General features: G+C 45.0%; 2 protein-coding genes, 1 long non-coding RNA gene and 1 pseudogene across 6 annotated transcripts in view; 2 read left to right on the plus strand and 2 right to left on the minus strand.

Annotated features, from left to right (window-relative positions):
- smurf1 (SMAD specific E3 ubiquitin protein ligase 1) overlaps positions 1-31086 on the plus strand; it is a 123498-nt gene extending 92412 nt beyond the window's left edge. For 2 of the 3 annotated variants that reach the window (XM_070901276.1, XM_070901278.1), the window contains 12 exons: positions 2384-2622; positions 7061-7145; positions 7244-7390; positions 10839-11043; positions 11183-11286; positions 14444-14558; positions 16538-16716; positions 17752-17889; positions 19280-19400; positions 20810-21011; positions 28400-28484; positions 29620-31086. In XM_070901276.1, the coding sequence (XP_070757377.1) occupies positions 2384-2622; positions 7061-7145; positions 7244-7390; positions 10839-11043; positions 11183-11286; positions 14444-14558; positions 16538-16716; positions 17752-17889; positions 19280-19400; positions 20810-21011; positions 28400-28484; positions 29620-29719 (1720 nt within the window). In that variant the 3' untranslated portion in view covers positions 29720-31086. The remainder of the gene's footprint in view (positions 1-2383; positions 2623-7060; positions 7146-7243; positions 7391-10838; positions 11044-11182; positions 11287-14443; positions 14559-16537; positions 16717-17751; positions 17890-19279; positions 19401-20809; positions 21012-28399; positions 28485-29619) is intronic. The other variant, XM_070901277.1, reaches the window with a different exon arrangement.
- Positions 31087-49150: 18064 nt separating this feature from the next.
- On the plus strand, positions 49151-227024 carry LOC139281222 (UDP-glucuronosyltransferase 2C1 pseudogene; annotated as a pseudogene).
- Positions 94152-95216, minus strand: uts2r5 (urotensin-2 receptor 5). Its single transcript, XM_070901776.1, has one exon. The coding sequence runs from the start codon at positions 95214-95216 to the stop codon at positions 94152-94154; it is 1065 nt and encodes a 354-aa protein (XP_070757877.1).
- Positions 165855-202252, minus strand: LOC139281224 (uncharacterized). 2 transcript variants are annotated; one of them, XR_011596850.1, is made up of 3 exons: positions 202008-202252; positions 198016-199132; positions 165855-166069 (listed from the first exon to the last, which is right to left on the minus strand). It is a non-coding gene; the product is annotated as an uncharacterized lncRNA (long non-coding RNA). The 2 variants fall into 2 exon arrangements; XR_011596849.1 differs by lacking the exon at positions 165855-166069 and having other exon boundaries at positions 197930-199132.
- Positions 227025-288358: the final 61334 nt, after the last annotated feature.

Genomic DNA, 288358 nt, shown 5'->3' on the forward strand with positions numbered 1-288358 from the left:
ACCTGGGGTGTTTATGCACAAATCTTTGAAGGTGGCAGGACAGGTTAACTAAACAATTAATAACGCATATGGGACCCTGGGCTTTATAGATAGAGGCCTAGAGTACAAAAGCCAGGAAGTAATGCTAAACCTATATAAAACACTAGTTCAGTATTGTGTCCAATGCTGGGCACCACCTGTTAGGAAGGACATGAAGATTTTGGGGAGGGTACAGAAGAGATTTACAATGGTTCCAGAAATGAGGGACTATTGTTATGTGGATACATTGGAGAAGCTGGGGTTGTTCCCCTTAGAGCAGAGAAGGCCAAGAGGAGATTTAGATAGAGTAAATAAAGAGAACGGTTTTCAATGGCTGAAGGATCAATAACCAGAGAGCACAGATTTAAGGTGATTGGCAAAAGAAAGAGGTGATATGAGGGAAAAAATACTTACACAATGAGTGATTAGGATTTGGAATTCACTACATGATTTAATCGTATCTTTCAAATGGGAATTGAATAAATATTTGAAGGAGAAAAAATTGCCGGGATATGAGCAAAGAGTGGGGAAGTGGGACCGACTAACTGGACTACTCTTCAAAAGAGTCGGCGCAAACTCGATGGGCTGAATGGCCACCTTCTGCCCTGTACTATTCTATGATTCTATGAAATGCTATGGTGATTTTAAGGTCCAAATTTTAACTTTCCACACTGTCGGTCCTCAAAAAAAAAAGCTAATTTTATGTTCAAATTGTTACTGTGTCCATAACAAACTGAAATATTAGCATTCTGATGGTCCTTTCGTCAAAAATATCCTGATTGAAAAATTGCAAACTAAATTTAAGATTCTGCTGAATGTATCATGTACAATGAGCTGAGTAAAAGAACAGTGCGTTCAGATCATGATCAGAATTTTTTTCCATTTTTGATTACTCAGTGGGGTTGAGCTCAGATCTTAGGAAGTGATCAGTGTCTGTACAAGGCACTGATACAGCCACACCTGCAATACTGTGAACAATTCAGATTTCTGTACTTCAACAAGGATATCCTGGCTTTGAAGATCGTGGAGGAAAGGGCCACCATTGATACCTAGTTTAAGAAAACTTATTAGGAAAAGTTGACCAGCATAGGATTGTTTTTCTGAAGAAGAGAAAGCTGTTCAGGTGGTCTGGATCTGTAACTAAAACCTGCCGTTCCTTCAATTTAATAATTATTTCATGCAAATTATTTGCCCAAAGTCTTACATTAATTCATATATTTTTTTTAAATGAGTATTTCTACCTCGTTTACATCTCTTCATTCACTGACCTGCTGCTTCTGACTCTTGTGGATGGGGCTCCAGGCACTGAACTCTCAAATAATGGTCCATGACCTGCAAATTATTTTGTCAGGCACTATTCATGGGGTAAAAAGTAAGGAGTCAACACCTTCAGGAGGGAAGAAAAATGGAACCAAGATTTATTTTTTAATTAAAATAATCCCAAAAATTATTTTAAATTGGTCACCCCCTTGTTAAAATACAGGATAATTAATTTCATATGAACGTGTTAAATTAATAAAGCACACTGTAATTTCTAGATTATAATGGTGATATTTATATAAAAAAGGCAAGTCATGACACTAATTACACTAATTGCAAGCTTTGTATCTCAGTTCCTTTCTGAGAGATTCCGAGCACTTAACGAAGTTAAAAGCATGATTGTCATATTTGCATTAACCCATTTGAGTATATTTCTTCAGAATAACTGGAAATGTAGTGGAATAATAATTGCTCAAACCTTTTCAGAATCTCAATACTGCTCTGTATAATCAACAGTACTCCCAAGAAACTCCTGCACATATGTCTATGTATTAAGAATCTGTGTATTGTGTAGAACGGTTATAAAGATTGTATCTGTTTGCAAAGTTATTGGCTGCGAGCATTTCACCTCCTATTTCAACAGGCTATAGAAATGTTACATTTATGGAAGTTACATAATTGCATATCACTGAGCATAATTTCTGACAACTCGCTTGAGAATACTTGCTTCTAAACATTAACAGTTTATAAATTCAGATTTCCAACATTTGTTTTTTTGTCTCAAAGTTTTGTAAATTGCATCTTTTGCTATAATATGGATCGATGTAAAAGGAAGAGGTGGCCTTGTAAATTTCCCAGTTGCATTATTTGCCTTGCCCTGAAACACTGAAGAAAATGTTGTTCAGTGCATACTTTCTACTGCTTTATGTTTCTCATTGAACATTTTCAACAATATTATAAGACATGTGATGACAGTTAATGGGTGCTACGACTTTATTAGGTCAGCATTTGTGCTATAATCATAGTTCTGTTAGTGGCAGTATAGTAGCTAAGGAATGCACTTTGAATACTGAATGTAGAATGACGGTACATAATTTTATATCAGGCCACTTTTTGAGGATTCTGGACCTGGAAGACCGCTAAGCTGTATTATGGAGGACACCGTACCATTTACAGACATGACAGGTGCTGCTGGTGGAGGGAACTGCCAATTGATAGAGTCTCCAAACCAGGAACAGAGACTGCAGACACAGCGAATCCGAAATTTTGGGGTTCGAGTTCAAATGCACACGCCACAGAGCCGGCCTCATGGCCATCAGTCGCCTGTACTGCCAGAGGGATATGGTAAAACTTGGATTCAGTAGTGTTTTTTAACTAGTATTCAGAAGGGAGTGCTAAAAACCAAATGGCCACCTTGTGATTGTCAGTATATAATTGTTACTTGGTAATAAGCTTGCATATAGCACAGCTTGGATATTTTTATTCATAAAGCAAAATATACAGATTTCCACTCTCGCACTTAAAACTGATGGGTATGATTTCTAGATTTGTTTTAAACGGACTGAGTTCTTTCAGTTTGTGGAGTATTTGCTTAAATAACTAATACTTAGCAAAGATTTTAGCCAAACTTGTCTGAGATTGATCTGTAAAGAGATCATAAAGCAGCTAATGCTATCATGATACGAAGCGCCAACAATGTGAGTGAGCACTGGAAGAGCTGTTCCCCAGCACTTCTCATGCAATCACAGTACATAAGAACATAGAAATAGGAGCAGGAGTAGGCCATTTGACCCCTCGAGCCCGCTCCGCCATTTAATAAGATCTTGGCTAATCTGATCATGGACTCAGCTCCACTTTCCTGTCTGCTCCCCATAACCCTTTATTCCCTTATCGCTCGGAAATCTGTCCATCTCCGCCTTAAATATATTCAGTGACCCAGTCTCCACAGCTCTGGGCAGAGAATTCCACAGATTTACAACCTTCTGAGAAAAGAAATTCCTCCTCATCTCAGTTTTAAATGGGTGACCCCTTATTCTGAGATTATGCCTCCTAGTTTTAGTTTCCCCTATGAATGGAAATATCCTCTCTGCATCCACCTTGTTGAGCCCCCTCATTATCTTGTATGTTTCGATAAGATCACCTCTCATTCTTCTGAACTCCAATGAGTATAGGCCCAACCGACTCAACCTATCTTCATAAGTCAACCCCTTCATCTATGGAATCAACCTAGTGAACCTTCTCTGAACAGCCTCCAATGCAAGTATATCCTTCCTTAAATACGGAGATCAAAACTGTACGCACTACTCCAGGTGTGGCCACACCAATACCCTGTACAGTTGTAGTAGGACTTCTCTGCTTTTATACTCTATCCCCCTTGCAATACAGTAGATATGCCTGCCCATTTACCACTTCCTCTACCATTGTTCAGGGCTCAAATAGTCCTGCGTCTGCATTCTTAATGGGTAACTTAGACTTGTTCTTCCCCTTCTTCTCCACCCACCCCAGTTTTCATCAGCCCCATTAGGGCAGTGTCTCTAATTTCAAGATTTCGATTCTGACAAAAGGGTATGCATCCAAAATTTTATCCTGTCTTTTCTCTCTCCAGATGCTGGCAGCCCTATTTAAGTTTTTCTATATTTATTTCAGATGTCCAGCATTTGCATTTTTTTAAATTTTACTAACGTGTTGTATTTTGATAGTGCATAAGTTTAAAATGTACGACCAAAGTTTAATGAGGTCGTCATCCAAATGGTAGAGGATTGTAGGGGAAGGAAAATTACAACATCCAGAATGAAGCTTCCCTAATTTGTACTCAGATTTGTTGACCATAACAATGTAGAAGTGTCCTTGCTTTTTTGGGACCGTGCCCTTGATTTTCAAATTTGTAAGTAAAGAGGTATGCTTGAAGGAAGGGAATAAGAAAAAAACATACCTTTTGACCTCCTAGTGACTAGTTATATTGGCAGGAGACAGCTTCATCTTTCTCTTGGCTATGAATTCTAAGTAGCGCAGGACACCTGAAAAAAGTATGGGGACAATGCAATTTAACAGGCTCTCCCTTTTTCTTTTTCTCTCTCCTCTCCTCAACCCCCACCACCACCCCCGCCAATTTCCTTTCTCTGACATCAACAAAACAACTAACTGGATTAGTGATTTCTCTTTTGAGCTTCTTTCAGAAATAATGAAGAGTGCAGTCTGCATGTTATACTACAAACATTCGGTACTGGAACACCCTAATCTTTTACTGTATTTTGACTCAAATTTTATAAGTGATTTACAAACATACGAACAATGACAGACAGGTGAAGACCATCTGGTACATTGAGCCTGTCCCACACAATTGCAATACCTTGTGTGTATCAACTTATGCACTCCACCCCACCCGAAACCATGTGATCTCTTGGGAGAGGCAAAAAAACAAACGCCCCCAGGCCAATTTGGGGGGGAAAAATCTGAGAAATTCCTCTCCGACCCATCTAGGCTATCGAAACTAGTCCAGGAGATTACTCTGGCCATTAAATTCCCTACAGTACCTATCTTCTGTAAGAGGTAATTTCCGCCGCAGCCAGAAACAAATCCAGCTTTTGCGTGAAGGAATTCAGTGAGTCTGCATCCACCACATGAAAGGGCAGCTTGTTCCAGAGGTCTGTGAAAAGAACCACCTCCTGACATCTAACCTAGATCTAGCCTTATACAACTTAAATTTATGCTCCCTGGTCCTGCCTAACCTATTTAATTGAAATCAACAGCCAGCTGGAACACTATCTATTCCCTTCATTATCTTATAAACCTCAACCATACCCCCAAAGTCTACGCTGCTCTAAGGTAAAGAGTCCCAACTCTCTTAACCTATCTTGATACCCAAGATGCTTTAGACTTGGAATGAATCTGGTGGCTCTCTTCACCCTTTCCAGAGCCTCAATATCACCCACCATGTGAGGAGACCAAAACTGGTATCCCAAGTGTGGCCTGACTAAGGTCTTGTACAAGGACAAAACAGTACGCTTCGTCTTATACTCAATTATCTTATGGATACACCCCAACACCTCATTTGCTCTAACTATCACTGCACGGCATTGCTCATGTACCTTCAAGGATATATGCACTAGAATTACCAAATCTCTTTCTATCTCCACCATCTTTAATGCCTTTCCCTGAAGGGTGTATGATTGTTGAGCATTTGCCCTGCCCATATGCATAACACTGCACTTATCTAACTTTATCTCATCAAGCTGGTTATTCCTAATAACGTAGTAATGAAGGGAAAACACACCTACATTGCTGATGTACTCAAACAGACTTGACCTCAATAAATTAGATTTAAAATTGTAGCAAATTTGTAAACACGAGCATAAAACATGCACTTATAATTTCACTATACATTTTGCAGAGAAAATGTTATCTTATTTTTCCTCCAACCCCATTCTCTCTAGATTAGCTTTGAAAGATTGTTGAATGCTGGAAACCTTCCATCTGTGATAACATTGCAAATAAATAAATGCATAGAGCTGATGCAAAAAAGGTGCATTTAAAAATTGCATTCAAGCATTAAAATAGAACATATTTATTTTGTGGCAAAAACTTGACTCGTTCTGATTATTTTTGAAAATTCGAGGCCCTTTTTGGTTTCATATTTGTGCATTCTTATATTTTGATTACTTTTGCAGTCTGTGTTTTACAATACTTGGGGAGAAGGAAAATGAATTTGGGAGTGGAATTTGCTGTGGGAATGTAATTGGGAAGTTGCACCTGAAAATATCCCCATTTTGCCGATGTCTGTCTAGTTACCTGCCAATCTCATTAGCATATGCTAGAATGTAAAAATGGGTACAGAAAAGCAGAAACAATTTGGCCCCCAGGAAAAGCACCAAACCCACACCATATATTTATTTTTGAGTATGAAAATTTCAAGCCATCTAACCATCATTCATGCACATTAAGTACAACATGTTTAAGAACATGCAAGTGTGGAAGCGCTTCAATTTTTATCGTGACTTATACTGATTCTATAAAAATGCATTCAAAGAAGCAGGGAAGTACAGTGCAGGACTGAGTGAAGATACATTTTTTAAAAATTACAATAAAACATCAGAAAAAAGACTTTTGTCCTGTGTCTAAAACTTTGCGCGTAATTTTGCACCCGATTTGCACCAACATAATTGTGTGAACAGCTCTTTAGCCAGGGGACACGGAACCATTATGATGAACCACTAATAAGGTTGGCCTAAAGGAGCAAGGAAATTCGGGCATAGTGTAATTCCGTTATAAAGACACTTGTGCCCAAGTTTCCTCCATCTTTTAGGTATTTGTTTACACCCAATTTTGGGTGCCAATACACATGAAATTCTAACCCTTTGCTTGTAATTCTAATTTGAGCAAATCACTTGATTTAAGAATATTCAATTAATTCAGGTTAGCCTTTTGGACCAAGTTGACTTTTTTGCCCATAAGTTTTATTTTTAAATTCAGAATCGCAACGCATAGCTTCCCATATATAACTTTGAAGAAAAAGAGAAAGAAGATGCCACATCAGTCTGAATCTTAATAAGCGTATCAGCTGCAATTTCTCTCACTAAAAGCCTTACTGGATCCACCAACTTGGTAACTTATCTTAACTCCATTTTCTCTATGCTTGTAATTATCACAAAATATATTTCATTTTCATATTTTGTACAACTGGAGTATATACTCGAGCAGACTGTGTTCATTCAGTTGCAGTGCAGGTTCTACAATTAGTGGAAAAAAAGAACTGTTTCTAAATCATTGTCTTATTTGTTTTCAGAGCAGCGAACAACGGTACAGGGACAAATTTATTTCCTGCACACACAGACTGGAGTCAGCACTTGGCATGATCCTCGAATTCCAAGGTTAATTGATAAATCTCATAACACTCATTAAAAAAAGTTCCTGCTGTTTTGATAATTTCACTTGTTCTAATTTGATTTGTTATAATTTGTTTGTGCAGGGATCTTACAAATTTTAACTATGATGAGCTCGGTCCTTTGCCTTCTGGGTGGGAAGTCAGAAGTACAGTGTCAGGAAGAATATATTTTGTGGATCACAACAATCGAACTACACAGTTTACAGATCCCAGACTGCACCATATAATGACGTAAGGACAATTCACCTTCCTTAAGAATGACTCAATTATTGTGATGCATAAATACCATCACAAGTGGGTACTAATTTCAACTATAACAGTAAATATGGCCTCCCCTCCCCACAGTCCTTTTCCCAATTTTAGTTTATTTTAGTTTGTGCAGGCAGTTTCATGGAGTCATGTAACCAATGTTCCCTCAAATATTTTTACCAGTGCACGGCCCCTTTAATGGACTGCGCGCCCCATTCAAATTTCTGCCAATGCACAATTTTTCCTGTTGTAAAGCCAGCAAGCAGCCTGCGCGGGACCTCCAGATGGCCGCACAGTTTAACAGGAACATTGCATGTAACTATCTATTACAGGTGCCTGAGAGCCCTTCAAAGACCACATTATCTGGGAACAAACACACCTCACCAGTGGCATGTTATAGTCCCTGAATCTTGGGAGAACATTCTTGAATTGAATATTTGCAGTAGTCTCTGTTACCTCGACATTTTAATGCTTTCCAGTCAATGAGTTTCCACTAAATTTTAGACTCTGCTGGGGTCACTTCGCTTGTAGAAAGCAGGTGACGCTTGGGCAATATTGCTTCTTTTGATGCTGAAGAATTGAAGATCTTGCAGCAGCAGGTACCGTAAAGGAAGATGGCCTTTTTTGGGGCCGATGGACACTGTCCAGTCAGAGTACAGGTGCCACAGAGATATGTTGCTGACTGAGTCAATCCAGTCACCCAACACCTTATACCTGGCTATAAATGACAAAAAATATGATGATTATTTCAAGAACAAGGTGAAGATGAGTGAGCTGCTCAATTCTGTACACATTCTTTGTAGGATCCATGAGCCATCGCACAAACCTAAGTTAGGAATTGCTGCACCCTCTAGAAGTACCATTTGAAGCACTGTTCAGCACCTTAAACATTCACTCCCTCCATCACTGACATACTGTGCCTGCATTGTGTACCATTTACAAGATGCACTGCAGCAACTCACAAACCCACGACCTCTACCACCTAGAAGGACAAGGGTGGCAGGCTCATGGGAACACCACCATCTCCACATTCCCCTCACCGTCCTGACTTGGAAGTATATCGCTGTTCCTTCAGCATCGCTGGGTCAAAATCCTGGAATTCCCTCCCTAACAGCACTTCATCACAAGGACTGCAGCGGTTCAAGAAGGTGGCTCACCACCATCTTCTCAAGGGCAATTAGGAATGGGCAATAAATGCTGGCCTTGCCAGCAATGCTCAGTAATCCTTTTGAGCGCAGATTAACCCTTTTGCGTGCTGAATGTCTTTTGGAACTTGTATATTTTGTTAACTGTCAAAAAATGATTATGGGTCAGATATTTAGGGCCCCACAAGTCTGGGTTGGGGTGGGAGATGTAGATGTCCATATTCTTGGTCACCACTCCTACTACACTAACCTGTGTCCTGGGAGTACTGAAGGTAAACAATTAGTCAGCGTCACTGTAAGTTTCTGACTTATAACCTGACTCTTAAGGCACTGACATGAGCAAATGAGGTGAATGAGCTCAACATATTTCTAAATGAACAGTTGTTTCTTTGCCATTTTCTGACCAATGTTGAGTCTGACTGCCACCTGTTCTGAATAAGATGTTCTTTTTATGCTGCTACAAATAAATCATAGAAAAGAACACAAATTCCACAAGGCTGAGGTTTATAGTTCTTTGCTAGTGTTGAAAGGAATGCAGGAGTAAAACCCTGGGCAAGGTTGGTACTGAGCAAAGAATTGGTCTTGGATTTCCGATTATGTTCTGCATTCCTGCCAGCGACAGTTAGATATTCCCTGAGACAGTCTGGCTGTTTCACCTAAAGCATCATTGGTTCCTATTTGGGAAAGTTTCATGTTGGTGACACTGTGGAACATCTGCCAGGCTGCTGGTTAGAGTAATTCCTCTGCATCAAACACTTGGATTTATCTGTAAAATTGGACATAAAATGTATCCTTTTGTTCCTTTAAGCATTTTTTTTAAAGAGTGTAACATGTGGTTTTTGATAGATATGAAGTTAAAATAGATTACTCACCTTATTTTGGTCAAGTCTTTGTCATTCACCTCAATGTCCTCTCTGAACCTGAACCAGGATGCCTCAGTGCATATTGTAATTTCATGCCTTATTGGTATTACAGCATTTTGACATGCTTCGAATATTCAGTTTATTATATTTTTCAGTATTAATTTCAGATTACTTTTGCCAGTGTTATATATAAAATAAATATAATGTTTCTTTATGAATAGAGGAATTGGAATAATAATGGTATAATTAGTTCAACATGAGCTAATTCGCATTGAAATAAAAACATCTTGGACTGGGTATCCCTTGATTTTCCTTGTTGAATGTCTGTTTATTTCTGCACATATTTCATTTGTTGCAGGCCTTCTTCAACTTGCTGTATGTGAAAGCTAATGTTTTAATTAGTGTCTTATGTCACCCAATACAGCTAAAGATTATTAATGAATAGAGTAGTTGGAGGCTTAACATTTAAAAAATCTGACTTTACAGATGTCTATTTTTCTGTTGTAAATAATTCATATAGATTTTTCTATTGATCTCAGATTTAAAATTATTAATTGAGCTAGCGACTACCGCTTTTTGTGGAAGAGTGTTCCACACTTCTACCACCCTTTGTGGGAAGAAGCGTTTTCTAACTGCTCTTCTGAATGACCTGGCTCTGATTTTAAGGTTATGTCCTAGACTCCCCCACCAGTGGAAAAAGTTTCTCTGTCTACACTATCAATTCCTTTCAAAATCCTCAATCAAATCATCCCTTAACCTACATTCCAGGGAATACAAGCCACCTCATAATCTAACCCTTGGAGCCTTGGTAACATTCTGGTGAATCTGCACTGTACTCCTTCCAAGGTCAATATATCCTGTCTGAGGTGTGGTGCCCAGAACGGTACATAGTGCTCCAGGTGTGGTCTAACCAGGGCTTTGTATAGCTGTGACAGGGACTGTGGTTCTCACCACCCAACGACTCATTTTTAGAGTGGAAGCAAGTCTTGATTCCAAGGGACTGCCTGTGATGTATAGCTGTAGTAAAACTTCCTCACCTTTTATATTCAAGCCCTTTAAGTTATAAAGACTAACATTCCATTTGCCTTTTCGATTATTTGTACCTGACTCTTACATTTTAGTGATTTGTATACATGGACCCCTAAATCTCATTGTTCCTAGCTTTTCACCATATAAAAAGTACTCAGATATATTTTTTGTTTGTTCAAGCTGGATGACCTCATACTTGCCTGTGTTGAAATCCATCTACCACAGTTTTGCCCACTCACTTAATCTATCAATGTCTATTTGTAATTTTATGCTCCCGCCTACACTTCTTACTATGCCATCAATCTTTGTATCATCGGCAAACTTGGGTATATGGCTTACTATTGTTATCTAAGTCATTAATAAATGTAGTGCACTCTTGATGTTTCCTTATAGCAATCCAACTCAGTTGAAGGAATCAAATCAGCCATTGCCAGTGAATACAGAGGTACCTGTGGAAGAAGGTGAGGGAGAGTGGTCTGTCCCACGATGCGAGCGAGATCTGGTACAAAAGTTGAAAGTCCTGAGGCATGAGCTTGCTTTGCAGCAACCGCAAGCTGGGCACTGCCGCATTGAAGTCTCTAGAGATGAAATCTTTGAGGTAACATGGATACGTGTGACTTGTAAGAGCACATAGTTAGGCAGATATTGTTTGTTTGCATTTTATAAAATAGTTGTAAGAAAAGCATTAAATTACTTAGTTTACAAAAAAAAACTTATCTGTAGTTTGTGCTGTTTAGGAATCATACCGACAAGTGATGAAAATGAGGCCAAAGGACTTGAAGAAGCGTTTAATGGTTAAATTTAGAAGTGAAGAAGGGTTGGATTATGGTGGAGTAGCCAGGTGAGTTTTTTTTTTACACTGAGAACACAGTCATGTCACTGCTGACTGAGGAAGAAGGATTGAATGCATTGGTAAAACTGCACTGTCTGCAGACACTGTAGTGGCAAACCTTAGCACTCAACTACAGGGACAACTATGGCACAGTGGTCAATTGATGCCACTAAAATCCTCACATCAGTTAGAATTGACGGCTACAAATTCCAGAAAGTCCGATTTATAAAGAGAATGAACAGGATAATGAAGCCTGGACCATCCTCACCAAGCTCTTTGTTTCTAGGCACACAAAGATGGGGACTGTTAGTGTGAATGTTTTCTCAGAAGAATCACTCAACACTCAGAGTCGGTTCCAACGCCGTCACGGCCTTTATTAACGCTAGCGGGGAGGAAATCACAAGACTGAGTCCAGGCTTCTCTCCACAGAACAAAGGGTTACATGCACTTTTATATGTTTCACAACAGTTACAAACAGTTTACTACAGTTACACAGCCCATCACGGCTGGACACAAGCCAATCACAATGATTATAGATTACATACAAGTTCTTTTAACCCAATAGAATTCTCCTGGTGCCTCAGGAACCATATGTTCGGTTATTGTCAGCTCGGGCTGATTAATGACTTTGTTACAGGAGATAGGTTCTCTCCCTATTTCTTTCTTCTTGGGGAATTAATTGGTTTATGACCTTGTTTACAGGAGATGGGTTCTCTCCTCATTATTCTTATCCTGCATCCAAGGCATTCCTATAGTGGGCCTCACAGAGTTATTGCTCGGTCATTGAACATTCAACAGTTCACAGCTTGACTACCTGATTTCCCATCATGCCTGGGCAGCCATTTTATGTGTGGCCACTTTAAACTTGTATGCGTTTAGATATATCTAGCAGGTGCCTAATGCCTAGTGTTCTGGTATATTCTAAAGGTGCCTACCTCCTACAACAGGGACCACAGACTGGATTTGGTCTGTGGGCTCTGACTTGGACACCCCGCCAGAGACCGTTTGTGTCTGACCTTCATTTATTATTTTGGCGAGGAAAGATGATTTGCATTTTAATTCCAGCTATTTCAAATCTGTTGATAGAAAATTTTGCAACATTTGGGTCCTCTTTTGTTGGTATTGCTGGTCCTATTAATCATTCATATGTTATAAACCTCATGTCCTTGTTCAATACAGAATGTAGATATTGCTGATAAATACATTTAATGGAAAAATCACAGGGGAAAAATCACTGAAAATATTGCAAACATTTCATCAAGGACAAGCCCTTATAATTAAGTAGGACATATATGTACATTGTAAAGATTAAAATGAGCAGAAATGAGAAATTATTGAGAATTCTGTCCCTCTCTCCTCTGGTATCAATCTATTGCACTTTTAATTGTGAGGATAGATTAGTTGACAAACTGTAATTGTCGAGTAGGGTGTATTTATATGGAATGAGACTACATCTGCTGACATTACCTTTTGACCGAGTGGAATTTGAACTAAAGTGACATTTGTCCAGTGTTGTGACTATGTGGAGGCAGAGATTTGTAACTGTAACTTGTGGGTTGGGTATCAATAGATGTAGGAGCCGGAGAGAGTTGAGATTTGGAAATAGAATTTGGAGATGATATTAAGCTCGAAGGAATTAATCAAATGGGCTGACCGATGGCAAATGCAATTTTAACATTGCAAAATGCGAGGTAGTACACTTTGGACGTAACAATGCCAGATTAAGGTCTAAATGAAAGAAAGACTTGCATTTATATAGCACCTTTCACAGCCTCGGGATGTCCCAGGGTGCATTACAGCCAATTAAGTAGTTTGGAAGTGTAGTTTCTGTTGTGATGTAGAAAACTGGTCGGGGATTAGCTGAACAAAGGGGTTTAGGGGTCCAGCACCATAAGTCATTAAAAGCTAACTTTGAAAAAGTATTTGAAAGGCAGATAGGATGCTGGGCTTCATCACTAATTTAGGATTTAAAAACAAATTACTTCAGTTATAGAGTGTTGGTCAAACTTGGAATATTGTGTTCAGTTTTAGGCACCCTACCTTAGGGAGAATATACCAGCCTTGAGGAAAAATTCAATGATGATTCAGCAGGATGATACCAGCATTAAAGGGACTTGGTGCTGGTCAGAGGCTGGGAAAATTGGTTATATTCCCTAGAAATAAGGAGGTTACGGGATAATCTGATTCAGGTTAAAATAATGAAGAGAATTGATAGCGTATGTAGGGAATGACTTCCCTCTAGTGGGGAAATCCAGAACAAGAGGGTGTAGTTTTCTAGAGGAATATAATTCAAAAGCAGAGAAGTTATGTTAGAGCCTTGGTTACACCACACTTGTACTGTGCACAGTTCTGGTCTCCATATTACAAAAGGATATAAAAACAATGGAGAAAGTGCAAAAATGAGTTGCAAGGATGATATCAGAATTGAGAGGATACAAATATCTGGAAAATCTGACCAGGCTGGGGAAAAGAGAAGAGCCAAGTGGCCTTTACAATTATGATGGGGTTCGCTAGGGTAGATGATTCCACTTGTAAGGGGGAGTCCAAAACTAGGGCCATAAATGTAAGACAGTAACTAAAATCCAATAAGGAGTTCAGAAGAAAGTTATTTACTCAGAGAATGGTGGGAATGTGGAACTTGCTACCGCATGGAGTGGTTGAGACGAACAGCATGCATGTATTTAAGGGGAAACTAGATAAGTACATGAGGGAGAAAGGAATAGAAGGATATTTTGATAGGGTGAGATGAAGTAATGTGGGAAGAGGTTCATGTGGAGCATCAATACGTCATAGACCTATTGGACTGAATGGCCTGTTTCTGTACTGTAAATTCAATATAATTTTGGAACTGGGGCTAAGTTATTAAAAGTAAATCCAGGAAAAATTTTATCAACACACAAAACTGAGAATGTGGGTAGTACTGGCCCAGAAGGCTGTAGATGCAAAGTCAGTTGAATGTTTAAAAGGAGGATAGATCCTCACTTGGGAAATAAGGGCATTAAGGGATATGCAGAAAAGGCCAGGAATTGAGGTTAAAAAGAAGAAGCTGCCACTGCTAATAAAAGTGAAAAAGCCAGTCTGATGACCTAGATGCCCTACTCTGGTTCCCATGTTGCAGTCCTGATTACTGGCAAATATTGATTACTTGTGTTTGCTTGTTTTGTAGGGAGTGGTTGTATTTGCTCTGTCATGAAATGTTGAATCCTTACTATGGACTATTTCAGTATTCAACTGATAACATCTACACGCTACAGATCAATCCAGATTCTGCTGTTAATCCTGTGAGTATCCAAAGTCACAGTGAGAGTTGGAAAAATGTTAAATGAATAGGAATTTTCTATGTTTTGTTAATGTTCTATAAGCGATGAGAACATAATATTAACCCTTTATCCATGTAGATTTCCTCTGTCAGGCAAGTCTGTGCAGCAAAATCCAACTGCCAAAAATAAGTGCAAGTATAATTTTTGGATATATTTTGGATGTTCCATAAAAGACTCTCTGCTGGTTGAACTATGACCCCTTCCCCCCCCCCCCCCCCCCCCACCCTTCCAAAAACAATTTGGTTCAATAGAAGAGTTAGACTAAGGCCTGGCCGATTTCCCTACAATTCAGTTGTTTTCAGCGCCATCTACTTTCTGCTTAATTCTAATAGAGATTACATTGGTTTCTTGAGAGAATTTTTCAGTTCCCATAATGTAACCACTAAAAGAAATTAGTCACGGAAGAATCATGTAAATACATCAATCAATTACTGCCCAACTGTAATTAATTAATGTTTATCCTTTTTCCAGTCTCAAAGATTGATTTAAAAACCTTTGTAAAAATCTAAGTCGAGCAATGTATATAACAGCCAATTCTGGTTTTCATTTCTTCATTTCCATGCCAGAAATATTCCTGCTTGTGTTAATAATAAATTGTTAAATGATCCTCCATATAATTGTTACTTCATTTATTTGATGAGATGAAGGAATTTATCAACCAAGTTTCTTGGCAGTACATTATATGAGCACTCACATGGTGTCACTTTGACTTCATGTGGTCACGAGTTTGCATGTTTGGTTCTCATTACTTTTCAGTGTTGTCTTCGTGTTTCAAACAAAGTAACATTCAACTTTTTCAGTACATGTTAGGTTTCAAAATCTTTCAAATCACTTTTTTTTAGAAGTTAAGAGGAGTAGTTTAAAGGAATATATTAACTGTAGCATTGCTTAAGTTGAATTGGTAGGACTTCCCCAACCCTGCGACCACCCCCCTCACCCCCCCACACCACCTGTTTAATGGACAGTGTAAAGTAAATTATATATGGTTCAGCAAAGATGCTGTGGACATGTTATGCTAATCAATCTTCTCAGATTTCCCACTTTGGTCTGTTTTGAATCTTATCAACTATGTTTTTGGGCAAATTCATCTCGGCATTTTCACATGGGAAAAACTCTGTTTATGAAATTGACTAATTTCTCTCATTTAGCACTGTCCTAAAAATGTCTTCATATTGCAGAACCATTTCAGGAAAGTTCCCAGTGCTGTGTAATGCACCCGTTTCATAATAGAGGTTGATTCCACGCCATTGAACAGAAAAATTAGTGCACATACAAAAATATATTTGAACGTTGAAATTCCAACTTTATTTCAGATTGGCTTGCCTTCTGCGGTGACTGAGTATGGTACATACATGTCACCAAGCAAGAGCCACATTATTGGCCTGTATTTGTGGTATAAGCACTCAACCCAACTGAGGCCAGTAAAGACTGTGCCGCCGCCTTCCAACAGCATTTATGTTTTGCTGCTATTGGCAATGTTCCCACCCCTGCAAGTGCCAGTGAAAACTCCCCTTTAGGTCAGTCGTGATGCCCCTGAAGGCAATAGTGAAGCCTCATTCACTTTGCTGCTACTGAAATCAGGGATGCTGTAAATTAAATGGAGCATATGGTATAAATCATTCTCAATGATGGTGTTTGGCTAATTTGAGTAAAAGTCTAAAATGCCTCTTGTAATTGCACTTCTAAATGAGTTTCTACTGGATAATGGCCCTAAACTAATATTTTAGACTATTTATTTCATTTTGACTTGCTGTATCAGCTTAATTTAATTTATGATTTTGACTTTACATTAACATTACATAATTCAGTGAGGCATTACTTAATGAGGCGTATGATTTAAAGCAGATTGATTTTACTAACGTTTCTGGTGCTATTGTTTGTCAGCCACAGGATGGCAGTGTTTTACCTTTTAATCTAACAAATGAATGTTTCTTCTACAGGAACACTTGTCATACTTTCATTTTGTGGGCCGGATAATGGGACTGGCTGTATTCCATGGACACTACATTAATGGGGGTTTCACATTACCATTCTACAAGCAGCTATTGGGTAAACCTATCCAGTTGTCAGACTTGGAAACTGTGGACCCAGAATTGCACAAAAGTCTGGTTTGGATCCTGTGAGTTGAGCTGATGGAATTACATCACCATAAAATTAACTCTTGATTTTTTTTTTCCTGGATAATGCCCCTGTGCTGCACATCTGGAAAAATAGATAAATGGGGATGGGAGATTGCTACTTTAGGAAGAGGCACATTGATTAAAGGAATTAAAATTATACTTTTTTTTAAACTGAAAAGATAACCAAGATAGTTTAGTTCAGAAACTACTAGGTATGTGTCATGATCTCAATAAACTAGAAGGGAAGGATTATACTGTTGCGACTATAACAACATTTCTGGCCCTTAAAATATAGACAATAATTCTGGATTACAGATTTTCATATATATTATGGTTCTGTAAAAATTCTCATGATTTATTTATATGCAACATTAATTACTTTGTGATGAAGATGAACACGTTACTGAGGGGCTACTTCAGGTTTTTATACACCTACACATCGAAGCATTAATCGGGAATGGTAACATAGTGGTTATGTTACTGGACTAATAATCCAGAGGCCTGAACTAATTATCTAGGGACATGAGGAATTTAAATTCAGTTAATTAAATTTTTAAAATCTGGAATAAAACGCTAGTAATGGTGACCATGAAACTATTGGATTGTCGTAAAAACCCATCTGCTTCATTAATGTCCTTTTAGGAAAGGAATCTGCCGTCCTTACCTGGTCTGGCCTATATGGGACTCCAAACCCACAGCAATGTGGTTGACTCTTAACTGCTCTCTGAAATGGCCGAGCAAGCTGCAACACTGAAGTATCAGCACATGGACTGCAGCGGTTCAAGAAGGTGGCTCACCACCACCTTCTCAAGGGCAATTTGGGGATGGGTAATAAATGCTGGCCTTGCCAATGATGCTCACATCCCGTAAACGAATTTTAAAAAAATTATTGTAAGTAGGGTGGCAGTATTTGAACCTTGAAACGAAATTGGATTCTTGTTTTGAAAGGATATATAAAGTTGCATTTGATATTCTATTAAATTGCCAATAATGAAGGTAGAATTGCTTCAATAACTTACTTTTTGTTGTTGCAGTGAAAATGACATCACGCCTGTACTTGATCATACATTTTGTGTCGAACACAACTGTTTTGGTCGGATTATTCAACAAGAGCTGAAACCAAATGGCAGAAATGTCCCTGTAACAGAGGAGAATAAGCGGGAATATGTGAGGTAAGGGGTTTCTTTTTTTTGTTACTGTCTGGGGATAAATGTTCTGCTGTGCTGCTCCTTGATTTACAGTTTTGATGTACACATTCCTAGCGTGTGCCAAGGAGTGGCGCATGACATTTTTTTCCCTTTGTTTTTTTAAAATAATGCATTTTGGTGGGTTAAGTAATGGTATATCTGGGGAAAATGCTTTCCTTCGTCATGGAAAAATCAGGATTGGGATTTTGCACTTCAGCTTTCCTGAGTCTTGCATCTGGAGTGCATATCGAGGAATTTTTGCTTCTAATCAAGGAATTTTTGCACCCCAAGCCTGTGATTTTCTGATGAGCAGGAAATCCTGGCTTAGATGGCAGTTGAACCAAACTCGCTAGCATTTAATTTTACTAATTCAGAAGTTGCAAATAATAACTTGCTAAATGTCTCTTTAAAAACAAAAATTATAACAAGCAGCAACAGACCTTAATGCAAAGCCATCGATTCAATAAATGATGCAGATTGTCTCAAAGTGGACTACTTTCACTTTGAAGTAGCTAATATGAAATTTTTTTCGTTTCCAGGGGGAAAGAATTGAGCATAGTGACATTGGTCGTTTATTCACCATCTCCGTCATAGTCATGTGCACACAACCCTAAGGGGCTCCCAAAAAATCTGCTCATTGAATATGACACACAACATTCATTCTGACATTGCTTGGCCTGCTTTCCAGTTTATCATATTGTGCTTCATTTATCATAAGCCACAGTTTAAGAAAATAGAATTTCTAACTATCTTGTTTGGAGCTCTCAACATTAACATGTGTGGCTCAGTGGGTAGTACACTCGCCTCTGAGTCAGAAGGTTGTGGATTAAAGTCCCACTTGAACACACAAAATCTAGGCTGACAGCCCAGTGCAGTACTAAGGGAGCACTGCACTGTCGAAGGTGCCATCTTTCGGATGAGACATTAAACTGAGGTCCCACCTGTTTTCTCAAGTGGACGTAAAAGATCCCATGACACCATTTCGAAGAAGAGCAGGGGAGTTATCCCTGGTGTCCTGGCCATTACTTATCCCTCAATCAACATAAACACAAAACAGATTTATCTGGTCATTATCACATTGCTGTTTTTGGGAGCTTGGTTGTGTGTAAATTGGCTGCTGCGTCTCCCACATTACAACAGTGACTACACGGCAAAAATACTTCATTGGCTGTAAAGTGCTTTGAGACATCCAGTGGTCGTGAAAGGAAATATGTAAATCTTTCTTACTGTACATTTTTTGCACCCAATTTTGCCTTTTACATACAGGTCTGTTTAACTTGGTCTGGAATTTTTGCAGGTTTAAATTTCAATATATATTTTTGCATTTATTATATTTCTGACTTGACCCCATTAATCCATCTAACCTTGTGTTCAGGCTTTATGTGAACTGGCGGTTTATGAGAGGAATCGAGGCACAGTTTCTGGCTCTGCAGAAGGGATTTAATGAGCTTATTCCACAACATCTGCTTAAACCTTTTGATCAGAAGGAAATTGAGGTAACCGACTTGTTCACACTTAGCGAAGATAACGGTTTAGGTAGTTCAAAACAGAAATGTTTAATGGTTCCTACCTCCTCCTCTTCCTCTTTCCTTTTTGGTCGGCCAGGTGCCTGACATGTTTGATAACTCATTATCATGATAAAAGTCTACAAACCAAGCCAAACTACTGAGAAATCTAAATGTGTAGAGTTTCTTTGTCTGAGATAAGGTGCACATATTGCCTCCCATAGAGCACAATGCACTTATCCAAGACTGGAGTACTTGGGCGCAGGTTCACAAGACCCAAGACTAGGAGCCACCAGGTGTGTGTCTGGGTGCTGCTGATGTTTCACTGGCTTAGCAGCACACTGATGATGATGGTAAGCTTCCCACTGCTTATCCAGATAACCCCACGATACCTGGTAAATTAATCTGGTTAATCAATCATAATTTGCATACTGGAATACTGTGAACCTGCTTTGGCAGAGGTTTGATATAGAGTCAACCATTTATTTTCCTTTACCGTTTCTTGACAATGCTTTTCAATGTTAATTTCAGCTAAATATAAGAGTATAATCTCTGACGTATGTACTTCAGAATTGCTTAGATTCATCCATTGGCGAGATGTGCAAGACGCCATTGCTCCCTCTAAGCTGCGCTTTGTTCTGTGCAGCATGTTTCTTTTAGTGTATGATCCCTGTAAATTTCCCCACATGCACGGTATTTACAATGGAGAAGCTGGTGAGCGGCCTGCGCGGGAGCTTTCCCATTGTTGCGTGGCCATGCAACTTGGAGAGAACATTGAAAGACACCTTTTTAAAATGTCATGGCTGAATAACATCATAGGCAATAGTCGTCTAGCAGCTTACAGCTGATAAATTAGTTAAGATTAAGTGGTCTTTTTGTGACTTCTCACTGTTCCCTTTGGGGAGCAGTGTGACGTCGTAGAAGGATGCACAGGCTGATTAACAGTCTGACTGACCACGTTAACACTCCTTCCATGACCATAACCATCTTTATACCAGCTGATAGGGTGGTTAGTCCTTTAGGGCAGGAGGGTTTTATGGGCTACCACGCCCCACACAATGCACATCCACACCCACTGAACACAAGTATCCCGCTGATTATCAACCCAGAATTCAGAGCTGGAGCTCCCGACTCCACTCGCCAGGACTGTCTGGAGTGGGGTTCGAACCCTGAAACTTCTGGCCCAGAGGCGGGAATGCTACCACTGTGCCAAAGGCTCACTCCACTTTTTCTTTAGTGTTTTTTTTTAAGCTGAGATTCGTTAACCATCTATGTGTAGTTTTATGTGAGAATGGCACTGTACACTTCAGTGCAACAAACTATGATCAGTCCTTGAAATGGGCTGCAGAGATTAGAAAAGGTGTTTATAGAATGTGTGCATTTGAATTTTTTTCCTGCAGCTGATTATTGGTGGGTTGGGGAAGATTGACATAAAGGACTGGAAAGCTAACACACGTCTAAAGCACTGCACGTCCGACAGCAATATTGTGAAGTGGTTCTGGCAAACAGTGGAGATGTTCGATGAGGAAAGGAGAGCACGGCTTCTTCAGTTTGTGACCGGATCTTCCCGGGTACCTCTGCAGGGATTCAAGGCACTACAAGGTGGCTATCACATCGACCATAACTGCTGGTTTTATTATGTTATGCAGGTGTAGGATTGTATTGTGGATTTCACTATAAATAAAGTTGTAAACTGTAAAGGAAGGTGATCTTGTGAAATTCACATGCACTATATTGGGACAGACCACTATACTTTTATGTAATCAACAGACTGGCATTGCTGACTAGATAAAGAGCAAAACTAGAAATTGATAAGTTTCTGTACATTACAATATTTATATTTGACTTTAATAAATATAGATTTATAAATGTATGTCAGTTTGGCCCATTGGTGACACTCTTGTCTCTCAGATGGTTGTGGGTTTACACCCCACTCTGTGACCTAAGTATATCATCTAGGCTGAAACTTCATGCATTCCTGAGGGAGTATTGTTGGGGGTGCCATCTTTTCGATTAAAATGTTATGCCAAAGTGAATGTAAAATATCCCATGCAATTATTTTTAAAAAAGCAAGGGAGTTTTCCCAATGTCCAGGCCAATATTGATTCCAAGTCAGCACTTCCATAAAGAGATTAAGCTTACATTTATCTTGCTGTACACAAGACCCTGTGGTATGTAAATTAGCTGCCCCTAGGATTGAGCAGGATGTCGAGGTTGTGAACAGCCTGGTTCAGCCTGAGTGTGTGACTGGGCAGGCGGATGTAATCACTGGAGAGTTTGATGGGGCTGAAGACCATAGCTGCCAATGTTCAATTGTAAATTGAGACTCCTCCAGGACTAGATGTTGGACAAGTAGTCTCTCAGTGCAGTGTTGACGGGTCTGTTGAGAGGGGTGGAGAAATAGAGCTGGGTGCCATCAGCATACATGTGAAAGCTGACCATTTTTTACACAGATGATGTTGCCGAGGAGCAGCATGTCGATGAAGAGAGAGGCTGGGGGGCCAGGATAGACCTTTTGGGCATTCTGGTAGTGGTGTGGGGCTGGAAAAAGAAGCCATTGTTGGAGATGCACAGGCTGCATTCAGATACGTGAAAGGTATTCTAATGGAACAGGATAATGGAAGAGAAGCATCGAGAGGAAGGTGGTATGGTCAATGGTACTGAGAACCACGAAAGGTTGAGGAGAGATAAAACACCATAGTAACAGTTACAGAGGTGTAATTTGTGACTTTGGTTAGGGTTGTTTTGGTGCTGTGCAAGGTGGAAGCTAGGCTGACAGGGAGTTACGGGAAAGATAGGGATGGAGTTGGGAGGCAACAGAACCCTGGAGACGATGAGATTGGAGATGGGTCAATAATTAGACAGAAGGATAGAGGGTGTGTTTTTTGAGGAGAGGTGATTATGGCAGTTTTAACAGGAGGGGGATGATGTCTGAGGAGAGGGAACCATTGATGATGTCTAGTAGCATCGGGACCAGTAAAGGGATTGCTAAGAGAAATAAACAACACAGAATAATTTGTCTACAATGTAGTTGGGCCAGATATGATGCACCTCGAATCCTCAAAGAAAGGAAAGAAGTAGTGGGAAGGGCTTTTGTTTTTAACAATAATAAATTTCATCTTTCCAATTTGAAATGCATAAAAAAATCACTATTAATCAGTAATGTGATTTTGAATGCCAGAAGATCAGTGGAACTGGATGGACTCTAACCAGGTCATCTTTATAGAATTTAGATAGTATAACTTTATTTTTTAAATCTTTATATATAGATAACCAGAAAGTGTGTGCGAGATATATACATTGAATGTCTGTGTCTAAGTTAAAGTTATGAATCATAATGAATTAGTGCTAGTCATTTGGCTTCATGTGAGTTTCTTTTAATAACCGCTCAGTTGTATAACTCGGTACAAGTTTGTGCCCTGAATACTTTTTACTTTATTTTGTAGACAAAAATGGCAAGTAGGGTTTCACTTGAGTATGAATTCTCCCCCTCCCTTTTTTATTCACAGGAACATTGAAGATGAACTATTTCACTGTAAAACAGTACGCCTCGTCTTATACTCAATTGTCCCATGGATACACCCCAACACCCTATTTACTGTAACTATCACTGCATGCGTGTATCTTTAAGGATGTATGCACCAGAATGCCCAAATCTCATTCTATTTCCACCATCTTTAATGCCTTTCCCTGGAGGGTGTATGAATGTTGAGCATTTGCACTGCCCACATGCATACCACTGCACTTATCTAAGTTATACATCATTTTACAGTCTTGAGCCCAGTCTCCCAACACATTAAGATCTACCTGAATCAGACGAGCCTCTGCTTACAGTTCTAGCACTCACACAGATCTTGGTATTATCTGCAAATTGTGCTGCCAACCCCTGAATCCAAATCATTAATAAAAATAGTTCAAGCATAACCTCCCTGCTCTTGTATTTTATGCCTCGGCTAATAAAGACAAGTATTCTGTATGCCTTCTTTAACCACCTTATCCTCCCTCCAAATAGTGCAATGTTCCCAATGTTTACATCAACATGGGATGACCCAAATATACCAATGTGTACTTCTTTAAGTAGCCTGTGATCTGTGACGCACTGTGCAGTGACTTTACGTACATGTTGATGCACTAAAATAAAGTTAAAATTATGAGGGGCCCAGATAGGTCCTTCATTTCCACTCTCTCTTTCCCTTAGCAGAGGTGTCCATAACCAGTGGGCATAGACTCGAGGGAAAACCCCTTTGGTGACCATAGGTCCTAAGTCACCTTTTTCCTCCCAAGCAAGCTACACTTGCCACGTCATGTCTCAAATTACTTATCCCAAAATTATTTTCTGAAAGAAATCTATTAATTTGCATTTGAGTGTCGACACAGCTTTGCATCTTGAAAACTATTGCCTTCCGACATTAATAGCATTGTGAATGGCAAGACTGGCGCAAAAATACTGCGAAGACAGAAATAGTTTAAAACACCTGTAGGAACAATTCACTATCTGTGAGTGAGACGCCACAGCTTCAACGTCCCTTTTCTGGGCCTTCAAGGTTGAGTGTCATGTCAGAACCATAAATCACATCCTTACGACAGGAATTGCCAGCCCTAAATGGCTGCGGCGAAATTAATTTGCATAACGGCATAAATCCAACAATTTCATGACTGGCAATACCTTTCAGTGGGGAGACTCATGGTGAGGTTGCCATTTTTTCAGTTTTCTCGAGGCAAACGTCCAACAATTTGTAGAGAACCAGAACTCGTGGCATACCTTTTCACCACAAAATGATGGTTTTTTTTTAACAAACTAATAATGGCAAGGGTCGTTAATTTGCCATTATTTTACCAGATATTTCTGAGCCAATATTATTTCCTGTGGAAGATATTGCCAGAATATAACAATAATTTGGTAATGCTGGTCTCCGTGTCAAAATGTTCAGTTAATCAGATATTCATTTTACAAGGTCCCACCAAATTATTTTTTTTCCCCCCACATTACAACAATGACTCTGTTCCAAAAGTATTTAATTGGCTGTAAAACGCTTTGAGACGTCCGGTGGTTGTGAAAGGTGCGATAGAAATGCAAGTCTTATTCATTTACGGGATGTGGGCGTTGCTGGCAAGGCCAGTATTTATTGCCCATACCTAATTGCCCCTGCCTTAACCACTGCAATTGTGCGGTGAAGGTACTCCCACATCATCATCATCATCATCATAGGCCGTCCCTCGGAATCGAGGAAGACTTGCTTCCATTCCCAAAGTGAGTACTTTGATGGCTGAACAATCCGATACGAGAGCCACAGACCCTGTTACAGGTGGGACAGACATTCGTCAGGGGAAGGGGTCGGTCGGGCTGGTTTGCCGCGCGCTCCTTCCACTGCCTGCGCCTGGTCTCTTTATGCTCCTTGCGTCGAGACTCAAAGAGCTCAACGCCCTCCCGGATGGACTTTCTCCACCTCGGGCGGTCTGCGGCCAGGGTCTCCCAGGTGTCAGTGGTGATGTCACACTTTACCAGGGAGGCTTTGAGGGTATCCTTATAACGTTTCCGCTGTCCTCCTTTGGCTCGTTTACCATGAAGGAGCTCCGCGTAAAGCGTTTGCTTAGGGAGTCTCGTATCTGGCATGCGTACTATGTGGCCTGTCCAGTGAAGCTAATCAAGTGTGGTTAGTGCTTCCATGCTGGGGATGTTAGCCTGGTCGAGGACATTGATGTTGGTGCGCCTGTCTTCCCAGGAGGTTTACAGGATCTTGCAGAGACATCGTTGGTGATATATCTCCAGCGACTTGAGGTGCCTTCTGTACATTGTCCATGCCTCAGACCTATACAGGAGGGCGGGTATTACTGCAGCCCTGTAGACCAACCATGAGTTTGGTGATAGATTTGAGGGCCTGGTCTTCAAACACTCTTTTCCGCAGGCGGCCGAAGGCTGCCCTGGCGCACTGGAGGCAATGCTGAATCTCCGTATCAATATCTGCCTTTGTTGATGAGGGAAATGGTCCACATTGTCCAGGGTCGCGCCGTGGATCTTGATGATTGGAGGGCAGTGCTGTGCAGCGATAAAAGGCTTGTGAAGGACCTTTGTCTTACGGATGTTAAGCGTAAGGCCCATGCTTTCATATGCCTCAGTGAATACATTGACTATATCCTGGAGTTCAGCCTCCAAATATGCACAGACGCAGGCGTCGTCCGCATACTGCAGCTCAACGACGGAGGTTGGGGTGATCTTGGACTTGTCCTGGAGGCGGCATAGGTTAAACAGCTTCCCACTGGTTCTGTAGTTTAATTCCACTCCAGCGGGGAGCTTGTGGATTATGAGGTGGAGCATGGCGGCGAGGAAGATTGAGAAAAGGGTTGGAGCGATAACGCAGCCCTGTTTCACCCCGGTCCGGAGGTGAATTGGGTCTGTAATGGATCCGTTGGTAAGGATCACGGCCTGCATGTCATCGTGAAGCAGGCGAAGGATCTTGATAAACTTTTGGGGGCATCCGAAACGGAGGAGGACACTCCATAGACCCTCACGGTTGACAGTGTCAAAGACAGTGTAAGATCGAAAAAGGCCATGTATAAGGGCTGGCACTGCTCCCTGCATTTTTCCTGCAACTGGCATGCTGCAAAGATCATGTCTGTTGTGCCTCGTAGGGGACGAAATCCGCATTGTGATTCCGGGAGGAGCTCCTCGGCCACAGGGAGAAGACGATTGAGGAGAACTCGAGCGACAACCCTCCGTGTCTGAAAGCAGTTGCCGCAGTCGGACTTGTCCCCCTTTTTAAAAATGGTCACAATCACTGCATCTCTGAGATCTCCCGGCATGCTCTCCTCCCTCCAGATGAGAGAGATGAGGTCATGTATCCATGTCAACAGCGCCTCCACCATATTTTAGCGCCTCAGCAGGGATTCCATCCGCACCCGTAGCCTTATTATTCTTGAGCTGTTTTATGACTTTGCTAACCTCTTGCAACATTGGCGTTTCACTGAGTTGGTGGCAGGTGGCATGCTGCAGGATGGAATCGAGAACACTCAAATCAAAGGCAGAGTCTTGATTGAGGAGATCTCCCACAGTGCTGTTAGGTAAGGATTTCCACGATTTTGACCCAGTGACGATGAAGAAACGGCAATATATTTCCAGGTCAGGATGGTGTGTAATTTCGAGAGGGCTTGCAGGTGGTGGTGTTCCCATGCGCCTGCTGCCCTTGGTAGAGGTCGCAGGTTTGGGAGGTGTTGTCGAGCGCCAGAGGTGGAGGGAGTGAATGTTTAAGGTGGTGGATGCGATGCCGATCAAGCGGGCTGTTTTGTCCTGGATGGTGTCGAGCTTCTTGAGTGTTGTTGGAACCGCATTCATCCAGGCAAGTGGGGAGAGTATTCTGTCACACTCCTGACTTGTGCTTTGTAGGTGGTGGAAAGGCTTTGGGGTTGAGGCACTCAGTGCAGAATACCCAGCCTCTGACCTGCTCTTGTAGCCAGATTTATGTATTCATGTGGCTGATCCAGTTAAGTTTCTGGTCAATGGTGACTCCCAGGATGATGTTGAAGGATTCAGCGATGGTAATCCCATTGCATGTCATGGGGAGGTGGTTAGAATCTTTGTTGCTGGAGATGGCCATTGCCTGGCACTTGTGTGGCACGAATATTACTTGCCATTTATCAGCGCAAGCCTGAATGCTCTCAAGGTCTTGCTGCATGCAGACGTAGACGGCTTCATTATCTGAGGAGTTGCAAATGGCACTGAACACTGTGCAATCATTAGTGAATATCCCCATTTCTGACCTTATGATGGAGGGAAAGTTACTGATGAAGCAGCTGAAGATGGTTGGGCCGAGGACACTGCCCTAAGGAACTCCTACAGCAATGTCCTGAGGCTGAGATTGGCCTCCAACTTCCTTTGTGCTAGGTATGACTCCAGCCAGTGGAGAATTTTCCGTCTGATTCCCATTGACTTCAATTTTACTAGGGATCCTTGATGCCATGCTCGGTCAAATGCTGCCTTGATGTTGAGAGCGGTCACTCTCCCCTCACCTGGAATTGTTTGGACCAAGGCTGTAAATGAGGTCTAGAGCCGAGTGGTCCTCGTGAAACCCAAACTGAGCATCGGTGAGCAGGTTATTGGTGAGTAAGTGCCTCTTGATAGTACTGTCGCCAACCCCTTCCATCACTTTGCTGCTGATTGCAAGTAGGCTGAAGGGCTGGTAATTGGCCGGATTGGATTTGTCTTGCATTCTGTGGACAGGACATACGTGGACAATTTTCCACATTGTCGGGTCGATGCCAGTGTTGTAGCTGAACTGGAATAGCTTGACTAGAGGCACGGCTTGTTCTGGAGCACAAGTCTTCAGCACTACAGTTGGAATATTGTCTGGCCCAAAGCCTTTGCTGTATCCTGTGCGCTCAGCTGTTTCTGGATATCTCATGGAGTGAATTAAATTGGCTGAAGACTGGCATCTGTTATGGTGGGGACCTCGGGAGAAGGGTGAGATGGATCATCCACTTGGCACTTCTGGCTAAAGATGGTTGCGAACGCTTTAGCCTTATTTTTTTGCACTCATCGAGGATGGGACTGTTCATGGAGTCTCCTATTCCCGTTCATTGTTTAATTATCTGCCACCATTTACAACTGTATATGGCAGGACTGCAGAGTTGTATTACAGTACTTGGAATCTTGTATTATTGATATTGAGCTATTTATTGGCCGAAAAAATGGGTGCTGCAGTATTTGCGTTCTCCGTGACCATGATCATTTCACTGATAATGTTGAATTTTTATAGCATATATGATGAAGTAAAGTTAGCATTGTGTTTGTCGTGAACTACTTCCATGTTATAAAAAGGTTTTTTTACTTGAGCGTGCTTGATCCTGTCCTAGGTGCAGCACACAATTTTTGATTTAACTGAACCTCTATCAGCTTACACATTTTAGGCAAATGTGTACTCCATTGCCAGTCTTTTACAAAGTTAAAACTGTTTTGCTACTTGCTGTATGGTTTAACTAGATTTTGTATTTGTAAGGTTCTACAGGTGCTGCAGGCCCAAGACTTTTTACCATCCATCTGATTGATGCCAACACAGAAAACCTTCCCAAAGCACATACTTGGTGAGTTTCTCTGTTCCAAATATGATAAGCATTCAAAACATAGTCATATATCTGTCATCATCATCATAGGCAGTCTCTCGAAACGAGGATGACTTGCTTCCACGCCATAAAAAAGGATGAGTTCACAGGTGTTTCGAATGAAGAACCCAAACTAAATCCTCAAGGGTGAAAGATGCCTGTGGGCTTGACCGAGCTAGGTCTTGGTCCAGTGGCAAGGATTACCCAAGACAACTGGAGACCACCTCTGCTGTTTGGACCTAGTGCGCGCACACATCGCAGTGTGGGCTGGCCCGTGCTGCACCTGGGCCCCTGGCCCTGAACTCGCGTGTCCCCTGGACCCCGATCACATCCCTCCACAGTCTCTCACAGCTCCTTCGCCCCGATCTCGCCGCTCCTGCTGCATTTGCCCACGCTCCAATCACAGACCTGGACCTTGCTAAAATCACTCTTCGCTGCCGTTGCCCTCCTGCACCAGCTCACGCTGTACCTTGTAGCAGCCTGCCTCCTCGCTGTTCCCTGGGCCGCACGCCGCTCCTTTTATGTCCCAGACCTGCCGCTGATAGTTTCTCGCAGGTAACCCTCATGTCAATAGCTTACAACTGATCCTTCAAGTGCAGTTGATTGTTATATAAAATGTCCTGCCTGCTTTTCCAACATATTCAAAAATGTAATTAATGTAAGGTACTGGAAATACACATTCGCAGCCTTTGAAAGATCCTTTGTTATAAGTTGTATTTAGTGGAGTTCTTTTTATGAAGATCATAAGTGTAAATCAACGTTGGTAATGAATTGTTAACCTACAGATAATTGGTTTGGCTTGCTGTACTTCAGCTGTAGCAGGATTATTCAATCATAGGATCCTAATTTATTCTGTAACATTGTTCCAAGCAAGTGACTATTAAATGATAATTAAGTGGAATGATGTATTCCGTGGATAATTATGATTTAATAACCGTGCTGTGCGTGACCAAAAGGCCCCCCCCCCCCTGCTCCAGAACAAAACTCTGTGCCACATTGAGATTATTTTTCATTGTCTAGATGGATTAGCTAGTTTACTACATGGATCTGAGATAAATGTAATCACCTGTGACCAGTAATGTTTGTGTTTGCTGATTATTTTTCCCTCTCACTCCAGCTTTAATCGAATAGACATTCCTCCTTATGAATCCTACGAGAAGCTTTATGAGAAATTGTTGACTGCAGTCGAGGAGACTTGTGGCTTTGCAGTGGAGTGAAGTACATGAATACTTGCTTTGAAACCGTTAGGAACACTACAGAAAGGAAGTTCTGTGAGCTTCTTGTTGAGCAGCGCACTATACGACCAGGAGAACTAACAATTCACTCACATGGTTGCTCTAACTTACAAGTGACATAATGATGCTGATCGATTCAAAGACGGAAAGGCAGTAGGAGTCTGAAAAAGCAAACTAGGAAGCTCACAAGTGAAGAAGATACTGTATCTGTAAGACAGAAAAATGGACCTGTTTCAGTTGTATTATACATTTTTAAGTTGTGTGCTTGAAACTTTATTTCAAAAACTTTGCACAGTGAAAGATGACAGATCCTTGCACATTTCACTTCCTCCCCTGTATTCCTTTCCCTTTTCACCTTGCCCCACCCAAAAAAGTGGTCCAATGGAGACTTTTCATTCTTCCAAAAGCTGAAACTGGCATTTCGAGATACTGGATGCTAAACTAGAAATAGCTCTGTTTATAGCTACAGTATTCCTTTTTTATCAACTCTTTCAGCGCAGGCAGTAACTATACTTGCAGTGTGTTTTAACCAAATCAGATTATTTTTAACCTATATTTTGTTAAAAGAATTATATTCCTCCACAGTAACTGTTTTTAAGAATATTTACAAATGTATTTACAAAAAAAAAACGTAACATTTTGTTCCAATGAGATGAACCTTTGAGTACTGCAGACACATTTTGGCTCTGATATTAAAATTGTAGTCACATTAAAATGTTTGTTCTAAGAATAGTTTGAGCTAAGAAATCCTGTGGGTCTGTGTATTCCTGGAATTCCATTTCATTATGCACATAAAATAGAATATTGGTTTCAGAATTTATTTTAAAAAAAGAAAGGAGCTGCATATATTGAAACCTGAACGTGTCCTTCAGTACTCAAAGGATTGTTCCAGAAATGTCCTCTCCAGAGGAATCCAGCGTTGAAAGAGTTAATGGGGGGGGAAAAAAGGTAACAGGCACTGTTTGTAGCTAAGGTGATTTTCCAAGTCCTTATTTTTTTGTAAATGTGGTTTGTCTTTAAATCTGCTTGTGAATTTTATTTCATTTTTATGTTCTATACTAAGGTGGGAACCTACAATGGCAGTCTTTCATGAAACACTCCAATCTGATGAGCAAAACTGAAGAAATGTGCCAAGTGCGAAATTGGTTGACTTGTTATTAAATTAGTTAATCCGTTGAAACTGTACCAGTACATTAGGCAGATCAATGGATAACCCTAAGTTATGAAATCTTCATATCTCCACACTTGTATCTATGGTTTAACAATTTGCTGCACCTTTTACAAATGCTGCAAGTTTTGTCTTTTGGTTCTGAATGTTAAATTTGTACTTTGAAAGAAATTATTTTCAAATTCATTTTAAATAATATGACTTATTTTGGAAACCTAAAGTGAAAAGGAAGTAATCTAAATTGTATTAGTGATGTCAGCTAATTTAAAGAGGGTACTGCAGCTTTAAACGGCAACCATTCACGAGTTGATGGCGACCATGTTTTTATAAATTCCAGCGGTCTTGTACTTTGCCCCTTTTTAAAGAGACAGTATCCCTTTCCTTTTATTGGGTTTTGTTAAATTGTGTACAATATATTTCAAACTAAAATTCTGTGGCCCTAAACCAAACCAGTTTGAGGAATGATGGTGTAGGAGCAAATTGGTTTTTCTATGTTCAGTAACCTACGGTCAGTAACTTACGGAAATGTGACCAATACCTTGTCTGTTTTAAGCCCAACTCTATTCAGAGGTGGGCTTGAGCAAAATTAAGTCTACACATTAGTACCTTTTCTATATGTCTATTGATCTCTGCTGAAAACCGTAGGTACTTGCTCTAAAGATGTTTTCCAAATGTATTTTAAAGAAGCAGATTTTTGTAGTATTGTTTTTATAATTCAGATGAACAAGATTTCTGCATTCTCCAAAATCACGGCCCCGAATTCAGAGAGACAGTCATGTGTTGAATGAATGCTGCGTAAATTCAACAAAGGAAAAATCATATTGTACTGGTTGACATCACATAGTAAAGATGGAGATTAAGTTTGATCCCTTAAAATCAAGAAGGCTTAAAATCAATTTCCTTGTCTTGTGCTAACTGCGTGCACGAGGTTGTCAGTGCATTTACAATTAGTAACCCTGCAAGGAGGTTTTAATTCTGCAGGGATTGCAGAAAAAAGTAAGTTGCAATTTCACAGTAATATTTCAGCGCACACATTCAGAAGCCTCAATTTCACAAAGTTTTGATTGCTTGTCAACCATAATTTTTTTCTTGTACTGTCAGACTTCAGAAGAGTTACATTCTCTGTTTTGCTCAGTGTACTATATTTGTGCAGCTTTTATCTGTCAGATTTTCCCTAAGTTATGGGTCCAAGCACAGTGAGTGATGTAATGCTTTCCAAACAATAATGATGAACCACAGTGTGAACAGGGCTTTCAAGGTTGGTTTGGTAACTGGGGTGTCGAGATACTGTGATATTCTAATATTTGTGCTTTTGAAAAAGCTCTATTCGGCTTCTTTTCTTTCTGTCCTGCTAATTCTAGTCGGTCAACAGAAAGAGGTCCAGAACAGCCCATTTTACTTGGATAAGCAATACTAGAAAACAGTGGCATGCAAATGGTTACTGTGTTTTTTTAAATTAATTGTCTTACTGTGTAACCTTTTAACTTAGTAAACAGGAAACTGTTTGATGTAGATTTGACCACTTAGCTGTCCAAGTTAACAAATGAATGCATCTTAGTTTCCAATGCAGCTTTTCAGATTTTCCAGATTGGACATGTTGAATCACACATTTCTACTTAGTTTTCCATTTGTATGAAGCTTCAAAAAACAGGAGAAATAGGTGCGATTATTTGATTAAAAAGAAACCAAGCAGTCCCAAATTAGAGCTACCATGTTGGTATGAATAAAGAGTTATTCAGAGATGCATTTAAATTGATGCTGCGTTGAAAGATATTACCAAATGCTTTAATTCAAACTCAAATGGGGCGATTTTAACCATACTCGTTCTGCAGAAACCTGGCGGGTGGGCAGTTAAAATCACCTTGGCTCTTACCTGTCCAAAAGCTGCCATGATCCCAACATCTTCAGCTTTAATCTGCTTTCCTGAGCAGGCTCCAAGAATGTGCCTGGAGCCAACAGGGGCCTTCTTTACATAGGCATGTTGCGGCCCGATGACATCATTGAGACCCGACTGTAATTTTAACTCTGGCCTGAGTGGGGAATCCACCTGGAGTTAAAATTGGGACCGATATTTGATCTTGAAAAGTTGGTTGGCTAATTTTTGGATTTTGTGAAATTGGCATGGTTTGTTTCAAAAGTTGTACTGCAAAGAATATCCTGTTACATTTACCACCAACCTTGAAAGCATGTGTCAAGTCTATAGTGTTGCTAAGAGATGAGACACCTCTTCATACACTAAACTGTGGCCCAAGATGATCAAGGAGCTGGGCTTTCATCATGAAATTCCTTCAGTAACTATAATGTCACATGTTGTAGAGAAGTGGAATTATATGCACTATTTGCAAAATTGGGACATTGCATTATTATAAATCTACTAATTAGCAGCACTACAGTTTTCAAACTTAAGGCCACAGTAATTTTGCAGGTCCCCCCCCCCCCCCCCCTTCTCTGGACTTTTTCTGCATGGGGGTGAGGTGAGGTCTTCCTTACACAAACTCCATAAAACCCTTTTAACTAGGGAAATTATGGTATCCCTCCACTGTATGCGAATACAGTCACATTGCGAACCCCATAGTATGACTTAAATTTCCTGCCTCTTTCTACCCTGAAAAGAATCAAGCCAAGGACAACATAAAATTTCTCAGTTGTAAACTTTGGAAGAAGAAACACTAACATTTTTAAGAATGATAGTATTCAAGAATTGCTATTCTGGAATATTTGATATCCCGTGATACAAATATTGAAACAGCTTTTATGTTATAAATTCAAATTGTTGTTCTGCAGCATGAAGATGAATCCAAGGATTGTGATTCTTGGTTCAACTAATCATTGCTATTCATGCAAGCCATTTACAGAAGCCACAGTGGTGATGGAAGACTTGAACAGTTGACAGTATAGCACTTTAAAGTTAAACACTAACATAGTTATCTGGAGCTCTTAAGTAAATAAATGTAAAATATAACTGCGGTACCTCAAATTAACAGTCATGCAGGTTTCTATTTTATACTTGTGTTAACAATGAAGGAGAAAACGTTTTTTGGAATTTTTCGACTAAATCAAAAGAAATTGGCTACAGGAGAAACATTTAGGGGAGGGTGGGGACGGGGAAGACATTTTTTAACCATTGACTTCTAGCTAACTGCTTGGCGGATCTAACTACTGCATAACCACAGGGAAGCACAAGCTGTTTTTTAATAATGGATTTTATATAGAATGTACAGTATGTTTCCCCTTCTGGAAAAAATGAAAGCTTTAGAGTGTATGGATTCTATGCAGACTAGAACTTAGTGTTTTTTGGGTTATAGAAAGAATACACTTTTCACAAGTTAATGCTACACCAGCTTTGTGCACGTTATTTTGTTGGGGGATGGGCGAGCATTTGGAGAACATAATTGCAAATACTTAGATTTTTAGGTAATTTTTTCCTGAATTTGTGTACGATGGACTCGGCGGCAAACAAACATCACCTTTTATTTTAGATCCAAAATATGGCACAATATTTGTAATGGGAAAACTTGGGATTTAATTGTGAATAATGCAACAGTACTCAATTAAAGAAGATCATCTTGCATTTATGTAGCATCTTTCACAACCTCGGGCATCCCAAAGCGCTTTACAGCCCATGAAGTACTTTTGAAATGTAGTCACAGCTGTAGGAAATGAGGCAGCCAATTTGTGCACAGCAAGGTCCCACAGACATAATTAAATAAATGTACACAATCTTCTTATGTGGTGGTTGAGATTTAATCAAATCAATATGCAAGAATCTTTTTTTTATATAAGGAAGAGGGCATGTTGTGTGACCTGATCCTCCACCTCATTTATGGGGAACGATGGTGTGGAGTCTTTTTATTTTGAGATTTTTTGCTTTCGGACAACCCAAATATTGAGCTTCATCATTTGAGGGGCAATAAATGATTGAACCTGAAAACTAGAATTTATTGCTGTAGAGAATTTTAAGTATTTTTGCCAAACCCCAAATTTGCACAAAAGAAAGCATTGCATGAATCAAAATGAATTTGACTACCAGCAAAGGGAACCCAGAGAGGAGACAAATGGCCTGATACGTGGCCATTGCTACCAGATACTCCTCTGTTCTGATAGAAATCCCTTTCTGGTTGAACTTTAGTTATACATGCTTTGAAAAAGATCTGCATTGTGTTGTGACTGTGGGAGTGCTGTTACCACTGGAGAGGCTGAAAAATCAGTAATATCATATGAGCAGGTTATTAGGCATTTGTTTCCAGTAATTATACAAAAAAGGTTTAAAGGCTGGTTTGGCAATGTATGCTGGGTCGCATTTTCTCTGACATTGTAAAACTAAAATTAATGCTATATCCACTTTTTATAATACTATACATTGATTTGTGTGTTTTAAAATAGCAAAATCACTCTTCAGGCCGGGGCAAAAAAATTAAGTGTTTCATTTTCTTCTGTATAATTTGATGCATCATTATCTATTTCCAGCTGAAAAGTTATAAATAATATGACTACAATGCAAAGATAATATTTTAGAGACTGAGTAAACGATTTGTTTATTTTTAATACTGCTTCTACCTGCAATGTGTGCTTTCTTGGGATTGAGGTTGAGTTGCAAGAAGCTGGTCACTAGAATGCAGACAAATGTAGCCTGAGATGAATGGCCTTCACTTCTCTCTCCCTTCTCTAACTCTGGAGCTTCATACAGAATGATGTTTCCTTCAGTGAGACAGTTATGCTTGGGATCTCAATCTTAGTTATGAACTGAAGCATACTACAGTGGTTGGAGTTCCAATGCTGTATCATCTGTGACAGTTCCAGGCTCCATGGGTATAGCAGTCTTTTTTGAAAGTAGTCATTGGGCACTTCTTGCATATAGATACTTTGGTTCCAGTGATTAGTTTGATTAAAGTGTCAATATTATTGATAAAAGTAGAATACTAGAACCTATCTGCCTCAGATCCGGCGTGTCTGCCACTAAAATTATTAAAGTGCCGTAGAAATCTTTAAGATGCAATGCAGTCTGGACTGTGACAAATGGCCTTTACCCACCTCTTCCCCTTCGCTGCTCATCTTCCCTGACTGAACATGGACTAATTATTATTTCTGAACACTAATGAGAATTCTCTCAATACGTTTCTTTGAATTGCTCTGTAGAATGGACCTTTCTCCCATTTTATTAAAATATGTTCCCAGCGCACTTTTATGTCTCTTTAGAAATGCCACAGCATTTATAAAGTAATGATCACACGCTGCTAAAAATAAAATAATGGGGTGAGAAAAATCAAAATGAATAGGAAAGGAGGCCTTTTAATTTGTTTTTAGGTCCATACCCCCTTCCCCAAAGACTTCTTATCAGTACTACTGCAACTAGGCCCTTTTCCCCAACTGGTATGTTGTAAAACTTTTGCTGTACATCTATTAGTATGTATTCTAATGATTTACGGTGAACCTGTAAGAAGGAGTAAGACCTGTATGTGTAAATGGTTGTAGCACTATATTTGAAATGAGAGATTTGCTTTTTTCCTCCTTGCAGAATAGAAATGATTTGGACTACATTTGGATAATGGTTATTTTTGTGAAATTATGGTATTTTGGGAGTAAAAAGAGGAAGTGAGGGAAAAACTGAATTCAGATTTCAAGAAATAGGTTGCTAAATTGTGAAATTAGGACTTTAATATACAGTTATCTTCATTTACATGTATTCAGGGGTTTTTACACTTTTTAAATTTAGTTTTTTGCCGTCAGTGATTCAACCCAGATGTCTATTGGCTCAGCCAAGAACTTATCAAATAGGGCACACGTACGCTGATAAGTTAAGTGTCTGACACTGGAACTGACAGAGTGAAGTTATGTAAGTAATCAGTGGTGAAAGCCCATTGATGCTAACATTGTCTTGAAGCTATTAATCCTTTGGTTGTGCAATGTATGATATAGCATTGCAAAATTATCTCACTGTATTAATCTAGGGACATGAGCTTTGACTGTAAAATTCTAGAGGAATCTTATTAGACGTGTGTGGATTAAGAAAAACTATGTGCTTGCTACATCTACAAAATGACACCAGAATTCTCTAATTTGTCCCCTAAATTTGTATAGTGACAGGAAAGATACTGCAATAATCGTAGCTTCATAGATATTGGAAGATGCAATATCAGCCAGCCTTATTTCACTTCTCATTCCTTTATTGTAATATTGAAAGTATCTGTGCCATTTCCTATATTGCTTGCAGTGGTTTGGCTCCCTCTGTCTTGTGCTACAATATACTTATACCTTTATCATCTATTAAACACCTGTAGAACTTTACCTGCAAGAGTTAGAGGTTCTACTCTGACTTTTGTGGGCTTTTTTGAAATCAGATTTTTTTAGGTGTGAAAATGGCACTCCTGAAGGTGGTAATGCTCTGATGGTCAAATGGTTCAAAGTTGCTTTGCTTCAGTCTTGGAACACATCCAGACTTCTACATAAGAGATCTGTCCTTTTTTATTTTTTTTTCTGAAATAAGCATTCTTTTGCAAATTAAATTGTTTTGACATATATTTATTAACTAGTAACTAATCTGAGGAAAATTATTGCTGTTTTACCTTTTTCAGTGTTGCTGCTAAAGTCTTACCTTTTTTAGCACCAGTTTTGTTGTGAACAATGTACAAAATCTTTGTTTTAACTGTGAATCGAGGTATTTTTAATTATTGATGGTATTGAATGAGGTATGGACTGAATTTGATGGCTGGTAATTGAGCAGGATGTTGGACACGAGGCCACATTCTTTTTGTTACATGCAATAAAATTCAAACTTTAAACATCTGTACTGTTTTGAATTAATCGGTTTGCTACTTGCTGCTTTAAAAAAACGGAGTAACTGAATAAAAACATGTCTTAGAATTCAGTAATTATACAAAAAAGATTCCAATGAGTATTGTTTGGACAATTTTAAATGCATAATTCAGTCGGAAATGAACTTTACATTGCAAATCATTAGATATGGATCAGGTAGACTATTCGGCTATTCTAGCTGCTTCATCCAGGAAAAAATCCTATGCACAGCATCCGTTAAATGGTGTCTCCCTCTACTGTCCTACCTAGAAGTCAATTTCATACATTGATCAATCGTTGTATAAGTTTGCCTTGTGACCCCTCATCCCACTGTCAAGAGTTTTAAATCCTTGGTTCTGTTATGTATTGGCTCTCTGCCAGTCATATGACTGATGGGACTGAATTTGTGGCCCCTATGCGCAAGTGTCCAAAGGGGGCCCCGCAGGTTCCGGGTTTAGGCATGCACTGCACATGCGCCTAAATCCGGAACTTGCGATCTGACAAGAATCCTCTTGACGGATCATACGATTCCCTAACTGAAATGGGCATTCACTGGCGGAGAGTTATGTCTAACTTCTGCCCTGTGAATGCCCGTGAGCCTGCTTTTATCAGCGTAAGACTTTTAACGGACAGAAAAAAATAACAATTTTATTCAATAATTTAAACATTTAAAAACTTGTGAAATAAGCTAAGTTTATTTTAGACCCTGTAAAATATGTAAATTTATTTTTCAAAATTAAATTTTTGTTTTAAATAAATTTTGATCCATTTTAAATGTGATTTTTAAAATGTATTTTTAAATGTGTATTTTTCGGGGTATTCCCATTCATACTTGTAAGTTCCAGATAGAATTGCCATAAGTATGAATGGGAAACACCCCTACTTTGGGCCGGCCCACATGATCCCAGGGACGCTTGCGAAATGCCTATGTTCCTGCAATATGTGGGCCTCTACGCAGGCCTATGGATAGAGGCCCAGAACCGCAAGTCTCCAAATCTCCTGGACCACCAGGTAAGTTTGTAGATTTTTTTCAGGTCGGAGGCATCTGCCCACGGGAAGCCTCTGACCGCAGTTTTTGCAATGATATTTGCAATGTGAAAACTCTGCCTCAACACTGCTCATTAGCACCTTCATGGGACAGATAAAAAGAGTGGTTCTCTGAATTGAGAGGTAACACAGCGACAAATAACGGTATCAGTATCTCAACATTTTATGGTTATGTACAGTTCAGATGATTGCTATTTTCTATTCATTCCCATTCATTGTATTTCACCCTCTGTCTCCATTACAGACGAAAGCTCTTTATTCTCCTTGGGAAGGTAAGTGGGACCTCTGGAGTCAAAATGGTTCCTAATGCTCATGGCAGTAAAAGATTGGAGCCTAGTGAGGTACACTGTATTCCAGGGCACTGTTGGTTATTAATGGTTAGCCTGCCTGCCTCCCAAAGAGGTAGATGGACCAGTCGCCTTGGGAATCTTCCCACTCTGCTCTAGATGATTCTGCAGGCCTTAACACAGGGGAGGCTAGCCTTTTGAAGCTCGAGCTGAAATAAAGTAGTTATCTGGCACAGAACTGCAAATATTCAGGTCCTTGAATGTTCCAGCTTGGATCTTGGGAGAGCGACATTATCAGTGGATTGCTGCTGCTGTTCACTCTACAGGGCACAGTTTGTTTATATTCATGATTGCTACTGACAGCATCAAAACAACGAATCTGCTATCCATTCCAGTGAAAGTAACTTAAAATATACTATTGGGTACATTACTATGGATATTTTCAATGTAATTTAAGGCATATTTTCTTCGTATGACAAAAAGTCACTTTTTTTTAAATGGGGAAAATTTTCTCCTTTAGGTAAAGGGTTTTTTTGTTCGACCTCAGCCTCGATCCATCTGTAATGTTGCTTTGCAGCTCCTGAGTTGGGTTCTTGCTTGAGGCTCAGAAAAGCTCTGCGCTTACGATCTATTATTTCTTGGATCTCCTGATCGTTTTCATCAAATCAGTCCTGATATTTTCTGGTTGAGTAACCAAGTGTCTCCTCACAGGTACTGGTTATGGAGGCCTGGAGGGCAGACCAACCGCTCTGGGCAGTGAGCATCTCGGTCATCAAGGCACGCCAGAATGGCGCTGAGTCGCTGGCTGTATAGGGTTCTCTTAGCTGGGTCTTTAAATGCCCTGGTATTAACTTTTTTGCGACACTGCTTCTGCTGTCCTCTCTGCTTAGCGCTATGTTAATATTGATGACGAATTGGATTAGGCGATGGTCCGTCCAGCAGTCATCAGCTCCTGGTCATGGCTCAGGTGATGTGCACATCCTTGCGATCCCTGGCTTGGACGATGACCTAGTCAAACAGGTGCCAGTGTTTGAGGCGGGGGTGTTGTCACGATGCCTTGTATTTGTCCCTCTGGCAGAACAGGGTGTTGGTGATGAGTTCGTATTCTCGACATTTTGTCAGGAGTAGGGTGCCGTTGGAGTCGGATTTCCCTACCCCTTCTCTGCCAATCACTCCTCCCCAGAGGGTTGTGTCTTTGCCGAACCTGGCATTAAAATCTCCTAGGAGGATCAATTTGTCGCCCGTGGGACGCGGGACAGGGATGTCTCGAGATTGGAATAAAAACCCTCTTTAGCCTCATCCGTTGTATTGTGTGTTGGAGTCATGACTGTGACGCATTGGTTCCGGAATAGGGTAAGGCAAAGGGTCACGAGGCGTTCGTTAACCCCGCAGAGGGAGTCTTTGAGGCGACCGACCAGTTCATTTTTGACGGCGAAGCCGACTCCATGAAGGCGGCGTTCTTCCTCTGGTTTTCCTTCCCAGAAAAAGATAGAACCTCCACCATGTTCCTTGAGCTGGCCTTCCCCTACCCGCCGGGTCTCGCTTAGGACAGCGATGTCGATGTCAAAGCGTCTTAAGTTCCCGGGCAACTATGGCGTTGCGGCCTGTCTCTGTTGGAGTTGTCTATTGGGGTCCTGACGTTCCAGGTCCCAAACTTCATATTAGATGAGTAGAAGATGCCTGTGTGTGAGTTCTTTTAACGTGGGGCACACCGGCAACCACACTGACTTAGCTGAGCAAGGTCTTGGTCCTGTGGCAAGGGGGTCCAAGATGACTGGAGACCAGGACTGCTGTGTGAGCCTAGTTGCCTACGGCGAGGTTTGGCGGCATGCTCGGCGCTGAGTAGCGCCCTTGATGGTAGGTGACCTGTTTGGTTGGGGGCAGGCATTAGGAAGGTCAGTGGTCCCCTGGAGTTCAGTGTGGAAGGTCAGGGTGGTCACAGACATGGTACCACGTGCTGGGGGAGAATTGGCCAGGTCATCAGCGGGGAAGGAGAGACCCAGTCGTAGCTGAAGAGAAGGAGAGGCCCAATCACCGTCACTGGAGGAGGCCTGATCGCCGCTGGAGGGACCCGATCGCCTGGTCAGAGGCTCGCCTGGTTCACCGGGCGTCGTCTAGGATCGTCATTCCTTGTCGTGGAGGAGAGACCCAGCTGCCGCCGTTGGAGGGGGCCTGATCGCTGCTGGAGGCGGTCCGATCGTGGTTGGAGGGGTGGATGCCCGATCGCCTGCTCGGAGGCTCGCCGGGCGTCGCCGAGGATCGGGTGGGGCAGCTGAGTCGACGGCGAAGAGAGGTCCAGGTCGCCGTTGCAGTAGGCTCGGTCGCTGGTAGTCCGGTCGTCGCCGCCGGTGAAGCGTGGACGTTTGGAGGGGAGGTTCGCGTCTGAGGTTGGCCCGAATTTGTGGTGTTCAAGGAAGATGGCCGCCGGGGTGGCAGCTCCCCTACCAAAACAACTTCACCCTTGTCATCTCCTGCCATCCAACAACTTTTCACCCTCAACCTCCCGCCTCCCACTGTCAAAACTTCCCCTAGCCCTAATAGGGGGTCCATTTTTCTTAATACTTTATTTTAAACTACAGATGTAAAGGCTCCCTTGCTGGTAGCGCATTGGGAAATCGGGAGCTTTTATCTAAATTCCCAATATGCACAAAAGTGGAAAAATCACCATTTTGATTTTCAAAAATTGCAGTAAGCCCAGCAATAAAAAAATAAGAAGCTTAAAACCAATTGAACTACACTTGATATCTCAACATTACTGCATTATAAAGCCTGAATCCCCCTCAAATCTCACAAGTAAAAGCTTCGAAGTTAAAATCCTCATGCACTGATCCATTGAAAAGTCACTGGGTGCAAAATTTGAATCCGTAGTTCCCGTTTTTGCAGTGCTACATGTACCCTTGGATGTTGAAACTGGCGTTCGCGGCCCACCCGCACACTTCTGGTGCGAGTCACACCCAACGCCGTATTGATGAGAGCATTGGTGCGTGCACGCAGTGAGCATCCACCGCAGAGCAGGCAGCTCATGACATCAAACAGTGTCCAACGCTTATTTGATGCCATTTTGAAGCTCAACGCTCCAGCTAACGTTCTCTCTGATATTCGGCAGCAGGACGGAGAGTTGCTGACATTTCTACGTGCTGTTGCTCCGATTGTACGAGTGGTTGGTGCTTTCTGGCAGTTGCTCAAGTGTACAGGGATGGCAGGTGCTGAACTACTTTGTCCCGGGTTTGTTCCCAGATGTGGATGCGCTAATAGCAATTCCCCTTGGAGGAGGAGGAGGAGATTTGAAACTGTTTGAGGATGGGGACAATGTGGACTCGACTCGATTTGGACTAGAATTTTATTCGAAAGGGTTCGTGGACGGAAGATGCAGACCCCACATTCCAACCGGCCGGCTTCTCAACAATTGGCGGACTTGACTGGAAGCGATTTTATTTGAAACCGTTCGGGTGGAACACGCGGACTCGGCTTGAGCCGATTGGGTTTGCAGTTGTTCGCGGAGGGGCGAGACGGACTCGACTCAATTTTAATTTGAAACCGCTCTTGGACGGACGATGCAGACTCGACTGACTCCTTTTTTTTTTGCCACTACTGCTCGACATTCCCACATCCCGGCCGGCATTACAATCAACTTCCCGACCGATCGACTGACATCCCGACAATTATCCCACTCCACTCGACTCTCATTTGAAACCGTTTGTGAATGAACGACGCAAACTTGACTCTACTCCGACTCCACAATTGATTTGAAAGCGCTCGGACAGACAACGTGGACTCCACACGATTTTATTTAAAACTGCTCCCGTACGGCTACCGCAGACTCGCCTCGATGCGACTCGATGTTATTTGAGACCGTTCACTGAATTGACTCTATTTGACACAGGCGCTCTCTCTTTTATTTGAACCGGATCGTGGATGGAAGCCGCCGTCTCCACTCTGACTCGATTTACGTCCGCTCGACATTCCCCACATCCCGGCCGGCATTAATGACCAACTTCCCGACCGTTATCGGAATTCACCAGATTTTACTGGCAAATGTTCGCGGACGGACGGACGACGCGAGTCGACTTGAAACCTTTTGTCGCCTAACGACGTGGACTCGCATTTATTGCAAACCTGATGCGGATCCGACATTCCAGCTGCCCGTCATTCTCACTCGACTTGAATCTCACTCGATTTTAATTTGAAAACGGCAATTTAATTTGAAACGGTTGGCGGACAGACGACGTGGACTCGATGTTCCACCTGGCCGGCATTCCAACCGACCGACCAACCCACCTCCAGACCGATGGACACCTCGGCAATTATCGGACTCTGCTCGACTCCATTTTATTTGAAACTATCCGCCAATTCGACATGAACTCTATTATTTGAATCAGTTTAGGGGCAGATGACATGGACTTGATTCCATTTTATTTGAAATTGTTCGCAGATGAGACACACACTCAACAGGCTGATTCGAGAAATGAGGGGGTTACCTTATGATGATAGATTGAGTAGACTGGGTCTTTACTCCTTGGAGTTCAGAAGGATGAGGGGTGATCTTATAGAAACATTTAAAATCATGACGGGGATAGACAAGATAGAGGCAGAGAGGTTGTTTCCACTGGTCGGGGAGACTAGAACTAGGGGGCACAGCCTCAAAATACGGAGGAGCCAATTTAAAACCGAGTTGAGAGAGAATTTCTTCTCCCAGAGGGTTGTGAATCTGTGGAATTCTCTGCCCAAGGAAGCAGTTGAGGCTAGCTCATTGAATGTTTTCAAGTCAAAGATAGATAGATTTTTAAGCAATAAGGGATGAATTAATTGTGCAAATAGATGTTAACAAATATGATGTGATTGGGATTACGGAGACGTGGCTCCAGGATGATCAGGGCTGGGAACTCAACATTCAGGGGTATTCAACATTCAGGAAGGATAGAATAAAAGGAAAAGGAGGTGGGGTAGCATTGCTGGTTAAAGAGGAGATTAATGCAATAGTTAGGAAAGACATTAGCTTGGATGATGTGGAATCTATATGGGTAGAGCTGCAGAACACCAAAGGGCAAAAAACGTTAGTAGGAGTTGTGTACAGACCTCCAAACAGTAGTAGGGATGTTGGGGAGGGCATCAAACAGGAAATTAGGGGTGCATGCAATAAAGGTGTAGCAGTTATAATGGGTGACTTTAATATGCACATAGATTGGGCTAGCCAAACTGGAAGCAATACGGTGGAGGAGGATTTCCTGGAGTGCATAAGGGATGGTTTTCTAGACCAATATGTTGAGGAACCAACTAGGGGGGAGGCCATCTTAGACTGGGTGTTGTGTAATGAGAGAGGATTAATTAGCAATCTCATTGTGCCTTGGAAATAGCGGATGCATTGACAGTCATTTTCCAACATTCCATTGACTCTGGATCAGTTCCTATGGAGTGGAGGGTAGCCAATGTAACCCCACTTTTTAAAAAAGGAGGGAGAGAGAAAACAGGGAATTATAGACCGGTCAGCCTGACCTCAGTAGTGGGTAAAATGATGGAATCAATTATTAAGGATGTCGTAGCAGTGCATCTGGAAAATGGTGACATGATAGGTCGAAGTCAGCATGGATTTGTGAAAGGGAAATCATGCTTGACAAATCTTCTGGAATTTTTTGAGGATGTTTCCAGTAAAGTGGACAAAGGAGAACCAGTTGATGTGGTATATTTGGACTTTCAGAAGGCTTTCGACAAGGTCCCACACAAGAGATTAATGTGCAAAGTTAAAGCACATGGGATTGGGGGTAGTGTGCTGACGTGGATTGAGAACTGGTTGTCAGACAGGAAGCAAAGAGTAGGAGTAAACGGGTACTTTTCAGAATGGCAGGCAGTGACTAGTGGAGTGCCGCAAGGTTCTGTGCTGGGGCCCCAGCTGTTTACATTGTACATTAATGATTTAGACGAGGGGATTAAATGCAGTATCTCCAAATTTGCGGATGATACTAAGTTGGGTGGCAGTGTGAGCTGCGAGGAGGATGCTATTAGGCTGCAGAGTGACTTGGATAGGTTAGGTGAGTGGGCAAATGCATGGCAGATGAAGTATAATGTGGATAAATGTGAGGTTATCCACTTTGGTGGTAAAAACAGAGAGACAGACTATTATCTGAATGGTGACAGATTAGGAAAAGGGAAGGTGCAACGAGACCTGGGTGTCATGGTACATCAGTCATTGAAGGTTGGCATGCAGGTACAGCAGGCGGTTAAGAAAGCAAATGGCATGTTGGCCTTCATAGCGAGGGGATTTGAATACAGGGGCAGGGAGGTGTTGCTACAGTTGTACAGGGCCTTGGTGAGGCCACACCTGGAGTATTGTGTACAGTTTTGGTCTCCTAACTTGAGGAAGGACATTCTTGCTATTGAGGGAGTGCAGCGAAGGTTCACCAGACTGATTCCCGGGATGGCGGGACTGACCTATCAAGAAAGATTGGATCAATTGGGCTTGTATTCACTGGAGTTCAGAAGAATGAGAGGGGACCTCATAGAAACGTTTAAAATTCTGACGGGTTTAGACAGGTTAGATGCAGGAAGAATGTTCCCAATGTTGGTGAAGTCCAGAACCAGGGGTCACAGTCTGAGGATAAGGGGTAAGCCATTTAGGACCGAGATGAGGAGAAACTTCTTCACCCAGAGAGTGGTGAACCTGTGGAATTCTCTACCACAGAAAGTAGTTGAGGCCAATTCACTAAATATATTCAAAAGGGAGTTAGATGAAGTCCTTACTACTCGGGGGATCAAGGGTTATGGCGAGAAAGCAGGAAGGGGGTACTGAAGTTTCATGTTCAGCCATGAACTCATTGAATGGCGGTGCAGGCTAGAAGGGCTGAATGGCCTGCTCCTGCACCTATTTTCTATGTTTCTATGTTTCTAAGGGTTACGGGGAGAGGGCGGGTAAGTGGAGCTGAGTCCACGACCAGATCAGCCATGATCTTATTGAATGGCGGAGCAGGCTCGAGGGGCTAGATGGCCTACTCCTGTTCCTAATTCTTATGTTCTTATTCTGACTGCCTGGCTGACATTCTGACCAACCAACGGCCCAACAATGATCGGACTCGACTTGATGCGACTCAACTGGGACTCGATTTTATTTGGAGCCATACCCTGGTGGGCAACGTGGACTTTACTCCTTGAAACTGTTCCCTGATGACCGATGAAGAGGAGGACAATGACCAGGAGGTCCCAGGACCAGGACCCTTTCTGCCCTGGATGTCTGTGAAGAACTCATCTGAGTGCAATATTAGTATTAGGCGGTCCCTCGTATTGAGGATGACCCACTTCCACACACAAAAAGATGAGTTCACAGGTGTTTCGATGAGAGACCTGACAATCTAGGTCCCAAACTACATACTAAAGGGTGGAGATGCCTGTGCATGGATTCTTTTAATGTGGGATGGCCGTTGCACACCAGCCACTACACGGGCTTGACAGATCTAGGCCGTGGTCCAGTGGCAAGGGTTAACCAAGACGACTGGAGACCAAGCTCTGCTGCACGGACCTAGTGCGCACACATGCTCCTACTCTCCACAGATCACAGTGTGGGCTGGCCCGCGCTGCCCCTGGACCCTCGCCTCTTCTGGGCCCCGAGTGCAATACAGTGACCGCAACCTCAATTCTCCATTCACCAACAGTCCCACACCTCATCTCCCCTCTGTCACTAACCATCAGCTCTGCAACCTGAAACATTCTTAAAACCATCACTCCCTCCTCGGCTATCCTAAAGGCAAATCTCTGCACCCCTTCCCTCCAGATGGACCCCGAACAGAGGGAGGAGAGCTTGGCTGCAAAATGCAAATAGCTCTACCTGGGGGAAATCATCCAGGGTCTGGTGCATCCTTGTGGTGGACAGAATTCGCATTGCATCAAAGGTGCGCCAGGATTCAAGTTATTCGGTGTCCAGAGGAACAAATCACATGCATTGTAGTATTGCCGCTCTTGCTAAAATAATGTTGGTTAGGTATTGGTACCGTAAGCACTCTAAATTTGAGATGGAGGAAACAGTAGTGTAGTGGGTTACACAATGGCCAAGCCCTAGATTCATATCCATATATATTGAAGAGATGAAAGTCTCCTGTCTAGAGTCATAGAATGGCTTCATTCCGTGCTGTAACCATTCAGCCCGTCGAACCCGTGCCGGATCGCTGCAAGAGCGCTTCAGCTAGTTCCACTCCCCGCCCTTTCCCCGTAGTGTAAAATTAGCATGGGTTAGTTTTTTTTAGAATACTTCCATTACTTTCTTATAATTAATATCTTATCATCAGTAATAGATTTATAATTGTGTGTAAGGATTAAATATAAAAGTCTGTAATCGTCAACTGTATTCAATGGTAACCTGAATCGTATATGACAGCCCTTTTGCTTGTAATTAAAAGCTTGAGAGTAAGCTGTAACCAGACAGCCTGGGGTGAGCAAGAGGATTGCTATAGTCAAAAAGTGAGGCTGTGGGTGAAGGTTGGATATCAGCCAACAGTAAGGATGAGACGGAGTACAACAAGCCTGGGAACCAAGGTCAGGTGTAGTGTCCATTGTGCTGGAATGTTATAACATCCATAGTGAGTTATAAAAACAATGGCCAACAGCAGGGGCTGTATCTCAACCTGTGGCAACATGTTTTTTTTTATTGCCATAACTACCCTAGATACGCGTCTTGATGGTCAAAAACAAATGATGTAAGGGTGTCATAAGACTGAAAGCCTGTGCAAGACAGGGTACTACGAATGTGGCATCTTTATGATTAGATTTTGGGTTTGGGTGTCAGCAGGACTCTAGATTTTTAATGAGTAAGGCTATAAGAAGGAGGTCCTTACAGCCACAAATTGTAGAAGATTACAGAACGGATCAAAGCGACACCCAGGAGACGAAGTGACAAGAGAAACAAGGTACAGCTTAATCACGGTTGCGGCTTCTACCCAGAGTATAAGTGGTAATATGTCTTAATTATACTCTGTAAACTGCTGCTTAAATACTGTAATGTATTAAGTCTTGCTTGTGCTGAATAAAGTTAAATCAATGTCCCCAGTACGGGTCAACCTCAAATCATTTGGAACCAGGGTCCCTCTGGGATCTTATAGTAGCCCTGCATTTTTTCCCTTCAGGTACTTATCCAATACCCTTTTGAAAGCTGTGATTGAATCTGCCTCCACCACCTTTTCAGGCGGTGCATTCCAGATCCTAACCACTCGCTGCGTTAAAAAAAACTTTGGTTCTCCTGCCAATCACCTTAAATCTGTGTCCTCTGGTTCTTGACCATTCCGCCAATGGGAACAGTTTCTCTTGAGTGGGCAGTCTCAACCCAGTTCCCAGTTAGCGTGGGCTTACAGCACAAAACTGTTGCCGCTCCTAATTTGGCTCTAATAATATGCAACCTCACTCAGGTCACAGGATGGTTGATGTGGAAAATGTCACACTTGTGCATTGGGAAATATTATTGGCGTGCATGAAGTGAAATAAAACAATTCAACCAAGATACGGCACAAACCTACTGCAGCTATTTATCAGGGCTTAATACTCCAGGATTTCTGCTGAACACCGCCCAATTTGGGGGAAATATTTGGATAGTTGGGGGCCAGAAATGGGATGGGGATCTGTTACGCCAAATCCCCATCCACTTTAACGCCCACTTTGTCTATCCTTTCTGAACTATGGCGAAACTACCTGCCTTGCAATGCATGGATGGATTTAAATGAAGCTGTAGTTATGTGGTACAAGTGAAAGATATGGAATAGAAAAAGCTCACATTGTCCACAAAGTCTGTCTAGATATGATTTTCCTGTTGGAACACGGAGAAGGAAGCGGAAGAGAGCTTGACAGGAAATTAAAAGCTATCATATACAAAATAAAAATCAGGTGACTGAGACATTAAGAAATTAGCTGAGCAGAAAGATAGGTGGGAAACTAAAAGCGAGTTTATCATAGAGAATAGGAAACATTATTGGGAGATGGTGTGCGCGCGCGTGTAATTGATTGAAATAACACATAATGCCTTGGACCCCGAAAACCTGCCAGAAGAAGGCATTTTGGCTGTAAAAGTTTGAAAGATAAATGAGTTACTAAAATGCAGATGCTTTTCACGCAGAAACCAGACTGATAAAAGGACGAGATAAGGGAATGCTATGTGCAGGATAACCCAGGCCTGGGACCAGTCTAGAGGAAATGGAAAGTTAATGGAGGGGAGGTGTCCTATTAAGTCAGGTAAGAGAAGGAATTCAATCAAGGGACAAAGTATAAAGAAATAAATAATGGAGGTTTGTAAGAAAGGTACAGCAATAATCATGGGCGATTTTAATCTTCATATTGATTGGACAAATCAAATTGGCCAAGGTATCCTTGAGCAAGAGTTCATAGAGTGTATCCGAGATGGTTTTTTTGAACAGTACATTGCGGAATCAACCAGGGAGCAGGTTATCTTGGATCTGGTACTGTGTAATGAGACAGGATTAATAAATGATCTCATGGTAAAGGATCCTCTAGGAAAGAGTGACCATAGCATGGTTGAATTTCAAATTCCGTTGGAGGGCGAGAAAGTTGAATCTCAAACCAATGTCCGCATCTTAAATAAAGGCAATTACAAAGGCATGAAGGCAGAGTTGGCTAAAGTGGACTGGGAAAATAGATTAAAGTGCAAGACATTTAAGGAGTTATTTCATTGCTGCTCACTGGAATATATTTTTGTTGAAAGTTAAGACTTTGAGAAGGAGAACCATCATGGTTAATTAAGGAAGTAAAGGAGGGTATCCATTATTAAGAAAGCAGCAGCAGGATGTTTGGAAAAGCATAATACAGTCAAGCAGAGTCAACATGGTTTTAGGAAAGGGAAATCATGTTTGACAAATTTGCTGGAATTCTTTGAGCTGTAACGAGCAGGGTGGATAAGGGGGAACCAGTGGATGGGATGTACTTGGATTTCCAGAATGAATTCGATAAGGTACCACATAAAAGGTTACTGCACAAGGTAAGAGCTCACGGGGTTGGGGGTAATATATTAGCATGGATAGCGGATTGGCTAACTAACAGAAAACAGAAAGTGGGGATAAATGGATCATTTTTTGGTGGGCAAACGGTAAACTAGTGGGGTGCCACAGGGATCAGTGCTGGGGCCTCAACTATTTACAATCCTATATTAATGATTTGGATAAAGGGACCAAGTGTAATGTAGCCAAGTTTGCTGCTGATATCAAGATGGGTGGGAAAGCAAGTTGTGAAGAGGGCACAAAAAAATTGCAAAGGGATAATAGACAGGCTAAGTCAGTGGGCAAACATTTGTCAGATGGAGTATAATGTGAGAACGTGTGAGGTTATCCATTATGGCAGGAAAAATAAAAAAGCAAATTATTATTTAAATGGAGTGAAACTACAAAATGCAGCAGTACAGAGGGACCTGGGAGTCCTTGAGCATAAAGCACAAAAAGTTAGTATGCAGGGACAGCAAGTAATCACATTGTGTGGAGTGCTATGAGACATCTTATTACATTCATCATCTCATCATAGGCGGTCCCTTAACGAGAATGACCTGAAGGACAAGTTCACAGGTGTTTCAATGAAGGACCCAAACTACATCCTGAAGGGTGGAAGATGCCTGTGCGTGCAATTTTTAATGTGGGGTGGCCATTGCACACCAGCCACCACACGGGCTTGACCGAGCTAGGTCTTGGTCCAGTGGCAAGGATTACCCAAGACAACTGGAGACCAGCTCTGCTGCACGGACCTAGTGCGCACACATATCGCAGTGTGGGCTGGGCCCCTGGCCCCGAACTTGCGCCTCCCCTGGGCCCCGATCACGTCCCTCTGCAGTCTCTTGCCGCTCCTTCGCCCTCTCACCGCTCCTGCTGTACCTGCCCATGTGCTAATCACTGACCTGGGTCTTGACATCACTCTTCACAGCCATTGCCCACCTGCACCAGCTCGCACTGTACCTTGTATTGGCATGCCTCCACGCTGCCCATGGCCACCACTCGCCACTTCTTTTATGGCCCCGACTTGCCGCTGATGTTCCCTCGCAGGTAGGGCTTCCATGCTGCCCATGGCCGTCGCAAGCCACTGAATAAATGCAAGTTGTTGATCGATGAGCGAATATACAATGCCTATCAAGTAAACGGAAGTGACATCACAGTTGCTGGATGCTGGATATTTGCTTGATTTGGTGCCAAGTTCAAACTAAGGTTGGGAGAGCTGCAACTCCGGTCACAGAGATGGCGAAATCTTTGTGGGCAGCTTTCTTTGAGGTCCCCAGAGAGCACCGGCACTTCGGCACTGACTGCAAATCACTTGCTGTACCTGCATACTAACCTTTTGCGTTTCATGCACCAGGACCCCCAGGTCCCGCTGTACTGCAGCACTTTGCAATTTTTCTCCATTTAAATAATAACTTGCTCTTGGATTTTTTTTCTGCCAAAGTGCATAACCTCACACTTTCCAACATTATACTCCACCTGCCAAATTTTTGCTCACTCATTAAACCTGTCTGTGTCCTTTTTGCAGGTTTATTGTGTCCTCCTCACACATTGCTTTTCCTCCCATCTTTGGATCATCAGCAAACTTGGCTACATTACACTCTGTCCCTTCATCCAAGTCGTTCGAATATAGATTGTAAATAGTTGGGGTCCCAGCACTGATCCCTGCGGCACCCCACTAGTCACTGATTGCCAACCCAAGAATGAACCATTTATCCCAGCTGTTTTCTGTTCATTGGCCAATCCTCTATCCATGCTAATATATTGAACCCTGTGAACTTTTATCTTGTGCAGTAACCTTTTATGTGGCACCTTGTCAAATGCCTTCTGGAAGTCCAAATACACCACATCCACTGATTCCTCTTTATCCACCCTGTTCATTACATCATCAAAGAATTCCAGCAAATTTGTCAAACATGACTTCCCCTTCATAAATCCATGCTGACTCTGCCTGACCGAATTATGCTTCACCACCCTCTGAGTGAAGAAGTTTCTCCTCATCTCAGTCCTAAATGGCTGACCCCTTATTCTGAGATTGTGACCCCTTGTTCTAGAATCCCCAGCAAGGGGAAACATCCCCCCTGCATCTACCCTGTCAAACCCTGTAAGAATTTTATATGTTTCAATGAGATCACACCTCATTCTTCTAAACATGGGGTAAGTGAGGCACTTATGGCATTATTTCTGTGGGAGCCAATGTTAAGGGAAGGTTGTGCCTGACTAACTTCATTGAATTTTTTGAGGAAGTAACCAGGAGGATCGATGAGGGCAGTGCATATGATGTAGTGTATATGGACTTTAGCAAGGCCTTTGATAAGGTCCCACATGGCAGACTAGTCATGAAAGTAAAAGCCCATGGGATCCAGGGCAAAGTGGCAAATTGGATCCAAAATTGGCTCGGAGGCAGGAAGCAAATGGTAATGGTTGATGGGTGTTTTTGTGACTGGAAGAATGTATCCAGTGGGGTTCTGCAGGGCTCAGTGCTGGGTCCCTTGCTTTTTGTGGTATACATCAATAACTTGGACTTGAATGTAGGGGTTATGATTAAGAAGTTTGCAGATGACATTAAAATAGCCTGCGGGGAAGAAGAAAGCTGCGGATTGCAGGAAGATATCAATGCACTTGTCAGATGGGCGAAACAGTGGCAAATGGAATTCAATCTGGATAAGTGTGAGGTAATGCATTTGGGGAGGTCTGATAAGGCAAGGGAATACACGTTAAATGGTATGACTGAAAGTGTAGTGGAGTGCAGGTCCACAGATCCCTAAAGGTAGCAGACCAGGTAGATAAGGTGGTTAAGAAGGCATATGGAATACTTGCTTTTATTAGTCGAGGCATGGAATACAAGAGCAAGGAGGTTATGCTTGAACTGTATAAAACACTGGTTAGGTCGCAGCTGGAGTAATGTGTGCAGTTCTGGTCACCACATTACAGGAAAGATATGATTGCACTAGAAAGGGTGCAAAGGAGATTTACAAGAATGTTGCCTGGACTGGAGAATTTTGGCTATGAGGAAGGATTGGAGATGCTGGGTCTGTTATCTTTGGAACAGAGGAGTCTGAGGGAAGACCTTATTGAGGTGTATAAAATTATGAGGGGCCTGGATAGAGTGGATAGGAAGGACCTGTTTCCCTTGGCAGAGGGGTCAACAACCAGAGGGCATAGATTTAAAGTAATTGGGAGATTTAGAGGAGATATGAGGGGAAATTTCTTCACCCAGAGGGTGGTGGGGGTCTGGAACTCACTGCCTGAAAGGGTGGTAGAGGCAAAAAAAACCTCACCACATTTAAAAGATACTTGGATGTGCATTTAAAGTGCTGTAACCTACAGGGCTACGGACCAAGAGCTGGAAAGTGGGATTAGGTTGGATAGCTCTTAGTTGGCCGGTCTGTACACAATGGGTTGAAATTGCCTCCTTCCATTCTGTAAATTTCTATGTTTCAATGTTTTATGGAGCATCTTAAAGTAGGAAAGAGAGTCGGAGAGGTTTAGGCAGGGAGTTCCAGAGCTTAGGGCCCAAGCAGCTGAAGGCACAGCCACCAATGGTTGAGCAATTATAATTGGGATGCTCAAAAGCAGAGGAGTTATTCCTGGTGTTGTGGCCAATATTTATCACTTAACCAACAACACTAAAACAGATTATCTGGACATTATCACATTGCTGTTTGTGGGATCTTGATGTGCACAAATTGGCTGCTGCATTTCCTACAACAGCGACATTCGAAATGAAGTAAATGAGTTGACGGCACAAATCATTACAAATGGGTATGATTTGGTGGCCATTACAGAAACGTGGTTGCAGGGTGGCCAAGACTGGGAATTAAACATACAGGGGTATCTGATGATTCGGAAAGATAGACAAGAAGGGAAAGGAGGTGGGGTAGCTCTGTTAATAAAGGATGATATCAGGGCAGTTGTGAGAGACGATATTGGCTCTAATGAACAAAATGTTGAATCATTGTGGGGGGAGATTAGAGATAGTAAGGGGAAAAAGTCACTGGTGGGCGTAGTTTATAGGCCCCCAAATAATAACTTTACGGTGGGGCGGGCAATAACCAAGGGAATAATGGAGGCATGTGAAAAAGGAACGGCAGTAATCAGGGGGATTTTAACCTACATATCGATTGGTCAAATCAAATCGCACGGGGTAGCCTGGAGGAGGAATTCATAGAATGTATATAGGATTGTTTCTTAGAACAGTATGTTACAGAACTTACAAGGGAGCAAGCTATCTTAGATCTGGTCCTGTGTAATGAGACAGAAATAATAAATGATCTCCTAGTAAAAGATCCTCTCGGAGTGAGTGATCACAGTATGGTTGAATTTGTAATACAGATTGAGGCTGAGGAAGTAGTGTCTCAAATGAGCGTACTATGCTTAAACAAAGGGGACTACAGTGGGATGAAGGCAGAGTTGGCTAAAGTAGACTGGAAACACAGACTAAACGGTGGCACAATTGAGGAACAGTGGAGGACTTTTAAGGAGCTCTTTCATAATGCTCACCAAAAATATTCCAGTAAAAAAGAAGGGCGGTAAGAGAAGGGATAACCAGCTGTGGATAACCAGGGAAATAAAGGAGAGTATCAAATTAAAAACCAATGCGTATAAGGTGGCCAAGGTTAGTGGGAAAATAGAAGATTGGGAAAATTTTAAACGACAGCAAAGAATGACTAAGAAAGCAATAAAGGAAAGATAGATTACGAAGGTAAACTTGCGCAAATCATAAAAACGGATAGTAAAAGCTTTTACAGATATATAAAATGGAAAAGAGTGACTAAAGTAAATGTTGGTCCCTTAGAAGATGAGAATGGGGATTTAATAATGGGAAATGTGGAAATGGCTGAGACCTTAAACAATTATTTTGCTTCGGTCTTCACAGTGGAAGACACAGAAACCATGCCAGAAATTGCTGGTCACAGGAATGTGGGAAGGGAGGACCTTGAGGCAATCACTATCACTAGTGGGGTAGTGCTGGACAGGCTAATGGGACTCCAGGTAGACAAATCCCTTGGTCCTGATGAAATACATCTCAGGGTATTAAAAGAGATGGCGGAAGTTATAGCAGATGCTTTCGTTATAATCTACCAAAATTCTTTGGACTCTGGGGAGGTACCAGCGGATTGGAAAGCAGCTAATGTAACACCTCTGTTTAAAAAAAGAGGCAGACAAAAGGCAGGTAACTATAGGCCGGTTAGTTTAACATCTGTAGTGGGGAAAATGCTTGAAACTATCATTAAGGAAGAAATAGCGGGACATCTAGATAGGAATAGTGCAATCAAGCAGACGCAGCATGGATTCATGAAGGGAAAATCATGTTTAACTAATTTACTGGAATTCTTTGAGGATATAACGAACATGGTGGATAGAGGTGTACCGATGGATGTGATGTCTTTAGATTTTCAAAAGGCATTCGATAAGGTGCCACACAAAAGGTTACTGCAGAAGATAAAGGTACGCGGAATCAGTGGAAATGTATTAGCATGGATAGAGAATTGGCTGGCTAACAGAAAGCAGAGAGTCGGGATAAATGGCTCCTTTTCAGGTTGGAAATCTGTGGTTAGTGGTTTGCCACAGGGATCGGTGCTGGGACCACAACTGTTTACAATATACATAGATGACCTGGAAGAGGGGACGGAGTGTAGTGTAACGAAATTTGCAGATGACACAAAGATTAGTGGGAAAGCGGGTTGTGTAGAGGACACAGAGGCTGCAAAGAGATTTAGATAGGTTAAACGAATGGGCTAAGGTTTAGCAGATGGAATACAATGTCGGAAAGTGTGAGGTCATTCACCTTGGGGAAAAAAAACAGTAAAAGGGAATATTATTTGAACGGGGAGAAATTACAACATGCTGCGGTGCAGAGGGACCTGGTGGTCCTTATGCATGAATCCCAAAAAGTTAGTTTGCAGGTGCAACAGGTATTCAGGAAGGCGAATGGAATGTTGGCCTTCATTGCGAGAGGGATGGAGTACAAAAGCAGGGAGGTCCTTCTGCAACTGTGTAGGGTATTGGTGAGGCCGCACCTGGAGTACTGCGTGCAGTTTTGGTCACCTTACTTAAGGAAGGATATACTAGCTTTGGAGGGGGTACGGAGACAATTCACTAGGCTGATTCCGGAGATGCGGGTGTTACCTTATGATGATAGATTGAGTAGACTGGGTCTTTACTCGTTGGAGTTCAGAAGGATGAGGGGTGATCTTATAGAAACATTTAAAATAATGAAAGGGATAGACAAGATAGAGGCAGAGAGATTGTTTCCACTGGTCGGGGAGACTAGAACTAGGGGGCACAGCCTCAAAATACGGGGGAGCCAATTTAAAATCGAGTTGAGAAGGAATTTCTTCTCCCAGAGGGTTGTGAATCTGTGGAATTCTCTGCCCAAGGAAGCAGTTGAGACTAGCTCATTGAATGTATTCAAGTCACAGATAGATAGATTTTTAACCAATAAGGAAATTAAGGGTTATGGGGAGCGGGCGGGTAAGTGGAGCTGAGTCCACGGCCAGATCAGCCATGATCTTGTTGAATGGCGGAGCAGGCTCGAGGGGCTAGATGGCCTACTCCTGTTCCTAATTCTTATGTTCTTATGACTATACTTCACAAGTACTTCTACAAAAGCAAAATACTGCAGATGCTGGAATCTGGAATAAAAACAGAAAATGCTGGAAATCTCAGCAGGTCAGGCAGCATCTGTGCAGAGGAGGAAGAGTTAACTTTTCGGGTTGATGACCCTTCATCAGAACTGGAGAGTGTTTGAAAAGAACAGATTTTTAACAATCACTGAAAGGGGTAGGGGAAGACAGAACAAGCAGGAAGGTTTGCATTAGTTTGGATGCCAGGAGAGATTAGAGAGACAAAAGGGATGATGGGCCAAATTCAAATGGTAATGCCAGGAGTTAGGAGAATATTAATCAAGATCGGGTGTGAATGGTGGGATAATGACCAACTATCATTAGAGACAAGGAGAAAAAAAGAAACGGGTTCTGAGGGGGGCGGGGAGCCAAAGATTGGCAGCGATTAAGCAAGCGGCAAGCGGAACCGTTTGTCTTCCACCTCAGCCCACACCCATCTGATTCTTGCCCTAAATTAAAATTGCCACTGCAAAGTGCGCTGGGCATTCCACCGCAAATAATTGATTCAAGAATAACACATGGAGGTTGTTCCCTTAAAGGAAGTAATTTATCTATGTCGTGAAATCCACATGTGGTGCAACAGTGGTCCAAAGCTGCTTCCTGTACAGTTACGCTGCTATTTCCAGTCCTGCAAAATGCAATTCAAGGTTATGAGGATGTTTTTTTTCCGCCTCAACCATTGTATTTGTGACGAGGCTTTCATTCTGTTTCAATGCATTCTTCGCATAATTAACTGCTTTGACTAAATTTGCCCTTGGAACACATCTGCCTTTGTGAGCGAAAAAAAGAGAATGAATAGGTAGATGTGCAGATGTCCTCCTTTAGTCGGGCTGACAAACCACTTGGAATGCCAGTGAAATGTAATATCCCTCACATACTTGTGTCTCCGCCAAAGGAGTGCGTGCAGATCCCAGTGTCCACAGACTCGGTGCAGGCAAAACCGAGGCCCACAGGGTTATTGGATGAGTCATTCTGTGCACCTAGTTACCAGTTTATAAATCATCCCGAGGCAAGGCTATCAAAATTGTCCTTTGTTTATTGGGTTGGTTTACAAGTGAAAATAATGGAATTCTTCAGTGGGACAATACAGCAAGTGCTGTTAGCGAATGATACTGACTTGTGATAAATGTTACATACAGGCAACTCTCGATTATCCGGGTCCCTCGGGGATCGGGCTGTTCCAGGTAAACGATTTTGCCGCTCGGGTAAGTGTACATACTTGGCGAGAATGTTTGGGTCCCAAATTTGACGTGGAGAAAGGTAAAAACGCGGGTAAGGACACGGTGACTCCTATTGTGTTGGAAGCGGATATTTTTAAACTCTCTGGAGTGGGGAACATACAATAAAAATAATTCATTGCACCCAGGACTGCAGTTACTCACTGATGTCAGCGCTTTCGTGCAATAGCGGACGGTGCAGAAAGTGGTCAGCGCAGGATTGTGTGTGGGGTGGGTTTAATGGTCCTGTATAAGAGCGCGTTAAAGACCAAAAATGAGTAGTTTGGACAGGAGCTTTGCATTGCTTTCTGTTGCAGTTGGGATCAGCTTGTTTTCCGGTGCTGAGACTAGAAAAACAGCGAAGTGTCGATCTGGGTGCAGCTGTACACGGGACACTATCACAGTTTTAAAAAGTGCCGTTGCAGCGGGTTCTCTGCTGCAATGAATGACCCGCGCCGCCCATTAAAGGGGCCGCGCGAGCCACAAAAAATTAGAAGGAACATTTGTTTGAACATAATGAATAAAACGTAAATACCTTCCTGCCTCTCCCCGCACCTGGTCCCCCAGTGCAAGAAAGGAGCAATTCCTCAGCAATATTGAGCTTTCAAGACTGCAATCCTGAGGCTGTCCTGATTTCCCTGTTCTCTCCTGTTTGATCAGTAACATAAATCTCCCATGTTCTTAATTTCAGACAACCTTTTGTTGCCAACACTGCTCATTTTATTTTTCTTCATTTTCCAATATGTGTTGGCTTTCCCTGACATGGTGCACAGCGAGAGTTCATTCACTGATGGGATCCTATCAAACTGATATATTTTGTTGATTCCCGTAAGCTGTGAATTTAAAAAAAAAAATACCTCACCAAAACCAACAGCACAACTTCTACTTGACCATATCCTGAAAAGGCTCCATTCCTAAAAGTCATTTGCATTTAGCTTCAACGATATTAGATCTGAGCAAAATAAAACCAAAAGCCCCAAATTCCTTAAGTGCAGCAGTACCAGTCCCTGGCCCCATCCCAAATCCTGGAAATGGAGTAATCTGCATATAGAGGGCAGGCACCAGTGCCATTTCTGCTGTTCCCTGGACACTCTCCCCTACAATGGGCCAGAAGTCTTGGAGAGGCACCTTACTGCTCATGTGGGGACCCAGGTGTGTCTTTTCATGCCCTGCTCCATTTTGGTACTTTCCTAATGGCAGAGCAATCAATTGCCACTAAAACGGCATTGCGGGGCCCTCTTGCGCCCAGTTTGAAATCCTGGATCGCAAGTCGCTTGCATTATGGATGTATCCTTTGCACATAAGAACATAAGAATTAGGAGCATTCGGCCCCTCGAGCCTGCTCCACCATTCAATAAGATCATGGCTGATCTTCTACCTCAACTCCACTTTCCTGCACTATCCCCATATCCGTTGATTCCCTTAATGTCCAAAAATCTATCGACCTCTGTCTTAAATATAAATGACTGAGCCTCCACAGTCCTCTGGGGTAGAGAATTCCAAAGATTCACCACCCTCTGAGTGAAGAAATTTCTCCTCATCTCAGTCCTAAATGGCTGACCCCTTATTCTGAGTCTGTGACCCCTGGTTCTAGACTCCACAGCCAGGGGAAACATCCTCCCTGCATCTACCCTGTCAAGCCCTGTAAGAATTTTATATGTTTCAATGAGATCACCTCTCATTCTTCTAAACATGGGGTAAGTGAGGTGCTTATGGCGTTATTTATAGGAAGATGTTCTGCTGAGAGAGTTTGAACAGCTAGGGACTAAATTGAAAAGCAGAACCACAAAGGTAATAATCTCTGCATTATTACCTGAGCCACGAGCAAATTGGCATAGGGTCAAAAATATCAGGGAGATGAATGCGTGACTCAGAGGTTGGTGTGGGAGAAGTGGGTTTCGATTCATGGGGCACTGGCACCAATACTCAGGAAAGAGAGAGCTATTCCGTGGGGATGGACTATACCTGAACTATGCTGGGACCAAAGTTCTAGTGAACTTAATATCTAGGGAGGTAGACAGGACTTCAACTTAAATAAGGAGGAGCGAGGGGGTGGAGGACGGTTGCAGTGGAGAGAAATCTAGAGTGCTAAAGAGAAATGACAGACATCAAGGGGTATGAGGAAAAAGCGGGAATATGGTGTTGAGATAGAGGATCATATTGAATGGCGGTGCAGACTTGAAGGGTCGAATGGTCTACTACTGCTCCTATTTTCTACGTTTCTATATTTCTGAGGGAACCAATTTCTCACCAGTCCTGCCTCGTTTTCTGACATCAGCATTGGTAGCAGGGGAGATATGGACACAGGAAACACCCGGCTTCACTCCACAATTCTCACTATAAGAGGCCTTGTGGAGCCGGGACCCACCTCAAATTCAATCGTCCCCCCCCCACCCCCGGATCCAGACCTTAACTCGGCACTACGGATGCTATTTTGTAACTCGGAGGATCTTTAATAAAAGGCTGCTTGAAGTGGTTGTCAGGAGAAGCAATTTGTGAGTGATTTTAAGGGCGTTTTTGACTCTTGCCAATCATCTAATCACATTTGTATTTGTTGAGGACAAATTAAGAAGAGAGATTAAGGGCATTTATAGTGATGTGGACTGTAATTTCTCAACCAGTATTAATGACTAATCACATGCTGCAGAATAGAGATGGGAGAAGGTTTATTGAAGCGATGGCAGACTGCTCACGAGGAGGAGACGTTACACCCAATGCATTTACAGGGATAAGCGATCATACCTGGACTTGTCCGATAACACGTGTGTTAGAAGGCTGCGATTCTGAAAGGAGATCATCAGTGAGATATACCAGCTAATTAAGGGATATCTGCAGCCTACCAGCACAGTCAGGACCGCACTGCCCATTGAGGTTAAGGTTACTGTGGCACTTTCCTTCTACGCATTGGGCTTCTTTAAAACCTCTGCTGGCAACATTTGCGGTATCTCAGCACGCCACACATTGCTGCATTTGACAGGTGACTGAAGCCCTTTCTGCACGCAGGATGGATGTTATAAACTTCCCAATGACCAAGGAGGCACAGAGTGAGAGGGCTTTGGGTTTTTCGCAAAAAGCAAACTTCCCCAAGGAGCAGGGAGCAATAGACTACGCAAATCAACATGCGAGCACCTTTTCAGGATGCAGAGGTGTTTCGGAACCGAAAGGGATTCCACTCCCTGAATGTGCAGCTTGACGTCGACCACAAGCAAATAATCATGGCAGTAAATGCAAATTTCCAGGGAGCATCAATGATGCGCACATCTTGTGTGAGCACTGTCTCTGACCTGTTTAAGAGGATGCCACAAGGTCACGGTTGGATGCTGGGGGAAAGAGGATATGGCCCTGCCAGCTGGCTCATGATCCTCCCCCTGCATAAGCCCCAGACAGAAGCCGAGAAGTGCTACAATGAAAGCCATATAGCCACATGCAATATCGTCGAAAAGACAATTGGAGTGCTGAAGCGCACTTCAGATGCCTGGACCACTCAGGAGGCAACCTACAATACCACCCTGAGCAGGACGCTGAGTACATTGCGGTGTGCTGCATGTTGCATAACCTAGCTATCAGGAGAGGACAACAATTGCCAGATGGGACTGCCGATCCACCTCAGGAGAGAGGGGAGGGGGACGAGGACCTCGGGGAGGACAATCAGCCTGGCCATGAATCCCTGCCCCCACGCCGCCACCCCCCCCCCCCCTCCCCACCACTGGAAAAGCCCCGTGGTAGTTAAGCAACTGCAAAACTCTTGCATCAGCAGCTCATAAATAAACGCTTTGCATGAAGTTACGTTGGTTACAGTTACGTTACGTTTTATCCTTGCCTGGCCATTGTTTCCAACCCTTGTATTGATGTTTTATCTTACATTATTAGAAGACACTTCACAACAATTGTAAAGTTCAATAAAACATTTTAACAATTTAACAGGTACTTTAAAAAATGTTTTAACAAACATACATAACACCGCCCCATCAACCCCCAACAGTGAACAACATTTTAACACAACAATATAACAAGAACACCCTCCCACCATCCCCAACAGTCAACATTCAACAATTTTTAAAAATAACAGCAAAACAATAATATACATCCCCCCCCCCCACCTGCAGCCACACTTCCCTGCTGTAACTTGATCCCCCCCCCCCTTGTTGTAACCCCCCATTTCCCACGTAATCCCCGAGTAATGGGACCAAGATGTCCTGCAGTAGAGTACCTCAAGGGCTGCTGCTGTGGGAGGGCGGGGTGGTGACATCAGCAGAATGACCTACCCCCCCCAAGTGGATGGAGGAGAAGATGTTTGCAAAGAAATGTCTTCCGAGTCAGAAGGAAGTTCTTCCTCCTGTCTCTCATCTGTGGTGCTGGTTGGTGGTACGGCACCTTGGGGTGCAGTGCCATATCCCAAAACTATTGCGTGCCGCAAGGCATTGATAGAGTCGGTCGTTTGTCGCATTGCCACAACCATCTGCTCCATGCCCTCCGTTATCCCCGCAGGCAGTGTGGCAATGTTGCCGGTCAACCCACCAACCACCTGGAGGAGGTCTCGAGCTTTGTCAACACTCGCCCTCGACAGTGACACAAAGTCCTCATTGACATCTGCCCGTCGCAGCGCGTGTCGACCTCGCTGACCCAACCTCTGCGGGGTCGGCGTGGGCACTGGACGACTCGGAGTGGCCTGCTGCAAGCCGCTTGGCCCCACTACTTCATCCGTTGAGGATGACGTGGCCGCAGGTACCACAGATGAGACATCAGGCTTGGATTCACCCTCCTCCTCCTCCTCACTTTGCTGTTGGTCAGCCGTGGCGATGACGACCTGCAGGAGTACAGGTATTGCTGCAGGGGCCTCCTGCTGCGTCTGGGGAGCTGGAAAACATAATTGAGGTTATTAGAAGAGAAGGGGAGACACGAGAATGCTTGCGCTGCGCAGGCATATGTACGAGGAACAACACTACTGCAATAAGTGTGAACGAGAGATGTTACATATTATTCTTAACTATGCCCCCTAGTTCTAGACTTCCCCATGAGTGAAAACATCCTCTCTGCATCTACCTTGTTGAGCCCCCTCAGTATCTTGTATGTTTCAATAAGATCACCTCTCATTCTTCTAAACTCCAGTGAGTACAGGCCCAACCTGCTCAACCTTTCTTCATAAGTCAACCCCTTCATCTCATCAATCAACCCAGTGAACCTTCTTTGAACTGCCTCTAATGCAAGTATATCCCCCGATAAATAGGGAGACCAAAACTGCACACAGTATGCCAGGTGTGCCTCACCAATACCCTGTACAGTTGTAGCAGGACTTCTCTGCTTTTATACTCTATCCCCCTTGCAATAAAGGCCAACATTCCATTTGCCTTCCTGATTATTTGCTATATCTGCATACTAACTTTTTGTGTTTCATGCACAAGGACCCCCAGGTCTCTCTGTACTGCAGCATTTTGCAATTTTTCTCCATTTAAATTATAATTTGCTTTTCTAATACTTTTGCCAAAGTGGATAACCTCACATTTTCCCACATTATACTCCTTCTGCCAAATTTTTGTCCACTCACTTAGCCTGTCTTTATCCCTTTGCAGATTTGTTGTGTCCGCCTCACAATTTGCTTTCCCACCCATCTTTGTATCATCAGCAAACTTGGCTACATTGCACTCAGCTCCTTCATCCAAGTCATTAATAGAGATTGTTAATAGTTGAGAACGCATCACCAGTCCCTGTGACACCCCACCAGTCATTGTTTGCCAACCGGAAAATGACCCATTTATCCCGACTCTCTGTTTTCTGTTCATTAGCCAATCCTCTATCCATGCTAATATATTACCCCCAACCCCGTGAACTTTTATCTTGTGCAGTAACCTTTTATGTGGCACCTTATCGAATGCCTTCTGAAAATCCAAATACACCACATCCACTGGTTCCCCCTTATCCACCCTGCTCGTTACATCCTCCAAGAACTCCAGCAAATGTGTCAAACATGATTTCCCTTTCATTAAAACCATGCTGACTCTGCTTGATTGAATTGTGCTTTTCCAAATGTCCCACAATTGCTTCTTTAATAATGGACTCCAGCATTTGCCCAACAACAGATGTTAGGCTAACTGGTCTATAGTTTCCTGCTTTCTGACTGCCTCCTCTTTTAATGACTGTGGGACTAAAACATCTTGCCTTATATTAGACATGCATACATCTATTACTTGGGCAAAATCACATGAGAAAAACAGGAGAGGAGGATTGAGCTATATATAATCATGACTTGAATCCGTAATTTTACTGGTGGTTAGAAAAAAGAGAACATGAGACCAAAGTTTGGTTGAATGTTTCATTCACAACTCAAGCCTGTGATCACCGAACCATTATTTTTTGATATATCCCTCCCACCTCTCCTACACTCAAATTCTCACGAGTCCTGTTCTAATACTTAATCAAAATAAAGAGTAATGGATAAAAGAAGGAAGAGAAAGAGTTAAAGATTGCTACTGAAATGAGCTCTTGAAGGTTCAAGCTCATTTTCCAACAGTCTATCGACTCTGGATCAGTTCCTATGGACTGGAGGGTAGCTAATGTAATACCACTTTTTAAAAAGTGGAGGAAGAGAGAAAACGGGTAATTATAGACCGGTTAGCCTGACATCAGTAGTGGGGGAAATGTTGGAATCAATCATTAAGGATGAAATAGCAGCACATTTGGAAAGCAGTGACAGGATCGGTCCAAGTCAGCATGGATTTATGAAAGGGAAATCATGCTTGACGAATCTTATGGAATTTTTTGAGGATGTAACTAGTAGAGTGGACAAGGGAGAACCAGTGGATGTGGTGTATTTGGACTTTCAAAAGGCTTTTGATAAGGTCCCGCACAAGAGATTGGTGTGCAAAATCAAAGCACATGGTATTGGGGGTAATGTACTGACATGGATAGAGAACTGGTTGGCAGACAGGAAGCAGAGAGTCGGGATAAACGGGTGCTTTTCAGAATGGCAGGCAGTGACTAGTGGAGTGCTGCAGAGCTCAGTGCTGGGACCCCAGCTCTTTACAATATACATCAATGATTTGGATGAAGGAATTGAGTGTAATATCTCCAAGTTTGCAGATGACACTAAACTGGGTGGCGGTGTGAGCTGTGAGGAGGACACTAAGAGGCTGCAGGGCGACTTGGACAGGTTAGGTGAGTGGGCAAATGCATGGCAGATGCAGTATAATGTGGATAAATGTGAGATTATCCATTTTGGGGGCAAAAGCACGAAGGCAGAATATTATCTGAACGACGGCAGATTAGGAAAAGGGGAGGTGCAACGAGACCTGGGTGTCATGGTTCATCAGTCATTGAAAGTTGTCATGCAGGTACAGCAGACGGTGAAGAAGACAAATGGTATGTTGGCCTTCATAGCTAGGGAATTTGAGTATAGGAGCAGGGAGGTCTTACTGCAGTTGTACAGGGCCTTGGTGAGGCCTCACCTGGAATATTGTGTTCAGTTTTGGTCGTCTAATCTGAGGAAAGACGTTCTTGCTATTGAGGGAGTGCAGTGAAGGTTCATCAGACTGATTCCAGGGATGGCTGTACTGACATATGACTGGATCAACTGGGCCTTTATTCACTGGAGTTTAGAAGGATGAGAGGGGATCTCATAGAAACATATAAGATTCTGACGGGACTGGACAGGTTAGATGCGGGAAGAATGTTCCTGATGTTGGGGAAGTCCAGAACCAGGGGACATAGTCTTAGGATAAGGGGTAGGCCATTTAGGACTGAGATGAGGAGAAATTTCTTCACTCGGAGAGTTGTTAACCTGTGGAATTCCCTGTCACAGAGAGTTGTTGATGCCAGTTCATTGGATATATTCAAGAGGGATTTAGATATGACCCTTATGGCTAAAGAGATCAAGGGGTATGGAGAGAAAGCAGGAAAGGGGTATTGCGTTCCTAACACAGATGAGGCTGCACACAGGGAGGTTAAAGTAACAGTGACCTCAGTCTTTAATAAGACACTCCAGAGTGAGGAACAGGCCTTAAGGGCCAACTTATATACAGTGCTCCAAAGGGATGCTGGGATCCCTTGGGACTTCAGGGGATGAGCTCCCTGGTGGCGGAACATGCATGCTTTACAGATACACAACATCACTCCCCCCTGCCCCCCGCCCCCCACAGTCAAAGTGAAAACTATTTACAAGGTGAGGCGGTCGGGAGCCTTTCTTTCCCTGGTGGACCGCCTCGGTACAAATTTCTGTTCTGGTGTGTTGGCTGTGCCCTCGCTGGGCTGGTGTGTTGTTGGCCCTGCAGGGCTGCAAGGTGAGCCTGCCTTGCTGGGCTGTTGGGCGTGATGAGTTTGATTTCCTGGTCTGGCGTGGTGTCGTTGATCCTTTGGGCGTGTGTTGTGGGCTCGATAAAGGTGGTGTCTGCTGTGGATTGTTCAGGGCAGTCTGTGAACCACAGCCTCGTTTGGTCCAGGTGCTTTCTACAAATTTATTCATTGTCTAGTTTGACTACAAACACCCTATTTCCTTCTTTAGCTATCACCGTGCCCGCGATTCACTTGGGACCATGTCCATAGTTTAGCACATACACAGGGTCATTCAGATCAATTTCCCGTGACACAGTGGCGCGACCATCGTTTACATTTTGTTGCTGCTGCCTGCTCTCTACCTGATTATGTAGGTTGGGGTGGTTCAGCGAGAGTCTGGTTTCAAGTGTCCTTTTCATGAGTAGCTCAGCCGGGGGCACCCCTGTGAGCGAGTGGGGTCTCGTGCGGTAGCTGAGTAGTACTCGGGACAGGCGGGTTTGGAGTGAGCCTTCTGTGACTCATTTAAGGCTCTGTTTGATGGTTTGTACTGCCTGCTCGGCGTGCCCATTGGAGGCTGATTTAAACAGGGCCGAGGTTACATGTTTGATTCCATTGTGGGTCATGAATTCTTTAAATTCGGCACTGGTGAAACATGGCCCGTTGTTACTGACCAGTATGTCAGGCAGGCCGTGGGTGGCAAACATGGTCCTCAAACAATGGTGGCGGTGCTTCCCGACATTATTTCACATTCAATCCATTTTGAAAAAGCATCTACCACCACCAGGAACATTTTACCGAGAAACGGGCCCGCATAGTCGACATGGATCCTCGACCATGGTCTGGAGGGCCAGGACCACAAACTTAGTGGTGCCTCTTTGGGCGCGTTGCTCAACTGAGCACATACATTGCATTGCCGTACACAGGAATCTAAGTCAGAGTCGATTACGGGCCACCATATATGGGATCTGGCTATCGCTTTCATCATTACTATAGCGGGGTGTGTGCTGTGGAGATCCGAGATGAATGTCTCCCTGCCCTTTTTTGGTAGCACTACGCGGTTACCCCACAACAGGCAGTCTGCCTGAATGGACAGCTCGTCCTTTCGCCGTTGGAACGGCTTGATTGGCTCTTGCATTTCAACGGGGATGCTGACCCAGCTCCCATACAGTACACAGTTTTTTACTAGGGACAGCAGATGATCTTGGCTGGTCCAAGTCCTAATCTGGCGGGCCGTGGCAGGTGATTTATCAGCTTAGACCAGGAGAAGGCCTTTGACAGGATATCGCACACGTACCTGGTGGACGTGCTCTCCAAAATGGGGTTTGGAGAGGGTATCCGCAATTGGATCCAACTGCTCTACAGAGACATCAGTAGCGCAGTTCTAATCAACGGGTGGGAAACTGAAAACTTTCCGATCAGATCTGGAGTCAGGCAAGGCTATCCTCTCTCGTCTGTCTTGTTTGTGTGTTGTATCGAGCCCTTTGCCGAGTCCATCAGGAAGGATGCGGGCATTAGTGGGGTGACGATCCCAGGCAGCAGAGGCACTCGGGTCAAGACCTCCTTGTACGTGGACGACGTGGCCTTCTTTTGCTCGGATCCCCAGTTGGTCACAATCTGCGACCAGTTTGAACTAGCCTCGGGAGCGAAGGTCAATCGCAGCAAAAGCGAGGCCATGTTCTTCGGCAACTGGGCCGACCGATCCTTTATTCCCTTCACCGTGAAGCCAGATTACCTGAAGGTGTTGGGAATATGGTTCGGAGCGGACGGGGCGTGTGCCAAAAACTGGGAAGAGCGTGTCGCCAAAGAAGAAAAAAACTGGGATGGTGGAAGCTGTGCTTCCTCTCCATGGCAGGAAAGAACCTGGTCATCAGGAGTGAGGTGCTCTCTGGGTTGCTGCACGTGGCACAGGTCTGGCCCATCCCTCGCTCCTGTGCTGTGGCAGTCACCCAGGCCGTCTTCCACTTTGTCTGGAGGTCCAAAATGGAACGTGTCCGCAAAGACACAATGCACAAATCTCTGGACAGTGGTGGAAAGGACGTTCCGAACGTGGCCCTCATCCTGATGGCCACCTTTGTGTGCAGCTGCATCAAGCTGTGCACGGACCCCCGGTACGCAAACACCAAGTGTCACTACGTGCTGAGGTTCTACCTGTCCCCGGCATTGCGAAGGATGGGCCTGGCCATGCTGCCGCGAAACGGCCCCACCAGTTGCACCATGCCTGTCCACCTGTCCTTCGTGGAAAAGTTTTTGACAAAAAACCCCTTTGACCACAAGGCCATAAAATAGTGGTCAGCACGTAATGTCCTGGACACCCTACGAAAGAAGGAGATGATGGATCCTGTCGGGTGGTTCCCTGAGCGGACTGTCGAACTCGTTTGGCAGAACGTCTCATCGCCAGAGCTTTCACACAAGCACCAAGATGTAGCTTGGTTGGCGGTGAGTAGGGCCTTACCCGTCAGAGCCTTCATGCACAGCCGACGTCTCAGCAACACGGCACGGTGCCCCCGAGTCGGCTGTGGGGCGGATGAGACTGTCACCCACCTCCTTCAGGATTGCGCCTTTGCAAGGCAGGTTTGGAAAGAGATGCAGTGGTTGCTGTCGAGGTTCATCCCGAGCAGCTCCGTAACACAAGACTCTGTGCTCTACGTCCTGTTCCCAGGGACACACGCTGAGATAGACATCACCAGCTGCTGGAGGGCCATCAACTCGGTCAAAGACGCTCTTTGGTCTTGCCGAAACTTGCTGGTCTTCCAGAGCAAGGAGATGTCCACGTCTGCGTGTTGCAGACTGGCGCAATCCAAGATCCAGGATTACATGCTGAGGGACGCACTTAAAATTGGTGCAGTCGCCGCAAAGGCACGGTGGGGAAGGGCCACAGTTTGAAGCCCTTCTGCCACGGAAAACCCAGGGGCAGGAATCAGTACAAAACTTCCCTTGGGCTGTACTTGCAACTTCTTTTTCGTGTACATGGAGCACCATGATCTGTAAACACCTATGTAGTGCCATGTACAATGTAAGGTCTGTTTCGTAATGCACATTGAAAAGAAAAAAATGTAAATGTACCGTCACCCATTCCGTGTACTGTATAGTGACACATGTAATGTAATTTTGTTGAATGTACTACAAGGTATCCCGTATTGTACCAAATTGTACTTGAACTGAAAAGCAAGGAAATGTATCGAACGGAACTGCCGTCAGCACCCAAATGTAGTGTATGGGATTGCTGACCGCAGCTAAACATACTGAACTGCTTTTGAATGTACTGTACAAATTTTTTATATGAATAAAGTATATTTTGAAATTTAAAAAAAAAATGTGCTCCTGGTAGCCATCAAACTCACATTGTCCTGCAAGTCGTCTTAGCTCGGCGACGTAGCTCGCCACTTCCTGACCTTCAGATCGCTGGCACGCCATCAGCACGCTCTCCCTCAGGTTAAGATGCTCCCAAACCAGTGTACACAGCTCCTCATATGACTTATCTGTGGGTTTCACCGGAGCCAGAAGATTCTTCATGAGGCTGTAGGTCGGTGCCCCGCAGACCGTGAGGAGGACCGCGCTCCTTTTTGCAGCGCTTCTCTCTCCGTCCAGCTCATTGGCTACAAAGTACTGGTCTAGCCCTTCGACATAGGCTTCCCAGTCCTCACCCTCCGAGAACTTCTCCAGGATGCCCACAGTTTGCTGCATCTTTGCGTTGGATTCGTATTCTCGTCGCCAGTTATTGTGTTCCTAACACAGATGAGGCTGCACACAGGGAGGTTAAAGTAACAGTGACCTCAGTCTTTAATAAAACACTCCAGAGTGAAGAACAGGCCTTAGGGGCCGGCTTATATACAGTGCTCCCACGGGATGCTGGGATTCCCTTGGGGCTTCAGGGGATGAGCTCCCTGGTGGCGGAACATGGGAGTGCATGCTTTACAGATACACAACAAGGGGTACTGAGGGAATGATCAGCCATGATCTTATTGAATGGCGATGCAGGCTCGAAGGGCCGAATGGCCTACTCCTACATCTATTTTCGATGTTTCTATTACCTGATTTACACATAAGCGCAACAGAGCTGCCCTACATTCAAACTAATTTGTACCCTTGCTGAATTGATACCAAAACTAATTGTGGCGGTAAATGTAATTATCTTGCAGGCACATTGTGGGTTAACATAGAAAACAGGTGCAGGAGTAGACCATTTGGCCCTTCGAGCCTGCACCACCATTCAATATGATCATGGCTGATCATGCAACTTCAGTACCCCATTCCTGCTTTCTCTCCATACCCCTTGATCCCTTTAGCCGTAAGGGCCACATCTAACTCCCTTTTGAATATATCTAACGAACTGGCCTCAACAACTTTCTGTGGTAGAGAATTCCACAGGTTCACAATTCTCTTGAGTGAAGAAGTTTCTCCTCATCTCAGTCCTAAATGGCTTACCCCTTATCCTTAGACTGTGATCCTGGTTCTGGACTTCCCCAACATCGGGAACATTCTTTCTGAATCTAACCTGTCGAATTTTATATGTTTCTATGAGATCCACTCTCATTCTTCTAAATTCCAGTGAATACAAGCCTAGTCGATCCACTCTTTCTTCATATATCAGTCCTGCCATCCCGGGAATCGGTCTGGTGAATCTTCGCTGCACTCCCTCAATAGCAAGAATATCCTTCCTCAGATTAGGAGACCAGAACTGTACACAATATTCAAGGTGAGGCCTCACCAAGGCCCTGTACAACTGTAGTGAGACCTCCCTGCTCCTATACTCAAATCCTCTCGCTATGAAGGCCAACATACCATTTGCCGCCTTCACGACCTGCTGTACCTGCATGCCCACTTGCTCTTTGACACTTAGTTTGATGTGCGTTGTGTGAGAGTGGCCTGTGCCACCTTTGACTTAAAGCGGGAACTTGCCACTGAATGCTTCCCGTCTCAATCACTCACTCATGATCACATCTGCTGTCACTGTTCACTTTTGCATTCAATGCATCAGAACTACCATGAAGTTTTAGTGTAATTTTATTTCTGTAAAAAATCTATACAAGCAATTAAATTATATTCAAACATACAGCAAATGCGATAAATATCCTCTTTCACAAATAAAAAAAATAATAATGCAAAATATATTTCTTAAAGCCAATGCATTATAGAACAATTTATCTTCATTTTAAAGCTAGGAATTCAATACATTGAAGGTCATACAACTCATTTGATTTACTAGTAAAATCATCAAATATTTTATTGTATTATGCATTTGCTAATATTCCACTGCGTAATACTTTGCTTCACATAGTTATATGAAAAATGTAAGATTTTTAAGCTTTCATGTACAACGACAGCATAAAACATCTACACCATTTGTCAACAGACCCCATTTACGATTAGAATGTTCTTTTAACATCAATTGTATCAGGATTTTTAATTGTGGAGCTGCAATTTATGTATTTCTATCCTCCCTGAAGGAGGCTGTCGAGTAATCCTGTTCCAAGTGACCCAGGCTCGCTCGTGGCTGTGACCTGAAGATTTGTGTATTTAATTTTAGAAGAAGGAGTGCTTCTTCCTCTCCATCTCTGCACTTTGGGGTAGATCCTGACTTATTGCGATATATGAAACTTTCCGAATCTCCCCATTTTTAGTTCCATTGAAGTTAACGTAAATAGAAATCAGGAGCGATGTAAAACTGGTTTCTGATTCGTTATCGAGCAGTTTACACTTATGCACAGTCAAAATCTACTCCGTTCTCTGCCAGAGAATCTTAGCATTGTCGAAGGAGGATCCAATTTCTTTTTTTTAAAATGTTTATTGACTAATTTTTTCACTCCGCCCTATTCTCATAGCCATTGATTCTTTGTTTGGGGTACATAGGAACAGGAGTAGGCCGTTCAGCCCCTTGAGCCTGCCCTGCTATTTTAGTGTCAGCTGTGGCTCAGTGGGTAGCACCCTCGCCTCTGAGTCAGAACATTGTGAGTTCAAGTTCCACTCCAGGGACTTGAGCACATAAATCCCAGTGGGAGTGAGGGAGGACTGAGGGTGTGCTGCAATGTCGGAGGTGCCGTCTTTCGGATGAGATGTTAATTCGAGTTCCTGTCTGTTCTCTCAGATGGATGTAAAAGATCCCATGGCACTATTTCTAAGAAGAGTGGGGGAGTTATCCTTGGAGTCCTGGACAATATTTATCCCTCAAATCAACATAACAAAAACAGATGATCTGGTCATTATCACATTATTGTTTGTGGGATCTTGCTGTGTGCAAATTGACTGCCGTGTTTCCTACATTACAACAATTACTACACTTCAAAAAGTACTTCATTGGCCTTAAAGCGCTTTGGGACGTCCAGTGGTTGTAAAAGATGCTGTATAAAATCAAGTCTTTTTATTAGATCATGACTGATCTGTACCTCAGATCCATGGTGCAAGTGTGCTGGCCACTTTGTGCTTCTTGGTCCAAGTTGGCATTACTCATGGGTAAGGCTTGATAGTGTCACATTCATAAGAACATAAGAATTAGGAACAGGAGTAGGCCATCTAGCTCCTCGAGCCTGCTCTGCCATTCAACAAGATCATGGCCGTGGACTCAGCTCCACTTACCTGCCCGCTCCCCATAACCCTTAATTCCCTTATTGGTTAAAAATCTATCTATCTGTGATTTGAATACACTCAATGAGCTAGCCTCAATTGCTTCCTTGGGCAAAGAATTCCACAGATTCACAACCCTCTGGGAGAAGAAATTCCTTCTCAACTCGGTTTTAAATTGGCTCCCCCATATTTTGAGGCTGTGCCCCCGAGTTCTAGTCTCCCCGACCAGTGGAAACAACCTCTCTGCCTCTATCTTGTCTATCCCTTTCATTATTTTAAATGTTTCTATAAGATCACCCCTCATCCTTCTGAACTCCAACGAGTAAAGACCCAGTCTGCTCAATCTATCATCATAAGGTAACCCTCTCATCTCCGGAATCAGCCTAGTGAATCGTCTCTGTACCCCCTCCAAAGCTAGTATATCCTTCCTCAAGTAAGGTGACCAAAACTGCACGCAGTACTCCAGGTGCGGCCTCACCAATACCCTATACAGTCAACCATATCCTCGTGATGTCCATCTACATACTTCCAGTGGGATTGCTGGATAACAAACAGAAGTGCCAACCCAAACCGATATTCCCTTCTCTACCCAAGGGTACTGAGGCCAATTGAAGAACACCGTCTGTCAAACCAAGATTGACTAACGTGGTATAAACAAGGCATCGAATTAGGATTTCCCTATTTTGCACGACTCAGCTCCACAATCAGTAAACTTGATGAGTGATCAGGAGATCTTAAGAAACCGATTTTGTTCATTGTTATATCTGGTGTGACAATCTTTACTTAGTTCTCATCGAATGATGCAGCACAAAAGGAGGCCATTCAGCCCATCGTGCCTGTGCCGGCTCTTTGAAAGAGCTATCCATCTTAGTCCCACTCCTCTGCTGTTTCCCCATAGCCCTGAAATTTTTCCCATTCAAGTAATTTACATTATACTGCAGCTTTAGTTACATTACTACACAGACGCTGATCTTTCCAAACACCAATATACAGAACATTGCAGCTGCGTACTGGAGCAAAGATATTCGCAGAAGGGTACTGTAACAATTGCAAGCAAGCAACAGAGTATCTTTGATGGCACTTTTATACATGAATCAATTAACTTTATCAGGAACGAGAGAAGGAAATGCCACTTGTAGCTAAGGATGTAGAAACCTTTTTGTCTTTCCAGATTCACAGGTTACGGGCTGGTGTGGGTGATGGCCGCTCGTAGCTCCCTCGTCTCCCTGGCAAGGTTTACCAAAGCTACCTCTTGACAGGAGCTGCTCAATCATTCCCATAGGTTCACTAGCTGCAGGGTGCCAATGATGTCTGGAAGCACTACCTTTTGCATTACTTTAGCAAAGTGCATTGACTGCAGACTTCAAATTGTGTTCAACAATCCAGATATTGTTCTCAAGAAAGAACTCCCACTTCCTGTCGTATATGATTATATTCTAAATGGAGAAGTTATGATTTAGCATATACCCCTTAAAAGGTTTCCAGTCTTTTTCATAGGGCTGCATACAGTGACACCTGGCCAGAATGGAGATGATTGGGTAATTCCCCCGTCAATCATACCTGGACACCGCACTGCTGTTAGTGGCAAGGATTAATTTTACACACATGATTTGCATTATGTAACTAACCTCCAATCACTACACTTTGCCAGAGAAATCATCCTGCTTTTATCAGGAGACATTGCTGTAGATTCAGTCATGAGTTCTGTTTGCTGTAGTTCATAGAGATTCTGTTTAAGTAGTCTCTGTTTGCTGAGTAAATAGACTGTTTGCTCTCGTGCATAGAGACTCTTGTTTTAATTGTCTCTGTTAGCTGTTTGCTGATTAAATAGTCTGTTTGCTATAAGCCATAAGTTCCACCCTGCCACCAACTCATTGGTCAATACTCACTGCATTTTCATATATCTGATCTATACATGTTAACCAAGAAAACTCATAACCGCTGACACAGCCCCCAATATCACTAACAGCTCAGGAATGGCCCTAGCCATTGAAAACTAGCAGCTTCATGGCCTTTGTAACTTCAGCTGTAGGTATACACAAAAGGTAACAAATTGGTTAGAATGGGAAGGGGAATTTGTGGTTTTTTTTAATTCATTCACAGGATGTCGGCATCACTGGCAAGGCCAGCATTTATTGCCCACCTGAAGTTGGTGGTGAGCCACCTTCTTGAATACAACTGAGCAGCACAGGGCAGTTAAGAGTCAACCACATTGCTCAGGGTGTGGAGTCATATATAGGCCAGACCAGGTAAGAACGGCAGATTTCCTTCCCGAAAGGACATTTGTGAATCAGATGGGTTTTTAATGACAATGCAGTAGTTTTATGACAATCCATTAGCTTTTTATTCCAGATTTATTTAATTTGCTGTGGGATTTGAACACGTATCTCTGGATTATTAGTCCAGTAACATAACCACTATGCTATCGTACCCTGTGATCAGTGCTTTTCAATTAAATTACTAGCAACGTTTTTGTAAGTTTACTCAGTCATTTGTTTGCAAATTTCCAATGGAGTACTTTTTAAAGCTCAAAGATATTGCAGCGAAAAATAAGTCATAATCTGATTCAGCCCAGCTACACTGTGTGAATATCTTCACCTCTCGTTATAGTGTAACTCTGATTCAGTGACTAAGCAATTGTGGCTCCAAGAGATTTCTACTGTTATACCTGCTGCTGCTTCAGATGGGACATTTCATCATCGTCATAGGCAGTCCCTCGGAATCGAGGAAGACTTGCTTCCACCCTCAAAATGAGTCCTTAGGTGACTGAACAGTCAAATACAGTCTCTGTCACAGGTGGGACAGACAGTCGTTGAAGGAAAGGGTGGGTGAGGAGTCTGGTTTGCTGCACGCTCCTTCCGCTGCCTGCGCTTGATTTCTGCATGCTCTCGGCGACGAGACTCGAGGTGCTCAGTGCCCTCCCAGATGCTGTTGCTCCACTTAGGGCGATCTTTGGCCAGGGACTCCCAGGTGTCGGTGGGGATGTTGCATTTTATCAAGGTGGCTTTGAGGGTGTCCTTGAAACATTTCCTCTGCCCACCTGGGGATCTCTTGCCATGTAGGAGTTTGGAGTAGAGCGCTTGCTTTGGGAGTGTTGCCTCAGGCATGCGAACAATGTGACCTGATCGAGGACACTAACGTTGGTGCGTCTGTCCTCCCAGGGGATTTGCAGGATCTTGTGGAGACATCGTTGGTGGTATTTCTCCAGCGATTTGAGGTGTCTACTGTATATGGTCCACGTCTCTGAGCCATACAGGAGGGCGGGTATCACTACAGCCCTGTAGACCATAAGCTTGGTGACAGATTTGAGAGCGTGATCTTCCTCAGGTGACCGAAGGCTGCGCTGGCACACTGGAGGCGGTGTTGAACCTTGTCGTCGATGTCTGCCCTTGCTGATAATAGACTCCCGAAGTATAGAAAGTGGTCCACGTTGTCCAGGGCCGTGCAACATTTACATCAGTGCAAACAGCTGAGCCAGCTTGAAGCTAGAGGTGCACCAGTAGACTTAGCTGGAAACTATTGGTTGAAAATAGGTGATACTCTTGATGAGAAGCATGGTTCCCATATGGTGCTCCTGCAATGAAAGAAAGAAAGTGTTTATTTGGTGTGGCAATAATGTGATAGGTTAACACAGTGTATGTAGGCACCTTTGGTAATGACTCCAAGAGGCAGGGTATGGTTCTTAAACTGTGCGGACCTGAAGTTCTTTATTAGCAGCTCCTGAGTGCAGACAACAAGCTGTGTGTTCCCTTTTATACTGGGTTACCTGCCGTGTGCCGGCAACCCCTGGATCTCCAGCAACAGCACCCTCTAGTGTACCGGTAAGGTGTGTACAGTACAAGGGTACATTCAATGTTGCATACAGTGTTACAGACATCACACAGTGAACAGGCATGTCTACACATGAGAAACATGGTTCCCATATGGTGCTCCTGCAATGAAAGAAAGTGTTGTTTATTTGGCGTGGCAATAATGTGATAGGTTAACCATTCTGATTTTAAAAGCACACAAATCCAAATGTTTTTTCCAGAGCTATGATGCTGCAACCTGAATTTGGATTGTATAGTCTGAGGATGGGCAGTGTACCGAATTTCCCAGAATGTGTCAGATGTGCTGCTGGAATATTTAAAAGACACTGGGAACTGAATTCGCAAAGCTTTTATTTCAGGCAAATGATGACATTTATATAAATATACTATCAGTTGTGCAATTCATTTTTGAACTCATCACGCACCTTCGGGCAGAAAAACTTGTTATCTTGCTTTCTCTGTTGATGCTTAGAAAGAAAAGGACTTACATTTATATAGCGCCTTTCACAACCACTGGACGTCTCAAAGTGCTTTACAGCCAATGAAGTACTTTTGGAGTGTAGGCACTGTTGTAATGTGGGAAACACGGCAGTCAATTTGTGCACAGCAAGCTCCCACAAACAGCAATGTGATAATGACCAGGTAATCTATTTTTAGTGATGTTGATTGAGGGATAAATATTAGCCAGGATACCAGGGATAACTCCTCTTGCTCTTCTTCGAAATAGTGCCAGGGGATCTTTTATGTCCACCTGAGAGAGCAGACGGGGCTTCGGTTTAACATCTCATCTGAAAGACGGCACCTCCGACAGTGCAGCGCTCTCTCAGCACTGCACTGGAGTGTTAGCCTAGAATGTTTTGTGCTCAAGTCTCTGGAGTGGGACTTGAACCCACAACCTTCTGACCCAGAGGCCAGAAAGCTAACGATCGAGCCACAGCTGACATATAAATGTACTATCAGTTGTGCATTTCACTTATGAACTCCTCGTGCACATGAAGCAGAAACATCTGTTATCTTGCTTTCTCTGTTGATGCTTCAAGAAGAAAAAAAGAAATGATTCACAGAGAATGGATTGATGTTTATTGCTTTTGAAAATGTTGTTAAAAATCTTTCTCGGATCCGTTTTTGAGACTTCAAGAAACTTGTGTATAGTAAAGACTGCATGTAGGAGACGGATAGTACATTAAAGAGTAAGTGTTCCTGTTATGTATCTGGACTTGTATATACTCTGTACAGCCACCAGAGGGCTCATTCCTTGGAGTCCCAAGGGATCTCATAATCCCTTGGGAGCACAGGTATTTAAGAGTGCTTCACAGGTTGGAGAGGAACTCTGGAGACCTGCAATAAAAGACTAGGGTCACACATTACTTTGAGCTCACAGTGTTCAGTCTGACTCTCCATACACTACAGTTCCGATTCTGCATGCCTGGCAGATACTGGGAATGCATAACATTCTTAAATTGCGTGTCCCCAGACAGTGATTTTCTGTTCATTAATTTTAAGATGCAGAAAATGTACGCTGAAGTGCTTTACAGTAGGAACGTATGGACAGGAACTGGCTGATAATGGCAAAGAGGTGGGCGGAGGTATTTGAGGGAACAAATGGACTGTGGATGGGTGAGGTGAGGAGGCTGATGGGTGCGGGTTGGGGCCTGTTCAAAAGGCATTAACAGCAGTTTGTGTTCCATTCTGTTGGGCCCCAGCCCCCTCACAAGCCTATTAAAGCCTGCTCCACCCAATACTGTCAAATGCCGGCAATCCCATTACTGACCGAATTCTCTGCCTCCCACTCCTCCCCCCCGATGTTGCAAAGATCCTCATCTATTCTGCTAAATTGGACCCCATCCCTAAACTTCCACTGCTAGTTCCCCCAACACCTGGCTCCGTTGCACTCTTGTCTCTGAATATGAAGGGTTCAAGGCCCGCTCCAGGGACTTGAGCACACAAATCTAGGCTGACATTCCAGTGCAGTGCTGAGTGAATGCTGCACTGTGAGAGGGGCCGTCTTTTGGACGAGACTTTATACCACGGCCCCGTCTGCTCTCTCAGGTGGACGTAAAAGATCCCATGGCGTTATTTCGAAAAGGACCGTGGGAGTTCTCCCCGGTGTCCTGGCCAATATTTAACCCTCAATCAACAACACTGAAAAAAAACATTATCTGGTCATATCTCATTTCAGTTTGTGGGACCTTGCTGTGCGCAAATTGGCTGCTGCCTTTCCTACATTACGACAGTGACTACACTTCAAAAGTCAAGATCATAGGCGGTCCCTTGAATGAGGATGACTTGCTTCCACATGAGTTCACAGATATTTCAATGAAGGACCCGATGTTCCAGTCCTGAAATCCAATTGAGGGGGTGGAAGATGCCTGTGCGTGGATTTTTTTAACATGTGGTGACCGTTGCACATCAGCCACCACAGACAGAGCTTGACAGAGCTAGGCCTTTATCCAGTGGCAAGGGTTGAACCAGGACAACTGGGGATCAGCTCTGCTGCATGGACCTAGTGCGAACATATATCGCAGTGTGGGCTGGTTCCCCTATCCCCCATTTACAGGTGCCCCTCCCCTATCCCTCATTTACCGGTGCCCCTCCTCGATCCCCCATTTATTGGTGCCCCTTCTCAGGCCTTGAGACTTCCTTCCCCAACGTTCTCAGGTGTCACCTTTCTCCTTGTAGGTACCTAGGATTTTCCACTCCATTGTTCCCAAAACCACAGGATCGCTCCATAGAGTACTCAGACCGTGGCATCCCCATCAAAATACTGCTAGACCTTGGGCTTCCTTCCATTGCTCCCAAATGTCAGAGCCACTCCAATTCTGATGAATCACCATCTCTGGTAATACTACTCGGTCTACAATTCCTATGAAACCTCTGATTCATTAGGAGCAGCACTTTGGGCGATCTGCTCAGATTAAATTCCTTGAATTGGCAATGCTGTCACACCACCTGTACATGGGTGATGCTGTAATGGTAATACTAAAAGTATTATAAAAAAAAAAGTCAAAAACTCCCCCAGGCCAGGGATGGCAGCCGCAAAGAAGACTGTCGGAGGAAATAGATCAACCCCTGTCGGTTTTGAGGTGGGCACATCATTCTAATTGCTAACACCTATGATACGTAGAAAGAGAAAGGCAGGCAGAATGCCTTTTCTAATTTAATTCTATTTTTTTAAGTAACCTGAATTTTTCAAGCAAACAAAGATTCTTTGAGAGAGGCAGATGGGAAAGGGAGATAGAAGGGGCCATTCATCGCCCACCCTTGAGGGAATGCGTGGAAAGGGTGGGTGGAGGGTTAATGGTGAGCAGAGTGACAATGGAACAAGGGGCAGGGAATGGTGAACTGGTTGAATCTGTAGCACAAAGGTAGAACTGGGAGTGAGGACACTGTAGGAAGGGGAATGCATAGTGGTAAAGTGAAAGGAAGCGAGGAGTTGAAATCTCTGCCTCGACCTCTCTCTCCTCCTTTAAAATGCTCCTTAAAACCTATCCCTTTGACCAAGTTTTTGGCCATCTGTCCTAATATCTCCTTATGCAGATTGGTGTCAAATTTTGTTTGATAACGTTCTTGCAAAGTCCCTTGGGACACTCACTACTTTAAAGGCGCTACATAAATGGAAGTTGATATTGTCGGTGAAGGAAGTATAAGTGACTGGTGGAAAGGCTTGGAAGGAAGCTGCTGAGGGCCATATTTTCCCAATAACCCCCCATTCCATTGTAGGTTCCGTAGCCCACTATAACATGCTACACCACCTCCCAATCAGAAGGAAAGAAAAAAAGACAAACTGACAGAGAAAGTTGCAAAAAGAGAATTTCAGGAGGGAGTAATAGAAGAGAGGAGAAAGCGAGAGACAGAAGCAGAATGTGACAGAAAAATGGCAACACAGAGACAGGGATTTCCCAAATTACCATGAGCAATGCCGTGCGAGATTGTTTAGTATAATATCCCATTTTATGAGGTGGACTTATTCTATTTTAACATTGGCAAGTAGAAACCTCATCATCATAGGCGGCCCCTCGAAACGAGAATGACTTTCTCCCACGCCAAAAAAGGATGCGTTCACAGGTGTTTCAACGAACTACATCCTGAAGAATGGAAGATGCCTGTGCGTGGATTTTTTAAACGTGTGGTGGCCGTTGCACTCCAGCCACCACACGGGCTTGACAGAGCTAGGTCTTGGTCCAGTGGCAAGGATTACCCAAGACGACTGGAGACCAGCTTTGCTGCACGGACCTAGTGAGCACACACATATCACAGTGTGGGCTGGCCCGTGCTGCCCCGGGCCCCGATCACATCCCTCTGCAATCTCTCGCTGCTCCTTCGCCCCGATCTCGCCGCTCCTGCTGTACCTGCCCACGCTCCAATCACCTTGATGGCGTCACTCTTCGCTGCCGTCGCCCTCCTGCACTAGCTTGCGCTGCTCCCTGAAGTAGTATGCCTCCACGCTGCTCACCAGGCCCCCACACCGCTCCCTCTATGGCCCTGACCTGTCTGAGAACACCAGCGTCAGGTCGGGGCCATAGAATGAGCGGCGCGGAGGCCTCGGGAGCAGCGTGGAGGCCCTGACCTGCGTGTACTTATCTAGCTTTCCCTTAAATGCATCTATACTATTGGCCCCAACTACTCCGTGTGGCAGCTAATGTGCAGCAGTGTTTCTTTTGAAGATGAGGTTTTATGAAAGGCTATCACTGAAGAATAACAAGTTGGATAGTTCAGTAGATCACAAGTAGAAACATCTCTGCTGTTGATAGATCATGGTGTTCCCACTGAAAGAATATGATTCTTTAATTTCTGCAAGTTTATTACAAAACAGTTTATAGTTAATTACCATTAAAATTTATGACCTGTACTAAGATTTCTTAGTGTTAACAAGCCCACATGCTTGAGGAAGCTCACATTTTCAAAATGATGGGAATCTTACTGCTGATTAGTAACCTAAGGCTGCGTATCGCCCTCTCCATCATTCCTCCTGCCCACGCCAAAAGGAATTACATGGGCCCTTCCAGTTCTCTATCACAAGGGACTTCTTGAGAAGAGAAAACAAACATTGTGTTGTAAACTCTTATTTTCCCATTGCTTTCAGATGAAGAGATCTGTTGTACATAAATATCTGTGACTGAGAATTGTCATAACTGTAAACTCTTGTAACTGAGAACCAATCTGGAGCAACCCTTCAACGGGCAAGAAGCCATCTGCTGGTTCCCTAAAGAATTAGTAATTTTCTATGGCGCTATTTCCTTAATGAGAGAGTTTTCCAACAATTACCACAATAACAATCAGCCAAAATGTAAAAGGACATCTGAGCACTTTACAAAGAGAGAGGACATCGAGCGGGAGTGGGAAAGACTAATAGGGAAGCAACTGATAATGATAATTTTTTAGAGAGTTTTGAAAGAAGAAACGGGGTAACAATGCAGTGTAATTTAGTGAGAAAGTTATAAAAAAAACAATAGAGCAGTGACTGATATTAGCCTCCAATTGAGGGAATGAGAGACAGGCAATAAGCTGGGTCATAATCCTGGAACTCCCTTCCTCACAGCACTGTGGGAGTACCTTCACCAAACGGACTGTAGCGGTTCAAGAAGGTGGCTCACTACCACCTTCTCAAGGGCAATTAGGGATGGGCAATAAATGCTGGCCTTGCAGGGATGGCCACATCCTGGGAATGAGTAAAAGGAAAGTACAGAGTTGGAGGACCGAAGGGAACTGCTGAGACATTCAGATGGAGAAGATTACTTTGATAAGTTGGCAAGAGCATGGGAGGATTTCAAAACAAGGATGAGATTCTTGAACCTGATGGCCTGGGGGGACGGAGCCAATGGAGCTTGGTAGGAGTAGGGATAATGGTTGTGCAGTACTCGGTGTAAAAGAGCTCTTGGACCATGCTAATCTGGATTAATTGAAGTATGTCAAAAAAGGAGAGGAGAACAGTCTAACGGTAAATGGAGGAATGGCTTAAGGTTTCTTCAGGGGACAGATAGTAGTGCAAATAGGCAATGTTAGACAATGGTAGACAAATCTTCTTAGGCAGTCCCTCGTATTGAGAATGACTTGCTTCCACGTCAAAAAGGGATGAGTTTGCAGGTGTTTTAATGAAGGACCTAATATTCCAGGTCCCGAACTGCATGTTGAAGAGTGGAAGACGCCTGTGCATGGATTTTTTTAATGTGTGGTGGCCGCTGCACACCAGCCACCACACGGGCTTGACAGCTAGGTCTTGGTCCAGTGGTAAGGCTTAACCAAGACGACTGGAGACCAGCTCTGCTGCATGGACTTAGTGCGCACACATATCGCAGTGTGGGCTGGCCCGTGCTTCCCCTGGGCCCTCAGTGACAAGAGATGAGGTAGGAAAGTCAGTTTAGGGTCGAGCAAACCAGCAAGATTCCATAGCATCATGCAACCAGGGAGGTTGATGGATTGGAGCCAGAGGCACAGGGGTGCTGGCAAGACCAAAGAAGGATAGCTTTTGTTTCGCCAGTGTTGAGCTGAAGAAAACTGACTCGATATCAATAGTTTGTAATAAAATAAATTGTAAGCATTGCATCGGTACGTTTTCTAAACTTTCAGTTCTGTGGAGGGAATGTTCTTACTGTGATTACTGCATGTACAATTTCATGCAGATGGCATACAGGTGACCTATTTCCAAGTCTTTACTAGTGCTCCTCAGTGACTGTTCGAATATCTGGCAAATGCCTGTGATGTTAAGTTCAAAAATGAACAAGTTATTCAGCACCAAATATATCGCTCACAAACTAGTGTAATATATAAAAGATGGGGGTAATTTTCACTTTCGGTGATAGTGTAAAAGGGGGTGATCGATTCAGCTGCCCATTGTACATATCCCCTAATTTTAAACTATCACCCAACATCAAAATGACTTGATGAGTCAATAAATACATTTATTTGGACATGTGAGTTATATGACTGATATTAATCTATAATTTATGTTCTGGTAAACCATGAATCCTTGGGAACTCCCTGATGGCCATGTGAGTAAAATCATTTCCTGGTATAATATGAAGCTATGCATACCACGAGGTCCCAGGATGACTCCCAGTGTTTTTGTTGAGTTAACTGATCTCAGTTGGAGTAGGCTTTGAGGCGCTGTGAGAAGGAGAAAAAAATCAAACTGGACTCCTGTTTCTGATTGGTATCGAGTGACTGATGTAAAAGTTTGCATGTGAATGTTGAAACAAAGCAGGATCATGCTTAACTGTGATGCCCTATGAGGATGAATAGCCTGTAGTACTACTGTCTAGCCTCACACATGAGAAATGCCCACTTGGGTACAAGATGGCTGCCTATGGAAAGGATTATAGACTAATTTTAACTCAATGGCCTGGATTATGCAGTCAGTAGCAAAGTGACTGCACTTGCCGTGACCTGGAAGAAAGTTTTAGCGGGCTCCATGGCGTTGATTTCCCCCTTTCCAATGTGACTTTCCAGCTGGCGCCATCTATAGGGGATCTGTGGTGTCCAGCAACAGTGATGTCATCAAGTAGCCTGAGCAGCCAATCACATTGAAGAATTCTCACAGACAGCAAACCAAGAAATAAAAAGCAGGTTTTATCATTCACTTTTCAATAATTTTACAGAAAGTGAAATAAAAATTGGGACATACACATGGGATGAAAGTAGAAGCTGAAATATCATAAATAAACTTTAAAAAATGATATATTTTTTTTATTATTTTAAAAATCTGTGGAATTTTTATCATGGCATGGTGAAAACGACACTCCACAATATAAAACTATTTTTTCAGCACCAGAGACGTCGTTCAGCAGTAATTATGACCTAGTATGCCATTAAACCTCAGTTACACCTCATTCAATAAGGCTTAACTTTCTCAAGGTTTTTACAGCAAGAGTAGTGCATAAAAAGTTGAAGTTCACGTCACATCAGTGACTTTTAATTGATTTCCATTTGTAAGGACTGCAACAGCGCACCCTGTGGAGGAGCAGAGTATCACCGACAGCAACTTCCGATTTCTGCATTTAACCGAACAAGTGCGGATGCCAGATAGTAACTGTCAGTTTTACACAGTAATGACGGTGAACGCTGACAGTTTTGCCATCATTACAACCACAAATTCCGGGCCATTATATTTAATTAAGAACATATGAACATAAGAATTAGGAGCAGGAGTAGGTCATTCAGGCCCTCAGGCCTGCTCTGCCATTCAGTGAGATCATGGCTGATCTTGTACCTCAACTTCACTTTCCTGCACCATTCCCATATCCCTTGATTCCCTTAATATCTAAAAATCTATCGATCTCTGTCTTGAATATACTCAATGACTGAGCCTCTAAAGCCCTCTGGGGTAGAGAATTCCAAAGCTTCATTCACCCTCTAAGTGAAGAAGTTTCTCCTCATCTCAGTCCTAAATGGCCGATCCCTTATTCTGAGACTGTGACCCATGGCCTTTTTCCTTTTTCCATACCTGTAGAAGCTTTTACAGTTTGTTTTTATATCTCTCGCTAGTTTACTCTCATTCTTTTTTCGCTTTCTTTATCACTTTCTTCATCCCCTTTTGCTGAATTCTAAAATCCTCCCAATCCTCAGGCTTACTGCTCTTTTTGGGAACATTATAAGCCTCTTCCATTGATCTAATAATATCTTTAACTTCTATTGGTAGCCACGGTTGGACCACTTTTCCTATGGGGTTTTCATGCCTTAAAGGAATGTATGTTTGTTGTAAATTATATATTCATTCTTTAAATGTTAGCTATTGCTTGTCTACCATCATACCGTTTAATGTAGTTTCCCAATCTACCTTAGCCAACTCTCCCCTCATACCTATGTAGTTTCCTTTGTTTAAATTTAAGACCCTAGTTTCAGATTTAACCAAATCACTTACAAACTTAATATAAAATTCCATCATATTATGCTCACTCTTCCCTAAGGGTCCCTTTACAACAAGGTTATTAATTACCCCTTTCTCATTGCATAATACTCGATCTAAAATAACCTATTCTCTAGTTGGTTCCTCAACATACTGATCTAGAAAACCATCTTATACATTCCATGAATTCGTCCTCCACACTATTACTGCAAATTTGGTTTGCCCAGTCTATATGCAGATTAAAGTCCCCCATGATTATTGTATTACCTTTGTTACATGCGCCTCTAATTTCCTGATGTATACTGTGCCCTACATTACCATTACTGTTTGGGGGCCTGTAAACAACTCCCACCAATGTTTTCTGCCCCTTGCTGTTTCTTAGCTCCACCCCAACTGATTCTACTTTTTGGTTTCCCGAGCTAAGATCCTTTCTCTCTACTGTCTTTATCCCATCCTTTATTATCAAGGCTGCACCTCCTCCTTTTCCATTTTCTTCTAAAAGTTAAGTATGCTGGAATATTTAGTTCCCAACCTTGGTTACTTTGCAACTACATCTACATAATGGCTACTAGATCAAACCTATTCATTTTATCTGCACTATTAATTCATCTATTTTGTTGTGACTGCTTCGCACATTCAGATACAGTGCCTTTAGCTTTGACTTTTTCTATTTTTTTCCCTGAGTCAGCGATGCCCTATTACCTTTGTTCTAACTTTGGATTACCATTGCATACCACTCCAGGGAGCAGCACATGCTGGAGCAGGAGAGCAACGGCATTGAAGAGGGACGTCACCAAGATCCACATCGGTGATTGAAGTGTGGGTAGGTACAGCAGGAGCGGTGACATCAGGTCGAAGGAGCAGCGAGAGACTGTAGAGGGATGTAATCGGGGCCCAGAAGAGGCGAGGGCCCAGGGGCAGCACGGGCCAGCCCACATTGTGATGTGTGTGTGCGCACTAGATCTGTGCAGCAGAGCAGGTCTCCAGTCGTCTTGGTTAACCCTTGCCACTGGTTAAAGGCCTAGCTCTGTCAAGCCCGTGTGGTGGCTGGTGTGCAATGGCCACCACATGTTTAAAAAAATCCACGCACAGGCATCTTCCACCCTTCAGTATGTAGTTCAGGACCGGAATATTAAGTCCTTCATTGAAACACCTGTGAACTTTTTGACGTGGAAGAAAGTCATCCTCGATTCGAGGGACTGCCTATGATGATGATGATTACCGTTGTTACCCTCTCTGTCCCTTCCTGACCCACTCTGCTTATTTATATCCCAAACTCTGCTCTGCTCTACAGCCTTGACATTTCTCTTGCTGCTTTTAAATGTATTCTTTCCTGAATCCTCCCCCACCCCCACAACTCCCATAACCTTCAAATGTAATCAAATAAAGAGCTAGCAGAATTATCCATCCTACATTTCCATTCTACAGTCCGAGGAGGTTCCTTTGCACAGTTAGCATTTCCTTTGTCACAACAGCATAGCAACCATCGAGTACTTACCCCATAAATCCTAGTTCACTCTTAACCAGATATTAGTATAGACCTATCATGAAGTTAATTGATACCACATTAACTGTTTTTATCCCTCTGGAAGTCTGCTCTAAATATTTGCTCTTCGAGAGAGCGAGAAAGATCTGTTTTTTCTTCTGGAGGCTCGTTAATTTTGCACTTGCGTCTTCCAGTTCTTGAGAACAGATGTTGTTCTCTATTAAAACTGCTGAACCGATTATTCCACCCTCTGTATCTCCTTTTCATACTCGGAGCTGTGTCTGTCCCATTCTGTTGGTCAATTCCATTTTTGTCGGACTAAACCTATACCAATATCATTAAAGTTTCATGGCCCTCCTCTAGCCAAGTGTTGCAGAGCAAAACCCAAAATTTTCCTTTGTCCCTGTGAAGATTCTGTGAGGATTAGTGGCAAATCCCTGGCATTATCTGGAGATGAAGCTGATCAAATAAATGAACTAGGTAGCGGTCCGCTGTCTGTAATATATTCTGTTAATGCAGTTGTTTCGTAATAGAAAGGAAGACTTGGATTTATATAGCGCCTTTCACGACCACCGGTTGTCTCAAAACTTTACAGCCAATGGAGCACTTTTGGAGTGCAGTCACTGTTGTAATGTGGGAAAGGAAGAAGGCGGATAGTTAAACATCACCGAATAGTTTATTTTGCAGAATGCTTAATATTTGAAACTGCCAATAAATGGACCAAATCTTTGACAAAACTGGAAATTTGCTAATCTTCGAAATAAAATGTTTCTTGTAAACTTCACATTGGCGAAACTAACACTGATTCTCATTCCTTTCCAAACAGCTCTCCTAACATGGACATGACATGCAACTTCCAGGTGTGTTTACGAGGCTTTTTAAAAAAAGGCACCGCCTTCACATTTTATATATTTTATTCCGCGTTTCTGTACTTAAAATAAATGTAAACTACAGCAGAGACCTCGGGTTTGTACGGGACGTTTGGTTGGAGTGCTAGATTTGCTTGACTGGAGCACGGTCACTTCAGAGAAAATCTTAAACCGTTTGTCGCTAAATTTAAAATGTTAGTTTTGATATAATCGGACAGGTTTCGTAAGGATCTGTGCTGTGATTAGACGTCTTGCCCCGATCCCATAGTTATTTTATTCCAATCATCTTCGTTATTTTTCAACTTTTTTTTTTAAGCGAAAGAGGTTTCTTTTTCAAAGTCTGTACAAGTTCCGACTGGATAATGTGCGCCTAGATTTAAGTCTCCATTTCGGTTAAGTGCATTGCATCCTTGAAATAAATAAGCGAACTCAATATAATATTTCGGGAATATTTGAAGAAAATCTTAAAGTTTGTAAAGTGGGTGGAAATAGATGGGTTTCCAATCACAGTTCAAAACCCCAGATCTCTGCAGTCATTTCAGTTGAAATCTGACACAGTTCTTCCAGAACTGAAGTTAAAATCTGCGATTATTCATCTCCCTTCTAAATAAAGGACACGGGCACATTCCCTGATACTGTGATGAGCAGCAAGGCAAAGGAAGCAGCAGATAGGGTGCTTTATGATCAAACTGGCGTAGAATTAAATGTAAAGTGCAGCTTTGCATCCTTTAGGTCAGATGCGTACTTTGTTTAAAACGCGGAATCCTTTTCTAGCTTAAATATTTAGCCGCCAACGGAAAATAATTAAGGGTTCTACACTTGCAAAACAAAGCTAGATTAATGAAACATTTTACAATCTCACCCAGCAGGGGAATATATAATGATATATATAGAGAGAGAGAGGCAGAGAGAGAATAGCGACTCGTTCCAATTGCAGTCACATCTACAACACACAATAGTGCAGTGTTTCAGTGTTGGTGAATTATGCCGGTCCAATGAAAGGTTCAAGTTTTACAAAGTGAATTAAATATTTTAACCTGACTCTCTGCCTCTTTTTTTTTACCTGACGGATATTTATGTATTTAACTCTGTTCTTTCCAACTGACTACACTCGGTACAGTTGTGTTACAAAGCAGCGTTTGTTTCTGAATGTTACGCCACTCTGTCCAGGTGTGGGTGCCAAGCGAATTTCCTGTTGCCCGAAACTACACCGACCAGCGTTGTAGGCAATATGAAGTTAGGTCGCAGATCAGCCATAGAAACATAGAAAAAAGGTGCAGGAGTAGGCCATTCGGTCCTGCTAGCCTGCACCACCATTCAATGAGTTCATGGCTGAACATGCAACTTCAGTACCCCATTCCTGCTTTCTCGCCATACCCCTTGATCCCCCTAGTAGTAAGGACTACATCTAACTCCTTTTTGAATATATTTAGTGAATTAGCCTCAACAACTTTCTGTGGTAGAGAATTCCACAGGTTCACCACTCTCTGGGTGAAGAAGTTTCTCCTCATCTCGGTCCTAAATGGCTTACCCCTTATCCTTAGACTGTGTCCCCTGGTTCTGGACTTCCCCAACATTGGGAACATTCTTCCTGCATCTAACCTGTCTAACCCCGTCAGAATTTTAAACATTTCTATGAGGTCCCCTCTCATTCTTCTGAACTCCAGTGAATACAAGCCCAGTTGATCCAGTCTTTCTTGATAGGTCAGTCCCGTCATCCTGGGAATCAGTCTGGTGAACCTTTGCTGCACTCCCTCAATAGCAAGAATGTCCTTCCTCAGGTTAGGAGACCAAAACTACACAATACTCCAGGTGTGGCCTCACCAAGGCCCTGTACAACTGTAGCAACACCTCCCTGCCCCTGTACTCAAATCCCCTCGCTATGAAGGCCAACATGCCATTTGCTTTCTTAACCGCCTGCTGTACCTGCATGCCAACCTTCAATGACTGATGTACCATGACACCCAGGTCTCGTTGCACCTCCCCTTTTCCTAATCTGTCACCATTCAGATAATAGTCTGTCTCTCTGTTTTTACCACCAAAGTGGATAACCTCACATTTATCCACATTATACTTCATCTGCCATGCATTTGCCCACTCACCTAACCTATCCAAGTCACTCTGCAGCCTCATAGCATCCTCCTCGCAGCTCACACTGCCACCCAACTTAGTGTCATCCGCAAATTTGGAGATACTACATTTAATCCCCTCGTCTAAATCATTAATATACAGTGTAAACAGCTGGGGCCCCAGCACAGAACCTTGTGGTACCCCACTAGTCACTGCCTGCCATTCTGAAAAGTACCCATTTACTCCTACTCTTTGCTTCCTGTCTGACAACCAGTTCTCAATCCATGTCAGCACACTACCCCCAATCCCATGTGCTTTAACTTTTCACATTAATCTCTTGTGTGGGACCTTGTCGAAAGCCTTCTGAAAGTCCAAATATACCACATCAACTGGTTCTCCCTTGTCCACTCTACTGGAAACATCCTCAAAAAATTCCAGAAGATTTGTCAAGCATGATTTCCCTTTCATAAATCCATGCTGACTTGGACCTATCATGTCACCTCTTTCCAAATGCACTGCTATGACATCCTTAATAATTGATTGCATCATTTTACCCACTACCGATGTCAGGCTGACCAGTCTATAATTCCCTGTTATCTCTCTCCCTCCTTTTTTAAAAAGTGGGGTTACATTGGCTACCCTCCACTCCATAGGAACTGATCCAGAGTCAATGGAATATTGGAAAATGACTGTCAATGCATCCACTATTTCCAAGGCCACCTCCTTAAGTACTCTGGGATGCAGTCCATCAGGCCCTGGGGATTTATCGGCCTTCAATCCCATCAATTTCCCCAACACAATTTCCCGACTAATAAGGATTTCCCTCACTTCCTCCTCCTTACTAGACCCTCTGACCACTTTTATATCCGGAAGGTTGTTTGTGTCCTCCTTAGTGAATACCGAACCAAAGTACTTGTTCAATTGGTCCGCCATTTCTTTGTTCCCCGTTATGACGTCCCCTGATTCTGACTGCAGGGGACCTACATTTGTCTTTACTAACCTTTTTCTCTTTACATATCTATAGAAACTTTTGCAATCTGTCTTAATGTTCCCTGCAAGCTTCTTCTCGTACTCCATTTTCCCTGTCCTAATCAAACCCTTTGTCCTCCTTTGCTGAGTTCTAAATTTCTCCCAGTCCCCGGGTTCGCTGTTATTTCTGGCCAATTTGTATGCCACTTCCTTGGCTTTAATATTATCCCTGATTTCCCTTGATAGCCACGGTTGAGCCACCTTCCCTTTTTTATTTTTACGCCAGACAGGAATGTACAATTGCTGTAGTTCATCCATGCGGTCTCTAAATGTCTGCCATTGCCCATCCACAGTCAACCCCTTAAGTATCATTCGGCAATCTATCCTAGCCAATTCACGCCTCATACCTTTAAAGTTAGCCTTCTTTAAGTTCTGGACCATGGTCTCTGAATTAACTGTTTCATTCTCCATCCTAATGCAGAATTCCACCATATTATGGTCACTCTTCCCCAAGGGGCCGCGCACAACGATATTGTTGATTAATCCTCTCTCATTACACAACACCCAGTCTAAGATGGCCTCCCCCCTAGTTGGTTCCTTGACATATTGGTCTAAAAAACCATCCCTTATGCACTCCAGGAAATCCTCCTCCACCGTATTGCTTCCAGTTTGGTTAGCCCAATCTATGTGCATATTAAAGTCACCCATTATAACTGCTGCACCTTTATTGCATGCACCCCTAATTTCCTGTTTGATGCCCTCCCCAACATCACTACTACTGTTTGGAGGTCTGTACACAACTCCCAATAACGTTTTTCTTGCCCTTTGGTGTTCTGCAGCTCTACCCATATAGATTTCACATCATCCAAGCTAATGTCCTTCCTAACTATTGCATTAATCTCCTCTTTAACCAGCAATGCTACTCCACCTCCTTTTCCTTTTATTCTGTCCTTCCTGAATGTTGAATAACCCTGGATGTTGAGTTCCCAGCCCTGATCATCCTGGAGCCACGTCTCCGTAATCCCAATCACATCATATTTGTTAACATCTATTTGCACAGTTAATTCATCCACCTTATTGCGGATACTCCTTGCATTAAGACATAAAGCCTTCAGGCTTGTTTTTTTAACACCCTTTGTCCTTTTAGAATTTTGCTGTACAATGGCACATTTTGTTCTTTGCCTTGGGTTTCTCTGCCCCCCACTTTTCCTCATCTCCTTTCTGTCTTTTGCTTTTGCCTCCTTTTTGTTTCCCTCTGTCTCCCTGCATTGGTTCCCATCCCCCTGCCATATTAGTTTAACTCCTCCCCAACAGCACTAGCAAACACTCCCCCTAGGACATTGGTTCCGGTCCTGCCCAGGTGCAGACCATCCGGTTTGTACTGGTCCCACCTCCCCCAGAACTAGATCCAATGCCCCAGGAATTTGAATCCCTCCCTGCTGCACCACTGCTCAAGCCACGTATTCATCTGCACTATCCTGCCATTCCTACTCTGACTAGCACGTGGCACTGGTAGCAATCCCGAGATTACTACTTTTGAGGTCCTACTTTTTAATTTAGCTCCTAGCTCCTTAAATTCGTTTCGTAGGACCTCATCCCTTTTTTTCCCTATGTCGTTGGTACCAATGTGCACCATGACAACTGTCTGATCTCCCTCCCTTTTTAGAATGTCCTGCACCCGCTCCGAGACATCCTTGACCCTTGCACCAGGGAGGGAACATATCATTCTGGAGTCTCGGTTGTGGCCGCAGAAACGCCTATCTATTCCCCTTACAATTGAATCCCCTATCACTATCGCTCTCCCACTCTTTTTCCTGCCCTCCTGTGCAACAGAGCCAGCCACGGTGCCATGAACTTGGCTGCTGCTGCCCTCCCCTGATGAGTCATCCCCCTCAACAGTAGCCATGGTTGATTGAATGGCGGAACAGGCTCGGGGGGCTCAATGGCCCCCTCCTGTTCCTATGTTGAAGCCTCGCACCACTTCGCCTCGGTGAGCTTGGGAATCATATCATGGCCTGACTCAAAATTAGTACCACAGTTTTATATTATTATGCACCCAAACCTGTTTTACATCCGTGTTGAAAGTGTTAGTGTGGCAGCACCTATAGTACAGCATATAGGCTCGTGTGGAGCATAACCACCGGCATCGACCAGTTGGACTGAATGGCCTGTTTCTGTGCTGTAAATTCAATGAGGAAATGAGGAGAGATTGGGTCGACTAGAGAGGCAATCTCATTGAAATGCATAAAATTCTGACTGAGTTGGACAGACTGGATGCGGGGAGGATGTTTCCCCCGGGCTGGGAAGTCTAGAACAAGGGGTCATAGTCTCAGGATACGGGGTGGGAAATTTAGGACCAAGATGAGGAGAAATTTTTCACTCAGTGGGTGGTAAACCTGTGGAATTCTCTACCACAGAAGGCTGTGGAGGCCAAGTCACTGAATATATTTAAGAGGGAGATAGATAGATTTCTAGAAACAAAAGACATCAAGAGGTATGGGGAAAAAGCGGGAATATGGTGTTGAGATAGAGGATCAGCTATGATCATAGTGAATGGCAGTGCAGACTCGAAGGGCCGAATGGCCTCCTACTGTTCCTATTTTCTATGTTTCTATGTTAATGTGATACAGGGCACCAGTGCCTGATGAGTGGTGTAGGAACAGGCAGTGGAGTTCTGCACTATGCCATGCCCCTGCTATGCTTCAACACTGGTAAGGGCACCCAAGCTGATGCCAACAATGTAACAATATTATTACTGTTTCACTGTTAAATTAATTGGGATAAAAGGCAGCCCTGGAGACCCACTGCAGTGTTCATTGTGAGATATATGGAGGATACACAAGCTGAGAAAATACCCAGGGGTCAGATTGGAATCAGATTGGCGAGTTGTACTGACACTTTTGTGTCACTGCACACCCAACACAGCTTGGGATTGTTCTTGAAATATGAGTACGTCCTTTTTTAGACGTAGAGGTTGTGAGGGACTGTTTGAAATATATTTTGTGTCTTTTCAAATTGATTTGCTGTAAGAAATTAAAGAAAGATGGTCACCAAAAGATGCAGCGTCTCTGAGTACTTCTAGTTCAAAGTGCTCACACATTTTGTTTTGATAAAAGATACTTATTAAGAGCTGCTGGTTTAAGTCCAACCAGGTTTTTGAAGTCATATATTCTCACCATAAAAATGGGTCTGTACTTTAAACAAAAGGTTAGCTTCCTAGATCCCCTTCCGTTTAAATAGACTAATTAAGAAAAAAGCAACCAGACCACACACATTATTTCAATTACTTTATATGATGGGGAGCGAGATAAGAGTACACGCGAGATGTCGAGGTGATCTGTCAGTGGAGAAGACCTATTTGAAATGGGCAAAGGAAAAAGCATTAAAACATACCAATTCCACATGTATATACTCACACGTTAAACGGCAACAAGCCTCGACTCGTTTAAGTGAGTGATAGGTTGTCGGTGCACTGCTGACTCCCGGAAGAAACCGACTTTTGGGATGAATTCCGGTGGTGATTCCTTTGCGAGAACTCCGCGGAGTTCGTCCTTTGGTTTGTCAAATGTTCCTTGTATTTTTTGGTCAGTAAGGTGTAGAGGAAAGGGTTGATGCAGCTGTTGCTGTACGCCAGACATGTTACCGAAAAATTTATATAGGCAGTGGTTTGGGGAGAGAGATTTACAGATTCGTTGAGATAGAGGCTGCACAATTGCCACACCCAAAGCGGCAAGAAGCAGACACAGTAGACAAGGACAATACTGAAGATCATGTAGAGGATCTTCAGTTTGGGGGACCTCTTCACTTCTTTGGTGTTGAAAGTCGTGGTCTGGGACATCCAGTAAGTACGGGCCAACTTTGTGTACAAGAATCCGATGACTATCCCTGGAGCCAATATACAGGTGTGGAAAAGGACAGTCAGGTAGATCTTGTAGGCTTGCTGTGGCCATGTGGAGTGGCACATGCGTTTTACCGCCCCGTTCCTGACAAATTCTCTGAGCTCAATCATGATCATGGTAGGAATGGCAAGGAGGAAGGAAATGACCCAAACTGCACAAGTAACGACCCTCCTGTAGCGCCTTTTCCTCCTAAAAGTATCCAAGGGTTTGACCACGGCCAAATATCTCTCAGTGCTCATAATAGTCAAGATGAAGATGCTGGCGTGCATGGTCAGAAAGTCTAAGCTGAAAAGGATCCTGCAGCCAACCTCTCCGAAGTACCAGTCCTTCGCGAAGTAGGTGCACACTACGAAGGGAATAGTGGCGAGGTAGAGGAGGTCGGCTAAAGCCAAGTTCACAATGTACACATACATGGAACCAGTCAACCTCATGGACAAGGTCATCACCACCAGGACGTAGAGGTTACCTACAAGCCCCATCAGGCACATCGCGGTCAGGATGGTCCCCAGCAGCAGTGTGACCCATATCCCATTCATGGACCCGGAGACCGAAGACGAAGAGTTGACAGCGGAGGAGACGTTGCTCGGTAGCTCGGAGAAAGTCACCTCCATACTTTAAATCCTGTTGGTCCCAGATTGGATTTGGCAAAACTCAGCGCGTCCGCTTCAGTTCGCTGGTAACTGAGGCGAAACTCATCTAGACATGAGGGAGATCAGATGGACTAGATGGCCACCCCGCTGACTGTAACATACTCTGTTGATGCAGTTGTTTCGTAACAGAAAGACTTGTATTTATATAGCGCCTTTCACGGCCACCGGACGTCTCAAAGCGCTTTACAGCCAATGGAGTACTTTTGGAGTGTAGTCACTGTTGTAATGCCGGAAACAAATTAACCTATTGTTCACTGAACAGCCCCGACCACTGCAGAGAAGGTGCAGTTAAAGGCTTTACATTCAAACAAGTGATGGATTCCAACATATGCGTTAGACATTTGACAGAGATGTTTCTCATCCAGCAATAGTTTGCAAACGCTGAAAGGAAGCTTTAGCTGGATTGTATATGTCTTGGATTTTCAAGTCTTTGAGGATCTTGGCGTGTGGAGCTAGTCTGAATATCCCAAAAGGGAAGCTCAAAGATGCCGGGATAGATGTTAATCCTGCAACATTTTTTTAAAAAGGTCCAAAATTCGGAATAGTTGGAAGTTTTGCGGCAGCAAATCTACTTAATATATTTTTTTAAATCTCAATAATACGGAAAGACACTTGTTTGACACTCACCGGTTCGGCATTGCTTGGGGCAGCTGCGACGTGTAATGTGTGCGGGCTCTGACTAGTCGCTGGTGTAATGCATCTTGGCGCTGGCCGCCAGAGCAACCAAGGCTTTGCAGAGAGCCAGCATCGGCGTGCTGGCGTCCTTACAGACAGTAGCTGAAGCGGAGGCAGAGATCAAGCTGCCTGGCTCCATGTCACCCACTCTTCATCTCAAGACCTGGTGTATCTCGGAGGCTCTGCACCCAACCGGTTATGGTTTTGCTTTAATGGAAAGGCTAGGAGGGGGGAGGGCTCTGTCTGTTAAAGTCAACGTGGCGGAGGTGGGATTTGAACTTTCTCTCAGAAAATAGTTTGAACAATGCTGGGTTACTTGCTTTGACTCTGTACGCCTTGCATTTTGGAAATGTAAGCAATGTTTCCACTGGCAGGAACCAGAGGAAGCAGATTTAAGATAATTGTCAAAAGAACCACAGGAGAGAGGAGGAGAATTGTTTGTTAATGTGAGCTGGTGTGATCTGGAATGCACTGCCTGAAAGGGCCATGGAAGCTTATTCAATAATAACTTTCAAAAGGGAATTGGACAAATACTTGAAGGAGCGAAAATTGCAGGGCTATGGGGAAAGAGCAGGAGTGGGACTATTTGCTAAATCTGTATCGAACCTTGTTAGATCACACTTAGAACACTGCATATAGTTTGGTCGCCATATTATAAAAAGGATATAGAGGCATTGGAGAGGGTGCAGAGAAGATTTACAAGGATGATACCAGTAATACGAGGGTCTATATAATCAGGAAAGGTCTCATTTCTCTTGAAAAAAGAAGGCTGAGGGGTGACCTAATAGAGGTCTTTAAAAATTATGAAAGGTTTTGATAGAGTGGATACAGAGAGTGTGTTTCCACTTGTGGAAAGAGCATAACTAGAGGCCATCAATATAAGATAGTCACCACAAAATCCAACAGGAAATTCAGAAGAAACTTCTTTACCCAAAGAATGGTGAGAATGAGGAACTCGCTACCACAGGGAGTGGTTGAAGCAATTAGTATTGATGCATTTAAGGGGCGGCTAGATCAGCATATGAGGGAGAAGGGAATAGAGGGTTATGCTGATAGAGTTAGATGAGGAAAGACGGGAGGAGGTTCGAGTGGAGCATAAATGTCGGCATGGGATTGGTTGGGCCGAATAGCCTGTTTCTGTGCCGTGTATCCTGTGTAATCTGTGATATATTCACAGAGCACAAACACACACAGCTTTCTAACATGGCAGGCAGCTCTCTCAGCAGTCTCCAGAATATGCTGCTTCTGTTTAATTATTAACTCTGTAGTTGCAGTACGCAAAAGTCCACATCCGCAGTGTGGAGCTACAAACATTACAAGCTTACAGACATTACACTTCTCCCTCCTTAATGAAGAAGTTATTATAACATCATACATAACTTGCATGTTTATACATAACACAGGATATAGACTTATTTTTTCTATATTTACAAAGTTAACTTAACCACTTGTTTTCTGTTTTGAAGAGGATACCTTCGCTCTCGAACAGAATCTTCCAAACATGGTGTTGCATCTAAACTCCTTTGAGGCTCATCCTGAGGAACGTTTTCCTCCAAAGAATTTCCTTGATTTTCATTTGAACTCACTCTAACTTCAGGCTCTTTGTTTTCCTGACTTGGACTCAGACTTAAATTCTGATTTTCTCTTGGATTTGTTTCCAGTACATTGGATTTAGGATTTGCTACTGGTGTATCAAAACTATCTGATGAGTCAGAAATAATTGAATCATTCCCACCTTCAACTCCTTCCATGTCTGTAGATAAAATATGATCAATATGAACAAACCTAACCTGTCCATTATCAAACATCTTGACAAAATATGTGCGAGGACCACATATCTTCACTATTCTTCCTAGTAACCACTTTAACCATTTATGGTGATGGTTCTTTACTCTCACCTTCTGGTTTAATTTCATACTTCTTTCTTTTACTCTACCTCTATCATGATTCTCTTTCTGTCTTAATTGTGTCTCTTCTACGGACTGTGCCAAATTTGGTTTTAACGAGAATCTGGTTCGTGGCTGTCGTTTTAGGAACAATTCTGCTGGTGTTCTACCAGTAGTTGTGTGAGGAGTATTACGATATGTAATCAGAAAATTAGCCAATTTGTGATCCAATGACAACTGTCGTTTCTTTGGATTTGGACCGAACATTTGTTTTATGAGGGCACGTTTTACAATTTGTACATTGCGCTCTGCTGCACCATTTGAGGCAGGGTGGTATGGTGGAACCTTGGTATGTTTCACACCATTTTTTCTGGTGAACTGTGCAAATTCTTTGGAACGAAATTGTGGTCCATTATCCGAAACAATTTCTTCAGGGAGGCCAAATGAAGAAAATAAACTTCGCAAAATGTCTAATGTTTTACTTGTTGTTATTTTCCACATTGGAAACACCTCAACCCACTTCGAATGGCTATCAATCACAATGAACAATTGTTGTCCTTCTAACTCAGAAAAATCAATATGTAGCCTTTGTCACACCCTGGGAGGCCATTTCCATGGCTGTAATGGCACTGATGGTGGTTGCTTGCTTATCGATTGACATGTCGTACACTGACTCACGATGTACTCTACATCTTTATGTGGTGTATTTGGACTTTCAGAAGGCTTTCAACAAGGTCCCACACAAGAGATTAATGTGCAAAGTTAAAGCTGGCGTGGATTGAGAACTGGTTGGCAGACAGGAAGCAAAGAGTAGGAGTAAATGGGGACTTTTCAGAATGGCAGGCAGTGACTAGTGGGGTACCGCAAGGTTCTTTGCTGGGGCACCAACTGTTTACATTATACATTAATGATTTAGATGAGGTGATTAAATGTAGTATCTCCAAATTTGCGGATGACACTAAGTTGGGTGGCAGTGTGAGCTGCGAGGAGGATGCTATGAGGCTGCAGAGTGACTTGGATAGGTTAGGTGAGTGGGCAAATGCATGGCAGATGAAGTATAATGTGGATAAATGTGAGGTTATCCACTTTGGTGGTAAAAACAGAGAGACAGACTATTATCTGAATGGTGACAGATTAGGAAAAGGGGAGGTGCAACGAGACCTGGGTGTCATGGTACATCAATCATTGAAGGTTGGCATGCAGATACAGCAGGCGGTTAAGAAAGCAAATAGCATGTTGACCTTCATAGCAAGGGGATTTGAGTACAGGGACAGGGAGGTGTTACTACAGTTGTACAGGGCCTTGGTGAGGCCACACCTGGAATATTGTGCACAGTCTCCTAACTTGAGGAAGGACATTCTTGCTATTGAGGGATTGCAGCGAAGGTTCACCAGACTGATTCCCGGGATGGCGGGACTGACATATCAAGAAAGACTGGATCAACTGGGCTTTTATTTACTGGGGTTCAGAAGAATGAGAGGGGATCTCATAGAAACGTTTAAAATTCTGACAGGTTTATACAGGTTAGATGCAGGAAGAATGTTCCCAATGTTGGGAAAGTCCAGAACCAGGGGTCACAGTCTAATGATAAGGGGTAAGCCATTTAGGACTGAGATGAGGAGAAACATCTTCACCTAGAGAGTGGTGAACCTGTGGAATTCTCTACCACAGAAAGTTGTTGAGGCCAATTCACTAAATATATTCAAAAAGGAGTTAGATGTAGTCCTTACTACTAGGGGGATCAAGAGGTAGGGCGAGAAAGCAGGAATGGGGTACTGAAGTTGCATGTTCAGCCATGAACTCATTGAATGGCGGTGCAGGCTCGAAGGGCGGAATGGCCTACTCCTGCACCTATTTTCTATGTTTCTATGTTTATCTAGACCTAGCCACTATAAGTAATTGCGTGCAAAACTCTTGGTCAAGTACATTCCCAGGTACTGGTCATGGAGGTTTCCTAATAATTTGGACCTGAATTTATTTTGTGCTGAAATTAGTATATCATCTAAATAACATACTACCCCTTCCATACCTTGCAAAATCTGGTTCATCACCCCTTGGAATATGGGAGGGGCAGAAGACACTCCAAACGATAGCCTATTAAATTGGTACAGGCCTAGATGAGTATTTATAGTCAAGCATGACTTGGACTCCTCATCTAGTTCAAGCTGTAAGTAGGCATTCGTAAGATCCAGTTTTGAGAAGATCTGTCAGTGGTGTTAACAAATCTTCTATATTTGGCAATGTATTGGGGAAATTACTCTCTCGAACCTGGTTTATGGTTACTTTATAATCACCACACAATCTTACATTACCATCGGACTTAGGTACAACAACAATGGGTGTAGCCCAATTACATCGATCTATCTTACACATAATGTCCTCAGTCTCTAGTCTTTTGAGTTCTTGCTCAACTTTCTCCTTGAGTGCATATGGTACGGAACGTGGCTTGTAGTAAACCGATCTAGCGTCCTTCTGTACCCTGACACTCGCCTTGAAGCCTTGGATCGGACTGCCCGTTTCACAGAACACCTTCGGATACTTCTTGATAACGTCATCCGTTGATGCAAATCTTGCTTCCACACAGAAAATCTCACTCCAATCCAGCTTCAGTGATCTCAACCAATTTCTTCCTAGTAAGGCCGGCTTGTCTCCTTTCAGTACTAATAGAGGCAAGTTCTGAAATTGATCCTTGTATTTCACCAGTACGGTGATACGACCTAGCACAGGAATTTTCTCTCCCGAGTAGCCTCACAGCTCTATCTTGGCTTTCTCCAATGGGAAATCACGCAATTTGTCGAGGTATAACGACTCCGGTACTACACTCATGGATGCATCCATGTTGATTTCCATTGGTATCTTGAATCCCGCAACATCTATGTGAATTTTGATACTTTCTGAATCGCTGTCTGTTAACATCGTGCTCCTGATGACGTGTATCTCTAACATCTCCTCATCCTGTTGTTGTTCTTCTATGCTATGTAGTCTTTGAGGATTTCTACTCATAGCTTTGAACGCTGGACTCATAGCTTTGAAAGCTGGTTTACCCTTCAGTCGGCATGCCTTTGCAAGATGCCCAGTCTTTCTGCAGAATAAACACTCTGCTTTCACATATGGACATCTTTGAGCAATGTGTTGTCCCCAGCACCTATAGCACGACTGTGATGCTCTGTTAGAATTTCCAGTTTCTGAGACTTTGGGCCTCCACCACCTTTCACTTTGAATCTGCAGGCGATTCACCTCGGTTGACTGACGACCATCGGGAATATTGATCGGCCATGCCCATCGACCTCGCTGTCTGATAAGCAATCTCAAAAGTCAAGTCATCCGTCGTCAATAACTTTCTTCTGATCGCATCATTTTTCACCCCACAAACAAAATGATCCCGCAATGCTCGGTTTTGAAAGTTTCCAAAATTACAATGAATAGATAGCTCGCTTCTGTTCCAATATCGCCTGATTCTGGACTGCATTGTCTGGAACTTCGATTATGTTATTTTCAGTGAAATACATTTCTAGCCGATCCACATATGCTTTAAAACGTTCCCGGTCGTGTCTATATTTACCCAAATGTCCCATTACACCTGCAGGTGCTGCCATGTGATATATTCACAGTGCACAAGCACACACAGCTTTCTAACATGGCAGGCAGCTCTCTCCGAAGTCTCCGGAACATGCTGCTTCTGCTTAATTATTAACCCTGTAGTTGCAGAACACAATATGTCCACATCCACAGTGTGGAGCTACAAACATTACAAGCTTACAGACATTATATAATCCTATGTAAACTTTCAAAGAGCTGGCACAGGCACGGTGGGCCGATTGGCCTCCTTCTGTGCTGTAAGATTGTATGATTTTCAGTGCTTCAAAATCGGCATTTATGACCAAGGACAATGACATTTATAACGCTGGTATAATTAACTCAGTGATGCGGGTTATATAGGCACATTGCCTCTTTCAAGTTGATGTGGAGCAGTTTTGGGGTGTCCAGTAGCAATGAAGTCAGATTCCGATTTGAACCCAAGTGCACTGAAACCAATCAACGTGAGATCTCATCTAGAAGGACATCTCACCCACTGCCTGGCCTTTACACCAGGGGCAGTGCAATATTTGTATTTATATAGCACCTCCCCACATTGACATTTCTCAAAGCGCTTTGTGCTAAATTACTTTTAAAGTACAGTGACTGTTATATAGAGGGGAAAAAAGCTGGTTTGTACAATGTGTCCATGTCTTCCATTGCACCTCCTGAGGACATTTTAAACTTAGTATTAACTTTTGTTTTAACTTTAAGAACATAAGAGTATCCGAAATAGGAGCAGGAATAGGCCATTCGGCTCTTCCAGCCTGCTCCGCCTTTCAATGAGATCATGGCTGATCTTCTACCAAAACTCCACCTTCCCACCCGATCCTCATATCCCTTGATTCCCTTAGTATGCAATAATCTATCAATTTCTGCCTTGAAATATACTCATCGGCTGAGCCTCCACAGCTCTCTGTGGTAGAGAATTCCAAAGATTCACAACCCTTTGAGTGAAGACATTTCTCCTCATCTTAGTCTTAAATTGGGACCCCTTATTCTGAGACTGTGACCCCGTCTTCTAGACTCTCCAGCCAGGGAGGACAGCCTTTTTCTCTTAATATTAAAAACAGTAGCCTTGAGGTCAGTGAAATTATAAAACAAGAGGATGTGATTTATTTTTGCAGGCATTGGAATTCTGTTAATGAAATGATTTATTGAAAGGGAAACCATCACTTGGAGCTGGATTTGCTTAAAACATGATTAATCAAAGAACAATTTACAGGCATGTTAACTACTTTAGAAACATGTCAGGAAATGCTTGTATCTAGACTGTGAACATGAGATTTACTTCACATTACATATGTGTGTATATAAGGCTGCAGTGATACTGCATGCACGTGTGATCTTGATCTCAGCATATTCCTGACATTTGCTTTCCCAAGTCCCAGGTTTCTTTTTGTTATTTTAAAAGCAAGTTTTACTAGAATGGACTTTTCGTTAATACGGTTCCACTGTATGCACGTGTTGGATTATTTCACATGATCTAAATATCAGCTTTTGTTCGTTACAAAATGAATATATACCAGAGGTTGTGTCATGGATATTTGGTTTCCCAGTTGTTGATGGTGCATGCATATATCGCTCGATGAGCGCAATTGGAAATTTATCTGGAAATTACTTTTTATGAGCGCCAATAATTTGCGATTCGATTCTCATTACTGCTCAACTTGCGAACACAACTCAACTTCAGAACAATTTAGCAGCTGTTTATACTCGTATGCATCTTCAAAATTTCAAATCGAATTAGTTGTGGCCAAAATTGCTCCTCTCTCCCAGCTCTGGTGTTCGTCTTGACAGCCCATCATTGCCTGGGATGGCACTGGAAACATTCCTGCACCCTTGAAGTACCTGGAGTTCATCACATGCTGATCTATGAGTCAGCAAGAAACTGCTCAATCCATTGATTTATTTGTCAATTACAAATGTAATTGGTACATGGGCGTAAGAAGGTTTGCATCATAAGCTGTACAAAGTTTGGTGATGTTTCTACTTGATTGCAGAACTTAACATGGAGTGATTTACAATTTAAATTAAAGAGGAGGAAGATTGGTTTCTGCAGATATAGAATCATAAAATAGTTACAGCACAGAAGGAGGCCATTCAGCGATCCAGCCCATGCCGGCTCTCTGCAAGAGCACCTCAGCTAGTCCCACTCCCCCGCCCTTTCCCCATGGCCCTGCAATTTTTTTTCCTTCAGGTACTTATCCAATCCCCTTTTGAAAGCTACGATTGAATCTGCCTCGACCGACCTTTCAGGCAGTGCATTCCAGATCCTAACCATTCGCTGCTTAAATATTTTCAAAACTTTTCTTTTCAGGGAATTATATAAAAGCTCTTCTTTTCAATGGTAGCCTTCAATGATAAATCAAACCAAGGTGAAAGATATGGATCGATTGGCTGAATTACATCCAGTTCCATAGTAACATTCCTTGTGCAGAACTATGACAAATTCAGGTTTGAACATAAGAATTAGGAACAGGAGTAGGCCATCTAGCCCCTTGAGCCTGCTCCGCCATTCAAAAAGATCATGGTTGATCTGGCCGTGGACTCAGCTCCACTTACCCGCCCGCTCCCCATAACCCTTAATTCCCTTATTGGTTAAAAATCTATCTATCTGTGATTTGAATACATTCAATGAGCTAGCCTCAACTGCTTCCTTGGGCAGAGAATTCCACAGATTCACAACCCTCTGGGAGAAGAAATTCCTTCTCAACTCGGTTTTAAATTGGCTCCCCCATATTTTGAGGCTGTGCCCACTAGTTTTCGTCTCCCCGACCAGTGGAAACAATCTCTCTGCCTCTATCTTGTCTATCCCTTTCATTATTTTAAATGTTTCTATAAGATCACCCTTCATCCTTCTGAACTCCAACGAGTAAAGACCCAGTCTACTCAATCTATCATCATAAGGTAACCCCCTCATCTCCGGAATCAGCCTAGTGAATCGTCTCTGTACCCCCTCCAAAGCTAGTATATCCTCCCTTAAGTAAGGTGACCAAAACTGCACGCAGTACTCCAGGTGCGGCCTCACCAATACCCTATACAGTTGCAGCAGGACCTCCCTGCTTTTGTACTCCATCCCTCTCGCAATGAAGGCCAACATTCCATTCGCCTTCCTGATTACCTGCTGCACCTGCTAACTGTTTCATGCACAAGGACCCCCAGGTCCCTCTGCACCGCAGCATGTTGTAATTTCTCCCCATTCAAATAATATTCCCTTTTACTGTTTTTATTTCCAAGGTGGATGATCTCACATTTTCTGACATTGTATTCCATCTGTCAAACCTTAGCCCATTCGCTTAAACTATCTAAATCTCTTTGCAGCCTCTCTGTGTCCTCTACACAACCCGCTTTCCCACTAATCTTTGTGTCATCTGCAAATTTTGTTAGACTACACTCTGTCCCCTCTTCCAGGTCATCTATGTATATTGTAAACAGTTGTGGTCCCAGCACCGATCCCTGTGGCACACCACTAACCACCGATTTCCAACCCGAAAAGGACCCATTTATCCCGACTCTCTGCTTTCTGTTCGCCAGCCAATTCTCTATCCATGCTAATACATTTCCTCTGACTCCGCATACCTTTATCTTCTGCAGTAACCTTTTGTGTGGCACCTTATCAAATGCCTTTTGAAAATCTAAATACACCACATCCATCATTACACCTCTATCCACCATGCTCGTTATATCCTCAAATAATTCCAGTAAATTAGTTAAACATGATTTTCCCTTCACGAATCCATGCTGCGTCTGCTTGATTGCACTATTCCTATCTAGATGTCCCGCTATTTCTTCCTTAATGATAGCTTCAAGCATTTTCCCCACTACAAATGTTAAACTAACCGGCCTATAGTTACCTGCCTTTTGTCTGCCCCCTTTTTTAAACAGAGGCGTTACATTAGCTGCTTTCCAATCCACTGGTACCTCCCCAGAGTCCAGAGATCTTGAAAATGTAATAATATGGGTTTTCATGTGATTTTATTTTATACTTTAATTCTGGCTTATGATGCAACTGTTTTCACTGCCTATCATAATTATTTGCAGAACAAAATGTCAGTTTAGTCTATATTACACTAAAATATTTGTAAAAATTCACAATAATATATTTCTATATTGTATCAAAAGTCTTCTGTTGGCATACATTTCCTGTTCTCAAACATCACTTCCTGTCGTTAGAATTTTGGTGCAGATTAAATTTTTTTAAACATTTGTTCATGGGATGTGGGCATCGTTGCCAAGGCCAGCATTTATTGTCCATCCCGAGTTGCCCTTGAGAAGGTGGCAGTGTGCCGTCTTCTTGAACCGCTGCAGTCCGTGTGGTGAAGGTAATCCTATGGTGCTGTTAGAGAGGGAGTTCCAGGATTTTGAACCAGTGACGATGAATGAACGGCGATTTATTTCCAAGTCAGGATGGTGTGTGACTTGAAAAGAAAAGAAAGACTTGCATTTATATAGCGCCTTTCATGGCGCAACATGTCTCTAAGTGCTTTACAGCCAATGAAGTACTTTTTGACGTATTGACACTGTTTAATGTAGGGTGGGAACTTGGAGATGATGGTGCTCCCATGGTCTGCTGCTCTTGTCTTTTTCGGCAGTAGAGATCACGAGTTTGAGAGGTGAATATATTGAAAATACATATGTAATCACTTATAATAGGAAATTTCCATGTAAAATAGTGCCAGCGATGTTGCAGTTGATCGCTGAAGCTACTAGGTGGTGCTGCAGTTCCACTGTAGCCTGTGCCATTGCATCCTTAAACACACCGTGAGCAATGCCGGGGGAGATCTACCAGTCCTTAAAATAAATGCTATGTTAGATATCCCTTTTGATCTTCCAAATAATGACATTAACCGTTCCATCTAATGTGAGATTTCCACTCACCTCAGCCAACTTTTATAACGCCGTTTCAATATAATATTTTAAAGACTTGAATACAAAGTTTCTGCCGAGGTGGTCAGTGGGCAGACTAGGTCGGTGCTGCAGTCGGTGTAGAAAATGTTTTATTTATTGATTTTTTAATTTTTTTTATTTTTTATTAATTTTTTTTGGTTGATTTATTGATGTATTTATCATTTATTATTGATGATGGCTCTTTAATTGTAAAACTGAAGTGTTTAATGTTTGTAAACTTCCCTTTAAACCTCCCCCCCCCTCCCGTTCCCTACGCCTGATTTGCTACGCCTGATTTTCTAAGTGTAGGCAAGGTTTTTCTGAGCGTACAAAAATCTACACTTACTCCATTCTAAGTTAGTTTGGAGTAAGTTTTCACTGCCTAAACTTTCAAAACAGGCGGAAGTGGCCGGACACGCACCCTTTTGAAAAAAAAAATCTGTTCCAAACTGAAACTGCTCTAACTGACTAGAACTGGAGCAAACTAAATGCCGAGAATTGCAATTTTTAAGATACTCCATTCTAAACCAGTTGCTCCAAAAAAACAGGAGCAACTTTGGCTGAAACTTGGCCCCAGTGTGTGGGAATTAAATTGGTGCAAACTCAAACCAGTGCAACAGCCTGATGACAGGAATCTCACATTGCTAGTTTTAGTGTGTTCAGATGTCAAGTCAGAATCGGGAACTGGAGTTATACTGTGATTTTTGTATCAATGCACACTTGAAACTACTTCACAATAATGCAAAAAGGCCAGAATAACTGCCCATTATTACCCATTATTCGTAACATATCAATAAAGACTTTGGAATGGTAGCATAGTGTTTATGTTACTGGGCAAGTAATCCAGAGGTCTGGAGCAATGATTTAGAGATGTGAGTTCAAATACTATCACGGCAGCTGGGGAATTTAAATAAATCTGGAATAAAAAGCTAGTGTCAGTAATGGTGATCATGAAACTACCGGATTGTCATAATAAACCCATCTGGTTCACTAATGTCCTTTAGGGAAGGAAATCTGCCGTCCTTACCCGATCTGGCCGATATGTGACTCCAGACCACAGTAATGTGATTGACTCTTAACTGCCCTGTGAATTGGCCTAGCAGGCCACTCAGTTATATTCAAGGCAGCAACTCACCACCACCTTCTCATTAGGGATGGGCAATAAATGCTTGCCTTGCCAGCGATGCCCACATCCCGTGAATGAAACAAAAAACTTGCAGGCTTCCTCCCATTGATTCCAGTCATATATTTTCAAAGTGTTTTGCACCAACATGTTTATATTGAGGAAGCACTTCCAGTGGAAATGGTTCGGCAAAGGCTCTGAATTCATCCTGTTTACATTGTGGGGCAGATTCAGAGCACCAGCTTGAGTAGTGATTTTGTGATTGTGTGATTCTTTAATATTGCTGTAAAAAAGCAGAGAGATGTTTATCGCAAACACAATGTAACTCCATTGCAGCATTGAACGCTTGCATTTCATCCTTACTGCATGGATTACAGCTATTATTTATGCTGCCAATGCTACCTAAGTGTAGCTCCTTTTCAATGTATCCTATCTGTTCAAAGAGATCAGATTTATCTCACTTAATCCTGTCTTTAGAATCAGTGAGTCATTAGCTGCTTGTTAACACATCATAGCCTATTCCGATGCCTGACTTTTAAATCTGCTAACAAGGGTTGTTTCTATATCCATAAATTTCATGCTTCTCAAAGTGAGGAATTTCAGTGCTGGGGAATGAATCAGTCTTCAACTTTCTGACATCTCAGGGTCAATTATCTAAATAGACACTACTGCCGGTACATCGCGCCTGGCTGCTGTGCATATCAGGGAATTACATTTGTGCTGCCCTTATTTTCTGTCCATTAAAATTAATTAGTGTCTGCTTCAAGCAGTGTGAGATCAGTTTAAATATGGCCTGATGTAAAATACTCACTTCAGCAACTCTAGTCTCTGAATGGCGCCGCCGCCCGACCAGTGCATCAAGGTGAGTCTTTCCACTTGGCCACAACAGTCAACCAATTAATGCTGAATTATGGGCAGTTTTATGTTGTGGCCACAGGACTGGACTGAGATTCCCTTGATGTAGTTTACCTATGAAGTTTATAGCCAACTAAGAGAAATGATTTTCATCTCCTCAGTCTAAGCGAGCTTCAGACCCCAGACCAGGAGATAAATGGACAATAACTGCCCATAATTCAGCCCATGATTGGTCAAGTAGAAACATTCATAAGACAGTAGAGGGCGCTCTTCTCAGATTGGCATGTAGGAATACCACTGAAAGAATTCGAATTGATTGTATTATCATAAATTTACCAAATATCTTCTTTGGTCTTATATATGTTCATAATTTAGCAGTAAACAGAATAGGTACTTGTGTTGCTTTCAAAGAAGAACAACAACTTGTATTTATATAGCGCCATTAACGTAGTGAAACGTCCCAAGGTGCTTCACAGGAGTATTAGAAGACAAAATATTTGACACCGAGCCACATAAGGAGAAATTTGGGCAGGTGGCCAAAAGCTTGGTCAAAGAGGTAGGTTTTAAGGAACATCTTAAAGAAGGAAGGAGAAGCAGAGAGACCAAGAGGATTAGGCAGGGAATTCCAGAGCTCGGGGCCTAGGCAACAGAAGGCACGGCCACCAATGGTTGAGTGATTATAATCAGGGATTCTCAAGAGGACAGAATTAGAGGAGTGCAGACATCTCAAGGGGATTATGGGGCTGAAGGAGATTACAGAGATAGGGAGGGGCGAGGCCATGGAAGGATTTGTAAACAAGGATAAGAATTTTGAAATCGAGGCGTTGCTCAACCGGGAGCCAATGTAGGTCAGTGAGCACAAGAATGATGGGCGAGCGGGACTTCGTGCGACTTAGGACATAGGCAGCCGAGTTTTGGATCATCTCTAGTTTACTTAAGGTAGAATTTGGGAGGCCAGCCAGGAGTGCATTGGAATAGTCAAGTCTAGAGGTAACAAAGACATGGATGAGGGTTTCAGCAGCGGATAAGTTGAGGCAGGGCTGAGACGGGCGATGTTATGGAGGCGGTAATAGGTGGTCTTAGTTATGCTGCGGATATGTGGTCGGATGCACATTTGAGAGTCAAATAGGACATCAAGGTTGTGAACATTGTGGTTCAGCCTCAGACAGGAGTTGGGGAGAGGGATGGAGTCTGTGGCTAGGGAACGGAGTATGTGGCAGGGACCGAAAACAATCGGAAAAGAAAGACTTCCATTTATACAGTGTCTTTCACGACCTCTGGATGTCCCAAAGCACTTTAAAGTCAATTAAGTACTTTCTGAAGCGTAGTTACTGTTGAAATATAGGAAACGCGGCAGCCAATTTGCAAGTGGCAAGCTCCCACAAACAGCAATGTGATAATGACCAGATAATCTGTTTTAGTGATATTGGGGATAAATATTAGCTAGGACATCGGAGATAACTCCCCTGCTCCTCTTCAAAATAGTGCCATACAATCTTTTACGTCTCATCCAAAATATGGCACCTCCGACAGTGCAGCACTCCCTCAGTACAGTACAGGAGTGTCAGCTGAGATTTCTGTGCTCAAGTCCCTGGAGTGGGACTTGAACTCACCACCTTCTGACTCAGAGATAAGGGCAGAGATGCACTGAGCCACAGCTTTGGGAAAACAGTTCATAATAGATATGGGCCGAAATTGATGGCCTTATCGCCGGCTTCCGCCGAGTTTTCTCGGTGGTTTCCCCGTTTTTCTTGGCACTCTCCCCTCTGTGGGAGTTTGGTGAGGCCCTCATGCCCGCTGTTTGGAAGGACCACTGGGGAGCGTCCGCTGGCGTGCGCCGGCATGCAACGCCGAAAAATGTCTTCCCACCCGAGATTCATCCGAGCGCTCCTCCGCTCTGCAGGAGAAAAGACTGCCATGTGGAAGCAGGACTTTCTGGAACGGTAGGTATGACGACCTGCAAGAAAAGGTAAGTGAGATTTTTTTTTACTTCTTTTGTAGCGATTTGGTGTTAAAGGGTCCTCTGAAGGTTTTGTGATTTTTTAATTTTTTTAAATTTTTTGAGCATGTTTTTTATGTATTTCCCCCCCCCCCCCCCGGGCCCAACTCCAGCCTCGGCAAAACTTCCTCCAGGATTCCATTTGCCGCCCAGAATCCCCCCTACTGCCCTCTACTGCCCAGAATCGCCGTTTAATGCCCATTTTTGCCGCTAGGTGCTTTTTTCCTCCTTTTTTGACCAAAGTTCTGCCCAAAGTACCGCCAGGAACTGAGCGATCTTTTCAACGGTAAATGGTCGGAATTTGCCTTTGATCAATTTCGACCCCATAGTCCGGGTTTGTGAAGTAGGGTAATCCTTAGTGTCTCCCCTAGTATTCATATCATGGAACTTTTGAGCTAATGTTAAAGATTAGTTTTAGATAGAATTATTAATTGTTGCTATAATGGTTGCAAACTCCTGGTTAGGGGATATTGGCTGGCTGTTATCAGTCAAAACTAGAACATGCTACAATAAATTAGTGGTTAAACCTCATTCTCAGATTTTGCCTTTAATCTGTAATTGGATTTTAAAATCTGCCCCTAAAGGAGCATCTGTAATACACCATTAATAATTCAGTATGATACTATTATCTTCCGTGGTGTTGCTTATGAGTAGTCTGTGGAGTCTCGAGCACAGTTGTAATGTTCAGCTGCTAATCGGGCCTGTCTGTTTAAGGTCATTGCACGGTAAATTCCTACAGGGAAATGTCTAATTTGGTCCTTAAATCAGTTAGAAGTTAATTATCGTAAGATTGGTAGCTGTCTGGCTCCTCTCCATGTTTTCTCAACAATCGACCCTGCTTATCTCAAGTTCAGATAAAAATGAGCAGGAAACAACTGGGTTTGTCACATTTAGTGTACTTTCGAAATGATTGCCCAGAGTGATTTATTGCCTTACTTGCAAAGTTAGCGTCTGGAGTATGTGGAAATCCTCACGATCTTTCTAGAGAGAGGCCGCGGAAATTCCACATTTAAAATTCATGAAACAAATGAAATAGTTGTGAATCAGTTGTCTTTGTTTCATATTTTTCCATTTGTTATATAAAAAGAATTAAAATAGTGTGGAATTATCTCACCAGGGAAACAATTCATCCCGAATTACTGGATTTCTTCTGTTACAACAACAACTTGCATTTGCACAGCATTTTCAACATAGAGACGGTCCCAAGGTGCTTGACAAGTTGAAACCTGGAAGGAAAATCAAGAGCGGTACCCAGAATTGGACGCAGTACTCCAATTGACGGTTTCTAAATTGTCAGACTGCTTGTCCGACATCCAGTTCTGGATGAGCAGAAATTTTCTCCAACTAAATATTGGTTAGACCGCGCCCTCACCCCCGTGATCGCTCTGTTCCTCTGACTCTGGACCTTTGTGCATCCCCCCTTCCCTTCACCCCACTACTGGTAGTTGTAGATTCAGCTGCCTAGTCCCCACAATCTGGAATTCCTTAAACCTCTCCCTTCGCACCCCACCCCCTCCCTTTTCCTTTTAAAACCCGTCTTAAAATCTACCTCTTTGATCAAGCTTTTTTAGAGCTCCAACTCATACCTCCATCTTTGGCAGATGCCCATTTTGTTTGGCTTACGCTCCTGTGAAGCGCCTTGGGACATTTTTCCGTGTTAAAGGCGCTAAATAAGGCCAAGTTGTTGTTGTTATTAATGTTAATGGAACACTGTTTTTTCTAAAAACTCAGTTACATTTTAAAATACTCAAACTTACGAGGCTCGGTTCTGGATCCTTTGCAAACATCTGTACTCACTTTGCTTAAAAAGAGAAGTTGCGGATTTACAAAGTGATCCATTGTCAATTGCCCTCAAGCCTAATAGACAACCAACATTTATGGAGTTGGCGGTAAACATGTGTTTCATAGCCAAGGATGGACCTTTAGAGCTGCATAAAACTAATGCTGCATCTGCTAAATATTCCAAGATTCGCTTGTTACATAATGTGAGTAGTTTTTGTTCATTGGTTCTGATTATGTGTGCAGCTGAAATAGCAGGATAGTTAAGATGAATACATGGCTTGAGGAATGGTGCAAGAGGGAGGGATTCAAATTCCTGGGACATTGGGACCTGTTCTGGGGCAGGTGGGACCAGTACAAACCGGATGGTCTGCACCTGGGCAGGACTGGAACCAATGTCCTAGGGGGAGTGTTTGCTAGTGCTGTTGGGGAGAGTTTAAACTAATATGGCAGGGGGATGGGAATCTATGCAGGGAGACAGATGGAAGTAAAATGGGGGCAGAAGCAAAATGTAGAAAGGAGATAAGGAAAGGTAGAGGGCAGAGAAATCAAAGGCAAAAATCAAAAAGGGCCACATTACAACATAATTCTAAAAGGATAAAGAGTGCTAAAAAAACAAGCCTGAAGGCTCTGTGTCTCAATGCGAGGAGCATTCGTAATAAGGTGGATGAATTAACTGCGCAGATAGCTGTTAACGGATATGATGTAATTGGCATCATGGAGACATGGCTGGGAACTCAACATCCAGGGGTATTCAATATTCAGAAAGGATAGACAGAAAGGAAAAGGAGGTGGGGTAGCATTGCTGGTTAAAGAGGAGATTAATTCAACAGTAAGGAAGGACATCAGCGTGGATGATGTGGAATCTGTATGGGTAGAGCTGCAAAACATCAAAGGGCAGAAAACGCTAGTGGGAGTTGTATACAGACCACCAAACAGTGGTAGTGAGGTTGGGGATGGCATCAAACAGGAAATTAGGGATGCGTGCAATAAAGGTACAGCAATTATCATGGGTGACTTTAATCTACATATAGATTGGGCTAACCAAACTGATAGCAATACGGTGGAGGAGGATTTCCTGGAGAGTATAAGGGATGGTTTTCTAGACCAATATGTTGAGGAACCAACTAGAGAGCAGGCCATCCTAGACTGGGTCTTGTGCAATGAGAGAGGATTAATTGGCAATCTTGTTGTGCGAGGCCCCTTGGGGAAGAGTGACCATAATATGGTAGAATTCTTCATTAAGATGGAGAGTGACAGTTAATTCAGAGACTAGGGTCGTGAACTTAAAGAAAGGTAACTTCGATGGTATGAGACGTGAATTGGCTAGGATAGACTGGTGAATGATACTTAAAGGGTTGATGGTGGATAGGCAATGGCAGACATTTAAAGATCACATGGATGAACTTCAACCAATTGTACATCCCTGTCTGGCGTAAAAATAAAACGGTGAAGGTGGCTCAACTGTGGCAAACAAGGGAAATTAGGGATAGTGTTAAATCCAAGGAAGAGGCATATAAATTGGCCAGAAAAAGCAGCAAACCTGAGGACTGGGAGAAATTTAGAATTCAGCAGAGGAGGACAAAGGGTTTAACTAGGAGGGGGAAAATAGAGTACGAGAGTAAGCTTGCAGGGAACATAAAAACTGACTGCAAAAGCTTCTATAGCTATGTGAAGAGAAAACGATTAGTGAAGACAAATGTAGGTCCCTTGCAGTCAGAATCAGGTGAATTTATAATGGGGAACAAAGAAATGGCAGACCAATTGAACAAATATTTTTGGTTCTGTCTTCACTAAGGAAGACACAAATAACCTTCCGGAAATACTATGGGACTGAGGGTCTAGCGAGAAGGAGGAACTGAAGAAAATCGTTATTAGTCAGGAAATTGTGTTTGGGAAATTGATGGGATTGAAGGCCGATAAATCCCCAGGGCCTGATAGTCTGCATCCCAGAATATTAAGGAAGTGGCACGAGAAATAGTGGACTCATTGGTGGTCATTTTCCAACATTCTATAGAATCTGGATCAGTTCGTATGGATTGGAGGGTAGCTAATGTAACCCCACTTTTTAAAAAAGGAGGGAGAGAGGAAACAGTGAATTATAGACCATTTAGTCTGACATCGGTAGTGGGGAAAATGTTAGAATCAATTATTAAAGACGTAATAGCAGCGCATTTGGAAAGCAGTGACAGGATCGGTCCAAGTCAGCAAGGATTTATGAAAGGGATGCTTGACAAATTTTCTAGAATTTTTTGAGGATGTAACTAGTAGAGTGGACCAGGGAAAACCAGTGGATGTGGTGTATTTGGACTTTCAAAAGGCTTTTGACAAGGTCCCACACAAGAGATTAGTGTGCAAAATTAAAGCACATGGTATTGGGGGTATGTATTGATGTGGATAGAGAACTGGTTGGCAGACAGGAAGCAGAGAGTCGGGATAAACGGGTCCTTTTCAGAATGGCAGGCAGTGACTAGTGGGGTGCCGCAGGGCTCAGTGCTGGGCCCCCAGCTATTTACAATATGCATTAATGATTTGGACGAAGGAATTTCATGTAATATCTCCAAGTTTGCAGATGACACTAAGCTGGGTGGCAGTGTGAGCTGTGAGGAGGATGCTAAGAGGCTGCACGGTGACTTGGACAGGTTAGGAGAGTGGGCAAATGCATGGCAGATGCAGTATAAGGTAGATAACACAGAAACATAGAAACATAGAAAATAGGTGCAGGAGTAGGCCATTCGGCCCTTCGAGTCTGCACCGCCATTCAATGAGTTCATGGCTGAACATGCAACTTCTGTACCCCATTCCTGCTTTCTCGCCATACCCCTTGATCCCCCGAGTAATAAGGACGACATCTAACTCCTTTTTGAATATATTTAGTGAATTGGCCTCAACAACGTTCTGTGGTAGAGAATTCCACAGGTTCACCACTCTCTGGGTGAAGAAGTTTCTCCTCATCTCGGTCCTAAATGGCTTACCCCTTATCCTTAGACTGTGACCCCTGGTTCTGGACTTCCCCAACATTGGGAACATTCTTCCTGCATCTAACCTGTCTAAACCCATCAGAATTTTAAACGTTTCGATGAGATCCCCTCTCATTCTTCTGAACTCCAGTGAATACAAGCCCAGTTGATCAATCTTCCTTGATATGTCAGTCCCGCCATCCCGGGAATCAGTCTGGTGAACCTTCGCTGCACTCCCTCAATAGCAAGAATGTCCTTCCTCAAGTTAGGAGACCAAAACTGTACACAATACTCCAGGTGTGGCCTCACCAAGCCCCTGTACAACTGTAGTAACACCTCCCTGCCCCTGTACTCAAATCTCCTCGCTATGAAGGCCAACATGCCATTTGCTTTCTTAACCGCTTGCTATACCTGCATGCCAAACTTCAATGACTGATGTACCATGACACCCAGGTCTCATTGTACCTCCCCTTTTCCTAATCTGTCACTATTCAAATAATCGTCTGTCTCTCTGTTTTTACCACCAAAGTGGATAACCTCACATTTATCCACATTATATTTTATCTGCCATGCATTTGCCCACTCACCTAACCTATCCAAGTCACTCTGCAGCCTCATAGCATCCTCTTCGCAGCTCACACTGCCACCCAACTTAGTGTCATCCGCAAATTTGGAGATACTACATTTAATCCCCTCGTCTAAATCATTAATGTACAATGTAAACAGCTGGGGCCCCAGCACAGAACCTTGCGGTACCCCACTAGTCACTGCCTGCCACTCTGAAAAGTACCCATTTACTCCTAATCTTTGCTTCCTGTCTGCCAATCAGCTCTGAATCCATGTCAGCACACTACCCCCAATCCCATGTGCTTTAACTTTGCACATTAATCTCTTGTGTGGGATCTTGTCGAAAGCCTTCTGAAAGTCCAAATACACCACATCAACTGGTTCTCCCTTGTCCACTCTACTGGAAACATCCTCAAAAAATTCCAGAAGATTTGTCAAACATGATTTCCCTTTCACAAATCCATGCTGACTTGGACCTATCATGTCACCTCTTTCCAAATGCGCTGCTATGACATCCTTAATAATTGATTCCATCATTTTACCCACTACCGATGTCAGGCTGACCGGTCTATAATTCCCTGTTTTCTCTCTCCCTCCTTTTTTAAAAAGTGGGGTTACATTGGATCAGTTCCTATGGAGTGGAGGGTAGCCAGAGTCTATGGAATGTTGGAAAATGACTGTCAATGCATCCGCTATTTCCAAGGCCACCTCCTTAAGTACTCTGGGATGCAGACCATCAGGCCCTGGGGATTTATCGGCCTTCAATCCCATCAATTTCCCCAACACAATTTCCCGATTAATAAGGATTTCCCTCAGTTCCTCCTTCTTACTAGACCCTCTGACCCCTTTTATATCCGGATGGTTGTTTGTGTCCTCCTTAGTGAATACCGAACCAAAGTACTTGTTCAATTGGTCTGCCATTTCTTTGTTCCCCGTTATGACTTCCCCTGATTCTGACTGCAGGGGACCTACGTTTGTCTTTACTAACCTTCTTCTCTTTACATATCTATAGAAGCTTTTGCAGTCCATTTTAATGTTCCCTGCAAGCTTCCTCTCGTACTCTATTTTCCCTGCCCTAATCAAACCCTTTGTCCTCCTTTGCTGAGTTCTAAATTTCTCCCAGTCCCCGGGTTCGTTGCTATTTCTGGCCAATTTGTATGCCACTTCCTTGGCTTTGATACTATCCCTGATTTCCCTTGATATCCACGGTTGAGCCATCTTCCCTTTTTTATTTTTACGCCAGTCAGGGATGTACAATTGTTGTAGTTCATCCATGCGGTCTCTAAATGTCTGCCATTGCCCATCCACTGTCAACCCCTTAAGTATCATTCTCCAATCTATCCTAGCCAATTCACGCCTCATACCTTCAAAGTTACCCTTCTTTAAGTTCTGGACCATGGTCTCTGAATTAACTGTTTCATTCTCCATCCTAATGTAGAATTCCACCATAGTATGGTCACTCTTCCCCAAGGGGCCTTGCACAACGAGATTGCTAATTAATCCTCTCTCGTTACACAACACCCAGTCTAAGATGGCCTCCCCCCTAGTTGGTTCCTCGACATATTGGTCTAGAAAACCATCCCTTATGCACTAACTGTGAGGTTATCCACTTTGGTGGCATAAACAGGGAAACATAGAAACATAGAAAATAGGTGCAGGAGTAGGCCATTCGGCCCTTCGAGCCTGCACCACCATTCGATAAGATCATGGCTGATTATTCCTTCAGTACCCCTTTCCTGCTTTCTCTCCATACCCCTTCATCTCTTTAGCTGTAAGAGCCATATCTAACGCCCTCTTGAATATATCCAATGAACTGGCATCAACAACACTCTGCGGCAGGGAATTCCACAGGTTAACAACTCTCTGAGTGAAGAAGTTTCTCCTTATCTCAGTCCTAAATGGCCTACCCCTTATCCTAAGACTGTGTCCCCTGGTTCTGGTTTTCCCCAACATCGGGAACAATCTACCCGCATCTAACCTGTCCCGTCCCGTCAGAATCTTGTGTGTTTCTATGAGATCCCCTCTCATCCTTCTAAACTCCAATGTATAAAGGCCCAGTTGATCCTGTCTCTCTTCATATGTCAGTCCAGGAATCAGTCTGGTGAACCTTCGCTGCACTCCCTCAATAGCAAGACCGTCCTTCCTCAGATTAGGAGACCAAAACTGAACACAATATTCCAGGTGAGGCCTCATCAAAGCCCAGTACAACTGCAGTAAGACCTCCTTGCTCCGATACTCAAATCCCCTAGCTATGAAGGCCAACATACCATTTGCCTTCCTAACCGCCTGCTGTACCTGCATGACAACTTTCAATGGCTGATGAACCATGACACCCAGGTCTCGTTGCACTCCCCTTTTCCTAATCTGCCACCATTCAGATAACATTCTGTCTTCGCGTTTTTGTCCCCAAAGTGGATAACCTCACATTTATCCACATTATACTTCATCTGCATGCATTTGCCCACTCACCTAACCTGTCTAAGTCACCCTGCAGCCTCTTGCATCCTCCTCACAGCTCACACCGCCACACAGTGTAGTGTCATCTGCAAACTTGGAGATATTGCACTCAATTCCTTCATCTGAATCATTAATGTATATTGTAAAGAGGTGGGGTCCCAGCACTGAGCCCTGCGGCACTCCACTAGTCACTGCCTGCCATTCTGAAAAGGACCCATTTATCCCGACTCTCTGCTTCCTGTCTGCCAATGAGTTCTCTATCCATGTCAGCATATTACCCCCAATACCATGTGCTTTAATTTTGCACACCAATCTCTTGTGTGGGACCTTGTCAAAAGCCTTTTGAAAGTCCAAATATACCACATCCACTGGTTCTCCCTTGTTCACTCTACTAGTTATATCCTCAAAAAATTCCAGAAGATTTGTCAAGCATGATTTCCCCTTCATAAATCAATGCTGACGTGGACTGATCCTGTCACTGCTTTCCAAATGTGCTGCTATTTCATCCTTAATAATTGATTCCAACATTTTCCCCACCACTGATGTCAGGCTAACCGGTCTGTAATTACCCGCTTTCTCTCTCCCTCCTTTTTAAAAAGTGGTGTTGCATTAGCTACCCTCCAGTCCATAGGAACTCATCCCGAGTCGATAGACTGTTGGAAAATGACCACCAATGCATCCACTATTTCTAGGGCCACTTCCTTAAGTACTCTGGGATGCAGACTATCAGGCCCCAGGGATTTATCGGCCTTCAATCCCATCAATTTCCCTAACACAATCTCCCGCCTAATAAGGATATCCTTCAGTTCCTCCTTCTCACTGGACCCTCAATCCCTTAGTACTTCCGGAAAGTTATTTGTGTCTTCCTTCGTGAAGACAGAACCAAAAATATTTGTTCAATTGGTCTGTCATTTCTTTGTTCCCCATTATAAATTCACCTAAATCCGACTGCAAGGGACCTACGTTTGTCTTCACTAATCTTTTACTCTTCACATATCTATAGAAGCTTTTGCAGTCAGTTTTTATGTTCCCAGCAAGCTTCTTCTCGTACTCTATTTTCCCCCTCCTAATTAAACCCTTTGTCCTCCTCTGCTGAATTCTAAATTTCTCCCAGTACTCAGGTTTGCTGCATTTTCTGGCCAATTTTTATGCCTATTCCTTGGATTTAACACTATCCTTCATTTCCCTTGATAGCCACGGTTGAGCCACCTTCACCGTTTTATTTTTATTCCAGACAGGGATGTACAATTGCTGAAGTTCATCCATGTGATCTTTAAATGTTTGTCATTGCCTATCCACTGTCAACCCTTTAAGTATCATTTGCCAGTCTATTCTAGCCAATTCACGCCTCAAACCATCGAAGTTACCTTTCCTTAAGCTCGGGACCATAGTTTCTGAATTAATTGTGTCACACTCCATCCTAATTAAGAATTCTACCATGTTATGGTCACTCTTCCTCAAGGGTTCTCGTTCAACAAGATTGCTAATTAATCCTTTCTCATTACACATCACCCAGTCTAGGATGGCCAGCTCTCTGGTTGGTTCCTCGACATATTGGTCTAGAAAACCATCCCTTATACACTCCAGGAAATCCTCCTCCACCGCATTGCTACCAGTTTGGTTAGCCCAATCTATATGTAAATTAAAGTCACCCATGATAATTGCTGTACCTTTATTGCATGCATCCCTAATTTTATTGTTTAATGCTGTCCCCAACCTTACTACTTGGTGGTCTGTACACAACTCCCACTAGCGTTTTCTGCCCCTTGATATTCTGCAGCTCCACCCATACAGATTCCACATCATCCAAGCTAATGTCCTTTCTTAGTATTGCATTAATTTCCTCTTTAACCAGCAATGCCACCCCGCCTCCTTTTCCTTTCTGTCTATCCTTCCTAAATGTTGAATATCCCTGGATGTTGAGTTCCCAGCCTTGGTCACCCTGGAGCCATGTCTCCATGATGCCAATTACATCATACCCATTAACGCAGTTAATTCGTCCACCTTATTCCGAATGCTCCTCGCATTGAGGCACCGAGCCTTCAGACTTGTCTTTCTAACACACTTTGCCCCTTTAGAATTTTGCTGCAAAAAACCTTTTTGCCTTAGGTTTCTCTGCCCTCCACTTTTACTTTTCTACTTTCAATCTTTTGCTTCTGCCCCCATTCTACTTCCCTCTGTCTCCCTGCATAGGTTCCCATCTCCCTGCCATATTAGTTTAACTCCTCCCTAACAGCACTAGCAAACACTCCCCCTAAGACGTTGGTTCCGGTCCTGCCGAGGTGCGGACCGTCCAGTTTGAACTGGTCCCACCTCCCCCAGAACCGGTTCCAATGTCCCAGGAATTTGAATCCCTCCTTGCTGCACCACTCCTCAAGCCACGTATTCATCTGAGTTATCCTGCGATTCCTACTCTGACTAGTACGTGGCACTGGTAGCAATCCTGAGATTACTACTTTTGAGGCCCTACTTTTTAATTTAGCTTCTAGCTCCCTAAATTCGTCTCGTAGGACCTCATCCCATTTTCTATCTATATCATTCGTACCTATATGCACCATGACAACTGACTGTTCACCCTCCCTTTTCAGAATGCCCTTCACCCGCTCCGAGACATCCTTGATCCTTACACCAGGGAGGCAACATACCATCCTGGAGTCTCGGTTGCGGCCGCAGAAATGTCTATCTATTCCCCTTACAATTGAATCCCCTATCACTATAGCTCTCCCACTCTTTTTCCTGCCCTCCAGTGCAACAGAGAAACCCACGGTGCCATGAACTTGGCTGCTGTTGCCCTCCCCTGGTGAGTCATTCCCCCCAACAATACCCAAATCGGTGTATCTGTTTTGCAAGGGGATGACTGCAGGGGACCCCTGCACTACCTTCCTTGCACTGCTCTTCCTGTTGGTCTTCCATTCCCTATCTGGCTGTGTACCCTTTTCCTGCGGTAAGACCAACTCACTAAATGTGGTATTCACGTTATTCTCAGCATCGTGCATGCTCCTGAGTGAATCCACCTGTAGCTCCAATGCCGCAATGCGGTCCATCAGGAGCTGCAGCTGGATACACTTCCCGCACACGTAGTCGTCAGGGACACCGGAAGCGTCCCTGACTTCCCACATAGTACAGGAGGAGCATTACACGTGTCTGAGATATCCTGCCATGACTTAACCCCTAGATCAACTTAATTTGGCAACAAGAAGGCTGAAAGGTTACTTACTGATAAAGAAAAGAAAAAGAAAAAGTACTTACCAATCACTTACCCCCTTGGCTGTGACGTCACCTTTCAATTTCTTTCTACTTTTTGCCTTCTCTCCCTGCTGCAGCTGCACCAGCTGGGCCTTTATAGGCCTCTCGATGCTCCCCGGACTGTCCGAACTCCTCCGACTGCCGCCTCTCCGACGCGCTGGGCCTTTATAGGCCTCTCGATGCGCCCCAGACTGCCTGGACTCCTCCGATGGAATATTATCTGAATGGTGACAGATTAGGAAAAGGGGAGGTGCAATGAGACCTGGGTGTCATGGTATATCAGTCATTGAAAGTTGGCATGCAGGTACAGCAGGCAGTGAAGAAGGCAAATGGCATGTTGGCCTTCATAGCGAGAGGATTTGAGATTAGGAGCAGGGAGGTCTTACTGCAGTTGTACAGGGCCTTGGTGAGGCCTCACCTTGAATATTGTGTACAGTTTTGATCTCCTAATCTGAGGAAGGACATTTTTGCTATTGAGGGAGTGCAGCGAAGGTTCATCAGACTGATTCCCGGGATGGCAGGACTGACATGTGAAGAAAGATTGGATCGACTAGGCTTATATTCACTGGAATTTAGAAGAATGAAAGGGGATCTCGTAGAAACTTATAAAATTCTGATGGGATTGGACAGATTAGATGCAGGAAGAATTTCCCGATGTTGGGAAGTCCAGAACCAGGGGTCACAGTCTAAGGATAAGGGGTAAGCCATTTAGGACCGAGATGAGGAGAAACTTCTTCACTCAGAGAATTGTGAACCTGTAGAATTCTCTGCCACAGAAAGTTATTGAGGCCAGTTCATTAGATATATTCAAAGGGGAGTTAGGTGTGGCCCTTACGGCTAAAGGGATCAAGGGGTATGGAGAGAAAGCAGGAATGGGGTACTGAAGTTGCATGGTCAGCCATGATCATATTGAATGGTGGTGCAGGCTCAAAGGGCTGAATGGCCTACTCCTGCACCGACTTTCTATGTTTCTATGTTTCTATGCATATACACGAGTGAGCTGATATATATTAAGAGTACACTTTAATTTGTAAGAAATATGTAAATTCACCACTATATAATTGCCGAAATATATGCTCAGTTTAATGCAACCGGAAGACTTTTGAGGAATGGGAAGAAGTCTATTAGACTTAATATGCAAGTCTTTTTTGATAAACACCAATTGCACCTACTCATATCTTACTACGTCCCTCAGTGCCTCCTCTCTCCAGAATCTCATCGAATTGCTTTTTGAATCCACGATTCCACAGCCCGCCAATATTTCCTTTCTTGTATTGTAGTTGCCTTCATTCCCATGCTGAGGAATGTAAGACCAAACTTTGGGACTTCGTAATTATTGGGCAATGCCCACTATTCAGTAGGGGATCTCCTCCATTATGATCACTAATGGAGGTATTGATATATTACAGGGGATTTTTTACCTATCAGAATACACTCTGATCACTTACAAACATGCTATTTTAGACAAAAGCAAAATACTGCGAATGCTGGGGATCTGAAATAAAAACAGAAAATGCTCGGCAGGTCAGGTAGCATCTGTGGAGAGAGAAACAGATTAATGTTTCAGGTCGATGACCCTTCGTCAACTGGAAAAAGTTAGAGATGTAACAGATTCGTAGCAAGTGTAGGGGCAGGGAAAGGGGGGAGTGGAGGAAAGACAAAAGGGAAGGTCTGTGATAGGGTGCGAGGCAGGAGAGATTAAGAGACAAAAGGGATGATGGTGCAGGGCAAAAGGAGATGGTAATGGGACAGGTTAAGAAACAAAAGATGAGTCTACATAGCGTGTAAATGGGAATACCAGAGTCATCAACAGCTGCTATGGGGGAAAAATAGGGGCAGAGATTATGATCTGCAATTGTTGAACTTGATGCTGAATCCAGAAGGCTGTAAAGTGCCTAAACGAAAGATGAAGTGCTGTTCCTTGAGCTTACGTTTAGCTTGGTTGGAACAGTGTAAGAGTCCGAGGACGGAGAGGTCAGAGTGCGAGTGGAGCGGAGAATTAAATATGCTATTTTAGACATTTGTTACAAATTCATAATTTAAAGAATTCACGCATCAAAATGCACAAAAGGAAACATTTACCAAATAATATTGCCATATTCAGAAATGTTTTCTGGGGAGAGAGATTATCAATGCAAAGGTTAAAACAGCTGATTGTGGTGTAAGATATTACATTTAGCAATTGGACTTTTTCCACACAATGTAGAACTGTGGTTACCATGGATATTAAAAAAAACCAATAATTATCTCATTTTATTTAAGTTGCTATTACATTATACAATTACATGGATACTCTTTGCTATTTTCATCCAGTTATTATGATCATAAATTAAGAACTCATTTTTAAATGTGTTGATGCTTTGGGCTGGATTTTCGGCTCATTTGCGCCCCATTTAGTGCCAGATCTGAGGTCCTGGTCTTCAAACACACTCTTCCTCAGGCAACCGAAGGCTGCATTGGCACACTGAAGACGGTGTTGGACCTCGTCATCGATGTCTGCCCTTGCTGATAGTAGGCTCCCGAGATATGGAAAATAGTCCACGTTGTCCAAGGCCTCGTCCTGCAAAGTCTCTGAGGCACAGTGCATTTGAAGGCTGCGATTCCGAAAAGAGGTGGTCACAGAGATATGCCAGCTCATAAAGGTAGACCTGCAGCCTACTAGCGGCAATAGGACTGCACTGCCCGCTGAAGTGAAGGTGACTGTGGCACTTGCCTTCTATGTCTCCGGCTCCATTCAGGCATCAGAGGGGGACATATGCTCCATCTCGCAGCACGCTACACATTGTGCATTCGGCAGGTGACTAATGCACTGTATGCACGCAGGATGGAATTCATAAACTTCCCAATGACCAGGGAGACCCAAAGTGAGAGGGCTGAAGGTTTTGGATGATTTGTTGGCTTCCCCAAGGTTCAGTGTGCCATTGACTGTACGCACATCGCCCCGCGAGCACCTTTAGAGAATCCAGAGGTTTACCGAAACCGAAAGGGATTCCACTCCATGAACGTACCGATCGTCTGCGACCATACTCAGTGCATCATGGCAGTCAATGCCCAATATCCAGGGAGCATCCATGATGCTTTCATCTTGTGTGAGAGCATGTTCCAGCGTCAACCACAAGGCCAGAGCTGGATGCTCGGGGACAAAGATTACAGCCTCACCACCTGGCTCATGACCCCCCCTCTGGAACCCTCAGACAGAAGCCGAGCATGGTTATAATGAGAGCTATGCAGCCACACGCAACATCGTCAAACAGACAATTGGAGTGCTCAAGCAGCGCTTCCGATGCCCGGACCACTCTGGAGGCTGCCTGCAATACTCCCCTCAGCAGGTCGCTGACTTCTTGTGGTGTGCTGCATGCTATACAACTTAGCCATCATGAGGGGACAGGAATTGCCAATGGGATTGCAGAACCACCTCAAGACAGAGGGGGGGAGGAGGAGTAGGTAGATGAGGAAGAGGAGCCTGGTGAGGAACCTATGCCACCCCCCCCACCACAACCACAGGGGAGGCATCTTGGAAATTTCGCCGCTGCAAAAGCCTTACGTCAGCAGCTCATAATTAAATGCTTTGCTTGAAGAGTGACTTGCTGGCCATTCTATCCCACCATGTTGACTATTCCCCCTTTTATTCTACAAATGAGACATGACACAGGAATGGTTAAGGTGAACAAAATAATTTATTGAACATTGTAAACTTTGTAAACTTTAATAAAAGAACATAAATTAGCTGCATCCAGCAGTGTGATAATTCAACAACAACATTCTAAACAACATAAATCAAAACATAATAATAAAACATAAAACATAGGATGCATCCAGCATCAACAACATAATGCAGCAACCCCTGCCCCACTATCTTTCACCACCAGCTTCCCCCACCCCCCGTCTTACCCTTATCCCCCTCCCTTGCCTGCTGTTCCTACTCAAGGTGGCACCAAGATGGCGTGCAGCAAGGCTGCCAGAGTGCTGCTGTGTTGGGGGGAGAGACAATGGAGATGCTACCTGGGGACACACTGGACCAGCTCGTGGCATGGAAGGCCCAGCTTCTGACTGGCGAGCCTCTTCATCGTCGTCGACAGTCACAGATGATTTGGGTCTGGGTGTGACACTGGGGAACGCAGAGAGTATGGCGGGAACGTTCGTGGACTGCATCACCTGCCCAAGCTGAAGCAGAGCTTGTGCCTGTGATGCGCCATATTCCGCAAGGCTTCGCTCCACACTCTCCGGGACTCCAGTGTCACTGCTGGAGGCCACCAGCCTCGTGTGGGCACTGATGGCCTCGCAGGTTTCACGGCTCGCGCCGACAATCTGTGACCCTACCTCCGTAATGGTTGCAGTGAGAGTCTTGATGGTCGCGGGAATCCTACCCAAGACATCAAGGAGCTGACGGGTGAGCTGGATGCTCTCCCTGGACATTCCCACCATGTCCAGTCTGTCAGCAGACCGACTTTGCCGACTCACCTTCCAGAGTGATGGCATACGGGATTCGACCCCAGAACTGCGTTGCTGCACGCCACTGGTCCCAGGAGCATCGGAGTTGTCAAACCCTGAGAAAGTTACATCAGTGTCCTTGGACAAGGTGAGAGCCGGTGGTAAAAGAGAGGTAGGTTACATCTGCCCTGGAGTCAGCTGATCTGTAAACTCGTCCTTCCTCCGCCTCCTCCACACGATGGCCTGACGTGGAGTGTTGCTGCATTGAGGGATGCGGTGCCTGTGTCTGGTCATCTGGAAGTAGAAAGCAACAGACAAGTGGTTAGCAGCGAGGAGGGGGCAGGGTGACATGAGGAAGGTCGCATTGCACACGCTCATTTGAAGGACCGCCGCTACTCCATTATATCTAGTCCACAGACACTGCACGACATTGTCTCAACCCCAGTCCACAGACACTGCATCACATTGCCCCAACCCTTGGCCACAGACACTGCATCACATTGCCCCAACCCTTGGCCACAGACACTGCATCACATTGCCCCAACCCTTGGCCACTGACACTACATGACATTGCTCCAACCCCAGTCCACAGACACTGCATCACATTGCCCTAACCCTAGGCCTCAGACACTACATGACATTGCCCCAACCCAGCCCAGGGAGCGTGCAGGACTTACCCTCATTTTCTTAGTGGCAGTTGCCCGACCTGAGAGGCCGATGAGGCCTGCCACTCGCTCCGGGATGTCAGTGAGTGGCAGGGTCTGAGGCGGACCGCTGCCTGTCTGCATCTGCTCGCGCCAATTATGAGACTTCTTTGCCTGCAAAGATGAAAATGGGAATGCTTACAAGAGGGTCCATCTGTTCTTGTGGCGCAGACAGATAGCCCCCAAAGTACTTATACCATAATGCATGAATGTAATACAGTCCTCTGTTTAAAGGCCTTGGAAGTTGCATGTGATTCATTAGGAGGACATCGAAGTACGGAGACATCTTATGAGATCTCAGAAAACAATCTTAAAATTGTAAAGATCATTTATGGCAAATAGGGTGCTGAACTAAACCTACCTATGTGTCATGCATTTTAGGAGGCAACCCACAGAGTGCTGAGAGGCACCAACACCATAAAAACAAATAGTGTGTCAGATTTATACCATCATCATAGGCAGTCCCTCGGGATCGAGGGAGACTTGCTTCCACTCTTAGCATGAGTTCTTAGGTGGCTGTACAGTCCAATACAAGAACCACAGTTTCTGTCACAGGTGGGACAGATAGTCGTTGAGGGAAAGGGTGGACAGGGAACCTGGTTTGCCGCAAGCTCCTTCCGCTGCCTGTGCTTGATTTCTGCATGCTCTCGCCGACGATACTCGAGGAGCTCAGCACCCTCCCGAATGCACCTCCTCCACTTAGGGTGGTCTATGGCCAGGGACTCCCAGGTATCAGTGGGGATGTCGCACTTTATCAGGGAGGCTTTGAGGGTGTCCTTGTAACGTTTCCTCTGCCCGCCTTTGGCTTGTTTGCCGTGGACGAGTTCTGAGTAGAGCGCTTGCTTTGGGAGTCTCGTGTCTGGCATGCGAACTACGTGGCCTGCCCAGCTGAGCTGATCAAGTGTGGTCAGTGCTTCAATGCTGGGGATGTTGGCCTGGACAAGGACGCTAATGTTTGTGCTCCCAGGGGATTTGCAGGATCTTGCGGAGACATCGCTGGTGGTATTTCTCCAGCGACTTGAGGTGTCTACTGTACATGGTTCACTTCTCTGAGCCATACAGGAGGGCGGATATTACTATGGCCCTGTAGACCATGAGCTTGGTGACAGTTTTGAGGGACTGGTCTTGTCAAACACTCTTTTCCTCAGGCGGCCGAAGGCTGCACTGGCGCACTGGAGGTGAGGATTCTTCACCGCAGTCAAGGCCACATACGGACCAAACTCCCAAGGCCCCACCCCACTCCTTGCCAAGAACGGGGAAACACTCATCAAGGACGCCAAGGCAGTCAGGGCCCGCTGGAAGGAACACTTCGAAGATCTCCTCAATCGAGACTCTGCCTTTGACTCGAATATTCTCGACTCCATTCCGCAGCATGCTACCCGCCACCACCTCAGTGAGACCCCAACACTGTATGAGGTAGAAAAGGCCATAAGACAGCTAAAAAACAACAAGGCTACGGGAGCGGATGGAATCCCTGCTGTGGCATTGAAGTATAGCGGAGAAGCACTACTGGCGCGAATACAAGACCTCATGTCTCTCAACTGGAGGGAGGAGAGCATGCGGGGAGATCTCAGAGATGCAGTGATCGTGACCATCTTTAAAAAAGGGGACAAGTCCGACTGCGGCAACTACAGAGGAATCTCCCTGCTAGCAACCACTGGGAAAGTTGTCGCTAGAGTCCTCCTCAACTGTCTTCTCCCCGTGATCAGATTTATAATTCAAGTAATGAAGGAGTGCATGAATTAAAATTGTACTCACTCTGACCACCCTGGTCAGATCATTTTTTTTTCTGCACTGTATTCCAGTTCTCACCACAGTGTCTGAGGCAGTGACCTCCTCAGCGATTTGCCTCCAGATCCTCTTGAATATTGATGGCAGTGGTCTAGAACCACCCCTAACATTCAGCTCCTGCCATCTTTTCTCCACAGCCCCCACTGGAACTTCATTAGTCTTCTGGCTGAATCGCCTGGTACCCTATCTTGAATGGTCATCTTCCATCCTCAAAGTCCCAAAGTAAGATGGCTGATTCAACCCCAGGTATACTGCGCACGTGCGCGGCCACACGCTGCATTCGCGCTTGCGATCGGACAGCACACCGGAAGCGCGGAGAAAAAAATTGCGCGTGTGCAGAATGACCGACTTTTTTAGCGCCGGAACTTTCGGCTCCGGCACACAAAGTTGGTTGTGCAACACCGGAGTTCGCACCAACGCTGCTCGTCAACTTTCATTCGGCGAAAGTTGCAAGCTCTGACGCGAATGCTAACCCGGTGCTAAATTTTTCAATTTGCCGCGATTTGCACCTGGAAACGGGCGAAATCGCCAAAACCTGAAAATCCAGCCCTTTATATGAGATGCATCCATTAGGATTGCAGTGTAGAGAAAACCTTCCTCTCTTTCTCTCACCAGCCTTAATTATATAAATGATCCCCAAGTTTATTACTGACCGCAATTTAATTCATTGCATCAATTCAACTGGCACTAAATTTCAAAGTGACGTCTTCTGAGACGGAACGTGGCAGGACCTGGCTGGAGCAGTAGGCTCAGTGTCGGTCTTTGATCGCAGAGAATCTGAGTTTAAGCCTAGCATCGGGTTGATAGCCGCTCGCTAGCGGGGCTTTGTGAAATGAGATAGGGCCATTGGGCTCCGAGCCTACAGCAGGAAACTGCCCCTAGTTCCTCACTTGTCTAAAGATAATCGCTGTGTTGTGGGAAGATGAAAAAAATGCTGCACCGGCTGTGCTTTTTTGGGGTTGACGCACATTGTTAGAGGAGTTTGGCTGTTCACCTGGCTACATATCCCCAACCCGAGAGTGCTTTATGCTGAGATACAATGCCTGATATGGACCGTATTCCTCTCCCCAGCATTAATGTTCCTCAAGCTGATGAGTACCAAGAAAAAAAAATGACCAGTTTCTTTACCAACAAAAAATAGTCTTAATTAGAATCAGAAATAGTCTAGTGCGAAGGGAGGAAAGTCAATAAGAATTACTTCAATTTCCTCCTTCCCTTCTTTTCTTTAAAAAAAATTCATTCATGGGATGTCGGCGTCGCTGGCAAGGCCGGCATTTATTGCCCATCCCTAATTGCCCTCGAGAAGGTGGTGGTGAGCCACCTTCTTGAATCGCTGCAGTCCGTGTGGTGAAGGTACTCCCACAGTGCTGTTAGGGAGGGAGTTCCAGGATTTTGACCCAGTGACGATGAAGGAACAGCGATATATTTCCAAGTCAGGATGGTGTGTAACTTAGAGGGGAACTTGGAGGAGGTGGTGTTCCCATGTACCTGCTGCCCTTGTCCTTCTGGGTGGTAGAGGCCGCGGGTTGGGGAGGTGCTGCCGAAGAAGCCTTGGCGAGTTACTGCAGTGTGGAGGGAGTGAATGTTTACGGTGGTGGCTGGGGTGCCACTCTAGCGGGCTGCTTTGTCCTGGATGGTGTCAAGCTTCTTGAGTGTTGTTAGAGCTGCACTCATCCAGGCAAGTGGAGAGTATCCATCACACTCCTGACTTATGCCTTGTAAATGGTGGAAAGGCTTTGGGGAGTCAGGAGGTGAGACACTTGCCGCAGAATACCCAGCCTCTGACCCGCTCTTGTTGCCATAGTATTTATGTGGCTGGTCCAGTTAAGTTTCCTTCTTTCCTTCTTTTGTCTTTACCCCTAAAGGATTTGAATAACATGGGTCTCCATGTTGAAATGAATAGAATTCTTACTTCTTTACGTGTAGTTAGAAGGTGACTTTCCTCATGGTGAGCCAGTGAATATGCTGCTTTATGACAATACAGGATGGGTGTATTTTCAAAAAAATCATGATGGGGAAAGTGGGACAGGTAAACTGTTGCTGGAAGTGTCACACTTATAGGAAATTTGAGGAACATGTAAACAGCTTCATATATTGTGTTATGTATGCAATAAAGGTACAAACTGAGTACTGTTTAACTGAACAAGGTACACCATTGGCTCTGCTTTATTACGGCCCAAAGTGCCTGACTCACAAAATGGCTGGCCTTTTATACCAGAGCAGCACCATGTACGTGCTGCTTAGTGGCCTCCAACAATGACACCATCTGGTGGCTAGAAACAGCATGTACATACTTGACATATTGCTAGCAGATCTCCCGAGGTGTTGAGACTTTGGAAAGGGTGCAGAGGTGTCATGTATCTCACACCACTATATATAACTGTATCTTACCATGCTATACATGACTGTAACTAGATATGACCTGTAACCACAAGCATACCTTACCACCAGGGGTGCACTTGCAGGAGACACTGCACCCCTGTCCCACACAGGTATATAAAGGCAGGTCTCGGGAAGTGAGGCATTCTAGAGCTGTGAAATAAAGGTGCAGGTCCTGAGTGACCTTGACTTCAGCATGTGCCTCGTGTAAGTCTCTACTGCAGGGTCAGAATTTAACAGTGGCGACGAGTTACGGGATCACAGAATCCACAGAATGGCTACCAACGGCTCAGATGAGAAATACAATGCTATAGATAATTGGGAGGACTTTATAGAAAGGCTTCAGCAAAGCTTTGTAACCAAAGATTGGTTGGGCGATGATAAGGCAGACAAGAGAAGAGCCCATCTCTTGACCAGCTGTGGCTCGAAAACATAAGCCTTAATGAAAGACCTGCTGGCACCCGAGAAACCAGCAAGCAAGTCGTTTCAAGAGTTGAAGAGTTGAGCACACTGGTGAGAGACCACTTGAAGCCAGCGAGCAGCCTACACATGGCAGACACAGGTTCTACAACTACAGACGCTGTGTGGGCCAGAGCATACCCGACTTTGTGGCGGAACTTCGGAGGCTGGCTAGTTTATGTGAGTTCTCCGATGAACTAAGGAGAGAAGTACTGAGAGACTTTTTTATTGAAGGAATATGCCATGCAGGCATATTCCGAAAGCTCATAGAGACCAAGAACTTGACCCTAGAGGCAGCAGCACTGGTTGCACAAATATTCTTGGCAGGAGAAGAAGAAACGAGGTTGATCTATACTGCGGGTACGACAATTAACGAAACATCGGAACAAGGGGTTCACAGCGTGAAACAAGCCGCTACCCCCACACACAGACAAAGGCAGGAGAGCAGGCCTTCAATAGCAGGCAGTGGCGCCAGAAGCCATCAAGGGCCACATGAACGGCCCGTTCACACCTCATCAACCCACAATGCGAGCAATCAACTACAAACTGAGAGAAGCTCAAAAGAGATCAGCCAGACGCAGCTCATCCTTCAGAAACAATGGAAGCGGTCTGTGCTGGAGATGTGAGGGAAGGCACTCATCAAGGGGGTGTTGATTTCAGCATGCCGTTTGCAGAAACTACAACTATACGGGGCATCTGGCCCGCATGTGCAGAAAAACAGCAGCTCGGCTGGTATACGAATCGGAAGGGTTGGAAAGCGGAGCAGAAGACGGTAGGGACAGTGCCCGGGACACCGAGGTACAGCGGGTCAACACGATCAATGTCCACTGTTCTTACAACAAGACGCCTCCAATAATGATGAGGGTCCTACTCAACGGATACCCGTCAACATGGAACTGGACACGGGAGTGAGTCAATCTCTCATGAGCGTCCAACAATTTGAACAGCTGTGGTCGCACAAAAGCAACAGACCAAAACTCACAAGGGTCGACACCAAACTAAGGACCCATACCAAAGAAATAGTCCCAGTCCTTGGCAGCGCCATGCTCTCAGTCACACACAAAGGGACGGTGAACCGACTTCCCCTGTGGATTGTCCCCGGAGATCTCCCAGCACTGTTGGGGAGAAGCTGGCTGGCAAAACTAAATTGGAAATGGGATGATGTTCACGCCATGTCGTCAGAGGAATGGACCTCCTGCTCAACAGTTCTAAGTCGATTTGAACATCTCTTTCAGCCAGGTGTGGGCACCTTCAAAGGGGCTAAAGTTAAAATCTACATCACACGGGATGCTAGACCGGTCCATCACAAGGCTAGAGCTGTGCCTTATGTGATGAGGGAAAAGATTGAACATGAACTGGACCGGCTTCTCCGGGAAGGCATTATATCACCCATGGAATTTAGCGACTGGGCAAGTCCCATCGTCCCCGTCATGAAGGCTGATGGATCCGTACGAATCTGTGTGGATTACAAATCTACTATAAACAGAGTCTCCCTGCAGGACCAATACCCGCTGCCCAGAGCGGAGGACCTATTTGCCACATTGGCTGGAGGAAAACTTTTCTCGAAACTAGATCTCACATCTGCGTATATGACGCAAGAACTGACCGAAGAGTCTAAGCTACACACCACCATCAACACACATCGAGGCCTTTTCATGTACAATTAATGCCATTCGGCATCAGGTCGGCAGCTGCTATATTCCAGCGCAACATGGAGAGTCTGCTCAAGTCCATCCCGGGGACGGTTGTATTTCAAGACGACATACTCATCACGGGCAGGGACACCGACTCCCATCTCCGCAATTTGGAGGAAGTACTAAAGCGATTGGATCGGGTAGGCCGAAGAGTTAAGAAATCCAAGTGTCTGTTTCTCGCGCCCGAGGTTAAATTTTTGGGCAGAAGTATTGCCACTGATGGAATCCGCCTAACAGAATCCAAAACCGAAGCAATTTGCCTGGCACCCAGGCCCCAAATGTCTCGGAACTGCGCGCCTTTCTCAGGCTACTCAATTACTTTGGGAACTTTATGCAGAACTTGAGCACGCTGCTGGAGCCTCTCCACATGCTACTCAGAAAGGGGTGTGATTGGTTTTTGGGGGACGCCCAAGAATGCGCCTTCAATAAGGCACGCAACCTTTTATGTTCCAACAGTGTTTAACTTTTTTTGACCCAGGTAAAAAACTAGTTCTTACATGTGATGCGTCAGCGTACGGGGTCGGGTGCGTTTTACAGCATGTCAATGGTGCGGGTAAATTACAACCCATTGCCTCCAGGTCACTTTCACGGGTGGAGCGCGGGTACGGTATGGTGGAGAAGGAGACGCTCGCGTGTGTGTACGGTGTCAAAAAGATGCACCAATACCTTTTCGGGGCCAAGTTTGTGTTAGAAACCGACTACAAACCCCTCACGTCCCTGCTATCTGAGAGCAAGGCAATAAATGCCAACGCCTTGGCGCGCATTCAACGGTGGGCACTCATGCTGGCGTCATACGACTACACAATAAGGCACAGACCAGGCACAGACAACTGTGCCGACGCGCTTAGCAGGCTACCCCTGGTGACCACGGAAGGGTCCGACGAACAGGACTGTGAGATGGTCATGGCAATCAATGCCTTTGAGTCCACAGGTTCGCCCATGACGGCTCGCCAAATCAGAGCCTGGACGACCAGCGACCCCACGTTATCCTTAGTCAAAAGGTGTGTTTTAACTGGTGACTGGGCAGAGGCTCGCGATGCCTGCCCTGAGAAGATCAAACCTTTCCATAGGCGCATGCATGAACTATCACTACAGGCAGACTGCCTGACGTGGGGCAGCCGAGTAGTCATGCCTTTGCGAGGCAGAGAGGTGTTTGTCCGGGAGCTCCACCGCGTTCTCATGAAAGCCATAGCCAGATCCCACGTCTGGTGGCCTGGCATTGACGCGGACTTGGAGCTCTGCGTCCAACGGTGCACCATTTGTGCCCAACTCAGCAATGCCCCCAGGGAGGCTCCCCTGACCCTGGCTCACCAAACCAAGTTCGCGGATGCATGTAGACTATGCGGGCCCATTCATGGGCAAAATGTTCCTCGTAGTTGTCGATGCATTTTCAAAGTGGATCGAATGCACTATTTTAAACTCGAGCACCACCTCCACAACTGTGGAGAGCCTTAGAACGATGTTTGCAACGCACGGAATTCCTGACATATTGGTCAGTGATAATGGTTCACCAGCGCAGAATTCCAAGATTTTATAGTTGACCACGGCATAAATCACATTAAGACGGCACCGTTCAAGCCGGCCTCCAATGGCCAGGTGGAGCGAGCAGTGCAAATCATTAAACAAGGCATGCTTAAAATCCAAGGTCTCACTCTGCAGAGCCGCCTGTCGCGACTGCTGCTGGCATACAGATCTCGTCCGCATCTATTGACTGGGGTTCCCCCCGCGCAACTATTGATGAAATGGGCCTTAAAGATTAGGCTCTCGTTAATCCTTCCAGACATGCATGAAATTGTTGAGGCGAATTCTCAACTGAGTACCATGACCAAAATTCGAGGGGGAGGTGGAATGAGATAGGGGACAAAGTGTTTGTGCTAAACTATGGCAGGGGTCCCAAATGGCTTGCAGGGACAGTAACAAGTAAGGAAGGAAACAGGCTACTGGTTGTACAAATGGACAATGGCCAAACCTGCCGGAGGCATGTAGACCAGGTAAAAAGCAGATTCAGCAACAACATTGCAGAACCAGAGGCAGACTACAATGTGGAACTCACACCACACCTGGTGAACAGACAGAGGGAACAACCTGAGGAAAGGGCAGAATAAAAAACAGACAGCCCAGGCGAGATACCAGCAATCATACTGAACAAACAGACAGCCCAGGTGAGATACCAGCAATCACACCGAAAGAAAAACAGGCACCAAGGCAAACAACTGAACCACAACTAAGACGCTCCACGCGAGAGCGTAGACCACCTGAGAGACTGAACCTATAAAGACAATAAGACCTTGGGGGAAGGTGATGTCATGTATCTCACACCACTGTATATAACTGTATCTTACCATGTTATACATGACTAACTAGATATGACCTGTAACCATAAGCACACCTTACCACCAGGGGTGCACTTGCAGGAGACATTGCACCCCTGTCCCACACAGGTATATAAAGGCAGGTCTCAGGCAAGTGAGGCATTCCAGAGCTGTGAAATAAAGGTGCAGGTCCTGAGTGACCTTGACTTCAGCATGTGCCTCGTGTAAGTCTGTACTGCAGGGTCAGGACTTAACAAGAGGAGGGCCACTAGACTCGTTGCCAGTTTAAAGCATCTTAGTAATCAAGATAGGCTAAATGAGTTGGGACTGTACACTTTAGCGAAGCATAGACTTAAGGGGGGGATCTGATTGAGGTTTAGAATATAATGAAGGTAGTAGATTGTCTTCCAGTTTATAGTTTGTCCCAATTAAATAGGTTAGGGAGGATCAGGGGTCACAAATGTAAGTTATGTAAGGCCAGATCTAGGTTAGATGTTGTCATGTTTGTAACTACAATGTAACACCACTGTATTACTATATACACTCAACTTAGATGCACAGGGGGTGAACTGGTGGGAGACACTCCTTACCCGATCACACAGGTATATAAAGGGAGGTCCCACGCACGGTCATCACTTCTGGAGTCCTGTGAATAAAGAGCTAAGGTCACAGTGTGGCCTTGTCCCTGGAATGTGCCTCGTGTGGTTTCAAGCTGTAGAGTAAGGACTTTGCATTGGTGACGAGAAACGGAAATTCACGACCCACGAGAATGGCTACCGGTAGCACAGAGGAACGGTACTGTGTTGGGGAAAACTGGGACGATTTTGTTGAGAGGCTTCAGCAAAGCTTCGTAACTAAAGACGGGCTGGGGGATGCAGCGGCCGACAAGCGACGGGCTCATCTCCTGACCAGCTGCGGGCCAAAGACTTATGCGCTCAAGAAGGACTTACTGGCACCCGAAAAGCCGTCGGACAAAACCTTTGAAGAGCTCAGCAAACTCAAGCCGGTGAGCAGCATACACATGGCTCGACACAGATTCTACACCCACCGACATCGTGAAGGACCGAGCATATCATACTTTGTAGCGGACCTCCGGCGTTTGGCCACCCTCTATATGTTCAAAGACGCAGGGGGAGATGCTAAGGGACTTCTTCATCGAGGGTATCGGTCATGCGGGAATTTTTCGCAAGTTAATTGAGACCAAGGACTTGACCTTGGAAGCGGCAATATTGTTAGCTCAAACTTTCATGGCGGGGGAGGAAGAGACGAAAATGATTTACGCGCGCAATTCTGCCTCCAACGCGGCGATGGATCAGGGAGTCAACATCATAAATGCTACTTAGAACCCCGCAGGCAGGCAGGGGCAGTCCGACATTTACCAGGCAGCAATAGATCCCAGAGCAGGATTTCAACAGAGACAATGGCAGGCTGAATGGACGTTCACGCCATCACAGTGGACAATGCGGCCCGGGATGGGGCCATTGACACCCAACAATAGGGTACTTAAGAGCAGTCATAGGGACAATCAGCGCGGAATTCCTGGCCATAGTCCCTTTGTCCCCAACAACGGAAACTTTAACTCCTGCTGGAGGTGTGAGGGAAAACACTCAGCCAGATCTTGCAGATTCCAACATTTTATCTACAGAAACTGCAATCTCAGTGGCCATTTAGCTCGAATGTGTAGAAAACCTACAACCAGACTGATATATGAGACAAGTGGACCAGAAGAGGGTTCCGTGAGGCAGGATGACTTTTGAGGCAAATCGATGGACGCCAAGGTTCAGAGTGTCCACGCGGTGAATATTCACAGTTCATACACCAAAACGCTACCAATGATGATGAGGTTTTGTTGAACGGCATCCCAGTACGCATGGAGCTGGACACTGGGGCCAGCCAGTCACTCATGGGCGTTCAGCAATTCGAGAAACTATGGCCACTCAAAGCCAGTAGACCCAAATTAGAACGTATTGAGACATAATTACGGACTTACACCAAGGAAATCATTCCAGTGCTAGGCAGTGCAATGATGGCTATCACACACAATGGGTTAGTGAACCCGCTGCCACTCTGGGTTGTCCTGGGCAATGGTCCCGCTCTGTTGCAGAGGAGCTGGTTAGCCGAGATGAACTGGACTTCTAGGCGATCAAAACCAGTCCTGACCGACATAGTTGAGGGCAAGCGCAAGTCACAAAATGAGTACCATGACCGTAATTCAAGGGGGAGATGTATAGAAATAAATGATCCTGTATTTTCACCCTCAATCACGCCATGGGGCCCAAATGGCTTGAGGGTACTGCAATTGGCAAAGAGGGGAATAGGATCATCGTGGTAAAACTCAACAATGGCCAGATATGCCGTAAGCATCTGGACCAAGTAAAAAAAAGGTTCAGCATGGACACGGAGAAGACCATGAGATGGAGCTCACCACACCGCCAGTGAACGAGCAACAAGAGCAATCAGAAGAATGCACAGTCCCTGGACAGGCTGGAATGACCACAGGTGACAGACGCTCACATCAGCGTCCAACAACCAGAGCCCCAACTGCAGCGCTCCACGAGGGAGTGTAGACCACCTGAAAGACTGAACCTATGATCCCAGTAAGACTTTGGGGGGGGGGAAGGTGATGTCATGTTTGTAACTACAATGTAACACCACTGTATTTCTGTATACACTCGACTTAGATGCACACCTTGACCACAAGGGTGAACTTGTGGGAGACACTCCTTACCTGATCACACAGGTATATAAAGGGAGGTCCCACGCAGGGTCATCACTTCTGGAGTCCTGTAATAAAGAGCTAAGGTCACAGAGTGGCCTTGTCCCTGAAATGTGCCTCGTGTGGTTTCATGCTGTAGAGTAAGGACTTTACAGATGTCAGAAGGCTGTTCTTGTCCCAGAGAACACTGGGCCTCTGGAACATGCTGCCGTCTCATGCGGTGGACGCTGATTCGCTGAATTCCTTCAAGCGAGAGCTGGACCTGTTTCTGGCTGCGGTGGAGATCACCTCTTACAGACGGGAGGTACTGCAGGAAATTCAGGGACAGTGTGATCTTCTGGACTAGTTTTGATCGCCTAGATGGGTCGGAGAGGAATTTCACAGATTATTTTCCCCACATTGGCCTGAGTTTTTAAGCTGGTTTTCTGCCTCTCCCAGGAGATCACATGGTTTGGGGTGGGGTGCAGTGTATAAGTTGAGATACTCAAGGTATCGCAATTGTGTGGGACAGGCTGGATGGACCAAAGGGTCTTTGCCTGTCCGTCAATGTTCATATTTGTATGTTTGTAAGTTGCCCACGGAGAGTCGGAAAAAAGCTCCTTTATTGGGTTATCAACAAAGTGTGAGGGCCACACTGTGATGAGAAAATGCTACAGTTAGGCAGGGTTCTCAAAATAAGTATTAGGGAATTAACCACCTTCTCTTGACGTTTTATATGCGATACAATATGTAAACATTCTGTTTTAAACTCTAAGGATTAAGAGAGGGAGGGTCAATGGATGAAATACAAAATGAATACAAGTGGGATTATTAAGGCTAAAACTGTGGAAAGTTAGAAAAACACAATAGTGGCATCTGGAGATGGCACCAGGCCCCACTGCCCAAATTGCCCAGCTGTTTCCGTCCCTATCCCACCTGACAGGGGTGAGATAGCGGAGGAAAGTTCAGCCCAGAGGTTTCTCAGAGCAGATACCAACATTTCTGTTAACATTTATCCAGCCGGAACTCTGTCTAATAAACACACTTTAGGCAGAATTACTTTAACCTTTACCTTTGACGTAAGGTTTCTCATGGAACGGTCAGAACATTCAAGATAAATGATAGTAGAAGAGACAACAAGGGCAATAAGAGTTGGTCAGTTGAGTTTGTTGATCTTCTAAAATCAGAATTCCAGAAACTTTTATGTTTCATTAAAGTTAAAACTACTCAAGTGGAATGCATCCCATGTTTGTCAAGCGCATATCCTGGGTTGATGTTCTATCTTGTTTACCAACGTCTGACCAGACACAGCTGGGAACTATTTCTGGTGCTATCATTGATGATCGCAATGGATTATTTGATTTGAGAGCTATAATTGCACGAATGTGCTGTCTTGCCCAAACTGTGGTTAGATGAAATGATTTAAGGATGAAGACAAAAAGTTGCAAACATCCAAATTTTAACCTAATCCCAATTTGGCAATGCACTATACATGCAAACCTACTCCTGCTCAGTCTCAGCCTGCAAGCTGTAGACGTTTTCTTCCCTTCGATTATTAAGAGTGCCCAAGATCATTCCTTTCCTCACAGAGAATTTCTCGCCAGAAAGAAGTTGATGCATGGCCAACTCTCTCAATTTCATGCTCCCTCTGTATCCAGTCACATGCTTGCTTTTCTGGTTTACAGGACTGAGGAATCCCTAACGTAATCACCCTATGAGAAAAGATTGGGTAGATTGAGGTTGTTTTCTTTGGAACAGATGCGGCTGAGGGAAGACCTTATTGAGGTGAATAAAATTATGAGGGCCTAGATAGAGTGGATAGGAAGAACTATTTCCTTCAAAAGAGAGGTCACCAACCAGAGGGCAAAGATTTAAACTATTTGGTAGAAGGATTAGAGGGGAGTTGAGGGGAACTTGTTCAACCAGAGGGTGGTGGGGTTCTGGAACTCACTGCCTGAAAGGGTGGTAGACGCAGAAACCCTCATCACATTTAGAAAGTACTTGGATATGCACTTGAAGTGCCATAAGCTGCAAGGCTACGGACCAAGAGCTCTTTTTCGGTCGGCACAGACACGATGGGCAAATGGCCTCCTTCTGTGCTGTAAATATCCATGATTCTATGTTTCTGTGCTGTATATCCTATGGCTACGAGCGGCGAGAGACTGTAGAGGGACGTGATCTGGGCCCAGGAGAGGCGTGGGTTTGGGGCCAGGGGCCCAGGGGCAGCACGGGCCAGCCCACATTGCAATATCTGTGCGCACTAGGTCCGTGCAGCAGAGCTGGTCTCCAGTCGTCTTGGGTAATCCTTGCCACTGGACCAAGACCTAGCTCTGTCAAGCCCGTGTGGTGGCTGGTGTGCAACGGCCACCACACGTTAAAAAAACATCCACGCACAGGCATCTTCCACCCTTCAGGATGTAGTTCAGGATCTGGAATTTTAGGTCCTTCATTGGAACACCTGTGAACTTATCCTTTTTTGACGTGGAAGCAAGTCATCCTCATTTTGAGGGACCACCTATGATGATTATATAAGGCTACATTATATTATAACACATTTCCTAACATACAGTGAAATGCAACAATGTTAACTTTAATCTCACACATTACATAGAATGACAACTGGTCCGTGCTCCACACGAGCCTCCTCCTAACTGTATTCATCTAAGGCCTAACGCGGCGGCAGTCGGGAGCAGCGTGTGGAGGTGCGTCGCTGAGTCGGGAGCAGCGTCGAGGAGGTGCGTGGAGAGGCGTGAGTTCCGGGGTCGGCGAGAGGCCTACAAAAGGCCCAACGAGGCAGCAGTCGGGAGCAGCATGTGGAGGTGCGTGGGGAGGCATGGCTTGTGCAGCTACAGGGAGAAGGCAAAAAAGAAGTAGAAAGAAACAGAAAGGTGACGTCACAGCCAAGGGGGTAAGTGATTGGCTGGCTGGTGATTGGTGAGTAGTTTTTCTTTTTTCTCTTCTATAACAGTGAATAAACTTTAGCATTGTTGTTGCTTATCTAAGGGTTAAATCATGGCAGGACAGCTCGGTCATGTGTTATGCTCCTCCTGTACCATGTGGAAACTCAGGGACGACTCCAGTGTTCCTGACGACTACGTGTGCGGGAAGTGTATCCGCCTCCAGCTCCTGACGGACCGCGTTGCGGAATTGGAGCTGAGGGTGGATTCACTCTGGAGCATCCACGATGCTGAGAATGACGTGAGTAGCACGTGTAGCGAGTTGGTCGTACCGCAGGGAAAGGGTCCACAGCCAGATAGGGAATGGAAGACCAGCAGGAAGAGCAGTGCAAGGAAGGTAGTGCAGAGGTCCCCTGTGGTCATTCCCCTGCAAAACAGATACACTGCTTTGAGTACTGTTGGGGGGGGATGACTCATCAGGGGAGGGCAGCAGCAGCCAAGTTCATGGCACCGTGGCTGGCTCTGTTGCACAGGAGGGGAGGAAAAAGAGTGGGAGAGCGATAGTGATAGGGGATTCAATTGTAAGGGGAATAGATAGGCATTTCTGCGGCCGCAACCGAGACTCCAGGATGGTATATTGCCTCCCTGGTGCAAGGGTCAAGGATGTCTCGGAGCGGGTGCAGGACATTCTAAAAAGGGAGGGAGAACAGCCAGTTGCCGTAGTGCACATTGGTACCAACGACATAGGTAAAAAAAGGGATGAGGTCCTACGAAACGAATTTAAGGAGCTAGGAGCCAAATGAAAAAGTAGGACCTCAAAAGTAGTAATCTCGGGATTACTACCAGTGCCACGTGCTAGTCAGAGTAGGAATGGCAGGATAGCGCAGATGAATACGTGGCTTGAGCAGTGGTGCAGCAGGGAGGGATTCAAATTCCTGGGGCATTGGAACCGGTTCTGGGGGAGGTGGAACCAGTACAAACCGGACGGTCTGCACCTGGGCAGGACCGGAACCAATGTCCTAGGGGGAGTGTTTGCTAGTGCTGTTGGGGAGGAGTTAAACTAATATGGCAGGGGGATGGGAACCAATGCATGGAGACAGGGAAACAAAAAGGAGACAAAAGCAAAAGACAGAAAGGAGATGAGGAAAAGTGGAGGGCAGAGAAACCCAAGGCAAAGAACAAAAAGGACCACTATACAGCAAAATTCTAAAAGGACAAAGGGTGTTAAAAAAACAAACCTGATGGTTTTGTGTCTTAATGCAAGGAGTATCCGTAATAAGGTGGATGAATTAACTGTGCAAATAGATATTAACAAATATGATGTGATTGGGATTACAGAGACGTGGCTCCAGGATGATCAGGGCTGGGAACTCAACATCCAGGGGTATTCAACATTCAGGAAGAATAGAATAAAAGGAAAAGGAGGTGGGGTAGCATTGCTGGTTAAGGAGGAGGTTAATGCAATAGTTAGGAACGACATTAGCGTGGATGATGTGGAATCTATATGAGTAGAGCTGCAGAACACCAAAGGGCAAAAAACGTTAGTGGGAGTTGTGTACAGACCTCCAAACAGTAGTAGTGATGTTGGGGAGGGCATCAAACAGGAAATTAGGGGTGCATGCAATAAAGGTGCAGCAGTTATAATGGGTGACTTTAATATGCACATAGATTGGGTTAGCCAAACTGGAAGCAATACGGTGAAGGAGGATTTCCTAGAGTGCATAAGGGATGGTTTTCTAGACCAATGTGTCGAGGAACCAACTAGGGGGGAGGCCATCTTAGACTGGGTGTTGTGTAATGAGAGAGGATTAATTAGCAATCTCGTTGTGCGAGGCCCCTTGGGGAAGAGTGACCATAATATGGTGGAATTCTGCATTAGGATGGAGAATGAAACAGTTAATTCAGAGACCATGGATCAGAACTTAAAGAAGGGTAACTTTGAAGGTATGAGGCGTGAATTGGCTAGGATAGATTGGCGAATGATACTTAAGGGGTTGACAGTGGATGGGCAATGGCAGACATTTAGAGACCGCATGGATGAACTATAACAATTGTACATTCCTGTCTGGCGTAAAAATAAAAAAGGGAAGGTGGCTCAACCGTGCTATCAAGGGAAATCAGGGATAGTATTAAAGCCAAGGAAGTGGCATACAAATTGGCCAGAAATAGCAGTGAACCCGGGGACTGGGAGAAATTTAGAACTCAGCAGAGGAGGACAAAGGGTTTGATTAGAGCAGGGAAAATGGAGTACGAGAAGAAGCTTGCAGGGAACATTAAGACGGATTGCAAAAGTTTCTATAGATATGTAAAGAGAAAAAGGTTAGTAAAGACAAACGTAGGTCCCCTGCAGTCAGAATCAGGGGAAGTCATAACAGGGAACAAAGATATGGCAGACCAATTCAACAAGTACTTTGGTTCGGTATTCACTAAGGAGGACACAAACAACCTTCCGGATATAAAAGGGGTCAGAGGGTCTAGTAAGAAGGAGGAACTGAGGGAAATCCTTATTAGTTGGGAAATTGTGTTGGGGAAATTGATGGGATTGAAGGCCGATAAATCACCAGGGCCTGATGGACTGCATCCCAGAGTACTTAAGGAGGTGGGCCTTGGAAATAGCGGATGCATTGACAGTCATTTTCCAACATTCCATTGACTCTGGATCAGTTTTTATCGATTGGAGGGTAGCCAATGTAACCCCACTTTTTAAAAAAGGAGGGAGAGAGAAAGCAGGGAATTATAGACCGGTCAGCCTGACATCGGTAGTGGGTAAAATGATGGAATCAATTATTAAGGATGTCATAGCAGCGCATTTGGAAAGAGGTGACATGATAGGTACATGTCAGCATGGATTTGTGAAAGGGAAATCATGCTTGACAAATCTTCTGGAATTTTTTGAGGATGTTTCCAGTAGAGTGGACAAGGGAGAACCAGTTGATGTGGTATATTTGGACTTTCAGAAGGTTCGACAAGATCCCACACTAGAGATTAATGTGCAAAGTTAAAGCCCATGGGATTGGGGGTAGTGTGCTGACATGGATTGAGAACTGGTTGTCAGACAGGAAGCAAAGAGTAGGAATAAATGGGGACTTTTCAGAATGGCAGGCAGTGACTAGTGGGGTACCGCAAGGTTCTGTGCTGGGGCCCCAGCTGTTTACACTGTACATTAATGATTTGGACGAGGGGATTAAATGTAGTATCTCCAAATTTGCAGATGACACTAAGTTGGGTGGCAGTGTGAGCTGCGAGGAGGATGCTATGAGGCTGCAGAGCGACTTGGATAGGTTAGGTGAGTGGGCAAATGCATGGCAGATGAAGTATAATGTGGATAAATGTGAGGTTATCCATTTTGGTGGTAAAAACAGAGAGACAGACTATTATCTGAATGGTGACAGATCAGGAAAAGGGGAGGTGCAACGAGACCTGGGTGTCATGGTATATCAGTCATTGAAGGTTAGCATGCAGGTACAGCAGGCGGTTAAGAAAGCAAATGGCATGTTGGCCTTCATAGCGAGGGGATTTGAGTACAGGGGCATGGAGGTGTTGCTACAGTTGTACAGGGCCTTGGTGAGGCCACACCTGGAGTATTGTGTATAGTTTTGGTCTCGTAACCTGAGGAAGGACATTCTTGCTATTGAGGGAGTGCAGCAAAGGTTCACCAGACTGATTCCCGGGATGGCGGGACTGACCTATCAAGAAAGACTGGATCAACTGGGCTTGTATTCACTGGAGTTCAGAAGAATGAGAGGGGAGCTCATAGAAACGTTTAAAATTCTGACGGGTTTAGACAGGTTAGATGCAGGAAGAATGTTCCCAATGTTGGGGAAGTCCAGAACCAGGGGTTACAGTCTAAGGATAAGGGGTAAGCCATTTAGGACCGAGATGAGGAGAAACTTCTTCACCCAGAGAGTGGTGAATCTGTGGAATTCTCTACCACAGAAAGTTGTTGAGGCCAATTCACTAAATATATTCAAAAAGGAGTTAGATGAAGCCCTTACTACTAGGGGGAATCAAGGGGTATGGCGAGAAAGCAGGAATGGGGTAGTGAAGTTGCAAGTTCAGCCATGAACTCATTGAATGGCGGTGCAGGCTAGAAGGGCCGAATGGCCTACTCCTGCACCTATTTTCTATGTTTCTATGTTTCTATGTTTAACCCTATCAACATATCCTTTTATTCCTTTCTCCCTCATGTGCTTATCTCACTTTCTTTTAAATATACCTATGCTATTTTGCTCAACTACCCCACGTGGTAGCGAGTTCCACATTCTCACTATGCTCTGGGTAAAGAAGTATCTGTAGAATTATCTTATATTTATGACCTCTAGTTTTGGTCTCACCCACAAGTTGAAACATCTTCTCTATGTCTGTGTTGTCATACTTAAAGCCCTTGATAGTGTAAATTCCTGGATTCTTTTACTTCAATCTGGTTCAGTAAAATTACTGAGTCGAATACCTCTTGTGCTTTGAACAAAGCAGTCTTTATTACCGGCCAGTAAGACCTATCAGACAGAAGATATACTCTCTGGATAGACCGTACACACTCCCTACGGATAGGTGAAGTTACATCGTAAAGCGTCAACAGTTATACAGTTTTGAAATCAGATAACAAAATACAATTGGATTGACAGTCTAACTCAGCCACTCATTAGTCAATCTATATGAGATGTTTTTTCTTGAAAGCTCAAGTATTGCCTCTAAATGTTTCAATCTAATGGTGTGACTACTAACTGAGACCTTGCAATTCTGCAGATTTATTTTATGTTACAATTAGATGGTATTGGCAGGATTAGTGACTTGAAACCTTGAGACAGACTGTTAGCTATGCTGATGTTGCACTATTTGCAATCTGACATTCTCCCAGCTATTCTTCCATGGCTTATACATTTTCATATATCCCGTTTACCTTACTGTCTTTAATTCCATATATTCCGTTCAGATATCCACAATAGTAGGCAAGAGCGTTGTAAAATAAATTTTAAAAAGTGTTTGCAAAAAGACCAACTCTTCAGTCAGTGAAATTTAAACATCTACTCATTACCTATATCTTTTTTTGCCTGCAGCAATTGTGCCAGGGAATGAAAGAAGCAATCTCTGTAGCAATTGCGTTATTTTCCATTGACTGTCCAGAGTATACCATTTATTGGACCTCCAAGATTTATTTCCAAATTTCTTCAATATAAAAATGTCCAGAATTTTGTCCAAAGCCATTAGACCATGTTGGATAGTTATCCTTAAAATGGTTACCCAAACTTTAATCTTTCCAGACACTTGTTAAATTGATGGTAAGTTCGAGAGCCTGTGAAACATGAGCCTTATTAAAACAAAACAGCTAGTTGATTTGTTCAAATTATATTTGCTAAATCTGTAGCAACAAACAAAGTCAACCAATAAAACAGAATCTGCTGACATAACCCATTAGCAGTGCATGACATTATCAATCATCGATCACACGTACAACGTTGCTGTGTTATTTTGTTGAATTATCCTTCCAAGCTGTAGTTTTTGCCTCACTTTAAATGAAACGGTTATTCTGTAACTAAACAGTTGTAGAACGAACAATGAAGAGATCAAGGTCTACACAAATGCACTGCTCGACTAAATGATATAAGCGGCACAGAATTTAGAATTGGCAGACCAGGATGAAGGGAAATGGCCACATAGGTGCAGGAATAGTAACATCGCAACAGTATCAGGCAGGAAAAGACTGTTGCTCCATCTAGCCCACCTAGCCACAGTGCCTTTCTAACCCTGAATCCTATTTGTTGACAAGAACCCATCTAGTTCCTTCTTTAAACCTCTTAAAGTTTCTTGTTCCACCAACCATGCCAATAATTTGTTCTGCATACTTACCATTCTTTTTGTAAATTAAACTCAGATTTTCTTCTGTTGTCTTTAATTTGTAAATTTGACCCCTTGTGCTGAAACTCCCTAGATGCTCACTTGGATTCCATTTGTCCAAACCTTTCCCAACTTTAATACTTCCATCGTATCGCCGCGCAGCCTTCCCTATTCAAGAGAAAAGACCCAGCCAGGATGGTCAATCTTTTAACACACGTCATTCCTAAGTCTGGGATCAACTGTCTAGCCCTTCTCTGTACCCCCTTCCAAGGACTCAATATCCTTCTTGAAATAGGGAGATCACAACATCACACAGTATTCTAGATATGACCTCGCAAGAGCCAAATAAAGTTCCTAAAATGGTCTCGCTGGATTATATATGTTGTACTTCTTGCTATGCATTCCGACCTTCTATTTCTTTTTTTCTCACAGATTGGGAACATTATGCTGATGGTCTTAGTGACCTTTTCACTAAAACCCCAAAAGCTCTCTTCTGCTCCCACACTTTGAGTACATTTCTGTTTAGGACAAAATCCACATTAACCTTTTGTCTGCCAGATCGCATAATTTTATATTTCCCGATATTAAATTGCATCTGCCATTTCTCTGCCCACTGAGTGATCTTGCCAAGATCCTTTTCAATTTGTAGGCATTGATATTTGTCATGTGTCACTGCTCCCACTTTGGACACTTTGGGCACAATTCCTTCCTCTAAATCATTTATAAACATTATTAAATAGCAGCCCCAATATCAAACCCTGTTGCAATCCCACTGTTAACTGGTGGCCGGCCAGATACCTCTCCATAAATTACTTCTCACTGCGGCAACCAACCAACCATTTGTCGATCCATTTCAATACGTACACATCTATCCCATTCACTTGGACCTTATGTCGTACCCTATTATGTGGGAGTGCGTCAAGTACCTTCCTGAAATCCGGGTAGATAATATCCACAGTCTCTTCCCTATTGACTCCATCGGTCATCTGCTCAAAGAAATCCAATAACTTAATCAAGCATGACCTGCCACTCCTAAAACCACGTTGGCTTAACTTAGATTAGCTCATGTTCTTCAAGATGCTCCCTCATAACTATAGACCAGGAAACTATAGACCAGTTAGCCTAACATCTGGGAGATGTTGGAGTCCATTATTAAAGAAGCAGTAGCTGGACATTTGGAAAAGCAAAATTTGACCGGGTAGAGTCAGCATGGATTTACAAAGGAGAAGTCACGTTTGACAAATTTTCTGGAATTCTTTTAGGATGTAATGAACAGGGTGGATAAAGGGGAACCAGTGGATGTGGTGTATTTGGACATCCAGAAGGCATTTGACAAGGTGCCAGATAAAAGGTTACTGCACAAGATAGCATTTCACGGGTTTGGGGGTAATATATTAGCATGGATAGAGGATTGGCTAACTAACAGAAAACAGAGAGTCGGGATAAATGGTTCATTCTCGGGTTGGCAATCAGTAACCAGTGGGGTACCGTAGGGATCAGTGCTGGGACCCCAACTATTTACAATCTATATTAACGACTTGGAGGAAGGGACTGAGTGTAACGTAACCAAGTTTGCCGATGATACAAAGATGGGAGGAAAAGCAATGTGTGAGGAGGACACACAAAATCTGCAAAATGACATAGACAGGTTAAGTGAGTGGGCAAAAATTTAGCAGATGGAGTACAATTTTGGAAAGTGTGAGGTCATGCACTTCGGCAGAAAAAAAATCAAAGAGTAAATTATTATTTAAATGCAGAAAGATTGCAAAGTGCTGCAGTACAGCGGGACCTGGGGGTACTTGTGCATGAAACACAAAAGGTACAGCAAGTGATCAGGAAGGCCAATAGAATCTTGGCCTTTATTGCAAAGGGGATGAAGTATAAAAGCAGGGAAGTCTTGCTACAGCTGTATAAGGTATTGGTGAGGTCACGCCTGGACTACTGCGTGCAGTTTTGGTTTCCATATTTACGAAAGGATATACTTGCTTTGGAGGCAGTTCAGAGAATGTTCACTAGGTTGATTCCAGAGATGAGGGGGTTGACTTATGAGCAAAGGTTGAGTAGGTTGGGCCTCTACTCATTGGAATTCAGAAGAATGAGAGGTGATCTTATTGAAACGTCTAAAATTATGAGGGGGCTTGACAAGGTGGATGCAGAGAGGATGTTTACACTAATGGGGGCGACTAGAACTAGAGGGCATGACCTTAGAATAAGGGGCTGCCCATTTAAAACTGAGATGAGGAGAAATTTCTTCTCTCAGAAATTTGCTGCCTCAGAGAGCTGTGGAAGCTGGGACATTGAATAAATTTAAGACAGAAATAGACAGTTTCTTAAACAATAAGGAAATAAGGGGTTATGGAGAGCGGGCAGGGAAGTGGACCTGAGTCCATGATCGGATCAGCCATGATCGTATTGAATGGCAGAGCAGGCTCGACGGGGCTGTGTGGCCTTCTCCTGCTCCTATTTCTTATGTTCTTATGACACTTTCCCAACAATGGTCTTTTATTTGATGATTCACCCCTTTCCTCTTTTTGGAAGATAAGCATCACATTTGCTATTTTCCAGTCCTCAGGGGTTTGACTCGAGTCCAGTGAACTCTGAAAAGTATCCTCAAGAGGACTTGAATAGATTCTTGAGCATTATTTCATGGGAAATCATTGGTCTATCTGAATATTCTGAAGATATGCATGCTCATTCCCAGCTCTATGTATTGGACTGATATGTGCGTTTCTCATGACCTATATAATGAAGCACCGTCGGAGCAGGCCGGGGCGCGGAATCAGCAGTGTGGGGGCATACTGTTATGCTCATAATAAATGGTCAGACTGAGTACTGTGTGTAATGAGCAAGTGTGATCTTAGCTCCTTTATTGTAGTTCCAGAGTGCAAGTACCTCGTGGGTGACCTGCTTATATACTGTGCTCCCAAGGGATGCTGAGATCCCTTGGGACTCCAACAGGTAGGCCCTCTGGTGGACAGGTGTGATGCAGGTTACAGGGGGTTAAATACATAACATTACTCTCCCGTGAAGTCAACAGTACATTTATTTACAAGGTGAAACGATCTGGGGTTTTGCGCTCCCTTGTCAATCGTCTCGGTACAAATGCTGGTGTGGGTGGGTTGGTCAGTTCTTCATTGGGCTGTTGGGCAGCTGGCCTTGCTGGGCTGCTGGGGATGATGAGTTCTGTTTCGTGGTCAACTGTGATGTCAGTTGCCACTTGTGTGTGTGTTGGAAGGTCAAAGTTGGTGGTGCCCTCTTCAGGTTGTACGTAGCTGTTGGTGAACAGCAGTTTAATTTGGTCCAAGTGTTTTCTGTGCGTTTGTCCATTGGTCAGTTTGACCTGAAATACCCTACTCCCCTCTTTGGCTGTGACTGTGCCAGCGATCCATTTGGGACCATGTCCATAATTGAGCACAAACACAGGACCATTGATCTCAATATCGCGTGACAAGTTTGCGCGGACATGGTACACACTTGATGCCGCTTATCCTCCACGTGATCATGTAGATCAGGGTGGACCAAAGAGAGCCTTGTTTCAGGCACCCTTTTCATGAGCAGCTTGGCTGGGGGAATCCTGGTGAGTGAGTGGGGTCTGGTGTAGTAGCTGAGCAGTACGCGAGACAACCGGGCCTGCAGGGAGCCTTCCAACACGCATTTCAAGCTTTGCTTGATGGTCTGAACTGCCTGTTCTGCCTGGCCGTTGGATGCGGGCTTGAACGGCGCAGATGTGACATGTTTGATCCCATTGTGAGTCATGAATTCTTTGAATTTGGCACTGGTGAAGCACGGCCCATTGTCACTGATTAGAACATCAGGCAGGCCGTGCGTGGCAAACATGGCTCGTAGGCTTTCAATGGTGGCCGTGGACGTGCTTACAGACATTAATGCACATTCAATCTACTTTGAGTAAGCATCCACGACAACCAAAAAGATTTTGCCTAGGAATGGGCCTGCATAGTCTACATGGATCCTCAACCACGGTTTGGATGGCCAGGACCACAAACTTAGCGATGCCTCTCTGGGTGCATTGCTCAACTGAGAGCAACAGTTGAATTGGCGCACACATGACTCTAAATCTGAGTCGATGCCCAGCCACCACATGTGGGATCTGGCAATGGCTTTCAACATCACGATGCCTGGGTGGGTGTTGTGCAGTTCGCAAATGAATGTGTCTCTACCTTTCTTGGGCAAGACTACGCGATTGCCCCACAAAAGACATTCCGCCTGCAGGGACAGCTCATCTTTGCGTCTGTGGAATCGCTTAATCATTTCCTGCATCTCCACTGGGACACTGGACCAGCTCCCATGGAGGACTGGGTGTTGTGTAATGAGAGAGGATTAATTAGCAATCTCGTTGTGCAAGGCCCCTTGGGGAAGAGTGACCATAATATGGTGGAATTCTACATTAGGATGGAGAATGAAACAGTTAATTCAGAGACCATGGTCCAGAACTTAAAGAAGGGTAACTTTGAAGGTATGAGGCGTGAATTGGCTAGGATAGATTGGCAAATGATACTTAAGGGGTTGACAGTGGATGGGCAATGGCAGACATTTAGAGACCGCATGGATGAACTACAACAATTGTACATCCCTGTCTGGCGTAAAAATAAAAAAGGGAAGGTGGCTCAACCGTGGCTATTAAGGGAAATCAGGGACAGTATTAAAGCCAAGGAAGTGGCATAAAAATTGGCCAGAAATAGCAGTGAACCTGGGGACTGGGAGAAATTTAGAACTCAGCAGAGGAGGACAAAGGGTTTGATTAGGGCAGGGAAAATAGAGTACAAGAGGAAGCTTGCAGGGAACATTAAGACGGACTGCAAAAATTTCTATAGATATGTAAAGAGAAAAAGGTTAGTAAAGACAAACATAGGTCCCCTGCAGTCAGAATCATGGGAAGTCATAATGGAGAACAAAGAAATGGCAGACCAATTGAACAAGTACTTTGGTTCGGTATTCACTAAGGAGGACACAAACAACCTTCTGGATATAAAAGGGGTCAGAGGGTCTAGTAAGAAGGAGGAACTGAGGGAAATCCTTATTAGTCGGGAAATTGTGTTGGGGAAATTGATGGGGTTGAAGGCCGATAAATCCCCAGGGCCTGATGGACTGCATCCCAGAGTACTTAAGGAGGTGGCCTTGGAAATAGTGGATGTATTGACAGTCATTTTCTAACATTTCATAGACTCTGGATCAGGTCCTATCGAGTGGAGGGTAGCCAATGTAACCCCACTTTTTAAAAAAGGAGGGAGAGAGAAAACAGGAAATTATAGACCGGTCAGCCTGACATCGGTAGTGGGTAAAATGATGGAATCAATTATTAAGGATGTCATAGCAGCGCATTTGGAAAGAGGTGACATGATAGGTCCAAGTCAGCATGGATTTGTGAAAGGGAAATCATGCTTGACAAATCTGCTGGAATTTTTTGAGGATGTTTCCAGTAGAGTGGACAAGGGAGAACCAGTTGATGTGGTATATTTGGACTTTCAGAAGGCTTTCGACAAGGTCCCACACAAGAGATTAATGTGCAAAGTTAAAGCACATGGGATTGGGGGTAGTGTGCTGACATGGATTGAGAACTAGTTGTCAGACAGGAAGCAAAGAGTAGGAGTAAATGGGTACTTTTCAGAATGGCAGGCAGTGACTAGTGGGGTACCGCAAGGTTCTGTGCTGGGGCCCCAGCTGTTTACATTGTACATTAATGATTTGGACGAGGGGATTAAATATGGTATCTCCAAATTTGCGGATGACACTAAGTTGGGTGGCAGTGTGAGCTGCGAGGAGGATGCTATGAGGTTGCAGAGTGACTTGGATAGGTTAGGTGAGTGGGCAAATGCATGGCAGATGAAGTATAATGTGGATAAATGTGAGGTTATCCACTTTGGTGGTAAAAACAGAGAGACAGACTATTATCTGAATGGTGACAGATTAGGAAAAGGGGAGGTGCAAAGAGACCTGGATGGCATGGTATATCAGTCATTGAAGGTTGGCATGCAGGTACAGCAGGCGGTTAAGAAAGCAAATGGCATGTTGGCCTTCATAGCGAGGAGATTTGAGTACAGGGGCAGGGAGGTGTTACTATAGTTGTACAGGGCCTTGGTGAGGCCACACCTGGAGTATTGTGTACAGTTTTGGTCTCCTAACTTGAAGAAGGACATTCTTGCTATTGAGGGAGTGCAGCGAAGATTCACCAGACTGATTCCCGGGATGGCGGGACTGACCTATCAAGAAAGACTGGATCAACTGGGCTTCTGTTCACTGGAGTTCAGAAGAATGAGAGGGGACCTCATAGAAATGTTTAAAATTCTGACGGGTTTAGACAGGTTAGATGCAGGAAGAATGTTCCCAATGTTGGGGAAGTCCAGAACCAGGGGTCACAGTCTAAGGATAAGGGGTAAGCCATTTAGGACCGAGATGAGGAGAAACTTCTTCACCCAGAGAGTGGTGAACCTGTGGAATTCTCTACCACAGAAAGTTGTTGAGGCCAATTCACTAAATATATTCAAAAAGGAGTTAGATATAGTCCTTACTACTTGGGGGATCAAGGGGTATGGCGAGAAAGCAGGAATGGGGTACTGAAGTTGTATGTTCAGCCATGAACTTATTGAATGACGGTGCAGGCTTGAAGGGCCGAATGGCCTGCTCCTGCACCTATTTTCTATGTTTCTATGTTTCTATGACACAGTTTTTTACCAGGGACAGTAAAGGATCCTGGCTGGTCCAGATCCTGATCTGGCGGGCCGTTATGGGGGATTTCTTGTTCTCAAATGCCTCCATGGCCATGAGCAAGTCTGCTGGCTGTGCCATTTCCACCCTGGTGTTGGGCAATGGTAGCCGACTGAGAGCATCTGCGCAATTCTCTGTGCCCGGTCTGTGGCGGATTTACATAGTTGTATGCCGACAGCGTGAACGGCCATCTTTGGATGCGGGCAGAGGCATTGGTATTAATCCCTTTGCTCTCCAAGAATAGCGATACGAGCGGCCTGTGGTCAGTTTCAAGCTCGAACATGAGGCCAAACAAGTACTGGTGCATTTTTTTTACCCCGTAAACACACACCAGAGCCTTTTTTTCAACCATGCTGTCGGCCCTTTCGGCCTTGGATAAACTTCTGGATGCATACGCAACTAGTTGCAACATTCCCGAATTATTAGCCTGTTGTAACACACATCCGACCCCGTATGACAACGTATCGCACGCTAACACTAATCGTTTACATGGGTTATACAGAACAAGCAGTTTGTTAGAACACAGTAAATTTCTGGCTTTCTTAAAGGCAGCCTCTTGTGAATTCCCCCATACCCAGTCATCTCCCTTGCGCAGTAGTGCCTGCAGGGGTTCTAACAGGGTGCTTAACCCAGGTCGGAAATTACCGAAGTAGTTAAGGAGTCCCAGGAATGACCGCAACTCCGTCACGTTCCGTGGTCGCGGTGCGTTCTTGATGGCCTCCGTCTTGGCTACGGTGGGTCTGATGCTGTCTGTTGCGATTCTCCTTCCGAAGAACTCAACGTCCTATGCCAGAAAAACACACTTTGAGCGTTTCAACCTGAGCTCCAACCGACTAAGAACCTCCTCCAGATTCTTCAAGTGCGCAATGGTGTCTCGACCTGTAACCAATATGTCGTCCTGGAAGACCACTATGCAAGGAACCGACTTTAGCAGGCTTTTCATGTTCCGCTGGACGATCGCTGCGGCCGACCGAATCCCGAAGGGGCACCGGTTGTAAATAAACAGACCTTTGTGCGTGTTGATGCAGGTGAGGCCTTTCGAAGACTCCTCCAGCTCCTGCGTCATGTAGGCCGAGGTCAGGTCCAGCTTGGTGAACGTCTTCCCTCCAGCTAGGGTCGCAAATAGGTCGCCTGCCTTGGGTAGCGGGTACTGGTCCTGCAGCGAAAAACGGTTAATTGTTACTTTATAGTCCCCGCAAATTCTAATCGTACCGTCCTCCTTGAGTACCGGGACAATCGGACTGGCCCAGTTGTTGAATTCCACCTGCACGATGATGCCTTCACGTTGCAGCCTGTCCGGCTCGATTTCCATTTTTTCACGCATCATGTACAGTACTACCCGAGCCTTGTGGTGGATTGGTCACGTACCAGGAACCAAATGGATCTGCACTTTTGCCCCCGAGAAGCTTCCAATGCCTGGCTCAAATAACGAAGCACTCGGATGTCGTCCCAGTTCCAGCGGATTTTCCCCAACTAGCTTCTGCCAAACAACGTGAGGCCATCCCCTGGCACAATCCTCAGCGGGCGTTCGTGTACTGCTCCATCATAGGAGACTTTGACTTCAGCATTGCCAATTACAGAGATTGGTTCCTTTGTATATGTCCTTAGTTTGGTGTGAATGGGGCTGAGCTTGGGCCTGTGTGCCTTCTTCCCCCACAGCCTGTCAAAGGCCGTTTTACTCATTGTGGACTGACTTGCCCCCGTGTCCAGCTCCATAGACACTGGAATACCATTCAGTTCAACGTTCAACATTATTGGTGGGCATTTCGTCGTGAACGTGTGTACACCGTTACACCTCTGCCTCCTCCGTATGAGTCTCCAATTTTGTCTGATCCACTGTGGACCGATCTTCCTCTGCAACGTGGTGGTTTGCACGGTTTGCAGCTCGCCTGCACATTCATTTGAGGTGTCCCATTGTTCTGCAGCCATTGCACGCATAGTGCTTAAAGCGGCATTGATGGGGTCGATGATCACCCCTGAAGCGCCAACAGCGTGTTAACTGCCTCGCATTAACAGATGATGGTAGACTCTGGGTCAATTGAGGTTGGGCCACAGCAGCCGGCATGTACATTCTGCCATGTACATTTCTGCTCAAAACCAACGTTACTTTAAGCACAGTACTGGCCGAAACTTCTTTTTACTGCGAAATCTGCTTGGTGTTGTCGCTGGTGGACATAAATGCCTGGGCTATCGTTATGGCTTTACTCAGATTCGGAGTTTCTACAGTCAACAGTTTGTGAAGGATTGTTTCATGTCCGATGTCCAGTACAAAAAAGTCTCTGAGCATTTGTTCTAGGAATCCCTCAAACTCACAATATCCTGCAAGGCACTTTAGCTCAGCGATGTAGCTCGCCACTTCTTGGCCCTCCGACCGTTGAAACGTGTAGAACTGATATCTCGCCATCAAAACACTTTCCTTAGGATTTAGGTGCTCCCGGACCAGCGTACACAGTTCTTTATAGGATTTCTCTGTTGATTTAGCCGGGGCCAGGAGATTCTTCATGAAGCCATATGTTGTTAGGAGGATCGCCCTTCTTTTGGTCCCATTCTCGTCCCCTTCCAGCTCGTTGGCTACGAAGTATTGGTCGAGTCTCTCCACGAAGGCCTCCCAATCATCCCCCTCTGAGAACTTCTCCAGGATGCCGACTGTTCTTTGCATTTTTGCGCGGTTGTTCGTTACCTCGTCGCCAATTGTTATGCTCATAATAAATGGTCAGACCGAGTACTGTGTGTAATGAGCAAGTGTGACCTTAGCTCCTTTATTGTAGATCCAGAGTGCAGGTAACCCGTGGGTGGCCTGCTTATATACTGTGCTCCCAAGAGATGCTGGGATCCCTTGGGACTCCATCAGGTAGGCCCTCTGGTGGACAGGTGTGATGCAGGTTACAAGGGGTTAAATACATAACACATAGCACTCCAGGGAGCAGCACGTGCTAGAGCAGGAGAGCAGCAGCAGCGAAGAGGGCGACTGGATTGGACGTCGGCAAGATTCAGGTCGCTGATTGGAATGTGGGCAGGTACTGCAGGAGTGGCGAGGTCAGGGCGAAGGAGCAGTGAGAGATTGTAGAGGGACCCAGGCGAGGCGAGGGCCCAGGGGCAGCACGGGCCAGCCTGCCCTGCGATATGTGTGCGCACTAGGTCCGTGCAGTAGAACTGGTCTCCAGTCGTCTTGGTTAATCCTGGCCACTGGACCAAGACCTAGTTCTGTCAAGCCTGTGTGGTGGCTGGTGCGCAATGGCCACCATATGTTAAAAAAATCCACGCACAGGCATCTTCCACCCTTCAGGATTTAGTTCGGGACAGTTGTACAGGGCATTGGTGAGGCCACACCTGGAGTATTGTGTACAGTTTTGGTCTCCTAACCTGAGGAAGGACATTCTTGCTATTAAGGGAGTGCAGCGAAGGTTCACCAGACTGATTCCCGGGATGGCGGGACTGACCTATCAAGAAAGACTGGATCAACTGGGCTTGTATTCACTGGAGTTCAGAAGAATGAGAGGGGACCTCATAGAAACATATAAAATTCTGACGGGGTTAGACAGGTTAGATGCAGGAAGAATGTTCCCAATGTTGGGGAAGTCCAGAACCAGGGGTCACAGTCTAAGGATAAGGGGTAAGCCATTTAGGACCGAGATGCGGAGGAACTTCTTCACCCAGAGAGTGGTGAACCTGTGGAATTCTCTACCACAGAAAGTTGTTGAGGCCAATTCACTAAATATATTCAAAAAGGAGTTAGATGAGGTCCTTACTGCTAGGGGGATCAAGGGGTATGGCGAGAAAGCAGGAATGGGGTACTGAAGTTGAATGTTCAGCCATGAACTCATTGAATGGCGGTGCAGGCTAGAAGGGCCGAATGGCCTACTCCTGCACCTATTTTCTATGTTTCTATGTTTCTATGACCTGGAATATTAGGTCCTTCATTGAAACACCTGTGAACTTTTTGCCGTGGTAGCAAGTCATCCTCGATTCGAGGAACTGCCTATGATGATGATGATAATGGAAACCTATTATTGACCAATCCTCCACCGTTCCCATTCTAAACCCACCAGAGTTTGAAAGCAGAAGCTTCTGATGGCAAGATGGTATCCTGATTATGGTGGTACTTTGACGGAGACACGGTACTGAACAAGGATTTTAAAAGAGAGACGTGAGGGGTGGAACAAGATCAGATGCTCAAAGGAGTTGAAGTTGCCAGAGGGATAGGGAGACAGACCAAGGTGTGATTTTGAGATAAAGACTACACTCCCACTGCGGTGGTTTGAGCGGGGCAAATGGTGGAAAGTATAGCCAGGCAGGGAAGCTTTATGAAGGGGAAAGGTATCATCGGCCATTACCCCTGTGCTCGCTGACCTACATTGGCTCCCGGTTAAGCAACGCCTCGATTTCAAAATTCTCATCCTTTTTTCCAAATCCCTCCATGGCCTCTCCCCTCCCTATCTCTGTAATCTCCTCTAGCTCCCCACTCCCCTGAGATCTCTGCAGAGTGTCAATTCTGGCCTCTTGAGCATCCCCGATTATAATCGCTCCACTATTGGTGGCCGTGCCTTCTGTTGCCTAGGCACCAAGCTCTGAAACTCCCTGCCTAAACCTCTCCGCCTCTCTACCTTTCTTTTCTCCTTTAAGATGCTCCTTAAAACCTACCTCTTTGACCATGTTTGCCCTAATATCTCCTTATATGACTCGGTGTCAAATTTTTGTTTTGTAACGCTCCTGTGAAGAGCCTTGGGATGTGTTATTATGTTAAAGGCGCTGTATAAATACAAGTTGTTGCATGTTTGTAAACTGGTGTAGTTACTTCACTCGTCAATGCATAATAGAACAGATGCATCTTTTTCCTTTTATGGCCTAATTGCTTAATCTTTCTATTAGATTAAATAGCATCTTGGCCCCATCAATTACTTCACTGAAAGTTCATTGGATATATTCAAGAGGGAGTTAGATATGGCCCTTATGGCTAAAGGGATCAAGGGGTATGGAGAGAAAGCAGGAAAGGGGTACTGAGGTGAATGATCAGCCATGATCTTATTGAATGGTGGTGCAGGCTCGAAGGGCCGAATGGCCTTCTCCTGCACCTATTTTCTATGTTTCTATGTTCCTATGTTTCTAAGTACCTGATTTTCGAAAGAAATTCCACAGCAATGACTCATACCAACAGAAAGAAAACTAAACATGAACAAGATTTCCCCAGTTAAACATATTCAGCTCAATGCAGTCTTTATCGAATCTGACACAATTGAAATGTTCTCTTCAGGCCTTCATTACCTCTCAATGTGCCAGTACATACTTCTCCAGAGGTTCTGATATGAGTACTGCCAGATGTCTCCTGAGAGCTTAACCACAAAGAGAATTAAATACCAGCGTGGAAGAAAGCAGCACGCAAGCTCCAACAGGGAGTTTTATTACATTAAAAAAAACAAAAGCTACAGTGGCAGAAATAGCGCCCCCCCCCCCCTTCCCCCCCGCCCCCCGCTCCACTCGCCCGTTTCGGTGGTTTCTACCGCAGCTGCGGTTCAGGTCGCCTCTTGAGCGACATTCGGCTCTTTGGGGTTTTTTTTTTGTTGTGATCCGGAAGTCGGTCATAATGGGGGCGGTGACAACACCGAAGGGGCAGAAACGCGGCGGTGACAGTAACTGAGGGGCGGAAGTTGGGGGCGGGGCAGAGTCACCGCCATGATGATGTCATCGCGGCGCCGCGTCACCATGGCTTTCCCCTTCGCTTAAAGGGGCCACCAGGGAAGCTTTCGGCCGGGCCAGCGGCCTGGCACCCAAGAGCGGGTGCCAGGCTGCCTGTTGACGGCCCGGCCAAACCCCGGGGGGGGGGGGTGGGGGGCGGGGGCATAATTGACAAAAAAGAACATGGCGGCAGCGGCAGTGTGCCCTCCCTTTAAGGGGAGCCGCACTGCCACTGCAGAAGGCCTCAGCCTCACCAGACCACCGGGGAAAAACAGGTTTTGGCACCACCGGGCTGGCCGAAGATTTTCGGAGGGGCATGTCGCTGCCGGGGCGGGAGGTAGATCAGCGGTGCGCACGGTGATGACGCACTTACCACAGATTGGCAGCAGCGGAGCAGTAACGGGGGTGGGGGGGGCTGTTAAGAACATAAGAACATAAGAAATAGGAGCAGGATTAGGCCATTTGACCCCTCGAACCTGCTCCACTATTTAATAAGATCATGGCTGATCTGATCATGGACTCGGCTCCACTTCCCTACCCGCTCCCCATAACCCTTTACTCCCTTATCACTCAAAAATCTGTCTATCTCCGCCTTAAATATATTCAAAGACCCAGCCTCCACAGCTCTCTGCGGCAGAGAATTCCACAGATTTACAACCCTCTGAGAGAAGAAATTCCTCCTCATCTCAGTTTTAAATGGGCGACCCCTTATTCTGAGACTATGCCCCCTAGTTCTCGTCTCCCCCATCAGTGGAAACATCTTCTCTGCATCCCCCTTGTCGGGATGGGCAATTGGGCACCACCGGGAAAACTCGGGAGGGGAATTGGGCTAGCAGTGGCCATTCCACGAAAAGTCAGTGGCCACTCCGCTCCGTAGCGTGACCGCCAATTTTCAGGGTTGACAGGCCTTAAGGAAAGGAGCAATTTCGGCCCCATAGTCTTATCTTAAAGAGGCAATGTTCCTGTTTAGACCAAATGTTAACAATTGAATATTAACACTTAAACTTGTTTTCAAATCCCTCCGTGGCCTCGCCCCTCCCTACCTCTGTAATCTCATCCAGCCCCACAACCCTCCGAGATACCTGGTCCCCTCCAGTTCTGGCCTCTTGAGTATCCCCGATTTCAATCACTCCACCATTCCCTTCAGATGCCTGGGCCCTAAGCTCTGGAATTCCTGCCCTAAACCTCTCCGCCTCTCTACCTCTCTTTCCTACTTTAAGATGCTCGTTAAAATCTACCTCTTTGACCCTGCCCTAATATCGCCTTATATGGCTCGGTGTCAACTGTTGTTTGATAACGCTCCTGAGAAGCGTGTTGGGACGTTTTATTATGTTAAAGGTGCTGTTTAAAGATAAGTAGTTGTTGTTAAATGTGCAGTGGGTTCTTAAACAATATAACCACACACAACCCTTATGGAGTCGGACCATTTTCAATAGCGATTGTTTTGTACTTCACAATTATGGAATTATGGAATCCATAAAATTGGGAATGCCATATTGTTATTGTGCTTCCTGAAACAACACTCGGCGCTATGGAAGAAAGGGGCACACCTTCAGTTCCCATGCCAATGAGTTCTTAATATTGCCCACAAACCTGATGTGACTGCCCGTTTAATAGGTTATCCACATGCTTTAAGTACAACTAGTTTCAACTAATTTTCAGAAATATAAGATTGTCTAGATTGCTTTATCCTCATAATGAACAGCCCAATAGACCATTACAAAAGCTAAAATACTGCGGGTACTGGAAATCTGAAATAAAAGCAGAAAATGCTGGAAACACTCAGTGGGTCAGGCAGCATCTGTGGGGAGAGAAACAGAGTTAGCGTTTCATGTCGATGACACTTCGTCAGAACTGGCAAAAGTTAGAGAGGTAACAGGGTTTTAAGCAAGTGCAGGGGCAGGGAAAGGGGGAGGGGAGGAAAGAACAAAAGGGAAGGTCTGTGATAGGGTGGAAGGCAGGAGAGATTAAATGACAAAAGGTATGATGGTACAAGGCAAAAGGAGATGGTAATGGGACAAGTTAAGAAACAAAAGATGAGTCCAGATAGGGTGCAAATGGGAATAACACAGTCATCAAGAGCTGCCATGTGAAAAAATAGGGGCAGAGGTTATGGTATGGAATTGTTGAACTTGATGGGCTCAAAATTGACCAGGAGTTGCTCTGTTTTTTTTTGGAGCAACTTGAATTTCTGGAGTATCTTAAAAATCACCATTTTGCACATTCAATTTGCACCAGTGTAAGTGAATTAGTTTAGGATTTTTTAATTTAGTTTTTTTCAAAAGGGGGCGTTACCAGCCACCTATGCCCGAGTCAGCATGGATTTATGAAGGAGAAGTCATGTTTGACAAATTTGCTGGAGTTCTTTGAGGATGTAACGAACAGGGTGGATAAAGGGGAACAGTGGATGTGGTGTATTTGGACTTCCAGAAGGCATTTGACAAGGTGCCACATAAAAGGTTACTGCATAAGATAAAAGTTCACGGGGTTGGGGGTAATATATTAGCACGGATAGAGGATTGGCTAACTAACAGAGAACAGAGAGTCGGGATAAATGGTTCATTCTCTAGTTGGCAACCAGTAACTAGTGGGGTGCCGCAGGGAACAGTGCTGGGACCCCAACTATTTACAATCTATATTAACGATTTAGAAGAAGGGACTGAGTGTAACGTAGCCAAGTTTGCTGACGATACAAAGATGGGAGGAAAAGCAATGTGTGAGGAGGACACAAAAAAATCAACAAAAGGACATAGACAGACTAAATGAATGGGCAAAAATTTGACAGATGGAGTATAATGTCAGAAAGTGTGAGATCATGCACTTTGGCAGAAAAAACTTAAAGAGCAAGTTATTATTTAAATGGAGAAAGATAGCAAAGTGCTGCAGTACAGCAGGACCTGGGGGTACTTGTGCATGAAACACAAAAGGATAGTACGCAGGTACAGCAAGTGATCAGGAAGGTCAATGGTATCTTGGCCTTTATTGCAAAGGGGATGGAGTATAAAAGCAGGGGAGTCTTGCGACAGCTATATAAGGTATTGGTGAGGCCACACCTGGAATACTGTGTGCAGTTTTGGTTTCCATATTTATGAAAGGATATACTTGCTTTGGAGGCAATTCAGAGAAGGTTCACTAGGTTGATTCCGGGGATGAGGGGGTTGACTTATGAGGAAAGGTTGAGTAGGTTGGGCCTCTACTCATTGGAATTCAGAAGAATGAGAGGTGATCTTATCGAAATGTATAAGATTATGAGGGAGCTTGACAAAGTGGATGCAGAGAGGATGTTTCCACTGATGGGGGAGACTAGAACTAGAGGTCATGATCTTAGAATAAGGGGCCGCCCATTTAAAACTGAGATGAGGAGAAATTTCTTCTCTGAGGGTTGTAAATCTGTGGAATTCGCTGCCTCATAGAGCTGTGGAAGTTGGGATATTGAATAAATTTAAGACAGAAATAGACAGTTTCTTAAATGATAAGGGGATAAGGGATTATGGGGAGCAGGGGGGGGAAGTGGAGCTGAGTCATGATCAGATCAGCCATGATCTTATTGAATGGCGGAGCAGGCTCGAGGGGCCGTATGGCCTACTCCTGTTCATATTTTGTATGTTCTTATGTTCTTATTAACACATCTGATGTTGTAAACAGTACGCTAAAAATACCGCACAGAAAAATAACCCTCAGGTTAGAACACTGTACTTACACGATGCTTTCATTGTCCAGCATCTTATTTTTAATGATTGAAACTAGAAGTAAGTGATGCTATAAGACCAAGGGGTGACTATTCTCCGTGCTTCTCCTGTTCTGCTGCCTTAACTTCAGCGGAAACCCCATTTATACACGTAAACCTCCTCTGCACAAAATATTGTTTATACCGTAAGCTTTAGGCGTATTTACATTTATACAAAATTATACATAGTTGCTACAAAAAATAGAATGCTCAGGAGTCAGGATGGTAAATATTGATAGTAGAAGCTACTGGATAGAGGCTGCATTAGAGGATTAATAGCAGAGCTCTGAAATAACGTCAGTTCCCATGGTGGATAGTTGTGAATCCATGTTCTCAATTTCCCCCTCTATAATTGATTTAAAAAAAAGGTTATTCGAGGGAGATCATATTTCATACAGATAATCCAATGGATGTCCCGGGGCATTAGTAGTTCTATCTACAGGGATAATCTTGAAAAACATGTCTGCCCGGCAAAACGGCAAAGTAATATTCAACTATCTGCATGTGAGAAAAATCGTTTCTCAGTGGTTCAGATCTAAACGTCAATCCAACAAAATAAGATTATTGACTTAAGTATCAGCACGAAGATCGCTGGTGAGACCACTATGAGGGTTAGATGTTACTGGATATAGACATTTTTTGCAGAATTGTTGAGACTATGTAGAATTTATTTCCTCTGGTGGAGGAATCTAGAACGAGAAGACATTATCTTCAAATCAGAGCTAGGCCATTTAGGAGAGAAATCAGGACGCACTTTTTCACACAAAGAGTAATAGAAATCTGGAACTCTCTGTCCAAAAAAACTGCGGATGCTGGGACAATTGGAGCTTTCAAGATTGAGATTGAGAGATCCTTGTTAGGTAAGGGTATCAAGAGATATGGCGAGAAGATATTCATTTACGATATAAATTGGTATTCAGAGAGACCTGATTGTCTTTGTACACAAATCACAGATAGTTAACATGCAGGCATAGCAAACAATTAGGGAAGCAAATTGTATGTTAGCCTTTAGTACAAAGGGATTGGTGTATGAAAGCATTTGTGCAATTATATTGGTCTTTGGTGAGACCATACCTGGAGTGCTATGTACAGCTTTGGTCTCCTTAGCTAAGGAAGGATATACTTGCCACAGAGGGATGCAATGAAGGTTCACTAGACTGATTCCTGGGATGAGGGATTTGTCCTATGAGGAGAAATTGAGTAAAGTTGGCCTATATTCTCTAGAGTTTTGAAGAAAGAGGAGTAATCTAATTGAAACATATCAAATTCTTAAGGGGCTTAACAGGGTAGATGCAGGGAGGATGTTTCCCCTGGCTAGGAGCCGAACACTAGGGGTCACGGGGCCAGAACCTCCACTTTTTTGTATGCTTAATGCCCATATAGCGCCAATTTTGGCACAAAATGGAAACTGATGGGCTTTTTTAGAAGACTTATTGCCAAGCGTTACTTTCGCCATGTGCTTAACGACGGGAAAAAATATTACCGTCCGCCCATTTTTTTGGGGCAGAATCTGCAGAATGGGCAAAATCACCGCCCATAATATCGGCCAGCGTTACTTTCTGCATGGAATTAACGCCGAGATTCAATATGAACGCCCGCCCTCTGTTTTTTCTCATAAAGAGCATATTTACCCAAACTAGCGGCCATGGAAATCGTATATCGTCAATTTCACCATCTCGCACAGATATTGCCCACAGTATCGCTCGCTCAAAAAAACGGCCACAAAAAATGGAACTAACCGGAACAAATGCCAGCGGTGTGGTTGGCATTTGTTAAATCCCACTCTTATGTGAGGAACTGATATTTGAAAGATTTGCCTAAAAGAGCGCTGATGTGAGTGACAATGCTGACACACTGCTGTATGTATGCAGTTCAGACATCAATGGTGCCCATCAACTTGGTGCCAGTTAAAGATAACGTTGATTGATGTTAAGTTGTATTTAATCCTTTTATGGTAAGGAACCACCAGTGTGTAATGGTCCAGCTATCTGAGACAATGCGCAACAAGATTATGTTCAATAATAAAAGTTTAATACCAACATTGGTCTGAAATCATAAGTATCACAGCCAATAACACCCAACCTCCGCCCACACCTCATTTTTTCCACCATTGACATAAATCACATGTTCAACATGTCTAGCAACACAGAATACAAAGGCAAAGCAGGAGCGTGGTCCCCAGCCCCCATACATTGCAACAAATTGCATACACCCAGATGGAGATATAACACAGCCATCACCTGCGCACGTGCACCTCACTTTCCCTCCCCCCTCTCCTTCTCCCCACCTCTACCCTTTCCCCTCCTCACTCCATGGTGCCTGACCGAGGAGCTCCTCAGGCAGTGCCTTATTGGGGGGGGATGAAGGCAGATGCGGTGGTTGCACGGGTACGGGAGTGGGGGGTGCCAAGGGGGAAACATTCTCTGATGCAGAAGCAGGATCTTGATTCTTGCTCTCATCTGTCATTCGCAGTGATGGTGCGGAACCTAGGGGTGGAGTGCGCACTCTGGGACCACTGGGAGGCCTGTGGCAGTGGTGTTCCTGGCTATCGCATCCAGGGACTCCGCCATGCGCGCAATGTACTCGGTAATGGTGGCCAGGTGTCGGGATATGCCCCCCAATGCTTCGATGAGCTGGTCACCAATGTCTACAGTCCTCCTGGACAACTGTATCATCTCTCCGCTGTCATGTCGCGCTCGTGGAACAGACCTGCTGAGTCCACGAGGCCTCCGCGGGGTCAGCGCCGTTCTGGGCACAAATGGAGTGCCCTGTGGAGAGGGGCCGGTACCTCCAGAGTGGAGGCGGGAATGACCAGAGGACCACTAGATGACCTTGGGGTGGAATAGCTTCTGGAGCGTGGTGATGTAGGTTCTTCAAAGTCCGCACTCTCATCCGTGGAGAACAGACCCAGCGGATTGACGGGCGAGAATCGGAGCTCCTCAGCACCAGATGTAGTCGGATCATCCGCTGACTCCTGCCCCGCGCCCCCACCTTCTGGCCTCTGTGGTCTTGCCTTGGGACGCGCTGCTGGCTGAGCTGCAAAACACAAATGAGGTTATTAGAGGAGAAGGGGATGCTTGGGTGACAAACTGAGTCCAGCGCTAAACACAGCATATGCACGACAAAAGCACCACCGCTCTCAAAATCATCTCAGACATCACATTTCATGACCATCAACATATTGTGCATTGCAATGATTTTCGTTAGGCCAGCATTATTCCTATGACACTTTTAGAAATCATCTATCATATATGATTGTTCGGATATGAGTGGGTGTGGCATCTACAGACTTTACATGATGCAATGGTGTAAGCTTTTCTCATGTGGCATCACTTCAGGGTCTGCAGATGCGTCCTTGGCTGTCTGGGGGTGCTTCCCCACAAGCGCGAGCACTCGCTCCTCCATCTCTGTGATGTCGTTGGGGACTGATGGCCCTCTCACCCGTTCGCCTCTGCACGGACCTCATTGTCAATAGATTCTTCTGTAAAAGGTGACAGGACGACATGGCATGAGATCATTGTGTGATATCATTGCTAGGTACTGTCACAGAAACTGATACAACACACAATCAACAGATGTAATCATGATTATTATGATTCTTATCATTCTTTACCTAAAGACTTACACCGTGATTGCAGGCTTTGAGTAAAACATTCCTGGTAAAAGTGGAAGACCTCATATCTACTGATAGTCACTCATGACGGTTACAAATCAAATTATATAAATACATAAGTACATGTAAATCAATGTAATACTTATTCTTGCGGATCCCACAAGGTCGTTCCATTGTTTGCGGCATTGGTTACCCTCACGCACCTCGTTGGTCGCCGACGAGACCACCTCTGCTATCTCGGTCCATATCTTCTGGTATGCCTTTGAGGTAGGCTATCCACGCCCTCCCTGTGTCAAATCACCCCAGCGTAACTCAACCTCCTACAGGAGGGAGCCATTTGCCTTGTCCGAGAACCTCCTGGCTCTTTTGCGGCCTCCAATGTGCTCCTCTCCCATCTCACTGATCTCTCCAACATCAATCTCCACAGCGTGCTGTGATGCCTCCTCCTCCCTCTCCATTATAGGCCAAATTTGGTCAAATATGTGGTTGGTAATTGCTACTTTTTGTTTGCCTACTTGCTGTGAAGCTCTAGAGTCTCCCTCCTTCCTCCCAAAGCAGCCACACCACACCCAGCCACGCCTTCATTCACTCTGAGCTCCCCCTCTCTCTGTCTCCTCTTCTGCGCATGTCATGGTGACCCTTGACCTGCAGAATCACGGGAATCGAGCATTGCCATGCCATTGCTAAGGACGGCCACACTTTACAGCAGGTCAAAAAAATTTAACGCTACCACCCATTTGATATCGCTCGCGGTAACGGCCATTTTCAAAAATGTAAACTAGGTATTTTGAGAATGGGCGAGAAGTCAGCGATCTGAAAACCCTTTTTTAACGCCCACACCGGAAATAACGCCCATTTTGGGGCGATAAGCACAAAAGTGGAGGTTCTAGCCCATAGTCTCAGAATTAGGGGTTGGCCATTTAGGACTGAGATGAGGAGAAATGCCTTCACTCAGAGGGTTGTAAATCTTTGAAAATCTCTACCCAAGAGGACTGTGGATGCTCAGTCGTTGAGTATATTCAAGACTGGGATCAATAGATTTTTGGATACTAAGGGAATCAAGGGATATGGGGATAGGGCAAAAGTGGTCTTGTGGTCGAAGAAAGGCCATCTTATTGAATGGCCGAGCAAGCTCGAGGGTCAGAATAGATTACTCCTGCTCCGATTTCTTAGGTTCTTATTATGTTCTTAAGAGGGGTAAATGGAGTTGAGGTTGTTAGATCTCTTAATTTTTAATGAATTGCGAACTCCGATTGGAGTTTTAACTTAACTTTTATTCTGGCAGCAGCAACAAGCTTCTGGCTGATTGCCAGTTCCTTTGTCTTTCTGAGAACACATGGCCAAAATGGCTGTTCTTATACCTGATCAATTTACAGAAAAGAACGCACCTTCTTTGACCTTATTGGCTCAATTGATATTCTGTTAACCTTTAATTGGCTCGCTGCCAAAGGTCCTGAAATGTCAAGTTGATTGATGACTTAATGCAACATGCTCCCACTCACGGAGCAGCTCGGAAAAGGAGGTCTGTGCTTTCTCACAGCCTGCTTGTTTGAATTCTCTATCAAGGTACAGATCAGTCATGATCTAATTGAATGGAGGAGGAGGCTCGAGGGGTTGAATGGCCTCCTCCTGATTCTATGAAATGTGTTGCAAAGGGTTGGTGGTTAAGGGAAGGAACAAAACACTTTAAAAGATGTTTTTTTGCATTTTTGCATCTGGGACCATTTGAGGCTGGCATCTTTGCAACACCTTAGGATGCCTTTGAGAAGTGCCTCACAACTCTTCAACTAAAATTAATTACTTGAAAGTCGTTATGTAGATAAACATGGCAACTATTGTGCATACAACAAAACCCTGCAAGCACACACTAGCATAATAATGAATATAGGTATAATAAACAAGACGCCATCGAACATTTGAATGTAAAATATTTTCAGCAATAGAATTCACGAAAGGCAGATTTCATATCCAAAATATAAATATTTTGCCAATAATATCTAGTTTGGCCGGGAATTGATGAATTATTTACTGTAGTACAGTCTGTGTATACCTGTTTTTCCATATTTTAAACACTTTGAGAGTCATTCAATATGAGGGGACTTCCTAACGTCCTTGCTATGAATTGCAGGAAGATGCACGTGTACAAACTCTCTGTAGACGAGGCTATGTTGGTTTAAAGGACGAAGGGGGAGAAATTCCCCAGCCCCCGATTGTGGGCAGTAACCGGCTTGGGGCGGGACATTCTGCGCTCGGCGCGGAAATCCGGCCGCGAAATTGCGGTTACTGCCCCTCACAGGAAGTGCAGTGCAATCTTCCGCACTCCACTTCCTGATGGAGCGGGTTCCGGGGCGATACTGTGGCGTGACCGGCAGCGCTTCGCGACTGCTCCGCGTAGCGCTGATGCGATGCAACGCCCCTCCCCTTCGGTTAAAGGCTGCGTAGCTTGGCACCGCTCTTCCGCCAGGAGGGCATGGTGCCGCGACGGCAGCCCAGCACCCAAAAGGGAGTGCCGGGCTGCACGATGGCGGCCCGGGTCGCACAAGAAGTCGGGCAAAATGGCCAAGATAGCGGCGCGGGCCGCCGCTCCCGACCTCCCCTTTAACCTCAGCCTGCGAGCGGAGGTTGGCCCGGTTTGCGACCCGCGAGGCTGGCACTGACACCGCTCGCAGCAGCCTCGTGGGGCGCTGGCCACCGTCCGCCGCGGGGTGGAAAGGGGTCGGTGCGCACGGCGATGACATTATTGCCGTGTGCACCGGGGCGCTACCGGCGGGGCGCAGCGTTACCGTGGGCAGCACCTCCGCTAACTCCCGCACAATTCCGCGCCTGGGCGAAAACTGTTTCACGCCTCGTTAGCGCCCCCTCCTGGAGGAGCTAACCGGCATCGCTAAACAGGGCAATTTCTACCCCTAAAGGTGAGGGTCGAGGTAATGCAGTGAATGAACACACTTTCATTTCTGGGATCTGGTTTTGAGTCCGACTTAGAATGATAGGATGAAGATATCAGGCTCAATATTCCTCCCCACTTTATGAATGCAAAGTGCACCAGAAGTCCGCTCTGCCCTGAACCTGCCTGTATTTCTGCATTCACATCCTTGGGACCTGCACCATGCAAGCAACATGCCAATTTGATAGGAGGAACTTCAGCCGTGGGTCACACAGCAGCTTAAAGACGTGCTGGTTCGGGGGCTGCAAGCTTGTTTCTTTGCTTTGCTGGCTGAACCTGTCTTGCTATGTTTTTGGGTGAGCTATGTAACCATGTGGAAGTGAAATGGTTCTGTTATTGGACTAGTACTCCTGTTCAGTTGTCCCATCTCCCATCTCATGTCTTGCAATGGATGTCCAGGATTAATAATCAGAGAGCACGAGTTCGCGTTCCGCTGTGGTAGTTTGAGCATTTCAATTCAGTTGAAACAAATTCTGGAGATTAAATCTGGTATGAGTAAAAGTCACCATGAAGCTATTTGATTGTTGCAAAAGCAAACTGGTCCACTAATGTCCTTCAGGGATGGAAACCTGCCAGCCTTATCTAGTCTGGCCTATATGTGACTCCAGTTCCACACCGATATGGCTGACTCCTGGCCAGCCACTCAGTTGTAGCAAGCCTGGGCAATAAATCTGGCTTTGCCCACATCCCAAGAATGAATAAATAAAAGGCAATAGGGTGGCAGGCAGCACTTCTGTGGCAAAGTTATTGAGATGTTGCTTGAGGAAGTGGAGTGCAGGAGGGAAGCTCTCTTCCCCGCCGTGGCTGCAAGATTGCGAACTGAGTGGGGTAAGGAGTTTGGCAGGAGGTGATAGACAAAGTTAACGTTTCCAAAACAGTGCAGTGGACATGGCTGCAGTGCAGGAAAAAATTCAACAACCTAACCGGGTAGGGCAAGAGAGGCACATGTTACTCCCCCTCTGCTGTGTACTTTCTTGTACTAACATCATCTCATATCTCTTACCCATGCATTCCTTCCCTTTCTTTATACTTTGCCATAACTCCCCATGCAGCTCCATGTTCAGATGTCCCATCTTATGTCCTTCTGCAATGGATGTCCAGGACTATCTGCTGACAACTCCTTCTCTGAGCGGCATCTGCACGCTTGATTGTCACCTTAAATACTGAACAAGGTACACCTTCACACATGTGGGAGGCAGAGTCCGTGCAGACATTGCAACCTTATCTATCCCTTAATTTTCTTTTGTAGCAGCAAGCTAAAAACAATGGAAGACAACGGTCTTCCGTTACCGGAGGGGGAGCATGATATGACCCTGTGTGTGGAGTGCACTCTGCTGGTATTTGCGAGAAGAGACAGGAGACGGGGAATCAGGAGCTATGGCCCTCAGACAAACTTTTTGCCAGTGTTGAATTTTTAACTTTATTTTATATTGCTAATATGTAAGGAATTAACACGTGAGGTCACACAAAGCATTTTTTTTTAACAGAGAAGCCCTCAGCTCAGACCAGAGCTAGAGAGGGTTCCACAAGCTGAAGGGTTTTTGGGATACAAACAGTGGCTTGGCGACATTATCAATTATTTACTCAACTCAGATCCATCACATTCCTTACAAACATCTTTGCTTTTCTCAAAAGTGGACTATCCACTCAATATTTATGAATGGTTGTTTGATCTAATGTAATTTTGAGCGAAACAGTTGCTGACTGTCTCCTAGTTCAGCATAGATGCAGAGGACATCCTGTGCCACCTTGACACAGGACAAAGAATCAGGCAAGAGTCTTTGCAATTCGTAATCCTACATCAGTTATGGGACCCCGGCTGCAAATTTCAGGTACAAACTGGGGAAATGTGTACCACACACACCAGAGTCATACCAGCCGCACAGATACCAAGAGTGGGACACACATTGGACCTGAGTCCTCTAAAGGGTTTTTAAAATTATTTTAAGAGTGGCTCTCTTGTGCTAAGGGCACAGTCTGGTATTTCTAAACACCCGCCTCTCCATATCAGCCCAGCCAGCAACAACAACTTGCATTTATATAGCACCTTTAACATAGTAACACATCCCAAAGCGCTTTACAGGAGCGTTATCAAACAAAATTTGACACCGAGCCACATAAGGTGATATTAGTGTATTAGGTTTTAAGGAGCATCTTAAAGGAGGAAAGAGAGGGAGAGAGGCAGAGGAGTTTATGGAGGGTGTTCCAGAGCTTGGGGCCTAGGCAACAGAAGACACGGCCACCAATGGTGGAGCGATTAAATTAGGGGATGCGCAGAATTGCAGGAGTGCAGATATCTTGCGGGGTTGTGCGGCTGGAGGAGGTTTCAGAGATAGGGATGTGCGAGGCCATGGAGGGATTTGAAAAAAGAAGGATGAGAATTTTTAAATGGGTGAATGGGGCTTGGTGTGAGTTAGGATATGAGCAGCAGAGTTTTGAAGCGAAAGACGAGCTTCTCTGAAGAGGGCAGCAGTATCCAAGCCTTGGTCGGGTTCGTGGTTTTGAGAGATGAGGAGAAAAGAACCGCCTGATCTAAAAGAGGAAATTGATTTTTTTTTCGAGTTAACCTTAGCAATTCAGGAGATAGTGATGGTCAGTGGATGAAAAAGAAACAGGAACAGAACCATCAAAAGTAAAAGGTGATAATTATCAGCCGGTCTTTGCATGCGATGGAAAAGGTCTGTCGGAATGATTCCCTGATCAGCTGCTCCCAGCTATGAGTGGATGAAAAATCAGGCACTGAGGGCTCCCTGTGAATGGCGCTTTATGTTGGGGGGCCGGACTGGGGAATCAGCCCTGGTGTTTCCGAAGGATTGAAAGGAACAAAAGGGGTAGATGTTCACTTTCGGTGATGGCCGAAAACCGGCGGCAATGGATTGGCTGCCCATTATACACCCATCTGAATTTACATTTACTTTTCTGGGCCTCTTCTGCAATCCCCCTCCCATGCCCACAACCGGCTCCACTTGCCGCCAGGCCGGCACTGTGGGGGAATCCACGCAGGCCTCCGGTTAAAATTACTGCGGGCCATGATGACATCATCAGAAGCCGACCTGCATATTAAAAAACGACCCCGCAGCCTTCCGGAGTGTGTTCCTCTCCCACCTGCCAGAAGAGCAGCTTAAGATCGCGGACCATGGGAAGGCAGCGGGATCGATGTGGGAAATTTGCATGCCTCATTTTAACTGCCTGCCCGGTTTCCGCCAGAGTTAAAATCGGGCCTCAAGTTTTGTCAAAACCTTGCTTTTTAAAGCTAAGATACAGAAAGTGTGTTCATACTCTATTTATTTGTTACAGCTCATGGGACTGGCATTAGGACCCCGCGGGAGCTATTCACAGTTGCTGTACTCATGCTGGTTCGTGCCGGTTTGGGAACATTTTGGGTTGTGTAAAAGCACAGTTAAGTAAAGTTACATTACTCCTGGCTTAGTTTGTCAGTTATTTACGCGTACACGACAGAAAGCATGTTACATTTGTTTATCTTTAGAGCTACCAGTGAACTATAACTAGGATTATAAACTGCAGTCTAATGGAACTCTTGTTGCATCAGTTAGCATGCAGTGTTTGCAGTAATAGTTAACGTCTAGCACACTTTATTGCTGAAATAACTTTTGATCATTTATGCAGCAGTTGTAAACACCATCAGTCTCAATGTTCTCAGCATTGTGGCAGCAAAGCCAGCAAATATTATTGCACAGTTTATTAATTCCTATAATATAGAATAATATTGCTTTTTCCTCTTTCAGTTATTCATCATAGCATGAAAGTAAAATAGTTTGCAGCCTTCTCCTTATTCCCTGTGCCTCTCTCTAATATTCTAACTGGTGATGCAGGTTACGAAGGCCATTTAGGTCATTTCCTCCACTGCAGTAATCACTACATTTAAAGGAATGGAGTTCGGATGCGTTACCATTGTTCTGTTCATTCTGACGCCTGGAAATTTGGGTGCGCTTGTTTTTGGGCACACAGAGCGTGCAGGAAACAATCCCTGCACATGAATGGTGGCCGCACCCGGTATTGGGCTTTGTTCCCATCGAGCCAACGCGCTGCGGACAGTAACAGGCAGCGCGCTGCCAAAGCAGAATGGAGGATCAGGCTGTGCTGATGGTCCCCAGGTTAGTAATTAAAGGGGGGCAACCAGGAAAGGGGTCGACTGAGGAAAGAGGCAATAGGAAAGGGGGTGAGAATGAGGCAATAGGAAAGGGGCGATCAAGAGTGGGGGGGAAATCGGGATGGGAGGGGGGGCTAACTGGAGGGGGGAGACCAGGAAGAGGAGGTGACCAGGGGAGGGAGGGTATTCGGGGGGGAGGGGGGTTGGTGGTGTGACTGGGATGGGGGGCAATCAAGATGGGGGAGTAAATTGGGAACGGGGGAGACCGGGAACGGGGGAGACCGGGAACGGGGGAGACCGGGAACAGGGGAGACCAGGAATGGGGGAGACCAGGAATGGGGCACATCAGAAAGGGTGGAGACTGGGAATGGGGGAGATCGTGAAGTGGGGCGATCAGGCCGGGAGGTAGCGGTGGGCGGGGGAACTGGGGGGTTGGGGGGGGAGAGGCGTGGTAGTGACCAGGGAGAGATTAGTGATGGCATTTGGTGGTGGGGAAAGGTGGTTAACTATATTAAGCATTGTTTTCACTAAGCTTGTGGTCTATAATAAATTTCAAAATCCAATTCCTGAAGACAATGAATAGGTAAGAATATCACTGAAGTTCCAATGGCGAGCTGTGTGTTCAGAAACTTCAGTGTATGAACTACTTCCCCACAGTACTGTGTGTTATTTATAGATTTCAGAGAATCAGTCCATCGTGCCTGTGCCGGCTCTTTGAAAGAGCTATACAATTAGTCCCACTCCCCTGCTCTCCCCCCACAGCCTTCAATTTTCTCCCCTTCAAGTATTTATCCAGTTCCTTTTTGAAAGTTATGATTGAATCAGCTTCCACCACCCTTTCCGGCAGTGCAATCCCGATCATAGCAACTCCCAGCCTCTGGCTCTTTTGCCAATTACCACATGTTTGGAAGTCATCCCTTGGCTATCCAATATTTTGTGATTGCATGATAGTTTGGTTTCAACACCCTTTAATGCTTGACACATTGGCTCCTTCAGGCAGCTCATAGTCTCTTCGTGCAAATTTATGTGTGGTTAGGCCCGAAAATCAGATTCACTTGGCAAAAGTTCTGTTAACAATTATAATCTGGTCAAATAAAATCATGTGGTTTTGTTTATGTATTTTCCATCCATGTGATTAGGTGCATTGGCAGTTTTTCTTTTCCACGGAAGCCTCTCTTCAGGCACTCCCGAGACCGGCTGTTTAGCTGGGGATTTTCATTTGCTCAGCCGGCCTAGCGCCCTAAAAGAGTTGTGGAATGCCTCCCTTAGCACTCCACCCCGCACTCTGGGCCCAGCGGGCGAATTTTGTGGCCGGAGACGCAAACCATTTCCCGCCGCAAAACTTTACCGCTCCGCCCGGGATAACGCCGCCACAGAGACGCGACCGAATTTCCATGCCATTTTGCCTTGTGTGCCCCGCCGTCACCATCCTGGGATCTTTCTGATTGGAAAGGGATCCACCCCCTGAACGTACATCTTGTTTGCGCCCGCAGGCAGCACATGATCCAGATCTCTGCCCAGTTTCCTTGCAGTAGCCATGATTCATTCGTCCTACGCCAGTCCTCTAAGCCACTTTTACTCCAAGCAGATCATCAGGTTACAGGTTGGATACTGAGCAACACGGGGTACCCCTCCGGGTATCTGCTGCGGCTCAGTGGATAGCGCTCTCATCTCTGCATCAGAAGGTAATGGCTTCGAATCTCACTCCAGAGACAAAAGCCAGGCTGACTCTGTAGTGCAGTACTGAAGGAGTGCTACACTGACGGAGGTGCCATCTTTTGGATGAGACGTTAAACTGAGGCCCCGTCTACCCTCTCAGGTGGACGTAAGAGATCCCATTTCACTCATTCGAAGAAGAGCAGGGGAGTTCTCCCCAGTGTCCTGGCCAAGATTTATCCTTCAACCAGCATCACTCATACAGAGTATCTGGTCATTATCACATGGCTGTTTGTTGGACCTTGCTGCGTGCAAATTGGCTGCCGCGTTTCCCACATTACAACAGTGACTACACTTCAAAAGTACTTAATTGGCTATAAAGTGCTTTGGGAGGCACTGAGGTTGTGAAGGGGGCTATATAAATGCAAGTCTTTCTTTTATCTATGGACCTTGACTCCTGTCAGGAACCCGGGCACATCTACAGAACCAAAGATCTGCATTAGACATCATTCATCAACTTAATAATAAGGAAAGAAAGCTCCAAATTCTGTTCTTTCATTTGTATGAAAAAAGGCTCCGAAAATGAACCAGCAAAGTTTGGAAGTTAATCTTCAAATACATTAGCTAATAAAAGATTTCAACCTGTGAAATGACAGCATTTCAGTAATGAGGTGGAATTTTAATTCCGATAAATGGAAGAATGCCAATTTTAAAATATTAGTCCAACCAGCTCCATTTTCTAGCTATAAAAATCATTCATTCGGGTTTAAAATATTGTGGTGCTGGAAATCTGAAATAAAAACAGAAAGTGCTGGAAATACTCAAAAGTTTTATGTTTATTTGCTAAAAATAAGTTCTACATCCTCTTTAATACAATGCAATGTTGAATGATACCAGAACTGAGAGGTTATACCTATCAGGTCAAATTGAACAGACTAAGGTTCTTTCCTTGAGAAAAGAGAAGACTGTAGGGGTGATCTAATAGAGATCTTCAAGATTATGAAAGGGTTTGATAGGGTAGACGGAAAGAAGATGCTTCCACTTGTGGGCGAGACCAGAACTAGGGGCCATAAATACAAGATAGTCACTAATAAATCCAATCTTCTTCTTCTTTGCAGTCTCCCGGAGTCGAGGATGACTTGCTTCTACACAAATATGAGTTCTCAGGTGACTGATGAGTCCAATGCGGGATCCACAGTCTCTGTCACAGGTGGGTCAGATGCTAGTTGGCGGGACGGGTGGGTTCTTGATTTGCCGTACACTCCTCCCGCTGTTTGTGCTTGACTACCGCGTGCTCCCAGCGAAGAGACTCAAAGTGTTCGGCGCCTTCTCGAATGCTTCTCCTCCACTTGGAGCGGTCTTGGGCCAGGGATACCCAAGAGTCGGTGGGGATGTTACATTTTTTCAAGGAGGCTTTGAGGGTGTCCTTGAAGCATTTTCTCTGCCCTCCTGGGGCTCGCCTGCCATGACGGAGCTCGGAGTAGAGTGCTTGTTTCGGGAGCCTAGTATCGGGCATGTGAAATTCAATAGGGAATGCTGGAGAAACTCTTTACCCAGAGAGTGGTTAGAATGGGGAACTTGCTATCACAGGGAGTGGTTGAGGCAAATAACACAGATGCATTCAAGGGGAAGCTCGATAAGTACATGAGGGAGAAAGGAATAGAAGGATGTGCTGATGGGGTTAGTTGAAGCGGAGTGGGAGGCGGCTCGTGTGGAGCGTAAACACCAGCATAGACCTGTTGGGCCGAATGGCCTGTTTCTGTGTTGAAAATACTTTGTAAAACTTTGAAAAGTATTGCCCTTTAAAATCTGCAACACCAAACACATTACTCACTGTAAAATTAGTTCCAACTCTTCCAAAATGTACACTTACCTTATAGACTTCTGTTGAATGCTACTGTGGCTCAGTTTGTTAATGCTAGACCAAAAGAACATAAGAACATAAGAATTAGGAACAGGAGTAGGCCATCTAGCCCCTCGAGCCTGCTCCGCCATTCAACAAGATCATGGCTGATCTGGCCGTGGACTCAGTTCCACTTACCCGTAACCCTTAATTCCCTTATTGGTTAAAAATCTATCTATCTGTGATTTGAATACATTTAATGAGCTAGCCTCAACTGCTTCCTTGGGCAGAGAATTCCACAGATTCACAACCCTCTGGGAGAAGAAATTCCTTCTCAACTCGGTTTTAAATTGGCTCCCCCGTATTTTGAGGCTGTGCCCCCTAGTTCTAGTCTCCCGACCAGTGCCTCTATCTTGTCTATCCCTTTCATTACTTTAAATGTTTCTATAAGATCACCCTTCATCCTTCTGAATTCCAACGAGTAAAGACCCAGTCTACTCAATCTATTATCATAAGGTAACCCCCTCATCTCCGGAATCAGCCTCGTGAATCGTCTCTGTACCCCCTCCAAAGCTAATATATCCTTCCTTAAGTAAGGTGACCAAAACTGCACGCAGTACTCCAGGTGCGGCCTCACCAATACCCTATACAGTTGCAGCAGGACCTCCCTGCTTTTGTACTCCATCCCTCTCGCAATGAAGGCCAACATTCCATTTGCCTTCCTGATTACCTGCTGCACCTGCAAACTAACTTTTTGGGATTCATGCACAAGGACCCCCAGGTCCCTCTGCACCACAGCATGTTGTAATTTCTCCCCATTCAAATAATATTCCCTTTTACTGTTTTTTTTTCCAAGGTGGATGACCTCACATTTTCCGACATTGTATTCCATCTGCCAAACCTTAGCCCATTCGCTTAACCTATCTAAATCTCTTTGCAGCCTCTCTGTGTCCTCTACACAACCCGCTTTCCCACTAATCTTTGTGTCATCTGCAAATTTTGTTAGACTACACTCTGTCCCCTCTTCCAGGTCATCTATGTATATTGTAAACAGTTGTGGTCCCAGCACCGATCCCTGTGGCACACCACTAACCACCAATTTCCAACCCGAAAAGGACCCATTTATCCCGACCCCCAGCTTTCTGTTAGCCAGCCAATTCTCGATCCATGCTAATACATTTCCTCTGACTCCGCGTACCTTTATCTTTTACAGTAACCTTTTGTGTGGCACCTTATCGAATGCCTTTTGGAAATCTAAATATACCACATCCACCGGTACACCTCTATCCACCATGCTCGTGATATCCTCAAAGAATTCCAGTAAATTAGTTAAACATGATTTCCCCTTCATGAATCCATGTCGCGTCTGCTTGATTGCACTATTCCTATCTAGATGTCCTGCTATTTCTTTCTTAATGATAGCTTCAATCAATTTCCCCACTACAGATGTTAAACTAACCTGCCTATAGTTACCTGCCTTTAGTCTGCCCCCTTTTTTAAACAGAGGCGTTACATTAGCTGCTTTCCAATCCACTGGTACCTCCCCAGAGTCCAGAAAATTTTGGTAGATTATAACGAATGCATCTGCTATAACTTCCGACATCTCTTTTAATACCCTGGGATGCATTCCATCAGGACCAGGGGCCTTGTCTACCTTGAGTCCCATTAGCCTGTCCAGCACTACCCCCATAGTGATAGTGATTATCTCAAGGTCCTCCCTTCCCACATTCCCGTGACCAGCAATTTTTGGCATGGTTTTTGTGTCTTCCACTATGAAGATCAAAGCAAAATAATTGTTTAAGGTCTCAGCCATTTCCACATTTCCCATTATTAAATCCCCCTTCTCATCTTCTAAGGGACCAACATTTACTTTAATCACTCTTTTCCGTTTTATATATCGGTAAAAACTTTTACTATCTGTTTTTATGTTTTGCGCAAGTTTACTTTCGTAATCTATCTTTCCTTTCTTTATTGCATTCTTAGTCATTCTTTGCTGTCGTTTTAAAATGTTCCCAATCTTCTAGTTTCCCACTAACCTTGGCCACCTTATATGCATTGGTTTTTAATTTGATACTCTCCTTTATTTCCTTGGTTATCCACGGCTGGTTATCCCTTCTCTTACCACACTTCTTTTTCACTGGAATATATTTTTGTTGAGCACTATGAAAGAGCTCCTTAAAAGTTCTCCACTGTTCCTCAATTGTGCCACCGTTTAGTCTGTGTTTCCAGTCTACTTTAGCCAACTCAGCCCTCATCCCACTGTAGTCCCCTTTGTTTAAGCATAGTATGCTCGTTTGAGACACTACTTCCTCACCCTCAATCTGTATTACAAATTCAACCATACTGTGATCACTCATTCGGAGAGGATCTTTTACTAGGAGATCGTTTATTATTCCTGTCTCATTACACAGGACCAGATCTAAGATCGCTTGCTCCCTTGTAGGTTCTGTTACATACTGTTCTAAGAAACAATCCCATATGCATTCTATGAATTCCTCCTCAAGGCTACCCCATGCGATTTGATTTGACCAATCGATATGTAGGTTAAAATCCCCCATGATTACTGCCGTTCCTTTTTCACATGCCACCATTATTCCCTTGATTATTGCCCGCCCACCGTGAAGTTATTATTTGGGGGCCTATAAACTACGCCCACCATAGAAACATAGAAACATAGAAAATAGCTGCAGGACTAGGCCATTCGGCCTTTCTAGCCTGCATGCAACTTCAGTACCCCATTCCTGCTTTCTCACCATACCCCTTGATCCCCCAAGTAGTAAGGACTTCATCTAACTCCTTTTTGAGTATATTTAGTGAATTGGCCTCAACAACTTTCTGTGGTAGAGAATTCCACAGGTTCACCACTCTCCGGGTGAAGAAGTTTCTCCTCATCTCGGTCCTAAATGGCTTACCCCTTATCCTTAGACTGTGACCCCTGGTTCTGGATTTCCCCAACATTGGGAACATTCTTCCTGCATCTAACCTGTATAAACCTGTCAGAATTGTAAACGTTTCAATGAGGTCCCCTCTCATTCTTCTGAACTCCAGTTAATCCAGTCTTTCTTGATAGATCAGTCCCGCCATCCCGGGAATCAGTCTGGTGAATCTTCGCTGCACTCCCTCAATAGCAAGAATGTCCTTCTTCAAGTTAGGAGACCAAAACTGTACACAAAACTCCAGGTGTGGCCTCACCAAGGCCCTGTACAACTGTAGCAGCACCTCCCTGCCCCTGTACTCAAATCCCCTCGCTATGAAGGCCAACATGCTATTTGCTTTCTTACCGCCTGCTGTATCTGCATGCCAACCTTCAATGACTGATGTACCATGACACCCAGGTCTCGTTGCACCTCCCCTTTTCCTAATCTGTCACCATTCAGATAATAGTCTGTCTCTCTGTTTTTACCACCAAAGTGGATAACCTCACATTTATCCACATTATACTTCATCTGCCATGCATTTGCCCACTCAACTAACCTATCCAAGTCACTCTGCAGCCTCATAGCATCCTCCTGCCACCCAACTTAGATCACCTGCAATTTTGGAGATGCTACATTTAATCCCCTCGTCTAAATCATTAATGTACAGTGTAAACAGCTGGGGCCCCAGCACAGAACCTTGCGGTACCCCACTAGTCACTGCCTGCCATTCTGAAAAGTACCCATTTATTCCTACTCTTTGCTTCCTGTCTGACAACCAGTTCTCAATCCATGTCAGCACACTACCCCCAATCCCATGTGCTTTAACTTTGCACATTAATCTCTTGTGTGGGACCTTGTCGAAAGCCTTCTGAAAGTTCAAATATACCACATCAACTGGTTCTCCCTTGTCCACTCTACTGGAAACATCCTCAACAAATTCCAGAAGATTTGTCAAGCATGATTGCCCTTTCACAAATCCATGCTGACTAGGACCTATCATGTCACCTCTTTCCAAATGCGCTGCTATGACATCCTTAATAATTGATTCCATCATTTTACCCACTACTGAGGTCAGGCTGACCGGTCTATAATTCCCTGTTTTCTCTCTCCCTCCTTTTTTAAAAAGTGGGGTTACATTGGCTACCCTCCACTCCATAGGAACTGATCCAGAGTCAATGGAATGTTGGAAAATAACTGTCAATGCATCCGCTATTTCCAAGGCCACCTCCTTAATACTCTGGGATGCAGTCCATCAGGCCCTGGGGATTTATCGGACTTCAATCCCATTAATTTCCCCAACACAATTTCCCGACTAATAAGGATTTCCCTCAGTTCCTCCTCCTTACTATACCCTCTGACCCCTTTTATATCCGGAAGGTTGTTTGTGTCCTCCTTAGTGAATACCGAACCAAAGTACTTGTTCAACTGGTCTGCCATTTCTTTGTTCCCCGTTATGACTTCCCCTGAGTCTGACTGCAGGGGACCTACGTTTGTCTTTACTAACCTTTTTCTCTTTAAATATCTATCGAAACTTTTGCAATCCGTCTTAATGTTCCCTGCAAGCTTCTTCTCGTACTCCATTTTCCCTGCCCTAATCAAACCCTTTGTCCTCCTCTGCTGAGTTCTAAATTTCTCCCAGTCCCCGGGTTCGCTGTTATTTCTGGCCAATTTGTATGCCACTTCCTTGGCTTTAATATTATCCCTGATTTCCCTTGATAGCCACGGTTGAGTCACCTTCCCTTTTTTATTTTTACGCCAGACAGGAATGTACAATTGTAGTTCATCCATGCGGTCTCTAAATGTCTGCCATTGCCCATCCACAGTCAACCCCTTAAGTATCATTCGCCAATCTATCCGAGCCAATTCACGCCTCATACCTTCAAAGTTACCCTTCTTTAAGTTCTGGACCATGGTCTCTGAATTAACTGTTTCATTCTCCATCCTAACGCAGAATTCCAACATATTATGGTCACTCTTCCCCAAGGGGCCTCGCACAACGAGATTGCTAATTAATCCTCTCTCATTACACAACACCCAGTCTAAGATGGCCTCCCCCCTAGTTGGTTCCTCGACATATTGGTCTAGAAAACCATTGCTTATGCACTCTAGGAAATCCTCCTCCACCGTATTGCTTCCAGTTTGGTTAGCCCAATCTATGTGCATATTAAAGTCACCCATTATAACTGCTGCACCTTTATTGCATGCACCCCTAATTTCCTGTTTAATGCCCTCCCCAACATCACTACTATTGTTTGGAGGTCTGTACACAACTCCCACTAACGTTTTTTGCCCTTTGGTGTTCTGCAGCTCTACCCATATAGATTCCACATCATCCAAGCTAATGTCCTTCCTAACTATTGCATTAATCTCCTCTTTAACCAGCAATGCTACCCCACCTCCTTTTCCTTTTATTCTATCCTTCCTGAATGTTGAATACCCTTGGATGTTGAGTTCCCAGCCCTGATCATCCTGGAGCCACGTCTCTGTAATCCCAATCACATCATATTTGTTAACATCTATTTGCACAGTTAATTCAGCCACTTTATTAGGGATACTCCTTGCATTAAGACACAAAGCCTTCAGGCTTGTTTTTTTTAACACCCTTTGTCCTTTTAGAATTTTGCTGTACAGTGTCCCTTTATGTTCTTTGCCTTGGGTTTCTCTGCCCTCCACTTTTCCTCATCTCCTTTCTGTCTTTTGCTTTTGTCTCCTTTTTGTTTCCCTCTGTCTCCCTGCATTGGTTCCCATCCCCCTGCCATATTAGTTTAACTCCTCCCCAACAGCACTAGCAAACACTCCCCCTTGGACATTGGTTCCGTTCTGCCCAGGTGCAAGACGTCCGGTTTGTACTGGTCCCACCTCCCCCAGAACTGGTTCCAATGCCCCAGGAATTTGAATCCCTCCCTGCTGCACCACTGCTCAAGCCACGTATTCATCTGCGCTATCCTGCGATTCCTACTCTGACTAGCACGTGGCACTGGTAGCAATCCCGAGATTACTACTTTTGAGGTCCTACTTTTTAATTTAGCTCCTAGCTCCTTAAATTCGTTTCGTAGGACCTCATCCAGTGACTTTTTCCCCTTACTATCTCTAATCTCCACCCACAATGATTCAACATTTTGTTCATTAGAGCCAATATCGTCTCTCACAACTGCCCTGATATCATCCTTTATTAACAGAGCTACCCCACCTCCTTTCCCTTCTTGTCTATCTTTCCGAATTGTCAGATACCCCTGTATGTTTAATGCCCAGTCTTGGCCACCCTGCAACCACGTTTCTGTAATGGCCACCAAATCATACCCATTTGTAATGATTTGTGCCGTCAACTCATTTACATTATTTCGAATGCTGCGTGCATTTATGTAGAGTGTTTTAATACTAGTTTTTAAACCATGATTTTTAGTTTTGACCCCTCCTGCAGCCCCTTTATATTCATACATATTGTCCCTTCCTATCACCTTGTGGTTTACACTTACCCCAGTGCTACTCTGCTCTGTTGCCTCCTGCCTTTTGCATTCTTTCTTGGGGTCCTGTTTATCTGAGCTCTCACCCACTCTAACTAGCTCAGAGCCCTCTCCTGGGTTCCGAATACTCCTCGCATTGAGGCACCGAGCTTTCATGCTTGCCTTTTTATTACACTTTGACCCTTTAGAATTTTGCTGTACAGTGTCCCTTTTTGTTTTTTGCCTTGGGTTTCTCTGCCCTCCACTTTTACTCATCTCTTTTCTGTCTTTTGCTTTTGTCTCCATTTTGTTTCCCTCTGTCTCTCTGCATTGGGCCACGAGCCCAGCATGGTTGACTCAATCTTTTGTCCTTCTTAGGTGTGTAACATCAATGCCACAGGCTTGGATACATAGCAGGTGACCGTAGACACTGTGCCCAATGTTTAGAACATAAACGGAGAGGGGCGCGGCCTCATGCTACCAAATGGCATTTTTTCTTTTTCTCTACCATTGTTAATGGAGATGTGGTATAATGAGAATGGTGTGAAACCATTTAATGATCAGTAAATTATATTCATACTTTGGCATAGTAAATTTTGAAGCTCGTGCTCCCAGCATGAAAATCATGGGAAGCAGGGGAACTTCTCCACCAATGAAATCAGCCCTGTGGTTTTAGACAAGAATTGTGATCAAGTGACGTTCATCCTCTATGCACAATTTTTTTGCCCACAATGTTTTCTCAGACTTTCTGCCGCTGCTCCACTGTATCTTTGCCAGGGTTTTCTGGTCACTTTGTAGATCCAAGGACATAAGGGACAGCTGCCATAATAAGTCCTAAAGTGGCACAAAATGAAGGATTTGCAGTGCTGAAGGACACAAAGCAATTACAGTCTTACTGAAGATGAATAGGTTCGATCAATTGTCTACTACCTCTGAGAATATGAACACAGTGTACACCTGTCTGCAATATGAGGCTAAAACACATTATAATTCAATTATTCATGCGGTTTGGGGAGCTGGTATTAAAAAAACAGGAAATAATAAAAATGGTTACATTTATTTATTGGTTTGGCTTTATGATATATTTGTTAAAGTTTTTACTTGAAGGCCTCAGCCTATCACAAAGGCTGGGGTTTGCTGTTGATATTTCAGGCCAGAGCTGCAACTTTGCTAGTGGAATGCAGATAGTGTGGTCTGCCCATGTGCAGTGCACCTAATTTCGCAAAATGCTTCAGTAGCATTCAGTCAACTGAACTGAGGCAACATTTTTTGTTTCGTTTCCAACAGTTTCCATCGAGCTGTTTTCAAAAAAAGGAAGGCTAGAGGATAAATTTAAAAGTTTTATTCAGCTTTAGTTTATTTGGAGTATGTTTTTAAGACAGTGGGGCAGTGCGTGTGTGAGTAGAAATGACAGTGTACAGATTACATGCCTGTTGCATGTTTTGTGCTCTATAAACTTCGGAAAGTGCATTAAGCTGAGAGATGTGTCTCTCCTCATGGTAATTTCAGTTCATTTTTTTTTTAAGTTGAATTCTGATGCAAGCAGAAAGCCTCTGTTTATCTCACTTGTGTTTGATTGGCAGTTGAAAATGTCGAAATGTTAACCTGTGAAACAGAGATACAGATAGAGAGAGAGAAAGCGAGACCAACAAGTCTCATTCTAGAAATAAGTTACATTTTGAAAGCAAACAAAACCTCTTTAAGGTAGGAGAGGATGGTGGCATGGAGTAGGTGGGAGTGGATGGACGGTTGAGGGTGAGGGGAGTGACAGCAGAGCAAGGGAAGAGCAGATACAGGGGTTGAGTGGATAGTTTAAAGGGGCAGCGGCAGGGGTGAGCTGGGGTAGCAGACAATGTGAAGGCCACATAGGAAAGAGAGGAGATAGTGGGAAAGCGAAGGGGTAGAGGGCGCAATAAATCCAATAAGAATTCAGGAGAAACTTCTTTACCCAGGGAGTGGTTAGAATGTGGAAGCCGCTGCCTTAAGGAGTCGTTTGAGCGAATAGCATAAATGCATTTAAGGGGAAGCTAGATAAACAGGTGAGGGAGAAAGGAATAGAAAGCTTTGCTGATGGGGTGAGACGGTTTATGTGCAACATAAACACCAACATAGACCAGTTCAGTCGAATGGCCTGTTTCTGTGCTGTACATTGTGTGTGATTCTGCGCAATGGCGCAAGCGATAGGGAAGGGATGGAGGGACGTGCTTGAGGATCACAATCTCCCTATAATGTAGCCTGAATGTACAAAAATTTGACACACTTTTATATCCATACTTAACATAGCTTATATAACCAGTTAGCATTGAATTTCCCAATACAATTGCCTATGGTGGTGTAATTACATACATTCCACCATGATGTGGTGCTGTGGTGCTTCTTACTCCCATTGCCTACATAGTAACCCTAAGGTGCAGAGTATCACAGTGTGATACAACACATAGGAGGCCATTCAGCCCATCGTGCCTTTACTGGCTCTTTGGTAGAGCTATCCTGTTCGTTCCACTCCCCTGCACTTTCCCCATAGCCCTGTAATTTTTTTTCCCCTCAAGTATTCACCCAGTTCCCTGTTTAAAGATATTATTGAATCTGCTTCCACCACCCTTTCAGGCAGTGCATTCCAGATCATAATAACTCGCTGCTTTCTTTTTCCAATCATCTTAAATTTGTGTCCTCCTGGTTACCTTCTGCCACTGGTTTCTTCTGAGTTACTCCACCAAAATCGCTCAGGATTTTGGAAACCTCTATCAAATCTCCTCTTAACCTTCTCTGCTCTACGGAGAACAACCGCAACTTTGATTCCTGATTCCTCCACTTTTGCCATCAGCCCCACAAGCTGCAGCCAGGTGTGTCCGAGCTTTTCCAAGGCCATATGCACAGCTCAACTATCTTTTATACTTTGGATGCCACCGTGAGAGAGTCTTACCAGGGTTCAAGCTCAGCAAATAAATTAGTCTTCCATTAATCATTATGATTATGATGTCACCTTTCGAATAAGACATTAAACCAAGATCCCGCCTCTCAGGAGGATGTAAAGGATCCCATGACACTGTTTAAAGAAGGGCAGGGATTTTTTTTCTGGCACCTGGCAGACAATATTCCTCAACCATTATGGCTGAAACATAGATCTAGAGATTACTCTGCAATCTAAGCTGGCAGGGACACATTCAAGGGAAAAATAGAAAAAGTCAAAGCTAAAGGTACTATGGGGTAGATATTCCATGTTTTTTGCATGCTTAACGCCCACTTAATGCCCATTTTACCACTGAAATGACGTATAACGCCCATTAATCGCCCATTTATCCACAAAATGGAAACTGACGGGCATTTTTTGGAAACTTATCACCGAGCGTTACTTTCCCCATGTGCGTAACGCCGGGAAAAAATAATACTGCCCGCCCACTTTTTTTGAGCGGAGTCATTAGAATGGGTGAAATCAACGCCCATAATATCGCCCAGCGTTACTTTCCACACGGAATTAATGCCGAGATTCAATAATACCGCCCACCCACTCTTCTTTGTCGTAAAGATCATATTTACCGAAACTAGCGGCCATGAGATCGGCCACCGTCACTTTCACCGCTGTGCACACATATCGCCCATAATATCGCTCGCTCAAATAAACGCCCAGAAAAAGTGGAACTAACCGGAGTTAATCACAGCATTATGGACGCTATGTTCTACATCATATGTCGCTTCCTTTAAAAGGCTGCTGTGCTTCAACCTCGGGGCAGTTCGGATGTACTCTGGAGGTCATGGAGTTGATGTGAACATCTCTACAAACATCTTGACCATACTGTGACCGATCGGAATTTAATTGGTGTCTTCATCGGGACATTCATTGTTTGTGACCAATCGGTGGAAAACAGAGAGCGACTGCAATGGGGCCTGTCCTTTCTCACCTTCTCTTGATGACCAATTCCATGCTGCAGACGCGAGATGGGCGAAGGTACATTCCACAGCATTATGTGCCCAATGTAAGACGTGCTAGACTGATGAGGAGGACCAGACGTTACACCCCCCCGCAAGTACAGGGACAAGCAGTCTTATTCAACATTCAGGAAGGATAGAATAAAAGGAAAAGGAGGTGGGGTAGCATTGCTGGTTAAAGAGGAGATTAAGGCAATAGTTAGGAAAGACATTAGCTTGGATGATGTGGAATCTATATGGGTAGAGCTGCAGAACACTAAAGGGCAAAAATCGTTAGTGGGAGTTGTGTACAGACCTCCAAACAGTAGTAGTGATGTTGGTGAGGGCATCAAACAGGAAATTATGGGGTGCATTCAATAAAGGTGCAGCAGTTATAATGGGTGACTTTAATATGCACATAGATTGGGCTAGCCAAACTGGAAGCAATACGGTGGAGGAGGATTTCCTGGAGTGCATAAGGGATGGTTTTCTAGACCAATATGTCGAGGAACCAACTAGGGGGGAGGCCATCTTAGACTGGGTGTTGTGTAATGAGAGAGGATTAATTAGCAATCTCATTGTGCGAGGTCCCTTGGGGAAGAGTGACCATAATATGGTGGAATTCTGCATTAGGATGGAGAATGAAACAGTTAATTCAGAGACCATGGTCCAGAACTTAAAGAAGGGTAACTTTGAAGGTATGAGGCATGAATTGGCTAAGATAGATTGGCTAATGATACTTAAGGGGTTGACTGTGGATGGGCAATGGCAGACATTTAGAGACCGCATGGATGAATTACAACAATTGTACATTCCTGTCTGGCGTAAAAATAAAAAAGGGAATGTGGCTCAACCGTGGCTATCTAGGGAAATCAGGGATAGTATTAAAGCCAAGGAAATGGCATACAAATTGGCCAGAAATAGCAGCGAACCTGGGGACTGGGAGAAATTTAGAACTCAGCAGAGAGGACAAAGGGTTTGATTAGGGCAGGGAAAATGGAGTACGAGAAGAAGCTTGCAGGGAACATTAAGGCGGATTGCAAAAGTTTCTATAGGTATGTAAAGAGAAAAAGGTTAGTAAAGACAAACGTAGGTCCCCTGCAGTCAGAATCAGGGGAAGTCATAACGGGGAACAAAGAAATGGCAGACCAATTGAACAAGTACTTTGGTTCGGTATTCACTAAGGAGGACACAAACAACTTTCCGGATATAAAAGGGGTCAGAGGGTCTAGTAAGGAGGAGGAACTGAGGGAAATCTTTATTAGTCGGGAAATTGTGTTGGGGAAATTGATGGGATTGAAGGCCGATAAATCCCCAGGGCCTGATGGACTGCATCCCAGAGTACTTAAGGAGGTGGCCTTGGAAATAACAGATGCATTGACAGTCATTTTCCAACATTCCATTGACTCTGGATCAGTTCCTATGGAGTGGAAGGTAGCCAATGTAACCCCACTTTTTAAAAAAGGAGGGAGAGAGAAAGCAGGGAATTATAGACCGGTCAGCCTGACCTCAGTAGTGGGTAAAATGATGGAATCAATTATTAAGGATGTCATAGCAGCGCATTTGGAAAATGGTGACATGATAGGACCAAGTCAGCATGGATTTGTGAAAGGGAGATCATGCTTGACAAATCTTCTGGAATTTTTTGAGGATGTTTCCAATAAAGTGGACAAAGGAGTACCAGTTGATGTGGTATATTTGGACTTTCAGAAGGCTTTCGACAAGGTCCCACACAGGAGATTAATGTGCAAAGTTAAAGCACATGGGATTGGGGGTAGTGTGCTGACGTGGATTGAGAACTGGTTGTCAGACAGGAAGCAAAGAGTAGGAGTAAATGGGTACTTTTCGGAATGGCAGGCAGTGACTAGTGGGGTACCGCAAGGTTCTGTGCTGGGGCCCCAGCTGTTTACATTGTACATTAATGATTTAGACGAGGGGATTAAATGTAGTATCTCCAAATTTGCGGATGACACTAAGTTGGGTGGCAGTGTGAGCTGCGAGGCGGATGCTATGAGGCTGCAGAGTGACTTGGATAGGTTAGGTGAGTGGGCAAATGCGTGGCAGATGAAGTATAATGTGGATAAATGTGAAGTTATCCACTTTGGTGGTAAAAACAGAGAGACAGACTATTATCTGAATGGTGACAGATTAGGAAAAGGGAAGGTGCAACGAGACCTGGGTGTCATGGTACATCAGTCATTGAAGGTTGGCATGCAGGTACAGCAGGCGGTTAAGAAAGCAAATGGCATGTTGGCCTTCATAGCGAGGGGATTTGAGTACAGGGGCAGGGAGGTGTTGCTACAGTTGTACAGGGCCTTGGTGAGGCCACACCTGGAGTATTGTGTACAGTTTTGGTCTCCTAACTTGAGGAAGGACATTCTTGCTATTGAGGGAGTGCAGCGAAGATTCACCAGACTGATTCCCGGGATGGTGGGACTGACCTATCAAGAAAGATTGGATCAACTGGGCTTGTATTCACTGGAGTTCAGAAGAGTGAGAGGGGACCTCATAGAAACGTTTAAAATTCTGACGGGTTTGGACAGGTTGGATGCAGGAAGAATGTTCCCAATGTTGGGGAAGTCCAGAACCAGGGGTCACAGTCTAAGGATAAGGGGTAAGCCATTTAGGACCGAGATAAGGAGTAACTTCTTCACCCAGAGAGTGGTGAACCTGTGGAATTCTCTACCACAGAAAGTAGTTGAGGCCAATTCACTAAATATATTCAAAAGGGAGTTAGATGAAGTCCTTACTATTCGGGGGATCAAGGGGTATGGCGTGAAAGCAGGAAGGGGGTACTGAAGTTTCATGTTCAGCCATGAACTCATTGAATGGCGGTGCAGCTAGAAGGGCTGAATGGCCTACTCCTGCACCTATTTTCTATGTTTCTATGTTTCTATCTCGACTTGCCCGACACACCTGCCTTCGGAGACTGCGCTTCCACAAAGAAGTTATCACTGAGGTATGCCAGCTCATAAGGGGAGAACTGCAGCCTGCCAGCACCATCAGTACTGCACTGTCCGTCGAGGTCAAAGTCACCGCGGCACTGTCATTCTACACGTTGGGTTCTTTTCAGGCTCAGCTGGCGACATTTGCAGACTGTCTCAGCATGCCACACATTGCTGCATTAGACAGGTCACTGAAGCCCTGTAGGCATGCAGGAGGGACTTGATCAGCTTCCCTATGACCAGGGAGGCACAGAGTGAGAGGGCTGTAGGATTCTTCAGAATTGGAAACTTCCCTAAGATGCAGGGAGCAATGGACTGTACGCACATCGCGATGCGGGCACCTTTTCAGGATGCAGAGGTTTTCAGGAACCACACTCCCTGAATGTCCAACTTGTTGTCGACCACCAGCAAATTATTATGGCAATGAATGCTTAATTTCCGGGCAGCATCCGTGATGCTCATATCCTACGTGAGAGCACTGTATCTGACTTGTTTAACAATCAGCCACAAGATCAATGCTGGATGCTTGGTGACAAAGGATATGGCCTCGCCACCTGGCTGATGACCCCCCCTGTGTGACACCCACAGCGAAGCCGAGAGGCAATACAACGAGAGCCACTGGCAATATCATGGAGAAAACCATTGGAGTGCTTAAGCAGCGTTTTAGATGTCTGGGCCACTCAGGAGGCGAGCTCCAATAACACCCTGAGCAGGTAGCTCAATTCATGGTGGTGTGCTCCATGCTGCACAACTTGGCTATCAGGAGGGGACAAGAATTGCCTGATGAGTCTGACAGTCCACCTCACCAGAGAGAGGAAGAAGAGGACGAGGAGGCGGACGCTGACATCGGCCCAGACAATCAGGCTGACGCTGAAGCCATGCCCCCGCTTCCCTGTAGACCGCATGAAAGGGCCCGTAGTGGCATGATAGCTGCAAGAGCCTTACATCAGGAGCTCATCAATGAGCGCTTTGCCTGAAAGAACGTTGGTGTTATTTACAAGGCTGACACACTGCTGGGTGTGCAGGTCATACATCAATGGTGGGCATCACCTTGGTGACAGCTAAAGTTTAAGTTGATTGAAATTAAGTGTAATTATACCCTTTGATGTTAAGGAATCACCAGTGTGTAATGGTGCAGCTATCTGAGCCAATGCGTAACAAGGTTTTGTTAAATAAGAAACATTTAAACCGAAATCATCAGTATTTCTGTAAAAACCAACCCTCCCCCCCACCTCCACCCCGCTTCTCCTCCCCTTCTCTACCCCTTCCCCTCCTCTACCCCTTCCCCTCCTGACTCCAAGCTGCCTGGCCGAGGAGCTCCTCAGGCGATGCTTCATTGCGGGGGGTGGGGGGGTGGGGGGGCGGGGGGGGAGGGGATGACAGCTGAACCACTGCTTGGACGGATACGGGAGAGGACAGTCTTGAGTTGGGAACGTACTCCGAGTCAGAAACAAAATGTTGCTCCTGGCTCTCGTGTGGTTGGCAATGGGGGTGTGGCACCTTGGGGTGCAGTGCCGCGCTCCGGGACCACTGGGAGCCCTCTGCCACCAGTGTTCCTGGCTACCAGCTCCAGGGCCTCCACCATCCCTTCCATGTTATATCTTATTTGTTGGACAAAAACTCGGTGCCAATTATGTTCTTGGTGCTTAGTAGGCTTTTTGCTGCTGGTGAATCTCCCTCGTGCCTCCCACAACAGCCAAACAAGCACACACCACACCCACACATGTCTTCAGTCCCTCTCAGCTCCCTCTCTCTCTGTCTCCTCTTCTGCGCATGTCATGATGACCCTTGACCTCCTGAATCGCAGGAATCGAGCGTTGCCATGCCATTGCTAAGGACGGCGACACGTTATGGCAGAAGGTCAGCGAGATTTAATGCTACTGCCCATTTCATATCGCTGGCAGTAACACCCAATTTCAAAAATGGAAATTAGGTGCTTGAGAATGGGCGAGAAGCCGGCAATCTGAAAACCCATTTTTACTGCCCGCGCCGGAAATAATGCCCATTTTTGGACGATATGCACAAATGTTTAAAATCTAGCCCCATATCTGAATGTGTGAAGGATTTGCAAAAAAATAGATGAATTAATAGTGCAGATAGAAATGAATAGGTTTGATCCAATAGCCATTACGGAGAAGTGGTTGCAAAGTGACCAAGGTTGGGAACTAAATATTCCAGGATACTTAACTTTTAGAAGAGATAGGCAAAATGGAAAAGGACGAGGGGTAGCCATGATAATAAAGGATGGGATAAAGACAGTAGAGAGAAAGGATCTTGGCTCAGAAAATCAAGAAATAGGATCAGTTTGGGTGGAACTAAGAAACAGCAAGGGGCAAAAAACATTGGCGGGATTTGTTTACAGGTCCCAAACAGTAGTTGTAATATAGAGCACAGTATACATCAGGAAATTAGAGACACATGTAACAGGGATAATACAGTAATCATGGGGACTTTAATCTACATATAGACTGGGCAAACCAAATTTGCAGTAATAGTGTGGAGGATGAATTCATGGAATGTATACAAGATGGTTTTCTGGATCAGTATGTTGAGGAACCAACTAGGGATCAGGCTATTTTAGATCTAGTATTGTGCAATGAGAAAGGGTTAATTAATAACCTTGTAGTAAAGGGGCCTTTACGGAAGAATGACCATAATATGATAGAATTTTCCATTGAGTTTGAAATTAAATCCGAAACTAGGGTCTTAAATCTAAACAAAGCAAACTACATAGGTATGAGGGGAGAGTTGGCTGAGGCAGATTGGGAAACGACATTAAAAGGTGTGAGAGAAAACAAACAATGGCTAACATTTGAAGAATTACTACATCATCTACAACAAATATCCCACAGGAAAAGTGGTCCAACCGTGGCTAAAGATCGTATTAGATCAAAGGAAGAGGCTTATAATGATGCCAAAAATGTAGTAAGCCAGAGGATTAGGAAGATTTGAGAATTCAGCAAAGGAGGACCAAGAAATTGATAAGAAAAGAGAAAAAAGAATATAAGATTAAATTAGCAAGAGACATAAAACAGATTGTAACTGTTTCTCTTGGTATGTAAATAGGAAGAGATTAGTGACAATAAACATGGGCCCATTAGAGGCAGAGACGGGAGAAATTATAATGGCCAATAAGGGAACGGCAGAGGCATTAAACAAATACTTTGCATCTGTCTTTAGGTAGAAGACACAAAAAATATTCTGGAAATAATGGGGAACCAAGGGTTTAGAGAGAATGAGGAACTTCAAGAAATCAGATTAAGTAAAGACATAGTATTGGAAAAATAAATTGGACTAAGTGGCAACAAATCCCCTGGACCTGACGACCTGCATCCTAGGGTTTTAAAAGAAGACGCTGCAGAGACAGTGGATGCACTGGTGTTAATCTTCCAGAATTCCCTAGATTCTAGAACAGTCCCCAAGGATTGGAAGATAGCAAACATAATCCCGCTATTTAAGAAAGGAGGAAGATAAAAAACAGGGAACTATAGGCCAGTTAGCCTGGCATAAGTCACCAGCAAAATGCTAGAATCTATTATTAGGGACGTGGTAACAAGGCACTTAGAAAATCATAATGTGATTAGGCAGAGTCAACGTGGTTTTATGAAAGGGAAATCGTGTTTGACAAATCTGTTAAGAGTTTTTTGAAGATGTAAATTAGGATGGAATAGGGGGTACCAGTGGATATAGAAACATAGAAATTAGGTGCAGGAGCAGGCCATTCGGCCCTTCGAGCCTGCACCGACATGCAATATGATCATGGCTGATCATTCAACCTCAGTACCCCTTTCCTGCTTTCTCTCCATACCCCTTGATCCCTTTGGCCGTAAGGGCCATATCTAACTCCCTTTTGAATATATCTAACGAACTGGCCTCAACAACTTTCTGCAGTAGAGAATTCCACAGGTTAACCACTCTCTGAGTGAAGAAGTTTCTCCTCATCTCGGTCCTAAATGGCTTACCCCTTATTCTTAGACTGTGACCCCTGGTTCTGGAACTACCCAGCAACGGGAACATTCTTCCTGCCTCTAACCTGTCCAATCCCGTCAGAATTTTATATGTTTCTATGAGATCCTCGCTCATTCTTCTAAACTCCAGTGGATACAAGCCCAGTTGATCCAGTCTCTCCTCATATGTCAGTCCTGCCATCTCGGGAATCAATCTGGTGAACCGTCGCTGTACTCCCTCAATAGCAACAAACATCCGTCCTCAGATTAGGAGACCAAAACTGAACACAATATTCCAGGTGTGGCCTCACCAAGGCTCTGTACAACTGCAGTAAGACCTCCCTGCTTCTACATTCAAATCCTCTAGCTATGAAGGCCAACATGCCATTTGCCTTCTTCACCGCCTGCTATATCTGTATGCCAAACCTCAATGACTGATGTACCATGACACCCAGGTCTCGTTGCACCTCCCCTTTTCCTAATCTGTCACCATTCAGATAATATTTTGTCTTCCTGTTTTTGCCACGAAAGTGGATAACCTCACATTTATCTACATTTTGCTGCATCTGCCATGCATTTGCCCACTCACCTAACCTGTCGAAGTCACCCTGCAGTCTCTTAGCATCCTCCTCACAGCTCACACCGCCATCCAGCTTAGGTGTCCTCTGCAAACTTGGAGATATTACATTCAATTCCTTCATCTAAATCATTGATGTATATTGTAAATAGCTGGGGTCCCAGCACTGAGCCCTGCGGCACCCCACTAGTCACTGCCTGCCGTTTATTCCAACTCTCTGCTTTTTGTTTACCAACCAGTTCTCTATCCACGTCAATACATTACCCCCAATACCATGTGCTTTAATTTTGCACACTAATCTCTTGTGTGGGACCTTGTTAAAAGCCTTTTGAAAGTCCAAATACACCATATCCACGAGTTCTCCCTTGTCCACTCTACTGGTTACATCCTCAAAAAATTCTAGAAGATTTGTCAAGCATGATTTCCCTTTCATAAATCCATGCTGACTTGGACCGATCCTGTCACTGCTTTCCAAATGCACTGCTATTTCATCTTTAATAATTGATTCCAACATTTTCCCCACCACTGATGTCAGGCTAACTGGTCTATAATTCCCCGTTTTCTCTCTTCCTTCTTTTTTAAAAAGTGGTGTTACATTAGCTACCCTCCAGTCCATAGGAACTGATCCAGAGTCAATAGAATCTTGGAAAATGATCACCAATGTATCCACTATTTCTAGGGCCACTTCCTTAAGTACTCTGGGATGCAGCCTATCAGGCTCTGGGGATTTATTGGCCTTCAATCCCATCAATTTCCCGAACACAATTTCCTGACTAATAAGGATTTCCTTCAGTTCCTCCTTCTCGCTACACCCTCGAACCCCTAGTATTTCCAGAAAGTTATTTGTGTCTTCCTTCATGAAGACAGATCCAAAGTATTTGTTCAATTGGTCTGCCATTTCTTTGTTCCCCATTATAAATTCATCTGAATCTGTCTGCAAAGGACCTACGTTGGTCTTCACTAATCTTTTTCTCTTCACATACCTATAAAAGCTTTTGCAGTCAGTTTTTATGTTCCCTGCAAGCTTCCTCTCATATTTTATTTTCCCCCTCCTAATTAGACTTTTTGTCCTCCTCTGCTGAATTTTAAATTTCTCCCAGTCCTCAGGTTTGCTACTTTTTCTGGCCAATTTATATGCCTCTTCCTTGGATTTAACACTATCTCTAATTTCCCTTGTTAGGCACGGTTGAGCTACCTTCCCCTTTTTATTTTTACTCCAGACAGGGATGTACAATTGTTGAAGTTCATTCATGTAATCTGTAAATGTCTGCCATTGCATAGCCACTGTCAACCCTTTAAGTATCATTTTCCAGTCTATCCTAGCCAATTTACGTCTCATACCATCAAAGTTATCTTTCCTTAAGTTCAGGACCCTAGTCTCAGAATTAACACTGTCACTCTCCATCTTAATAAAGAATTCTACCATATTATGGTCACTCTTCCCCAGGGGGCTTCGCACAACAAGATTGCTAATTAGTCCTCTCTCATTACACAACAGCCAGTCTAGGATGGCCAGCTCTCTAGTTGGTTCCTCGACATATTGGTCTTGAAAGCCATCCCTAATACACTCCAGGAAATCCTCCTCCACCGCATTGCTACCAGCTTGGTTAGCTCAATCTATATGTAGATTAAGGTCTCCCATGATAACTGCTGTACCTTTACTGCACGCATCCCTAATTTCTTGTTTGATGCCATCTCCAACCTCACTACTACTGTTTGGTGGTCTGTATACAACTCCCACTAGCGTTTTCTGCCCTTTGGTATTCTGCAGCTCTACCCATACAGATTCCACATCATCCAAGCTAATGTCCTTTCTTACTATTGCGTTAATTTCCTCTTTAACCAGCAACGCTACCCCACCTCCTTTTCCTTTCTGTCTATCCTTCCTGAATGTTGACTACCCCTGGATGTTGAGTTCCCAGCCTTGGTCACCCTGGAGCCATGTCTCCGTAATCCCAATTATATCCAATTGTTAATAGCTGCCTGCGCAGTTAATTCATCCACCTTATTACGAATATTCCTCGCATTGAGGTACAGAGCCTTCAGGCTTGTCTTTTTAACACTCTTTGTCCCTTTAGAATTTTGCTGTAATGTGGCCCTTTTTGATTTTTGCCTTGGGTTTCTCTGCCCTCCACTTTTACTATTCTCCTTTCGATCTTTTGCTTCTGTCCCCATTTTATTTCCCTCTGTCTCCCTGCATAGGTTGCCATCCCCTTGCCATATTAGTTTAACCCCTCCCCAACAGCACTAGCAAACACTCCTCCTAGGACATTGGTTCCAGTCCTGTCCAGGTGCAGACCATTCGGTTTGTACTGGTTCCATCTCCTCCAGAACCGGTTCCAATGTCCCAGGAATTTGAATCCCTCCCTCTTGCACCATTCCTCAAGCCACGTATTCATCTGAGATTTTCTGCGATTCCTACTCTGACTAGCACGTGGCACTGGTAGCAATCCTGAGATTACTACCTTTGAGGTCCTACTTTTAAATTTAATCTAGCTCCCTAAATTCAGCTTGTAGGACCTCATCCCGCTTTTTACCTATATCGTTGGTATCTATATGCACCACGACAACTGGCTATTCACCGTCCCCCTCCAGAATGCCCTGCAGCTGCTCCGAGACATCCTTGACCCTTGCACCAGGGAGGCAACTTACCATCCTGGAGTCTCGGTTTCAACCGCAGAAATGCCTATCTATCCCCCTTACAATAGTGCATTTGGATTTCCAAAAAACATTTGATAAGGTGCCACACAAGAGGTTATTATATAAAATTAGGACTCATGAGATTGGGGGTAATATATTAGCATGGATTGAGGATTGATTCATGAACAGAAAACAGAGAGTTGGAAGAAACGGGACTTTTTCGGGCTGGCAGGCTGTAACTAGTGGGATACTGCAAGGATCAGTGCTTGGGTCTCAGCTATTTACAATCTATATAAATGACTTAGCTGAAGGGACTGAGTGTAACTTATCCAAGGTTGCTGATGATACAAAGTTAGGTGGGAAAGTAAGCTGTGAAGAGGACACAAAGAAGCTGCAGAGAGATATAGACAGGTTGACTGAGTGGGCAAGGACATTGCAAATGGAATACAATGTGGGGGAGTGTGAAGTTATTTACTTCGGTAAAAAACAGCTGAATATTTTTTGAATGGTGAGAAACTGGGAAATGTTTGTATTCAGAAGGACCTGCTTGTCCTTGTACATGAATTACCAGAAAATTAACAAGCAGGTACAGCAAGCAATTAGGAAAGCAAATGATATGTTAGCTTTTGTCACAAAGGGGTTAGAGTATAATAGTAAAGATGTCTTACTACAAGTATACAGGGAATTGGTGAGGCCACACCTGGAGTACTGTGTACAGTTCTGATCTCCTTACCTAAGGAAAGACATTCTCGCCTTAGAGAACGTGTAAGAAGTAATAGGACTCGGAATGGATCTCAGTTAGTAACGATAAATCTTTTATTATGATTATATAATGAGTACACATATCTTTAAAGAAATACCGTCCTGAACAGGTTCTCCCTTACCGATTCAGGTACTGGTCAGCATAGCACAGCAAGCACGTTTCCCCTTTCTCGCTTCAGGGCTGTTCACTGGGTCCTTCTGTCCAATAATGTGGGAAAATGTGAGGTTATCCACTTCGGCAGAAAAAATAGAAAAGCAAATTACAATTTAAATGGAGAAAAATTGCAAAGTGTTGCAGAACAGAGGGACCTGGGGGTACTTGTGCATGAAACACAAAAAGTTAGTATGCAGGTACAGCAAGTAATCAGGAAGGCAAATGGAATGTTGGCCTTTATTGCAAGGGGGAGAGAGTATAAAAACAGATAAGTCCTGCTACAAGTGTACAGGGTATTGGTGAGGCCACACCTAGAGTACTGCGTACAGTTTTGGTCTCCGTATTTAAGGAAGGATATACTTGCATTGGAGGCTGTTCAGAGAAGGTTCACTAGGTTGATTCCAGAGATGAGAGGGTTGATTTATGAAGATAGGTTGAGTAGGTTGTGCCTATACTCATTGGAATTCAGAAGAATGAGAGGTGATCTTATTGAAACATATAAGATAATGAGGGAGTTCGACAAGGTGGATGCAGAGAGGATATTTCCACTCATAAGGGAAACTAAAACTAGGGGACATAGTCTCAGAATAAGGGGCTGCCCATTTAAAACTGAGATGAGGAGGAATTTCTTCTCTCAGAGGGTTGTAAATCTATGGAATTCTCTGCCCCAGAGAGCTGTGGAGGCTGGGTCTTTGAATATATTTAAGGCGGAGATAGACAAATTTTTGAGAGATAAGGGAATAAAGGATTATGGGGAGCGGGCAGGGAAGTGGGACTGAGTCCATGATCAGCTCAGCCATGATCTTATTGAATGGCGGAGCAGGCTCGAGGGGCCGTATGGCCTACTCCTGCTCATATTTTTAATGTTCTTATGTTTCTTATGATTCTCTTCAGGGGTCTTCAGGGGTGTTCACTGGGTCCTTCTGTACAACTGTGACACTCGGTTACAATCCTTCTTCAATTATACCCTTTTTCCTGATTCCTTGATCACATGTCTAAGTCTTGTCCAGCAAATTGTAGGGGTTTTCCTGTTTTTCTCCCCCTCTAGACCTTTTGCGGTTTCAGTGGTCACATTTGTAATTGTCCTACGGTTAAACAGAAATCGCGTGATCATCAGTTTACAGCAGTTATCAGCTTAGCTACAGATATTACATGCTGATTTTACAGACACTTCTGCAAAATCAGCATGTTATTCTTATCATCGCTAGCTGGATCTGTGTCTTCTTCACGTAACAATCGTCTCACAACTAACATCTTGCCACACAGGACACAACCGTTGGCTTGAAGCTGAACGGTCAATTTGATAAAAAAAAAACAGCTTAGCTCTGCAGCAAGGCACCTGCCTTACCAACTAGATCTTACAGGAGTGCAACGAAGGTTCACCAGACTGGTTCCTGGGATGGGGGGATTGCCCTATGAGAAGAGATTGAGTAGACTAGGCCTATATTCCCTAGAGTTTAGAAGAATGAGAGGGGATCTAATTGAAACGCACAAAATTCTTACGGGGCTTGACAGGGTAAATGCAGGAAGGAATTTTTACCTGGCTGGGGAGTCTTGAACTAGGGGTCACAGTCTCAGAATAAGGGGTCGGCCATTTAGGACTGAGATGAGGAGAAATTAATTCACTCAAATGGTTTTGAATCTTTGAAATTCTCTACCCCAGAGAGCTGGGGATGCTCAGTCATTGCGTATATTCAACACAGAGATCGATAAATCTTTGGGAACTAAGAGAATTAAGGGATATGGGGATAGTGCGAGAATATGGAGTTGAGGTAGAAGATCAGCCATGATCTTATTGAATATCGGAGCAGGCTCGAAGGGCAAATGGCCTACTCCAGCTCCTATTTCTTATGATCTTATGTTCTCATGATGTTGGTTGAGAGATAAATATTGTCCAGGACACTGGATGAACTCCCCTGCTCGTCTTCAAAATAGTGTCATGGGATCTTTTATGTCCACCGTGAGAGGACAGACTTGGTTTCATCTGAAAGACGGCACCTCAGGCAGTGCAGCACTCCATCAGTACTACCCTAGACAACCATACTAGTAACACACATTCAATTTTCTTGGAAATCGATTGCCTAATGTAAACTCATAAACTAATGCCACTTTATTGGCACCTATAATAAGGCTGGATTCTCTGATCATCTCAGCATGTGGAATTCTCTACCACAGAAAGTTGTTGAGGCCAGTTTGTTAGATACATTCAAAAGGGAGTTAGATGTGGCCCTTACAGCTAAAGGTATCAAGGGGTATGGAGAGAAAGCAGGAATGGGTACTGAAGTGCATGATCAGCCATGATCATATTGAATGGTGGTACAGGCTCGAAGGGCCGAATGGCCTACTCCTGCACCTATTTTCTATGTTTCTATGTTTCTATGTTTCTATGTTTCTATCACTTCAAATGTAGAGATTTTCTCTGGGTTCTTGCAGATCTTCATCAAAAAACAAAAGAGGGAAGAACTCTTGCCAGGTTCATTTTATTGTTCCATTCAAAAGTTATCTTGCAAATTAAAAACCTCCATGGGACAAATCTAATGAAAATGATCATGTTTTACTGCGGCAGGAGCAATGTAGAGCAGGGAAGCAAGCTGCGGAGAGCTAACAATGTGTCACTCACACTTCTGCTCTTCTCATAACTAGAAGTGGTTATAAAGTAAACAATGCCTTCTATATTTCTGAGAGTTTTTTCTCGCCCTATACTGCAGAGGGGTTTGGCTAGTGACACATGAAATATTGGTCTGCTCCTCCAATAGCTCCATTGGTAAGAGCATTGACCAGATGCTATAGCACCATTCAAACCAGGAATATTCAACAACAACAGCTTGAATTTATATAGCGCCTTTAACATAGTAAGACAGAGAGATAGAGAGGCGGAGATGTTTAGGGAGCGATTTCCAGAGCGTAGGGCCTAGGCATAGCCGTCAATGGTTTGATGAATGGCAGGGTGCTGGGTTAGTCCCACTCCAGGAACTTGAGTACATAAATCTAGGCTGGCACCCCATGCGGTGCTGAGCGAGTTCTGCACTGTCGGAGGTGCCTTCTTTCGAATGAGATGTTAAACTGAGTCTCAGGTGGACGTAAAAGATCCCATGGCACTATTTCGAAGATCAGAGCTTCAAAAAGAGCTGGAGCCACTGCAGCTTCCAGTACGAGCTGAAACAAATGTGCGACGACTTCGAGGTGGGCAACTGGGTGATGCCATCGGGATCCAGGTCCCGGATGGAGCGTGGGCAGGAGCATCGGCTGGGCCCTGGTACAGCAGAGGAGCGGGAAGGTCGTGGCGGACTTGCGATGAGTTAGTGGGGTGGAGGAGCGATGAGGGATCGTGGCTGAGATTTGGTGGGTGATGGTGGTGGAGGTTCTGCGAATGTTTGGTGCGGAGGTGTGGCAGGAGATCGTGGCGGAGGTACGGCGAATGTTTTTGTGGCGGAGGAGCGGCGAGAGATCATGGGCGGAGGCGCGGCGAATGAGGGTACGGGGCCCAGAAGAGCCGGGGGCAGCACGGGCCAGCCCATACTGTGATGTGTGTTCCCTAGGTCTGTGCAGCAGAGCAGGTCTCCAGTCGTCCTGGTTCAACCCTTGCCACTGGATAAAGGCCTAGCTCTGTCAAGCCCGTGTGGTGGCTGATGTGCAACGGTCACCACATGTTAAAAAAATCCACGCACAGGCATCTTCCACCCCCTCAATTGGAGTTCAGGACTGGAACATTCGGTCCTTTATTGATACATCTGTGAACTCGTGTGGAAGCAAGTCATCCTCTTTCGAGGGACCGCCTATGATGATGATAAGAAATAATATGGGCTTGGGCCTGGCAAATCAGACATGATGACAGGTATCTGCACATGCTAAAATCAAATGTACACTTAGTTTATGACAGACTTCAATATCAGCAAAGCATGAACCTTTCATAACAGTGAGAGGATGGCCATGCTACTTTCCGCTGTGAGGCAACCTTACCTTGCGCAGGACATAGCGATCACAACAGGGACATGTGCCAGCTGAGGCTCCTTCACGGCGGATTCCCGCAGTTAAGCTTGTAGCCGGAGCGATTCACTCGCTATTTTATACCTTTCCTTATCACTGTTCCCATTGGTAATGTAACCGTCAGCATTTCTCACCAGTTGTATCCTTTCCTTGCTCCCACACTCCTTGATTCTCAAGAAGTGTCAAATCAAATGTTTCCCTTCCTGCGGCCTGACTCCTGAGGCCTGTTCTTCTGATCCCAACACCTTATCGCCCAGCACGCATATCTGTGTAGCTGCTCCGCATCAGTTTCTGGGAACTTGGCAACTCTTGAGGTCGCTGCCTTAAGTGATGTATCTCTTTCGACACTAACGTGTCTGTTCCTAGCTCTCTTCCCACCGTGATGTTCGTTCACTGGGTACTCCTACTGTGTCCACACAATAAACAGACTTGCTGCTATCTTGCTTTTTTAATCTCTTCTCTTGGCCGAGCAAGCCACTTGTGCCAAATGTTCCTCTTTCACACAATTGCAATGGTGCCTCTTTGCTCTGATATGCTTCAATATGGAAGTTACACTGTCATGTTAACAGGCAGGAGCTGAGAATTATCATTACTACACTTGCATAGCTAATTGTGAATTAACTTTAATAAACCTGCTCTAATTCAGCTACAGGGTCCCTTCTGTTGCCCTGGCAACCCCTATGAGTAGTAGTTACCTTCATTAGGATTTATTTTGTTTTATTTCCCAACGCCCCTTTTCCCTCATGTATGCGGCAAACCTCTCTTTAAACGTATGAACACCGAATTTAGTGCATCATGTTTTTTTTAGATGACCAAAGAAAAAAAGATTATTGCAAACTTTTTTGCCCCGCCGCTGTTACTGAAAATCCAGCCATTGATCTATTATCTAAAAGCCTTCCTAATCCAAAATGCCCAACGAAGCGATGATCTCCATTGAAAATAAGGGAAACTCTCATTTAGGATTCTGTTGTGTTGTCTGAGCTCGGCAAACAAATGCCTTTCTGTTGCAACTCTTGTTAAGCTGTTGCGTTATTTAGATCTTGTGGATGCTCTGCACTTATCACATGCTGAACCAGTAAATGGTTTTTGAACTCACATCTGACTGAAGCCAAACCACAGTAAGCTTTGGATATCCTAGTCAACCAAATTCCAAAACCAAAGGATGAGAATTTTAAAATCGAGGCGTTGCCAGACCGGGAGCCAGTGTAGGTCAGCGAGCACAGGAGTGATGGGAGAACGGAACTTGGTGCGAGTTGGGACAGGGGCAGCCGAGGTTTGGATGATCTCAAGTTTACAGAGTGTGCAATTGGGAGGCCGACCATGATTGCTTTGGATTAGACAAGTCTAGAGGTAACAAAGGCCAGGATGAGGGTTTCAGCCGCAGATAAGCTGAGGCAGGGGCAGAGATGGGCGATGTTGCGGAAGAGGATATATAAACAGCTAAGTGAATAAAAGCAGAAAACCTCGCCCCTCCCTATCTCTGTAATCTCCTCCAGCCTCACAACCTGATTTTAATCGCTCAACCATTGGTGGCCGTGCCTTCAGCTGCCTAAGTCCTAAGCTCTGGAATTACCTCCCTAAACCTCTCTACTTCTCTATCCTCCTTTAAGACGCCCCTTCAAACCTACCTCTTTGACCAAGCTTTTGGTCATCTGCCCCAATATATCCTTATGTGGCTCGGTTAAATTTTGCTTTATGACACTCTTGTGAAGCGCTTTGGGACATTTTACTACAGTAAAGGCGCTATATAAATAATTGTTGTTGTTGTTGAAATACATTGTAGGGTGTGTCAACGCTGGTAGAGATAAAATGGGTTAATGTTTGTGGCTGTAGACTGCATTGTCAGAACTGGCCAGCACTGGAAACAGAATAAGACTGATGATGTTGTTCCAACTTGTAGTACATACTCAAGCAAAGTCATGTAGATGGGAATGTTATTCTGGAAGAACATTGAACCATGACACAGGAGAAAAAACTTTCCCACACAGGAGTAAAAACATAGGCCATCAAAAAAATGTTTTTATTGATTACAAAAATATCAGAGATGGGAAAAAATGCTTTGGAATGCATCCAACCAGCGTTGGCAACCCTGTTTAGAAATGGTAAATGTTGGGGCTGGAATGGAGGTGGAGTCGAAAGCGAATAAAATGGTGAGGTAATTGGGTGACCTAATTCTTTACACAAATAGAAGAAAAGCAATGCAAGCATAAATATATATTTTTTTATTTGTTCATGGGATGTGGGCAAGGCCAGCATTTATTGCCCATCCCTAACTGCCCTTGAGAAGGAGTTGGTGAGCCATCTTCTTGAATTGCAGAAGGCAGTTAAGAGCCAACCACATTGCTGAGGATCTGGAGTCACATGTAAGCCAGACAACGACAACAATAACAACAATTTGTTTTTATATAGTGCCTTTAACATAGTGAAACAGCCCAAGGCGCTTCACAGGAGTATTATGAGACAAAAAATATTGGACACCAAGCCACACAAGGAGAAAATAGGGCAGATGATCAAAAGTTTGTCAAAGAGGTAGGTTTTAAGGAGCAAAGAGGTTTAGGTGGGGAATTCCAGAGCCTAGGGCCCAGGCAACAGAAGGCACGGCCACCAATGGTTGAACGATTATAATCAGGGATGCTCAAGAGGGCAGAATTAGAGGAGCGCAGACATCTCAGGAGGTTGTGGCACTGGAGGAGAATACAGAGATAGGGAAGGATTTGAAAACAAGGATGAGAATTTTGAAAGCGAGGTGTTGCTTAACTGGAGCCAATGTAGGTCAGCAAGTACAGGGATGATGGGTGAGCGGGACTTGGTGTGAGCTAGGACAGGGACAGCTGAGTTTTGGATCACCTCTCGTTTACCAGGTAAGGCCGGCAGATTTCCTTCCCTGAAGGACATTAGTGATCCAGATGGGTTTTTATAATCTGGTAGTTTCATGGTCACCATTACTGACATTAGTTTTTTTTATTCTAGATTTATTTAATTAACTGAATTTAAATTTCCCCATCTGCCATGGTGGGATTTGAACTCACATCTGCAGGATCATTAGTAGAGGCCTCTGGATTACTAGTCCCAGAACATAACCAATATGCTATCATATAGCTCAGATCTCCAGGGAAAGTTCATAAACACAGAGACCACCACGGGTCCACCACAGACTGGTTAGCCTTTCACAGAGAAAGATAGGTTGATATTCGACGTAACCTCTCACCGGAACACCGGCAACGTTAGCCTATCCTCTCTCAGATGCCATTCGACCTAACCTGTTGCGCCATTGCTTTCCTTGAGAGCATTCAAGGAAACGATTGTGTCCAGGTCTCGATTTATGCTGGTTAATGAATTAAATAAAACTGCTTTTGCTTTCTTCAATATTAATCTCATTCAGATCACTTTCATCTTATTAAATCCAATTAATAGGGGATTTGTGTTTGCTTGGGATGACATTAGAGCCGTTACTAAAGGGATTGTGATAATCACATTTTACAGATGCTCTGTCCCACAGTGTTCATTTTTTAAATAAAATGTATATTTTATCCATTGGAATTGATTCATTTACAATTATCATTGGATTCTTCTTAGGCAGTCCCCCGGAGTCGAGGATGACTTGCTTCCACACTAATATGAGTTCTCAGGTGACTGTACAGTCCAATGCGGGACCTACAGTCTGTCACAGGTGGGGAAGATGGTGGTTGGTGGGGACGGGTGGGTGGGTTGCTTGGTTTGTCGTTCGCTCCTCCCACTGTTTGTACTTGGTGATTGCGTGCTCCCGACGACAAGACTCAAAGTGTTCGGCACCTTCTCGGATGCTTCTCCTCACTTTGAGCGGTCTTGGGCCAGGGATTCGGTGGGGATATAACATTTTTTCAAGGAGGCTTTGAGGGCATCCTTGAAGCGTTTTCTCTGCCCTCTTGGGACTCGCTTGTCATCACGGAGCTCGGAGTAGAGCGCTTGTTTCGGGAGTCTTGTATCAGGCATGCAGACAATGTGGCCCATCCATTGGAGCTGATTGAGCGTGGTCAATGCCTCGATGCTGGGGATGTTGGCCTGAGAGAGAACACTGACGTTGGTGTGCCTATCCTGCCAATAGATTTGCAGGATCTTGCGGAGTTAGCGTTGGTGGTACTTCTCCAGTGCTTTGAAGTGCCGGCTCTGTCCATGTCTCTGAAGCATAAAGGAGGGCAGGATATCACTGGATACAATGTATCACTGGATACATTTTTACTGTTAAACTAACTCTGATTTAGGAAGCTTTCACATTATGACTCCAGTAAAATATTACAAGAATCAGCTCTACCCACGCAGTCAATCACAATGATATTTTCGAGATCGCAGTAGATCTTTTTTTCAAACCAAACCAATAAAATACTTTGAAATTCAGTGAAGTTTTTGAATTATTTACATTGTAAATGAAAGTGCCAGTTCGATTCAGTGCATATAATTTTAACACTAATCGTGCTGTGAATGCCTTTGTTACCTCACTCAGATGCAATCAGATTCCTACAGCTGTCCTTTTTTGTTCTGAGTTGAAATTATGTCAACAATCTCGCGTGTCCAAAGCTCAGCTGCCCGTGTCCTAACTCGCACCGAGTTCCAATCACCCATTACGTCTGGACTTGTTGACCTACATTAGCTCCCAGTGCAGCATCTACTGGGTTTTAAAATTCTCATTCTTATTTTCAAATCTCTCCACGACCTCGCCTCTCCCTATGTCGGTAACCTCCTCCAGCCCTACATCCTCCGAGATCGCTGCGATCCTTCCATTCTGGTCTTTTGAGCATTAATCACTCCACCATTGGTGGCCGTGCCTTCAACTGCCTAGGCCCTAAGCTCTGGAATTCTCTCCATAAACCTCTCCACCTCTCCACCCTCCTTTTAGACACTTGTTAAAATCTATAGGGAGAGATTCAGTAGTGCCCCATTTTTGCAATTGTGAAAAATTAGCACCAGGCGCAAACGATTTCTAACTTCTTCTAAATTGGGCTTTAGTGCCCCAGAGAGGAAGAGGGGCAATAAATGAAGCACTAATGACCTCAGTCGGGTGCTGCAGGGGCGCTAATAGCAGAGCGCTACCCAATTTCAGGTGACTTGTATTCAGCAATCATCCTGCAATCCTTGACACTGGCTCGTTCCAGCTCTTAAAGGGAAGGTTATACCAAGCTGCAGCTGCTCATTTTCACCAGTGCTGTATTTGAGAGAGATCTGTGAACATGTGCAACAACATTCTACGATGGCTGCTGCAAATCCACCAGCAAGGGAGAGGGCATGGCTATTTAACACCATGGCAATGGAGGCATTGGTGGGGGCAGTGGAGAGAAGGAGGAATGTGCTATTCCCCACATCTGGAAGGAGGCTATTGCCACAGGTTTTCAGGGCCAGGTGAAGGGAAATGGCTGAGAAGGTGTCGGCCAGCACAATGGTGGATCGAACACTCACACAGTGCCGGAAGAAGTTCAATGACCTCAGTCGGATAGTCAAGGTGAGTACACCTCTTACATACCTCTGAACCTCTGCATGTGCACACTGCGCAAACCACCACTCCCCCAACACTCACCCACCAAACATGTGCAGCTACTCAAACTCACATCCTCATCTCACTCTTTGCCTACATTCACAGCTATTCAACGACAATAGGTATATCTCCCACATATATAGCTGGACTCTTACTCAAACAAATTCCTTTCTTTTGCAAGCCAAGATGGCACATATTCGGAGGGAGCAGCAGAGGACTGGTGGGGGTGAACCTCACCTCCAGAAGCTGTCCGACCTCGAGGAGCGAGTGCTCATTGGTCTGCAGGTGCCATGGCCGGTGACATCGACCCCGCTGGGGACAACAACAGTATTTTTATCCCCTCTCCTTTTCTCATCCCACTTTCCCCCTCACACCAGAAGGCATGATCACCTTCCAGCACCTGATACTGTCTGCCTTCCTTGCTCCAATCCTGCCTCCCTGCCCTCACCTTAACACAAGTCTTGTGCCATTTATGCTTTCAGGTAATCAGCAACCAGATGACCAGCCTGACCCTGAGCTCCCCCATGATTGTGACGAGGGAGAAGAAGAGGATAACCCAAGCACCGCAACACTGTATCTCTCACCCGCGGGCACCAGCTCAGAAACTGGCACTGCACGATCTTTAGAGGCAAGTTTAGTAGAGTGGTCTGCACTGGTGATGCACCGGGAACGAGCGGGATGCAGGAAGGGGAAAGGGTAGCTCGGGAGCCAGATCCGGCGAGCAAGTTCTACTGCACAGGACTCAGAGATGAGGACCTCGATGGGAAAGCATTCACAAGAAGGGTGATGGCCATGCACTGCAATATGATAGGTGCAATGAGAGCCTCTCGGCAGTGGTAAGGAACACTGCACACACCATGGAGGCCATCATTTCCAGTCTGCAGAGAGACCGTGCAGATCCAGACCTCATGACGCGTGTTATGGGCAATCTGACAGCTCCCATTACAGCACAGGCGGAAGCAACGCAATGTCTTGGTGCTGTAATGCGGACAATGGTTGACGGCATCAAGTCTCAGACTGCTCTCAAGCAATCTCTGACTCCTGCCATCACTGCTGGGTCCACCACAGTCCTCCGGGGATCTCACGGTGTCACAACAAGCCACCAATCTGTGCTCCAGCAGATTGGTGGGGATGTTAAGGTGCTGCCCCGGGGGAGTGGCAGTGGGTCAGTGGAGCAGGAACCTGCTGTTCTTTCAGGATGACAGCATTCCTGATCCCACCACAGCCACTCGGTGCCTGCCACCCAGCCTGAGGTGGTGCAGTCTACAGCTGGGCCTTCCCAGCCCAGAGCTGGTTGAGGGCATCTTGTAAGGCCATCTGTAGTCTCTGGCCCTGACACAGCAGCCTTTCACCAGCCCTGCTGTAGCGGACACACTACGGAGAAGCTGTAGAATAGGTAAAGCGAGTGTTAAGAGGGAATATAAGGTATTGCACAAGGGTGATTCTTAATTATAATTGTCGTTTATGATACTGTTAAATGTTTAGAGATAAATTTTAATTGGAATATTGCATATTTGGTGGTGACTCTCATTTCAGTTTTGGGGCTGTGGAAGGGAAATTGATGTGCTGATGGGGACGAGCAGAGAAATCAGGAAGTGAACTGGAAATCACTGGAACGGAATTCTTGTGAGCCGGTTGCAGACCGCCCTTGCAGAATCGCGATTGAGTGGCTGCCTCCTCCGTCGCTGGTGTTGCTGCTCCTGCTCCTCCTCCCCCTCCTCCTCCTCATCCTCCTTCACATCCTCCTGAAGTGGTGGAGTTATGCCCGGTGGCAATGGCTGCGCCCTCATGATGGCCAGGCTTGCAGTATGCAGCGGAACCATTGCTTGAGCACTCCGATGGTCTACTCAATGACGTTCCTGGTGGCAGCATGGCTCTCATTATACGAGTGCTGGACAGGAGTGTTGGGGTTGCGGAGGGGAGTCATGAGCCAGGTGGGGAGCAGATAGCACTTGTCTCCGACCAGCCAGCCGCGAGCTTAATGTGGTGGTTGGAACAGAGCTGGCACACCAATCTGGTGCAGGACGACTGCACCATGGCTGCTGCCAGGATAGGGGGTATTGACAGTGACGATGCAGCATGTGTGGTCCCACACCAACTGCACTTTCAGTGAGTGGGGGCAGCCTTAGTGATTACGGAATAACTCAGGTTGTTATATGGTGCCCTAAATCTATGTGGGTGCAGTCAATGATGCCCTGCACCATGGGGAAGCCCACTATCCTGATAGAGCCATATGCACGTTTGTGCTGTTTCTCTCTGGTCAGGGGGAAGGAAACTTAGCCCCTTCTCCTTCTGTACAGAATATCTGTGACCTCGCGGATGGAGCAATGGACAGCAAACTGGGAGATGTTGGAGATGTCTCCTGTCACTGCCTGGAAGGATCCGCTGGCATAGAAATTGAGCGCTATGGTGTCCTTGACTGCCACTGAGAGAGCCATCCTCACCCTGGTCTGAGGCTCGCGGTCTGGTTACAGGAGATGGCAGAGCTCTGTGACCACGTCCTTACTGAAATGCAGCCTTCGAACACACTGTTCCTCAGTGAAATTGATTGCTGCCAGAACACCCTGGGAGGGTAAGGTCTCCTGTTGACAGCCCTGTCGGCCCTCCTCTCTCTGCCTAAATTGCCTCCGATGGTGACGTCAGAGCGTGAGGTCACATGCCAACAGAGCCCCCATGAAACAAAATAAATGTTGTCCCTACAAATCTGGCCTAAATGAAAGTCACGAAATTTTAACAGCCAGAACACTCCTTCAACTGAAAACTGCTGCAATCTGTCAAAAAGCCTGTCTGCCAATGTGAAAGTAAGCCGACTAAATTACGTCCCAAAAATGGTGGCATTAAATAGCGTTCCTCCAGCCGACTTCCGACTGAAACTCGACAGCTGAAGCGGACTGAAACACATTGGGCGCGACGAAATTTAGCTCCCAAGCGGTGACGGGCCGCTGTGTACGACGATTACATCATCATCAGCGGGTTCGGCCGAGCGGAGTGCTACGCGTTAGCGCCGCCGCAAAGCTCCCGCCCAATTTAACGAGAGGCGCTATGTTTTGCCATGCTCGGGCGAAGTCATTTGCGGCCCATTAATCTCCCAGGGGCAAATCCAGCCCATAGTATTTACAGCACAGAAACAGGCCATTCGATGTTTATGCTCCACACGAGTCTCCTCCCACCCTATTTCATCTTACCCGAACATTGCAACATCAGTCTATTTTTAAGTTGCTTTTCGCAGAACAGAGGGATCAAAAAAAAATTAAAAATTAAAAATAGTTTTTTAATTTAAAAATTCCACGAAATGAAGATTTATCTGCCTGTTCAGATGCAAACTTGATGTGCACAGCAACAAAGTAATAATTTTATTGTTAAATCGCTAAACAGTGAGTGAGATTAGTACAGCACTCTCCCTGGAACTGTTCCAGTTCCTCTATCTCTGCCCAACAAGTCTTCCATGACCATGTGGCAGGACCAAACAATGCTTATGCAGAATGTGCCCTTCCAGTGACCCTGCAAGTACCTTAACCACAGCAGTGCGCAAACATGGCCAAGTTGACATTTTTTTTTGCAATTGCAGACCCATTTCTGTGATGCTCAGTTTGGCTTTGGTTATTACGATACTGACAGCGAGATTTATAGCCTAGAACAAAAACAGAAAATGCTGGAGACCTTACGTGAGAAATTGTCTCACATTAAGCCTGATTTCTGGGCAGCAAATGAGTATTCTAAGATCGGAGTTCTGAGGAAAGGTTACCAACATTAACAATGTTTCTCCTTCTGACCTGCCGACTGTTTCCAGCATTCCCTATTTTTATTTATAGAGCATGGCCTATTCCTGTTCCTATTTCTTATGTTCTTATGTTCTTATGTTAGTTCCTCTAACTCTGTCCTCTTGGCAACCTTGTCCATCACTGCACCATTAGCGGCCATGAGGTGCCAACCTGGGGAAGCTGCAACACAGGACTGTATGCATACTAAACAGCAGAAGCAGCATGCTATAGACAGAGCTAAGCGATCCCACAATCAACAGATCAGATCAAAGCTCTGTAGTCCTGCCACATCCAGTCGTGAATAGTGGTGCACAATTAAACAATTAACGGGTGGAAGAGGCTCCATGAATATCCCCATCCTCAATGATGACAGACCCTGGCACTTGAGTGCAAAAGACAAGGCTGAAGTATTTGCAACCATCTTCAACCAGAAGTGCCGAGTGGATGATCCATACCGGCCTCCTCCTGAGGTCCACACCAACACAGAAGCCAGTCTTCAATTCGATTCACTCCACGTGATATCAAGAAAAAGCTGAGCGCAGTGGATACAGCAAAGGCTACAGGCCCCGACAACATCCTGGCTGTCGTCCTGAAGACTTGTGCTCCAGAACTAGCCACGCCTCTAGCCAAGCTGTTCCAGTACAGCTACAACACTGGCATCTATCCGACAATGTGGAAATCTGCCCAGGTACGTCCTGTCCATAAAAAGCAGGACAAATCCAATCTGTCCAATTACCGCCCCATCAGTCTACTCTCAATCATCAGCAAAGTGATGGAAGGTGTCAAGTGGCATTTACCAGTATTCTGCTCACCGAAACCCAGTTCGGGTTCCGCCGGGACTACTTGGCTCCAGACCTTATTACAGCCTTGGTCCAAACATGGACAAAAGAGTTGAATTCCAGAGGTGAGGTGAGAGTGACTGCCTTGGAAGTATATTCATTCCTTGTCACTGGGTCAAAATCCTGGAACTCCCTCTCTAACAGCACTGTGGGAGCACCTTCACCACATGGGCTGCAACGGTTCAAGAAAGTGGCTCACCACCACCTTCCCAAGGGCAATTAGGGATGGACAATAAATATTGGCCTTGCCAGCGACGCCCACATCCCATGAACAAATATTTTAAAAAATGCCTCCAGCCACCTAAGTTCTATACTTTGGAATTCCCTCCCTAAACTCCTCGACCTTTACACATTCCTCTCTTCCTTTAAGATCCTTCTTAAAACCCACCTCGTTCACCAACCTTTTGGTCACCTCTCCTAATAAGTCCTTCTTTGGCTCAGCAACCATGTTTTGATTACACCTCTGTGAAATGCATTCGGATATTTTCCCACATTAAAGGTGCGATATAAATGACCACAGATTCTGTCCACCTTTCCCAAAACAAAGTCTTTCTAATGTTCTTCTCTGCACGTTGCACGCCTACCTGATTCCGCTGAGGTTGCTAACACACTTAATGTCATTATGCTTTTGGCTTTCTAAGGGTGTTTGCCGCAAGGCTAAGGGGTGTAGTTCTCAGCAATCTTGAGTGGGGCACAATGCTCGCAAGAGTTAATGTCAGAATATGAACAATTATCTTAATATCATGTCTCGATGTGTACCATTACTACCAGATATTTTGAGTAATGCCTATTTGTGTAATTATAAGAACATAAGTAATAGGAGTAGGCCATACGGCCCCTCGAGCCTGCTATGCCATTCAATAAGATCACGGCTGATCTAATCTTGGCCTCAACTCCACTTTCCTGCCTGTTCCCCATATCCCTTGACTCCTCTATAGTTCAAGAATCTGTCTATCTCAGCCTTGAATATATTCAATGACTCAGCCTCCACAGCTCTCTGGGGTAGAGAATTCCAAAGATTCATGACCCTCTGAGAGAAGACATTCAACCTCATCTCCACCTGAAATGGGCGACCCCTTATTCTGAAACTATGCCCCTAGTTCTAGATTCCCCCACGAGGGGAAATATCCTCTCAGCATCTACCCTGTCAAGCTCCCTCAGAATCCTATATGTTTCAATAAGATCACCTCTCATTCTTCTAAACTCCAATGAATACAGGCCCAAACTTCTTAATCTTTCCTCATAAGTCACCCCCTACATCCCAGGAACAACCTAGTGAAGCTTCTCTGAATTGCCTCCAATACAAGTATATCCCTCCTTATGATAACCGTTGTCCTTGGAACTTTTAGTTAGTATGGAAAGAGGATGTGTACCTAAGGGTCTGGAACTGGGGAAATTGGTAACTATATTTGAAGTGTAAAAAGGATATTGAGGCACTGAAAAAGATGCAAAAATGATTTACAAAGTTGATGTCATGTATTCAACTGTCATTGTAACCCATGTATAAACTGACCTAAGTTGTACACCATGAGAACATTGACCACTAGGTGGTGAACTTCTGGGAGACGCTCCTAATCTGGACTTTCAGGTATAAAAGGAGAAGCTCCACCCACCTTCTTCACTTCAGTGCTGGCTAATAAAGGTTACTGGTCACAGAGTGACCTTCTCTCAAGTATGGGCCTCATGTGCATTTCTACTGTATAGTAAGGACATATTATTGGTGATGAGAAACTGGGATTTAAACCACGCGAGCATGGCCACTAGCAGCACAGATGAGAGATACTGTGTTGGTGATGATTGGAACGACTTTATTGAGAGACTACAGCAAAGTTTCGTCACTAAGGAATGGCTGGGACAGGATTCGTCCGACAAACGCAGGGCTCATCTCCTGACGGTTTGTGGATCCAGGACGTACTCCCTGATGAAGGACATTCTAGCGGCAGAGAAGCCGGTGGACAAGACTTTTGAAGAGCTCAGTAAGTTGATCGGGGAACACTTTAAACCGGCTTGCAGCATGCACACGGCGAGACACAGGTTTTACACGCACCTGTGGCGAGAAGGGCAAAGCGTTCCAGACTTTGTGGCAGATCTCCGGCGACTGGCGAGCCTATGTAAGTTCCCAGATGCATGCAGAGCGGAGATGCTGCGAGACTTTTTTATTGAGGGCTTTGGGCAAGCTGGGGTTTTCAGCAAACTGATTGAGACCAAAGACTTGACCCTGGAAACAGCGGCTTTGATGGCCCAGACATTTATCTCAGGGGAGGAAGAGACCAGAATGATGTTTGACAAAAATTTTGGTTTAAATGCAGCAAATGGACAGGGAGTCAACATTGTTAACGCGGCACGCAGTTCTCCAGGCAGACAGGGGCAATGGACATGCCCGAGCATGTAGTCGAACCCAAAGGGGGAATTCAACAGAGACAATGGCTAGCTGAACGGCGATTCATGCCATCGCAAGGGACAATGCGGCCAGTAATGGGGCCATCAACACCTGTCAATGGTGCGCTTAAGGGCAGTTACAGAGACAGTCAGAGACGATCAACTGGTAATGGACCTTTTTTTTCCAACAACGGCTCATGTTGGAGGTGTGGAGGCAAACACCCAGCCAGAGCTTGCAGGTATCAGCAATATACCTGCAGAAACTGCAACGTCAGCAGTCACTTGGCGCGTATGTGCAGGAAGCCTGCAGCCAGGTTGATGTACGAGGAGGACAGGCCCGATGTAAGTCCTACGAGGCCAAATGGACACTGGGGGAAATCGCTGGAAGCTGAAGTTCAGCGAGTTCATGTGGAGCACATATACAGTTCATATACCAGGACACCACCGATAATTATGAAAGTGTTCCTCAATGGCATCCCAGTATCAAAGGAGCTAGACACGGGGACCAGCCAGTCCCTGATGAGTATCAAACAGTTCGACAAGTTGTGGGCGTCCAAGGCCAGGAGGCCACAATTATTGCCGATTGACGCACAGCTACGGACATATACAAATGAGATCATTCCGGTGCTAGGCAGCGCCACGGTAGTCGTGACCCACAAAGATTCGGAGTACAGGTTGCCACTCTGGATTGTCCCAGGGGATGGTCCCGCACTGCTGGGGAGGAGTTGGCTGACTGTCATGAATTGCAAATGGGGTGATGTCAATGCAATTTCTTCTGTGGAGCGAATTAATGCTCACAGGTCCTGGACAAATTTAACTCATTATTTCAACCCGGCATTGGCACTTTCATGGGGACCAAGGTTGTGATTCACATAAACCCGGACGCCTGGCCAATACACCACAAGGCCAGAGCGGTGCCGTACGTGATGCGGGAAAAGATAGAAGGCGAATTGGACCGCCTGCTGAGGGAAGGCATCATTTCGCCAGTCGAATTCAGTGACTGGGCGAGCCCAATTGTGCCGGTGCTCAAGGCGGATGGGTCGGTCAGGATATGTGGCGATTACAAGGCCACCATCAATCGGGTGTCACTCCAAGACCAGTACCCGCTACCGAGAGCTGAGGACCTCTTTGCGACGCTATCCAGTGGCAAACTTTTTCAAAATTAGACCTGACCTCAGCTTACATGACCCAGGAGCTGGCGAGTGAGTCGAAGAAGCTGACCACCATCACGACACACAAGGGGTTGTTTGAGTACAACAGATGTCCGTTCGAGATTCGCTCGGCCGCCACGATCTTTCAATGAAAGATGGAAAGTCTCCTCAAGTCGATTCCAAGGACAGTGGTTTTTCAAGACGACATCCTCATCACGGGTTGAGATACTAAAAAACACCTCCACAACCTGGAGGAGGTGCTACGCAGGCTGGACCGGGTAGGTCTGCGACTGAAAAAGGCGAAATGCGTTTTCCTTGCTCCAGAGGTAGAATTCCTGGGGATGAGGGTAGCAGCAGATGGGATCAGACCTACTGCATCCAAAACGGAAGCGATCCATAGAGCACCCAGACCCCGTAACACGGCGGAGCTGCGTTCGTTCCTGGGGCTCCTGAACTATTTTGGTAACTTTCTTCCCAAATTGAGCACGCTGTTAGAGCCGCTACACGTGCTCCTACGCAAAGGTTGTGCATGGGTCTGGGGGGACAGCCAGGAAAGGGCTTTTGATAGAGCACGCAATTTGTTATGCTCCAACAATCTGCTAACGCTATATGACCCATGTAAGAAATTTGTTTTCACATGGGACGCGTTGTCCTATGGGGTCAGGTGTGTGTTGCAGCATATCAATGCTAAGGGTCAGTTATAGCCGGTAGCTTATGCCTCCAGAGGTCTGTCCCAGGCAGAAAGGGGCTACGGGATGGTAGAAAAGGAAGCATTTGCATGTGTATATGCTGTAAAAAAAAAATGCATCAGTACCTGTTTGGCAGGAAATTTGAGCTGGAGACAGATCACAAACACCTAACGTCCCTTTTGGCCGACAACAAGGCCATAAATGCAAATGCGTCGGCCCGCATACAGAGGTGGGCACTCACGTTAGCCGCCTATGACTATACAATTTGGCACAGACCGGGCACTGAAAACTTCACCGATGCACTCAGCAGGCTCCCACTCGCCACCACCGAGGGGGCAACCGAGCATGCTGCTGAGATGGTCATGGCTGTTGAAGCTTTCGAAAGCGAAGGCTCACCCGTGACAGCCTGTCAGATCAAAGTCTGGACAAATAAAGACCCGCTACTGTCTTTAGTCAAGAAATGTGTCCTGAATGGGGACTGGGCAGCCACGTACGAGGCATGCCCTGAGGAATTTAAACCATTTCACAGGCACAAGGATGAACTCTCGATTCAGGTCGATTGCCTACTATGGGGAAACCGAGTAGTAATGCCCCAGATGGGCAGAGAGGTGTTCATCCGAGAACTCCACAATGAGCACCCGGGCATTGTCATGATGAAGGCAATTATCAGGTCACACGTTTAGTGGCCAGGAATAGATGCAGACCTGGAACTTTGTGTTCACAGGTGCAACACGTGTGCCCAGCTGGGCAATGTGCCCAGGGAAGCCCCCCTTAGCCCCTGGTCCTGGCCCGCCAAGCCATGGTCATGCATCCATGTGGACTACGCAGGTCCTTTCATGGGAAAAAATTTTTTGGTTGTAGTAAACGCCTACTCCAAATGGATCGAGTGTGACATTCTCAATTCAAGCACATTCTCTGCCACGGTAGAAAGTCTACGGGCAATGTTCACCGCCCATGGTCTACCGGACGTCTTGGTCAGCGACAATAGCCCGTGCTTTACAAGCATTGAATTCCAGGACTTCATGGCAGGAAATAGTATCAACCATGTCAGAACGGCACCGTTCAAGCCGGCCTCAAATGGCCAGGCAGAACGAGCAGTGCAGATAATCAAACAGAGGATGCTCAGAATCCAAGGGGGTTCCCTACAAAGCCGCTTATCACGCCTCCTGTTGGCCAATAGATCCCGACCACACTCGCTCACAGGGGTTCCACCCGTAGAGCTGCTAATGAAAAGGTCTCTCAAAAACCAGGTTATCCCTTATACACCCCACCATGAAAGAAATTGTTGAAAGCAGGCGCTGGTCATAATGTGACTACCATGACGGGAATGCGAGGGCACGATGTATTGATGTCAATGACCCTGTCTTTGTCCTCAACTATGCTGCAGGGCCTAAATGGCTCGCAAGCACTGTGATTGCCAAAGAGAGGGATAGGATTCTGGTAGTTAAACTTACCAATGGACAAATCTGCCGCAACCACGTGGATGAAACAAAAAGGAGATTCAGCAACCCCATAAAAGAAGCAGAGGAAGAACACGATGTAGAGTTCACTCCATCACAGGTGACCGAACACCGGAACCAGGTGGAGGAGAGCCCAGTCACTGTGGGCAGTCCGGACAGGCCTGAGGCACCACAAACAGCAGACACTCAGGCCAGTGCCCAACAACCGGAGCCCCAACTCAGGCGCTCTACAAGGGAACGTAAACCACCAGAGAGACTCAACCTGTGATCCCAATAAGACTTTGCGGGGGAGGTGATGTCATGTATTCAACTGTCACTGTAACCCATGTATAAACTTACCTAAGTTGTCCACCGTGAGAACACTGACCACTGGGTGGTGAACTTGTGGGAGACACTCCTAACCTGGACTTTCAGGTATAAAAGGGGAAGCTCCACCCACCTTCTTCACTTCAGTGCTGGAATAAAGGCTACTGGTCACAGAGCGACCTTCTCTCAAGTATGGGCCTCGTGTGCATTTGTACTGTATAGTAAGGACATATTAGTTGATACCAGAATGAAAGGGTACAAATATCAGGAAAGACTCAACAGGCTGGGGCTCCTTTCTCTGGAAAACAGAAGGTTGAGAGGTGACCTGATAGTGGTCTTTAAAATTATCATAGGATAAACATAAAGAAGATGTTTCCACTTGTGGAAAGCCCAAAATTAGGGATCATAAATATAAGATAGTCAACAATCGTCATTAATAAAACCAATGGGGAATTCAGGAGAAACTCCTTTACCCAGAGAGTGGTTAGAATGTAGAACTTGCTACCACATAGAGTGGCTAAGGTGACTAGCACAGATGCATTTAAGGAGACGCTGGATAAGTCCATGAGGGAGATAGAGTTAGATGAGGTAGAGTGGGAGGAGAGTTGTGTGGAGTATAAACACCGACATAGACCAGTTGGGCCGAATGGCCTGTTTCTGTGTTGCAAATTCTAAGCAATATTATGTAATTCAAAAGTTCGAGTTTACAAACATCCTGTGGTCACTATTGTTCAAGGACAGTTGTTAGATTCTTGGAAACAAGTTGCCTATATAAGGTGCACATAGTCGTTAGATTGTTAGAACGGACTCAAAAGTGAAACTCATAGCTCTGTTCCCGAACTGGTAACTATAACTTTTTTGGTTGACATTTTAATCTTTTGTTTCAATTTGTGTTTCATAGCCTTTCGGTTTGAAACTTGTAAGTTTTTGAATCGATCAGAGCTGGCATGCAACTGAACTAGCGAGGAACTGTTGAATCTGCTGTTTTGCGTGAATTAAACTGAGAAGCTGAGAGAAGAACTTCCACGTGATGCAGCCTTTGAGCAACATGCACTTTGATCGTTTCTAGTAGAAGGGGCGCGGTACAAGAGCAGCAACAACTTGCATTTATACAGCAGAGTAACGTAGTGAACGTCCCAAAGCATTTCACAGGGAAGAAAGGACCTTCAGCACTAGTCAAATTAGGAGAGAGGAGGGAAATCATAAAGATAGGATTTGAGGAGGTTCTTAAAGGTTGAGGGAGAAGAGCAGAGAGTTGGGGTAAGGGTTTCTGAGAGCAGAGCTGAGATAGCCGAAGACTCTGGTACTGATGTTGTAGCAGAAGGGGTGTGAGGGGGCGCACAGGAGGTCCGAGTTCAAGGATTGAAGAGCACGGCTGGGGATGTAGGGCTGGAGGAGTTTGCAGAGACCGGCGGGAGGCTGCAGAGAAATTTGTGAAAGAGGACAAAGATTTTGGTGTCAATGGGTGAGAGGAGTGTTGGGCGAGTAGGATTTTGTGAGACAGGATACGGGGGTGGGTGAATGTGGAGTGCGTGGTGTATCAGAGCGAGGACAGAAGGAAGGGAGAGGGAAGTGGTATTAACCCCGTCAAAGGTTAATCAAACTTTGTTACGAGCTTTGCAGCTTACCTTCGGCCTCAGTTTTTAAAGGCACAGATAGTGATCAGGAGCGGGTACCCTCTCTGATCTTTCCCCTCACTAACAGCCGTCTAGACCCTGAGCTCTGGAATTCCTTTTCTAAACCTCTCCATCTCTCCCTGTCCCTCTTTAAGACCTTCCTTAAAAACCTCTTTGACCAAGCTTTTGGTCACCTGTCCTAATATCTCTTTCTTTGGCTCATTTCTTTTCCAATTACAACAACAACTTGCATTTACATGGCGCCTTTGATGTAGTAAAATGTCTCAAGGCCCTTCACAAGACTGTTATAAGACAAAACATTTGACACAGCCTCATAAGGAGAAATTGGGCCTGATGACCAAAAGCTTGGTCAAGGAGGTAGGTTATAAGGAGCATATTAAAGGAGAAAAGCGAGGTAGAGAGGCGGAGAGGTTTAGGCAGGGAGTTCCAGAGCTTGGGGCCCAGACAACAGAAGGCACGGCCACCAATGGTTGAGCGATTATAATCAAGAATGCTCAAGAGGGCAGAATTAGAGGAGCATAGATATCTTGGTGGGGGGGGGGGGGGGGTTGTGGGGCTGGAGGAGATTACAGAGATAGGGAGGGGCAAGGTCATTGAGGGATTTGAAAACAATGATGAGAATTTTGAAATTGAGGCATAGCTTAACCGGAAGTCAATATAGGTCAGCGAGCACAGGGGTGATGGGTAAAAGGGACATGGTGCGAGTTACGACATGGGCAGCCGAGTTTTGGATCACCTCAAGTTTACGCAGGGTAGAACGTGGGAGACCAGCCAGGAGTGCGTTAGAATAGTCAAGTCTAGAGGTAACAAAGGCATGGATGAGGACTTCAGCAGCGGATGAGCTGAGGCAAAGGCAGAGACTGACGATGTTACAGAGGCAGAAATATGGGGTCTTAGTTATGTCGCGGACATGTGGTCGGAAGCTCATTTCAGCTCCTGTGAAGCACCTTGGATATTTTTCTACATTAAAGGTACTATATATAAGTGAGTTTGCTGGAAACGAACTGGTTGTTTAAAAAAAATGAAGAACAATGAAACAAAAAGGAGCGTTAAACAAGGAGCTTGGAGCCCTAGCACAGGAGGACGGCCAAAGACAGAGCAGAGCCATACCTCGGCATTTATGGAAGGCAGATAAGGACAGGCTTATGAGCAGGAGCAGCAGTCCTGGTGACAGCAGCTATGCCAATGGTTCAAGGTACTCAGGGAGGCAGCAAGGGAGGTTCGGATATGGTAAGGGGGGGGTAGGGGCAGGTGGCTCAAGGATTGTGAATACAGGTACGTTTGATCTCTGGATGTAAAAAAAATGCAAGTCTGAAGAGTTATATTTATTTCAAAACTTATGACAGCTGGAGGCCCATGAGAGTGGTGAGGAGGACACTGGGTGCGAGTGATATACAGCACTAAAAGCATGCAAAATCCACTTTATAAAAATACTGAAGCCACACATATTGAGAGGAGAAACGCAAAATGTATTTACTCTTAAGGTGAACATATATAAAGAAATAAATTGACATTAAAAGTAAAATATTTCTCATCATCATAGGCAGTCCCTCGAAATCGAGGAAGACTTGCTTCCACTCTGAAAGTGAGTTCTCAGGTGACTGAACAGTCCAATACGGGAATTACAGTCTCTGTCACAGGTGGGACAGTCATAGAATCATAGAATGGTTACAGCACAGAAGAAGGCCATTCGGCCCGTGCCGACTCTCAGCTAGTCCCACTCCCCCACCCTTTCCCCGTAGCCCTGCAAATTTTTTTGTTTTAGATACTTATCCAATTCTCTTTTGAAAGCCATGATTGAATCTGCCTCCACCGGCCTTTCAGGCAGTGCATTCCAAATCCTAACCATTCGCTGCATAAAAATGTTTCTCTTTACATCGCCTTTGGTTCTTTTGCCAATCACCTTGAATCTGTGTCCTCTGGTTCTCAACCCTTCTTCCAATGGAAACTGTTTCTCTCTATCTACTCTGTCCAGACCCCTCATGATTTTGAACACCTCCGTTGAAGGATAGGGTAGTTGGGAAGTCTAGTTTGCTGCACACTCCTTCCGCTGCCTGCGCCTATTTTCTGCATGCTCTCGGCGACGGGACTCGAAGTGCTCAGCACCTACTAGTTCCAATCACACCTCTAGTGTGGGACATCAGGCTGGATCAATCTGTGGTTTTGGTAGCTGGTCCTGATAGCTGGCATGGGCACGATGGGCTGAACGGCCTCCTTCATTACAACATTACAACAGTGACTACACTCCAAAAGTACTTAATTGGCTGTGAAGCTCTTTAACACGTCCGGTGGCCGTGAAAGGCGCTATATAAATCCAAGTCTTTCTTGTGTGTTGCAGGTTTCGAAGTGACAATCTGAAGACGGAAAAGTCCCACCACAGCGCCACCAACGGCCAGAACAGGCGCTGCAATGGGACAGCTCCCCTTAGAGCAAGCTCCTCAGAAAATGTTTGGGTCAAATTCCCTCCCCATGTCGAGAATTTAATAGACAACACAATTCTGGCATTTGCAGCAATTTTATTCGTGCTTCAATCTTTTCAACGGGCGAGCTTTTAGTTTTATACTGCAAGTGTGTTCATTCAAAAGTAAGTTAACTGCCCACCTCAACATTGGCCCCAAAGTTGAGTTATTCGTCGATTTAGTCTCATTTCTATTCTTCTGTAAAGTTAAATATGACCCCATTTCAATCGAAACCTACAAAGCACAGAGAATATTTTTGGCTGCATTCGAACATGAAGACCCTGGCTTTAGTTCATAAAACAGTTCGTGGGGGGAAAAAATAGCTTAAGAGATGTGTTGAATCAAGGCACGAATGAATTTCCGGTGCGGGGCGAGTAAATGCATGTTTGGTATTGGAGGAGATAACAGTCCGGGAAGTGTAATTGGAGACCTGAACGGTGTAGTTACAGCATTGAGAAGCAACACTCGTGTTTCCTGCTGCAGGATTCATCGCTGAAAATGACAAGGAAAAGCCTCGCAGCTTTGCAAACCTTTCTTCTGTGTTCTGCCCTGTTGCTCGCTGCAAGAAAGCCCAGCACAGAAGCAGCCAGGATCCTTGCTGCCCCCTCGGATTGGAGCCACTGGCTGATCATGAAAAGGCTGCTACTGGAACTGGTGCAGAGGAAACACGAGGTAACGGTGCTGAGGGGCAGCGACTCCAGGAGCATTGAAGAGAGCTCCCAGGATTTCACCATCGAAATAGCCCGTATCCCCCCGGGCCAGGCCAGCAAGGCATTCACAGGGAGCCAACTGCACGAATTTATCTTCAACTCGGTCTATGCTGAAGATGGTTTCCTGTCCAGCGTCTCCGCTGCCTGGGGGCTGCTGGCCTTACTTGCCCGGACTAACGAAGTGAGGATTCCTGGTATTAAGGCCATGTTCGAAGATCCTCTGCTGCTGGAACGATTGAAAGTTGCAGATTTTGACGTGGTTGTAGCCGACCCTTACAATGCAGGCGGCGTCATGTTGGCCCATTTGCTTGACATCCCAATCGTGCTTTTTGGCAGATGGACTGTAACTGGAGACCTCCACTTTAACCTCGCTCCATCGCCACTCTCCTACGTCCCTGTGCTAAATTCGCGTCTGACGGACAGAATGGCGTTCTTAGACAGATTGAAGAATGTTTTTGTGTATGCTATGTCTGATTTCATGAGCAACATTTACATATACCCCGCATACAACAAACTCTGTCAGCTTTACCTCAAAAGCGATATCACAATGAAAGAACTTTACCAAAAGGCAGATATCTTCCTCATGAAGGTTGACTTCATCTTTGACTTCCCAAGGCCAACCATGCCGAATCTGGTCTACATTGGAGGTGTTCAGTGCAGCCCGGGCAAGCCCCTCCGTCCTGACCTGCAGCAGTTCATGGAAAGCTCTGGCGAGGATGGGGTAGTGATCTTCTCCTTAGGAAGTATTGTCGTCACCCTTCCTCCAGCACTGGCCACAGAAGTGGCGGCAGGTCTAGCACAGCTCCCTCAGAAGGTGATCTGGCGATATCTCGGCGAGGTGCCCTCAACTTTAGGAAACAACACCAAAGTAATGAACTGGCTGCCTCAAAATGACCTGTTGAGTCACCCAAAGACAAAAGCTTTCATCACACACGGTGGCGAAAATGGGGTTTACGAGGCCATCTATCATGGCGTCCCTATGGTTGGCATCCCAGTCTTTGCCGATCAGTACGATAACATTTTGCGTCTCAAAGCCCGAGGCGTTGCGGTCATGTTGGACTTGGTTCATTTGAAGAGGGACGTTATATTCCAGGCTGTGCAAACTGTCATAGAAAACCCTTCCTACCGAGAGAACATGAAGCGTTTATCTGCCTTGCATAGAGATGTGCCACTGGATCCAAAAGAACTTGCTGTTTTCTGGATTGAATACACAGTAAGACACAGAGGTGCTGCTCATTTAAGAGCCGCAGGCAATGAGTTGCCGTTCTATCAGTACCACTTACTGGATGTGATTGCCTTCATTATAATTGTATTGAGCCTTTCCCTTTATCTTGCCTATAAAATGCTAAAAGCATTACTTGTCAAAATGTGCTTAGGAAGGAAGAAGAAAAGGGATTAGGTTAAAGCCAAAGGAATGATTCGAAGTTAGAGGAAGAGCTCATCGATAATTGGCAGCCCCTTTTACATTGCACCAGATTTTCTCCTCCAATTTCAACCCCTAAGCACACAATTATGTCACATTTCCTGTAACCAGTTTTCTTTAACTGGCTGTCACATGGCATGTGGCATAATCCTATCACCAAGCCTCCTACATGTCACCTTATCAAACGCCTTTTGAAAAATTCCATACACAATTATATAGGAGATTAATATTCCCTATGCCCTAAACATGCCCAATGTTGTCCTCAAAGTGCAGTTAGCGACAATCCTGCTGAACTCTGGGAAAGCAAAGAGCAATGCTCAGAATTTTGGATACACAAAGTTAGCCCTGCACACTGCGAGGGGAGGGGGAGAGGATCTCCCGCAGTTAGGCTTTAGTCCCAATTAGTCGTGAGCAGAAGCAAAAAAACATCCAGGCTTGTCAAGGATGAATGAAGGATTATGTTACTGGGGCTAAAGGGGTTAAATTGTGAAGACAGGTTGCATAGACCAGGCTTATATTCCGACGGGCATAGAAGATTAATAAGATATAATTGAGATGTTTAAAACGATTAAAGGAGTTGATAGGGCAGATACAGAGAAACAAATTGCTCTGGTGGCAGACTTGAGAACAAGGGACCACAACCTTAAAATTAGAGCTTGGGCATTCAGCAGTGATGTCAGGGCACACTTCTTCACACAAAGGGTCGTGGGAATCAGGAACTCTCCCCCAAAATACTGTTGAGGCCGGAGTCAACTGAAAATTTCACAACTGAGATTGTTAGATTTTTGTTAGGCGAGGGTATTAAGGGATATGTAATCAAGGCAGTTACATGGAGTTAAGGTACAGCCCAGACATAATCTAACTGAAAGGTGGAACAGACTTGGGGGGCGGGGGCATGCGAGAGGTGTCCTTTACCCATACATGAAGCAAGCATTAGGGGATAAGGGGTTATAGGGAGTGGGCAGGGAAGTGGAACTGAGACCATGATCAGATCAGCCATGATCTTATTGAATGGCGGAGCAGGCTCGAGGGGCCGTATGGCCTATCCCTGTTCCTATTTCTTATGTTCTTATGTTAGACCCTTTGCATATGCAACTAAGATGCCTAACGCCTATTTCAGGTTCCCACTCCAACATTGGTTTTCCCTGAGGCAGCTATGCCTTGTGCAATTTTTCAATTGATGAATCCTCTATCACTCGAGAAATGTTCTTTCTTTACAAACGGAGAAATAAGAATGACATATTCTTATATCTGTTAATAAGCAATTTATGCTGCAGTGGTGTGTGTGTGTGTACTAGGCCTGTGTGTATAAGAGTTAAGTGTCTGAATACAGAGGCAACTGTTGTACTGAAAGCAGTTCCACCAGAAGGAGGAAGAAGGCTACAATGATAGATTGAGATTCATCGCGCTGATGTCCTAGAATTGAGCCTAGGCATCCCGGAGTGAGGCATGACAATCAACGCTGCGGAAATCTTTGTTAAAGCTACAAGCTTATTATTAGTAAGCTAAACATTAAACCGGTCATTTAATATAACTGATAAACTTGTTAATCAATGGTATTAAATTGTGGGAGCACCTTCACCACATGGACTGCAGCGGTTTAAGGAGAAAACCCAACGCTACCTTCTCAAGGGCAAATTAGAATGGGCAGTAACTGCCGACCTTGCCAGCGATGCCCATCCCGAGAATGAAAACACTGTTGAGTTCCTGTGGTATGCTTCAGCTGTCTTTTTTTGTAACTTTAGATATTAATTCTACCAGTTAATCTGTACCTTGTGTAATTATGCTGTTCAAAATTCAGTTTTTTTTCATTCAATCATGGTATGTGGGCGTCGCTGGCAAAGCCAGCATTTATTGCCCATCCCTAATTGCCCTTGTGTGACTTGCTGGGCCATTTCAGAAGGGGAGTTAAGAGTCAACCGCATTGCTGTGGGTCTGGAGTCACATATAATAATAATAATAACTTATTATTTAACGTAGTAAAACATCCCAAGGCACCTCGCAACAGTGTTACAACAAACAGGTAAATTTGACACTGAGCCAGAGAAGAAATTAAGGCGGATGATCAAAAGCTTGTTTAAAGAGGTAGGTTTTAACATAGAAACATAGAAAATAGGTGCAGGCGTAGGCCATTCAGCCCTTCGAGCCTGCACCACCATTCAGTAAGATCATGGCTGATCATTCGCCTCAGTACCCCTTTCCTGCTTTCCATAACGAGCGTCTTAAAGGAGGAAAGAGAGGTAGAGAGGCATAGAGGTTTAGAGAAGGAGCTTCAGAGCTTAGGGCCTAAGCAGCTGAAGGCACGTCCACCGATATCACATATGGGCCAGACCGGGTAAGGGCGGCAGATTTCCTTCCCTAAAGGACATTAGTGAATCAATTGGGTTTTTACGACAATCCGGTAGTTTCATGGTCACCATTACTGGTACTAGCTTTTTATTCCAGATTTTAATTTTAATAATTTTTATTTAATAATTTTAATTTTAATTTTAATTAATTGAATTTAAATTCCCCAACTGCTGTGGTGGGATTTGAACTCACGTCTCTGGATTATTAGTCCAGGCCTCTGGATTACTAGTCCAGTAACATTACCACGATGTAAGTTGTTATTAATTGTATTTTCCTAACTGCATTAATCTCCTAAGTTAATTAATAAAGAAATGTTCATGATTTGATTTCTTTGATGACTTGGCAAGAAGAGGTTAAACAATTTCATATAATCTGAATCAGGTAATGTAAGACAGTTCAGCGAGCCAAATTTAGGCATCCAGTACTTCCTGAGAAGGGGGATGGGGATCTTCCGAGATTTCGTTGACAAGGAGTTACGGTAAAGGGGTTAAGGATTTGTCTGATGTTCTTTGATTAATAGCCCTGAAATTCCGATGTCTCGGGTCTGTACGAAGTTTCTACGGACCCGGGAAGGCATCGGAAAAGCCGGGTTTCAGCGCGCAATGCGCATGCGCTGAAAACCGGCTTTTCCGATCTGTCAAGTTTCTGGCTTGACAGATCTCGCGCATATCAGGAGTGAGGACACTTGCAGGGCAAGATTTCCGATATTTAAGAATATCTTGCCCTGCAAATGTCCTTTAAAATCTTGCGCCTGAAAAAGCAGGCGTATAGCTTACTTTTACAGGCGCAAGTGTTTAAAAATACACAGAAACATTTTAAAATAAAGTTATAAAAACACATTTTATTTAAAAAACCCCTCCCCACTATGTTAAGTTTATTTTAAGGCTTAATTAAAAAAACTTTTAAAAAGTCAGGAAAATAATTTTTTTATAAGAACTTTAATTTAAATGAATGTTAAATATGTAGTTTATTTTCTGTTTTTTTATTGTGTTTTGGGTGTTTATGGAACTCCTATTACTATGAATGGGAAAATATACTAACCTGATTAGCTGCAGTCTCCAGCTCCCGGCCTGTGCACGTCCCACGACGCACAGTCACCAGAGGCATCAGGCTCAGATGTTCGAACGGGTGCAGCAGCAACAGGTAAGTGTGCATCTTTTTTCCCTATTTCACGTATTTGCCCGCGGGAAGACCTCATTCGGAATTTCAGGTCCATTATTCCTTCCAAGATTTATGGGATTACCTTACCTCAGTTTTCCTCTTTTTATTGGAGCTCGCAATTTTTGGAGTCACTATTAACGTCGGATTAACTATTCGGGTATAATTTTGAATTCAGTGCCATTAACAGTAGTTTACAAGCCAGCTATAGACAATTGAGCACATTGAATCCTCGCTGAAAAATTAAAGATTGAAATATTTGTACAATTTTAAAGTTGCATTTGCTGATATACTGGTGAGTTAGTTGTCATAAATTGTATGTATTATATTACAGCATGCAACATTTCCTACATTACAACAGTGACTACATTTTGAAAGAACTTCATTGACTGCAGGGGCATCAAACTAGCTGCACGTTGAGGGAATGGAATCCCTTACGACAAAGATGTTTGGCTGGTTATCGGGAGCACGTAAGACACTGTGGGTGCAGTCTACAGCACCTTGCAACCTGGGGAAGCCTGTAATGCTGTTGTAGCCATCGAGCCCTCTCGCCCTGCTTTGCATTGCCCATAGAGAAAGACTTGCATTTATATAGCCCCTTTCATGACCACCGGACATCTCAAAGCACTTTACAGCCACTGAAGTACTTGTGGAGTGTAGTCACGGTTGTAATGTGGGAAACGCAGCAGTCAATTTGCGCACAGCAAGCTCCCACAAACAGCAATGTGTTAACATAGAAACATAGACATAGAAAATAGGTGCAGGAGTAGGCCATTCGGCCCTTCGAGCCTGCACCGCCATTCAATGAGTTCATGGCTGAACATGCAACTTCAGTACCCCATTCCTGCTTTCTCGCCATACCCCTTGATCCCCCTAGTAGCAAGGACTTCATCTAACTCCCTTTTGAATATATTTAGTGAATTGGCCTCAACTACTTTCTGTGGTAGAGAATTCCACAGGTGCACCACTCTCTGGGTGAAGAAGTTTCTCCTCATCTCGGTCCTAAATGGCTTACCCCTTATCCTTAGACTATGACCACTGGTTCTGGACTTCCCCAACATTGGGAACATTCTTCTGAACTCCAGTGAACACAAGCCCAGTTGATCCAGTCTTTCTTGATAGGTCAGTCCCATCATCCCAGGAATCAGTCTGGTGAATCTTTGCTGCACTCCCTCAATAGCAAGAATGTCCTTCCTCAAGTTAGGAGACCAAAACTGTACACAATACTCCAGGTGTGGCCTCACCAAGGCCCTGTACAACTGTAGCAACACCTCCCTGCCCCTGTACTCAAATCCCCTCGCTATGAAGGCCAACATGCCACTTGCTTTCTTAACCGCCTGCTGTACCTGCATGCCAACCTTCAATGACTGATGTACCATGACACCCAGGTCTCTTTGCACCTCCCCTTTTCCTAATCTGTCACCATTCAGATAATAGTCTGTCTCTCTGTTTTTACCACCAAAGTGGATGACCTCACATTTATCCACATTATACTTCATCTGCCATGCATTTGCCCACTCACCTAACCTATCCAAGTCACTCTGCAGCCTCATAGCATCCTCCTCGCAGCTCACACTGCCACCCAACTTAGTGTCATCTGTAAATTTGGAGATACTACATTTAATCCCCTCGTCTAAATCATTAATGTACAATGTAAACAGCTGGGGCCCCAGCACAGAACCTTGCGGTACCCCACTAGTCACTGCCTGCCATTCTGAAAAGTGCCCATTTACTCCTACTCTTTGCTTCCTGTCTGACAACCAGTTCTCAATCCACGTCAGCACACTACCCCCAATCCCATGTGCTTTAACTTTGCACATTAATCTCTTGTGTGGGACCTTGTCAAAAGCCTTCTGAAAGTCCAAATATACCACATCAACTGGTTCTCCCTTGTCCACTTTACTGGAAACATCCTCAAAAAATTCCAGAAGATTTGTCAAGCATGATTTCCCTTTCACAAATCCATGCTGACTTGGACCTATCATGTCACCTTTTTCCAAATGCGCTGCTATGACATCCTTAATAATTGATTCCATCATTTTACCCACTACTGAGGTCAGGCTGACCGGTCTATAATTCCCTGTTTTCTCTTTCCCTCCTTTTTTAAAAAGTGGGGTTACATTGGCTACCCTCCACTCGATAGGCACTGATCCAGAGTCAATGGAATGTTGGAAAATGACTGTCAATGCATCTGCTATTTCCAAGGCCACCTCCTTAAGTACTCTGGGATGCAGTCCATCAGGCCCTGGGGATTTATCGGCCTTCAATCCCATCAATTTCCCCAACACAATTTCCCGACTAATAAGGATTTCCCTCAGTTTCTCCTCCTTACTAGACCCTCTGACCCCTTTTATATCCGGAAGGTTGTTTGTGTCCTCCTTAGTGAATACCGAACTAAAGTACTTGTTCAATTGGTCTGCCAGTTCTTTGTTCCCCGTTATGACTTCCCCTGATTCTGACTGCAGGGGACCTACATTTGTCTTTACTAACCTTTTTCTCTTTACATATCGATAGAAACTTTTGCAATCCGCCTTAATGTTCCCTGCAAGCTTCTTCTCGTACTCCATTTTCCCTGCCCTAATCAAACTCTTTGCCCTCCTCTGCTGAGTTCTAAATTTCTCCCAGTCCCCGGGTTCGCTGCTATTTCTGGCCAATTTGTATGCCACTTCCTTGGCTTTAATACTATCCCTGATTTCCCTTGATAGCCACGGTTGAGCCACCTTCCCTTTATTTAATGACCAGATAATCTGTTTTTGTTGTGTTGATTGAGGGATAAATATTGACCAGGACACCGGGGAGAACTCCCCTGCTCTTCTTACGAAATAGTGCCATGGGATCTTTTACGTCCGCCCGAGAGGGCAGACGGGACCTGGGTTTAAACGGCGGCGGTGTAGACGCTCCTAGCGCAGAGTATCAGTGGGCTGCAAACTGTGATATGTCACTAATGTCACCTTGTGCATCCTGAAAGGAGTGCGTGGCATAAAGGTTAAAGGCCGCGGTGACCTTGACAGCCACAGGCAGTGCTGGCCATGCCGGAGTGATAGGCTCATGTTGTAGCTGCAGCAAGCGACATAGCACAATGATAGCCTCCTTTGTGTAGCAAAGGTGCCTCAGGCATTGCTTCTCAGTGAAGTTGAGATCAGAGAAATGCATCCTACAGGTGTAGCCTTCTGCACAGCGCCCTCCTCCACCTCCTCCTCCCTCTTGTCCCAGCTGCTCCTGCTGTCTATTGTATTCCTTTTTGCTCCTCTTGTTCTTCAGCCCTGGAGGCCACCCATGACTGCAGTCAAACTATCTGTGAGGCAGCCAACAACAGTGCCTCACCAGCATAATCTTGTTCTTTGCTGACAAACTTTGCAGAGGGATAATACTACGCCAGGAAACGCCCAGAAGTTAACCAGTGGCCTGAAACGACACACCAGCTACTAAACTGTAAACTCTGAATAATCCATTTAAATAGCACTGGTGAGGGGTCCTTCCTGTAGGTCAGCTCCACATCTTGCTGGGCAAGTTCAGCTTGTAGCGCGTCAGGCGTTGGGGCAAGCCAAAATCGGAAAGGGTCCTGCAGGGAGCCCAATTTAAATAATGTACTCAGCATTTGAAATATTTCTGCCGTGCGCTCCTGACACCAATGGAGAAGCTCGATGTGACATGGTGAACGATGCACTGCTGGTTGGAAATGTGTGTGTGTGCTTCCTGCCCGCCATATTGGAGGCTTAGGTGCTTGTTTGGCGCCCGAAGAACTGGCGGGGCAATGTCGAATCGCTATGCCTTAGAATTCAAATGGCAGATGCTTTAAAGAAGGTAGAACTCCAAACCAGAGGAGCTGCTATAGAGGAAGGATTTAGACAACAGCTGAACCAGAAAGGTAACAGCCTTGCAGTAATTAACATCGCAGTTAACTTAAAATAATCTTTTTATGTCCACCTGAGAGAGCAGACAGGGCCTCGGTTTAACATCTCATCTGAAAGACGGCACCTCCAACTGTGCAGTGCAGTGCTCCCTCAAGGAAACAAGGGCTAGATAGTAGTCAACAAGGAGGTTTGCCTGTACTAAATGGTATATACTTCAATGCAAGGAGTATAGCGAATAAAGCAGATGAGCTGAGAGTGCAGGTAGATACTTGGGAGTACGATGTTATAGCTATTACAGAGACATGGCTAAAAGAGGGGCAGGTATGGCAGCTCAATATTCCTGGTTACAGGATTTTCAGACGGGATAGAGAGGGGAGTAAAAAGGGAGGGGTCATTATTGATTAAATGAACTATTCATCATCATAGATGGTCCCTCGAAATGAGGATGACTTGCTTCTAAGCCTAAAAAAGGACGAGTTCACAGGTGTTTCAATGAAGGACCCGAGCTACATCCTGAAGGGTGGAAGATGTCTGTGCATTTTTTTAACGTGGGGTGCTGTTGCACACCAGCCACCACACGGGCTTGACAGAGCTAGGTCTTGGTCCAGTGGCAAGGATTACCCAAGACAACTGGAGACCAGCTCTGCTGCACGAACCTAGTGCGCACACATATCGCAGTGTGGGCTGATCAGTGCTGCCCCTGGGCCCCTGGCCCCGAACTCACGCCTCCCCTGGGCCCCGATCACATCCCCCTCTACAGTCTCTCGCCGCTCCTGCTGTATCTGCCCACGCTCCAATCATCGACCTGGATCTTAATGATCACTCTTCACAGCCATTGCCCTCCCGCAGCAGCTCACGCTGTATCTTGAAGTAGTATGCATCCACACTGCTCCCGGGCCATCGCTTGCCACTCCTTTTATAGCCCCGACCTGCCGCTGATGTTCCCTCGCAGGTTAGGGCCTCCACGCTGCCCATGGCCACCGCTCGCCGCTCCTTTTATGATCCCAACCTGCCGCTGATGTTCCCGCGCAGGTCGGGGCCTCCATGCTGAACTATTACAGCTGTGAGGAGGGATGATATGTTAGAGGGATCATCAAATAAGGCCATATGGGTTGAACTGAAAAACAAAAAAGGGGCGATCATACTGCTGGGAGTGTACTATAGACCCCCAAACAGTGAGAGGGAGATAGAAGAGGAAACATGTAGGTAAATTTCTGAGAAGTACAAAAACTGTAGGGCAGTAATAGTAGGGGATTTCAACTATCCTAATGTTAACTGGGATAAAATTAGTGTGAAGGGTACAGAGGGTGCGGCATTCCTAAAATGCATTCAGGAGAACTTTTTTAGCCAGCATGTAGCAAGCCCAACATGGGAAGGGGCGGTTCTGGATTTAGTTTTAGGGAATGAAGCTAGGCAGGTGGAAGGGGTATCAGTGGGAGAGCATTTAGGTGCTAGTGACCATAATTCAGTTAGATTTCAGGTAGTTATGGAAAAGGACATGGATAGACCAGTAATAAAAGTTCTAAATTGGGGAAAAGCCAACTTTGCTAAGCTGAGAGGTGATTTGGCCATAGTGGACTGGAAACAGCTACTTGAAGGTAAATCACTGTCAGAGCAATGGGAGGCATTCAGGGAGGAGATCCGAAGGGTTCAGGCCAAATATGTGCCCTTAAAGAAAAAGGGTGGGACTAACAAATCTAGAGCCCCATGGACACCTCGGGACATACAGGGTAGGATAAAGAAAAAAAGGGAAGCTTATGACAGATACCGAGGGCTAAATACTGCAGAATCTCTGGAGGGGTATAGAAAATACAAGGGTGAAATTAAAAAGGATATTAGGAAAGCAAAGACAGAGCATGAAAAATTCTTGGCAAGTAAAATCAAGGAAAATCCAAAGATGTTGTATAAATATATTAAGAGCAAGAGGATAATTAAAGAAAGGGTAGGGCCTATTAGAGACCATAATAGGCTTGGAGGCGGGAAATATGGGTATGGTTCTTAATGAAAACTTTGCTTCTGTTTTCACAAAGGAGAGGGGCGATGCAGACACTGCTATCTCAGAGGAGGAGTGTGAAATATTAGATGAAATAAACATAGTGAGAGAGGAGGTATTAAGGGGTTTAGCAGCTTTGAAAGTGAATAAATCCCCAGGCTCGGATGAAATATATCCCAGGCTGTTTTAAGTGAAGCAAAAGAGGAAATAGCAAAGGCTTTGACCATCATTTTCCGATGCTCTCTAGCTTCAGGTGTGGTGCCAGAGGACTGGAGGACTACTAATGTGGTTCCTTTATTTAAGAAGGGAGAAAGGGATAGACTGAGTAATTACAGGCCAGTCAGTCTAACCTCGGTGGTGGGAAAATTATTGGAACAAATCATGAAGGACAGGATAAATCTTCATTTAGAAAGACACGAATGAATCAAGACAGTCAGCACGGATTTGTTAAGGGAAGGTTGTGTCTGACTAACCTGATTGAATTTTTCGAGGAGGTAACCAGGAGAGTCGATGAGTGTTGCACGTTTGATGTAGTGTATGTGGATTTCAGCATGGCTCTTGATAAGATCCCACATCGCAGACTGGTCATGAAAGTAAAAGCCCATGGGATCCAGGGCAAAATGGCAAGTTGGATCCAAAATTGTCTCAAAGACAGGAAGCAAAGGGTAATGGTTGATGGGTGTTTTTGTGACTGGAAGGCTGTTTCCAGTGGGGTCCCACAGGGCTCAGTATTAGGTTCCTTGCTTTTTGTGGTATACATCAATGATCTAGACTTGAATATAGGGGGTATGATTAAGAAGTTTGCAGATGATACTAAAATCGGCTGTGTGGTTGATAATGAAGAAGAAAGCTGCAGACTGCAGGAAGATATCAATCAACTGGTCAGGTGGGCAGAACAGTGGCAAATGGAATTGGAGAAGTGTGAGGTAATGCATTTGGGGAGGACTAGCAAAGAAAGGGAATACACATTAAATGATAGGACACTGATAATTGTAGAAGAACAAAGGAACCTTGGAGTGCATGTCCACAGATTCCTGAAGGTAGCAGGCCAGGTAGATAAGGTGGTTAAGAAGGCATACGGAATGCTTGCCTTTATTAGCTGAGGCATAAAATACAAGAGCAGGGGGGGTAATGCTTGAACTGTATAAAACACTGGTTAGACCTCAGCTAGAGTAGTGTGTGCAGTTCTGGTCACCGCATTACAGGAAGGATATGATTGCACTGGAGCGGGTACAGAGGAGATTTACAAGGATGTTGCCAGGAGTAGAGAATCTTAGCTACGAGGACAGATTGGATAGGCTGGGTTTGTTTTCCTTGGAACAGAGGAGGCTGAGGGGAGACCTCATTGAGGTGTATAAAATTATGAGGGGTCTAAATATAGTGGATATAAAGAGCCTGTTTCCCTTAGCAGGGGGGTTAACAACCAGGGGGCATAAAGTTGAAGTCATTGGTAGACGGGTTAGCGGGGATCCAGAGGGTTGTGGGAGTCTGGAACTCACTGCCTGAAAGGGTGGTAGAGGCAGAAACCCTCACCACATTTAAAATGTTTTAACAAACCCGTACACCACAGGTACCCAGGTATAAAAGGGGGTCCACCATGTGGTAACCTCACTCTGGAGTTATATTAAATGGACTAAGGTCACTACAGTTCAAGTACAATACTTTTTCTCGTGGAGTCATTATCAGAGCATCTAAAGACATAATAACAAAAACAGATTATCCAGTCATTATCACATTGCTGCTTGTGGGAGCTTGCTGTGTGTAAATTGTCTGCCACATTTCCTACATTACAACAGTCACTAAACTCCAAAAGTACTTCATTGGCTGTAAAGCGCTTTGAGACGTCCGGTGGTCGTGAAAGGCGCTATATAAATCCAAGTCTTTTTTTTCCTCATTTATCCCGCACTTCCCATTAGTCACCTTTGCTTGACATTGCCACAGTTATACTCTCACACAAACAGCAGCAAATCCGAACTGAAGAATCATCAATGCAAGTTTGATCTTTCTTCCTCCACCCTCTTTAGTTTTACATCTGGCACACACTCCCTGGGGCTACAGGAGGGTCATCCACACTACGTCTGTCATTCCAGTGAGTTAATTTTAAGCTGTGAGGTATGTATTCTTCCTACATTGCAACAGGAATTACACTTCAAAAGTATTTAATAGGCTGTGAAGCTCTTTGGGACCTCCTGTGGTCGTGAAAGCTGCTACAGAAATGCAAGTTTTTCTTTCTTTTATTTACCAAAGATTGAGTTAGAATAACAGGGAATCATGCTATAGAAAGGAGGTAATGCAAAACTAAATGACTTGCAATCATTTGAGCACAGGATGAGCTGACTGCACTTTGAAAGACACAATGGAAAGTGTTAAAAGGAACCTCACATATAATTTAAATGTACTGCAAGATTTTGGTTGTCAGATTAATGAGCAGTGTCAAATGCCTTAAAGACCTCAGAAAGCATGCGATTGCTGGGTTGTGTTACTTGTTGCTACAGGTCTGCTGATGTTCTATGCTGACAACAAATCTGTTTGTGAATTTAAGAAGTGGAAAATGCCTGAGTCCCAGCACGTAAGAAATCTTCATGCTACTCTCTAAGTTTCAGTAAGGTTGATTGGAATGGACAATGAAAAATATAACTTTTCAGGTGTTTCTGATGATTAATTTCACTGCAACAAACTCAGGTCCAAGAGCAGCCAAGTGCCTTGCTGTCCCTGCAGACTGGAGCCACTGGCTCGGTATGAAAACCTCACTGTTGGAACTCATAGCCATGAGGTATCAGATAACCATTCTGAGAAATTGATTATATCTCCCAAGATTTCACCATTGAATCCGCCCATATCCCTCTGATCCAGAGCAGTAACAAGGAACTGGAGGAAAAGAGCATCCATGATCTAATCGCCATAGCTTCCTATCCAGCATCTCTGAACCCTGGATGCCAATTAAGTTCCTGCCCAGAACTACAAATAAATTAGCTGAGGTCATTAAGGCAACAGGCAAGATTCTGCATGTTTAAAAGGTGCAGAATTGAATATGGTTTTAGCCGACTCTTATGTTGGCTGTTATATCTTCAGTACAACTCACAAACACACACAAGCCTTAAGATGGCAGAACACTCCGGAACTCTAGTCGGGTGGAGCTATATATATTACACTTCTCCCTCCTTAATGAAAAAGTAATTATAACAAAATAATTATCATACATAATTTGCATGGTTATACATAACAAAAGATATGGACTTATTTTGCCATATTTACAAATCAAGCTTAACCACTTGTTTTCTGTTTCGAAGAGGATACCTTTACTCTCAAACAGAACCTTCCAAACATGGTGAAAAATTTAAATTCATTCGAGGCTGATCCTGAGGAAAGTTTTCCTCCAAGGGATGCCTTTGATTTCCATTTGAACTCTCTCTCTTTTACTCTACCTCTATTAAAGTAACTGCGTGCAAAACTCTTGGTCAAGCGCATTCCCAGGTGCTGGTCATGGAGGTCTCCTAATAATTTGGACCTGAATTTATTTGGTATAACCACTCATGCACCCCCACATAATACAATCTTTATCGGATGATAAATAATTCCTACGAATGAAGAATGGATGAATATCGTTCTCTGTTACCTGGTTTGGTCAGCCATTTGCAATATAATCATACACCTTTGACATAAGGAGGAGGAACTGAGGGAAATCTTTATTAGTCGGGAAATTGTGTTGGGGAAATTGATGGGATTGAAGGCCGATAAATCCCCAGGGCCTGATGGACTGCATCCCAGAGTACTTAAGGAGGTGGCCTTGGAAATAACAGATGCATTGACAGTCATTTTCCAACATTCCATTGACTCTGGATCAGTTCCTATCGAGTGGAGGGTAGCCAATGTAACCCCACTTTTTAAAAAAGGAGGGAGAGAGAAAGCAGGGAATTATAGACTGGTCAGCCTGACCTCAGTAGTGGGTAAAATGATGGAATCAATTATTAAGGATGTCATAGCAGCGCATTTGGAAAATGGTGACATGATAGGTCCAAGTCAGCATGGATTTGTGAAAGGGAGATCATGCTTGACAAATCTTCTGGAATTTTTTGAGGATGTTTCCAGTAAAGTGGACAAAGGAGAACCAGTTGATGTGGTATATTTGGACTTTCAGAAGGCTTTCGACAAGGTCCCACACAGGAGATTAATGTGCAAAGTTAAAGCACATGGGATTGGGGGTAGTGTGCTGACGTGGATTGAGAACTGGTTGTCAGACAGGAAGCAAAGAGTAGGAGTAAATGGGTACTTTTCAGAATGGCAGGCAGTGACTAGTGGGGTACCGCAAGGTTCTGTGCTGGGGCCCCAGCTGTTTACATTGTACATTAATGATTTAGACGAGGGGATTAAATGTAGTATCTCCAAATTTGCGGATGACACTAAGTTGGGTGGCAGTGTGAGCTGCGAGGAGGATGCTATGAGGCTGCAGAGTGACTTGGATAAGTTAGGTGAGTGGGCAAATGCGTGACAGATGAAGTATAATGTGGATAAATGTGAGGTTATCCACTTTGGTGGTAAAAACAGAGAGACAGACTATTATCTGAATGGTGACAGATTAGGAAAAGGGGAGGTGCAAAGAGACCTGGGTGTCATGGTACATCAGTCATTGAAGGTTGGCATGCAGGTACAGCAGGCGGTTAAGAAAGAAAATGGCATGTTGGCCTTCATAGCGAGGGGATTTGAGTACAGGGGCAGGGAGGTGTTTCTACAGTTGTATAGGGCTTTGGTGAGGCCACACCTGGAGTATTGTGTACAGTTTTGGTCTCCTAACTTGAGGAAGGACGTTCTTGCTATTGAGGGAGTGCAGCGAAGATTCACCAGACTGATTCCCGGGATGGTGGGACTGACCTATCAAGAAAGACTGGATCAACTGGGCTTGTATTCACTGGAGTTCAGAAGAGTGAGAGGGGACCTCATAGAAACGTTTAAAATTCTGACGGGTTTGGACAGGTTGGACGCAGGAAGAATGTTCCCAATGTTGGGGAAGTCCAGAACCAGGGGTCACAGTCTAAGGATAAGGGGTAAGCCATTTGGGACCGAGATGAGGAGAAACTTCTTCACCCAGAGAGTGGTGAACCTGTGGAATTCTCTACCACAGAAAGTAGTTGAGGCCAATTCACTAAATATATTCAAAAGGGAGTTAGATGAAGTCCTTACTACTCGGGGGATCAAGGGGTATGGCGAGAAAGCAGGAATGGGGTACTGAAGTTTCATGTTCAGCCATGAACCCATTGAATGGCGGTGCAGGCTAGAAGGGCTGAATGGCCTGCTCCTGCACCTATTTTCTATGTTTCTATGTTTCTATAACTGGGTCACGTTTGGTTGCTCTACCAATCTCTTCAGCTGTGACTGGCAGTTCATCAATATATGAAAAATAGAACACTTCTTCCCTATCGGGTGTAACTTGTGATGGGGAAGGCAATCTAGACATAGCATTAGCATTACTGTGATCAGCTGATCATCTGTATTCAATATCATTTTTATATGCTGACAAAATCAAAGCCCATCTCTGCATTCGGGCTGCAGCTAATGTTGGAACTGGGGACTTTGGATGGAGGATTGCTGTCAGGGGCTTATGGTCCATACAAGTATTTGTGGAAGTACTTGACCCCAAAAATTAATGCCAAAGCTTCCCTTTCATTTTGTGCATGAAGCAAAAGCAATTCGTCTCTCCTCCCCACTATCTAGTACATGAGAGATCACTGCTGCAAATCCATATGGAGAGGCATCACATGCTAGCTTGATCTCCTTAGATATGTCATAGTGAACTAACATGATGCTCTCTACCAATTTGCTTTTACACTCCTTGAATGCTGTATCACATTCTTCTGACCACTTCCAATGGACCTGTTTTATCAATAGTTCATTCAGTGGATGTAATACTGTAGCCAAATTTGGTAGTAACTTCCTATAATAGTTCAAAAGACGCAAAAATGATAGAAGTTCAATGACATTCTTGGGATGGGTGCATTTCTGATTGCATCCAGCTTTCCCTTGGTTGGATGTAAACCATCTTTGTCTACTCTGTGCCCTAAGTACTCCACATAGTTCTGAAATAACTCACACTTGGACACTCGTACTCTGCTTCTTTAGCCATTTGAGGACTTCATTCAATATGTTATTATGAATTTGTCTATTTGGTGTTGAAATTAGTGACATCTAAATAACATACTACCCCTTCACTACCTTGCAAAATCTGGTTCATCACTCCGTGGAATATAGCAGGGCTCGGAAGACACTCCAAAACGGTAGCCTATTAAATTGGTATAGGCCTAGATGAGTATTTACAGTCAAGCATGACTTGGAATCCTCATCTAGTTCAAGTTGTAAGTAGGCATTTGTAAGATCCAACTTTGAGAAGATCTGACCACCTGTCAGTGTTGTGAACAACATTTCTACATTTGGCAATATATTGGGGAGATTACCCTCAAGAACCTGGTTTACGGTTACTTTATAATCACCACACAATCTTACCTTACCATCGGACTTAGGTACAACAACAATGGGTGTAGCCCAATTACATGAATCTATCTTAGAAATAATGTTCTCAGTCTCTAGTCTTTTGAGTTCTTGCTCAACTTTCTCCTTGAGTGCATATGGTACGGGACGTGGCTTGCAGTAAACCAATCTAGCGTCCTTCTGTACCCTGATACTCGCCTTCAAGCCTTGGATCAGACTGCCTGTTTCGCAGAACACCTTCGGATAATTCTTGATGATATCATCCTTTGAAGCAAATCTCGTTTCAATACAAAAAATCTCACTCCAATCCAGTGCAGCGCGGCAGGTCAGAGTGCAAAGGTAACAGTTTGGTAAGTGGGAGAACTTTAAGGGTTAATCCCTTTTAAACCATTTCAAGGTTGGTGTAAATTACTAGTGACAATTTCCAGTAGTTTCTAAAGGTAAAATAAGATTACAAGTTTAAGTAAAACTGAAGTATTAAACAGATAGGATTTTTGTAGGTTTAAGCAGAGACAAACAAGCAAGCTAGCTTAGTTAATTAGCCAGCTAGTAAAAACTGATTCCCTAAACAGGTCAGTGGTGAGTCAGCTAGAAACAGTATAAAAAGAGTGGGCTTGGTGCAGACTTGCTTGGAGTGCAGTGGCAGGTCAGAGTGCAAAGGTAAGAGTTTTCTAAGTGGGAGAGTTTGGGCAAGTGGGAGCGGGAGGTGTTGCTTTGTCTTGTTTTCCCCACCAGTGCCGACTCCCCAACCTGGGAGGAAAAAAAACCAAAGTGTGACGTCACAGCCAAGAGGGTAAGTGATTGGCTGGTTGATTCGTGAGTAATTTTTCTTTTTTCCTTATCTTGTCAGTAAGAAACCTTTGGCATTGTTGCCAAATTAGGTTATTTTAAAGGTTAAGTCATGGCAGGAGAGCACAGACTCATGCCATGCTCCTCCTGTGCCATGTGGGAAATCAGAGATGCTTCCAGTGTCCCTGATGACTCTGTGCAGGAAGAATATCCAGCTGCACCTCCAGTTATACCACATGATGGCTCTGGAGCTGTGGATGGATTCACAATGGAGCATGCGCGATGCTGAGGATGTCGTGGATAACATGTTCAGTGAGTTGGTCACAAAGGCAGAGAGGGGATGGGTGACCACTAGGCAGAGCAGGAGTAGGAAGGTAGTGCAGGAGTCTCCTGCGGTCATCTCCCTCCAAAACAGATATACCGTTTTGGATATTGTTGGGGGAGATGGCTCACCAAGGGAAGGGAGCAGCAGCAGCCAAGTTCATGGCACCGTGGGTGGCTCTGATGCACAGGAGGGCAGGAAAAAGAGTGGGAGAGCTATAGTGGTGGGGGATTCTACTGTAAGGGGGATAAATAGGGGTTTCTGCGGTCGCAACCGAGACTCTAGGATGGTATGTTGCCTCCCTGGTGCAAGGGTCAAGGATGTCTCGGAGCGGCTGCAGGGCATTCTGGAGCAGGAGGGTGAACAGCCAGTTGTCGTGGTGCATATAGGTACCAACGATATAGGTAAAAAGTGGGATGAGGTCCTACAAGCAGAATTTAGGGAGCTAGGAGTTAAATTAAAAAGTAGGACCTCAAAGATAGTAATCTCAGGATTGCTACCAGTGCCATGTGCTAGTCAGAGTAGGAATTGCAGGATAGCTAAGATTAATATGTGGCTTGAGGAGTGCAAGAGGGAGGGATTCAAATTCCTGGGACATTGGAACCGGTTCTGGGGGAGTTGGGACCAGTACAAACTAGACGGTCTCCACCTGGGCAGTACCGGAACCAATGTCCTCGGGGGAGTGTTTGCTAGTGCTTTTGGGGAGGGGTTAAACTAATATGGAAGGGGGATGGGAACCTATGCAGGGAGGCAGAGGGAAATAAAATGGGGACAGAAGCAAAAGATAGAAAGGAGAATAGTAAAAGTGGAGGACAGAGAAACCCAAGGCAAAAATCAAAAAGGGCCACATTACAGTAAAATTCCAAAGGGACAAAGAGTGCTAAAAAGACAAGCCTGAAGGCACTGTGCCTCAATGTGAGGAGTATTCATAATAAGGTGGATGAATTAGCTGTGCAGGCAGCTATTAATGATTATGATATAATTGGGATTATGGAGACATGGCTCCAGGATGACCAAGGCTGGGAACTCAACATCCAGGGGTATTCACCATTCAGGACGGATAGACAGAAAAGAAAAGGAGGTAGGGTAGCGTTGCTGGTTAAAGAGGAAATTAACGCAATCGTAAGAAAGGACATTAGCTTGGATGATGTGGAATCTGTATGGGTAGAGCTGCAGAATACCAAAGGGCAGAAAACGCTAGTGGGAGTTGTGTACAGACCACCAAACAGTAGTAGTGAGGTTGGGGATGGCATCAAACAGGAAATTAGGGATGCGTGCAATAAAGGTACAGCAGTTACCATGGGAGACTTTAATCTACATATAGATTGGGCTAACCAAGCTGGTAGCAATGCGATGGAGGAGGATTTCCTGGAGTGTATTAGGGATGGCTTTCTAGACTAGTATGTCGAGGAGCCAACTAGAGAGCTGGCCATCCTAGACTGCCTGTTGTGTAATGAGAAGGGACTAATTAGAAATCTTGTTGTGCAAGGCACCCTGGGGAAGAGTGACCATAATATGGTAGAAGTCTTTATTAAGATGGAGAATGACAGTGTTAATTCAGAGACTAGAGTCCTGAACTTAAGGAAAGGTAACTTCGATGGTATGAGACGTGAATTGGCTAGGATAGACTGGAAAATGATACTTAAAGGGTTGACAGTGGATAGGCAATGGCAAACATTTATAGATTTCATGGCTGAACTTCAACAATTGTACACCCTTACCTGGAGTAAAATTAAACGGGGAAGGTCGCTCAACCGTGACCAACAAGGGAAATTAGGGATAATGTTAAATCCAAGGAAGAGGTATATAAATCGGCCAGAAAAAGCAACAAACCTGAGGACTGGGAGAAATTTAGAATTCAGAAGAGGAGGACAAAGGGTTTAATTAGGAGGGGGGAAATAATGTATGAGAGGAAGCTTGCAGGGAACATAAAAACTGACTGCAAAAGCTTCTATAGATATGTGAAGAGAAAAAAATGTTAATGAAGACCAACGTAGGTCCTTTGCAGTCAGAATCAGGTGAATTTATAATGGTGAATAAAGAAATGGCAGACCAATTGAACAAATACTTTGGATCTGTCTTTACTAAGGAAGACACAAATAATCTTCTGCAAATACTAGGGGTTCAAGGGTCTAGCGAAAAGGAGGAACTGAAGGAAATCCTTATTAGTCAGGAAATTGTGTTAGGGAAATTGATGGGATTGAAGGCCGATAAATCCCCAGGGCCTGATAGGCTGCATCCCAAAGTATTTAAGGAAGTGGCCCTAGAAATAGTGGATGCATTGGTGATCATTTTCCAATAATCTATTGACTCTGGATCAGTTCCCATGGACTAGAGCTAATGTAACACCACTTTTAAAAAAAGGAATGAGAGAGAAAACAGGGAATTATAGACCGGTTAGCCTGACATCGGTGGTGGGGAAAATGTTGGAATCAATTATTAAAGATGAAATAGTGGCGCATTTGGAAAGCAGTGACAGGATCGGTCCTAGTCAGCATGGATTTATGAAAGGGAAATCATGCTTGACAAATCTCCTAGAATGCTTTGAGGATGTAACTAGTAGAGTGGACGAGGGAGAACCAGTGGATGTGGTGTATTAGGACTTTCAAAAGGCTTTTGACAAGGTCCCACACAAAAGATTAGTGTGCAAAATTAAAGCACATGGTATTGGGGTAATGTACTGACGTGGATAGAGAACTGGTTGGCAGACAGGAAGCAGAGAGCCAGAATAAACGGGTCCTTTTCAGAATGGCAGGCAGTGACCAGTGGGGTGCTGCAGGGTTCAGTGCTGGGACCCCAGCTATTTACAATATACATCAATGATTTAGATGAAGGAATTGAATGTAATATCTCCAAGTTTGCAGATGACACTAAACTGGGTGGTTGTGTGAGCTGTGAGGAGGATGCTAAGAGGCTGCAGAGTGACTTGAACAGGTTAGGTGAATGGGCAAATGCATGGCAGATGCAGTATAATGTGGATAAATCTGAGGTTATCCACTTTGGTGACAAAAACAGGAAGACAGAATATTATCTGAATGGTGACAGATTAGGAAAAGGGGAGGTGGAATGAGACCTGGGTGTCATGGTACATCTACATCAGTCATTGAAGTTTGGCATGCAGGAACAGCAGGCGGTGAAGAAGGCAAATGGCATGTTGGCCTTCATAACTAGAGGATTTGAGTATAGGAGCAGGGAGGTCTTACTGCAGTTGTACAGAGCCTTGGTGAGGCCACACCTGGAATATTGTGTTCAGTTTTGGTCTCCTAAGCTGAGGAAGGACATTCTTGCTATTGAGGGAGTACAGTGAAGGTTCCCCAGATTGATTCCCGGGATGACAGGATTGACATATGAGGAAAGACTGGATCAACTGGGCTTGTATCCACTGGAGTTTAGAAGAATGAGAGGGGATCTCATAGAAACATATAAAATTTTGACGGAATTGGACAGGTTAGAGGCAGGAAGAATGTTCCCGTTGCTAGAGATTTCCAGAACCAGGGGTCACAGTCTAAGAATAAGAGGTAAGCCATTTAGGACCAAGATGAGGAGAAACTTTTTCACTCGGAGTGGTTAACCTGTGGAATTCTCTGCCGCAGAAAGTTGTTGAGGCCAGTTCATTAGATATATTCAAAAGAGAGTTAGATATGGCCCTTACGGCCAAAGGGATCAAGGGCTATGGAGAGAAAGCGGGAAAGGGGTATGAGGTTGAATGATCAGCCATGATCTTATCGAATGGTGGAACAGGCTCGAAGGGCCGAATGGCCTGCTCCTGCACCTAATTTCTATGTTTCTATGTTTCAGTGATCCCAACCATTTCTTCCTAGTAAGGCAGGCTTGTCTCCTGCCACTGCTATTAGAGGCAAGTTCTGAAATTGATCCTTGTATTTCACCGGTATGGTGATACGACCTACCACAGGAATGGTCTCTCCTGATTAGTATTGCAACTTTATCTTGGATGTCTCCACTGGGAAATCACGCAATTTGTCGAGGTATGGTGACTCCGGTATTACACTCGTGAATGTACCAGTGTTGATTCCTATGGGTATCTCGATTCCTGCAACATCTATGTGGATGATGATACTTTTTGAATCACTGTTAGTTAACCTCCTGATGATGTGTAACTCTAAAACCTCCTCATTCTGTTGTTTTTCTTCCATGCTATGTAGTCTCTGGGGATTTCTACTTATAGCTTTGAAAGCTGGTTTACTCTTTAGTCGGCATGCCTTCGGAGATGCCCAGTTTTCCTGCAGATGAAACACTCTGCCTTCACATATAGACAACTTTGAGCAAAGTATTGTCCCAGGCACCGATAGCAGGACTTCAATGCTCTGTTACCATTGCCAGTTTCTGAGACCTTGGGGCCCAACTACCTTTTACTTTTAACCTGCAGGCCTCGGTTGTCTGATGACTGGAAATAGTATGAAATTCTCGGGAATATTGGTCGGCCATGTTCATTGACTTAGCTGCCTGACACACTAAATCAAAAGTCTAAGTTAGGAGTTGTCAATAACTTTCTTCTGATCGCATCATTTTTCATCCCACAAACAAAGCGGTCACACAATGCTCGGTCCTGAAACTTTCCGAAATTACAGTGAATAGATAGCTTTTTTAATACTACAATGTACTCACTGATATTTACTTCGGTTAACTGATTTCGTATTCTGAAACAATAACTTTCAGCAATTTCCAGGGGCTCAGGACTGTAGTGCTGGAATCGGCTTAAGAGTTGTCCTTTGGCTTGACAGGTACAAGCAAATTTTTCAGGGTTTCATACACCTCGGGCCCTGCTTCAGTTAAGAAAACCGCCTTTTGTCTTTCCAACACCACCCGATTCATCACTGGCGACTTCGATGATATTTGTGGTGAAAAACATTTCTAGCTGCTCTATATATGCTCTGAAACTTTCATGGTCGTGTTGGAACTCCCCCAAATACCCTATTATTCCCATAGGCGCGGCCATCTGGACTCTGGCAGTTCAAACAAGTGTGCTTGTAATTTACCTTGGATTTGTAGCTGTAAATCAAAACAGAGAAGCTCTCAAAGTATCTGTCGGTTGGCTGAAGCCTCCACCAACAAAAATTGTAGCTTTGTTCCCCTGATTATCCCATTCTCATCGCCATTGTTATATCTTCCGTACAACTCACAAACACACACATGCCGTAAGATGGCAGAACACTCCGGAACTCTAGTCAGATGACCTGTTTCCTCTTTATTTGTACTCAGCACTGGCTGCAGTGCCACAGTAGTCCACAGGTGGAGCTATATATATTACATTAGCTCATCTTCTTCACCTCCCAGTGGTGCTTTTTGGTAGGTAGACAGCAACTAGTGTAATGTAGAACTGTGAGCAATAGCAAAGGAATTCCACCAGTAACCCATAATATATTGGCCCGAAAATTGCGGCCTCTCCGGGTGCATACGATGTGTGCACGCACCCGAAAAGGCCTCGCAAATGCCGATTCTCGGTGCACGATGTGCATGCGCCGAGAACCGACTTTTGCAAACTGTCATAATGGGCCCGAGTTTGGTCAAACCTATGTTCCGCCCACTTACCGTCAGAAAGACTGCTAAGATCCTGACGGTACTTTGGGCGGAAGATTGGGGAAAAAATGGTGACAAAAACGACGGGAAAAAATGGGCGTCACACACTGATTCTGGGCAGCAGTGGGCGGTAGATCGGATTCTAGGCGGCAAATGTAATCATCGGCAAAGTAACGCCGAGTATAGAGTCGGGCCCAGGGAGGGGGGTACGGAAGAAAAAAATCTTCAATAACTGAAAAACACACCATGACAAAATCTTCAGAGACCCTATCAAACAAAATCACTGCAAAACAAATAAAACAAACTGTTGTGTATGGAGAAAGATTCAGACTGAACACTGTGAGCTCAAAGTAAAGTGTGACCGTGGTCTTTTATTGCAGGTCTCCAGAGTGCTTCTCCACCTCTGAAGCTTCCTTAAATACCTGTGCTCCCAAGGGATTATGGGATCCCTTGAGACTACAGGGGATGAGCCCTCTGGTGGCTGTATAGAGTAAATACAAGTATACATATATAACAACACTCCCCATGCCCCCCAAAGTCAATAGTATAACTATTTTACAATGTGAATCGATCTGAGGTCCTTCTTGCCCTGGTTGATCACCTCGATGTGAAAGCTGGTGTTGTTGAGCTATTTGTTGGGCCCTCGCTGGGCTGCTGTGCAACTGGTCTTGCTGGGCTGCCTGGTGTGTTGGGCCCTGCTGGGCTGCTGTGGATGATGGGTTCTGCTTCGTGGTCGACCGTGGTGCCGGTTGCCACTGGTGTGTATGTTGGGGGATCAAAAAAGGTAGGGTCCAAGGTGGGTTGCTCACGGTAGTTCGTGAATCTGAGTTTGATTTAGTCCAAGTGTTTCCGGTAAATGAGTCCATTTGAAAGTTTGACCTGAAACACCCTGCTCCCCTCTTTGGCCATGATGTACCGGGAAACCACTTGGGACCTTGTCCATAATTTAATACAAATACAGGATCATTGATTTCAACCTAGTGCAAATGTGTCTACCGATCATGATATGCACTTTGTTGAAGCCACCTGCTCTCTACCTGTTCATGTAGATCAGGGTGAACTAACGAGAGCCTTGTCTTAAGTGCTCTTTTCATGAGCAGTTCAGCAGTTGGGATCCCAGTGAGTGAGTGTGGTCTCGTGCTGTAGCTAAGCAGGACCCGAGATAGACGAGTCTGCAGTGAGCCTTCAGTTACCCTCTTCAAGCCTTGCTTGATGGTTTGCACTGCTCTCTCTGCCTGACCATTGGATGCTGGTTTAAACGGGGCAGATGTGCCATGTTTGAACCCATTGCGGGTCATGAATTCTTTGAACTCAGCACTGGTAAAACATGGCCCGTTGTTGCTAACCAGGACATCGGGTAAGCCGTGTATGTCAAACATGGCCCACAGGCTTTCAGTAGTGGCAGCGGACGTGCTAGCCGACATTATCTCACATTCAATCCACTTGGAGTATGGGTCTACAACCACAAGGAACATTTTACCCAAGAACGGGCCTGCATAGTCGATGTGTACCCTAGACCACGGTTTGGAGGGCCAAGACCATAAACTTAGCGGCACCTCCCTGGTACATTGCTTAACTGCGAGCCTATATTATATCTGTGAACGCAGGACTCTAAGTCCGCATCAATACCGGGCCACCACACGTGGGATCTGGCTATCGCTTTCATCATTACGATGCCTGGGTGGGTACAGTGGAGCTCATTGATGAAGGTGCTCTGCCCTTCTTGGGAAGCACTACCCGATTGCCCCACAGAAGGCAGTCTGCCTGTATAGACATTTCATCTTTGCGCCACTGGAACGGCTTTATCTCTTCCTGCATTTCCACTGGGACACTGGACCAGCTCCCGTGAAGCACACAGTTTTTGACTAGGATAATAAGGGGTCCGGGCAGTGACGGATGATTGCTCACTCTCAAATGCTTCCATAACCATGGCTAGATCCGTGGGCTGCGCCATTTCCACCCCCATGATGGGCAATGGCAGCCTATGAGAGCATCTTTCTGTGCCTGGCCTGTGGCGGATGGCGTAGTTGTATGCAGACAACATGAGCGCCCATCTCTGGATGCGGGCCGATGCGTTGGTATTTATCCCTTTACTCTCGGAGAACAGGGATATAAGTGGCTTATGGTCAGTTTCCAATTTGAATTTTAGCCCAAACAGGTATTGATGCATTTTCTTTACCCCATAGACACACGCTAACGCTTCTTTCTCAATCATGCTGTAGGCTCTCTCAGCCATAGACAGACTCCTGGATGCATAAGCAACCGGTTGAAGTTTTCCGAAATCATTCGCTTATTGCAATACACACCCGACGCCATATGACTACGCATCACATGCTAGTACCAAACGCTTACATGGATCATACAACACAAGCAATTTGTTTGAGCATAACAATTTTCTCGCTTTTACAAAGGCATTTTCTTGGCTTTTGCCCCAAACCCATTCGTCCCCTTTTCGAAGTAAGACATGTAGTGGTTCTAGCAGTGTGCTGAGACCTGGTAAGAAGTTACCAAAGTAGTTCAGGAGTCCCAGAAACGACCGCAGCTTCGTCACGTTCTGTGGCCTTGGTGCGTTCTCGATTGCCTCCATCTTCGCGTTGGTGGGCCTGATGCCGTCCGCCGCAATCCTCCTTCCCAGGAACTCCACTTCATGCGCACTTCGAGCGTTTTAACCTGAGCCCCACGCGGTTGAGTCAACTAAGGACCGCTTCCAGGTTCTGCAGATGCTCAACTGTGTTCCGACCTGTGACCAAGATATCGTCCTGGAAGACCACGGTGTGCGGGACCGACTTCAATAAGCTTTCCATGTTTCTCTGGAATATCACCGCCACTGATCGGATTCCAAACGGGCATCTGTTATAAACAAAAAGACCTTTATGCGTGTGATGCAGGTAAGGGCCTTCGATGATTCCTCCAGTTCCTGCGTTATGTAGGCTGAAATCAGATCCATCTTCGTGAACGTCTTTCCTCCCGCCAGCGTTGCAAAGAGATCATCAGCCTTTGGTAGTGGGTATTGGTGCTGCAGGGAGGAACGATTGATAGTTACCTTGTAATTGCCACAGATTCTGACGGTGCCATTTCGCTTGAGGACTGCCAATTACAGGAATCAGTTCTTTCGTGTAAGTTCTTAGTTTCGTGCGAACTGGAGTTAAGACTGGCCTTGAGGCCTTGTTGCACCACAACCTTTCGAAAGTCTTTTTGCCCATGATGGACTGGCTCGCGCCCATGTCCAGCTCCATTGACACTGGGAGTCCAATTAGTTCAACATTCAGCATTATCGGGGGACAATTCATGGTGAATGTGTGCACCCCATGTACCTCTGCCTCCTCGATCTGAGGCTCTGGTTCATCGTGATCCTCCGTGGATCTGTCCTCCTCGGCAACATGGTGGTTTGCAGGTTTAACAGGCTTTGCAGCTCGCCTGTACACTCGTGGGAGGTATTCCATTGTTCCACACGTAGTCTTTGAATCGGCATGAATGGAAACGATGATCACCCCCGCAGCACCAATGGCCTTGCATTCATCACCCTTGATGGTGGACTCTGAGACATCTGCGGACCTGTAGCTGCAGGTATGTGTGACCTGCCCATTACGATTCAAAAACAACATCACTTTGTTCACAGTACTTGTAGCAGCACTTGTGTGCTGAGAGATTTGCTTCGTATTGTCACTAGTGGCAATGAATGCCTGGGCTATCACTATGACTTTACTCAAGGTTGGGGTCTCTACAGTCAAAAGTTTGTGAAGTATGGTTTCGTGGCCAATGCCAAGTACGAAAAAGTCTCTGAGCATGTGCTCCAAATGTCCTTCAAATTCGCAATGTCCTGCAAGGTTTCTTAGCTCGGCGACATAACTCGCCACTTCCTGGCCTTCAGACCTTTTGTAGGTGTGGAACCGATACCTCGCCATCAGAACGCTTTCCTTCGGGTTCAAATACTCTCGGACCAGTGAGCACAAATCGTCGTACGATTTCTCCGTGGGTTTCGCTGGATTGAGCAGATTCTTCATGAGGCCATACGTTGGTGCCCCATAGATGGTGAGGAGGATCGCCCTGCGTTTGGCAGCGCTCTCTTCCCCATCTAGCGCGTTGGCCACGAAGTTTTGGTTGAATCGCTCCACAAAAGTTTCCCAATCATCTCCCTGCGAGAATTTCTCCAGGATGCTCACTGTTCTCTGCATCTTTGGGTTCGCTATCGCCAGTTGTTGTGTATGGAGAAAGAGTCAGACTGAACACTGTGAGCTCAAAGTAAAGTGTGACCTTAGTCTTTCGTTGCAGATCTCCAGAGTGCCTCTCCAACCTGTGAAGCCTCCTGAAAACCCTGTGCTCCCAAAGGATTATGGGATCCCTTGGGACTCCAGGGGATGAGCCCTCTGGTGGCTGTACAGAGTAAATACAAGTATACATATATAACGCAAACCATCTCACTAACCTTTCCTTGCAGAACTTCATACCTACCGTTCAGGTAAGACCTGCTTCCATACGGCGGTCTTTTCTCCAGCAGGAGCGGAGGACCGCTCGGACCAATCTCGGGAGGGAACAGGCAGGAGGACCCTTTTTGGTGTTGCATGCCGACGTGCGCCAGCGAACGCTCCGCAGCAGGTCTTCTCACACCACCGGCATGAGGGCCTCGCCAAACTCGCTCGAGAGGAGAGCGCCGAAAAAACAGGGAGACTGCCGAGAAACCTCGGCGGCAGCTGGCGGTAGGTTGACTAAATTTGGGCCCAATGTCTTTTAACAGATTGCACACATCCCTGGGAGAAGGACATCTGCGGGGCGGAGATTTGGGCTATTTGCCCAACTCTTGCCCAGCGAATGTCCTTCAAACTCTTACGCCTGTTAAAATCCTGCTTTTACCAGCATTAGAGCTTTAAAACATAGAAAAAAGAAATGTTATAACTTATTTTTATATTAAAAACCCTGTCTATGAAGGTAAGTTTATTTTGAACATCATTAAAACATTTTTTTTTAAATAAATGTTTCTCTAAAACATTTAATTTAATGCAATTTCTATTAATTTTTAAAAAGTGAAGTGTTTTTTAAATTGATGTTGTTTTATTTGATTTTAGAGGTATTATTGATAATGCCCATCACTATGAATGAGAATACTACATTGTGATTGGTGATCCAGGCCCATGTGATCCCAGGATACACATACGTTCCTGGAAGACATGTTCCCATATGCTGGGCTGCACAGCTAGGCCTCGGAACGCAAGTCTACATTCCTCCGAGATCACCAGGTACTTTTGTTAAAAAAATTTCGGTCGGAGTTGTCCGCCTGCTCGAAGCCTCCGACTGCAATTTTCGGGCCATTAAATTCCTTGATTTACCCTGCACTTCCTGTTTGTCTCATTTACATCTTTGTTTTCAAATTACTCCCCGGCCTTGCCCTCCCTACCTCTGTAATTTCCTCCAGCCCTGCAATCCTCCGAGATCTCTGTGTTCCTCCAATTCTAGCCTCTTGTGCATCCCCGATTTCCTTCACCCATCCATTGGCAGCTGTGCCTTAAGCTGCTACCCCGAAGCTCTTGAATTCCCACCTTAAAGCTGTATGGCTCTCTAAAACTCTCTCTTCCTTTAAGACGCTCCTTAAAGCCCACCTCTGACCAAGGTTTTGGTTACTTGTTCTAATATCTCTTTATTTGGCTCAACGTTAGATTTTGTTTGATAACGCTTCTGTGAAGCACCTTGAAGGGAAAGAAAGACTTGCATTTATATAGCGCCTTTCACAACCACTGGACATCCCAAAGTGCCTTACAGCCAATGAAGTACTTTTTGGAGTGTAGTCACTGTTGTAATATAGGAAACGCGGCAGCCAATTTACGCACAGCACGCTCCCACAAGTAACAATGTGATAATGACCAGATAATCTTTTTTTGTGAATTTGGTTGAGATATAAATATTGGCCAGGACACCGGGGATAACTCCCCCGCTCTTCTTCGAAATAGTGCCATGAGATCTGTTATGTATGCAATAACTCAATAGACTGAATACTGTAAACTAACACAGGTGCAAACCTGGCTCTGCTTTATTAGGGCCCAAAGTGATTACATTACATGGTGGCTTGCCTTTTATACCTGGGCTGCACACACGTACGTACAGCCCAATGACCTCCGACAGTGGTGCCACCTGGTGGCTAGTAACCCCAAGCATACATACATGACAGGATCTTTTACATCCACCTGAGAGAGCAGACAGGACTTCACGTCTCATCCGAAAAGATGGCACCTCCGACAGTGCAGCACTCCCTCAGCACTGCACTAGAGCACCAGCCTAGATTTTTGTTCTCCTGTCTCTGGAGTGGGACTTGAACCCACAACCTTCAGTGACCCAGAGGTGAGGGTGCTACCCGCTGAAGCACAGCTGACAATTGGGGTGTTTTGCTATGTTGAAGGCGCTATATTAATATAACTTCTTGTTGTTGTTGATATTGTTAGTGTCACACCTTTGCTGTCACACAAGCAGCATCAAATCAAAACTGAAGGAACAGGGAACATGTGGATCAAAAGCAAGGACAGTGGTGAGACACGTGCCAACAAGAAACTACTAAAGACTTAAGAAAAACAAACAAACCTCGCTGGGGCTGGATTTTCGGTTCAAGGCTAATTCGGGCACTAATGGCGGCGTGATGGTAAATTTTGTGCCGGGAAATGGTTTGCGACGGCAGCCACAAAATTCACCTGCATGGGCCCTGAGTGTGGGGCGGAGTGCTAAGGGAGACATTCCATACCTCTCGAAGGACGCTAAGCCAGCTGAGCAACTGAAAATCCCAAGCTAAAGATCCGACCTCGAAGTCCCAAGCCCGAAGAGAGGCTTCCTTGGAAAAATAAAGCGCCACAAGAAACACAAAAAACATTCCCAATATATCGCTCACCCCATATAAAGATAAATGGCAAAAATAAAACATAAACAAAATCACACTAACCTCATATCAGTCGTTCCTTCCCCCACCGCCAATGGGACAGCTCCGACCGCCTGTTTTTTCAGGCGGGTTGGCTAGGGGGCGCTACTGGGCCAGCGCGAAACAAATGTTGAGATCGGGACAATAACAGTGCGTTCAACACTGGCTCCACTCTCCCGGGCAGTACTGCTCAGCACCGCCGCAAAACTGGCACCAAATTTCCCGGTGAGACGCTGGAAGCTGGCTGCCCGGGTGGTAATCATTTCCAGAATCATTACCGCCTCTCTGGGGCGCCCAACGAAAATCCAGCCCCTAGAGATGTCTTAGTTTCCAAATGAGTAAAGAAAAGGAAAACATCAAAGTGTTACACATTTCACAATATTGCTCGACTTTTCCCATTGCATTGTCTGTTGTGTCTTTTAATGTCTTCATTAAAGTTCAAGGCCCCAACCTGTTTTTCAGCTGTAAGCACTTTAGGACATCCTGAAGTTGTGAAAGGTGCTATATAAATGCAAGTTCTTACTTTCTTCTTCCATTGCTACAGTTTTGCATATGGCGCACACTTCCTGGGGTTCCAGGAGGGCCACACTACACTGCTCTGTCAGTCCAGGGCATTATATTTCAGCTGTGACCTGTGAGGTATGTAAACATATGTCTTGGTCCAGTGGCAAGAGGGTCCAAGACGACTGGAGACCAGGCACTGCTGTATGAGCCTAGTTGCTCTTGGCGTGATGCGAGCCCTTGGCGCTGAGCAGCACCCTTCAGTGAGGTGGTGAGAAAACCGAGGCCTGGCTGAGGGCAAGCATTGGGATGGTCAGAGATCCACTTTGTGGAAGGAGGAGAGGTCAAATAGGTCAGAGTCACCACAGCCATTGTGCACACCATGTGCTCGACAGAGACTCCACCATTGAGTGGGACCAGTGGCCGGTGGGAGGCCACGAGTCTCGTCGCCGAGAGTATGCAGAAAACAAGTGCAGGCAGCGGAAGGAGCGTGCGGCAAACCAGACTCCCCACCCAACCTTTCCTTCAACCACTGTCTGTCCCACCTGTGACAGAGACTGTAATTCCCATATTGGACTGTACAGCCACCTGAGAACTCACTTTTAGAGTGGAAGCAAGTCTTCCTCGAATTCAAGGGACTGCCTATGGTGATGATGGAAACATAACAAAGACTGAGTTACAATAACAGTGAATCATTGTCCAGAAAGGAGATAATGTCAATCTAAATTACGAGCAGACATCTGAGCACAGGATGTGCTGATTCACTTTAAAAAACACAATCGAAAGCATTAAACAGAACCTTACATATAATTTCAGTGCAATGCCATACTTTAGGTTGTCAGATTAACAAGAAGTGCCAAATGCCTCAAGGTCTCAGAAAGCACACGATTGCTGGCGGAAAGTTTAACAGCACAAAGGTTTTCCAAATTTCTAACATTCCTACCGACAGCACCACATGTGAACTGTATACAAGTAGGTATCCAAAAGTCGAAAAACTTGTATCCTTAAGAATTGAAAATCTGATAAAAACCCACAGATACCATTAGCTTTATACGAAATAAAACAGAAAATACTGGAAATACTCAGTATTGTATCTGTAAGCACTCTAGTAATGACTCCACGAGACAAGGTATTACACTTGAACTGTTGTGACCTTAGTCCATTTATTGCAGCTCATGAGTGCGGGTACAGCATGGTGAGCTCCCTTGGTTACCTGCAGTGTACAGGTGACCCCTAGGTCTCCACCAGTTGCACCCTCTGGTGGTACAGGCGTAGTGTATACAGTGTGAAGATATATCCAGTAGCCTTTTGTAACTGTACATTGAGTGTACAAGGTATATACTTATGTTATACATACACAACACTCAGCAGTTCAGGCAGCACCTGTGGAGAGCGATTCAGAGTTATTGTTTCAGGTCGACGACCCTTCGCCAAACTTAAAATGTCATATTCCAGCATCCGCAGTATTTTGCGTTTGTATTGGAGCTGCGTGTGAAAGGTCATCTCTCCACAGGTGCTGCCTGACCTGCTACGTGTTTCCAACATTTTCTGATTTCCATTTCAGAAAGCATTAGCTGATTGATTGTATTAACATACATTTTTGTGTCACACAATGCCGCTGGGGAAGTGTGAATTTTAGTTCTGATGGAAGGTCATCGACCTGAAACATTGAGCCTAAACTTCCGACGAATGCCTCCGACCCGAAATATTTCTACGAATGTACCTGGTGGTCCCGGAGGTGCCTCCGATTGCGGTCGGAGGCCTAGATTCAATGGGTAATTTACAGGAAGAGGATTTCCTCACACGCACGACAAAGCTGGAGTCATGTGGGCCTGGACCACCAATCACGGTGCAGTATTCTCATTGATGGGAACTCCGTTTCTCCGAGTTCCCATTACTATCAATGAAAATAACCCCCTAAAACACAGAAACATAACATAATAAATTTTAAAAAAAACACCTCACATATTTAAAATTAACTGAAATTAAAGTTAATTTTAGAAAAAATATATAATTTTGGATTTTTTAAAACGTGTTTCAATAGGGTTTCAAATAAACTTACCTTAACTGGACAGGGTTTTTAATCTAAAAATGTGTATTTAAATTTAATTTTTATACGTTTTAAAACTCTTACACTGGTAAAAGTAGACTCTGTGCCTGCTTTTACCAGGCATAAAAGTTTCAAGGACATTTGCTGGGCATGAGTTGGGCTCATAGCCCAATCTCACCCGCGCGAACGGAATCTTGACAGATCAGAAAAGCCGTTTTTTGCCGCATGTGCATTGCGCGCCCTGAGAACTAGCTCTTGCGGGGCCTCGCCGGGTCTGTACGTATTCGCGAGGCCGGGATTGTACCCCCAATACCTCCATTTCTCTCTCCACTGACCTGCTGAGTGTTGTTGTTGTTGTTGTTGTTGTGCTGAGTGTTTCCAGCATTTTCTGTTTTTATTTCAGAATTTTAGTTTGTTCTCCGCATTTAAAAATATACATATATAGAAACAAATGTTCCAAAACCATGGCAGCATATACTTATGGATTAAGGCGCTTGTATGGCTCCTAATATCAACTGACACTGTATCAGTTCTGTGAAAGGAAAAAAGGGCAAGTAAGTTGCAATGTGAAGCTACAGAGAACAGCACACACACTTAAAGAGATAATACACTGAAAACTAAAGAGACCCTGTAGCTTGTAACAGTAGAAGAGAGACGGAATCGTCCCTTTGCTCCTTATTCCTGTTTTAAATTATTTATCCTTTTTCTCTCATCTCAGCTTTCATACTCTGATGTTTGCTACTCAACCGAGTCAGAAAGTTGTGGATTCAAGTCCCACTCAAGGGACTTGAGCACATAAATCTAGGCTGACACTCCAGTTCAGTGCTGAGGGAGCGCTGCACTGTCGGAGGTGCCGGCTTTTGGATGAGACATTAAATCGAGGCCCCATCTGCCCTCTCAGGTGGACGTAAAAGATCCCATGGCACTACTTCGAAGAAGAGCAGGGGAGTTATCCCCGGTGTCCTGAGCCAGTATTTATCCCCCAATCCAACATAACAAAAACAGATTATCTGGTCATTATCACATTGCTGTTTGTGGGAGCTTGCTGTGTGCGATTTGGCTGCCGCGTTTCCCACATTACAACAGTGACTACACTCCAAAAGTACTTCATTGGCTGTAAAGCAGTTTGAGACGCCTGGTGGTTGTGAAAGGCACTGTATAAATGCAAGTCTTTTTAACCCAGTTCTATACTGATTTTAAATATCACGTGGGAAAGACCTTTGCTCAGGCTTCCTGTTTAAAAGATTTTTTCTTCTCAATTGGCGGAAGGAAAAGATATTAGTGACTTAGAGTATGAGGGAGGCAGGAGGAAAGGAAGGGGTGTTGGGAAAATAATTTTCAGTCCCTTTCCCGTCACTTTCCAGAACCTCGATGACTGCCTCTCTCTCTGCTGGTTCCATATCCTATGACACACTTAACCTTTAACTAAATGCACCTTGAGCTCTGTGACTGACTACCATTCTGCACACCTCCACCCTTCCCCATTGTGGGCCACCCCGACTTGCGGGCTAGAAAAAGAGCTGGAGCCACTGCAGCTTCCAGCGCGAGCTGACACAAATTGCGACAGCTTCAAGGTGGGCGACTGGGTGACATCATCAGGACCCAGGTCGCCATTTGGAGCGTGGGCAGGAGCATCTGCGGGCCCAGGTACAGCAGAGGAGCGGGAAGGTCATGGCGGACTTGCGACGAGTGATCGGGGCAGAGGAGCAATGAGGGATCGTGGCTGAGATTTGGTGGGTGATCGTGGCGGAGGTTCGGCGAATGTTTGTGGCGGAGGAGCGGCAAGAGATCATGGCGGAGGTCCGGCAAATGAGGGTATGGGGCCCAGAAGAGCCGAGGGCCCAGAGGCAGTACGGGCCCAGCCCACACTGCGATATGTGCGCGCACTAGGTCCATGCAGCAGAGCAGGTCTCCAGTCATCCTGGTTAACCCTTGCCACTGGATAAAGGCCTAGCTCTGTCAAGCCCATGTGGTGGTTGATGTGTAACTGTCGCTGCACATTTAAAAAATCCACGCACAGGCATCTTCCACCCCCTCAACTGGAGTTCAGGACTGGAACATCGGGTCCTTCATTGAAACATCTGTGAACTCATGTGGAAGCAAGTCATCCTCGTTCGAGGGATCGTCTATGATGATGATATACTCCTCTACACCATCCCAATCTACTTTTTCCTCATCATCCGCTCCTTCGTAAAAATTATCCTTCTCTTGACTGCCAACTGCCCTTGGAGCCCTAGTATTTCTTATTGCTGTTCAACATGGCACACTCAGTCTCCCTGTTCATCCTCCGTTACTGCCTGCGTTTCTATGGTGGTCCATCGTTAGCAACAAGATTGATCGTTACCCTGTGTTCTATCTGGGTAAGCCTGATCTGGGATTCTTGATTGACATCCTCAATATCTCCTCTACACCTCCTTTCCTCAGCTATTTGTGATTGGTAATAATCTGCATGACTTTCCAGATCCTTGCCCAAACCTCCCCGCCTCTCTACCTTTCTTTCCTCCTTCAAGATACTCCTTAAAAACTTACCTCTTTGACCAAGCTTTTGGTCACCTGCGCTACTTTCTACTTACTCTCCTTCAACTGAATAAACTTTCCTTTAACTGATTGAAACTTATTCTAGCAGCACATAGCCATACTAATGGACATAGTCTTAGAATAATGGACCACCCATTTAAAACTGAGATGAGGAAGAATTTCTTCTCTGAGGGTTGTAAATCTATGGAATTCTCCTCCCCAGAGAGCTGTGGAGGCTGGGTCATTGAATATATTTAAGGCGAGGATAGACAGATTTTTGAGCGATAAGGGGTTATGGGGAGCGGGCGGGGAAGTGGAGCTGAGTTCATGATCAGATCAGCCATGATCTTATAGAATGGCGGAGCAGGCTCAAGGGGCCAAATGGCCTATTCCTGCTCTTATTTCTTATGTTCTAATGTTCTTATTGATTATCCTTGTAGCCATTCCTTTCTTTCAGTTCTGATCTTACTTGACTATGAGTGAGAAATAGCACTACAATCACACATACTTCTGAATGTTTCTCCTGCCACTCAGGCAACTTCTTATCTATATATTTCTGGACACCCTCTTCCATTTTACACTGACCGTACCAGGACGCAATTTCCTGACTACTACAGTCCGACCATTATAGATTCAGTTGGGTCATTTTATGTCTCTCAATGTGAGAATTCTCTGCCTCTGTTCCCATTTCTTAGTCATCCAATCGAATTACAATTAGACCGTGAATTGTGTGTCATGACACCAAGGTCCACGGTCGTGTGCCAAGACTGTAAGGTTCGAATTACACTTTTACAACTTGTCCCAAAGTTTAAGGAAATTAACCTTATTATTTGTTCTGACCCTATGCAGAGACAATAACCACGGAAACTGGTATAGAAATTACTGAACATTTTACTCGATTCCCGCACAACAGTAAGCAATAGCTCAAGAGGGGATTTGAGTACAGGGGCAGGGAGGTGTTATTACAGTTGTACAGGGCCTTGATGAGGCCACACCTGGAGTATTGTGTACAGTTTTGGTCTCCTAACTTGAGGAAGGACATTCTTGCTATTGAGGAAGTGCAGCGAAGGTTTACCAGACTGATTCCCGGGATGGTGGGACTGACATATCAAGGAAGACTGGATCAACTGGGCTTGTATTCACTGGAGTTCAGAAGAATGAGAGGGAATCTCATAGAAACATTTAAAATTCTGAAGTGTTTAGACAGGTTAGATGCAGGAAGAATGTTCCCAATGTTGGGGAAGTCCAGAACCAGGGGTCACAGTCTAAGGATAAGGGGTAAGCCATTTAGGACCGAGATGAGGAGAAACTTCTTCACCCAGAGAGTGGTGAACTGGTGGAATTCTCTACCACAGAAAGTTGTTGAGGCCAATTCACTAAATATATTCAAAAAGGAGTTAGATGTAGTCCTTGCTACTAGGGGGATTAAGGGGTATGGCGAGAAAGCAGGAATGGGGTACTGAAGTTGCATGTTCAGCCATGAACTCATTGAATGGCGGTGCAGGCTCGAAGGGCCGAATGGCCTACTCCTGCACCTATTTTCTATGTTTCTATGTTTCTATAATACTTGCAAGTGTGGAATACGGTTCAGGAAGCGAGATGATCAAGCCATTGTTCTGGGAGAGCCGGAGTGTCTGTCAAAGTGATTCTCCTTGTTCTCTTCTTCTTGTGCGTATATCCCAATACTTAGGCCCCCGACCTTGGTGGACTTGTCGCTGCTGCCGCTGAGTTTCCTGGGCGGTCTCCCCTCCAAGCGAGTTTGGTGGAGGCCTCTCGCCGGCGGGGAGGGTAGACCGCTGGGAACCGCCCGCTGGCGCACAACACGTGTAAGTGTCCTCCTGCCCGCCGAGCTGCCAGTTGGGTCCGGGCGGGAGTCTGCTGCAGCAGGGGGAAGGACCGCTGCATGGAGGCAGGTCTAACCTCAACGGTAACAAGACCTGCAAAAAAAGATTAGCAAACGTCTTTTTTTCCCCCCCAGCGATTCAGGTGTATAGGGTCCCCTGAAAGTTTTCCTGTTTTTTTGCATTCTTTGAAAATTTTTAATTTTATATGTTCTCCCCTCCCTGGGCCCGACTCAATCCTCGGCGGCACTTTGCCAAGGATCGCATTTGCCACTGAGAATGGGATCTCCCACCCGCTGCCGCCAGATTTAGGGAGTAAGTTGCTTTTTTGCTGCCGGGCGGTCTTGGAACTTTTCCACGAGACTCCCGCCCTAAAGTACCATCAGGTATCTCAGCGGCCCTTTGGGTGGCACTTGGGTGGAACTTAGCTTCCACAAAGTTCGGGGCCTTAGTGGTTAGCTCATATGGTTTGAACTCGTCTGTTTTCAGTACCTCGTTTCCCCCTTTAAACAATTGGAAGCGAGTCTGATTGATACCTTATCAGGAAACATTCTTTCTCTCTCTCTTTGGCTTCTTGTTACTGCATAGGAATTTGTTTTTTTTTCTCTTTTTGCCAATTTTACATGTTTTTTTTTTCATTCCTGGGATATAGATGTCATTAGCAAGATCAGCATTTGTTGCCCATCCCTAGTTGTCCTTCAGAAGGCAGTGGTGAGTAATATTCCAATTAAGCTGTGTGGCTGTGCAGCACTCCAGAGGTCCCACCCAGCCAGTGATGCAGATTTTAGGTTGAAAAAAATGCACATGCGCGGACATTTGAATGGGTCGGGCAGCCCACTAAAGGGGCTCTGCAGGCCAAAGAAAATTGCGGGGAACATTGGTGGTGAGCCGCCTTCTTGAACTGCTGAAGTCATGTGGTAAAGGTACTCCCACAATGCTGTTAGGGTTTTGACCCAGCGACAATGAAGAATGGAGTGTGACTTGGAGGGGAACTTGCGGGTGATGGTAGTCCCATGTGCCTGCTGCACTTGTCCTTCCAGGTAGAAGTTGTGAGTTACTGCAGTGCATCTTGTAGATGGTACACACTGTAGCCATGGTACGCTGGTGGTGGAGGGAGTGAATGTTTAAGGTGGTGGATGGGGTGCCGATCAAGCCGGCTGCTTTGTCCTGGATGGTGTCGAGCTTCTTGAGTGTTTTTGGAGCTGCACTCATCCAGGCAAGTGGAGAGTATTCCATCACACTCCCGACTTGTACTTTATAGGTTGGGAGTCAGGAGGTGAGCCACTCACTGCAGAACCCCCAGCCTCTGGCCAGCTCTAATAGCTCATGCGGGCCGCTCCAGTTGAGTTTCTGGTCAATGGTGAGCCCCAGGATGTTGATGATGGGGGATTTGGTGATGGTAATGCCGTGTTGATAGAATTCCAAGCATCAAGCTAAGCTTATCTTTTACCAGCAAAGTGCAAACGTTTGTTTGTACAGTTACTGCAGTTAGCTGCCGACTCGTCAAAGCCACACGATTATCTTTCAACAGCAAACAAAATTCATCGTGCTCTGCAGGAACCCCTTGGCCTGCTGTAAGAATAAAAGTGTATATTAATGATAGAGTTGATATGGAATGTGTTATGCATGTAAACATTGTAACTGTGTAAGACTTGCCACCAGAGGGCGCAACTGTTGGAGGCCCAAGGGTCACCTGCACACCTCGTGCAAGGGAGTGTAAAAGATTGTCTGCCATGCTGCTGAGGCACTCTGGAGTTGTATTAAAGAGACTAAGGTCACATCAGTTTTAGCTCACAGTACTCAGTCTTGTGGAGTTCTTCCATACTTAATAATTGGCGACGAGTAACAGATTACGAACTTTCACGCGGTCATGGCTGCTGTTGGTATTTTAGAGAGATTTGTAGAGGGTGATGATTGGGAAGCCTTCGTTGAGTGTCTCGACCAATACTTCATGGCCAACGAGCTGGATAGGAATGATAAAGCGATCAAGCGCGGGGCGATTCTCCTCACCGTGTGTGGGTCCACAATATACGACCTCACCAAGAATCTGTTAGCACCGGAGAAACCAGCGGAGAAGACATATACAGAGTTGTGTACGCTGGTTCGGAACCACCTCAAGCTGAAGGAGAGCGTCTTAATGGCCAGGTATCACTTCTACACGCACCACCGCTCCGACCTGAGACGCCTTGCGGGAACTTGCGAATTTGCTGGATTTTGGGGGGAAATGCTGCGGGACTTTTTTGTGCTTGGCATCAGCAACAAAGTCATTCTTCGCAAGCTGCTATCTGCCGAATCCCTAGACCTGAGCAAGGCCAGGCATTCATATCCACAAGCGATAATACCAGACAGATATCTTTCCAGCATCGAAGCTAACCGGCAAGCATTGTGCATAAAATAACGTTGCTAGCAGGCAGAACTGCATATGGCAGGGCCTACACGTCTGCAGCTGCAAGACCTAGGATGACTCAGAGTCCGACATCGGGTGTGAATGCAAATCCATTAGCACCATGTTGGCGCTGCGGGGGATATTCATCGAGCCCATCAATGTCAATTCAAGCACTACGTGTGCAAAGGCTGCGAAACAATGGGGCACCTCCAGCGAATGTGCAAGAGTGCTGCGACTCACCACGTGGCAGAGTCGGCAGAGGATGATCGATCCGGCGCGGATCATGCAGAACAAACAAGAGAGGCAACTCAACCCGAGGAAGAAGTGTATGGGGTACACACCTTCACCACCAAGAGCCCTCCTATAATGCTGAAAGTCAAATTAAATGACATTCCAGTTTCCATGGAGTTGGACACGGGGGCAAGTCAGTCAATTATGAACGAGAAGGCTTTTGAGAAACTGTGGGGCAGCAAGGCACAAAGGTTCAAACTGAGCCCGATTTATACAAAGCTGCGCACTTACACCAAAGAGCTCATACCAGTCATTGGCAGTGCGGCAGTGGAGGTATCGTACAATGGAGCTGTGCATGACTTATCACTGTGGATTGTACCAGGCGATGGCCCAACGCTGTTCAACAGAAGCTGGCTAGGAAAGATTCAATGGAACTGGGATGACATCAAAGCACTATCTTTGGTGGATGACGCCTCTTGCGCTCAACAAATTTCCATCGCTATTTGAACCAGGCATCGGCAACTTTACAGGCGCCAAGGTGCAGATCCATCTAATTCCTGATGCACGGCCTGTTCATCACAAGGCTCGAGTAGTACCATATATGATGAGGAAGACAGTCAAGATCAAACTGGACAGACTTCAATGAGAGTGAATCATATCGCCAGTTGAGTTCAACGAGTGGGCCAGCCAAATTGTTGAAAAGCGATGGCACGGTCAGAATCTGTAGAGACTACAAGGTAATGATCAACTGAGACTCGTTACAAGACCGGTATCCACTACCCAAGGTGGATGACCTGTTCGCAATGTTAGCAAGATGGAAGTCGTTCGCCAATTGGATCTAACCTCCGCTTACATGACACAGGAGCTGGCTGAATCTTCGAAAAGATTGACGTACATCAACACGCACTGTTTTTATATACCACAGATGCCCTTTTGGGATTCGCTCGGCTGCTGCCATTTTCCAGAGGAACATGGAGAGTCTGCTGAAATTGGTTCTGCGCACCGTTGTGTTTCAAGACGACATCCTGATCACCGGTCATGACACCATCAAACACCTGCACAACAGGTTCTAAGTCGATTAGACATAGTGGGACTCAGGCTGAAACACTCCAAGTGTATTTTCCTGGTGCCAGAAGTCGAATTTTTGGGGAGAAAGATTACGGCAGACAGCATCAGACCCATGGACTCAAAGACGGAGGCCATCAAGAATGCACACAAACCACAGAATGTGATGCGTTCGTTCCTGGGACTCCTCAACTATTTTGGTAACTTTCTACCCGGGTTGAGCCACTTTGCTGGAACCATTGCACATGTTGCTATGTAAGGGTGATGACTGGGTTTGGAGTAAATCTCAAGAGACAGCCTTTGAGAAGGCCAGAAACCTGCTTTGTTCTAACAAGTTACTTGTATTGTATGACACGTGTAAATGTTTAGTGCTAGCTTGTGATGCATCTTCGTACGGGGTAGGGTACAGCAAACCAATGTATCAGGCAAACAGCAACCAGTTGCATACGCGTCTAGAAGTCTATCTAAGGCTGAAAGAGCCTACAGTATGGTCGAGAAAGAGGCGTTAGCATGCATATACGGGGTTTAGAAAATGCATCAATACCTATTTGGACTCCGGTTCGAGCTTGAAACTGACCACAAACCGCTCATTTCGCTGTTTTCAGAAAGCAGAGGAATAAACACCAATGCTTCGTCCCGTATCCAAAGATGGGCACTAACATTGTCCGCTTATGACTATGTTATCCGCCACAGACCAGACACGGAGAACTGTGCTGATGCCCTCAGTTGGCTACCATTGTCCACTACCGGGTTGGAAATGGCGCAACCTGCAGACTTGTTTCTAGTCATGGATGTTTTTGAGAGCGAGGGGTCACCCGTCACGGCTCGTCAGATCAGGACCTGGATTAGCCTGGACCCTGTGCTATCACTACTAAAAAGTTGGTTCCTCAATGGGAGCTGGTCGGCTGTTCCCGGGGAAATGCAAGATGAAATTAAGCCATTTCACAGACATAAAGATGAAATGTCCATCCAGTCAGATTGTCTCTTATGGGGTAATCGTGTGGTTTTGCCAAAAAAAAGCAGGGAAACATTTATACGCGACCAACACATTACTCACCCAGGCATAGTCATGATGGCGGGACTGACCTATCAAGAAAGACTGGATCAACTGGGCTTGTATTCACTGGAGTTCAGAAGAATGAGAGGGGACCTCATAGAAACATTTAAAATTCTGACGGGGTTAGACAGGTTAGATGCAGGAAGAATGTTCCCAATGATGGGGAAGTCCAGAACCAGAGGTCACAGTCTAAGGATAAGGGGTAAGCCATTTAGGACCGAGATGCGGAGGAACTTCTTCACCCAGAGAGTGGTGAACCTGTGGAATTCTCTACCACAGAAAGTTGTTGAGGCCAATTCACTAAATATATTCAAAAAGGAGTTAGATGTGGTCCTTACTACTAGGGGGATCAACGGCTATGGCGAGAAAGCAGGAATGGGGTACTGAAGTTGAATGTTCAGCCATGAACTCATTGAATGGCGGTGCAGGCTAGAAGGGCCGAATGGCCTACTCCTGCACCTATTTTCTATGTTTCTATGTTTCTATGAAGGCGATCGCCAGGTTGCACGTTTGGTGGCCTGGCATTGACTTGGAAAGGGAGTCATGCATACACCAATGTAACACTTGCTCACAGTTGAGCAATGCACCAAGGAAGGCTCCACTGTGTCTGTGGTCATGGCCCTCCAAACCGTGGTCCAGGATCCACGTAGATTTTGCTGGCCTCTTTCTAGGAAAGATGTTCTTAGTAGTAGTGGACGCTTACTGTAAATGGATTGAATGTGTAATCATGTCATCCTGCACGTCGACTGGTACCATTGATAGCCTCCGGGCCATGTTCACCACCCATGGCTTGCCCGACGTCCTTGTCAGTGACAATGGTCCGTGTTTCACCAGCTCTGAATTCAACGGGTTTATGACCTGCAACGGCATTAAGCATATCAGGTCTGTCCCGTTTAAGCCCGCATCCAACGATCAAGCGGAACGGGCAGTCCAAATTATCAAGCAGAGCTTGAAACGAGTGACGGATGGCTCCCTGCAGACCCGTTTATCTCGGGTTCTGCTCGGCTACCGGACGCGACCCCACTCGCTTACTGGAGTTCCCCCGGCGGACTTGTTAATGAAGAGAGCACTCAAAACCAGGCTCTCCTTAGTCCACCCAGATCTTAATGATCATGTGGAAACGCAGCGTCATCGTCAAAACATGTACCACGATCGCGCGGCTGTTTCACGTGACATTGATGTAAACGACCCTGTGTATGTCCTTAATTCCGGTCATGGTCCCAAATGGGTTGCTGGCACTGTCTTGGCCAAGGAGGGGAATAGAGTGTTTGTCAAACTATGGAATGGACAAATGTGCAGAAAGCATTTGGATCAGACCAAACTTCGATTCACTGACAACCAGGAACAATTTTAAGAGGATATCACCAACATCGACCTACCAACACACACCCAACCAGCAATCGACCTCGCTGTCAATCAAGAGAATGAACCCACCATGCCCAACAGTCCGGTCAGACCAGCCGCGCTGCAGTGCAGCAATGGCCTGACCAACTCACCCATGCCAGGGTCTGAACTCAGGTGTTCAACCAGGGAGCGAAGGCCCCTGGACCACCTCAACTTGTAAATAACTTGTATCAAAGACTTTGGGGTGGAGTGATGTTACGTATGTAAACATTATAACTGTGTAAGACTTGCCACCAGAGGGCGCACCTGTTGGAGACCCAAGGGTCACCTGCACACCTCATGCAAGCGAGTATAAAAGGTTGTCTGCCATGCTGCTTTGGCACTCTGGAGTTTTATTAAAGAGATTAAGATCACATCAGTTTAAGCATACAGTATTCAGTCTTGTGGAGTTATTCTAAACATAACAATATCTATTCAGGGGTTTCCAAGTCAGTAAATCTTCTTGTGTGGTTTTGGTTTTTCACCTCGCTCCCTATTTCTTTCTGTTTTATTTCCAACCTAACTAAAATGCCTTCTCATCTTTCAGCCTGCAGTAGATATGAAGAGCACACGCCCTCTACAGATACTACTTGACCTGCTGTGGAGTTCAATTATAACTTGTTTTTATTTCAACATATCAGTTATGTCTTTCCCTTTGAGGCTGCAGTGTTCCTAAAATCACATTAAATTGGCATGACTGAGCAAGTACAGGAACGTGTTATTCCAGTGTCAATAAACTCCACCCTTAACACTTGCCATGGGAAATAATCATTTAGCAGATGATAGTGAAGGTTATGTTAAGCACTTTAAATGCAACATGAACAAATTGGGAGAAGATTTCAAAGCTTTAAAACAGAGACTTTAAAGAATCTTCTTATGAAGATCTGTAATATTCTTTCATTAAAATTAAACCAAAAAATCCAGCACTACTTATATTTGCTCTCAAAAGAATAAGTAAAGTCATAAGGATATAAGAAATAGGAGCAGGACCCTCGGTCCCTTGAGCCTGCTCCACCATTCAATAAGATCATGGCTGATCTTCTACCTCAACTCCACTTTCCTGCCCGATCCCCATATCCCTCGATTCCCTTAATATCCAAAAATCTATCGCTCTCTGTCTTGAATATACTCAAAGACTGAATTACCACAGCCCTCTGGGGTAGAGAATTCCACAGAGTCCAGAAATTTCTCCTCACCTCAGTTCTAAATGGCTGACCCCTTATTCTGAGACTGTGACCCCTGGTTCTAGACTCCCCAGCCAGGGGAAACATCCTCCCTGCATCTACCCTGTCAAGCCCTGTAAGGATTTTGTATGTTTCAATGAGAACAACTCACCTGATAGCTGAATGGGTTAATGGACCACCCAGTGTCATACTGAGCCTTTTAGTAAAAGACGGAAGTAGATTCAATGCAGTTTGCATTGAGTTAATTGATCTTGGCCAGTGTGGTAATAGAAGTGTAAATTTATGTCGGCTTAAAATTAGCTGGGGTTCCTGATTCTGCTCATTGGCCTGAGGCCTTTTCTGGAAAGTCTGTATGTGTCTGTGTGTGTGCGTATGTGTGTGGGTGTGTTTGTGTGTGGGTGTGTGTGTGGATGTGTATTTGTGTGTGTGGGTGTGTGTTTGTGTGTGGGTGTGTGTGCATGCGTGTGTCCATGTGTGGGTGTGTATGTGTGCCTGTGGGTGTGTGTATATGTGAGCGTGGGTGTATGAGTGTGTGCATGTGTGTGCGTGAGTGTATGTGTGCATGTGTGTATGTACGCATGTGTGTGTGCATTAGTGTGCGTGTGTGTGCCTGTGAGTGTATGCGCGCGCATGAGTGTGCGTGTCCATGAGTGTGTGTGTGTGAATGTGTGAGTCCGTGTGTGTGTGTGAGTCCGTGTGTGTGTGAGAGTCCGTGTGTGTGTGTGAGTCCGTGTGTGCGTGAGTGTGTGTGTGAACGTTGGGTGAGGAAAGGGCCAAGCTGAGTCTTGATGTCCTCCACTGACAAATAGACTTTAGACATTCACTGCTAAGCCTTACAAAGGAAGAATGACATCTTGGCGTGAGGCACAGGATGACTGACAGTGCCTGTGAAACCGCACGCCAGTTATAGTGTCAGCACGTTCAGGAGACAAGAGACAGAAAATGGAACAAAAGCAGGCAGGGGGAAAGGTGTGAATAGAGTCTGGCAAATATCACCTAGCTCAACAATTACAGGCAATTAATTCACAGTTCAAGTATGTAACAAAACCTGTCTGTATCGGGCCAATTTTAACCTGCCCCCTACCTGCTGAGAACAGGGAGGGAGGATGTGGGGCGGTTTAAAGTAGAGGCTGTTCCTGCCCTCCAGTCTGGCGCCACACATGCCAGGCTTTATTTTAACTAGCGGCCTAGCGACCAGCCTGCCCTGGAGGCCCAGCTGATTAAAAGGACCTCGTTAACATGTCGTTGACCAAAGTCACGGCAAATAATGGGAGGAAAGTCGGTGGGAAGTGGCGGAAAGTGCGACGGCCGGGGGGAGGGGGGGGGGGGGGGGAACGACACACACAGCTGTCTCACTAATGCCCTGACAGCCACAGGCACTCACCAGTGCTCCTGCTAAGCTGCGTGGCCATGCAGCACTCTTGAGGTCCCACGTAGCCAGTGAGCCAGCTTTTAAATAGAAAATCATCATCATATCATCATCATAGGCAGTCCCTCGAAATCGAGGAAGACTTGCTTCCACTCTAAAAGTGAGTTCTTAGGTGACTGAACAGTCCAATACGGGAATTACAGACTCTATCACAGGTGGGACAGACAGTGGTTGAAGGAAAGAGTGGGTGGGGAGTCTGGTTTGCACACGCTCTTTCCGCTGCCTGCGCTTGTTTTCTGCATGCTCTCGGCGACGAGACTCGAGGTGCTCGGCGCTCTCCCGGATGCTCTTCCTCAATTTTGGGTGGTCTCTGGCCAGGGACTCCCAGGTGTCGTTGGGGATGTTGCATTTTATCAGGGAGGCTTTGAGGGTGTCCTTGAAATGTTTCCTCTGCCCACCTGGGACTCGCTTGCCGTGTAGGAGTTCCAAGTAGAACACTTGCTTTGGGAGTCTCGTGTCAGGCATGCGAACAATGTGCCCCGCCCAACGGAACTGGTCGAGTGTGGTCAGTGCTTCGATGCTGGGAATGTTGGCCTGATCGAGGACCCTGACGTTGGTGCGTCTGTCCTCCCAGCGGAGACATCGTTGGTGGTATTTCTCCAGCGATTTGAGGTGTCGACTGTACATGCCCTCCTGTATGGCTCAGAGATGTGGACCATGTACAAATAGAAAAACCCTGCTAGTGCAGAATGTTGAATGGCTCACGCAGCCCATTTAAAGGGGTCGGGCAGACCAAAAACAAATTAGAGGGAACATTGGCGCTCTGAAAATTGTAACGGCTGCATCCCCAGGATTTCAGACAAGGTCGAGGGCAGGGAAAAGTAGCAGGTGGAGGTACCATCCCACCGCATTCCCACCCCCTCAAAATCGGTCCGCAGAATTTCCGGGCTTACGTCTTAGTGGTCAACATTTTCTGCCCATTTCCTGATGTTGAATTATCCAAATTTACAGGCCTTCTGTTCCATGTCTAGACAAGACCTTTGCAGCAGATGGAGATCCAGAGGTGTTAAAGTCAGACAACACATCTCCATTTCAGAGTTCAGAATCCCAGCAGTTTGCAGGAACACTTGCTACCATTGATTCGCACCAGAATGGCCAGCTTCAAAGAAGGAAGAAGAAAGAAAGACTTGCATTTATATAGCGCCTTTCATGACCACCGGACATCTCAAAGTGCTTTACAGCCAATGAAGTACCTTTGGAGTGAAGTCACTGTTGTAATGTAGGAAATGTGGCAGCCAATTTGCGCATAGCAAGCTCCCACAAACAGCAATGTGATAATGACCAGATAATCTGTTTTTGTTATGTTGATTGAGGGATAAATATTGGCCAGGACACCGGGGATAACTCCCCTGCTCTTCTAAATAGTGCCATGGGTTTTTTACGTCCACCTGAGAGAGCAGGCAGGGCCTCGGTTTACGTCTCATCTGAAAGACGGAACCTCCGACAGTGCAGCGCTCCCACAGCACAGCACTGGGAGTGTCAGCCTAGATCTCAAACTCTGAGACTGAAAGATTCACGGTTCAAGTGTGTCCAGTTTCTCAATTGGACATTTCATCCTGGCAGTGACGACTTTAAACAAACCTGCATACTAACTGAGCTACATCTCGCTGCACCATTGTTGAAGGTCTGCAACAACTTTGTTCCATCATAAATTGACAATCACAGTGCCACTTTCACCACTTCTAAGTGGTAAAAAGATTATGCAGTTTGTATCAGCCATGACTCAGTGCATAGCTCTCTCACCTCTGAGTCAGGTGGTTGTCGGGTCTAAGTCCTACTCCAGAGATTTGAGCACATAAATCTAGGCTGAGACTCCAGTGCAGTGCTGAGGGAGTGCTGCATTGTCGGAGATGCTGTCTTTCGGGTGGACGTGAAAGATCCCTGGCACTATTTCGAAGAAGAGCGGGGGAGTTATCCCCGGTGTTCTGGCCAATATTTAGCAATCAACACAACAGAAACAGATTATCTGGTCATTGTCACATTTCTGTTTGTGGGAGCTTGCTGTGCGCAAATTGGCAGACGAGTTTCCTACATTAGAATAGTGACTACATTTCAAAAATAATTTATTGGCTGTAAAGTGCTTTGGGACATCCTGGGATTGTGAAAGGCGCTATATAAATTCGTCTTTCTTTTTAGAAAGTTTGCAATGCTACAGCAAAAATGAAGAAAATTCCTAATTCAAGACACCATGCACAACCTACTGATATCAAAGTTGACCACATCCAAGTGAGAATTAATGACTGAAGAAAACTGATACCCCCATACAGGGTATTAATCTACACCCTGGATCTAGACTTGAGTCCACTATAACTGTCTGTCTTCATTTATTCGTGTTCAATAGTAACTTTCAAAAGGAAATTGGATGTATACTTGAAGAGGGGAAGATTGCTGGCAGTATTGTATCCAATTCTGGGCACCGCACTTTAGGAAGGATGTGAAGGCCTTCGAGAGGGTGCAGACAAGATTTACAGGAATGGTTCCAGGGATGAGGGACTTCAGTTACGTGGATAGATTGGAGAAGTTGGAATTGTTCTCCTTAGAGCAGGGAAGTTTGAGAGGAGATTTGATAGAGGTGTTCAAAATCATGAGGGGTCTAGACAGATTAGAGAGAAACTGATCCCATTGGCGGAAGGGTCGAGAACCAGAGGACACAGATTTAAGGTGATTGACAGAAGCACCAAAGGCGACAAACTTTTTTACGGAGCGAGTGGTTAAGATCTGGAACGCACTGCCTGAAGGGTAGTGGAGGCAGATTCAATTATGTCTTTCAAAAGGGACTTGCATAAGTACTTCAGGGGAATCAATTTGCAGGGCTACGGGGAAAGGGCGGGGGAGTGGGACTGGCTGAATTGTTGCCGCAGAGAGCCTCCTTCTGTGCTGTAACCATTCTCTGATTCCATGATGGTGAAAGAGCAGGGGAGTGGGACTAATTGGATAGCTCTTTCAAAAAGCCAACACAGGCACGATGGACCAAATGGCCTCATTCTATATTTTATGATTCTATGATTCTATTCAAGGAATTCGTAGTTTTGCCAGATTCTTAATGTTATATATGTGGACTTGTATTTACTCTGTACAGCCACCAGAGGGCTCATTCCCCGGAGTCCCAAGGGATTCCATAATTCCTTGGGAGCACAGGTATTTAAGAAGGCTTCACAGGTTGGAGAGGCACTCTGGAGACCTGCAATAAAAGACTAAGGTCACACTTTACTTTGAGCTCACAGTGTTCAGTCTGACTCTTTCTCTATACACAACACTTAACACGTCAACATCCACATGATGTTGATTTTAATGGTTATCAACCAGATGCTGCCGTCGTCAATATCCAGGACAAAAATAATTTGTGGGATCGAAGTTAGGGCCAGAGGGAGCTCAACCAGTGGGGGTGGGGGGTGGGAGGGGCGAGGCTGAAGGAGAGGGAGGTGAAGGATGGCAGTAGATGGCCAGAGGAAGGTTTGTTCGGTGAGAGCTCCCTAGGGAACTGCTATCCCTTGCGCCATCTTGAACTCAGCCAGGCCTCAGTTTTCTCACCACCTCACCGAAGGGCACTGCTGAGCACCGAGCTTACGGCTTGCATCCTGCCGTCGGCAACTAGGCTCATACAGCAGTGCCTGGTCTCCGGTCGTCTTGGAGCCCCTTGCCACCAGACCAAGACCTTGCTCTGCTAAGCCCGTGTGGTAGCCGGTTTGCACGTTAAAAGAACTCACGCACAGGCATCGTCCACCATTCAAAATGAAGTTCGAGACCTGGAACATCAGGACCCTCATGGACAACTCCAACAGCGACAGACCGGAACGCCAGGACGAATCAGTGCCCACTCGCCGTCCCTCTTTCAAGATCCGGACGCTCCTCTCATTCCTGAAGAACGCTTCTCTTGAAAAGTTTGCGCAGTATATTTTGAAAGGTTTAGTTGTGTGGCTTAAAAGAAAGGTTTGCTGTCAGTCTGTCTCGAAGAAGGGGGGGATGCAGCAAACTCATGAACACTAGAGGGCGAGCTGAAGGGTTTGCGTGAGGAAGTGATGATCACACTAGCATTGTGTAACTTATGAGAATCAAGGACTATTCCTGCCTACAACTAATTTGTGTTTATAAAGGCAGCACACCACAAGCAAGGTGTACACTGAATTAAAGGAAGCTAAAGACATGTTCCCCCACCTTGTCTGACCCGGCAAGGTCATCAGACTTCTTGCATCTACAAGATGCACTGCAGCAACTCGCCAAAGCTTCTTCAGCAGCACCTCCCAAACCCACGACCTCTACCAGAGAGAAGGACGAGGGCAGCAGGCGCATGGGAACACCATTATCTGCAAGTTCCCCTCCAAGTTACACACCATCCTGACTTGGAAATATATCGCCGTTCCTTCATCGTCGCTGGGTCAAAATCCTGGAACTCCGTCCCTAACAGCACTGTGGGAGTACCTTCACCACACGGTTTGCAGCGGTTCAAGAAGGTGGCTCACCACCACCTTCTCGAGGGCAATTAGGGATGGGCAATAAATGCCGGCCTTGCCAGCGACGCCGACATCCCATGAACGATTTTTAAAAAGCTGTTTTCCATGTATGTGCAATGGTGGAGGTGGCATTGACACTAGTCACCACCTACTCCCATTCTCCCTGGCCTGTCTTGGGTCTCTGAGGTACTGATTTGCTAAGGAGGGAACCCCTTCTTTATCCGACTTCCTGTAGAAGAATTCTGATGGCCCGCCTCAGAGAAATGCATCACTTTCTTGACTGCCTGTACTCTTTACTGACATCTTTGCCCGAGCTGTGTTTCTAAGTGCAACAGTACCAGATCTCCAGCCCACCAACCTCCCATTCACGGGTATTTTCTCTGCCAGGATCTCTCCCACATTCTGCCTCCGAGGCTGACCCCAGACATCCATGCCAGGGCAGTGCTCCGGAAGCCAAGTGTGCGTTCTTCGCACGCTGCGTGACTTCATGTTGATCAGGCAGCCGATCAGAACATCCAGGCTACACAAAAGCCAAATACTGCGGATGCTGGAATCTGAAATAAAAACAGAAAACGCTGGAAATCTCAGTGGGTCAGGCAGCATCCGTGGAGAGAAAAACAGAGTTAACGTTTCAGGTTGATGCCCTTTCGTCAGAACTGGCGAATGTTCGAAATGAACAGATTCTTAAGGAGCACTGAAAGGGGGAGGGAAGGAAAGAACAAAAGGGAAGGTCTGTGATAGGGTGGAAGACAGGCGAGATTAGAGAGACAAAAGCGATGATGGGCAGAAGTTAGAAAAAGATTAGTCTAGATAGGGTGTGAATGGCGGAATAATTACCAGCTGCCGTGGGAAACAGAGAGAAAAAATTCCATAAGATCGGGATTGGGGGGGGCGGGGGTTACAGAAAGGAGGAAAGGGAACAACATATGGGCAGAGGTTATGGTCTGAAATTGTTGAACTCGATGTTGAGTCCAGAAGGCTGTAAAGTGCCTAAACAAAAGACGAGATGCTGTTCCTCGAGCTTGTGTTGAGCTTCATTGGAACAGTGTAGGAGACCGAGGATGGAGAGGTCAGCGTGGGAATGGAGCAGGGAATTAAAGTGACAGGCGACCGGAAGCGCGGGGTCATAGTTACAGACTGAACGGTGGCGCTCCGCAAAGCGGTCACCCAATCTGCGTTTGGTCTCCCCAGTGTAGAGGAGACCACATCGTGAGCAGCGAATTCAGTATACTAAATTGAAAGAAGTACAAGCAAATCGCTGTTTCACCTGGAAGGAGCATTTGGGGCCCTGGAGAGTGGGAAAGGGGGGTGGGGGGGTTAAAAGGACAGGTGTTGCATCTCCTGTTCTTGCACGGGAAAGTACAGTGGGAAAGGGAGGACATCCAGTCTGAAGGGGTGAATCATTCCAAGAACTTTAATGAATAGGTGTGTCACATAATACATAACATAAATATACTGATAAACAAGTTTAATAGATACTGTAGAAATTCAGCTGTGACAACAGAATTTCCAAAAACCCAAATGACAGAATGAAGTTGCAGCCATTGAGTCCCGTGTCAGTGTACGAGCAATGTGGAGATATCATTTATACTGTTGGGTCCCTCAAAGCCCTGATGATTACGTTACTTTTCATGAAATTCATATAGACAGGCTCAATCACAACCTTTCATTTTGGGGAGGGAAATGTTATTAGGAATGAACCCCTCTCCATTTCTGAAATAAAAAAAAATATAATTCTTGGGATGTGGGCGCCACTGACAAGGCCGGCATTTATTGCCCATCCCTAGTTGCCCTTGAGAAGGTGGTGGTGAGCCGTCTTCTTGAGGTGCTGCAGTCCGTGACATTGATGTTGCCCACCAGTGCTGTTAAATAGGGAGCTGCAGGATATTTTTGGAGTATAGGAGCATCAAGGGATATGGAGATCAGGCGGGAAAGTGGAGTTGAGATCGAAAATCAACCGTGATCTTATTGAATGGCGGGAGCAGGCTCAAGGGGCCGTATGGCCTACTCCTGCTCCTATTTCGTATGTTCTTATATTGACCCAGTGACAATGAAGGAATGCTGATATATGTCCAAGTGGGGATGTGTGTCACTTGGAGGGGATCTTGGAGGTGATGGTGTTCCCTTGAACTTGTTGCCTTTGTCCTTCTAGGTGGGGGAGGTCGTAAGTTTGGGAGGTGTTGTTGAATTAATTCTCATTATATGTAACCTTGCTTTTTGTCATGTATTCAACTATCATTGTAACCCATGTATAAGCTGACTTAAGTTGTACACCTTGAGAACATTGACCACAAGGGGCGAACTTGTGGGAGACATCCTAATCTGGACTCTCAGGTATAAAAGGGGAAGCTCCACCCACCTTCATCACTTGAAGTCTTGGTAATAAAGGTAACTGGTCACTGAGTGACATTCTCTCAAGTATGGGCCTCATGTGCATTTATACTGTGTGGTAAAGACATATCATTGGCGACGAGAAACTGGGATTTAAACCACGCGAGCATGGCCACTAGCAGCACAGAAGAGAGGTACTGTGTTGGTGATGATTGGAACGACTTTATTGAGAGACTACAGCAAAGTTTTGTCACTAAGGAATGGTTGGGACAGGATTCGGCCGACAAACGCAGGGCTCATCTCCTGACGGTTTGTGGATCCAGGACGTACTCCCTGATGAAGGACATTCTAGCGCCAGAGAAGCCGGCGGACAAGATGTTCGAAGAGCTCAGTAAGTTGATCGGGGAACACCTTAAACTGGCAAGCAGCATGCACATGGCCAGACACCGGTTTTACACGCACCGGTGGCGAGAAGGGAAAAGCGTCCCAGACTTCGTGGCAGATCTCCAGCGACTGGCGAGCCTATATAAGTTTCCAGATGCATGCAGGGCGGAGATGCTGAGAGACTTTTTTATTGAGGGCATCGGGCACGCTGGGGTTTTCAGGAAACTGATTGAGACCAAAGACTTGAACTTGGAAGCGGCGGCTCTGATAATCCACACATTTATCTCAGGGGATGAAGAGACCAGAATGATGTATGACAAAAATCTTGGCTCAAATGCGGCAAACGACCAGGGAGTCAACATTATTAACGCGGCACACAGTTCTCTAGGCAGACAAGGGCAATTGAACATGCCCCAGCATGCAGTCGAACCCAAAGGGGGAATTCAACAGAGAAAATGGCTAGTTGAACAGCGATTCATGCCATCACAATGGACAATGCGGCCAGTAATGGGGCCATCAACACCTGTTAAAGGTGCTCTTAAGGACAGTTACAGAGACAGTCAGAGACAATCAACTGGTAATGGACCTTTTGTTTCCAACAACGGGCCTCCAGCTCATGCTGGAGGTGTGGAGGCAAACACCCAGCCAGAGCTTGCAGGTATGAACAATATACCTGCAGAAACTGCAACGTCAGTGGTCACTTGGCGCTTATGTGCAGGAAGCCTGTAGCCAGGTTGATGTACAAGGAGGACGGGCCTAATGTAAGCCCTATGAGGCCAAATGAATACTGGGGGAAATCGCTAGAAGCTGAAGTTCAGCGAGTTTATGTGGAGCACATATACAGTTCATACACCAGGACGCCAGTGATAATGATGAAAGTGCTCCTCAATGGCTTTGCAGTATTAATGGAGCTCGACATGGGGGCCAGCCAGTCCCTGATGAGTATCAAACAGTTCGAAAGGTTGTGGGTGTCCAAGGCCAGGAGGCCAAAATTATTGCCGATTGACGCACAGCTACGGACATATACAAAGGAGATCATTCCGGTGCTAGGCAGCGCCATGGTAGTCGTGACCCACAAAGATTCGGAGAACAGGTTGCCACTCTGGATTGTCCCGGGGGACGGTCCCACTCTACTGGGGAGGAGTTGGCTTGCTGTCATGAACTGGAAATGGGGCGATGTCAATGCAATTTCTTCTGTGGAGCGAGTATCATGCTCACAGGTCCTGGACAAATTTGACTCATTTTTTCAACCCGGCATTGGCACTTTCATGGGGGCCAAGGTAGTGATTCACATAAACCCGGACGCCAGGCCAGTACACCACAAAGCCAGAGCGGTGCCGTACGTGATGCGGGAAAAGATAGAATGCGAATTGGACCGCCTGCTGAGGGAAGGCATCATCTCGCCAGTCAAATTCAGTGACTGGGTGAGCCCGATTGTGCCGGTGCTCAAGGCGGATGGGTCGGTCAGGACATGTGGCGATTACAAGGCCACCATCAATCGGGTGTCACTCCAAGACCAGTACCCGTTACCGAGAGCGGAGGACCTCTTTGCGACGCTATCCGGTGGCAAACCTTTTTCAAAATTGGACCTGACCTCAGCTCGCATGACCCAAGAGCTGGCGAGTGAGTCGAAGAAGCTGACCACTATCACTACACACAAGAGGTTGTTTGAGTATAACAGATATCAGTTCGGGATTCGTTCGGCCGCCACGATCTTTCAGCGAAATATGGAAAGCCTCCTCAAGTCGATTCCAAGGACGGTGGTTTTTCAAGACAACATCCTCATCACGGGTCGCGATACTGAAGAACACCTCCGCAACCTGGAGGAGATGCTACGCAGACTGGACTGGGTAGGGCTGCAACTGAAAAAGGCGAAGTGCATCTTCTTAGCTCCAGAGGTAGAATTCCTGGGGAGGAGGGTAGCAGCAGATGGGATCAGACCTACTGCGTCCAAAACGGAAGCGATCCAGAGAGCACCCCAGACCCCGTAACACAATGGAGCTGCGTTCGTTCCTGGGGCTCCTGAATTATTTTGTTAACTTTCTTCCCAAATTGAGCACGCTGTTAGAGCCGTTACACATGCTCCTATGCAAAGGTCGCGATTGGGTCTGGGGGGACAGCCAGGAAAGGGCTTTTGATAGAGCACGCAATTTGTTATGCTCCAAACTGCTAACGTTATCTGACCTGTGTAAGAAGCTTGTTTTAATGTGCGATGCATCGTCCTATGGGGTCGGGTGTGTGTTGCAGCATGTGAATGCTAATGGTCAGTTACAGCTGGTAGCTTATGCCTCCAGAAGTCTGTCCCAGGCAGAAAGGGGCTACGGGATGATAGAAAAGGAAGCGCTAGCATGTGTATATGCAGTAAAAAAAAAAATGCACCAGTACCTGTTTTGCAGGAAATTTGAGCTGGAGACAGATCACAAACCCCTAAAGTCTCTTTTGGCTGACAACAAGGCCATAAATGCGAATGCATCGGCTCGCATACAGAGGTGGGCACTTACGTTAGCCGCCTATGACTACAGAATTCGGCACAGGCCGGGCACTGAAAACTGCACCGATGCACTCAGCAGGCTTCCACTAGCCACCACTGAGGGGGCAACTGAGCATGATGCTGAGATGGTCATGGCTGTTGAAGTTTTTGAAAGCGAAGGCTCACCTGTGACAGCCCGTCAGATTAAAGTCTGGACAAATAAAGACCTGCTACTGTCTTTAGTTAAGAAATGTGTCCTGAATGGGGACAGGGCAGCCACGTACGGGGCATGCCCTGGGGAATTTAAACTGTTTCATAGGCGCAAGGATGAACTCTCGATTCAGGCTGATTGCCTACTGTGGGGAAACCGAGTAGTCATGCCCCAGATGGGCAGAGAGGTGTTTATCAGAGAACTTCACAATGAGCACCCGGGCATTGTCATGATGAAGGCAATTGCCAGGTCACACGTTTGGTGGCCAGGGATAGATACAGACCTGGAACTTGGTGATCGCAGATGCAATACGTGTGCTCAGCTGGGCAACGCACCCAGGGAAGCCCCCCTTAGCTCCTAGTCCTGGCCCTCCAAGTGGACCACGCAGGTCCTTTCATGGGAAAAATGTTTTTGGTTGTAGGAGGCGCCTACTCCAAATGGATTGAGTGTGACATTTTAAATTCAAGCACATCCTCTGCCACGGTAGAAAGTCTACGGGCAATGTTCACCGCCCATGGTCTACTGGATGTCTTGGTCAGCGACAATGGTCCATGCTTCACAAGCACTGAATTCCAGGACTTCATGGCAGGCAATGGAATCAACCATGTCAGAACGGCACCATTCAAGCCGGCCTCAAACGGCCAGGCGGAACGAGCAGTGCAGATAATCAAACAGGGGATGCTCAGAATCCAAGGGGGTTCCCTACAAAGCCGCTTATCATGCCTCCTGTTGGCCAATAGATCCCGACCACACTTGCTCACAGGGGTTCCACCCGCAGAGCTGCTAATGAAAAGGACGCTCAAAACCAGGTTATCCCTTATAACCCTACTATGAAAGAAATTGTTGAGAGCAGGCGTCAGTCACAATGTGACTACCGTGGCAGGAATGCGAGGGCGCGATGTATTGATGTCAATGACCCTGTTTTTGTCCTTAATTACGCTGCAGGGCCCAAATGGTTTGCAGGCACTATAATTGCCAAAGAGGGGAATAGGGTTTGGTAGTTAAACTTACCAATGGACAAATCTGCCGCAAACACGTGGATCAAACTAAAAGGAGATTCAGCAACCCTATTGAAGAAGCAGAGGAAGAACACAACGTAGAGTTTACTGCACCACAGGTGACTGAACACCGGAACCAAGTGGAGGAGAGCCCAGTCACTGTGGGCAGTCCGGACAGGTCTGAGGCACCGCAAACAGCAGACACTCAGGCCAGCGCTCAACAACCGGAGCCCCAACTCAGGCGCTCTACAACTTAGGGAGTGTAAGCCACCAGGGAGACTTAACCTGTGATCCCAATAAGACTTTGAGGGGGAGGTGATGTCATGTATTCAACTATCATTGTAACCCATGTATAAGCTGACCTAAGTTGTACACCTTGAGAACATTGACCACAAGGGCCGAACTTGTGGGAGCCACTCCTAACTTGGACTCTCAGGTATAAAAGGGGAAGCTCCACCCACCCTCATCACTTGAGGTCTTGGTAATAAATGTAACTGGTCACTGAGTGACTTTCTCTCAAGTATGAGCCTCGTGTGCATTTATACTGTGTAGTCAGGACATATCACTTTTAATCTATCTTCAACTGTCATTAATACAAACACAACCCTACTTAAAATAGAAATTGCTATTCATGTCCACGTTCACGGTACTTTAAAGAAAATATTATATTTCTCTACATATGGTGACGTCAGAAATATGTATTTCATGAAGGCAACATCATACTGGAAAAGAAGTAACTAAGAGAGCCTCACAGTAACTTAACTGGAAGCTCTCTGTAATCTGCAGATCAATATGGTTTAAATCTAAAATTACTATTTATACTCAATCATTATTATTATTTACCGAACAATAGCCTTGGTTGAGATTATTGTCCACTTGTGGCATCTAAATAATCAGTTACTTCACCAGCTTTTCTGGCAGTTGTTCACTGGTTTTGTCAGCATTTCAATATTTGCTCGTGTTTTGCACATCAGGGCCAAGGTTGCTGTTTGCTACAAACATCTGTCTACCCCAGTTAAGCAACAGCTCAGTTTTTCAGAAAATCTTTCTTTCCCTAGGTATTAATAGCACCACGAAAGAGACAAAAATCATTTTACATATTATTGGTGCATAAGGAGCCCATCAAACAGAAATGAATAGACATGGTTTCGAGTTTTTGACAACACAACGTGTATTTATATAGCGCCTTAACGTAGTGAAACATCCCAAGGCGCTTCACAGAAGTATTATGAGACAAATAATTTGACACCGAGCCGCATAAGTAGCAATTAGTGCTGGCAACCAAAGAGGTAGGTTTTAAGGAGCGTCTTGAAGGAGGAAAGAGAAGTGGAGAGGTTTAGGGAGGGAGTTCCAGAGCTTGGGGCCTAGGCAACAGAAGGCACGGCCACCAACGGTTGAGTGATTATAATCATGGATGCTCAAGAGGGCAGAATTAGAGGAACGCAGACATCTTGGGGGGGTTGTGGGGTTGGAGGAGATTACAATAGATATGGAGGGATTTGAACACAAGGATATGAATTTTGAAATCGAGACGTTGCTCAACCGGGAGCCAATGTAGGTCAGCGAGCACAGGGATGATGGGTGAGCGGGACTTGGTGCGAGTTAGGACACGGGCAGCTGAGTTTTGGATCACCTCTTGTTTACGTTGGGTAGAATGTGGAATGCCAGCCAGGAGTGCGTTGGAATAGACAAGTCTAGAGGTAACAAAGGCATAGATGAGGGTTTCAGCAGCGGATGAGCTGAGGCAAGGGCAGAGACAGGCGATGTCACAGAGGTGGAAATATGCGATCTTAGTTATGCTGCGGATATGTGGTGGAAAGTTCATTTCAGGGTCAAATATGACCATCTGTACAGATAGGCAGCGTGCTGGGAATTTCCTCGGAGCTGTGCCCTCTCCGCCCCACAGCGCGGTTTCCGCCCCAGCTCCGGTAAAGTTACAGCAGCGGAACAGGAACAGGTCCATCGAAATTCACGGCCTATATTTCTGGTGACAATCCAAAGCCGCTACCTAAATCTGTGTGACTCGACAGGTGATTTCTCTGGAAAATGTCAAAGTCAGCCCACAGTGCATTGTTATAAGCAGATTTCACTCTGTGTGCTGAGCTTGTTAAACCTTCATTAATAGCCATCACTTGATCCTTGATGCCGGGAGCGCGGATTCTTTCTATTTAACAAGGCAGAAAGCACAGACGGGCTGAATCCCAGCTTATAGAAGCCATTGCAATGAGACGCTCATCACAGCGATGTAGATGGAAAGCAGGAGACTGTAGCTGTTGACTGAAGCAGAACCAGGCACTGGAAAATAACAGGAAATAAAAAACATTGTTAATAATTATCCTCTACGGCACCCTTTAATCTTATTCGTGCAGGAATTATTTTTAGCGTAAAACGGCATCTTTCACAAATATCACTTCACCTTTAAGAGCAGAATGTTTACATTTCAATCTGTCTTTTACTTTATTTTGTTAACTTCCTCTGGTTGTGCGTCAGAGCATATTTTATGAGCTGGTTCTGTACACAATTATGTGTGAATGGAAGTGATTGTGAGACTGTGCAGATTAACCTTTGTTGTGTATTGTGCTGGTACATTAAATGTAGGATAAGTAAAATGGTGCACCACAGAGGGCGCTGTGGTGGGAGACCTGAAAGTACCTGCACGAGGCAGTATAAAAGGCTGCCCACCACACCTGTGACGCACTCTAGAACTGTTCAATAAAGGACTACGGTCACAGCAGTTAGATCAACACCAGACCGTGTGGAGTCAGTGATTTGTGTGCATGGGATTGGGGGTAGTGTGCTGACGTGGATTGAGAACTGGTTGTCAGACAGGAAGCAAAGAGTAGGAGTAAACGGGTACTTTTCAGAATGGCAGGCAGTGACTAGTGGAGTGCCGCAAGGTTCTGTGCTGGGGCCCCAGCTGTTTACATTGTACATTAATGATTTAGACGAGGGGATTAAATGCAGTATCTCCAAATTTGCGGATGATACTAAGTTGGGTGGCAGTGTGAGCTGCGAGGAGGATGCTATTAGGCTGCAGAGTGACTTGGATAGGTTAGGTGAGTGGGCAAATGCATGGCAGATGAAGTATAATGTGGATAAATGTGAGGTTATCCACTTTGGTGGTAAAAACAGAGAGACAGACTATTATCTGAATGGTGACAGATTAGGAAAAGGGAAGGTGCAACGAGACCTGGGTGTCATGGTACATCAGTCATTGAAGGTTGGCATGCAGGTACAGCAGGCGGTTAAGAAAGCAAATGGCATGTTGGCCTTCATAGCGAGGGGATTTGAATACAGGGGCAGGGAGGTGTTGCTACAGTTGTACAGGGCCTTGGTGAGGCCACACCTGGAGTATTGTGTACAGTTTTGGTCTCCTAACTTGAGGAAGGACATTCTTGCTATTGAGGGAGTGCAGCGAAGGTTCACCAGACTGATTCCCGGGATGGCGGGACTGACCTATCAAGAAAGATTGGATCAATTGGGCTTGTATTCACTGGAGTTCAGAAGAATGAGAGGGGACCTCATAGAAACGTTTAAAATTCTGACGGGTTTAGACAGGTTAGATGCAGAAAGAATGTTCCCAATGTTGGGGAGGTCCAGAACCAGGGGTCACAGTCTGAGGATAAGGGGTAAGCCATTTAGGACCGAGATGAGGAGAAACTTCTTCACCCAGAGAGTGGTGAACCTGTGGAATTCTCTACCACAGAAAGTAGTTGAGGCCAATTCACTAAATATATTCAAAAGGGAGTTAGATGAAGTCCTTACTACTCGGGGGATCAAGGGTTATGGCGAGAAAGCAGGAAGGGGGTACTGAAGTTTCATGTTCAGCCATGAACTCATTGAATGGCGGTGCAGGCTAGAAGGGCTGAATGGCCTGCTCCTGCACCTATTTTCTATGTCTATGTCTATGTCTACATACACCACATTGGCGACGAGGAAGCGGACGAACTCCACGCAACCATGGCTCTCTGGGTTTGCTAAAGGATTTTACCGTGGGCAATGATTGGGAGGCCTTTACGGAAAGGCTCGAGTACTACTTCACAGCAAACGACCTGACGGAGGACACGAACGCACTGAGAGAGAAGCGTACGGCGATATTGCTCTCCAGTTGTGGCGATGAGGTTTACTGTCTCGTCAGGGATTTGCCGGCACCCGGGAGTGCCAGGTACAAGTCATATGAGGAGCTGATTGAACTCATTCGTGACCAGTTGAAACTAAAGGAGAGCATCCTCACGGCCAGATACAAATTTTACCATCACTGCAGACCCGAGGGCCAGGATGTCACCAAGTATGCTGCGGCCCTCAGGAGACTCGCGGCGCCGTGTAATTTTGGGGCACACCTTGACGAGGCGCTGCGGGACGTTTTCATCATGGGGATCGGCCATGAGGGCCTCCTTCACCAGCTGTTAGCCACGGAACCCACAGTCACCCTAACAAAGGCCATCACCACCAGCCGGGCATATATGACCTCGACGTGCAGCACCAAGCAGATGATCCACACAGTCTTGAACCCGCCAGGCACTGTCCACAGGATAGCGCCCACCACGGACAAAACTGCAGAACATGGCTCTGGCCGGGGCAGAGAGCACGGACCTCGGGGTCCTGGAGCTCAGAGTCCGCCGAGGGGGGCCAATCAAGCAGCACCACGCTGGCGTTGTGGAGGAAGCCATGGGGCTCACTGGTGCAGGTTTGCGGAGTATACGTGCAATACCTGTCACGTTAAAGGCCACCTTCAGCATATGTGTAAAAGAAATCGGACTCACGATGTGGCTGAGGAGATGGGGGATGATCCACTGTTCAGCGAGGAGCAGGCAGAGGAAGATGAGGTGTTGGGACTGTATACGTGCACCGACGATTCGCCCCCAGTGATAATGGAAGTAAAAATTGACGGAGTCCCAGTGAGTATGGCAGTGGATACGGGATCGGGTCCGTCGTTGATGAGCCAGAGAACTTTTGATAAACTGTGGGGTAACCCGGCCGCACGACCCAAGCTGGTCCCGGTCACGGCAAAGCTGCGTAACTACACCAGGGAACTGATACCTGTTCTCGGCAGAGCGGATGTGCAGGTATCTCACGGGGGCGAGACGCACGGTTTGCCCTTATGGGTCATTGCAGGCGATGGGCCGACGCTCCTCGGCAGAAGATGGATGGGAAAGGTCCGCGGGAGCTGGGAAGACTTCTTCACTCCCCCACAGACTGCTGCTCCCCGGGTTTCCAAAGAGCAGCGCCAACCGAGCTGGAGCTACAGCAGCAGCCCAGAACTCCTGGCCCCAAGCAATCCTGCAGCCTCAGCCTCCACTCTAAGTCACAGGTGCGGGCCCATTGCTGGGGTGCGGGCCAGCGGGGCGCTGCGGGCGAGAAGCGGGAGGCCCATCGATGGCCGGCGGACCCATACAGCGGGACAGTCAGGCGGCGGCAGCGGCCGCGATGGTGGCGGCCACGGTGGCCGCAGGAGAGGCGGCCACGGCAGGAGCGGAGGCTGCGGTGGCGGCGGGCGCGGCAGCAAGCAAACCGGCGCTGCCGTTGATGTTTTTTATTCCTTTTTCTGTTAATGAAACGCCGCGCCGAGATTGAGAGCGCCAGCATCGAGAGGCGGAACGACGCGCAGAGGAGGCTGAGAATGAGGCAGTATTTCCAGCAGCGCCAGAGGAAGATGATCTTGGACAAATGGAGAGAACTTTGTGCTACAGTTGGCTGTATGACATGTGACCTGGAAATAATTGATTCTAGCATCGGGTGCCTGAAACCTTTCCTAAAAACACTGCAAAATTCCCTTTCCCTCCTTCCTTGTTTCTTCTTCTTCTTTCTAGGCCAGCAGAACACCTAAGATGGCGGCGCCCAACGGAAGCCTCGTGGGAGCCACAAGATGGCGTCTTAAAAGGGAAATGCTTCCGGGAGGGCCTCAAACCACTGCAGTCCCCACATAAAGACTTTTGGACTTTTGTAGGGCTTGAGCGAGTCTAAGTGTGCTATGTGAATGTAGGATGATGGATTCATGACAAGAAATAATATTTTAATGCTGAATGGTCACTGTGTTTAAATTCTGGGACGTGGATCCGTGACCAACATTACCAATGGGCTAATGCGTTTTTCGATTTAGGGGATTCAAGCAATGGCTTTTTGAACTGGGGTGGGTGGGGGCAGTGATGTTGTGTATTGTGCTGGTACATTAAATGTAGGATAAGAAAAATGATGCACCACAGAGGGCGCTGTGGTGGGAGACCTGAAAGTACCTGCACGTGGCAGTATAAAAGGCTGCCCACCACACCTGTGGAGCACTCTGGAGCTGTTCAATAAAGGACCAAGGTCACAGCAGTTAGATCAACACCAGACCATGTGGAGTCAGTGATTTGTGTGCTACATAGACTACAACCTCTTTGTTAGTTTTGAGTCTGTATGGGCCCTCCTCGAGGCCCCGCTTTGAAATAAAGGGGGAGAAATGCGGGACGTTTTCGCTTCCCATTAGCGCCCCCAGGGTGCAAACGACTTTTCGCCTGGGCACAGAGCCACTAATGACTCCCACTAAATTCGGCGGGGCATTTAGCGGCGGTCGCGGTAACCGGTAGCGACCGGCTCCGCTGCGCTAGCAATGACGGCGTTGTCACTGTGCGTAGCGCCCCATGCCGGGCTATCGGCCCCTCGTGAGGTGCTACTTAAAGGGGAGGTGATGCTCGCACAAAAAAAAATGGTCAAACTTGCCGGTCTCGGCCCGTTGAATCGTAAGCCAATGCCACGACACCCTGTTCCCCGGGGGTCCAGGCAGCGACCCGCAGAGTCGGCAGCTCGGCCCTCCCCTTTAATGAAGGGGAGGGTCCCTTCTACACAGCAGCTGTAGTGCGCCCCGCAGAGCAGGTGGGGTGCGTTATTTTGCGCTCCACTTGCGCTCTGTGGGGAGGGGGACGGTAGCCCCAAAATCACAAGTGGGCCGGGACTTCCATGCCCGCCTCCCGGCTGTCCCCACCCCCGAACGGGCGCTATGCAATTACCCCCCCCCCCCCCCCCCGCAATACTTTCCACTGTACCCGTGATGGTATCAACCAATCTTCAACACCGCCCAATCAGGGCGCAGAAAATCTGATGTAAACTGCTACTTAACTTCCTTAAAGAAATAGTTGCCAATTCCAGCTAATGATGTGCCTCCCAGACTTTCAGTCTCAGATCTTGTGTGTGAGTTAACCCAACGCCGCATTATTTCTTCATCTTCATTTTCTTTAAGGGAAATAAGATTTACTCCAAGTCGAGCACGTACGTTCTGAGGAGTGAGTTTCTGAAAGAGATAAAATGGCAGTGATGTAAGATGATCGACAGGCTTGTTCTCAGGCCAAACATCAGATCTAGGTGTATTCCCCTATAGATCGTTGCATCACCAGGACCTGTGGGATACCCCTCACTGGAGAGTATATTTCCTCTTTGTGTAAAATTAAAGAAGGAGCCTTCTACTCAATTATAAATCTCCCGAAGTTATTATTTTTTTTTAAGTATTGGGGGAAGAAATTCATTATCGCCCTGTTTGGGTGTGGCAACTTTAGAAAGCCGGGAAACGTAACGGCAGGCACTAATGTTTCCCCGCTCTCAAAAAATTGGCTTTAGCGCTTCAGGAAAGAAGTGGAGCGTGAAATCAAGCACTCCACTTCCTTCTCAGAGCGCTAAAGGATGCGGACGGGGCAGAAACCTCAGCACTGGGCCGTGCATCGCTGTCGCGTACAGAGGGCCAGTCCCTTCCTTAAAGGGAAAGGCCATCGCTGCAGGCTCTACAATTTAAATCAGACCCACCTAGACCACTAAGGCAGCGGCGAACCTGTGGGGTGATCCCGGCACTCAGGCAGAGCGTGGGGCTGAACGATCACGGGCAGGAACCCGCGGAGAAAACGACATCAACAAAGCTAAGTTTTTTTTTCACTTACCTCGGCCACCTTGCCTTTAATCATCGCCCCGGTAACGGCCGGCCGCCCGACCCGTGACTCCTGCAACTGCCAGTGTTTTTCGCCCTGCACTGCTGCAGGGGGCGGAAGTTAGATTTTGGGTCCGGGGCGCTAACGAGGCGATGTGCACGGTGATGATGTCACGATCTCCGTGCGCATGAGATCGGGGCCCAACGCCATCGCGCCGCCGCTAAACTCACGGCCAATATGGAGGG

The sequence above is a fragment of the Pristiophorus japonicus genome, chromosome 15 (genome assembly GCF_044704955.1).
Source record: "Pristiophorus japonicus isolate sPriJap1 chromosome 15, sPriJap1.hap1, whole genome shotgun sequence".
Classification (NCBI taxonomy): domain Eukaryota; kingdom Metazoa; phylum Chordata; class Chondrichthyes; family Pristiophoridae; genus Pristiophorus; species Pristiophorus japonicus.

Coding starts and splice junctions, on each gene's coding strand:
- uts2r5 (XM_070901776.1), bottom strand. CDS start 95,216: ATGGAGGTGACTTTCTCCGAGCTACCGAGCAACGTCTCCTCCGCTGTC.